The 288,358-nt window shown below is 38.4% G+C and overlaps 1 protein-coding gene, 1 long non-coding RNA gene and 1 pseudogene across 3 annotated transcripts; 1 reads left to right on the top strand and 2 right to left on the bottom strand.

Annotated features, from left to right (window-relative positions):
* On the bottom strand, positions 133,326-134,843 carry LOC100737932 (annotated as a pseudogene).
* Positions 151,988-261,042, top strand: CYYR1 (cysteine and tyrosine rich 1). Its single transcript, XM_021071450.1, has 5 exons — positions 151,988-152,364; positions 152,405-152,504; positions 157,523-157,625; positions 245,881-246,038; positions 258,121-261,042. The coding sequence occupies exons 1-5, from the start codon at positions 152,110-152,112 to the stop codon at positions 258,243-258,245; spliced, it is 741 nt and encodes a 246-aa protein (XP_020927109.1). The 5' UTR covers positions 151,988-152,109; the 3' UTR covers positions 258,246-261,042.
* Positions 166,648-233,720, bottom strand: LOC102161036. 2 transcript variants are annotated; one of them, XR_002338171.1, is made up of 14 exons: positions 233,005-233,720; positions 232,514-232,643; positions 230,012-230,219; positions 228,079-228,243; positions 224,041-224,169; positions 221,427-221,512; positions 218,716-220,046; positions 216,608-216,727; positions 208,389-208,583; positions 206,577-207,726; positions 205,836-206,067; positions 202,699-203,826; positions 188,510-188,641; positions 166,648-170,077 (listed from the first exon to the last, which is right to left on the bottom strand). It is a non-coding gene; the product is annotated as an uncharacterized LOC102161036 (long non-coding RNA). The 2 variants fall into 2 exon arrangements; XR_002338170.1 differs by having other exon boundaries at positions 232,514-233,720.

Raw genomic sequence — 288,358 nt, 5'->3', positions numbered from 1 at the left:
ACTTTTTTAGCTCAATAAATACAGCTTTGGACAAAGAAAGCTGTCCTTGCAAGATATTTTAGAGATTGGAAAGTGCTTTCATATAAAAGAGTATCCTTGTTTCCCACAACAGTCCTGTGAAGTAAGTTACATGTACATCCCTTCTTTGAAGTGTAAAAACTGAAGCCTTGAACTTCGGCAACTCCTAGGAATTAGATCACAAGTTGGACCTGAACCCAGCCCCAGACCTTCTCTTGAGCCATGAAGCTTGATAGCTCTCTATCATGTTTTCTGAGCCAACTTTTGTGACTCATTTCATGACACATGATCTTTCTCTAAAGAACAGAATACTAGAAGTTGAAACCAACCTTGAAAAATCTAGACATTACATATAATATATACCACATATATATCACGTATGTATTATAATATACATACATGTGTGCATGCATGAGCATATGTGTGTATGTAGGACCTTATCTCTATAAGCTGGCATTTATTCATATTGAAATTGTCAAGTTTTTACAAAGGCAATTCTGAAAAGGAGAAAATTTCAACATGATTAATGTTTAAATATGCTAAATACTAGTAACACTTGACTATTTCAGCCTTCCCAAATTAGGAAACATCTTAAATCTATCAACAACTTTTGATATCTTCATATTCTAATAAGTGCTAGGAAGTCTTACAAAAAAAGAGGGATGGTCCTGAAGGCATAGCACTCATGGCTGCATTACTCAAATTTTCAATCTGCTTAGGTCTGAGAAATCCAAGTGAGTTTGTGATTCCCCAGAATGTTTCCAAAATTATTTTAAGTGTTGAACTGGAATGGATGCCCTTTTCATTGAATGATATGAATGTTCTTTTTTCCTATGAAATGGAAGATCTTTTGATTGTATTTACATGATATCTTTTGTGATTCTGGAGTAACAGGTTTGGTCAACTGATCATCCGGTCTCTGAGTTTAAGACCAAACTGCTTAGACATGAGGGGAGAACATGTAAAAGAACCTGCAGACAGAAAGGGAAGACAAAGGTGCAGCTGGCAGGTGAGGTGGCACTTGATGCCTCCTGAAAAACTACTTCGTTGTCACTTGAAAGGAAGTATCCGTGTTCTTTGCTTTGAGGACTGAACACAGATTTCACCTCATAGGAAACACTTCGCAGACTCTTTAGGGCAAGAAATGGTTGATAATCTTAGCCAGCTGTAGCTTCGTGGGCTGCCTGCTGCTCAGAAACACCTGCACTGTGAGCGTTGCTGCCCCTCGCTGGCTGCAGAGTGGGTTTCCTCAAAGGATAGGAATCACAAAAAATGTCTATACATTCCCTGGAGGGCTCAGGCTACTACCTTTGTAGTCTTCTGGCTGAAATAACTTCTATGTATTCCGTTGTGTATCTGGTTGAGGCATGTTTCTTTTGCTCAGTGTTGGTGGATGTGACAGACTTAAAAAAAAAAATCTAGTCTGAATGAACCCTTTGTCTCTTCTCTGCTAGATAGTGTAATAGGTAAAATATGCATTTGCTGCTTTAAAAAAATAATTAGATGAGGTAATGAGACTCATGAAGGTTGTGCTTATCAAGGCGTGAAGGCTGACGGCATAGAAAATCCACGCTTGCTCTGTCCCAGGAGGCTAACTCAGGTCACCTCGCTGGGTGGGATCAGTAGAAGTAGAAGGTGTGCGTGGTGATTTGGTGCATTCCAAGCAACCCACCTCTACCGCCTTCCCCTGGGGTGATGACAACATCCCCTTTTGGGGAAGGGTTGATATTTTTAAACAATGCACGTAAGTCTCAGCTACTTCTCGGCCCCAAATAGAAAACTTAAATTCATTTTTATGGGTTCTTGCTGAGAGCCACTTTTCCCATCATTTTTCTATTGCTGGCTCAGGCTAGTAAATGCGGGTGGCAGGGGAAGAGAGATAAACTCGGAAGGTATGTTTGTGAGGCCATGACAGTGGGTGGGTGTGCATGTGTGTGCATGTGTGTGTGTGTGTGTGTGTGTGTATGTGTGTGAGAGAAAGAGAAAGCTTAGAAGAACACGCTTGTCGGAAGAGTAATGTTAACATTATTTACAACTTTTCAGAATAAATTTAATATAACTCAATTGCCATCTGATCTAAAAATGTTTATAAAGTATATGAATAAATAAATAGACTCGTTTATTTAATTTTTTTTCTTGCTGTCCAGAGACTCGTTTTGTTCTGTTTGTTTGTTTGTTTCTTTCTTTCTTTTTGGTTTTCATTTTCTTTTATAGACAATGTCAACACCTTTGGCAATCACATCAAAAAACACCCCTAAACAGAAAATTTGGGTTTGGCAAAGCATTGGGCAAATCACAGAGTAATGTTTATATATTAATAAGCCTTCATTTGTGCACTACATTGAAAGCAACAGAATTCTGTTTCCAGGGTATTACCACAGTGTGTACGTGTGTATGTGTGTGTGCGTGCTTGTGTGTGTTTAGAACTGATTCCTCCTTTAAAATGTTCATAGCTGTTTTCATGTAATCAGTCTGGCAGTCTAAGGAGATGAATAAACAATCACAAATGATTTCTGGGAGGTCAGAGAAGGGGGATGACTAAAACAACTTTTTAAAGAACCACCCAGCTTAATAGCAACAACAATAAAACCCAAAGAGTAGAGGTGTAAGGCTTTAACCCTGAAAACTTTGCAATTGGTAAACTCTGGACCCTGACCACAAGTCTCTGGAGGTAAATTTCCTTTTTTCCCTATCACCAAGGTCCATGTGGCTCTGGCCTTTCCTCCAGCCACCCCTGAGGCCATCCTGCTAGAAATCTCCTTCTCTGATCCCTCATCTTTATCAAAGGCCTGGGCTGTGGATGCAGGATTGGCTACAGCATATGTTAAGATCCACTGCAAAATGAACACAAAAGGCCCCCTCACTGAAAAATTATGAAGTTCAAGAGGATGAACTTTGGCCTTTGTTAGAATGTGGCCCCCTGTGACTCTGAGTCACATGGCCTCGCCTGGATGGTTTTACTGTCTTCCCACCGGATTATGTTCTAGTTAGTGCCTGGCTCCTTCTCGGTCGTTGCTGACAACCCATCTCTATACTAGTTGGTATCTGTTCAGTACTACTCTGCCTTGTCTCTTCCAGTAAGATTTCAATTCATCTCTGAATGACACTATGATACGCATTCATGGGTAGCTCTAGATCAATATTCACAGCATATCACGCTTGTTTGGCTTCCCAACATCCTAACACATTTCAGGTTCTTGTCTTGTCTTGTCTTGTCTTTTTTTCTTTTCTTTTCTGTTCTGTTCTTTTCTTTCTTTTTTTTTCAGGGCCGCACCTGCAGCACATGGAAGCTCCCAGGCTAGGGGTGAAGTTGGAGCTGCAGCTGAAACCTACACCACAGCCACAGCAACACTGGATCCAAGCCACATCTGCAACCTACACTGCAGCTTGCAGCAACATTAGAATCTTAACCCACTGACTGAGGCCAGGGATCAAACCTGCCTTCTCACAGACTCTATGTCACAGGTTCTTAACCCACTAGGCCACATCGGGAACTCCATCCCAGTTCAACTTCTAATGGGCTAGTCCACCACTGCTCTCTCTTCCCCACACTATCCAATAGGAACAAGACAGAAGTAGACATTTGTTTATGTGTGTTTTCCCATATCTGTCAATCAATCCCCAGCCACAGGCAAATCCTGAAGTATGTAGAGAAGGTTAGATTAGAGTGAAAAACCGCAACTTGATTTGGCTGTCTGAATTTGCCTGAATCCACTTTAAGTGAAGAGCTTTTAGTCAATTCTGTAATCTCCACTTGAAAAACAGTTTAGAGTCATCAAGTAGATACAGTTTGGATGTTACTTTTTACTCAAGGGAAATTAAAATTGTACTTACCAAGTATTGAACATGTGCTAGAAACTTTGACGCTCCATCTCGTTGGGTCCTTAACAATCCTGTAAACTAAGTTTTCATATTTTCCAACAGTGAAAAGAAGTATAATACCAAGGTCATGGATAATTCCATTATTGACAACAAAACTAAATTGCTCAGAGAGCCCCTATTGGAAAGCGCTGGATGAATGGCTAGATTCACCTTCTAAGCCCCTCTTCCTCTTCAGTGATGGGAATTTGGCCACCCTTCATGGTGCCACCCAGGTTCGGTGTTCCTTTTGTCATTGTCAATGCCTTCTATTCTTGCTGTCTGTGTCCTGAGATGGGCAACTCCACAGTGTAGTCTGATCTGCTCTAAATCTACATTGCCAGGGGCAGAACCCTTTACTGCCAAGGCTGGGTTGGAAGCAAATTCCACAATGATTAAAGGTGGGATTCACTCACCTCCTTACCCCACAACTCAAATTCCTTTAGCCTCTTAGAATATCTGTATTCTGAGCCCTGAGGCTACAATCAGCACTTTCCTTTCCAGTACGAAGTGGGCTTCCGCTCCTTGCCTTGTCCCGCTCCATCTTTCATAAGGGGAGATTCACTCTATCTGCCCACTATTTATCTTCAGTGATCAGTTCCTGCCTTCCCATAAACAATCACCCGATCACTCCCACTAGGGATGCAAATTTGGTTCTACTCTTTAGGAGACTTCCTTGCCATGTGACAGCTGCTCGAGGTGATACAGACATTAAGCTGTTGGCCCAAAATATAAGTTTGGGTCTGTGTCCCTTGCCAAAGCTTTTCAGTTGTTCCACACCGTTTTTCACTGCGAGGACGTGCCAAACTGACATTAAGGTGAACTCCAAGATCCTCATGGCCTGGTATTCACACCCTTGTGTAGCCCCTCCACCAGCTCGTGGGTGGAATCTGGGACTTGCCGCAATAGAATGTGGCAGAGGTGATAGAAATTCCTGTCTTGAGTAGGTTAAGTTTTGAGGCAAAATTGATAGAATGTCACTCTCTTGGTTATCCTACATTATGTAAGACTTTATCCTGGTAGATGACTGGCTATGGAGTCCCTCTCTCTGTGAGGCTTCTCCTGAGAAAAATAACCAATAGGATGTGGGTGTGTGTGTATGTTTTGTATAAATAGATAGAAAGATAGATAGATAGATAGATAGATAGATAGATAGATACATAGATACATAGATACATAGATACATAGATTGCCAGGGGCAGAACCCTTTACTGCCTCTCTCTGTGAGGCTTCTCCTGAGAAAAATAACCAATAGGATGTGGGTGTGTGTGTATGTTTTGTATAAATAGATAGAAAGATGATAGATAGATAGATAGATAGATAGATAGATAGATAGATAGATAGATGGATAGATGGATGGATGGATGGATGGAAGGATGGATGGATGGATGGATGGAAGGATGGATAGATAGATAGATAGATAGATAGATAGATAGATAGATAGATAGATAGATAGATAGATAGACAGATACATACATACATACATACATACATACATACATACATACATACATAGATAAATGGATGGATGGATGGATAGATAGATGGATAGATAGGTAGATAGATGGATAGATAGTAGACAGACAGGGATTTATTATAAGGAATTGGCTTATGCAGTCATGAAGGCTGACAAATACAAATCTGCAGTGTGTACTGGTAGACTAGATGCTCATGGGAACCTATGGTGAAAATGACATTAGAAGGCAGTCTGTTTTTATTTCTGTTTTTCGCTTTTTAGGGGCTGCACCTGCAGTATACTGATGTTCCAAGGCTAGGGGTTGAGTCATAGCTGCAACTGCTTGCCTACACCACAGCCACAGCAACATGGGATCTGAGCCACATATGCAGCCTACACCACAGCTCACGGCAACACTGGATCCTTAACCCACGAGCAAGGCCAGGGATCCTCAGCTTGCATCCTTATGGATACTAGTCGGGTTTGTTAACTGCCGAGCCACGACAAGACCTCGGGAAATGCTTTCTTATCTTTGTCCCTGTAGTCAGAGAGCTGAAGCAGATGAGCCCTGCATATCTATTCTCTGGGATTCTATGACTCTTTGGACAAACATTTGACTCATAGCATCTTGCATCCAAGAAAATAAGGTAATTCCAAAGGTCAGTCCCAGGCAAGTACAACACATAATACTCCATATTCTCTCTGTGTCAAAAGGCTGGGGTGAGACTCAGTGGTGCTGTAAAACCTTGTGACACTACTGTACAGAGATCCAGTACCATGCCTGGGAAATATTCTTCAGTGAGCCATGGCTCAAAGGAGTTCCTTGAGGTATTTTGAAGTCTTATGTCATTGCACTCTATGCTAAGTCTGCCAACTGGTAACATCAGATTACCCAGCTGATAAAAGATGTAGATCTTCCTTAATTGCTTTGATTCTAAAGCTCTAGGCACATATATGTACATTCATTTGCGGACTTTCATAATCCTAGATAAGTCTAATTTAGGAGCTTATTTATGCATTCAACCCACAGGTTGGTTCTACTGCTTTTGAAATAGAACTTAACTATGAGTCTGCCTTTCTTCCTTAAATTCTTGGCAAAATAAAAGAAAGTTGATCTCTTTCTGTGTCTTTCACCATGCTGACTCTTTCATGTACCTGGAAGCAAATAAAAACAGGCTGTGAGCACTCTGACCCTTTCAAAGCCATCACTGAGGGACCTGCTCACTTTATTCTAACCATGAACACCTTTGTCTTTCAAGATCAGAGATCTGCAAGGATACAGTCAGCAACATCTGCTTCAGTGGGGGATGTTGTCATTGAATTGGGCTCCCTGTTTCCAGTATAAATTGGTGAAGGAGTGTGCAAGGCCACATGACAAAACATAAGGATTAGACAGGTGGCTGTAGTTACTGTGGTTAGCAGAATACCGTAGTGGTAGCCACAGGGTTTTTAAACTAAAGGATCTGTGGCAGTGGTTAAATTAATTATTGATTCTTAAAACTGAATTGAGTGGAAAGCATAACAGTGTCTCACCTTATCTAAGTAACTGAAAATGTAAAATGCCTTAGATCTGCTGAACGGAGATCATATCAGAATTATAATGATAAACTGGCCCAGCTCATTACCTAATTTCCAGATTTATACCATATAACAAACCAAGGGATCCTAGAGTAAGAGGAATACGAGTACCCTCAAAAATCCTGTGATACTGCCATAGTATATACTATTGTTCTTCCTCTTAGCCTTTCATATGGAGACCTGCAGCTGTGTATTAGGATGAAAATACACTGGTAAGTGGAATGTCCATATCTTTTGGTGATTATTAGACCTAAGTTAATGGGTCCTTTGTGGACCCTGACACTGTGATGGGCCACCAATTAGAGTTGGAGTTTAGGGGTACTTTGAGCCAAGTCCATTTTATACTGGGGCCAGGAGTTCCTTGAGATTGTTCATTGCATCCTGCAGGAGAAGAACACAGATCCTAAATGCATAATTAAAAATAAAATCCCTAGATACCATTAGCTCCCTGAAACATGGAGTAAGACCCATTATTGTGAGAAAGCTCACAGACATCTGCTCCTTCTCACAAGATGAATAAACCAAAAATAATACGACTTCCTTCAAAAGTTTAAGAGATGAAGCTGTGGTAATTTCTACACCACATCCTCATGTAACTTGCCTGGATGTCATGTGCAGTTGGCAGATATAACTTGAGCCAGGAAAGTAGATTTACCTTAACTAAAAATGGATGGTGACTTAAACTGCGATCAGAGCTCAGATTTTTCCTTTTACTGTAATAAATCAATGCAGTTGCTATGCAATCATTGCTTCTTTATATCAGAGAAAAGACCTCCAGAGCAATTTCTTTCCATTTGTCAGAAACGACAATGCATTTTCACTCTTCAGGTTAGGTGTATATCCATTTTCTGCCTCTGTTACAACTTACTTCATAGGGACCTTGATTGTCTCATCGCCCCACAAAATATAGGCTGGTTCCCTCTATTAATGAAAGAGGACCAACTGTACCTGGTGAGCATGAAGCAGCAATCACCCTTGGTTCCTTGGTAAGACAAATATGAAGCAGCGTAGGATTTCACAAAAACTCAGAAATCTGCCCCTTCAAGGAAGTGTTAGAAGATCCAGGGTGCTGGAGAAAATAAAAATATACCTGTACAATGTGAAATAGAATTGTTTCTCTCCTTGTACCACTGTACTCTAAGAAGGAGGTACAATGATGTTTATGCTTCTTTTGTTTAGGGCCACACCTGTGGCACATAGAAGTTCCCAGGCTAGGGGTCAAATTGGAGCTGCAGCTGCCAGCGTACACCACAGCCACAGCAAGGCCAGATCCTTTAACCCACTGGATGAGACCAGGGATCGAATCCACATCCTCATGGATACTGGTCCGTGTCATTTCCCCAGTGCCACAACCGGAACTCCTGTTCATGCTTCTTTAGATTTCAGAGGCAAACAACTTTGGATGAGCTGTTTTGACCCATTTACCAAACACCCTGTGATTATGGCAGCTTTGAAAGTGGGGTAGATCAAGATAAGACTCTCCATCTGGGCCAGGCTGGAGTGCAAGCAGCTCTGCCATTTGGGCTTCATAACCAAGCAGATAAAATAGAGTTCAAAGTACCTGTGGCAGCTTAGGCTGCTCAGTGGAGCCTGTGACAAACCTGGATAGGAGAACCACAATGCACAGGATAAAGAACCCTAGGAATCTGGGTAAAATTCATGTTCTTTTTTATCTACCACAACTAAAAATAATTTATGGCAATAGAATTTATGTAGAGTAAAATTAAATGTGTTAAGTGTACAGCCCATTATCTCTGATAAACACATACACCTGTGTAACCATCAGATAAAGGTACCATATCCTCCAATCCAGCAAGACCCCTCTTGCCCCTTTCCAGTCAAGTCCCACCATTGTAGGCAACCACCACTGATTTTGGTCGCAATGGATTATTTTTGCCTATTCTTCAGCTTCATGTATGTAAGTGAAATCACACAATCACATTATGTATTCTTTTGTGTTTGACTTCCTTTGTTCAGAAATGTTTTTGAGATTCATCCTGGATGTGTGATCAGTAGTTTTTCACTGACCTGTCTGAGTGGCCCTCTGTATCCCCAGGTTCCTTATCCATGGATGCGATCAGCTGTGGATGGGGAGGGCCAGCTCTATTACACCACGGAAAATCCATGTTCTCCTCTGTGAACAAATATATTCTCTCTCTCTCTCCCTCTCTTCCTCTCTTTCTCCTCCCTCTCTCCCTCTCTCCCTTGCTCTCGCTCTGTCTCTCTCTCATCCTCTCTCTTCCCCTCTCTCCCTCTCTTTATCACCCATCTCCATCTCCCTCTCTCCATCTCCCTCTCTCCCCCACCCTCTCTCTCTCTCTCAATCTGAAATAGCTCCTGGCTCACTACTAAGTCCTTGAGAGACGGAATTCCTGACCATGGGATATTACGTGACCATGCTGCTCCTCATTAACTGACTCTTATCTGATCCTCCAAGTCATAAAGCTGAGTGTGAATAAAGAAGAACTCCATCACCAAGGAGAACAGTTAATAACAAGATCAGGATAAAGCCTGTTCTGAAGCCACAAGTACTTTTACGAGCAGCTGGCTCATACTTCCAGAACTCCTATATCTACTGCTTTAGCATGTCTCCCTTATTCTACGTTTATAGCTTTACTGCTGAGCTCTCCATGACTAATTGATAGAGAAAGAAAAAAAATTGAGTGTGGCTTATAAACAGTTCAGAATCAAAGACATGGAATGTTGTGGGAACAGATATCCTTGAGGAGGTAGAGTGGATAGAACAAAACTTTCATCTGGTTGTATACTTTGCATGAAAGGAAAGATGGTCGGAATTATATGTCTATACGGATTCCTGGGCAATAATTAAAGGTTGACGGAATACTTAGGGACTTGTAAGGAAAGAATGATTGTATTTGTTACAAAGATGTCTGAGACTTCGTTGGAGGTAAACGTTTAAGAATATACACGAAGAATAATTGGGTCTCATGTAAATGCTCCCCAGAGGGCCCTGAGTGCATAGGGCCTCCTCAAGGAAGTGTTCCCAAGATGATCTTGTCTGTGGGTGACCTTCATTCCTTTCCCAAGCCAGCCTGTGCCTGTCTGATGGGCTCATGAACAAAGGAGCAATGAGGCTGGAGCTAGAGATTCCATAAGGGCACAAGAACTTGAGTTTCCCCTTCAAAAAGCAGATTTAAATACCACCATCTCTGATTGTCCCAGTGGCCAATAACAGAGATCAGGACTGATTTTCAAAGTTGGTTCTGTAACAAAATGCGAGACGCTAGTTGACTGGTGGAATCTTCATGATGTTGGATCTCTTCCATCATGGAAAGGTCTTCAGTTTGTCCTCACATTGACAGAGACTCATTCTAGATGTGGATTTGCCTTCCCCACTCACTAAGCTTCTTTCATTGCCACCATCTGTTGACTTAGTCAATGCCTCATTCATCATCACATTGGCTTAGCCCACCTAACAACACTCCCGATTAACACTCTTTTTACAGCAAAAGGACCAAGTCAATGAACTTGTGTTTATGGGATTTACATACCCATCACCCAGAAGCACCTATCTGAAATGAGATTGAATGACATTTAACACTCAAATCTAAAATACAGATAGGAGTTCCCATCGTGGCTCAGTGGTTAACGAACTCGACTAGTATCCATGAGGTTGCAGGTTGGATCCCTGGCCTCTCTCATTGGGTTAAGGATCCCATGTTGCCGTGAGCTGTGGTATAGACTGCAGACATGGCTTGGATCCTGTGTTGCTGTGGCTGTGGTGTAGGCTGGCAGCTACAGCTCTGACTCAAGCCCTAGCCTGGGAACCTCCATATGCTGTGAGTGTAGCCCTAAAAAGATAAATAAATAAATAAATAAAATTCAGATAAAGTCATGCTAATAATAAAATTCTAGCCATTTGGGATGGAAGAAACTCACCTCCTATTACCAAGCTCCAAAACAGACATTTAAAAGTTAAAATCTTACTCTTCTAAATTAAAGCACAAAGATGTCAAAATTCAAAACAGTCAAAATTCAAAATTAAATGTTCTTAGTCTTAGAGGTCAGATTTTAGAGTTCAAAATTTGCAATTTAAAGACTATTGATTATCCTGTCAAATTTCTTATTTTCCTCAGTTTCAGAGACAGTGGTTCCTTTAGCCCAAGTGATGATGAAATACCTTCAACAGAGTGGGCTCTCTCTCACTGGAATTTATGCAGTCTTTTCCAGAGCCTCACAGCTTGCATTAATTTAATGCCACATCCCCCTCCAGCCTCCTTTACAAAGGGTTTAAATATCTAGCAAAAGACACAAGATCATCTCAGCACTAACCCTACACCAACAATGTTTAGAAAACAAGCCATCACTAATCACTCAGGTATCATCCTAGCCAAACATATCTTCCTAGGATCCAGTACTTAGTGTCAAAAGCCACAGCAGGAACACCAAATGTCAGAGAGAAGGAGAAACCATATTGACTTCAGTCACATCAGGGTGTCAGTTGGTCAATGTTGTGTAGTTTGAGGGAAATATGTGCATGTTGTACCTCTTACAGAGTCAAATTTGATCATTGTTCCCTTTTGGCCAAAAATAGAAATTTTCTAGAGTGGCCATCTGTGTTCACAGCTCCATACTTTCTCTTGAGCAAACATGTTCAGTCCTGGACCCTGTGTGTGATTCTACTGCCTCTTGATAAAAAAATTGCTTAGGTCTGAGAAGTATGACTCCTAAGGAAGGTTTCCCCGTCATTTGCCTTGGTCAGTCTCAAGTTCATCTGCATCTGTGGACAAGCCAGATAAATCCAAAGCCAGGCCCTCCACAATTTTCTTCTTGGTTATTAACACAAATCCAGATTTGGGAGCAGCCAATGGGCTACTGCCTACCCTGGCCTGGCTAACAACACGAAGCCAGCCCATTGGCAGAATGCTACAGCACATTGAAATTATGTGCCTTGAAAGTTTAAAGATGCATACATTAGTCTGCCCAATAAAATTTAAAAGACTTACAGAGTCTTTTTTACCTGTAGCCCAATTTATGCCACAGCTGTGCCTATACAAGGGGTTAAACAACCAGCAGCTGCACTTGGAAGCAAATCACACCTGTTAAATGCTCACCTTATTTTTCTTAGGCCCTGAGGGGTAGAGTCCACAGAAGCACCTCACAAAGCCCATGTTTGCCCTCCAGATCATTCGCTTCTTTAATGAGTTCTAATCTTTGCCTAAGTTCTATAGAAATAATTACTTCATTTTCTTTACACCCACAAACACACACATACCACCATCAACAACAACTTGTAGAACTCAGTGCAGAATCATTACCTTCTAAACTGCTAAATTCCACAGTAAAGGAAGAAATGGACCAAAATCACAAGGAAAAAGAAAAATGAAGTATAAAACAAGGAAACATAAAATAAAATGGCAGGAGGAAAATCAACTATGCTGTTTTGATAGCAAATTTGGATTGTGAAATATATTGCCCATTAAAAGAAGTCAAGTTTGAGAATGAAATTCAATGCTTTTAAAAGTAGTATTCATTAAAAATTAATGCATAATTTAAAATAAAATATTTCATCTTATATTATTTTTGCTTGTGCTTTCTTTGTTAGGCTTGTCCTAATAGAGAGTTTGCTACTTATTTTGTTAAAAATCTTTGAAGGAAATAGAGTAAGTTATTTTTAATATTGTTAAAAACTTAAATCCGTAATAAAAACATTATGGTAAATAATATTTTATGTACCCAGGAGTGCTCTTTCTCCTTTCTCTCTTCCTCTGTTTTCTCCCTGCCCCTTCCACCCTGCCCTCGTCTCTCCATATCTCCCCGCTCCCCGGTAGCCATGTGAGGACACACAGCAAGAAGGTGGTGTCTGCAAGCCAGGAAGAGAACTCTCACCAGAAACTGGATTGACTGGAACCTTAATCTTGGACTTTCCAGCCTCTAGAACTGTGAGAAATAAATGTGTGCTGTTTGAACCCCACAATATGTGATAATTTTTATAATAGCCTGAGCTAAGATATCAAGTTCAACAGAAAAAAACTGTAAGGTTTTGATTCCAGTGAGTTGAGCCAATGAATCATTTTAGAACTGACTTTGTTATGATAGTGAGTTTTGCTGTTCATAAATACAATAAGCTCACTTGTTATTTTATTTTATTTTGCTTTTTTAGGGCCAAACCTATGGTATACGGAAATTCCCAGGCTAGGGGTTGAATCAGAGCTCCAGCTGCTGGCATATGCCACAGTCATAGCAACACTGGATCTGAGCCACATCTGTGAACTATGTGGCATCTTACAGCAGTGCCAAATCTGTAACCCACTGAGCGAGTCCATGGATCAGACTCTCACCTTCATGGAGACTACTTTGTGTCTCTAACCCACTGAGCCACAATGGGGACTCCTCATTTATTTATTTTAATGTTTTATAAGTTTCTCTATGGACATTTGGTACACATTTGTTAGAATATTACTGGATATTTTAATTTTACTTATATTTACTATTATTTAGTGTTGAATAGACTATACATTCATCTTGTGCAAAAATAAAAATGATATAAAAAGGTGTACCTTGAGAAGTCTTTCACCCATGCTGTCCACTTCTACTTTCTATAGTAACTACCTTTATTATTTTTTGTATTCTTTCAATGCAATTACAAGGAAACACAATGTATATATTCTTAATTTTCCCCTTTCTTAAGCAAAAAATGGCTTCGTATATATAGTTCTGCATCCCGGTTCATTCACTTAACAATATCCTTGGACATAATGATCAGGGAGGATCCACATTCTTTTCAATAAAATAATTATAATTCCATTATTAACGCACACTTCCAAAATTTTCCTACTACAATGTCATGTCATTTTGATAGTATAGATATACATGATAGGATAGCCTTTCAAGGCAAAATTTAATTAACTGTTTTTCCATATAGACTTTTATTTTAATGTATACTAACTTATTAATTAATTTGTTGCCCTTGACTTTTAAGACAGTTTAAAAGGCCTGCTTTCACTCTGAGGTCATAAAGGAATGATCTCATGATTTTTCATATTTTTAATTAAATATTTGATTCATTTGCAGTTTATCTAGGTACAAGGAATAGAGTATGAATAACTATGTTTTATCCTATTATAGTTGGTATTTTGGGGGGTTTTGTTGCACTAGCTTGTGAAGAACCATGTTCCATAGCAGCAGTGTGAGGTGTCACTCTTGTTTTGCTGTTGATCTTAAGTAATACTGTCAACATATTATCATTAACTATGACATTTACCCATTGATGTGTCTTAGATTTAATTTCTGAGTTGAGAAAGTTATTTTCTATTTCTATTTTTTTTCCATCTTTAAGCCATGAATTAGTGTTGAATTTTATCTTCCTCTGCATCCGTTAAAGTAATCATATGTATTTGAAGTCAATTTGAGGTTTCTTAATTAGTTTCATTTCATCAAGAGTATATCTTTTGATTAACTGGCTAAAAATTAATGGACTAAACATCTACTTAAATTTTAGAAAAAAAAACAGAAATAAAAAGTAAAAGAAAGGTAAAGGAAGGGAGCAGAAGTTAATTGTTTCCAAATATACCGAACATTGTAAAGATCAAGTTTGATGAAAAAGTTTGTTCTTTTTCTATTATTCCATACATACTAAGAAATTTGCACAACTTGTTGCTGTAAAACACAAATGAAAATATAGAAGAATAATTTCTAAACAAGAAGCTTAGAGATTAAATACCATAATATTATGTGGAACAGTAACACGGCAATTTTTTTTTTTTTTTTTTTTTTGCAGCAGGTATGACTCTCCAAGACTTCAGGCAATATTAAAAAGCCACAGTCATCAAGACAGTGTGGTACTGGTACCAAAACAGACATACAGACCAATGGAACAGAATGGAGAACCCAGAAATAAACTCAGACACCTATGGTCAATTAATCTTTGACAAAGGAGGCAAGAACATAAAATGGGAAAAAGATAGTCTTTTCGGCAAGTATTGCTGGGAAACCTAGACAGCTGCATGCAAATCAATGAAACTAGAACACACCCTCACACCATAACATAGCAAAATTTAAAGAAAGAAAGTGTTCCTGGAAATTCAAAAAATATGATGGCAGGAATAAATAGATTCAATAACAAGACTGAAATTGAGGGTATTTTCCATGATATCAGACATAAATAGAAGGAGGTGCAAAATTGTAAAGAAAAATTTTAAAACATGAGATAATCAGCCCAGGAAGTCAAGTGTCCTGTTTAAGATGAGAGAGGAGAGGGAAAAAAGATCTTAGGAAACAATATGGAAAAAAAAAAAAAAAAAAAAAACTAACATGAGAATGCTCTGCAGAGCTGAAGGACATGGAACTCTAGATTTAAAGGGCTAATCAAAAAGCTAAACACAGTTGAAGTTCCCCTGTGCCCAAGAGGATCGATAATATCTCTGCAGTCGCAGGGACGTGAGTTCAAATCCCTGGCCTGGCACAATGGATTAGAGGATACAGCATTGCTGCAGTTCTGGTGTAGGTTGCAATTCTGGATCAGATTCCACATCCAATCAAGCTATTTGGCATAAGGATAGATTTAAAGACATTTTTAGAATCACAGAACATTTTAAAAAATCACTTTATTTTCACCTTTCTCCAGAAGTTATTGGAAGATCCGATCCAACAAAACAAAAGAGTAAAACTAGGAAAGAGAACAATGTAGGATTCAGGAAATAGGTGATCTTACATAGAAAAATGGGGAAGGGAATCCCGCCATAGATACACATGCGTGTTCTTTATCATTGGACATTGATGTTGGTCTTAATTTTTGTCAAATATTAAGAACACTATGATCATATTTTTTGTATATAAATCTTATATAAATTCCTAGAAACAGAAACATTCCATGTAAAAAACTCTTGCTCTGCGTTGCCTAATTGCTTAGCATCTTCTGATTACAGTTTCAAGCTTCTAAGTGGGAATGATGGAGGTTGTCCATTTCCTCTTTGAATCTTTTCTGGGCTCCTGAAATTGATTGCTCAGAGGAAGAAGATAAAGTGCTATAGCTACGTCAGAAAGAGCACAGGAAACTGTATATCTAAGCAAGAACCTTTCTAAAAGCTCTTCAGGCTTCTTCAATGTTTAGCTCAAGAGCAAGGGCACCCACAATTCCCACCCCTTAGTTCAGTCAACTTGCTCCTTTCATTATGAAGATGCAACCAAGTGGTCACACACACACACACACACACACACACACACACACACACACAATAAATGAATTAAATTTAGGAGTTCCCATTGTGGCTCAGTGGGTTACAAACCTGACTAATATCCATGAGGATGCAGGTTTGATCCCTGGCCTCGCTCAGGATCCTGCACTGTTGTGGCTGTGGTGTAGGCCAGCGGCTGCAGCTCTGATTCTGCATAGCCTGCGAATGTCCTTATACAGCAGGTACGGCCCTAAAAAGTGATAAATAAATAAATAAATTCAGAGCCATGTATCTAAATTTAAAGCACAATAATTAGGAGCTAGAAATGGCTTATCATTTTTTTCCAAATATTAAATATGACCTTAAGCCCTACTGATCGCTATTTATAAGAAATCTAAACACCCAGCTTCAAGGTCTATGACAATTGTAATGAAAATTTTCTCTTAGACTTACTGCATTATCATATGTGGTGGAGTGTGGTTGATTCATTCTGAAAATTAACTCTCTGATGTCAGACTTTCTATTTTAAAACAACCTCATTACTGGCTTTTAGTTCCTCCGGTGAAAAGGTCTCCACACTTATCTGCGAGGACAGGATTTGCCACAGAGAATGAGCATTCAAGGATAAGGTAAGGAAGAGGCAGAATGGAGGTGTCAAACTGAGACATGAAGGTGAAAGTGAGGGGCTTGGCTCTTAGTCACATCAGCCTGCGGTCTTGTAGGTAATCCTAGGTCTTTTGCTTTATGTTGGGCTTTCTACAAATCTCAGTCCTAATGAATATGCCAATACAGGGAAGCCTCACTTTGAAATGCCCTGAATTCTAAAAAGACAATTTGACCAATCGTCCCTGTGGACTTTTCTTCATGGTTTTAGACTTTTGGGGAAAATATCAAATGAACAGATAAATATAACTATTGTAAAAATGTGTCTTTATGAAATCAGCTCTACTGGATGAAGCAAATCATTGTAAACTGGTTAAAAATAAAAAAAGGAAAAAGTCTCTACAAATCATTCCCTTTTCTTGCATGGAGCTCAAGTTTTCTTTCTTTTCCATCTTTCTTTCTTTCCCTTCTTTCTTTCTGTCTATCTGTCTTTCTTTTTCTTTCTTTCTTTTCTCTCTCTCTTCTTTCCTTCCTCTTCTCTTTCTTTCTTTCTTTCTTTCTTTCTTTCTTTCTTTCTTTCTTTCTTTCTTTCTTTCTTTCTTTCTTTTTTTCTTTCTGTCTGTCTGTCTTTTTAGGGCTGTACCCCTGGCATATGTAAATTCCCAGCCTAGGGGTCGAATCGGAGCTACACCAGCCAGTCTATATCAGAGCCACAGCAAGGTGGAAACTGAGCCATGTCGACCACCTACACCACAGCTCATGGCAACACGAGATCCTTAGTCCACTGAGTGAGGCCAGGGATCGAACCCAAATCCTCATGAATACAAGTCAGGTTCGTTACCGCTGAGCCACGATGGGAACTCCCAGGTTTTCTTTCTGTTCTTTTACCAAAAATTAAGCATATAAAACAAATTGAAATTTTAAAATATGATGAAAAAGAGTATGTGGACACGTAAAGCTTAGATAAAATGACAAACCAGAATTTTGCATGCCCTACTCACAAATTGGCAGAAATAGTGTCAATTTGGATGTAAAGTTTTGGGTAGAATTGAACATGGCACCATAAGCCCTTATGTGGTGGTTATTTTTGACAATTATAACTACCATTAGATTTCCCGAAATGTCACATATTATTGAGAGGAAGAGGAGTCCATATCATTTTTTTATTTCTCACAAAGATTTTTCAGCATTTGGTAAAACCTGAGAGAAGGACTGAAGTGACCCATCTTATACTCACAGGTTAGATGAGTACTAATTTCTTCTTCCCTAGAGGTATACTCAGATTGAACCTTTGGGAGATAACACATTAATTTAATCTTAGACAGTTTTCAGTTTTAATGTTAATTTTAAAAACCAGGTTATTGATCATCTATTTCTATTTTCCCATTATTAAAAAAAATGATTTGACAAAACTGCAATGAGGTATCACCTCACACCAGTCAGAATGGCCATCATCAAAATAATCTACAAACAATAAATGCTAGAGAGGGTGTGGAGAAAAGGGAACCCTCCTACACTGTTGGTGGGTGTGTAAATTGGTACAAGCACTGGGAGGAACTTCGGAGACCAGCTCAGCAGGTGAGGGCTGAAAAACGGCTGCTGTGAAACTTAAGAAAAGGTTAACATAAAATAAGACACAGAGACATTTATCTTAATCAAAGGTGGGAACCGGGGGACTCAAGGTCTCAGGGACCAAGAGCTCCATCAAAGAAACCACACTGCTTTTATTGTGCTCTTGAGGATGATGTCAAGTGAGGAGGGGGCTGTAGGTGCAGGATATAGTTTTTTATTTTTTTTAAAGTCACGTAGCTGGTAGCTGGTTAAGCTTTTACTCTGACCTTTAGGCATTTAACAATCATTAGCACTGAGGAAGCCTGGCGTCAGCTGTCTATGCACAGCATCTAGAGAATCACCATTGTGCTTATGCAGTTGGCGTGCCTATCTGTGGCAACCCCGTGTGCCTTGGTTTGCACCTTGTTCTCCTTGCTGATGCATATCCCACTAACAACCCCTCATAAACCCCCTGGGGCCTTGAGGCTCCTCTTCTTCTTTTTTTAACAGGACATATCATGCTGTGCAAACCAAGAGCCTATCTGCACAAGTCCAGGTCCAGCATGCCTAGACCAAAGCATTATGTCCTCATTCAGCCAACCACATGAATAACTTATGCCTTTAGGACTTTGTTCTTAAGCCGAAGTTATTTACAAGCACTGCGACTATTTTTCAAGCAGGGATTTAGAGTAAAGGTAAAGCAGGACAAGATGGAGTTTTCAGCATAGAAAATAGAAGCAGAGAGGCTAAGAAAAGATTGTAGAAACATGTCTCCCGAGAAGGAACAGTTAGAAAATTCCTTAAAAACCTAAATATAGCATTTCTATATGATCCAGCAATTCTACTCCTAGGCATATATCTGAAGAAAACCATAATTCAAAAAGATACATGCATTCTGATGTTACTTGCAGTACTATTTACAATAGCCAAGACATGGAACCAGCAAAAATGTCCATCAAGAGAGGAAAAAGAAGCTGTGCTACATAAATATAGTGGAATACTACCCAGCCATGAAAAATAATGAAATAATGCCATTTGCAGCAACATGCATGGACCTAGATATTCTCATACTAAGTGAAGTAAGTCAGACAAAGACAACTATCAGATAATATCACTTATATGTGGAAGCTAATAAAAAAGAACACAAAATAACTTAATTTTAAAACAGAAACAAACTCATAGGTCTCGGAATCAAACTTACGGTTACCAAAAGGGAAGCCGTGGAAGGGAGGGATAAATTAAGAGGATGGGGTTAACACGTACACGCTACTGTATATAAAATAGATAACTAACAAGGATCTCCTGCATAGCATAGGGAAATCTACTTAATATTCCATAATAATCTATATGGGGGATAAAACAATGGATATATGTATAACTGATTCACTTTGCTGTACCCTTGAAACTAATACAATACTGTAAGTCAACTACATTCCAATAAATTTTTTTTAAAAAAAGATAAGAAAGATCTGACCATAAAATAAAAAGAATTTGAAGAAAGTTATTGGGAAAGAACAGCACAATACAAATAACAACACTGAAAAGGGAGGAAAAGGAATTCAAAGGAGAAAAGCAAATGCACTACATGTTAACTTAGCATCTATATAAGTCTAATTCTGCATCTTAGAGTGAATAGGAAGATGTGTTATATCATAACCCTCTTTACATGACAGAGGGAAACACAGTCATGCCTCAGTCATCCAAAGGCTTCAGGTGTCCCACGTGTGAACATACATTTTCTCCTGGGACATGAGGTTGGAGCTATAGAATGAGACAAAACACTGTGTTCATGAAAGTAGTGTTACAGTAAATCCAGCTCCTCATCTCAATGTCCTGCCTAGGAAGTCCAAATTAGAATAGTCTAGTGAAAGTGACTCTATGACACACTCAAGCACTGTAACTGAAATACGCAGCTGTCATAGTAAATTTGATTCAAAGTTTGCATGAAATTACTTAGAAAGGTGGCCAGGCAGCTTATCTCTGAAATTATCTTCTGGAAGTGTCTTTTGTCTCTACCAGGACTTTGATAGATGCTTTATATCAGACAGAGTAGTAGGTTCATTTCATCCTGGACTGGAATAACAGATATGCTCTCCTGTTTCCAAGGGACCGAAGTTTAAGTGTCTTAGATTTGGAACCCAAGCACAGCATCAAATATCAGGACAAGTGAACTGCCAGGGTGCACCCAGCACAACCAGCCTTTTAGGAGATAATTTTTATCTACTTCAGCTTCTGCAGTCCTGTTTGGATGAGGATTCGAAGTTCCTTACCGTGAAGCGTAACAAACTTGGTTTCATTCTGAAAAGGGACCATAGCATCTGCTGCCAGATGCACACCAGGATGGTTGAATAATCTCAGTGATGCAATAGAATGAGAACCATGTTGTAAAAACGTGATCTCCCTGTGTGCTGCCAAGCTATGTTACTAAGGCAGTTTTATGAAGCCGTTAGAATAAATCATCTAGAAAGAGTGATTTGTACTAACTACCTAAATGAGTACAGTTCAATACACATAAAAAGTGTCTTTCCAGGACAAATTTTCAAAGGCATTGTTAATGTCTTGGCAATTAAAAAAAATTAACAAAGCCATTGCTTTTTCGAGAAACGCCTATTTTATCAAATAAAAACAAGCAGACAGCATACAAGAAAATACTTTTCCTCACCTCCTTTTAAGTAACACAAACATTCAATTAATCTAAAACTAGTGCCAAGGAGTTCCCATAGTGGCGCAGCGGAAACTAATCCGACTAGGAACCATGAGGTTGCAAGTTCAATCCTTGGCCTCGCTCAGTGGGTCAAGGATCCGGTGTTGCCATGAGCTGTGGTGTAGGGTGCAGACACAGTTCAGATCTGATTGGACCCCTAGCCTGGGAACCTCCATGTGCCACGGTGCAGCCCTAAAAAGACAAAAATAAATAAATAAATAAAAATAAAATAAAACTAGTGTCAAGCATTAAGTTGTAAGATGTATATAAGGTATAAATGTAAAAGGAGAGACCAAGGCACACCTTTCCTCTTAGTTGTAGAATTTTATAGAATTTACAGACTCGCTAATCACACTAGTTACAGACACTTTTTATCTCTAGATTTTCTCATTTCTTTTGACCATATCTCTAATACTTTGTCTCAAAGAGTAAATTTTAAGGGGCAATGAAAAATGTCTACTGTATCAGATAACTTGGGCTGCTATTGCAAAATACCATAAGCTAAATACTTTAAACAATGGAAATGTATTTCTCACTGTTCTGGAGGCTGGAAATCTGAAATCAGGAAACCAGCATGATTGGGTGAAAACTCCCATCCTGGCTTGCATACTGCCATCTTCTGGCTGTGTCCTCACATGGCAGAAAGAAAGGAAGCATACACTTCAAGTATCTCTTCTTAGAAGAGCACTGATCCCGTTCATGAGGGCCCCATCCCTTGGTCTATTCTAAATACCTTGCAAAGCCTCCATGTCCAACTCCTATCACAGTGGGGGTTAGGACTAAGGCATACGAACTTGAGGGAGGTACAAACATTCAGTCCATAACATCTACCAAACTGAGACTCAAGGCAGAAAGAGGTAAAGCCAGGGTCAACACCAAGTAATGACACCAGAGAAACGGAAGTAGAGGTGAAGAGTAGAATTGGAATGCTTGTGACAAAAGAACCTATGAATTAAGGCAGCTGGGTCCATTAAGACGACCCTCAGTGGAGAATGAAATCCATTTCTGAGTCCCAAGGAGACTTTGTCTTGTACCAAGATCGGCTCCTAATCTGACTACCTGATTTTCAAGAGAGGGATTGCAGAACTCCTTTCTTCTTTTCTGCTGCATTTTTTTTTTTTTTCCTGGAACTGGAGGCATATAGATGTTCCTGGACCAGGGATTGAATCTGAGGCATAAATGGGACTAATACCACAGCTGTGGCAATACTGGATCCTTTAACCCACTGCGATGGCCCAGGGATTGAACCCACACCTCTGCAGTGACCCGAGCCACTGCGGTCTGATTCTCAACCCACTGCACCACAGAGGGAACGCCTTGCTGCATATTCTCAGTGTTTGTTCATACTCATAACATGAATTTTCTATTGACCAGACAGTGTTCCAGAAGCATACTCACGTATTTTTGGACCAGTCTTTGTTTAATGTCCCCCACTGGCATGAAGCTTCCTAGGGACAAGGACTTATTTATGTCTCATTTAAATGACTACATTAGCATCTAATAATATTTTAATATTTACTGAAATTCTTCTTCTCTCATATTCTTTCTCACACTAGATCTCACATCTTCTCCAGCCTCACCCTCTATAAATTAATCTTTACTTCTTCCAACCTTGTCATTTTCTCTTTCAAAATTTTCTCTTCTCAAGTTTTATATATTTTACATTTAGAGTTTTTATATACCACTTGAGATTTTCTTAATCTATGATTTAAAGGAGAGTTTGGATTCTTTTAAGATCAGTGTTTTTTTTTTAATTTCTGGGAAGTCAAAAGTGGAATGACAAGCATTTTATGCTGAACTCTTCAAGGACATAATATTCTTAAGATGAGTTATGAAAAATTAAGTTTTTGTCTTTGGCTGTGCGGGTAATTTTGACTCAGATGCCATCAGAAAGTATTCATTCTTGGCAGGTTATTCTCTTGAGAAAGTGATCATTTTGTCTAAAAAAAAAAAAAAAAAAAGACACCCTTCATATATCTATACATATTTCCTGTGTCTTCTCTGAGGTATGATTCCTTTTAAAGAAGCCAAAGCTTGCTTTCTATTTTGCCTTAAAGCTGTGTCAAGACAAAATCATGGTAGTTTAGCCAAATATTTCTGTAATATTTTTCTGATTATAAATAATATCTTCTCATTATGGAATATTTGGAAAATATGAAAACAATGCAATGGAAAATAAAAAGCACTTGAAGCACAGATATAAATAGCATTAACATTTCAGGACATTTCCTTTTAGTCTCTCTGTGTGTATAAATATAGTTTATATTGCTTGTACATTCACTTCCTGGTGTTGCCATTTTGCATGGCATTATATTAATAGAGTGTTTCCATGTCATTAAAAACATCAAAAGTATCTTCTATAATGAATGTAAAATGCTACAATGATGGTCATTTTCCCTGGGAGCCACTTTATTGATTTAGAATTTTTTCATATAATTCACTCATTTGAATTATACAATTCAATAGTTTTTAGTGTATTTACAGAGCCGTGCAATCATCTCAACCAATTCTAGAATATTTTTTACCTTTCCACAAAAAAAGAAACCCTTTTAGGTATCACTTTCAATTCCCCCAGCCCTACAGCCCTAGGTAACCACAAATCTATTTTCTGTATAGCTATGTCCATTTGATATTTTATATAAATTGAATCATGTATTATGTGGTATTTGTAATTGGCTTCCTTCTCTTAGCTTTTTTTTAGTACTGCACCCATGGCATTGGAAGTTCCCAGGCTGGGGGTGGAATCACAGCTGCAGGTGCTGGCCTACACCACAGCTATAGCAACATCAGATCCAAGCTGCGTCTATCACCTACACCACAGCTCATGGCAACGCTGGACACTTAACCCACTGAGCAGGGCAAGGGATCAAACCTGCATCCTCATGAATACTGTGCAGGTTTGTTACCACTGAGCCACAGCAGGAATCCATTAGCATAATATTTCCAACATCATCCATGCTATAGAACACATCAGTATTTCCATTCCTTTTTAGGGTCAAATAATATCCCATTGTAGGGGCTATGTTTTTTAGGTAAGTCTATATAAAGCAAGGGTATTGATTCAAGACTTGTCACAATTCGTGTATGGCATTTTACACAATAAAAAGAGGATCATTTTATTAAACATTTTTTCAAGTCAAACATGTTGATTTTTTTTTTTTCCATTTTCAGATTTCCTTTCTTCTCCATTCAACAAATACTTATTTACAGACTACAAAGTATCAGGCTTTGCACAGGCTTTGTGAATACAATGTGAAGAAAATCTACACAATCCGTGCCTTTAAAGTTCTGTGAGGGGCTAAACTTTAATAAACAGGTGCATAATAAATTTTTAATCAAACTTTAAAACAGAGCTAAGAACTAGCAGCGCCCTCTAGCCACAGTCCACCAGGAACACAGCTGCAGTTTGTTGACGTTGCTATGAGGGAGAATATACACCAGGGGGAGCCATGGAGCATCTCAGTGAAAGAATGTCCCAGGTCGATGTTGTAGATAGAATTGGGGCTTATATTCCATGATTTTGAAGAGAGTTCAAGATAGTATAATTTTGCTCTGAATTCAGTGCTATCATAAAGTATGGCAAACTCTATGATTAGGATATCTCAACAATTTTTTATCTAAAGGCAGAAGGAATGAAGCAGGGTAAAGCTATATTTGTTAAAGAAGAACTGGTCACTTCTGTAGCTAAGGAGAGGGTGTCTGATGATTTTCTGATTCAGACTGTGTTCTTCATTTTGCCTTTGCTCAGGCTTATGCAATTAAGGAGTGATCTTGCTTTGGTTTTCCTACATCTTGGACACAGACTGGATTGGTCTGATGTATTTTATGACATTCCTTTGTCCAGCAGATCATGATGTAGCTGTCAGTGGCAGGCCAGCTCAACTGACAGCCATCAGGTATATTTTTGTCTTTCTCAGTACCTTCTTTTGCCCATGGGATGACAAAATTGCCCTGAAAGACATGAATATACAATGTCCAAGTCATTATCATTGCCACAATTCTGCCTATGGGGAGATTGTTTGGAGAAATTTGTCTATGGTTGGACTTGGGTTAGTCTTTCTTGCTCCTTTTGTTAGAGGAGGAGTCATATCACTGTCTGAGGTGACAGTGGCTGTGCAGTAACACTTAAGATTTTGGAAAGGATCTCCTGACCAGTTATAATTCAGCCAATCACCAGGGGGGAAACTGCTGATTAGTCCTTATAAGACAACCTGAAACAAAAGGTAAATTACCAAACACAGCCAATGAAAATCATCCCAACATTCATCTGGTTTTTTCTATGGCCCTGATTTGCTTTTTTTTCCTACTACTCATGGATATTGTCTTTACTTGATCTATAATATTTATATAGATGTAGCCAGATGTGTTTCTTATAAGCATAAACTGCCTTTTGGCTACCTAAAAGGAAATCAAATGCCCCGCAATACCCATAACTCTGGCTAATGAATTCACAATGTTTCATTGGATTTCCAAAGCAGAAGTTGCATTCTCAAAGCCAGTTGTGATTTAAAGGGTTATAGAATCCAGCAGAAATATAAATATTGAAAAAAATCTCAGCAGAAGTGAAATGATGCTCTTAAAATGAGAAACTTTTCAGAGTGGAATTCAACAGCTGCTAAAAAGCTGTCTGGGATATCTCTGAAGAGAATAAACTGAATGTTTTAGCCAAGAGACCCCCAATATTTATTTTTATTCCTGATGGGATAGATTACACCGATAGGGTTGACAGGTCTGGTTTTGTAATCTAAAAGGCTCAAAGTAAAGTGAAGTCACTGCCCATTTGTTTAGAAATTAAGAAATTCAAGATGACAACAGCAAAGAATTAAGCCATACTGAAAGGGCAGGGCTATGTGAGATTGCATGAATCTTGTGCCCGTAAATGGTTGTAATAACTTCAGTAGAAACATTTTGTTGATGTTGGGTCAAGGTCCAATTTTTACAGGACTAAAATCTGGATTAATTGCATAAGGTATTCACTGGGGGGAACCTACAGAAAGACGTTTTGGTGGCCATGAGAATGCACCTTGCAGAACTCTAACTGAAAGGAATGTAATTGACCTAGTCGCTGCTGTCTGAAAGCCATTACCATGTTTGAGTGGACACCATGCTTCCATAGGTTTTGCGGGCCAGTGAGTAAGCACTTTAGTGAATTTAGGGCAGTACTAAATTCTAAGATGCAGGCAACTGCCCTTAGAAACCTTTTCCTTGTGGAGTCCCCAGTGGCCTTTCTTTAGAACTTCCCTTAGATCACATGCTGGCCTAGGATGATTTCACCCAGCATTCTTTTCTTCTCCTTCACTCGGGCTCAGACATACATGAAGTCTGATGGTTCTCCCTACCTCTACGTCCTTCCTCCCCATGTTCTTCTTATAGACTTTTCCTCTAATAAATGTCTTTAAATCTACTTCTTGGAAGATCTATATTAACACAAATAGTCCCACATGTGCTCTGAGAAAACAGGTGGTAATAAGGAGACGGGGTATGCTGGTGGTCTTGGTTAGACATATGTACTCCAGCGATTGGAAGGTAGCTCCTATTAAGTTTCAGGGACCAGCCACTTTAGTGGAATTGTTCAGAGGTCCAGTAGTTGGGAACAATGCTGGACTAAAAGTGAAGGACCAGTCACTGCCTCTTGCATCCCCCGTCACAAATATGGAAACACAGGACCTGGCAGGCCTCTTTGGGTTCTGCAAACAATGCATTCCTCCTATGACAAAGGAGGCTGCTGGTTTTGTGTTGTGCCTGGAGCAGGAAAGGGTACTGCAGTAGCCCTGTGGTGTTGGGGTATCAGGAGTAGGAGAAGATGCTCTCTGGAACTCATGACAAACTCCACTGGGAGAATGACAGCATAGTTCTCTGGCATCTGTAGCAGAGAATTACAGTCTTTGAGAAACAGTTTTTGCCATATTCCTGAGTCTTGGTAGAGATGAGGAGATCCACTACAGGGTACCAAATGACTGTGCATCTGAAAATACTCATTATGAGCTGGAGCTTGTCAGACCCACCATGTCATAAATAGGTCAGACAGGCCCACTAGAAAACTCTTATAAGATGAAAATGAGACTCCTGGAATGAGTCCAAGCAGGGCTAGAGAACAGAGGAGGCTGCAGATGGCTTGGACCCCCATGTAACCCATCGTTGTTCCCCTCCTCTGATTTTCACTCAGGGGTCTAAAAAGAGATGCATACAACCAGCTGAAAGATGAGGGAAAGGCCCAAGCTTTGTCTATGGTTGGGTTGGCTCCATACATTGGCACAAGCAAAAAAAAAAAAAAAAAAAAAAATGAGAGTGACTTAATTACAGAAAAGGTGGCCTTGAAATATAGTAGAAAGGGAATTTTTTTCCAAGAGACTGATCTGGGAGCAGCACATTAAGTCATTTACAGTGTAGAAGGAAAAGTGGCCCAAGGTAAGAATATGTACAGATTTCCATTTAGTGGCCAATGACCTGCATGTCTGGTCCAGGACCTGGAAAGGAAAACACTGTGATAGCAGAGACAAGAAAGGCTAAGGCAAAGGCCACGAATGACCTATGAGAGTGGGTGCTAAGTGTGAATTAAATGTTAATACCTCCATTAAAGCATCCACCATAGGAAAGGGACTGAACAACAAAGTAAAAAAAAATGACTTGATTGGTGATGTCCACCAGTTTTGGTCACTGACCAACCTGGTGCTGTATGATTTGGTAGAATGACAGGCAGGTGGCAGAAATGGGCCTGAGAACCTGGACTCTCACTTGCCAGAATAGATCTGGCTATATTGCTGCCCCTGAATGTCTAACTGGTCCTCAAAGGAAACCAACCTTAAGATTCTAATGGATCAGCCTGCTAGAAGAACCACAACAAAATGCTCCAAACTGAGGGCTTAACTAGCAGAAGTTTATTGTCTCATGGTTCTGGAGGCTAGAACCTGAGATCATAATGCTGACAGGGCTGGTTCCTTCTGAGGGGCTATGAAGAATTTTCTTCCATGCTGCTCTCCTGTCTTTTTGTGGTTTGCAGGCCATCTTTGGTGTTTCTTGGCTTGGTGTTTCTTCATCTTCACATCATGCTCTCTCTATTTTGTGTATCCCAAACTTCTCCTTTTTATAAGGACACCCATCATATTGGATTAAGAGCCTACCCTGCTCCAGGATGATCTGATCTTATCTAATTACCTATGCATTACATCTACCATGACCTTATTTCCAATCAGGTCACATTCTGAGATACTATAGGACTTCAACACATGAAATTTCAGGGTAGGAGACACACTTTAATCCTTAACACCCTGATGTAACACAGTTCTTCAAGAAAGTCAGCCAGACCCTTGATGGAGAGTTAATTACATTGGAACCCTTTGGTCATAGAAGACAGGTCCTTTCTGTCCTCATCAGGACAGACACCTATTCAGAGAGTGGCTTGCCTTTCCTGAGCAGAACTTCAGCTAGCATTCCTTTTTGGGGATTTCTTATAAGCCTGATTCATAGCCACTGGAATTCCACTCAACTTGGCTAAAACCCAGATCACAGGAGTGAACTTTGACACCCCCCCCACCAATGTGAGTAGATAAATTTCTGTTGTTTAAACCATCCAGAGGCAGCTGGCCTCATAGAATGCTGAAATAGTTTCTTTAAAAGTACAGCCGAAGCTCCAGTTCTGAGAAATTGGTCTGAATAATGGGGTGCCACCTTTTAGGACAGAGCATATCTATCATATAAGAGATGCCAGGAAAGATCTCAATCCATTCTGAGAAGAAATGGTTACCAGAACTTATTCATAACTCCTGTAGTTCCTATTCATTTCTTATTTATATAGTCTTATCAAAATTATGATTGCCGGTAGGTAAGGTATGCATTGCAAACGTCTTTGGAAATACTCTTAAAATTACCTCACTAATGTTGAGTCAATACCACTGCTTATTTATCTTTGCTATTATAGATAATATCCAGAAACATTTTTTTAATTCCGCAATTATTATGTCTATCTTGTTAAGTAATAGAAAAGTAGGGGGAAAAAAACCTTTGTTTTGTTTTCATAAGATTTTCTGTAGAAGTTAGGAAACACTATAGTATTTGAAATCATGGACTAACCCCAAATCATTCTCACTTTAGTGTAAATATTTGCTCTTTTATCTTTTGCTAGCTGGCAGACCTTTGCAGAGACAATTAAATTCAAGATTTGAACTGGTTTAATTTCTGAGAGTATCTTATAGATCTGGTATAACATAACCTGCTTGGCAATTTTCAGTTTTTCTTTTGAGGCTAAGCCATCAACAAACAAAGTTAAATTAGAGCTATTCAAGGACGTCTCTACTGGGTCTTTGCAAGGCTTGGAGAGTTTCCTAAGAGGTAACCAATCATGATGTTCTTCTATGTTTAGTGTTGCAGCAATCGGTATCCACGTGGGAGCAGAAAGAATGTAACAAGCTGAGAAGTTCTGCCTGTGTTCTGTCGGTAGAAGAGTATGCATAGGAAATCACTAAATTTAACAGAGATCCTAGAAATGAATTGGTTGAAGCTTATACAGATTTGCCACTGCTTCTATAGCTCTTGGATGGGTTGAATATACCTTGACTGTTGCATCTGAAAAAGTCTGAAGTAGACAATACACTTTCAATGATTTCTACATATTGATTTAGTACCCTGAGTATACTAAACATTTGTGTCTCCCCAGAATTCATGTATTGAGTTCTAACCCCCCTGTGTGGCTGTATTTGGAGTAAGGAAGTAGTTGTGCTAAATAAAATCATAAGGGTGGGGCCCTTACCCAATAGGATTAGTGCCATTATAAGATGAGACACCAAAGAGAGTTTGACCTCTCTCTCTCTATTCTCATGTAAAGGCTGCGTGAGCACACAGTGAGAAGGTGGCCATTCGCAAGCTGCAAGCACTCTCACCAGAAACAGCCATGCTGGCACCATGATCCCAGATTTCTAGCCTTCGGAATTGTGAGGAGATAAAATTTCTGTTGTTTGAGCCATCCCGTCTGTGGTATTTTGTCATGGCAGACTAATATAGAGTCCCCAAACTCTGTCTAGACTTCTCATGAAGAACAATAAAAGGGGTTTATAAATCAAGGATTCTAAAAACAAAGCATCTCATCATCACTTGTTTTCCCACCCTTGCTCTTAAACGTGAATATTGACAGACTGTAGGAGGGACACAAGGAACCTCTGATAATCTGGGCACAAAATAAACTAATGTTACAGAAAAAAAAGATACAAATGTTAATTTTACTCCTTTTGTACATTATTCATTTTACATTTTGTGGTGAAAGATCTGTTTATATATACCTTTTCATATATTAGGCCTTTGCAAACATCTAAATATACAAATAAGTAATACATTGAAAGCACTAGATGGTACCTTTAAACTATAATTAAGCAATCAGTATGTTAACCAAAACAAAGTATATATTATATTGAATTTACTGTCTTGGTAAATGGTGATAACTTTCTTAATTTAAAAAAGAGAAAATTAGAGTTCCCATTGTGGCTCAGGGGGTTGAAAACTCAACAAAGTGTCTGTGAGGATGCAGGTTTGATCCCTGGCCTCATTCAGTGGGTTAAAGATCTGGCATTGTTGCAAGCTGTGGAATCGGTCGAGGATGTGGCTCAGACCCAGTGTTGCTGTGGCTGAGGTGGTGCAAGCCACAACTGTAGCTCCTATTTGATTCCTGGCCCAGGAACTTCCATATGCTGCAGATGCAGACTTAAAAAAAAAAAAAAAAAAAAAAAAGAGAGAGAGAGAAAATTGTAGTCATTATCATGTATGTATATTTATATTTCTCTAGATAGCCACTTAAATTGTCTTTAACCGAAGCAACAAATTTTTGTTCTCCAGAAGTAAGAGAAAGCTGGAGAATAGACAGGCAGGAGTGCTAGTCTCCAGCTGAAGCCCACTGAACCAGAACCCTTGAGGTGGGGCAATAATACCTGCATTTTTTAAATTTTTGTTTATTTTTTTATTTTCTTGCTTTTTAGGGCTGCATCTGCAACATAGGGAAGTTCCTGGGCTAGGGGTCAAATCAGAGCTACAGCCACTGGCTTACACCACAGCCACAGCAACGCAGGATCTGAGCCACATCTGCCACCAACACCTCACCCCATGGCAATGCTGGATTCCCCAACCCATTGAGCGAGGCCAGGGATCGAACCTGTATCCTCATGGATACTAGCTGGATCCATTTCCACTGTGCCACAACAGGAACTTATCACAATGCATTTTATAATAAGCTCCTCCAGTGATTCTTTGCACCCTAAAATTTGACATGTAATCCCAGTATGGGATAAAGGGACTGGGGGATTAAGAGGTAATGGGTCAGGAGAGAGAAGAAAAGATTTGAATAGAGATAAAAGGCTATGACCAGGAGTTCCTGTGTGGCCTAGCAGTTAAGGATCTGGCCTTGTCACGGCTGTGGGTGGGGTTCGATCTCTGACCAGGGAACTTCCATATGCTGTGGGTGAGGCCAAAAAATAAAAAAAAAGACTATGACCAGAAAGACTGATTCCTATGGGGTCATTTCAAGAGCTTTATTAGGGTGCCAGCTAGATATTATTGAGAAACAAGGATGCTGCAACATCCTTCAAGACCCACCACGAATGTCTCAACTCTAGTTGGCACCTGTAATAAATATTCAACCAAGACATTAGTAAAGACAGAATTCTACTTTAAAAAGGAAAAAATTGTAAATCCTGTGGGAGTTTACACATGAATATACCAGAAAATATCAAAAGAGGCAGGAGATTTCATTGAAAATCTTACGATTGGCTTGAATGAGTGCAAGCTTTGCAAAAAAAAAAAAAAAAAAAAAAAAGATCATGAATATGAAATATAAGACAAAAGCAGCAGATGTTCTATTCATCAGAATTTGAATATTGGTGTTTTTGCTCTTTACATCCTTCTGAAGGAATTGCAATTCAAGATGGTGGGTCTATATTAGTCAAAAATAGTTATACTCAGGAAGAGCTGCACATGCATGCGGAGTTAATGCAGGCATCTGGGATAAGGCAGTGCCCATTCCCAAAACATGCGAAGTGGTTCTGCCAACTTGCCTAGTACCATGCTGGTGATCACTTGTAAGAGAAAGTGACTGAAATAACAGGTTTATATCCACATCAACTCTGGGTATGAGACTGAAGAGGTCCTGGGGCCAGGATTGCATTAGGAGTCTTTTTTTTTTTTTTTTTTTTTTTTAATGCTTTTTAGGGCTGCACCCACTGCATAGGGAAGTTCCAAGGTGAGGGGTCGAATCAGAGCTACAGTTGCCCCTGTGCCACAGCCACAGCAACGTGAGATCCAAGCCATGTCTGTGACCTACACCACAGCTCACAGCAATGCCAGATGCTTAACCCATTGAGCAAGGCCAGGGATCAAACCCACATCCTCACTAGTCAGATTCACTTCCCCTGAGCCACAAGGGGAACTCCCAGCATTAGGACACTTCCAAGTCCTAAGAATTTTGCCTGTTGTGGTCTCTTTTCTCCATAAAAGAATATCAAAAATTATATTTTATGACTATGTTGGTACATAGGCAAATATAATCCAGGCTGAATTCACTATTATGTGTGTAGGTATTAGATGTAGATTCATGTTTTTCATCTGGTTCAAAAGAAATTAAACATTCCCTGACAGTGTCATGGGCTCTGAGCACGGTATCAATTCTGCCTACTGGGTAAGTCAACCCTGACCAGAGGAAACGGCAGTGATCAGAATAAATACTCTGGAGTTCCCCTCATGGCACAGTGGGTACGAATCCAGCTAGGAACCATGGGGTTGCAGGTTCAATCCCTGGCCTCGCTCAGTGGGTCCAATCCCTGGCCTCACTTAGTGGGTTGACGATCCAGCATTGCCGTGAGCTGTAGTGTAGGTGGCAGAGGTGGCTCGGATCCTGCGTGGCTGTGGTGTAGGCCAGTGGCTGCAGCTCTGATTTGACCCTAGCCTCGTAACCTCCATATGCCATGGGTGTGGCCCTAAAAAGACAAAAGACAAATAAAGTAAAATAGAGTAAAATACAATACAATTAAATTAAATTAAATTAAATAAATAAAAACTCTAAAAAGTCTTCTTGCTCAGGGATAGCAGAAGAAAGATTATTTTCAAGAAGAGATGGGAAATAAAGGGTGATTAGCAGGTAAACATCTCCCCAGGGGGAGGGCAAATCAGTCCAGATTTGTAGCTTTTGCCAACTTCTGTGGTATAAATATTCTCTTTTTTCTTGTTCCTTTTGCTTTTTAGGGCCACACTCTATGCATATGGGGCATAGGGAAGTTCCCAGGGTAGGGGCTGAATCTGAGCTGCAGCTGCTGGCCTATGTCACAGCCACAGCAATTCAGGTTCCAAGCCGCTTCTGTGGCCTAAACCACAGCTCATGGCAACACCTGGATCTTTAACCCACTGAGCAAGGACAGGGACTGAACCCACATCCTCATGGAACCCAGTCAGCTTCGTTACCACTGAGCCACAATGGGAACTCCTATAAATACTCTCTTTATGGTTAATTACAAGCCACCAATGGTTTAACAACCAGTTTGAAAAATTCTTAGGTATTTATCAGTCTACTCTTGCTAGCCTGCATGAACCTACCTCTGCTAAGGATTGTTATTAGTCTGCATGCAGAACATTCTGCCTTTTGAGTAAACCCCAAAGGCACCCTGACATGATGATGGAAGCACACTTCAGGCTTACACGTGGCCATGCGAAAGCCTCCAGTTTTCTTCTGCCTATTCCTAATGACAGCCTAAAAATTACTCCGCAATTAGGGAGGCCTAAAAATTCAAATGATACCCTAACCTAGTCTTTCGTTATTCTCCCTTAGTCGAGAGGTAACTCTAATATCATACTCTTTTCATTTTAACAGGAGCTGGATATTGGAATCCAGGCACTCCCTACCCTGGCTCTCTGAAAGCATCCAGAGGAAAAACATCTGGGAAAACCTTAGAGTTGAATTTTTCAACCTGCGTTTTGTGAGAGCTGCCTGTCCTTGCTTTCTGCACCAGCCCAGGGAACCCAAGGCTGAGATCACTTTATGCTCAAGAGTCGCAGCCTTCTTCGCAGTTGTGGTTTGAGTAATTACCTGTGTCTGGGTTCTTTTACACCAAATAAGTCACATTACCCCAAATAAGGAAGGCTCCCTTTTCCCCATGAAGAGCCTTTCCAGAGGATTTCTAGAGAATTTTAGATGGAATGATGGAAGTTCAAAAAATAGTAATTTGGGGAGGAAAGCTGACCTCTGTTTTGTTTTGTTTATAGAAACCACATCATGGTATTTAAATTGTCTTAAAACAGGAATTTTCTATATATATATTAAAATTTTATATAATGTAAAAATAATAAACTTATGTATTATATATATATATATATATATATATATAATATATATATAATTATACACACACACACACAATTTTAGTTCCTGGTGGCTGCTGAGAAAAATTGCCAGGATTGGAATTCCTGCTGTGGTACACCAAGATTGGCAGTGTCTGAGGCCTTGGGATGCAGGTTCAATCCCTGGCCCGGCACAGTGGGTTAAGGATTAGGTGTTGCCTACACAGCTGCGGAGTAGGCTGCAACTGTGGCTCAGATCTGAGCTGTTGCCCAGTAACTCCATATACTGTGGGGTGGCCAAAAAAATAAATATATGTATTACCAGTATTTATTGACTTCAAAGCATATAAATTTAATATCTTAAAGATTTAATATCTTACAGGTCCCACATCAGTCTCACAAGGTACAAGGAGAGCTGGTTGGCTCTCAGGGAAGACCCATTGCCCTGATGTTTTCAGCACCTCGTAGTAACCTGCATTCCTTGGCTCCCATGTCCATCCTCACACCACTTAGTCACTTGTTTCCATCATCACGTCTGCTGCTGACTCTGATCCTCCTGCCTCCCTTTTATAGGGACTGTGATGGTTAATTTTCTGTGTCAACTTGACTGGGCCACAGGGTGCCCAGATATTTGGTTAACCATGATTTCTGGATTTGCCTGTCGAGGTGTTTCTGGAGGAGATTAACATTTGAAATGGTAGACTGAATAAAGCAGATTGCCCCCCCCATGGGTGGGCCTCATCTAATCTGTTGAAGGGCTGACTTTAAAAAAAAAAGGTCTAAATTAGAATTTTCTTTCTGTCTCTCTTCAAGTTAGGGCATTTTCTGACTTTGGATTTAGAGGTGGGCTGGAACTGATACCATCAGCTTTCCAGGTACTCAGTTGTTTGGATTAAGATCAGAACTACTCTCCTGGGTCTAGAATTTCTCAGCCTCTATGATCACATGAGCCAATTCTTTATTTTATACACATTCCCTTGGATACAAGGACTGTTATGAGTACATTGCGCTTAACCACATAATCCAGCCTAATTTCCCTATCTCAACATCTTTAAGTTAATAACGTTTGTAAATTCCCTTTGGCCATATAAGGTAACATTCACAGATATTAGGACCTGGACATCTCTGTGGGACATTATTTATCCTAATACACGCACACACACAGACACACACACAACTAGCAAATAAGTTTAATTTTAATTTGTCTCTGGCTTTTGTGTGTTTAAGTGGTACAATTCTATTAAAAAAAAATAGCTTTTACATTTCCAAAATGAAACATTAAACTGTGTGGAGTTTTGGCAGATTGTTTAAGCTTTCAATTACAATGAAACATTTATCTAAAATCTCTGTAACAAGGGTCTCACAAGCCTTCATGAATGTTATCTTAATTTTATTCTGGCAACATCCAAATGAGGCAGAGTTATTTTCAGGTATTTTGTGATAAAAAAAAAATTGCAAAGTACAAGCTTCTGAAATAAAGAAAGATGACTTATTAAAACCTTCCAAGTGTCTCTGATTTACCGATAACTTTGGTTGCAGAAGAACATGAATAGGCATCTGATGTTCAACTCCTGGCTTAATTGCAAATAAGTAGATTAGATAAGCAATTATTATTAGCTCCTAACTGAAAAAAGTTGCATAAGTGTATATATACCATTTTCATATTTAGCATCTCATTAAGACTAATGTCTATTACTTCTTACATTCTCACTCAAGTCATAACAGATCATGCCAGAAATACATGTTATATGCAATTATAGGATATAAACCTAGTATCAGTTATTATACATTTCAAAGCAAATTAATATCCACTAGCTCACATTAAAATGAGCTTGTCTTCCCTACAACTTTGGCCATTTCTCAACTTCTCAACTATTTCCCCTGTTCCAATATCCTATAAGTTCCAGAATCAAGTGACTTTCTCTCATTTCTCTTGGTGTTCTGGAACATGCCTGTAAATGTGCACAATGTTGGTTAAATTCCACTGATGAAGTTTATACCTTCAGAATGCAGGAAGGTCAAATTCATTTCTTTGCTTTGTAGCCCAAACTTGCTATTTTCCCTTTAACATCTTCATGGATCACTTCTAACCGGCTCTTAATTGGCGATTGAGAAGGTATTTCCTCTATTTTCATCCCTAATTCTTATTTATCCATTTGATAGTGATCCAAATAGCCTTCCCCCAAACAGCATCTTCTACTCTCTAGAAAAAGCCACAGCGTCTGATTATTGAGTGTGTGTGTGTGTGTGTTTGTTTGTTTCAGCAAGTTTGTGACTGCCTATCTACATGTATTTCTTGAGGCTTTACTGTTTGCTTTTTAGAGATTAGGGAATTCTCCTTCAAGAAACGACCGTCTTTTTCTTCTTGGTACATCCTAAGCTGGTTGTGGGCTACATGTTTTGGTTCGAGAGCCATCTTTGCCAGGGCTGTGGTTCATGCTTCATCTTACTTCCTCCTCCTGCACCTCAGGGCTCCCTGCTTGTTGCCAGAGCTCCATGGGTGGCCTCCTGTCATCACCTCTGCACCTGTCCCAATTAGCAGGCCTGAGACAGTGCCAGCACAGCCTCCGTGGCTGTGCTGGGTGACCTCATTGCTGGCAAGGCTGCGGCCAGATGGTATGTGGTGTCTAGACACCATTTGTTGCAACTGCTTGGTGGGTGAGAGCCCTGATGCTGGAGCTTCTCACAGCTGTGTTTGAAGCTTACTCATCAGAGGCTTGACAGCTAGGACTGGGTCATCCATCTCTGTACCTTCAGGGCTCATCGTGGGGCCAGATGCTTAGTCAGCACTCAAGAGTGTTTGTTGAATTAATAGCAATTTGAGGCCCAATTGATTTTCTGCTCTTAGCACAAAATCTCAGAGAGCATGGAAATGAAGGTCGTGAATGCTGGAGGCAGAAGGACACCAGATTCAAGTCCTGACCCCACCACTGTCTGCCTGGATGACATTAGACAAGGGTTACACCCACTCTGTGCCTCACTTTCCTCACCTGTTAAATGGGGCCAGTGGTCGTCGCATCTCATAGGATTGTGATTATTGGAAGAGCTTATGCTTGAAAAGCTCTGAATAAAGCATGCACCACAGGGTTAAGATTCTCAAAGTGCTATATTCTTATCCTCATCACACTTCTCTGCAATCTCCCAACCAGATTGCCGACCGTCATAATTTTCTCAGTCTGATGTTCCTTAAATGCGACATGATGTTACACAGTGCTTTTAAAATATCACAGGTAAATTCGTGAAAACATGTCTTTCTCTCCCTGCACTGAGGTGTTAAGTGACTCTCCCCACCCCAAGAACCAGACATCAGCCCCTCAGTGCTCCCAGCAAGGAAATCAGGGGAGAGGTTTGGAGGGTTGGGTCTTTCTTCTAAAGAAAAAAAAATTATTTTGGGATAGTTGATTTCCAATGATCTGTCAATTTCTTCGGTACAGCAAAGTGACCCAGTAAATACGTATAAAAACACATTCTTTTCCCCCATATTATCTTCAATCATGTTCTATCACAGGTGATTGGATATGGTTCCCTGTGCTATACAGCAGGACCTCTTTGCTTATCCATTCTAAATGTCTTCCTTCTAAGTCTTACATTATAAAAAAAAAAAAAAAAAAAGAAAGAAAGAAAAGGAGATACATAAATATGAACAAACCACATCTCCTCCTGAAACCATGGGAGCCTATTGTGACTCTGTGGTCAGAAACTATGTAAAGGTAGAAAACGACAAAGTGGGCAGCAGAAACAATTTTGAAGGCATTAAATATTAGCTAAAATGCAACGAGCCTCCCCTCCCCCAGTGTACCTCTGGAACTTTCGTGGCATAAGGAGAAGTAAGTTCCCGGAAGTGAGATGAAAAGCAGAGAATGACATTTTCCTCAGCCAAAGTGAGAAAGAAAAAGCACCTGTAGGGAGGACTCTGCTGAAAAAAACTCTGGCAGGCTGAGCTGGCTCCAGGCTCTGGAGGAAAATGACAAGGCAAGTGGTGGTGAGCGTTCTTAAGCATTGATGGGGCCCATCCGCATCCAACATTCTCCATGGAGAAGGGGGGGGAGGGTCCATGGGCAGGTGAAGGTTCTTTCAAAGGCTGTGGACTATTCATTATTTTTAACTAAATTATTTTTATCTTCAGGGAAGTAATTTCTTGTCCTCCCTGTCCCACCCACCCCCCCAAAACACATATTCCTATCCATTTTATTTCTGGAATGTGTGCACTGTTTAATTGTGTGGTATGTGGAATAGCCACATGGAATTCACTATGTAGAGTGATGTGGGAGAGGTTTCTGAACAGAGGTAAAGACGTTAGGCTTTCTTTTTTTTTTTACCAGATACCACCCAGTGCCATTGGATACCCCAAAGTATGACTTTGGCAGTCACTGTCTATGGCTATGGCACCTTCCTGGATCTATATACACATTATGGATCATTTTCCCACCTGCAGCGGTGCCTTGTTTTATAGACAGACAAAAGGAGAAGGCAAATTTTGTGTTATCATTAAACTGCAAGTTAAAAAGTAAGCTTCCAAATATAACCACGAGGTGGCGCATTTAACTCAAAATCAGCTGCTACTGAATCAGTAGTATTTTACTTTTATGCAGGCATTTTTACTGTTTGGGGAAGGGATCTGAAACTGAAATAAAAGAGAAGATCATGTCTTAGAAATATGAATGTTAAACAAAATTCTGTGAGTTATACTGGCATATAATTCCCTTAAACATGAGCTGCATTTAAAAAAGTCTTAATGGCCAAACTGCAAGCAATCTTAGACTACTTACTGAAGCTAGTGAGAGATTTATTAAACCTACATCTTGAAATGGATAGATTTTTAAGACGAGGGAATTGTAAACAAAATAACAAACTTGGGTTTTCTGTGGCACTCAACTCATAAGGAACATAATTCATGTGTCTCCTTAAACCTAAATTTTCACATTCACATTAACCCAAACCTGTTTTCACTATTCTATTTGTTTGAAGACTGTTTTTTAAAGGCAAGATGTTATGTTTAACACAAATGAGAAAAACTCTTCCAAAGCAAAGTTTGTTTATTTTATTTAGCAAGCAAGCAAAATCTTTATTAAAGGAAAGCAAATATCTCCCAGGGCTGCTGGAAGTGGGGAGAAGAGCCCCCCGACAAAGTTTGCTTAAATGGACCAATTTCATCTGAGTTCATGTTGCTCCTACGAAAACAAATGATAGTGTGTCTTTTTTTAATTAAAATATAGTTAATTTAGTGTTGTGCCAATTTCTGCTGTATAACATAGTGACCCAGTCGTGTATATATATATATATTTTTTTTCTCATACTCTCTTCTGTCATGTTCTATCCCAAGAGATTAGATAATTCCCTGTGATATACAGTAGGACCTCACTGCTTATCCATTCTAAATGTAATAGTTTGCATCTACCAACCCCAAACTTTCAGTCCATCCCACTTCCTTCCCCTCCACCTTGGCAATCACAAGTCTATTCTCTTTGTCTGTGAGTCTGTTTCTGTTTTGTAGATAGGTTCATTTGTGCCTGATATTTTAGATTCCACATATGTGATATCATATAGTATTTATCTGTCTCTTTCTGACTTATTGCACTTAGTATGAGAATCTCTAGTTGCATCTGTGTTGCTGCAAATGGCATTATTCATTCTTTTTATGGCTGAGTAGTAGTCTATTGTATATATTTACCACATCTTCTTAATCCATTCCTCTGTCTATGGACATTTAGGTTGTTTCCATGTCTTGGCTACTGTAAATAGAGCTGCAATAAGCATAGGGGTGCATGTATCTTTTTGTTTCTTTTGCCTTCGATAGCATATCTTGAATGTGCTTTAAGCACAGGTAGTAGCCAACCTATTCTCTTGCCTCTTAAAGGAAGTGATCGATTTAAGTAAGAGATGTTGGCTTCTTCCTTGAAACCAGCACTAGGCTTTGACAATGTGGCCAGGGCTTTACAAGAAGAATCATGTCAGTTCCAAAGCACATAGCCCAGCAACAACAGGATGGGGATGGCAAATGCCACATTTTGTGAGTTGGAGTAAGTCACACTGGGTTTCTCCTGGTGAAATCTAACTAAATAGAATAGCAAAAGCATACTTAGAAAAGGCAACAGGCACCCTAAAGTGATTTTGGGGGAAGGCTGTCTTGGATGTTTGGGTCAGGGAGTGGGCAGAAGAAGTAACATCACTGTCTTAGCTGCAAAGTGGGATTGGGACATCATGAAGTGACGCTAAGCATAGGTGTTGGTGCTTTCTTTTCTACCACATCAACATACCATCCTGCTGTTTTTGCCTAAACCTTCTGTTTCTGGAGGATTTTAAATTCTCTCAGAACAATGTGCTCTATCTAGGGCTGAACGTTTTCCCAGATTCCAAATGGACATCAAGTCTGCCTTCTGAGCAACGTACAGACAACCAACATCAAGAAGTGCACACAGATGGAGAGCTCATGAAACTCATCAGCAAGGGAGGGGTGGTGCGGGGTGGACACTGGAACATCTGTAGGCTTTGCCATGGCACCATCTAGTGCTATCAAGGGTTACTGCAGCCTCTTGACAGTACTTGCTCTAATGTGGACCACATGCATGGGTTCTGGTACCAGGGCTTTCAACCTCTTCCATCTCCCCCCAACCTTGGGTCTGAGGCAGGAGGGTAACCCAGCTTCCTGGCAGTGCAGAGGACCACAGTATCTAACCGGAAGGTGAGGAAGTTTGTGGGAGGAAGAGAGCAGATGCATGGCTTACTTTTTCAAACTTTTAATCTCCCTGTAAGGCGTTGTATCAAGGAGACAACTTTAAGACTAATTCCACTACCCCGCCCATTATCATAACAGCATGGGAGGGCAGGGTGAGCCGGACATTTAGGTCTTTAATTCACTGTATTATTTTGTCTTTTAAATCAGCATTACCAGGTGAATCAGTCCAAGAGTCTAAACCCACACTGGCCTGTTATTGGCTCCATGGGAATCATGGGTAGAACCCTTTCCTGCCTCTTCCTAGCTTCTGGTGCCAGCTGTCGTGGCTTGCAGCTTCACCACCCCAGTCTCTGCCTCTGTCATCACATAGCGTTCACGCTCTCCCTGTATGTTTGTCTTTGCACCAACCTTCCCGCTTCCTAGAAGTCACCAATCATATTGGGTTAGGGCCCACCTTATGTTAATTTGTTTGTATCTGCAAAGAACCAATTTCCAAGTAAAGTCATATTCAAAATACAGGGCTAGAACTTCACTATATCTTTTTAGGAGTCACAACTCAACCCACAAAGTTATGTATACATATGTGTGCATGTGTATATATGTGTGTGTGTGTGTGTGTGTATTCATATACATATATTAATAATGATTTGTAGCATTTATATTGTCTTTTAAAGCATTTCACTCCATTTAACCAACCTTGTTCTCTGTAGAGTTCTCTGAGACATACAAGTCACTGCAGTTATCCCACATTTGCCAGCAAAGGAGCCTGTGAGACCCTGAGCAATTTTTCAAAGACTCTATAACAAGTTAGGAGCAAATTTGCTCCTTTATCATATTCCTTTCCAACCCCAAAACAAACAAGCAAAAAAGCTCCCCCCAAAAATGAAAACTTCAGAACAGCTCTGTGAATCACATAACAGTGAGTAACGCTGCCAGACATTTCAAGTCTAGTCACGAATGTGAGCTTATCAAAGTGTATCATTATTAAACAATTTTTCTAAAAGAGAGAACAGATATGTAGGGCTCACTTGAATTCTACCTTCACATTTGACTTTAGTTTCAGACTATCCTTTTTTGGTGCTAAAATTCTAGAGATATTAAGGAATTAGGATATCTTATATGGTTCCTGGGTCCCATGTAACACTTACGGATGAGGGATTACTTTTGAAACATATTTGACTAAGTGTAAGAAATCAGTCTTTGCACCAAAATTGGAATGAGATGTCTGGCACTATCATCAAAATGAAGAATTAGACATTTTTTCTTTTTAGGCTGCACTCGAGGCATATGGAAGTTCCCAGGCCAGGGATTGAATCCAAGCTGTGACCTATGCCACAGCTGCAGCAATGCTGTATCCTTAACCCACTGTGCTGGGCCAAGGATTGAACCCATGCTTCCACAGAGACAAGTCAGATCATTAACCCACTGCACCACAGCAGGGACTTCAAGAATTAGGTTTTTGACCTATCATTTTATTTAGTCCTAAATTGTTGCAAAGTATCAAAATAACTTACAAAGAAAGCTCTAGATTAATTGATTCAAAGTAGGAAGCACCTCATATAGATGGCCTAATTATCCATGGAGATGACACAGTCAAAGTTTCTTTTAATTTAGTCATCATTAAGGAAGGTTATCTTTCACTCTGACTCTAAACTCCACAAAATAAAATCAGAAGAAAAGTTCAAATTGACCAGTACTTAATTATACCCAATGTAGATTAAACAAATAATCAGTTTCCATCTGATTTATGAACAAAATCATCTGCTTGGAAGTCAATGACTCAGAAAATAAAAAAGAGCAAAGGGTAGGTATGCTGCTTTATTTTTAGAAAAATATACAAGCCATCCTTCAACATCTAAAAGAAATTCGCTCATATTTTCCCTATTGGTTGGACTGTGTTACAACAGGGAAGGATGCTGATACAATGAACATGGATTTGTTCAAGGTCTAGCAGTACCAAGTAGTGAGTGCGGGAGTGGCCTCTGAATTAGACTCTCAGCTCAACAGTTTGTCTACCGTGAGCAAGTCATCTTATCTTTCTCACCCTTGCCTTTCTCAGCTATACACTGGGCATAACGATAGCACCTAATCATGGCAGAAAGAACACCGTGAGTTTTCCAAACACTTCCAATTCCTGTGGGCACACAAACAGACTCTACTACCCCAGTCCTCTTGGGTCCAATGGATGCTATCACTAAGTCTGGCCAGTGGTATGTGAGCAGAACAGGGGTATGTCATTTTCAAGTTCTGGCTCCTGAAATGTCCCAGGAGCCCATTCACGTGTTTTCTTCACTGGTTAGCCAGCTGCATGCAAATGACCCAGTAGAGAAAGTGAAGGCTCAGGGGAGAAATGGAAGACTTACTAGTTTGAAGAAGCCTGGATTCACTAAGCCACCATCACTGAAGGTAGGGAAATAGCAAGAAATAAACTTATTTTTGTGGCTGTTATGGAGAGTTGGCAGTACGTGGTAGAGCAATTTGCATGCCCTGAATAACACACAACGTCATAACTTTGTCCCGGGAATGAAAAGACATGTGATCATGGGGTGCTCAGCACGTGGTAAGTGGTCACTAATTGATGGATATCATTACCATCTAAAGGTGATAGAAATATATAATGTCCTCTTGCCCATCATGGCCTTCCTGGTAGTTAAAATATCCTGAGAAAAATGGAGAAACAGATTATATATATCATCTATTCTAGAATACATAACATCACAGTACTTAAGTAACATAATATCACTTCTTTTCTGGCACTGTACCTGGTAAAGCATCAGTATTCATTCAAGTTTGAATGAATGAGTTTTAATGAATAAATGAATCCATGAATACAGTATAGTAGAGGACAATTTTCCTGTCTAATTGCACTGGACAGAATTACTACGTACCCTAAAAAATTAGGGATTTTTGAAGTCTCAAGAATGACAAAGACACAACACTAAGGAGGAACATAAAGAAACACACAACAAAAATTCTTCCATTATATGGTGAACCATGAATGTTTGTTTGATTATTCTCTACCCGACTTACATACGCCTCCATATATTCTGTTTGCAGGTAAATATAACATAATAAAAGGTTTAATGAAAGAAAATAGGGCAGTTCCTGTCATGGCTCAGTGGTTAACGAACCCGACTAGTATCCATGAGGATGCGGGTTTGATCCCTGGCCTCGCTCAGTAAGTTAAGGATCCGGCGTTGCTGTGAACTGTGGTATAGGTTGCAGATGCGGCTCGGATCCCATGTTGCTGTGGCTGTGGCTGTGGCTGTGGATGGCAGCTACAGCTCCAATCTGACCTCCAGCCTGGGAACCTCCATATGCCACAGGGATGGCCCTAAAAAGACAAAAAAAAAAAAAAAAAATCTATGGGCAGAGTTTATTAAACAAGCAATCTCTGTGACTCTGTATTAAAAAATGTAGATATGGACATGCTCTTGACATTCAAAAACCACACAGATGACACTGGGTTCTAATTGAGGGATTGAACTTTGAGAAAAATTAAGACAAGACAACATTTGTGGAGGGAAGAAAATTCTAGACAAAGAATGAGATACTGATGACCTTGCAAGGGTATGAGAACACTCAAACTCCAGACACATTGCTTACCATGGGGTGGGGGCAGAAAATTTCTCAGAGGCTGTATTCCCTGTTGCCTGAAATTATGGGGTTGGATTAATTGGTTAATTTTGTGATGTTTCAGAGTTATTATTTGTTCAATATAATTATTATAAACATTAGTTTTCATTGCACTGCGTGTGGGAGAAATTATCAGTTAGAAGAGCTCTGGTTGATAGCATGCTAGATAAATCACCTTTTAACTGGGTATTTTTTTTCTTGATGCATAAATAGCTGCTTCCCACAGAAGCCAACTTATGTCAAGTAATAAATTGAAAAACAAATGGAACCTAGAATATTTTATTCATACTTAATTGGGCATACACAGTTTGTACATAATCCAAACAAACAAAAGCAGACTAGGGCATGTAGTCTAATGAACTTTCATAACAATAGCAGCAATGTGGGAGAAAAAAAATTGATACAAAAAAAAAAAGATGATTTGAAGATGTATTTATGGCATACCTGTCACCCCAGTTCCTAGGCAACCAGGCATTGTTCAAACAGAAAGAAAGGCAGATAATTATAGACAATAGTATATTTGGTCCTTCCTGCTTGAGGAATGAAATCGGCAAGAAATAAAACCACACATGAATCCTGAAGGTGTCATTTCATGTGTCTAAGTTGAAATGGAATTTCTTGACTAAATCACAGCCTCTTTCATTTGATGTACAGTCTACTGATGGTTTCTTCATCCAAGCCAGACCTGCACACCCGCTTCTCCCTTCCACATCCTCGTTCCCCTCTGTGCAGCCTCAGTGGCCTCTGGTCTGCAGGGCTCACTTTCAGCCACAGTTAGCAACAATTTCTAGGAGAGAATATTGAGAAAAGAGGAAGAAACATGGAAATAGATAAGGAAAATACACTTTCTTGGTGATTTACTGAAAAGAGCTGGAGTTCTCATTGTAGCTCAGTGGATTAAGAACCCAATATGGGGTCCATGAAGCTGTGGGTTCAATCCATGGCCTCGCTCAGTGGGTTAAAGGTCTGTCATTACTGCAAGCTGCAGTGTAGGCTGAAGATGAAGCTCAAGCTGTAGTGTAAGTTGCAGATGTGGCTCTGATCTGATGTTGTGGCTGTGATGTAGGCTTCAGCTTCAGCTCCAACTCAACCCCTGGCCTGGGAACTTCCATATGCCACAGGTGCGGCCATAAAAAGTAAAAGAGAAAAATAAATAAATAAACCTTTTTTTTCAAACCAGAAATTTTTTTTCCATTCAAAGAATTAGCTCCAGATTCTGTCTGGTTCTATCTTTCTTTCTATAGGTAGCAGATGCAACAGTTCAGAGAAGCACCCAGGCAAAGCACACAGCTTAGACCACCCGAAGATAAACCAGACCATGTCTCAGGTCTGTGAGAGAAATGCCAGCCAGTTTGGGCAAAATCATGATGGATTCTTCAGCATATTCAATTTTAAATCCAAACTAATTTTTAGTAGTTGAAAAATAAATCTTAACACATATTCACATGTCAATGAACAATTAATCAGTCGATCTAAGAAAGAAATGGAAAATTTTATTTAAGCCAAATTGAGGACTGTAACCTGTGAAGAGCCTTTCAGAAAGCTTAAACAACTGTTCCATCCTTAGAAGTCAAGGCACATTTATATAAGTTTGGGACAGAGCCCTGGCTGTGCATATAATGAGGTATCATTGAGGGTTTATACCATCTAGCAAGTAGTGGGTCATGAGTCATTGTGGCCCCTTTCAAGACCAAGAAGGGATGATATCTTTTAAGGAGTTGTCTCACTGATGCTAAGAAGATGTTGCTCTTTATGGCTGAGCAGGTATTTCTGCCAATGGGGAGGTTTGGTCCATGCATAATGCAGATACACACTGCACAGTAGAGGGGAGAGAAGAGGCCAAAGGGTCGACATATTTTTTTCATGTTTAAATTTTTTTGTGTTACCATGAAATATGAATTTTATTTCACAACAAATATCTATGGAGCATTTTGTCTGGTCAGATACTGTTTGGGGCACTGAGGAAATAGCGGTGGGCAGACCCACTGCAGGCCTAAATTCATGGGGATTCCAGTTGAAACCGAAACCACACAACTCATTTTGGGACTTGAACGCACATGCTGGGACTCTAACCCAGCCAAGAGTCAGAATGGGCCTGGCACCCATGGACCAGGACTTGAACCTGGCCAAAACCCGGACTGGGACTTGAACCCATTGCTGTTGGTTTGTTTTGTTTTCGTCTTTTATTTTATTTTTTTTCAGTTGCAGCATGTCATATGGAAGTTCTCTGGCCAGGAATGGAATCGGAGCTGGGCCTGCAACCTAGCTCAGGGTTGCAGCAGAGCCGAATCTTTAACACAGTGCACTGGGTTGAGGATTGAACTGATACCTCCACAGAGGCAAGCTGGATCATTAGCCTACTGCACCACAGTGGGAACCCACTGTTTTTTTAATTAAAATCACACACCTGGCCCCAAGACTTACTGAAGTTCATGTTCTTTATGCCTCAGTACAGAAGGCAAAATGATGGGTAAGAAGAAGATTTATTAAAAAAGATAGAGTATGGGCCATCTCAGAAGGTGAGAGGTGCTGAAATACGGGGTGGTGTTTTTAATGGGCTGGGTAATTTCATAGGCTAATGAGTGGGAGGATTATTCCAACTACTTCAGTGAAGGGACAGAGATTTCTAGGAATTGGGCCACCTCCCACATTCTGGCCTTTTATGGTCGACCTCAGCACTGTCAGTGCACCTGTGGGTGTGTCTTTTAGTTAATGTACTGGAGTGAGCACATAGTGAAGTTCAAGATCCACTGGATGTCCAGTCTTCTGCCATCTTGAATCCCGTTGGTTCTAACCAGTTTTTGTCATGTCCTCAACAGTTATGTAATCCTTTTAAAAGTTGTGCCCTGCTCCCTTCCCTCCTGTTTCAAAACACAAATCAGGACCCTGTGGGCTCCCAGATACAACTCATTTCTGTGTCTCCTCCATTCTTGTTTGTAGGAAATAGGCCTCCTTCAGCCTATTACACTTGCAATACACTTGTACATTGTATGTTACTCTGTATAACTGCTAATCAGAGAAGGGAGGGAATGCAGACAAGGGAGGAGCAGTCAAGAAACAATAGTGTAGCCTCAAGGAATATATATAACAATATTTTTGAGCTCTTCTGCTTAACTAAGCCCCACATTCAGGTGGAGGATGGCAACTTCCAGTTTGGCACAAGATTCCTGGAGCACCTCTCCGCTACCTCACACCCAACCAGTCAGAAGAAAGGCAAACACTGTGCAGCCCTCACCCCAAGTTTTGCTTATAAAAACTTTTCCCCAAAAACCGTCATAGAGTTTGGGGTTTTTTTTTAACACAAACCACTGGTTTACCTTGTGTGGCCGCCCCTATACTAAAATTTTCTCTGCTCCAAACTCCAATGTTTTGCTTTATTCAGCCTCACTATGCATTGGACACATGAACTTGTGTTCAGTTACAAAAAATCAGAGGGAAGCTGTTAGGTTTGCTGAGGGAGAATTGAGAAAGGCCAAGTTGGTAAAGCAAGAGAGATTTATGAAGGCATCAGAGGGGGACAAGGCTGAGCTCAAGATGGCATCAGCAGCAACTGTGAGGAGATGCTAGGCTTATAAAGGATTTGTGGTTGGAGTTTATGGTGGGAACTTGTATCAGGAACAATGAAGAAGGAGGAGAGGAAGGTCAAGGGAGGGGTAGGGGGTTGAGTCCCATGACAGAGGGCAGTTAATCCTTGTAGGTGATTAATCCATGCAGTCAGTTGTTTTCTGCACGTCATTGTTTCTTGCTGCCCAGTTTGAGTATTCACATTCTGGGAAAGAATGTGGATCTCGTGCTGGGCCATACCCATGTCCCACATAAGTTCTCCAAAGTGAACAGCCATGTTCAAGGGAGTGAGGGGGCCTCTCTCCATCCTCTAGAAACCTATCAGCTGTAATAATAGCAGGATCTGAGGCTGCACCATCTGAAGGAAGTGAGAACCACAGTGGGTCAGTCTAGAAGGAGCTGAAGCCAGGGAAGTTATGAAGCTATTGCAGGGAAAGTTGCCCCAGGTGAAAGGCTGATTGGTGTCTCCTACTGTCACTTACCCCACAGTCTGTTGTTTTTTTTTTAATATCCATGCTTCCCATGAATAAATAAACCCTAGCTGAAACTACCTGGTGTTGAAGCCTGGAAAATTCAGATTGCAGGAATTAGCTGTGGGACCTCAAGACCCCTTCAAGGAGACAGAACTCAAAGCCTCTATTCAAGACAAGAATTACCAGGCCCTTATCATGGCCCCACTTGTCTCATAGGAATGCCTCCTCCCCCACCTTGAGCAACCTGGTCTATTCCTTCCTGCTTCTACTAGGAAAGGTATGTTTCTCACTCCTCACCCTACCCCCATAGAGCCTTATATACCCCCAGCCAACCAGCAAATGTATCTTAAGACCCCTCTTTCCCCAACCAATCAGCAGTTCAGCAGGTGTATCTTAAGACCCCTCCTCTCCCCGGGCTATAAAAACAGACACAAACGCATGCTCAGAGACCCTCTGATAATTAGGAAGTGCTCTCACTGTGCTGCAGTGTCTCTAATCTCAATAAACTCTTCTTTCTCTTCACCTCCCTATGCTGGAAAATTCTATTTCCCACCCGTGTGGGACCACAGCATTAGCCACCTTCAATGGCGAGCAGAGCCATAGAAGGACAAAGAGATAAGGAATCAGCATATAGCCTTTGAAGGTAGAATCCAGAGCAACTGTCCTCAGGTAAGTGTAGAGATAAATAGAAGTGTTTATCAAGAATGACACTTGTGTTTCTGGCTTAAACAATTAAGTGGATTTTGATAATGTTGACTTGGGAAAAAAAAAGGAGAGAGAGAGAAAAGTAGGTTCTAGGGGTTAAGAGTCCAGGTTTTGATATATTAATCTTGACATGTCTGTAAGACCTCTAAGTAGAGAAGTCAAATAGGATTGAAAAGAGAAGGCTGGCTAGAGAGACAATGATAAGTGATAGACACAAACTCAAGACAGCATTAAGACTTTGTAAGAGAGGAGTGGAATGGAACTTAGGAGTCATAAGAAAGGTTTGTCTCTATTGAATTATTTTACTTGTAAAAGCTATGAAGCAAATTTTTCAAAATGCTAAGATCTGACAAAAATGGGTGGGGAGTACATGAATCTTCATTACATTTTTCACAAAAGTTTGAGCAGCAGATCTAGGAGAGAAATGGAAAATTTTATTCGAGCCAAATTGAGGATTATAACCCAGGAAGAGCATCTCAGAACTCTCTGGGTACTGTTGTACTTGTTAGAAGTCAAGGCACATTTAAATAAATTTTTCAAGCAGAGGGCTGCACATCAAATGGCATTTTATTGACAGTTTACACAGTCCAGAGCTTAGCGTCTGGCATGGCCCCTTATAAGATCAGGAAGGAATGTTATCTTTTAAGGAGGTATCTTGTTGAGCTAGGCGAATGCTGTTTTTTGTGGTTGAGCAGGTATTTCTGACAATGGGGAGGTTTGGTCCATGCATAATGCAGATACCCAGTGCATAGCAGAGGAGAGAGAGGAGACCAAAGGGCAGAGAAAAATTTTTTAAATTTTTCTTGCCATGCCATAAAATGTGAATTTTACTCCATATATTATCCTCTCTCTTTTTTTCCACTTGCCTAAAATATACATGACCAGCACAAAGAAAGGTTGAATGAGCCGAAAGAGTATAGGCAGTAAGTCAGGAAATCCTTTGATAGTGTTTGTCTATAAAGGAGTGGAATTTACTTTGGGAAGATAAGCATCAGGGGAACTTTGTTTTTAGTTTAGCTTTGGTTTTTTAATATTGATGATACTCCGTGGTATTTCTTTGCTGTAGGAAATTATCCTGTAGAGAAGGAGAATTTAAGAATGTGTAATCAAGGCATGGTAAGATTAGGGGTGAGTCCTTAAAGCTGTAGGAGGTGATGGGGTCCAGGGCGCCTGTGAAGGAATGACTGGCTTTTAGTAGAAGAGAAACCATCACGTTAATTAACCTGGATGAGGTCTTAGCCACAATGACTTAGATATATAAAGATCCCTTTGTGACTCAGGTCAGAAAAATAAGATTCAAAATTCATTGTTTTAATATAAAATGGAAATGTGAGAACTATTTTCATAACCAAAGCTAGATCTCATTTTATTGGATTTTGGTTTTCATTTTTTATCTTATGATGGTACCTGCAACATAGGGAAGTTCCCGGGATCTGAGCTGCAGCTGTGGCAGTGCTGGATCCTTGAACCCACTGTGCCAGGTTGGGGATTGAACCTGCACCTCATCAATGACCCAAGCCCCTGAAGCCAGATTCCCAACCCACTGCACCACATCGGGAACTCCTAGGGCTCATTTTCAATGATTTTCACTAGAATATGAACTCTGAGGAGTAGAGGTTTATGTGCTGATTTCTTTCTTTCACAAAGCCAGTCTAAAGTAAGTCAGATTCATTATGTTGTTGGATTAGCTACTCTGAAGGCACAGCCATGACGATGGAGAATGTCATGACTGTGCAAGATCAGTGTTCACAGGCGAATAGGAAATGAAGCCAAAGAACCAAAAAAGTCTCCTAAGTCATTTTCTGCTTTGTTTCTCCCCTCTAAAGAGGAGGGAGGACCGTAACACCACGGACCTCTCAAAACGGAATTAAAGCACAGTCCCATAAACGCAAGACGGTTGGGAAGATGGCGAAGGACACCGTCTTGCTCTGATTCCCCTGTGATTCCACGGGATGGTCTTTCTCCTTGGTGATCACTCACGAGCACAGCCCCGTTGTTCCTTAAGTAGGAGTGCATTCTTCCTCAGTCATCAGAGTTTTGCTGTCTTGCACGTGGATCAATTGCCGGCATCTTTTGCTCTCAGAAATGTTGCTGAACCATCCCAGCATTGTACAGCTCCTGTGTGCCTTGCAAGAAACCAATGTGCTGGAACTGAGCAGAAAGGGAAATTCAGTTGAATCCTTTTCCACAGGGAATCAGTATTGCTGTATGTTAGATTTGGTGAATGATGTGGATGAGGTTTGAAGATCTTAGCAAAATAATGTCGTTCCCTGCACATCATTGAGTCGGCCCACTCCCCTCTCCCCCAGGATTGAAAAGGGGGTTCCAAAGCAAGAGATGACAGAGGTCAACTAATAGATATACAGTAAGGCCAGAAATGATCTAATATTTTTATAATCTCCATGCGTGGTAGGAAAAATAATGGTAGCAAAAGGTGTCCTTGTCATAATGGCAGGACCTATGAATGTGTTACTTTACATAGAAAAGGATGTATTTGCAGATGCAGTTAAGGATCTTGAGATGGGGGGCAGTATTCTGTATTATCTGGGTGAACCCAATGCAATCACAAGGGTCCTATGTCCAAATGAGGCAGGAGGGGCAAATTGAGAAAGAAGATGCAATGAGGAAAGCAGAGGTTAGCGTGGTATGCTGGGCCATGAGCCAAGAAATGTGGGCAGCTTCAGGAGCTAGAAAAAGAAACATTCCTCCTTAAGGCCTCCAGCAGGAACACAGCCCTTTGACCCATTTTAGACTTCTGCCATCCAGAATTGTAGGATAACAATTTGGTATTAGTTGCTTAAGCTGCTATTTTGTGGCAACATTTTATAGCAGCAAGAGGAAACAAACTGACCATGTATAAAGATTGTGACACAATGCCTGCCACATAACATTATTTGCATTATTATTGTCCTATAATATTTTTCTTATTTCTGTCTTGTCTTTATGTATTTGGTTAATTTGCTATTGTTGAGTTCTAGGCGTTGTGTGAAAATAAACTTTCTACTTTTTTATTATCATTTACAGTTATGGCATCTGGGGAGAAAAAAACAAAATTCTACCCTGTTTTGCAAATTACTAGAAACAGAAAGCAACTATAATGCTTTGACAACTGTCTTTTGTGTTTGCTGGCCAACTAAAGAGAAATGCTAAATTATAATATCCATTCATATAGAAAGTTGGCTGCTATATTTAGTGATGCATTTGGATATGTATGGAGTATTGTACTTCTCAGGGGCTGACCTGATGCCATACTCTTTCCTTTCCTTTTGACCTCTAGAAAGGCCTGGATACTATGACATTTTTTGTTTGAAATAGAAGCTATCCCAAGTTTTATTTCATTATTTTTCTTCTGAAGAATAACTTAAAATTTTATTGGAAAAATTATAGTGTTCTGTATTTAATGGCTACAGCCTATTCAGAGCACAATACTCATCTTTTCTATGGAATTTCTCTATTGTTTCAAGTTTGAAGTAAGTCCTTGAAGAGAAACTGAAGCTAGTCCCTGAAAAGAGAAATTTGCTTTGCAAATAACAGGCCATCTTTCAGATATGGTTTTTGTGACCCAAGCTCTTCAGTTTCCCATTGCTTTAAGCTACAGAGGCTCCTATTATCAGGTAATATTCTTTCTCCTCCCATGTCAGGATGTCCTGACAGTCCTACATGATACTCTGCAAATATAAAAGCATGTGGTTTGGAAAATTCCTAAGACTTTCCCTATCGATTTGTAGAGCAACACCCAGAATAATCAAGTTTAATTCAGTTGGGTGGAGAGATGAAAACTTTGTGTGGCTAAATGTTGTATATGATAAACTTTTAGACAATTTCCCAGAAAGAAGGTGCAATCTATCCGAATGATGTATTCCCAGCTGCATTTATTTATTGGGCTGCTATTTGCTCTCAACCTACACATATATACTGCTTATGTTGAAAAAAGCAAGCCTGCTTTCTGCGAATGTAAAACAAGGTGCGCAATAAAATATTCATAACGCCAAACTTGCAGCCTTCAGTACGTGCACTTTCTAGAATAGCAAATGTAATGAACACTCCAGTTAGACCTGCATTTGCTTCTTTTTTATCCATTCATATATTACATTACCTGTGTGTGTGCATGCTATATATAGCTGCCCTTTCCTCGTGTAAACTTCAGCGGTCTTGGAAGAATTTTAAAACTGCCTTTACAAATGCTTTCAGCCTTTTAGTGTTAAATAAGTCCTTGCTGACATTTACAAGTCATACCATTTTCAAGCATGCACCGCGGTCTTCATGTTTATTCCCCATTCATTGCAATAAAATGTGACGTTTAATGCTCTGTTGATTATTGCTGCTGTAACCAGTGACACTTTTAATGAGTGATTTTCTTTCATAGGCTGCACCCTGGATACACATTACAGAGTAAACTATATTCTGTGTTAAAAAATTTTTTTGCTTTCATCGGATAATAAGCTTAAGGCAAGCCACTTTGTGAAAAAGTGTAACATTAGTGCGAATAATATTACTAGTATTGTGGTATAAAGTTGTTTTTCCAATGACGCAAATTTATGGTGGTGAAGGCATTTCTTCCCTAGTGTTGAAATCATTAAAATGTATCATTTACTTGGTGAATCTATAAGCCAAAAATTGATATACATTCTCTATTTATATGTTGGTTAGATGAGCTATGGGGGAGTGGATATTTTTTGTTTAGTTTTTAATAACTCCTTGAGTAGGGAATGAAGGAAAAAAGAAGAAATATATATATATATATATTTATATATATTATGTATGTATATATTATATATATGTGTGTATATACATATATGTTTGTGTGTGTGTGCATAGATATAGATGTATGTCTTTTTAGGGTTGCACCCATGGCATATGGGAGTTCCCAGGCTAGGGGTTGAATTGGAGCCACAGCTACCAGCCTACACCATGATTCAAGTCAAGTTTGCAACCTACACTGGGCAACATTGGATCCTTAACCCACTGAATGAGGCCAGGGATCAAACCCATGTCTTCATGGATACTAGTCAGCTTTGTTACCACTGAGCCACAATGGGAACTCCAAGAAGAAATATTTTAGTTTTTAGCCATTTTTTGCTAGGAGATTGTTTGATTATTATGATAGAAAAGTCCTTATAAAATAAAGGGCTTTTGGCTTATTGTATCATGTTTAATTAAATTCAAAATTCCCAAGAAGCAACTAAAGTTGTATCCATATCCACCACTAATTTGACTATGGTTGTCCAGTCACTAAAAAAAAAAAAAAAAGTTAATATTTAAATAATCTTTCTGAAATGCTCACTCATTTTTATTTTATTTTATTTGACTGGTTCACCATAAATTTATGGATGGTTCTCAAATGTAAAATTAGATGTGGACTTCTTGACATCAGGAAGCTCAATTTTTTTTTTGGTTTTTAGGACCGCACTTGTGGCATATGGAGGTTCCCAAGCAAGGGGTTGAATCAGAGCTACAGCTGCCAGCCTATGCCACAGCCATAGGAATGCAAGATCCAGGCCGAGTCTGTGACCTGTACCTCAACTCATGGCAACACCGGATCCTTAACCCACTGAACAAGGCCAGGGATCAAACCCACAACCTCATGGTTCCTAGTTGGATTCATTTCTGCTGTGCCACGCCAGGAACTCCAGGAAGCTCTATTTGCTCCCCAAATCTTTACTATCCTACATCTAGACCTTAATTACTACTAATATTTTTTTATTTTTATTTTTGCAATTCTTCCCCGAAGAAAATGCAAGCACCACAGTGAGGGTTGCCCCCTTAAGCTTTATCAGATATTAATTCTTCAGCTAATGATTCATTGTTTCCTTTCCAACTTGACAGCTTGCTGAGATCAGCTTCCCAGAGAGTAGGGGCTTCTAGAGAACAGCAAGAAGCATTCAACGCACAGTTCTAGCCAAGGATGCCCAGTGTTTGAGGGTTTTACATAGCCAGCGGGTATGGATATTCATAGCCATAAGCCTGTGGCTTATGGATAAATCTTTGGAATAGTAAGAGAAAGAGGAGGAACAAAGTCGGAGTGTAGGGGGCAGAAATCAGCGTGAACACCTCATCAGCAGGTACAACACCCTTCCAATTTAGTCTCAGTACTGATGCCCTGAAAGGAGAGCTTAGTGCCACAAGCTAAGAAATGAGTGAAGAGGGGAAAGCCACAAGGTCACAGGGCGGGCAATGACTATGACAGAAGAAACATTTTAATGCTTTTTTTTTTTTCCTACACACGCCCCCTCAGTCATCCCACAAATCCAAGTCGAGTTAATAATGTCCTAGCTCCCTTCATGTGGAGACTCCAAGTGACATACGGGAATATAGAAGTATTCTTAAGACTCTTTTAGGTTCAGATTTTAGAATTTCAATCAACTTTCCTATTTAAATGCAGGATTGTTGCATTGCTTACAAAATGAACAATGTGAAAAACATGTACTTATAATCGCTGTTTTTTAAGGGAGATTGACAACCATCATATGTTCTTTGTCATCCTATGGCTCTCTGAGATGGTACAAATATATTCACATAATAGCTGTGCATCCTCCAGAAAAGGATTGAAAAAGTTAATTTCCAGAAACAAACCACTTAATGGAAAGATTAGATCTGCTCCACACATGAGTTTCTGTAACAACCATGTATTTCTTCATTTTTTCATTTTGTTATACGTAGAGCAGTGCCTACAGACAATAATTTTATGCATTGTTCAACAAACGTGCACCAATGCATAATAAGCACCAGGAAGTGTGTTGGGTACTGCAGACAGCAGCAAGCCAGACACACAATTCCTGACCTCAAAGAGATTACAGCCTAGTGGGACATGAATGCAGTCAAAGGCAGGATACCATGTAACCATGCAGCCTCACTGGATGAAAGCAAGTGAAAAAAAAAAAAAAAAAAAAAAAAAAGGATAGCAGGAATTAGAAAAGCATATCAAACACAGCCAGTAAAAAAGATATTTGGAAAACCCAATGTCTTTGGGAACAAGGGATAAGAAGAAAGATTCTGTCCAATGAGAGTTTTGGCAAATAATGGTCTCATAAAATTTTTAATTTTAATTTCTATCCAGAAATCTCATATCACAAAATAATAAAAGACCTGAGCTGGTGGAAAGCATTCTATTATTTGAATTATCATTTGAGATTGTTTAAAATTGATGTGCCTTCTCTCTAAACAGTAATTTATTCACGAAGTATTTATTGAGGCCACATTCTGGGTCACTGAGAATGCAGTGCTGACAAGAGCAGAAAGGACACCCAACTCTGGTGGACATTTGTCAAGCATTTGAAGAATTCTCCAGTTTTTAGGCTGGGTTGAACACACAGATTTACTCTCCCCAGAAGTCCTGACAGTGCTCAGCGCTTATCCAGTTTCCCTTGCAGCTAAGCCACAGGCATGTGAGTTAGATGGGTTCTGCCAGTGGAACTAGTAACATGAAAATAAAGAAGGGGGAGGTTGCCTTTTCCCTCTGGCAATGATGACAGTAGCAGTGGTTCTAGGATTGAGCTCCAAGTAGAAGTAAAATCCACTCATTGGCTGCAGTGCTAACAGCATCCAGTGTCCAGTAGCAGCTGGAATGGTTTCTCAGCAGAGTGATGGAGTTTAAGAGAGTATTTCAGGGCCTTGAGCTTAACTTTCTAACCTTTTTTTTTTTTCTTTCTATGGCTGCATATATGGCATATGGAAGTTCCCAGGCTAGAGGAACTCCCATATGATTGAAAGACCAGCTTCAGAGCCAGCCAGCCATCAGGAGAAGCAACAATCAGAGAAAGGAACATATCAAGACTTAAGGGATTTGGAGTTCCCTGGTGGCACACCATGTTAAGGATCTGGCATTGTCACTGATGTGATTGATTCCTGCCTTGGGACTTCTGCATGCCATAGATGTGGCCTGGGAAAGAAAGAAAGAAGAAAGAAGAAAGAAAGAAAGAAAGAAAGAAAGAAAGAAAGAGAGAGAGAGAGAGAGAGAGAGAGAGAGAGAGAGAGAGAAGAAAGAAAGAAAGAAAGAAAGAAAGAAAGAAAGAAAGAAAGAAAGAAAGAAAGAAAGAAAGAAAGAAAGAAAAGACATACTTGGACTTAGCAGCTACCAGCATGTTGATTTTTTCAGAAGCATTTCACTATAAAAAACTAAGAAGTGCATTCGTTTTGGCTTTGAACTCTCTTTATTAAATATGTGTTTTCATCTGATTAAGAAGCTATAACAAAATTCCATATGTACACTGGGGGGTTTAAATAAGAGACATTTATTTTTCACAGTTCCAGAGGCTGGGAAATCTCAAGATCAAGGTGCTGGCCGACTTGGTTCCTGGAAGGAATCTGCTTCCTGGCTTGTAGGCAGCTTCTTTCTCATTCATAGCAATATATTTATGTATTCTTTTTAGTCCTGAATGATGAACATGATATGTCTCTATTAAATTGTCTGATTTGTTGCAGGAACTTCCTCCATTGGGGCTGGACCATGATGAAGAACCAAACAGCAACTCCCAGGACCTGCATTTGATTCCAAGTCTTCTTCCTGAACCTACTACTTTTATCCAATCACCTTCTGCCCATATCTGCTATGTAGGCAGCACCCTTGGTGCTGCCCTCCACCCACACATTCCTGGTTGACAGAAGACTCTTCTAATGGCAAGTTTGACTTCAGGACGCTGTAGAACTGGGCTGCAGTCTAAGATGTTTCCACCTGACTTTCTATCATTTCTTCCTTTCCTCTATCCTTCACTGGTGGTCAGATTTTCATCAATATGACAGTTCTCCCAAGCCTCTCCCTGTTGCCTCCCCATCTTCTCCCACAGGCATTTTTTCCATAACATTCATTGGCCTTTTTATCCCTTCCTTCTATCTGCTTCTCATGAGACCCCAACTAAGATATCATGTAACCTAGCACTGTTGCTCATGTTTCTAGCCATTATTACCCATGCATTTCTTCTGATTATAAAAGAAAACTCAATGGGTTTGAGTTGTTTCTCTTTTCAGGCTGAAGAGAGGACAAATACCTTATCTCTCTTCCCCAAATGTTTGCTGTAAATTCTATCTGCAAGCTCAGGGCTACCTCCTCAGCCCCCTAACTTTATAAATCAAAACAAAATAAAGGCCTGAGATAGTTTAAGTCACAATGACCTCATCTTGACATAGAGTGTCAGGGATTACTCTCCTTGATAGGCTGCCATGGCTCTGAATGCTATGACCTTAGAATTGTGCCCTCAACCTCAGACCCTTCCCTTTTTTTTAGTTTTATTGAAGTATAGTTGATTTACAAGGTTGTGATCATTTTTGCTGTACAACAAAGCAGCTCAGTCATACGTATGCATATATATCCATTCTCTTTCAGATTCTTTTCCAGTGTAGATTATCACAGAGTACTGGGTAGAGTTCTCTGTGCTATACAGCAGGTCCCCTTTGGCCACTCATTCCATATACCTCATTGTGCATATGCCAGACCCAAACCAATGTCATTCTGATGACAAGACATTATGTGGACATGCACTATCTTCCCCTCCCCTAGGCCGCACACTTGGTCTCATTAAGCCCCTTATGTGTTCCATTGTTGCTTGAGACATGTTTCTTTGAAATCTCCGTCTTGTTCTTCTTTACTTTATCCCATCTTCATTCTTTAATTTATCCAATCTTCCTTCTTTACTTTATCCAATCTTCCTACTTGAAAAACAGTCACAGTGCTGGTAAATGACTTAAGCTTAAGAACAAAGACTGTTATGCGCCTAAAGGTCAGAGTAAAAGCTTAACCTTTTACCAGCTAAGTGGCTTTTAAAATAGTAAAAGAATTTATAAAATAGTAAACAAACCCTATATCCTCCACCCATAGCCCCTCCTCACTCAAGCTCATCTAAAGAGCACAATAAAAGCAGTGTGGTTTCTTGAGGCAGAGCTCTTGGTCCCTGAGACCTTGAGTCCCCCAGTTCCTACCTTTACTGTCTCTGGGTCTTGTTTTATGTTAACTTTTTTCTTAAGTTCCACAGCACCCATTCTTCAGCCCCATCCTGCTGAGCTGGTCTTGGCATTCCATAAGGTCTAAGTTTCTGGTTTAATCTTTATCACAAACCTGCTTTCTTTTTCTTTCTTTTTTCCTTTTTTTCTTTTTTGGTTTTTCCGTGGCATATGGAGTTCCCAGACTAGGGGTAGAATCAGAGGTACAGCTGCCGGCTTATGCCACAGCCACAGCAATGCAGGATCCAATCCAAGTCTGTGACCTACACTACAACTCACAGCAACACTGGATCCTTAACTCACTGAGCAAGGCCAAGGATCAAACCCATAACCTCATGGTTCATACTTGGATTTGTTTCTGCTGTTCTACAACGGGAACTCCCCAAACCTCTTTTCCAATAATGTTTAGTCTCAGTGTTTCTTCAAGAAGCCTGACACATCATTTGTCTTTCCAGACTCCTCCTAAATCTATAGCCTAGCACCCAACAAGATGATGGTATTCTACAGTCAGAGAGCGCACCCAGGTTGAACTGTCCATGTAACTTTGAATAGAGCTTCTCTATTCTACTTGTGGGAAGATCCTCTACTTGAACTTGGATTAAACTTTGGCTGAAGGGGAGTTCCCATCATGGCTCAGCAGTAACAAACCCAACTAACTAAATAAGGGAAAACTAGAGAGATCCCATTGTGGTGCAGTGGAAACAAATCCAACTAGTATCCATGAGAATGAGGGCTCCATCCACGGCCTTGCTCAGTGGGTTAAGGCTCTAGTGTTGCCATGAGCTGTGGTGTAGGTCACAGATGTGGCTCAGATCCCACATTGCTGTGGCTGTGGCGAAAGCTGGCAGCTGCAGCTCCGATTTGATCCCAAGCCTTGGAAAATCCATACGCCACAGGTGAAGCTCTAAAAAGAAAAAAATGAAACAAAATTTGGCCTAAGGAAAGAGTGATCATAGCTGTAAGCTTGGACATTAGTTTTAACCTACCATGCTGACCTGCCTCTCCCTTATGGGCTAATCTATACCCCAAACCTGCCTAGTTCTAGGGACTAATACAAATGTCAGGTCCCTGCTCCTCCTTATACCTGCTTTAGCAATACCTCATGGACAAATCCCAATATATAAAATAGGTAAATGGAATAAAGAACCCAACTTTCTCTCTCCAAGATCTTTCTTCCTTAAATAAAAGGTGAATTCACTATCAGACAGAACTAAATGCTTGACACAGAGACTCTGGTTGTTCATGGCAGAGAATGAAAAGAATGTAAAAGAATGCTACCTACAGTATTTTTACTCAAAAAACCTGAGACTGAAACATTCATAGCAACAAGTCTGGAATGAGCAGTTTCAGATTTCTAATTCAATAAATGAATCACTACGTATTTCTTTAGTACTTGGCTGGTTGTATTTTCAAACAGTGTAAGACCTTGGAAATACAAACATGATGCTGCCTCCAAGACACTTACAATGTGCTTATGGAGACAAGATTGACACTCAGGAATAATTCTACAGCAATACCAGAAAGTTCAGCAACAGCACACGTTTGATGTAAATGAGGACTTCAGACAATAGGTAGCCTTCTGAAGGCAGGAGTGTTCTGAGAAGACACCATGGAGGAGAAATATGAGGCTGAATATCGATGAGACCAAATTTGATACTGGGAGAGAAACAATCTATGCAGAGAACAGAGTGTGACTTCTAATCATTGACAGTTATCAAAATAGGATGACACTCTGACACCTCATGCTCAGAGCATCTGGGTGGTGGTTCCCAAGAGCAACAGGGTGCTGAAGGTTAGCAGTGCCTGGTACCAAACATGCAAGTGTTCCCCCAAGAGGCAGTGAGTTTTCCTAAGCACCAGTCTGGGGTCTAGAGTTAGCTTTCTACAAACAGAACTTGCAGAGGCAGAGAGCCTAGCTAACTGATTTCTCAGTTATCATCTCCTTTGAAATGTTTCTTCCTCCAAACATCTGTAACTTAATCATGTCATCTTCTCTCCTCTCAAATGGACTGTGGATAGAGATGCTTGAAGTCTTTTCATCTCATGCATGGCCATCAGCCAGAGTGGCCACAGCCAGAGCACTTGCATATGGAAAATGCTTTCTAGCCCCTCTCATCCCACTGTTGCTCATCACATGCTCTGAGTTGATATGAGCAGCCAGACATGGCCAGTTGAATCCCAATAGCCATAGACAATGTCGAGAGCTCTGAATTATGATTTGAGGTTCTTTCATCAAGTAGTCTTTATGACGTATAAAGACTGTCACTAGTTTAAAAAGCCAATTCAGGTGCAAGTTCTAGTTGGGCATGGCCAACACTTCACGGTCCTGAAATAACTGGAAACCAGTATCCTGCTAAACTGACATTCTATCAAGAGTTACCTTTCTAGATAACATGTTTCTTGAGTAGAGAAGAAAGGGGAGGGAAAGAACTGTCACTGCAATGGATTAGTACCTATTCAGTGCTTTTCTCTTGCCAGGACTTAACAAAATAGGGATGGCACGCCCATTTTACAGATGAGGAAGTAGGCATCAGAAAGATTAAAAAATATATATATATCTTCCCTGGTCCTGAGAGCCTGAATATGACAGAACCAGTTCACAGCTCTGACAAGATGATGTCACTGTGTTGAATTTTTTCTTTTTAGTTCTCTAACAGTGCACCAGTTCACAACATGCTTATGCATGCTCAAAGCTTCTCAGAGATCATAAGTGTTTCCAGGCAGCTACCCTGAATGAAAGGCTTCCCAGAATATGAACATTTTTCATAAATGCACTAAATAGAAGCTTTGAGGCATTATCTTCATATATATTTATGAGTAAAAATCACATAAGTCCAAATAGATTGTGGGTCATTTTCCATAAAAATGTAGGGAAAAATACACTGCAATATGACCACCTGGTTTTCCATCTTAGATACATTCCTGCAAAGCTGAGCATAAAATGAGAAAGTGCTGATTTTATATCAAGGCATCTTTCATATATGAGTTCAAAATTCCCTGACTAAAAGCAAAAAGTCCTTTTTGTTTCTAAGATAAATCCATTAAATGATAGGCTAGTTTACAAATCAATCAAATTCCAAATATCAATATCAAACTTTTGCACTGATGGTGTTATGTCAGAATATAGTAACCTCAGTTTTAGAGCACTAAATCACAAGGTACAGTCTCTTCCATTGAAATATGTGTGTGTCTTTGTTCCTGGAGATTCTATTACTGGCTCACTTTCAAGGTCTTTTTTGTTCCGTTTTGTTAGTTTTATCCCCCTCCAGAATTTGGAGCCCAGTTATCAATCACCGAGAACACTGCAACCACCTTCTTGTTGGGGCTCTTCAGGAGAAGTGTATCACAGGTATCTTCAACTTTCTTCCTACCCTAGCTCATTCTCATTGCCACAGAGTCAGTCCCTGCTCAAAATCCTCCATTGATTACTACCAGTTTGCAGAAGTCCACATTTCTTCACTTGACCCTGAATCACCTTCTGATGTGGTACAAGTTTGATTGCACTAAGCTTCTCCGTTTCCCAGCTTGGTGCTTCCTTACACACCTTGTTCCATGGATCATGTGTTTGTACTTCAGGATGTTTTTCCTTGTTTGTCCACCTGTCCAAATCCAATTCTTGAACTTAAATACAGCATTGGGTTTACTTCTCCAATGGAGCACGTGTTGCATCAAATAATTGTAATTCACCTTGACCTATCTTTTCACACCATGAGAGCTCTAGTTTCTTGAAGTCAAAGACTGTGTGTGATTTTACTTTGTGTTCTTAGCTCTTAGCACTGGTCTGAGATGTGATAGGTGTGAACTAAATCCTGTTTAGAAGATAAATGAAAGTATGGAGGTCATGAGTTGGTATTAAGTCAAACTCCCTTGTGAAGTATCTTTGTTAAACTTATTTAGAGAGGTTGAGTTTATTTCTCGGTTTACCACAATCCAGCACATAACATTAGGGGGAAAAAAAATGTATTCCTTTCCTGTATTTTATTTCTCATTCACCAATTTTTTAATGGTCTTAATCTTGAAGGCACAGCATGCATCATTAAAGAACAAATAATGAATAAATACCTTCCCATTCTATAATTCAAAAATTCCAAAGTTGAAAGTGAAGTGCTAATAAGGGTGGTCAGAGCTCATAACATTTACAGAGAATTTACTATAGGCCTGGCACTATGCCGGGCATTTCATGTGGATTACCTCATTTAAACCTTGCAACAGCATTTCACACTAGATACGAGTCTTCTTCTCATTTTACAGGTGAAAAAATTAAACAGAAAAATGACAGAGGCAGGAACTAAACACAGGCCGTGTTATGCGAAAGGCCCTATCAAAACTATCGTGAGATCTTGTTTTTTGATGGAGCAACATATTGAAAGTGAATATTTCTGAATTCTTTTCCTATGCAGGGTTTGCCTCTAAATCCCTGTAGTTTCTGGACACATCTGTCAACTGTAAAGCTTATGTAATATGTAGTTTTCTACAACTAAAATCTGATTGGTAAGTTTCCCTCGCACAGTCCCTTAAGTCAAGCTCGGTTATTCCTGCATTACAGATTTTGCTATCTTTCTAATTATTTCTAATTTTAAATTTTTTCCCCCGTTTCTGTTGCTTTTATCCTCTCAGCCCTAGTTCTGAAAAGGAACTGCTTATATGACAAAAAAAAAAAAAAAGTCTTTTTTTTTTCCTCTACTGAGCACATAAATTGAAACATGGCTTACTTTGTGCGTGTATGGAGGAAATCTTTTTCTAGAGTGATGTCAGGAGCTCGTTGTAAAGTAATTTATTTATAATACCAAATGGATGTTTTGCTCTGGCTGGTTGAGTGAAATATCTCATTGCAGGAAGGCGAGACTGGCAAGTTGAAGAACATTAAGACTGCCTTTGCTGAGTGAAACATGATAGTGTTTTTTTAAATCTATAACTCAGTTACTCTTATGTCTTGGGAAGACACTTGAGCAGGCTCTGAGACCATTCCATTAAATGTACTTTACGAACATGGTCTAAAAGGCAGTGGATCACACTGACAAACCATTGAGTAATGCCTTTCAATGACTTGTTTCAAAAATATACTTAAGCAGATATGAAGAAATCTGGGGTAAATAATAAGAAGCTTCATAAGACAGTTGTATTTTCATAGGACTTTTCATTTCTGACCTGCTCAGCCAAGGAGAAGATTCTGAAATAACACACTTGCCTTACAAAGAATAATGTATAAGTCCCCATTTCACAGGTTAGGAGCATAAGATCATGGGGAAAAAACATGCAATTTTTGCTTAGAAAAATGGCAATTTTAAAGTCGATATAACATATCTCTAAATACCATAGGCAATTGTTGCATGAGAAAGAACATTCTTGGATATATCCTATGCTTCAAGGCTTTCAATTTGCCCTTAATTTTTTTTTTTCTCTCTTTCTTTTTCTTTTCCCTTTTAGGGCCAAGCCTGTGGCATATGGAAGTTCCCTGGCCAGGGGTCAAACTGGGGCTGCAGCTGCCAGCCTATACCACAGTCAGGGCAATGCAGGATCCAAGCTGCCTCTTCTACCTACACCATAGCTTTGGGCAATACCGGATCCTTAACCCATTGAGCAAGGCCAGGGATCAAACCTGTATCCTCATGGATCTTAGCTGTGTTATTAATATGCTAAGGCACAACGGGAACTCTGAATTTTCCCTAAGTTTTATAAGCATAATTCCAATAGAAATCTGTACCAAACTACTTAACATGAATATTCTGAAATATTAAGAATCATTACATTTTAAGTGACTAAGCTATTGAAATGAAAATGAAAGCTTTTGGCAAGAATTCAAGTGACTTACAAGGATCATAAATAAAAGGGCAAAAAAATAAAAGAATTTTAATCGCCAAGTGTTAAGACTATATAAATTTCCTTTTAACAAATTATTTTACCTCTCTAATTTCTAAAATATAACTTGGATTTCACCCAAGTTAATTTTGGGCTTACTCTGTAAATTTGTATATCTTGCACAAGATCAGATGGTATTTGACAGCAGTTTTAAATCGCCAATTAGCTTGGAGGAAATAAGATTGGTTTACATAGAGATGAAACTAAGTTCATCAGTTAGTTTTTACACAAACATGTTAATTTATATGCTATAGTAACTTATGCTTAAGAAACAACATTATTAAGTTCACCACAAAAGGTAGAGTGTTTTCTGTAAGCTTTCTCATTTTTATATATATATATACAAATTCATGCAATGTTAAAAAGTTAACTTGCTAGCAAAGCCATTTTAGCAAAGCATGCTAAAGGAGCATAGTGCTCTACCAAGAGAATCTTTCATCATTTCTTTTATACATTGTCCTAACTGTATAATGGAACAAGTCATGATGCTCCCAAATAAATGAGATGATTCACACCAACAAAATAGTGAAAAACTCTGAATCTGAAAACTCTCCCACTATGCTTTATCACAGAATTATTCTACTCTGACAGTGTCTTTATTGAGACTTCGAATATTAACTCTTCTCAAGACCGAGATTATAATTACTAAGAAAACATGTAATATGAGCAGTCATACTACTACCTTAAATCTCTCTGAAAACTTTGTTTATTCATATTCAAAATGAAATTTGTATTGGTAAAATATGCAACTGGCTCATAAAATTGTATCAGCTACATTAGTATACAGCTCATTATTAGAAAGGTCATAAGAAAGTGGTTTTTATTTAATACAGTATTGATTTGAGAACAAATAAGCAGAGAAATGCTTGGTTCTTTCTAAAAGGAAAAAATAATAAAGGCAATATGGTAGAGAGAAATCTAAGGTCAGGGAGAATTTCTTACAAACAGAATTATGCCGAGATAAAGATATTCTAAACAACTCTATCTTGATGTGTTTTTACTTGTTTCTTTTAGAACGAATGATACCAGGTCTTGAGGGTATTAAAATCTTCATCAATATCTTCACCTGTAGATGAACTAAAAAACTAAACAAAAGCAGCCATGTACTAGAGCCATCCAGAAATCATCTAGAATTTTTGAGAAGCTCTCAGTATTGCTGACCAGCCTGCTTACTTTTTTACTTCTCCCAGCAATCCTAGGTCCTGTGATTATTAGTGCTTACATGGAGAGAGGGGAGAATTTTAATATAATTCAATGGTTCTTAGTATATAAGTGTATGGGGGGGCGGTTCCTACTATAGCATAATTTACTCTGTTTCAAGCCTGACTTGAAACAAACAAAATTTTGTGAATATTTTATTCATGAGTCCTGCCCAGAGGTTCTCCATTCTCTTCTCAAACCTTCCACATCTTCCTGTGCAATGATAAACGAGAATACATATTTGTTCTGATCGCCACGATATAGAACACTGTTAATTAACTATTTTTTGATGCCAACATTTCCACTCTAATTTTAAGCCCATATACTTCTTCAAAGGTTTTACATTAGCAAAATTTGTTCATAAGCTTAGGAAGATTAGATTTGTATCTTAGGACAATGAAACACTGTAGCTAAGAAAATTGCAGATATACTCTAAAGCCATTTCTCAGGAATAAAGAAATGTAAAAACTATTATGTAAAAGTAGTTTTGCATAAAGTCCCATTTAAAGGTGGCACAGAGAAGGAAAAGGCATTGTAGCTTCAGATAGTTTTTATGTTAAACAGAATTCAATCAAATGCCCATGGTGTTAATGTTATTCCTCCAAAATGCTTAAAGTCCACTTACTCCTAATGAAACCCTTTTCTTTTATTTACCCTTAAGTTACTTATTCATTAGTTAATTATTGATTTTTTGATTTTTATTTTTCCATTATAGTTGATTTACAGTGTTCTGTCAATTTCTACTGTACAGCAAAGTGACCCAGCCATATATACAAATATATATATATATATATATATTCTTTCTTCATTACACAACCTACTTCCAAAAGCATCCCTTAGCTATATATATATATATATATATATGTTCTTTCTTCATTAGTTAAACAACCTACTTCCAAAAGCATCCTTCAGGACACTGGCTTGAATGCACCTTCATTGTGCTATGTGGCAGGACTTATAGAATTGCTTATAACCCCACTCCCGGGTATTTCCTGGAGCTTAGTGTAAGGCATTTTTCTAAGATATGTATAAGACATCTCTCTAAGTTATGTTTGTAATTATCTCACCTTGATTAATGTGGGAGGGAAACAAGCATTGCATTGATTATATGCATACTCTATGAATTTAATAAGATAGCCAAAGTGGTGAGCTTATATTGGTCATAGTTCATCTCAAAAGTATTTCAGGGAGTTCCTGTTGTGGCTCAGTGGGTTATGAACCCGACTAGTATCCATGAAGATACTCACTCAGTGGATTACGGATCCCTGGCCTCACTCAGTGGATTACGGATCCAGCTTTGCCATGAGCTGTGGTGTAGCTCTGATTTGACCCCTAGCCTGGGAACTTCTATATGTCCCTAGTGCAGCCCTAAAAAGGAAAAAAAAAAAAAATTTCAATTTCTGGTATTTTTTTACTTTCCAATTCAAGCAAGATTATAGCCATTGAGGATACACACAAAGACAGATTCTTGTGAATGAAAAGGACAATGAGGGGACAAAGCTTGCTTTAAGACTAGTGCTTTGTCAGAGTTTCCTGATGGCCAAGCCATTAAGGATTCAGCATTGTCACTGCTGTGGCTTGGATTTGATTCCTGGTCTGGAACTTCTGCATGCTACGGGTGTGGCCAAAAAGAAAAAAGAAAAAAGAAAGGACTAGTACTTTATTAAGACTAGTCCTGTATAAAGACTACTTCTTATTAAGTAACTTGAAGTTTTCATCAAAAAGAGCCCTGAAATAGCCACAGCATTAGGTTCCTCTGGTTTGCAGAGCCATCCTGTTCTGTCCAGATGATAACCTGAGATGTAATTCTATCATTTTATTATTTTATTTTAATTTTATTTTTATCCTTTTCTTTTTTCTTTTTTCTTTTTTTTTTTTTTTTTGGTCTTTTTATGGCAGCACCCATGGCATATGAAAGTTCCAGGGCTAGGGGTCCAGTTGGAGCTATAGCTGCTGGCATATGCCACAGCAACGCAGGATCTGAGCCACATCTGCAACCTAAACCTCAGCTCATGGCAATGCCCAATTCTAGCCATTGAGCGAGGCCAGGCATCAAACCTAAGTCCTCATGGATACTAGTCAGGTTAGTTACCTCTGAGCTACCACAGGAAATCCTAATTCTATCATTTTAGATGGGCTATTTGGCAGAAAAGCAATCCAACCTTGCCACAATCTTAAATAAGCAGTCATTGTCATTTCTTTTGTACAGTCATGTTCTCCTTGATGATAACGCCACAAATCATGAGAATGTCCTGAAACAAAGATTGACCAATGTGAGGACAGAGAGAATGAGCATTCGACACTTTTGATTCTTACTTTGTTCACTTCACAAGGTAAGCTACCCCATTTTTCCATTTCTTTTTTGGCTTTTCAGGGCCACACCGCTTTTTTCCATTTTTAAGAGTTTGTTTTTACGGCCTCAGTTTTATTTGCTCATGGGCATGGATTTGAAAGGACTCGGATAAACGCTTCCCAGACAGTTCTTATTACTTAATATCCTGGTCATGCTGAATTCCCTAGTAAGGTGTGGTCGGTGTCCCAGGCTACATCACAGGCTCACCACACTAAATTACTACAAATAAGCACTTTAAATCAGGTTCAGATACCTTGCACAGCAAATCCCATTCTACGGCCACCTCAAGTCCACCATCTTGCCTGGTATTCACCACATACATTAGTGTATTAAGGTTTTTAGACATTGGAGAAAAGATGGCCAATGACCTTCTAGTAGCCGTTTTCTCCTCCCTCATTGGAATTATAGAATCCCCTGCCTCCGCTGACATTTTTAAAGTGCCTTTCACCCCTCGTTGCCCCATCCAGAAATTGTAAGTCCCACCCTCCCTTGCCCAGCTTGTGGTCACATGAGAAATAGGACATGAAGGAAAGTGACATGGGCACTTTTGAATCAGTTCTTTCTTAGAAAGGAAGCTGCTTCCTTTCTAGGAAAGCGGTAACACTAAGCAGCTAATCTACACTCAGGAATGAAATCCAGAGCCTCCTACCTTCCCTGGATCTTTGGCCCAATATTAACAAAATATGAGAGAGAAACATATGCATATCTTGTTTCAGCCACTGTAGTTCTGCAGGCTGGCCTGCACCTTAAATAATACATCAAGCTGTAAGGAAACCTGCTTAACTATTAATAACCTGGGGCAACTAATATTTACGATGATAGAAGTTCTAGTGAAAAACTAGTGCTCCAGCAGCTTGGTGATTTAAAGCATGGGGGGGGGGAAAGGCAAGTAACTAAATCATACCTTAGAATTTGTATACTTTCAAGTATATGCCTAGATTGTGATCCAATTGCATTGTTTGTTCTGTCCAGATTTTTAAACAAGCATTTTGGGTTTTTCTTCTGTTTTCCTTTACCTATTTTAATTTACGACATGTAATACTATAAGTAATATACATGTTCTATCACAAGTGACTGGGTATAGTTCCCTGTGCTATACAGCAGGAACATGATGGAGGCTAATGTGAGAAAAAGAATGTATGTATGTATGACTGGGTCACTTTGTTGTAGAGCAGAAGTTGACAGAACACTATAAATCAACTATAATGGAAAAAATAAAAATCATTAAAAAATCAGGTTACCAGACCAAAAAAAGAAAAGTAAGGTACATGTTGGTTATAAAGTATCACAATATCATGACCAAAAAAATATTTTTTAATTCCCTTTTTAACTTTAAAAAAAAATTCACCAACATCCATAGCTAGTAACTAGAATCTTACTAATAATTTGTATCTACCTGTGTGTTTCTGATCATCCAATACCTCTATCGCCAGCCCAGACATGCTCAGGTTTTGATATTTTAAGAAAAGGAATCAAAACATGTTGATGTCATCTGTAAATCTCAGATAGATATTAACCATGATTCAGACTTTGGGGTTAATGCTGAAGATTTAAATGTTCTAAGTCTTGTTCTATAATAGTTCTATAAAGCCTATAAATCCCCCCCTGGAGATTCGCTGAACAGCTCATGTGTGGTCGTGAAATCCACTGCTTAGAGCCTGACATACGGACTATGGATGGGAAAACAGAACCAGAAGGAAAGAAGGGGTACAGAGGGTGGAGAAGAGGTTAAGTCTTACACAGTGCAGCTAAGGTGCAGGGTGTGTGGAGTCCACAACCAGGGCTTAGCATATATTTGGCCAGAGCTCTTCTCTGTGGGTGAGGAAGAAACTGAGTTGTGGGTGAGGGGGCTGGTGAAGACAGATGATACTATTCTGTAATCACTGAACCTGAGAAAATGTGATGTCACTCAATACCTCGATGTATATAAATGCATGTTTCAAATGGTGCCAGGCACATAGGCAGCATTATTTAAATGTTGCTAAGGAAGTTCCCATTGTGGCTTAGCGGTAATGAGCCCGTCTGTTATTCATCAGGAGGCGGGTTCAATCCTTGGCCTTGCTCAGTGAATTAAGGATCCCGCATTGCTGTGGCTGTGGTGGACACCAGCAGCTGTAGCTCTGATTCAACCCCTGGCCAGGGAACTTCCATGTGCCATGGGTGTGGTCATAAGAAGCCAAAAGAAAAAAAAAAAAAAAGTTCTGCTAAAACATTCTACTTGGGAAGGACGTAGAAAAGCTACTTCACCATACAAATTACTCCTTCAGATAAGGGCCACAGACATGTAAAATTATCCTTTTATTGATTTACCTGAGTCATTAGGATTTAAGCCACTAGAAAGTTGCTACTAACTGACATTCTGGTGACTCAGTTTAAACAAAGAGATCAGTGTTATCTAAGTCTATCTAGTTTGCTGATGTATCTCCAGGGCTTAACACCATGCCTGATGCATCTTGGATGCTCAGTAGTATTTACTAAATAAATGTCTAGGAAATTAAAACTATCTAAGAAGTTTTCCTCTTAACAGCAGCATCCAGGTTGGAGTTCCTCTCTGGTACAGTGGTTTAAGGATCCAGCATCACTGCAACAGCTTGGGAGGCTGCTGTGGTGTGGGTTCAATCCCTGGCCCAAGAACTTCCGCATGCGGCAAGGACAGCTTTAAAAAAAAAAAAAAAAAATCCAGATTGCTCTCTGGTGCCAACTAGTGGTTCCAAAACCCAACTGCTGAATGGAATTATCTGAAGGAAATTTCTAAATATGAATTCTTGGGCCTGACACAAGAGCATCTCAATCAGTAGGTCTGTACTTTTATTTTTTTCATTTGTTTATTTTACTTAGCTGAGGTCAAATTTTTATCTGCAATTTAAAAATCTTGGTGTATAGATTAAATCATAAGTTATTGAAATATACCTTTCATAAGCATGAATAAATGGTTATTTTCATGGATAAATAGCACTCTGTTAAGTGAATATGCCATAGTTTATGTTACTTTTTATTTTCATTGAATGCTTAGGTGGTTTGCATTCTTTCTGTTACTATAACATATTTAAAATGGAATTTATATATGTTTTTTTTTGTTTTTTGTTTTTTTTTTTTTTGCTTTTTAGGGCCACACCCATGGCACATGGAAGTTCCCAGGCTAGGGGTCCAATCAGATTTACAGCCACAACAACACAAGGACTGAGCTGTGCCTGCAACCTACACCACAGCTCACAGCAATGCCGGATCCCTGACCCACTGAGTGAGGCCGGGAATTGAACCTGCATCCTCACGGATACTAGTTGAATTGGTTTCTGCCACACCACAATGGGAACTTCCTAATTTATATGTTTTAAAGTGTATTTGTTGACAAGGTGTGAATAGTAGCTTTTAAAACATTTGTTTTGTTTCTTTTACCCTGGTTTGCTTTTCCTGAGGGGTTTTTTTTTTTTCAATATCTCCTCATTTTTAAAATATCAAAGCAATTGTCAAGATCTAGGCTAGATTTCTCCCCAGCACAATGAAATGGAGGGAAGAGATTAGTTATTTAAATCTCCAGCTCACAGAGTATCATTTAACTTCCCTGTAAAATATACCACCAAATCTCATTATAGTTTTTTTTCAAAATATCTCAGATCTTTCTTACTCTTTTCTGAAATATTGTAGTTACCCAAATTTAGAAACTCAACTACATATCTTGAGTAATGAGAAGAATAATCCCTTATAATAGTTTTGACTGGTGTCTAGACTTCAAATTTCAACTCTTAACAATACATCCTGCTACTAATGTAAACATTTTTATAAGGCCAAATCACAACTCATTTAAATATAAAATGAACAAGCATCAAAGTGAGGGAATTCATTACAGGAAATCAGTAAGACGTTAACAGTAGTTCAAAGGAGGGCAGGATATACATGCATACATATAAATACATGTCTGCATATATGTAGGTACCTGCATACATACATGTAGATGTATATATATATAATGAGGAATGCTAGGCTAAAGTTGCTAGTACATGCAAATCTGGTTAATATTTTATAAGACAATAAAATCTAATGTTTGGGCTCATCTTTTCTACAGAGCAGAGATCAATTTTATCAAAATTTATTTGCATTCTCATCAGTTTTTTACAACCACACTTCTACCCCTTCTGAGTTACAATACAGCTTAGTCAATACAAAAGCAATCAAAGGTGCACATTCCTATACAACCAGATAAGCCCAGCATTTCACTGAAAAAACACCCAGCAATCACCTCTGCATCAAGTCATTTATAATTTGTCTCTATTGCTGTTTCAGCATCTATAATACAGTCTATGTCATGTCCCTCCTCCTGCATCCAAATTAATCATTCCAGAATATACCCTCCAATCAATACAGGTCAATTTGTACCATTTCCTATGCACTCTGTAAGTTTCTTCCTGCTCTACCCAAACTTCCTTCCAAATAATTCAGCCAAATTTCGTAGTAGATAGTCGGTACATAACAGTGAATGGAACACATATATTTTCTCCTATCTTGGAGTTTACAGTCTAAAATAAATATTCTTGGAGTTCTCATTGTGGCTCAGCAGGTTAAGAACCTGATACAGTATCCATGAGGATGTAGTTTCAATCCCTGGCCTCGCTCAGAGGGTTAAGGATCTGGTGTTCCCACAGCATAGGTCACAGATGAGACTTGGATCCAGTGTTGCCGTGGCTGTGGTATAGACCTCAGCTGCAGCTCTGATTTGAGCCCCAGCTTGGGAACTTCCATATGCCACAAGGGTGGCTGTACAATGAAAAATAATAATAATAATAACTTTTCCTTTTTTCTCTGTGATCATAAGTACTTTTTCTCTGTGATCATAAGTACTTTTTCTCTTTCAGCACTTTGCAGAATTCTCTGTTCCTACAAGTAGCCTTCTCCAACTGCACCAGCTGAAGCTCAGCGCTTCTAGATGACTGTGCCATAGATGGGTATGTGTGAGCTTTGAATTCCTGACTGGTTTATAAAATCCTTTAGGATGGGGAGTCTGCTTTGGCCGTCTTTGAATAACTTCTGCCCCATCTACTACTTTTTGGTTTAAAACTGATAACTGTTATTGAGATTCAGGGATATTGAATAAAAACTCAATTCTCTACTCTCTTTGTCTAAGAATTTCTGGAATACTTTTGCTATCAGACTTTCTTGATGCAGCTAATTGAGATTATCTCAATTTAGGATTCTAAAGCTTTGATTTCAGAGTGATAGCTGTCATGTAAATATAGATTATAATGAACGTAAATATGCAGGTGTCCAATCTAAAAAACATCTGTAGTATAAAGCAAACGACTTATAAAACATCAACTGGAAAAAATTTCTGGAGGAGGAAAAGGAGTGGTTACAATCCTAGTGTTTGTTAAAGAGAATACTAGTCCCTTAATTCCTTAATTAATTAATTAATTTAAAAAATTTTATGGCAGCATCCACGACATATGTAAATTCTCAAGCTGGGGTCAAATCAGAGCTGCAGCTAAGGCCTGTGCCAGAGCCATGGCAACAGCAGATCCAAGCCGTATCTGTGACCTATGCCACAGCTTGTGGCAGTGTTGGATCCTTAATCCACTGAGTGAGGCAGAAATAAAACCCGCATCCTCATAGAGACAATGTTAGGTCCTTGACCCGCTGAGCCGCAACGGGAACTCTGATTTCTTAATTTATTAAGAGCCTCCCACAGTAACGGAAATCATATTCTCTTTTGCTAAGAATGAGTAGTTAAAAGTTTCACATGTCTATGAAGATGTGCATTTCAAAAAGAGAGTAAGAGAAAGTTCCACAAGGTTAAAATATTAGCATAAAGTAATTTCAAGTCCTTGGTTATATTATTATGAGTCTCTATTTGAAAAAGTCATAGAAAAGTGCCTCGTCAACCAGATCCTGAATGGTTCAAATATTTTCAAATGGAAATAGAGGATATGATCTGAATGCAAAATCAAATGACCATCTACTACAGCAATTTTATGTGAGACTTGTGTAATTTTGTTAAAAAACTCCTGAAAACAAATGTAGTGCAAGCTCTGGTGAAGAAGCTATTTTTTTAAATTAAAATCTCTTTCTCTATTGTAAAGGTTTCATATGAGGCACGTGCAACCCATTACTTTCCAGTGGAAGCAGAATACTAAGTTTAGGTAGAGTAGAACCGATTGCTTCACCAGTTAAAAGTAGATGATTAGAAATAAGACGACAATGGATTTGCACTTAGGACTGAATGAACTTGATAATCATCTAATGACTGCATTAGAGTAGGGAAGCGCTTCATTTCCATCTGTCCTTAGTTGGCTAATCAAGTTGCCTAGACACCATAAAGGCTGGCAGGCAAAATAGAATATATACTCAGAATGAGTTTTTAAAAAATTATCTTTTTTTTTTTTTTTTTTTTTTTTCCTGAGCTCTCTTCCAATCCCTCCTTGTCCTTATTATGAGAATTGAAAATGAATTCAGGCCAAAACCGAACAAACAATACAATTTGAAGTAATGAAAGCTAAAATTACTTCATTTTCTGCATTTACTGTGAAATTCGCATGAGGAGCACTTTAATGCTGTTTATGAAAGTAAGATCAACACTTTGGAGTAAGTTTCGGAAAATAAGATAAAATTATAGCTGCTAAAAACAATTCCTAAAACCAAAGACTTTATGACTGACCAATACAGGTGACCAAAGCATGAGAAGATTTAGCACCAAGTGTTAAAATTCAAAGGCTACTGATTCCCTCTAAAGAGGAAACAGCAAGAGTCTAGATGCAAAAATCAGCATGGGCTTAGAAGAACATGTCATGCTTGAAAACTAATTAATATGACTTTGAGAGAATTAATGTACAAAGTGTATTTAGGAGCCAATACTAAGCTATTTTTATGGAACTAATTCCATATGGAGGATTAATCCTTTCAAATTTGATATTAAATCATGTGTTCCCTGGCACCATGTCAATGGAAAAAATTGCTTATGTAACTATTTAAAATTTAATATTCACTATACATGTTGCAAGCCATAAGGCAAAAGTAGGCTCTGAATTCCATCACATTCTTTCAAATACATGCATAAAATACCATTTAACAGTGGTGCCCACTGATGTTCAACTATTTTATGCATGTTTATTTCTTTATATGCCTACATACTAGCTAAACCAAAAGCAAGGTAAAGTATTTAAACACCCCTCTTGTCTACTTAATAGAATTCCAGAATTGGTGACCATGGAACATCTTCTTAAAAGCACCCAGATAAATCTGATGTCATTGGTCCAAGACCATCGCCTCATGGAAGCTAACATTAATCTTTTAAAATATTGTTTTTCATATAAGTACAATGACATTTATCTCTCAGATATCTATGGAAATTCAAGGAAGAGACATGACATAGCTTATATAAAAGAAGATAATGTAAGTATTAACTCTCCAATACTTTATTCATTCTCCTAATTTTGCCTCATGTAATTTTAGAGTGAAGTGATGTTTTTAGCCATATTCTGGATAGGTTGTGAGAAAAGGCAGCCCAGTAATATATTGAATCGTCAAGAAGAGATCAAATGCTAGCTCTTCATTATAAGTTTTTTGTCTTTTTTTTTTTTTTTTGTCTTTTTGTCTTTTTGACTTTTCGAGGGCTGCGCTGGCAGCATATGGAGGTTCCCAGGCTGGGGGTCTAATTGGAGTTGTAGGCACCGGCCTACACCACAGCTCACGGCAACGCCGGATCTTTAACCCACTGAGCTAGGACAGGAATTGAACCCGCAACCTCATGGTTCCTAGTTGGATTCATTTCTGCTGAACCACAACAGGAACTCTCCCCATTATAAGTTTTTGAAATGGAAGTGGATTACTATAATATTTTAAAATATGGAAGTTGAATCTTAGCCACATTATGCTAATCCTGGATGATGCCATATTGAGAAGATATTTCCAAATGGTACAAAAATTCAAAATGACAATGGAGGGAAAAGCAAAAGGTCTCATAATTAACTAAAACCTCATCCATCCTTATGATGCTCGATAAACCCTCAATAAACAGAAGAATGTGACAAAAATCACAAATACATAGATTAGATGTGGATGAGCAACACGTGCACATGGCAACACCTAAGAAGAACGATGACTGCTCACTTTCCCACATTTCTTTAACAACCACATTTCTCTAACAAAAACAACACTGTGATTTTTCAAAAATGGCTCCAAGACTGGAAGCTTTTGTTTTTTGTTGGTTTGTTTGTTTGCTTTTTAGGGCCGCATCTGCAGCATATGGAAGTTTCCAGGCTAGGGGCTGAATAGGAGCTGCAGCTGCCGGCCTACACCACAGTCACAGCAACGCCAGATCTGAGCTTCATCTGCAACCTACACTGCAGCTCATGGCAACGCCGGATCCTTAACCCACTGAGCAAGGCCAGGGATCAAACCCTCATCCTCATGCATACTAGCTATATTTGTTGCCACCGAGCCGCAATGGGAACTCCAAACCCGAAGCTTTTGTTTGCAGTGAAAAGGACTTACCCTTTATAACTTTCAGACAAATGTTTTCTTCCACTTGAACTTCTTCTTGGCTCTCAATAGATACTGCTTCTGTACTTTTTTTAAAAATCAGAATTTTAAAGAAGTAGTGCATGAAGCTGTAAGACCAGGTCATTAAATGTGCATCATTGGTGTTGGTTTTTAATCTTAGCTCTCTTTTCCCCTCATTGGGCACACAGCACTCTCATTAACATGCAGGGAGTTGCATACATGCATTAAGGAAAAGAAGGTTCTTCAGAGTAATGAGGCCAGAAATGTATGACAACATCATCGCTTCTTTTGCTTCATGCTCACACTCAATACTTCTTTGCTACCCCCCTCCCCCAGCCAGTAAGCCTTCTCAGCCTCAATTTCTAAACACGGATATATCAAAGCATTCTTTGTTATTTCATAAACATTTGTCACTGTAATTTTACAAAAATGTGTGTTTTCATAACAAGAGGAATGATTTAAATGATCTGCTAACTTCCATGACTGCATATTTATTGAATTCTGCATATTTATTGAATTATTGCTAGGGGCTATTAAAGAGCTAACAGAAGGTGGTCCCTGCTGAGTCTGAGCTTAAAACTTAAAGGAACAAAGCAAATGATCAAGTAAGCATAATAATTTGCACTTGGAGAGCATATATGATGAAGAAATTGCTTTCTCATGCCTTATTTCAGTCAACTCTCCAAACTAACCTAAAGAGAAGAAATGCAACAGGATTATTCCAATGTTAAGTATGGACTAACTAAAATGTCTAGATGGCCTTTTAAGTTAGGGTTGTAGAGTCAGGGGAGCAACAGCCCAGGGTGTGGTTGACATTGCTGACTGCAGCACTGATGTTCTAATCTCTTGTCATACACTGAGTTAATGTGGCTTATGATAGTTGTTTATTTATTATCACATAGGTGGAAAGGTTGGCTTGCTGTCCCTTTGAGAGGAGCAATAAAACCCTTTCTTACACGACTTGCATCATGTTCCTGCAATTGACAGAGGTGAGTTGAGGCTTAGGTGGGAAAGAAACAGAGAAGACAGGAAAAAGTTGTTTTTTTTGTTGTTGTTGTTTTTTTTAATGGCTGCGCCTGGGTGAAATAGGAGCTGCAGCTGCAGCCTACACCACAGCCACAGCAACACCAGATCTGAGTTGCATTTGCGACCTACACTGCAGCTTTTGGCAACATGAGATCCTTTGAGGCCAGGGATCGAACCCACATTCTCTTAGAGACAACTTCTTGTCCTTAATCCATTGAGCCACAAGAGGAACTCCAGAAAAACCTATTCTGAACATCATCTAGGGGAAAGAGGAATTCAAAATGGGAATGGGAAAAAGAAGGAAAAATAAAGCAAAGACTAGATGCCCTTGAGAGAAAATGAGAGATTGTAGGGAAGACAAAAATCTGGAGGTGATTCCACATGAGGCAAAGTCACAGGAAAGGGTTTGGAAAGAGGGATGTTTACCATTTCTGAATTTGATACTTTGATACAGGGTACTTTGGCGTTCTCTTTTGGAGGTGTGATGATAATTTAATGTCAAAAAGAAAAACAATGGCTTGTAGCAAAATCTTATACCAAGTGCTCTTTATGTCTGAACTGAATCCAAAATGATTGGTGGTAGAAATTGAGAAATGAAACTGGGCTGTTAGGAAGAAAAAGTGGTGAATGCTAGAAGTATAGTGGAAGACTGGAGAAGCAGGCTATGAACGGAGGAAGTCTAATCAACCAGGAATCAAATACCTTTTCAAGTTTGAACACTGGCATAAACAGTGCCATTTATCCCATGACTTAGGAAAATGGTGGAAACAAAGCAAAACATTTAGTCTTTCCTGAAGTCCTAAGATTTTGAAGATTAGGGTTTGAAATCATGGATGATAAAAACATACAAGAGGCAGTTGATTCATGTTACATAAGATGCAGTCAAGTATAATACATTCCAGCCAATATGTTGATGAACTTCTGCCTTATTTTTCACTAGCCTGTATGAACCAGCCACAGTCAACCACCTTATGTAAATAGATGCATTCCGCTGAGCTGATGCTGGATAATTACTTTCTAGAATATATTCAGGTGCTTAAAACAGAAACAATGTCTATCTTTCAATGGAAATAGTGCTCAATTTTTCAAAACCAGAGGAGATGTTTACTTCATCTTTTCTTGGGTTTCATTTTTTCATTCAAGCTTATGATACAGAAGAAATACTGAGATGAGTTTCCTATTTTCTTAATTATGTTGGTCTTCAGGTCAAGAGAAACCAGTCAAGCACATGTGCTCATTAAACTTCTAAGCCTGCTTGTGCTCAAGTGGCTGACTTTTAAGCTTAGTGAAGCAGAACCCTAGTTCATTTGTATTTCTTTTTATTTAACTTAATTGGATGTGTGATTTTATATTATGCAAAGAAAAGAGGTTTAAAACAGCTTTTTTTTTTTTTTTTTTTTTTTGCATCTCTTGGCTAAACCTTTCTGTTTCACATTTCCAGTTATTAAGACAATCTTTAAACAATGTTTCTAATTATTTCAGATTCTTGCTAAGCCCAGTGTATGTTAATTATCAGAGTTCTATACATTGTAGTTTCTTTTTGTGTCATAACAACCTTCTGGATTCCAAAGACTTCTCTTTATAACACATTCAGCAGAGGAAGTTTAGAAACACTTAACAAATGGCTTAATACAAATAAACCAAAACAAATTCGAATGTATTTTCTCTTTAAGTTTTACCTTATTTTCATATAATATATGCTGACAATTTTAAAGAAATTTCACAGGCCTTAATTTCTCCTTGCATGGAAATTAGGTACCTATACATGTAACATTAATCCTTTTGAATGCTAGGGTCAGGAAACAGGATGACTTTAAAAAAAAAAAAGTAGGCTTGCCAAGGTTTTCCTATTTACAGTATGATCCAGGAATTTCAAAGTGATGCCTTTGCTAATAGTTTGATTGTATTTGCTATGGGAAGAGACTACACTCTTCTGACGTTTATCATGACATGGTTTACGTTCACAACTATGAAATCTGTTTTCCTACTGCCTTATGTATTTTTCTGCCCCATTTGCAATTCAAAGTGAAGCTTTCCCACTCTCATTAATTTAAATTATCAGTCAAAAAAGAAAGGCAATTTCCTTCCTGACATGAGCCTCACTGGGCTTTTTTCCCCTAAGAGAGCATAGGACCAGCTTTATCATCAATGTTTTAAAATAGGAAGGTTTTGGAAGTTCTCTAATGGCCCAGCAAGTCACTGCAATGGCTTAGATCTCTGCTGTGGCACAGGTTCGATCCCTGGCCTGGAAACTTCCATATGGGACAGCCAAAAATAAATAAATAAATAAATAAATAATGAAGACCTTGCAATTTAAGATTCAATGATTCCTCTATACTTTCATGCTCTTTTGTGGTAGTTTTTAAACTGCTTGAATCTGCTTTCATTCATGCCACTTTTAATATGTAGAAATAATAGAACTGTCTGCCTTCTTTTAAGCTAAGAGAGGAAAAACTCTCTTAGAGATGCAAGCAGAAATCAGCTTGAGTACCTGGATAGCTGTACACTCACCCGGGTAATCCACTAACAAAATGCTGCTCAGCACTTATGTGCTTAGACTAGTTCTTACCTGAGCCATCCTGTGACTTAGGGGAATAGCATTCCATCATCCTCTGATTGCCCACCTGTGACAGTGGAATCCTCCTATGGTATTTGCTGGCAAAACAGTAGTGAAACAGCAAACAATGAAATCAACAACAGTGTTAAGATGGCCAAGCTTCCTGGGCATTCGGGTCTCACAAATTGAAGACCAGGATACATGCGCGGTGGTTGATAGGGCAGTAATTACTAACAGTATTTTCTGGATGGAGTCTGCTGGAGGCTTAAAAGCTCTCAACATCAGATTGAAGAAAGATCTGAAAAGGAGGTCTGGGACTTAGTGATGATGATCAGGGACCAGATTCGCTGGTCTAGGTCCTAAGTAAACAGACTTTACACAGAAGAATACATGTGTATCCTTCTGCTCTCACAACCACAGCTGGGCCTGCAGCCCTTTTTTCAAGGGTCAGTGATGTTCCCCAGTCCCTACAGCTAGGTTTTTTGGTAGTTTAATAATCTACTAAATTGGAAAATTCACATGGGATTTTGAAGTGGTAACCCCATAAGTGAGGTTTCTATTTTCCTGGTTTCTTTGAGTGGTTTTCGACAGAACCCAGATGGAAAGGAGAAGTCTTTTCTTTTCTCTACTTCTTTCTTTTCTTTTCCTTTCTTTCTTTTCTTTTTTTCTTCTTTTTTCCTTTTTAACTGCCATACCTGCAGCATATGGAAGTTCCTAGGCCAGAGTTTGAGTTAGAGCTGCAGCTGAGGCTTACACTGAAACCATGGCAACATAAGATCCAAGCCAGGGATTGAACCTATATTCTCAAGGAGACTCTTTTGGGTTCTTAATACACTGAGCCACAATGGGAACTCCTGAGAACTCTTTTCTTGATATTTCATGTTGGGAACGAGGTCATCCAATCAAAGGTAGCAGGGCTGCTGGAGACTGTTGTGAGAGATCTACTTAAGTCCAACAAATATGGTTAATTACCATAATTTTATAGAACTGGCAACTTTATTTCAAAAAGTGAAAAGGAGCAAAATAGGAGGGAAAAAGTTTTATGATGGTTTTATGATGTTTTCAATCTTGATTTGTTGCTGGTGACCATATAAATATTATTTATCCTTGTCAATTTACATATTTTTTACATGTAAAAAAAAAAAGCAGAGTATAGGCAGACAATGGGGCAGGAGTAAAAAACAAAGAAGCAAAATCTTAAAATGTAGAGGGATTTTCATATGTTGCTTTCTCTGTCAATAGAGCAAATGCCCTAACACATTTTAATAGCTATTACTAGGCAACAGTTTATAATGTTCTTTTTTAACATTTTGGAATTCTTTGTCCTTATGAACTCTATACTTCAAGAACAGACCTAAGGCTTTTAACTTTTGTGCAGAATCCCTCCAATCTTTTTTCTTTTTTCATTTCATTTATAAGTGTGCTAGTTAAATAGAATCCAATATTTAATTTTTTAATTTTTAATTTTTATACAATTTTAAAAGTTACACTTCATTTATAGTCATTATAAAATATTGGCTATATTCCTCATGTTGTACAGTATCTCCTTATAATCTATCTTATACCTAATAGTTTGTACCTCTCACCATTTTAAATTGATAGGAATCTTAGGAGAGGCTACCTCATAAAGAGAAAGGGTGAAATTGTAGCTTCTTTAATGAAAGAAGCAGTAGGATCTTCCTGGCTATAACTTCTGTTGATACTTGGAATGCTGAGCATTTAATATAATTTAGACAGAATTATTCAATTCAATATAATGTTGGACTGCTATTATGTTTTCATCCTAACTGAGAAAAATGTTTGTTGTTTTTATTATCTATTGTATTTACTCAAGGAAATTAAAATTTGAATACTGTGATTTAGCTAACTTATTTTAAATGAATGCTCACTTGTTAGATCTTCTAACTGTACATGGAGACTCCCCAAGAAAGAGAGGAGGGGAGGAAGGAAGGAAGGAAAGAGGAAAAAAGAAAAAAAGAAGGAAGGAGAGAAGAGGAGGGGAGGGAAGATGGGAGAGAAAGAGAATTGAAAGACACAATAGTTAACATATATGATTTTCTTCTGCCAGGCCAAGTGATTTATATATCTCATCCTAATTAATCATTGCTGCAACCCTATGAGATGATCCCACTATCTTCATTTTTCAGATGGAAAAACTGAGGAATAGCAAGTTTAGATAATTTTTTTAGCTACTAAGGGGAGCTAGATCTGTTTTTCTTGACTAAAGAATGTACTGTGTTAATCTTGTATTTATCACTGACATAAGTAAATATGGTTTAATATTTACTAAATGAGATATTAGAAGCTTGATAAACTGAATCCCTTTTCCTCCCCCTTTTTATTGCTTAAAGGAGAATAACATCTTCAGTAACATAAAAACTTATTGCATTTCAGGAAAAAAAATGTAGTTGAAGAGAAATGGATCGAAAAAACTGACCGATAAAATTGACAGACAAATTGATGACAAAAACTATCAATACTGCTGTAGTTTCGTATCTCTTCCTTTTATTTATTCAGAACACCAGTCTCTAAAAATTTTGACACCAAGACAAACAATTTTACCAATTTCCCCTTAAGATTGTCAATGTTATTTTGCTTCATCTGATCAACATTAAGGAGAGGACTTATTTCAGCCCACAAATCCTGAGAATGAAAACCTTTAATTGTTAAACTGGCATCACATTCTCTGGGATTTCAAATGAAGCTGAATGCATGAAAGCAAGAACAGTAAATCCACACAAAAGACTTAACTATCCTATGATTTACACATACTTATAAATGCCAAAGGACTATTAGAAGTTAGTCTGTTTGAGCTGCTGTAGCAAAGTACTATTGACTGAGTGGCATATAAACAGCAGAAATTTAGGTCTTGAAATTCTGGAGGCTGAAAGTCAAAGATCAGAGTGCCAACATGTTGGGGTCCCGGTGAGAGTCCACTTCTAGCTTACAGATTTCAGTCTTCTCTCTGTGCCCTCATATTACGGAAGGGGCAGGGGAGCAATCTGGCATCCAATCTCATTCAAGAGGGCCCCATCCTCATGACTTAATACTTCCCAGGGGCCCCACTTTTTCATATCATCACCTTGAGGATTAGGATTTCAACAGATGACTTTTGGGAGAACACAAACATTCAGTCTACAGCAGACAGATACCAGGAAACTGACACTCAAGAAGCATATATGTGGTGTGCCTTAATACACAGGATAGAGTATGAATCCAGTTGCCTAAATTTCAAGTTCAGCTGCCTCATTACCGGTGTGACCTTAGGCACATTACACAACTTCTTTGTGCCTCAGTTTCCTCTTCTTTGGTTTCTGGCCTCTTTTGTCCCTATTATTTGTCCATCTTTGTGGACCGCTCCTTCCAGGCCAAGAGCTTAACCTCTCAGATATTTTCCAGATAGATGGGGTGGCTCCTATCAACCTAGGCCAGTTCTCAAAAGGCGGCAGCTGCAAGATGTTAATAGCCAGCGCTCACAATTGGGATGTGGATGTGGGTGCACTGGCTCCTTAAAACAAAACCTGTCTATTACTGTCCTCTCCGAAAGTGGCCTTGTAAGATTTGGCCTAAGAATTTACAGATGGGAGCAACATATTACATAAGGGCACCTGTTGATGTCTGCGGATCCCTTAGTCTTGAAGTTTGGAATTCTTTAAATGGGTGAAAAAAAGCCACCAAATTTTAAGAAAAAAATTAAATATGGAAATTTACATTAAACTCCACATATTAAAGATGGATCGCTTATATTTTAGAAAACCAACCAAAGTTTTCATTTTTGAAGTAGTAGTCATTAGAGATAATTAGCTGCTTCTAAGGATTTTCCCTATCATTTCTGTTGGAGTTCATCACTGACTGAACCTTCACCTACATTTTCATACCAAGAGTAGCCTAAGATCAAACTGAAGTCTCCATTCCCCTTTAGTCCCCTGCCTTTGATAAGACCATTCCCATGACTTAGATAATACTAATGAGTGTTCTGCCTTTCTACAATGAGCAATTCTTGCTGTTCATCTGGTAACTCCATCCTGTGCCAAGGAAAGCATCATTGTGATAAAAATAGCAGTAATTTTTGCATGGTAATAATTACCCGTGGATTCTTCTACATGAGAACTTTCTACAAACTTTAGCTGGTGGTATTTTTCAGTTCCATAATATAAAACTTGGAATGGATTTTCAAATCATCCAATCACTCTCTCTATTGACAAATCAGGACATTGAGGTGTACAGAAATATAACGACTTTTCCAAATTATCAGTGCTAGTTAAGGGCGGAGTGGGAACCAAGCATAAGTTCTCTTGTGAAAGAGTTTAGTAGTCTTTCCACTGCATATCGTATCTTTATGGTTCTACTATTTAATATAGACTAAATTCTAGACTATTTCTTATCTATTTTCCTATCATCCATCTGCCTAATTTGTTTATACACTGGCTGATTTCAGGAAGGGTATCAGTTGACTTACAAAATAGGCACAATGCAGAGGTTTTAAGTATTTAATGTAAGATTTTGAAGGAACATCAATTTGGGAAAAATAACCTAAGCTATGACTGAATGTAACAGACACAATCCATGTGGTGGGACTTTTTCACTGGCTGAAGAGAAGAGGTTCATTAGAATCTGAGATTTCTACTCTGCAAAGAAAGAAACACAGATCACATGATCACCTCAGTGTGGATCAGGTAACTAGATTATTGGTTATAATAGATCACCATATAATAGTCACCATAAAATAAGAATAAGCCTGTTATTGGAGTTCCCGTCTTGGCGCAGCAGAAACGAATCCGACTAGGAACCATGAGGTTGCTGGTTCGATCCCTGGCCTTGCTCAGTGGGTTAAGGATCCGGCGTTGCTGTGAGCTGTGGTGTAGGTCGCAGATGCAGCTCAGATCTGGTATTGCTGTGGCTCTGGCATAGGCAGGCCCCAACAGCTCTGATTAGACCCCTAGCCTGGGGACCTCCATATGCTGTGGGTGTGGCCCTAAAAAGACAAAAGACAAAAGGTGAATAAAAAAAAAAAAAGAATAAGCCAGTTACTTAAGAGAACAGTCAATACTTTATGACAAAATTAATAAACTGTTTTCTTGAAGAAAATGTCACCTCTCCAAAGAAATAAATTGTAAGTAAAATCAGCTCGGTGCCATTGCTCTTTTCTGATGGTATGTTCTGTTAAAACCTAAAAAGACAATAAGTTACAACACTTTTTTATTGTTTTTGCAAAATTATAAATAGATCTCTTGTAATATTCTGACTTAAAACAGAAATATAAACTCCTGCCTCACTATAATTATACCAGTATATTTAAGAATAGTTTTGGGGGGAGTTCCCGTCGTGGCGCAGTGGTTAACGAATCCGACTAGGAACCATGAGGTTGCGGGTTCGGTCCCTGCCCTTGCTCAGTGGGTTAACAATCCGGCGTTGCCGTGAGCTGTGGTGTAGGTTGCAGACGCGGCTCGGATCCTGCGTTGCTGTGGCTCTGGCGTAGGCCGGTGGCTACAGCTCCGATTCAACCCCTAGCCTGGGAACCTCCATATGCCACGGGAGCGGCCCAAGAAATAGCAACAACAACAACAACAAAAGACAAAAAAAAAAAAAAAAGAATAGTTTTGGGAGTTCCCTTTGTGGCTCAGTAGTTAACCAACCTGACTAAAATCAATGATGATGCCAGTTTGATCCCTGGCCTCACTCAGTGGGTTGCGGATCTGGCATTGCCATGAGCTCTGGTATAGGTTGTAGATGTGGCTTGGATCCCATGTTGATGTGGTGGTGGCTGTCCTGTAGGCTGGCAGTGTAGCTCCGATTCGACCCCTTAGCCTGGGAACTTTCATATGCATGGGTTCGGCCCTAAAAAGCAAAAAAAAAGAATAGTTTTATCTAGGAGTTCCCTAGTGGTCCAGCAGATTAAAGATCTAGTGTTGTCACTGCTGTGGCTTTGGTTATTGCTGTGGTGCAGGTTCAAAACCTGGCCCAGGGACTTCCGCATGCCATGGGTATGACCAAAAAAAAAATAGTTTTAAATAAAGTCACAGTCAGTATTAAAATTGCTGCTGCACAATGTCATTTTCCTACTAAAGTCTGAAACTCTGTCATTTTAAGGTGAGAAGTCAGAAGTATTTCCTTTGTACGGAAGGTTTAAAAGACAAAAAGTCTGAAAGATCAGTGATTGCCTGTAGTCACTGATTCGAGGTCATCTAAAGATCATACAGTCTGGAAATGAACACCATTTATTGATTCAAATTATGCCTAATTTCTTTAACCATTCTTTGAATAGAGTTTATCATGTCTCCAAAAACCATTAAGAAATTTGCAGAAAGAGAGATACAGCTCCAGTTAGATCTGTACCATTTCTAGGTCAAGCTCACTATTGTTACGTGCAAGGAGAGACGATTGCTTCATCATTTATTGTGAAACATCACTGCTTGATTAAAGCAAAAAGCCTTTAGCTTTGATTGCTCAGAGGCTCAGCATTATTACTCCACCAAGAGATTGATTCAGATCAGCCATATTGTCATTTTGTTATGTATTAGCTGTGGCTTTCCCTAGGATCCAGATTCATATTTGGGGTGGTTTTTTTTTTTTTTAATGTATATTTTGTCTCATACTTCATTTCAACAGTCCTTTTGGTCAGGTAAGCAAATTTTCTTTCAAACACAGAACTCACAAGATGGACTATTGCATTCAAAAGGCACTCATGTAGAAATCATAAATCATAAACTTGGAAGTCAAATTTCACTTTTATATCTACTTTGTAGAAAATTTTCATATTCTATGAGCGATAAAGGTAAAGGGTTTCCTTGTGGCCTTAGGCATCAATTGTCTTCCCAAGATCCCAACTTTCTTAAAATTTCCAATTCATTCTGATGGTCAAACTTGTTTCTACATGAATCAGTACACATGGGAGTTTTAGTGGACTGGTTAGTTCTCCAGAGTTCTTTACTGCATTTCAGATACTTAACAGTGAGACAACAGGCCATCTGTGAAACACACTTCACCACTTCTCCCCTGCTCCTCAGAAAATCATGAGTAGTCACAGTCCTCATTTTTTAAGATACCAGAATCATCCTTCCTCCACCATCAAATTGTCCTTCTGTTCCACACAGCACTGGAAATTTCTGCTAAGGAAGCTCTGGAATTTACCCTCCTTACTGTAAGTTTTACCTGTTGCCTTATGTAGAATAGGATAGAACCTCATTCTTCTTTCAAGAATTTTAAATATTTTTCTATTTTCTGACTTCTTGGTGGTAGCTCCTGCTTTACTTCTTTAAAAATGTCCTCCTTTTGACCCTCTTCTTGGATTATTCTTTCTTTATATTTAGCAACTTATTCTTTATGCTTAGCAACTTAAAATTAATAAGTTGCCAAATCCCTTCACCCTTTCACCTGGTGCTAAAAGAGATTGTCCCATCGATTCTCATGGCACCAGTAATAGGGAAATATTTTGGTCAAGATGTCAAACAACACAGTACATAGCTTCACGTCACTAAAATAGTTCTCTGTGTTTCCACACCAACTACTGGAACTCAGATAGATGATTATTCTCTTGGCCTACCCTGTGCATACACACACACACACACATACACACACACACACGCGCATGTATGTATGCTCACACACACACAGACACACATCTTATCTCCTGTCTTTAAAATCCAGAAAATCGTTACAAATTTATAGGGCAAACCATCTATTTTTAACACTTATTCCACTGTGGTTACATAAACCAGGAAACATTCCTAGAAATGGAAACCTGAATTTTTAGCCTGTCATCACATCTCTTCCAGTGAATTCTGGCTAATTAGGAACAACATGAACAATGTCAGCCTGGCTCCTTTCTGCAGTTTCCATGTACTCAAAGAGCCATGAACCAAATATCTCAAGTTACAAAGTCACATTTGTGCATCTTCTTTATCATGGGATCCTTGGGTTTGTAATAATATACAATAAGTCTGCTAATTTGAAAGCACGAGCTTTATAGACATATCCCAACCATAAGTTTAGGTCCTGTGTCATCCAGTGTCTTGATAAGAAAGGATGCCACACTGAAACTGAGCAATTTGGAGAGTCTAATAAAGGGGTGATATACAAAAGAATAGTGCTTAATCTGGGGCTAGCAACTGAGAAAGCTGCTCATCCTAGATCAGAAGGGGAACAGTAGAAAGCAGCAACTCAAATTTAGAATTTGAAAAGGGCATTAGTATGGAGAAAGATTGCTAAGAGAAATTTCTGCCTCCAGGAGAAGGAGACAGCCAGCACTTGGGAAGGGAACCTATGGAATATATCCACTAAACCCATTTTCCTGTCTGTGCTTCTCATTGGCCAAACTGAACCGAAACTGAATCCAGAGGACAGGGAATCTCTGGTCTGGAATCATCATCCTGGGATGTAGAGTAGGGTGGAAAGGGAGTGGAAAATGGTACTAGATGGAATACATGGAAGTACTCAGCACAGTCACTACCCTTGGGAATAGTGGCCCCATGAGCCAACATGGCAGGCACAAGAAGCCAATTCCTCCAGTCCAGAGCAGAAAATATGAGTTCTAAAATGCAAGTCTAGGAGTTCCCGTCGTGGCGCAGTGGTTAACGAATCCGACTAGGAACCATGAGGTTTCGGGTTCGGTCCCTGCCCTTGCTCAGTGGGTTAACAATCCGGCGTTGCCATGAGCTGTGGTGTAGGTCGCAGACGTGGCTTGGATCCCGTGTGGCTGTGGCTCTGGTGTAGGCCGGTGGCTACAGCTCCGATTGGACCCCTAGCCTGGGAACCTCCATATGCCGTGGGAGCGGCCCAAGAAATAGCAAAAAGACAAAATAAATAAATAAATAAATAAATAAATAAAATGCAAGTCTAGGAGGCCAATGCTATAAGTAGTCTCTTTGGGATTCAGCCTGCATGAGCTATCATTCTCTTACCTCCGTTTCTGAAGTCTCTGTCTTTGTATCTCCCACATGGGCTTTTATAGTCATATGCAGAGTCAATTCTCAGTAAACTCTTGTAGTATCATTGAATAACTTTCCTCTTACATTCCTGACCACTGCTGCTTGGCTCTTATTTTCTATCAGTTGCAAGATCAGCAACATTTTAAAATTCCAAGAACAGCCATGTATCCACATGCAGTGGTATGCCAGACTTGGACAAATAATACAGAATGCTGTATTTTAACAGTTGTAATCAAGGCAGAGTGATTACCTCCATATCCAAGAGAAGTGAGGTCAGCAGCAAATTACCTCTGTCAAATGAATGCATTTAGAAAAGGCTCCTGGAATAGTTTGTAGTTTTACTGAGACACTGCCTAACGGAGCTAAAATGATATAGATGGAAAAGTTTGGTAGAAATTCAGAAATTTTTCTTCTTCTCAGTTTCTCTATGAAAAAAAAAGTAGTATTGCCTGACAGTTTCAGAAACATACAGATACAAGAACATGTTTTTCTGCCACACAAAGATGAATTGCCTGTAACCACTGCCATTTGAAAGTTGTAGCCTCAAATTTTAAGAATCAGTGTGGTACATTTTAAGGCAGGTAAGTCCTGTTCTGATGGAAATGCACATACTTCACTTTGCAGCAGAATATGTTGCAACCAAGAAAAGGCTTTATTTTTCTTCTCTGAAATTTGAGTATTTCCAGTGACTGATGGGGGAAAAAAAATCTGTTTTGGGTAGTGCAATAAAGACTGCACATAAGTATGTGGTTGTATTAATTTTTTAGGCACAGAAGCAAACTCTTTATGTTCTAGTAGCTAATTAAGATAAAGATTTGCTTGGCATGCAATTTTGCTTCCTTAATATCTTTTATATTGAAGTCACTTTGACTTACAGAACATCCTACATTTTAGTCACTGACCCATAAAGTACAAACAAGAGCTGGTAAAAGGATAATGATGTGCATTCTACATAATTTGCTGGGAAATGCCTCAAACTTGAAAGACATTTTAATAAAAATTCACCAGCCAATTCCATTAGTCTTAAAGACTAGAGCATCACAAAGAGAAAATTTAAATTACACAGCTCCTCTTGCTATAATTTAAAGATACTTCAAGCTAAATTTAAACCTTTTGGATGTGATATTGTGCTGGTTTTGAGCCAACAAAATATAAGATACAAATAATAAAACCCAATTAATAATAAACTTTTTTTCTGTAATTCACCCTTTGCTCCTTGTGTCATTTATATCTCAACACTTATTTTAAAAGCTGTCTTCATTTAAAGAAACTTAACAATGATCTGCTATATAGCACAGGGAAATCTACTCAATACTCTGTGATAGCCTATATGGGAAAAGAATCTGAAAAAGAATGGATATGTGTGTGTGTGTGAGTGAGTGTGAGTGTGTGTGTGTATATACATATACATTATATATATAATTCTTATAATATTATATATCTTATAATATTATATATTATATATATATATGATTCTCTCACAGTTCTGGAGGTTGGAAGTCCCGGATCAAGTTGTCACCAGATTTGGTTTCCAGGGAGCCTCTATTTGGCTGCAGATGGCCGTCTTCTTTCTGTGTCCTGTAATGATCCTTCCTCTGTGTACCCATATCCCTGGTGAACCCTAAAAGGTTTTTTTTTTTTAAATGATTTGCATCAACATCAGCCTTTTTATCAATATCTTCTGTCACATGCATTTTTGTTCCACCTATGCTACATACATTATATTAGCATGCTCTGTGAATAAATTTTTTTTTACCACATTTTCAAATTATAATTTTGTTTTTTTTTTTCTTTTCTTTTTTTTTGCATACATATTCTCTTCCTGGGAATGCCAAAACCAACTATCACAAACTAGGTGGCTTAAACAATAAAAATGTATTACCTGACAATAAATTCTGCAGGCTGGAAGTTTGAGAGCAAGATGTCTGCAGAACTGAGGGCTGTGAGGAGACATCTGTGCCATGCCTCTGTCTAGGTTTCTGGTGGTCTAGTGGCAACCTGGTCCTCCTTTTGGGTTGTAGATGTATCACTTCGATTTCTGCATATCTTTCAATGGCATTCTCCCTGGGTGTCTTTGTCCAAATTTCTCCTTTTTATCAATCACACCAATTGGAGGCCCACTCTAATTCCAATGTGACCTCATTTTCACTTAACTAATTACATGTGCAATGACTCTAATTTCCTAATAAGGTCACATTCAGAGAGAACGGAGTTAGGGCTTCAACATATGATTTGGGGTAGGAGGACAAAATTCATCCTCTGATGGTATGGCAGGTCATTAATGTCAGTTCTCTTTTTTTGGGGGGGCGTAAGTTCCCATACTTTTAATGACTTTCTTTCTTTCTTTCTTTCTTTCTTTCTTTTTTTTTTTGTTTGTTTATTAGGGCCATACCCGTGGCATATGGAGGTTCCCAGGCTAGGGGTTGTATTGGAGCTATAGCTACTGGTCTACACACATCCACAGCCACATCAATGCCAGATCCAATTCGCATCTGCAACCTATATCACAGCTCAACGGCAACGCCAGATCCTTAACCCACTGAGGGAGGCCAGGGATCAAGCCTGCATCCTCATGGATTCTAGTCAGATTTTTAACTGCTGAGCTACAAAGGGAACTTCTCTCCCACACCCCCGCCACACACACCCTTAAAATGACTTTACTTTCAAGTTTACTAATGAACTTCTGGAATGTCTGTTCTGCTTTTAACCCTTTCATTGAGCTTTTTTGTTCTTTGTGTTACATGTTCTTTTCTTTTTATGCTCCTTGCTTTACCTTCTACTTCTATTCTTTTTTTTTTTTTTTTTTCCTTGTCTTTTCTAGGGCCACACCCATGGCATATGGAGTTTCCCAAGTTAGAGGTCTAATCGGAGCTATAGCCTCCATCCTACACCAGAGCCACAGCAACACGGATCCAAGGCACATGTGCAACCTACACCACAGCTCATGGCAACGCTGGATCCTTGACCCACTGAGTGAAGCCAGGGATCGAACCCTTAACCTTGTGGTTCCTAGTCAGATTCGCTAACCACTGAGCCATGTCGGGAACTTCTACTTCTATTCTTATTATGTTCATTGCTCTTTAAATCCTTGAACATATTGAGCAAAATTATAAAAGCTTTCTTAATTTCTTTATCTGCTAATTCCATCATTTTTACCATTTATGTCTTTTCCTTTTGCCTAATTTTTCTCCTGTTAATGGATTACATTTTTCTTCTTTGCATATCTTTGCATACCCAGTAATTTTGGACACAGTAAATTTATGTTGATGAGGACTGGGTTTTTTGGTCTTCTTTTCAAGAGTGTTAAAGTTTGCTCTGTCGAGTTTTAAAATTAATTGCAGGGCTGCTTGATCTTTCCATAGCTTGTTCTTCATCTTGGTCAGGGCATTGCTATTCATTCACACAGTCAAGGGTGACTTAGGTGGATGCTTAGAGTTTTCTCCATGCAGTTCTGTTCTCCTTAGTGCTCTCCCTTGCAAATTGCTGCAGTCTCATTCTTCTAAAACTAGATTCCATCTCCTCAGATCTGGAGAACCACCATGCTCTCCTTATGATTCCACTCCCTGCACCATGATCCAAAAACGCTTCCCCCCACATGGACAGGGTATTCTTCCAGCTCTTTTCTTTTGTTTCCTTGTCTCATGGATCACAGTTCTGTGTTCTGAGCTCTGAAAACTCTTACAATTTTTGTCCAGTATTCTAAATATTTATGGCAGAAGAAAAAATCTGGAATTAATGGCTCCATCATGAATGTAGCAGAAGACTTAATATACATTTCAATAAACAATTTCTTGAATAGAATTTCTTCTTTAATAGTTAGTGCTTTTGTCCTCTTTAATCAAAATGATGAGTGTTATCACGTTTTCCTGTAATATCTTTATTGTTTTACTTTTAACAATTAGATCATCTGAAAAAGAATTGTGGTTTTTTTTTTTTTGTTTTTTTTTTCTGTATGAGTTAGGGTCAGGATATTCCACTCCTCCACTGTCATACTATTAATTCAATAGTTTTTAGTGTTATTAAAAACACTAACTTTTTATTCATGAACCAGGTGTGCTTTTACAAATAATGTGACAATATAAATCAGTTTACTTTGGGATTCTATTCTGTTCCATCAATGTGTCTATTTAAGCACCACCACCATACTCCAAATAGTCTAAGTATTTCAACTTTGTTTTTTACAAAATTGCCTTGACTATTCTTGGCCCTTGACATTTCCCAATGCATTTTAAATTCCAGTTGGTGATTTTTTTTGAAATAAACAAACAAACAAATTAATCAAAATTGATGCTATTTTTTATCTTATTGGATCTGAGATCTGTGTGAGAATAATTTAAAGCTTTACTATAATGAGGCTTCCAAAATCTTATGCAATATTTTACATAAGATACATACATTTATATACGTGTCATTTCATTTCTGTCACTTGGTTCTTGGATTTTAGGAAAAAGATTTTGCACATCATTATTTAGGTTTATCCCTATGTACCTTATTTTCTGGTGTTGTGATAGCTAATATCTTTCTTAAAAATTTTTTCCTATATAGTCATTGCTGGTATAGAAACATACAATTTTTCTGGTTTATAGTCACCAGTATAGTTATATTGCTCAATTTACTATTAATTCAATAGTTTTTAAATTATTTTGGAATGTCTATGTACATAATTATCTTGTTCTACAAATTTTGGAGTCTTTATTTCCCTTTTAACTGCCATTATGTTTTCCCCCTTTTGCCCTTGTCTTATCTTATTGGCTAGAGACAATAAAATATTGAATAAAAGATATGTTGTCATCCTGTTTTTAATCTCGAAGGGATATTTTCAATATTTCATCACAGTATATGTTTCTTTCTACAGTTTATTTATTGATATTCTTTGTCAGGTTAAGAAAATTCCTTTCTATTTCTATTTGCAAGAAGTCATTTTATTTATTTATTTATTTTAATCACAAATAAGTGTTGAATTTAACCAAATGCTTTTTATGTATTTTTCAACATGACAATAAGACCTTAATTTTTTATTCAATAATTTAGATTTGATTAGGTTGATCAATTTTTAAAAATCTGTATTCTCTACTTGGAATAAACCCTACTCAGTCTTGAGATCAGCTCTCTAATATTCATTAAAGCATCTTCTCAGACAAATTAATTATGAACACATGTTGGAATTTGTTTTGAAATTTGCCTCAATGGAAGGAGTTTATGTCAATTCATCTAGTTCCTCTAGGAGGGACATTATATAGAGGAGAATGGCATTAAATTGGATAAAATATAAAAAAATGGCTAGCTAAAGGAAATTAGGCTCTTCCTAAAGTTGAACACTATTAGAATTTTAGGAGGAGCTCTTAGGTTTATTAATATATATCAGATAATTAATAGGGAATTTTATCAGGAATGATAATTACTTCCAGAAGGAACACCTAATCACATTAGACCATAAAATTCTTCCGAGTTTTGGACAGTTCTTTTGAATGTCAAACAAAAGATCTGTTTATTAACTAAGAGGGTCATGAAAAGCTGTGACACCTGCATAAGAGTTCATCCAGTTTTAGAACAAAAGAACTGGTTCACAGTGGAAGTTTAAAGGGATAGTGGTGGAAAGAAGAGAGATACTACTTGCTGGTCTCCTATTGAGCCCAGCTGATCTCTATACCTTAGCACATAACCATTGATTTATTACTTGTTGTTCTAGTTATTGGGCAAAAATTTTAAAAAGCAGATTCTAAAACCATGTATCTCATTAAAAATAATGTATACACAAATAGTGTATATAAAAATCGTGTATATAGTAATGCAGAAAGGCTGTGTTAAATTACTTCTGAGGTGGTAGATTATTTTTTATCTTTTTTGATTTTTTTTTTCATTTTTTTCTTTTTTTCTTTTTTCCTTCCTTCCTTCTTTCCTCCCCTCCTCTCTTTCTTGGGGAGTCTCTATGTACAGTTGGAAGATCTAACAAGTGAGCATTTATTTAAAATAAGTCAGCTAAATCACAGTATTCAAATTTTAATTTCCTTGAGTAAATACTATAGATAATGAAAACAACAAACATTTTTCCCAGTTAAGATGAAAACATAATTAGCAACTATGCTATTTTATGCAGGAGTCCAGCATTACATCGAATTGAATAATTCCATCCAAATATAATCTTCTATATTATTTCATAAAAGCCTCTAAAACCCTTTTAAAAAGCTTTCCTCTAGGAGTTCCCGTCGTGGCTCGGTGGTTAACAACTCTGACTAGGAACCATGAGGTTGAGGGTTTGATCCCTGGCCTTACTCAGTGGGTTAATGATCCCGCGTTGCTGTGAGCTGTGATGTAGGTTGCAGACGCAGCTTGGATCCTGCGTTGCTGTGTCTCTGGTGTAGGCCGGAGGCTACAGCTCCTATTAGACCCCTAGCCCGAGACCCTCCATATGCCTCGGGAGTGGCCCTGGAAAAGGCAAAAAGACAAAAAAAAAAAAAAAAGCTTTCCTCTGTGTAAAGCAATCCTTTACCATGCCTTATTGAATGTATACAAAAAGGCCAAAAGAGGTACTCCAATTAACTTCTGTCTTATTTTCTGCACTGCCTTATTGAGAATACAGCCTAGTGTGTTTTTATTCCAAGCATGCCTGCCACAAGCAGCACACATTATTTCACTGTAGCCCATGGCATCCTTTGTGCAAATCTGCTGTCAAGTAACCCCCCAAATGCAATTTATCCATTTCTCTTTATAGTTGCTGGAGGTTCTGGAATTATAAAGCCACTGGCCATGTTCTCCAGAGCAATGCTTTGTTACTTAGAATTTTCCTGTACAAAGAGAGACAGGAATAAAGATGCAGTGGACCTAAGTGTCATCTGGTCAATGGCAGCAACAGTCCAAGTAATAACAACTAAGGAAGTGCTTGAGTGAGTCAATCAGACTCACCTGCCACATGTTTTGTGTGAAGAATGTGGTGTCAAGCACAGTAGCCAGCTGTCCATCTGAAAGCCACAGCTTCTACAGAGTGCTGGATGTCACCAGATTCTTTCATTCCAGTAAAACTCTGATTATAAATATATATATATATTTATATACATATAGAAATATATATATATAGCTTACATGTTCATTAAGAAAAAGAGGAAGAATGCAATAAAAAAATAAATGGGCAAAAGACTTGAATGTAGAATTCTCAAATGACCAAGAAGCATATAAAAAGTATCTTGGCCTCACAAATATCAGGAAAATGAATATTATGTACATATTATCCTCACCAAAATTACAAAGACTAGCAACACCAAGTGTGGGCTAGAATGTGAAGCAACAGCAATCATCACGTTCTGCTGAGAGAAATGAAAATGTATTTAAGTACTTTGGAAAACTGGCAATAGCTACTAAAATTCAACAAACCTATGCCTATGACACAGCAGTTATCCAACTCTGTATATAACTAAGTCCATAGTTAGGCACATCAAAAGAACAACACAAGAATGTTTATCAAAACACTGTTGAAGCTCCTCTTCTCATTCTTAAAAATTCATTCATAGCACTAACTGTAATAGCACAAACTGGAAACAATGCAAATAAATGTTCATGAATCCAAATGTCTATGAATTTTGGTATATTCTTAGACTGGAATGCCATTCAGCAATAGAAAATAAATCAGTTACTGCAACATTCATTGAAAAGAATGATCTTTACAGCAACAAAAAAAAAATCATCCTTGTTGATGAATGTTGTGAGAGTCATAAATGTTCAGTCATCAGTATTAAACATAATATTGAGTAAAAGATGTCACATGCAAAATATGACTCAGCATATGATTCCATTTTTGTACAAGTGAAAAATAAGCAACATTAAATTATGGTGTGAGAAGTAAGGATAGTAGGTACTATCTGGCTGGGGGAAGAGTTGCTAGAAGGAAGCATGAGGGTGCTAGGGAGGTAGTCAGGCATGAGCTGGTCAGCCCCATTCTGGATGGAGTCATATTTCCCTCCTCCCCTTCACCTTGACACTGACCAGAACATGCCCAGAGATGCTCCCTTTTATGGTTAAAGACCACCAAGTTCCCAGACTTGTCAGGCCCAAGTAGAAGGTCAAAATCACAGTTGGGCTTTCAAAACTGTCATTATTGATAGGTGCAAGCACACCAAAACATAAGAGGTGACCCAAAACAACCCAGCTTCATTAGGGCATGTTTATAATAAATTAGCATTGCTGTTTTTGCCTCCCTTGACACCTTCGGGGAGGTTGTCTTGGGTGCTTATGGGTAAGTGCCTGTGCACAAGGAGAAAAGTTCTATTACCTAAAGCTGTCAATCATCTTGTGAATCAAACAATGCAAGACACAGGGAGGGACTTTCTGCCCTCTGAACCAGCCCTTCCCTCACTGCTGGGCCCTCCACTCTCTGCTCTTGGCAGCATATTTTAGCTTGCTTTGCTTAATAAAATTTTTGTGGCTTAAAACTGTGCTATGTCTCTCTTTTGAATTCTTTCCTTCAGGAGACAAAAGGACCAAGAAATTGTAACAAGGTGGTACCTGGGATTTTTTTACATAGATTTGGTCCCTTTATGAAACTTTTTTTGATGTGTGCACTTTACTGAACATGCTTTTTTTTTTTTTTTTTTTTATGTCTTTCTCTCTTTTTAGGGCCGCGCCCACGGCATATGGAGGTTCTCAGGCTAGGGGTCCAATCAGATCTGTAGCCGCCAGCCTACACCAGAGCCACAGCAAGGCGGGATCAGAGCTGGGTCTGCACCACAGACCCACAGCAATGCTGGATCCTTAGCCCACTGAGCAAGACCAGAGATTGAACCTGCGTCCCCATGGATGCCAGTCAGGTTCATAAACTGCTGAACCACAACGGGAACTCCTGAACATGTCTTTGTCTTAAGTCAAAAGTTGATTTATTTTTTCTTGTTATGGCCACACCCATAGCATTTGGAAGTTCTGAGCTAGGGACTAAATCCCAGCTGTGGCTGCAACCTAAGCTGCTGTAGTTGGATTCTTAACCCACTGCATGATGGCAGGGATGCCTAAAATATTTTTAAATATTAAATAAATAATAAATCTTGTATTAATCTGTGGTATTAAACCAGTATAGCAGTTATCTTTATGGAGGGACACGAGCAGTGGTTGGGAGAAAGTCTGAAGGAGGCATCTAAGATGTGGATAATGTTCTGTTTCGGGACCTGAATCATGTTTACATTAGTATTTTCTCTATGATTTGTGATATTTTATATCTACTTCAACTAAAAATATTTATAATAATTCTTTAAAGCTATACATGATTTTTTGAAATTTTTCTTTGGATGTATGTCATATTTTACATTTTTTTAAGTGCTTAGAAACAATAATATCACCTTAGTCCAATTTCTCATGCTAGTAAGAGATGAACTACACAATCAATATTAAATGCTATCTCTGCTAGGCTAGCTCTAAATATGTGTATGTATAGCGATAGAATGAGAGTCTCTCTCAGGAAACACATGTACCTTTATGCAAATAATATTTCAGGGGTGATATAATCTGGTAATCCCTAGCATCTTATATCAGAGATGAACTCTGGGTCCAAGAAATTGAGCTACTTACATGTCAATGGCTTGAAAATATGTTTTGTACTCTGCAACTCTGAAAGAAGGAATGGAAAATCTTAATTTTTAAAACAAAATGTATGGAGCTGGGTAGGGGTAATTCATAGCTTAAATCTAAATTGTGGTTCCTGTGAGAATTTAAATCTCTCTAGGTCTGCCTGGAATACTGGTGAGTGAGGCCATCAGAGGGACAGAAGTCTCCCAAGGTGAAACAATCTTAAATAAAAAGACCATTAGCACAAATATCACAGGCATTTCAGATTCATATTTTCTTCTGGCCTAGTTTCCCCCATCCCTCAAACGACCAGCTCAGCCCTAGGAGTAAAAACTGAGTAACCCATCAGCAAACACACAGTTTAACAGAGACACAAAGTTGCCCTCTTTCTGGAACAGCATGAACCTGCTTTGGAACAGAGACACTGACACACTGCAACACTGTCAGATGAAGACAGAAGGAAAGAGCACCATGACAAGCATAGCTAATGGCCCATTATTAGCACTAGCCACTAAAGGTGACACTATCATATGACACAGCAATCCCACTCTTGGGCATATATCCATACAAAACTTTCCTTGAAAAAGACACATGCTCCCATATGTTCATTGCAGCACTACTCACAATAGCCAAGACATGAAAACAACCTAAATGTCCATCAAAAGATGATTGGGTTAAGAAAACGTAGTATATGCATACACACACACACACACAGACACACACACACACACACTCACATACACAATGGAATACTACTCAGCCATAAAAAAGAACAAAATAATGTCGTTTGCAGCAACATTGATGGAACTAGAGACTCTCATACTAAGTAAAGTAAGTCAGAAAAAGAAAGACAAATACCATATGATATTACCTATATGTGGAATCTAATATAAGGCACAAATGAACCTTTCCACAGCAAAGAAACTCATGGACTTGGAGAACAGACTTGTGGTTGCCAAGGGGGAGGGAATGGGATGGACTGGAAGTCTGGGGTTAATAGATGCAATCTACTGAATTTGGAGTGGATAAGCCATGAGATTCTGCTGTATAGCACAGGGAACTATATCTGGTCACTTGTATGGAACATGATGGAGAATAATGTGAGAAAAAGAATGTATATATATATATATGTGTGTGTGTGTGTGTGTGTGACTGGGTCACTTTGTTGTACAGTAGAAATTGACAGAACACTGTAAACCAATCATAATGGAAAAAATAAAAATCACTTAAAAATAAATAAATGTCTGAAAAAATAAAATAAAATAAAGGTGACAGCACCAGTCAATGGTGGATAGCACTGTAGCTGGAAGTCTGTTGACCTTGGAGGGTGGTCACAGCTTTGGCTCCATCAGAGACAGTAGCAACCACAAGAAGTGACTCAGCAATGGTGAAGCCTCTTGTGCATTGGGACAAATTGTAAGAAACACATACAATTTTTAGATTTTTTTTTTTTTTTTTTTTTGTCATTAGGGCCGCACCCATGGCATATGGAGGTTCCCAGGCTAGGAGTCTAATTGGAGCTATAGCTGCGAGCTTAAGCCACAGCCACAGCAAACCAGATCCGAGCCATGTCTGCGACCTCCACCACAGCTCACAGCAACTCCAGATCCTTAACCCACTGAGCAAGGCCAGGGATCAAACCTGCAACCTCATGGTTCCTAGTCGGATTCGTTTCCACTGAGCCATGACAGGAACTCTGAAACACATACAATTTTTATAGAAGTTGAGAGAACATGAATATATGAAGTTCATACATGAAGGATCAATTTGAAAAAGAAAAAATATTGAAAGGAATTATTCTATACTGGTAACTCTTGAGTCTCTCAGAAATAGGTGGGGGAGTCTGGAGAGACAGAGATGATTTTGAAGATTCCTTAATTATGGAAAGTTGGAAGGAAGTTAAAATTATTAACATTAATTCAACTTTATTGAATCTTAAGGCCAATATTAGAAAATAAATTAATACAAATAAGCTACTTGATTGTATAGATTTTCCCCCAGTATGTAAATTTTGCCTATTTTCTAATTATATAAATAAAAGTTATAACTCATTAGTCTCTTACACATTACTCCTAATAGAGTAGAATTCTTAAGATGAAGGTTTTTTGGAGTTCCCGTCATGGCTCAGTGGTTAGAGAATCCGACTAGGAACCATGAGATTGCGGGTTCGATCCCTGGCCTCGCTCAGTGGTTAAGGATCCGGCGTTGCCGTGAGCTGTGGTGGAGGTCACAGATGCGGCTTGGATCCCATGTTGCTGTGGCTCTGGCATAGGCCAGGGGCTACAGCTCCGATTCGACCCCTAGCCTGGGAACCTCCATATGCTGCGGATATGGCCCTAGAAAAGGCAAAAAGACAAGAAATAAAATTTTTTTAAAAAGACAAAGCTTTTTGATCTTTCATCATTGAAATTCTTGTCAACTTTTTAAAGCCTAACAGCAGAAGATAACATCAAATGCCACATGCACAGCATGACACAGCAAAGGGAGGGGCTGTGTAATCCCTTCTCAAATGTATTGCTCAGACTCAACCAGAGTCAGAAATCTGTAACATGGTGGCATTTTGGAACAAGCTATTACTCCAGGATTTGAAAATGCACAAAATCTAATTAATGTCTTGGCTCTTTTGCCTTCTTTCTTAGTCAACTTGGAAATACTGGTGCCTAAATTCTTAACTTCCAAAGAAATATTAAAGAAAACAAAATTCTGAGTAAAGAGTACATCTGAGTAAAACTAGGACTAGACTACTGTTATCCAACTTTTTCCTCCTAGAAATAAAATGGAAGGGGGAAAAAAAGATGGGAACTCTACGTCACCATCAGAGATGGCAGAAGTGTGCTAATAACATGCTATGAAATTAGGGGAATTTCTTTCAGCTGCCCCACAGCATGTGGTGTTCCAGGACCAGGGATCTGATCCGAGCCTAAGCTGTGACCTATAACTACGAGCAGCTGGGCAATGCTAGATCCTTATCCCAAGCATTGGGCAGGGAATAGTACCTGTGTATCAGTGCTCCAGAAATGCCACCAATGCCTTTGCACCACAGCCCAAGAGCCAACTCCTAACTCTCTCCCATGAGAGCAAGGCAGTGAGAGAATGCCTAGAGGACATCTGGCAGAACTGTAGCATTGTCTAAAGCATGGAGGAAAAGGGGCTGGAGATGAGGATGGCTGATGGTTTAGTGCAGAAAAATGCCTCCTGGATCTCTTCCACTCTGCGGATCAAAGCAGTTGGAAAAAGGATGCCTTGAGAGGTCAAGGATGGCCAATGACAATCAGAGTCATAGGTGGCAGGGCTGCTTCCTGGTACAGAAGAATCTTATCTGACAACAAAAGTCATCTTGGATTGCCCAGGGAGGGGAGGAAATGGAGTTTGGGGAGGCTGTAAAAATTTTCCCTGGTGTAGTGCTAGATGACAAAACTGTCCAAGCTGCCAGCTTCCTCTCTACTTCCTTCAAGTTATAGACTCACAGAATTGGTCATATAAACTTATATTAATGTACTAGATTTACAAAAAGACTTGCACCAGAATATAGCAGTGTTACTCATAGTAGTTCCCCACAGGAAACAACCTAAAATGCCCGTCAAAGAGAATGGATAAATGAATGGTGATATAGTCAACCAATAAAATGATGTTTATTGGAATTCCCATTGTGGCTCAGTGGCAATGAATCCCACTAGTAACCATGAGGATGCAGGTTCAATCCCTGGCCTCATTCCATGGGTTGGGGACCCAGCATTGTTAAGGGCTGTGGTGTAGGTTGCAGATGTGGCTCAGATTCCATGTTGCTATGGCTATGGCATAGGCTTGCAGCTGCAGCTAGGATTCGACCTCTAACCTGGGAACTTCCATCTGCCTTGGGTGTGGCCCAAAACAAACAAAAATGATGTTCATTCATACAAAAAGCATGAATATCTATACATACAGCAACATAAATGAATATAAAAACTTTATATTATAAAAATGCACATGCTGGTGTTCCCATTGTGGCCAACAGAATCAGTGGCATCTCTGAAGCTCCAGGATGAAGGTTCTATCCTGGGCCTGGCACAGTGAGTTTAAAAACCCTGCATTGCTGCAGCTGAGGGGTAGGTCACATTCCTGGCTTGGATCTGATCCCTGGCTTGGGAACTTCACATGCGGGGTGGGGGGGGGGCAAAAAAAATGCACACACCAAAACATGCATTTTTATGAGACTATCCATTTTTATGAGGTTCAAGAGCAGGAAAAACCAATCAACAGTGATAGAAATTAAAAAAATAGAGATTGCCTATGGGGAATGGCCTGAATGGAGGTATGAGAGAATTTAGGAGTTGATGGTAATATCTTATGTCATGCTATTTTCATGGATATGGCCTTTTGTCAATTTAATCCTTAATATATGTGCATTTCATGAAACGTAAATTTTACTTCAATTAAAAAGAGGAAATCATCTGAAAACTGTGACTCAGTTTTATGCCCTTCATTGCTTTACAAATCTGTGCACAGCTCCCCTCTAATATTGTAAGGTGATGTATAGTGTGCATTTTCCTGTGAGCTTAATTTAAACTTAATTATTTCCACATCTTTATTTTTATTGGACAAATGTGTGTGTGTGTGTGTGTGTGTGTGTGTAACTAAAGGGATGATGATTCTGGATTCATTTTCTCAGAGACTTTTTTTTTCCTTTTGTTTTTCCAAAAGCAACAGTTTTAATCTCAGTTAAAACACACTACAGGAAAATTACCAAATATGAACAAAAGTGGTTTCTATGTTTACAGCACCTATCCAAAATACAAATGCTTCTGTGGGCTAGACAAGGGCTAGACTAAAATCACAAGATAAGAATTGTTAATTTAACTGCTTCAGGGACTTTCTATGAACTGAATGCTTAATAAACTTGAAAGAAAAAGAACTTATATTTTATCCTATTATCTTATTCTTAGTATTCTAAGGGACTAATTCACATGGTGCCTTTATGTAAGAAAAAGAGTAAGGTAATAGTTTCAACCCTATCAACCTCAAGATAAATGAAAAAAGTAAGGTCCTTATGCCTTGCTCTCACTTTATGATATTAAAAGTTTTACCCACCCTGATATTACTCTGGTACCAAGTCCTGAAGATACACATCTTCTGAAAGTAGATATCAAAATAAAAAGATTTTATGAAAAGAAGAAATATGAGTCATATTTATTGAATTTTTCTGTTTAAAGAAAAATATGTCAAAGAAAATAGCCTAAAGCCTCCAACATCATAAGACTAAACCATGGAAGTTAGTCTAATGTCCATCCAGACACACGGGGTGGGTCCCTTTCTAAAGTAGCTATATGGCATGAGATACAGTCACCACTGATTTGTCCCTCTCTGTCCCCCCAACATTCAATCCGTTGTTATTTCCTGTAATCATCATTTCGACATCTTCCAGGATTCAATCCCTCTGGCTTTTCCCAAAGTGGTCATGTACTCTTTTCATCTTCCCCGGATTGTTTTTAAAACTTCCTAAGGGGGCTCCATGGCTCTAATGCTCCTAGGGCTGCAATTGTAATCTAGCTAAAAACTATGTCTTAGTCCATTTGGGTTGAGACAGCAAAATAACATAGACTGAGTGGCTTATAGACAACAGAAATTTATTTCTCACAGTTCTGGAGCCTGAGAAGTTAAGGTAAGGGTACCAGAACATTCACTCTCTGGTGAGGGCCCACTTCCTGGTTTATAGGTGGCCGTCTTTTTTTGCTGAATCTCACTTAGCAAAAGGGCTGAGAAATTGCTGGGATCTCTTTACAGGGGCACTAACGCCATTCTGAGGGCTCTTCTCTCAGAACCTAATCACCTCCCAAATGATCTCCCTCCAATATACCATCCCATGTGGGGTTAGGTTTCAACACAGGAATTTTGGAGGAACACACATATTCAATCTAGAGCACAGCCTTGAGCCCCCTTGCTTGCTCAAAAGCCTTCAGAAGTTCCCCTATTGCCCAAAGTCTCCTAAGACAAAGGCAAAATGGGCCCAAATTTACCCAACAGTCTCTGCTTTACATTAATCCTCTGTACAGCCAATCCTTTACATTTCTAGTTAGAAAACTATTCTAGCCATTAAAACAAATCAAGCGCTCCATAGGAGTTCCTATAGTGGCTCAGTGATAACAAACTGAACTAGTATCCATGAGGATGTTGGTTTGATCCCTGGCCTCCCTCAGTGGGTTAAGGATCCAGCATTGCTGTGTGGTGTGGGTTGCAGATGCTGCTTGGATCCTGCGTGGCTGGGGTGTAGGCTGGCCACTGTAGATCCAATGAGACCCCTAGCCTGGGAATTTCCATATGCTGCAGGTGTGGCCCTAAAAAAAAAAAAAAAAACAACAATGATATTATAAGAATTTCATCCTGAAGGACTTTCCCTTATTTAAATCCAACTTAGTTAAAACATAGTATTTATCTATTCACTAGTTATATAGTAAACTTTAGAGTTAGGATTTTAATGAGGTTCATAGAAGTTAGACATATATTATCCAAGAAACCTAGCTGTGAGTTTTGTCTTTGATTTTAAAGGCTTTTAAGTGATAGCTAGTTTAGTTAAGTTGGTTTATATTTACTTACACTGTGTCCCTGCCGTAATGCTTTAAAGATAAGCACCAGTCTAAAAACAAGATGTGTGAATGCCAAATTCTTGTGTCTGTGAACTCTTCAAATTGTAAAGACCGGCTGGCCATGGGATGATTTGTACTGTCTTCTCCTTTCCATGATGTATTGTACCTAATTGCCCTTAAATTGTACTCACTAAGTTTAGTTAACACAAAGATCTTAAAACATGATGTATAGCTGCTATACCATGTAATAGTTAACCAATGTACTTTTAACACTGTGATGTAATCTGTAGCAAAAAGCCATCTATATAATCAACCACTTATGCCAATAAAATTTGAGCAGTCCAGCGCCCTGAAAGAAGGGACGAAGAGGCTGTCTCCGTATGTACATTCGCCGATGCCGTGTCCCTCTCTGATCAGGATGTATTCTCCCTGGCTGCCGGAGCTGGACTCCGGCAACAGGTTCCTAGTCAGATTCATTAACCACTGAGCCACAATGGGAACTCCACTATGCTCATATTTATTTTGAAAAATATCATGGAGTTCTTGAAACAAACTGCACCAATTTATGTCCATTTCCCACCTTCCACCTTGATAACAGTAGATAATATGAACTACCTTAATCTCTCTGCCCTAATGAATGTGGACTCATATGTTCTCTTTAAATTTCCATTTTAAAAATCACAAGTGTAGGTTTGAACATATTTGCTAATGTCAATAGATCATTATATACCTCTTTTTTTTGAACTGTTTTTCATAGTCTGCCAGAATTTATGGAACTGTTTATCTTTTTCATATTGATTTCTACATGTTTCTTGTGAGTTAATCAATTTCACCATTTTTCTATCATGTCAGATACAAATTTCCCTACTTTGTGCATGCATTTATACTCCAATAATTTTTTTTTGCCTGTTATTGCCACAAAAATGATTTTATGTCATCAAATTTATTAATTATTAGTTTATGGAATTGATCCTCAAATTAGTGTTTATAAGAGGGAGATAGCATGGCTCCAATGCAGATTCTAAGAAAAGAAGAAATCAAGTTTATGCTAATTACATGAAAGAATTGGAAAGCTTTCTTTCTCTAGTCTCTGGAATAAAGAGATGTAGAAGAACCGTTTCTTTAGTGATAAGAAAGAATTGTCTTGGAAAATTCTTTAATGCTAAGAAAGAACTGTCTTATAAAACTATCTGGTCTTGTTACTTTCTCATTGTGTATATTAACACTTTTGACAAGTATCTCATTTTCTTTCATTTCTTCAAGTTGTTTTTTTCTCCCTTCTGGCCTCGATATTGATAATTTGCATTTTTCTGAAAAAGTGTACATTTAATTTGAGTTTTAATTTTGAGTTCAAAAGTTTGTCTAAATTAATTTATTTTAGCTTATAAGTTTATCTTTTATATGTGTATATGTGTGTTTATTTTACTTGCTCTCATACCTAATCTGAATATAACTAGATTATAATACTACCATTTCATATCCCCACAATAAGAGAAGAAAATCCCAAAAGTGAGATATGAAAATGAACCTCTAAAATGGAGATGAAAATGTTCCCACAACAGTGGGGGAATTTTTCAGAGTTAAAGCACTTTAAAGGACTTGAATTGTTCAGAAGAAAGGTTACAGATGATAATAAAATTTTACAAATTTTAAACCAAATATATAAGTTAAAATTTTAAGACTTATTTCCTAAATTTTAGAAATGCCTATAAGTTTAACATGATAAAAACAGGAAAAGAAAGGGATAAAGAAATTTTATTAACTTAATGGAGGGCTAGAAAAAAATAACAAAAGCATAGAAATCAAAGCAAATAGATAGAAAAATGTGAGAAGGTAAAAACAAATCCAAATATGTAAATAATTGCAACAATATAAATGGACTAAATGGCTTTAAAAGATAGATGTTTTATTTATTTATTTTTTAATTTTAATTCATTTTTACTGAAGAATAGTTGATTTACAATGTTTGTGTTAGTTTCAGGTGTATATAGCAAAGATATACATATATATATACATATTCTTTTACAGATTCTTTTCCATTATAGATTACTATGAGATATTGAATGTAGTTCCCTGTGTTACATAGTATGAACTTGCTATTTATTTTATATGTAGCAGTGTGTATCTGTTCATTCCAAACTCCTCATGTACTCCCCCCCCCTCCCCTTTGATAACCATAAGCTTTTTTTCTGGCTGTGAGTGTTTCTGTTTTGTAAATAAGTTTATTTGTATCTTTTTTTTTTTTTAGATTCCACAAGTAGGTGATATCATATTATACTTGTCTTTGACTTCACTTAGTATTCCATAGTTCAAATACATTTAAAACCCAAACTGTGCATTATTATGAAAATCACATCTTACATTTAATGATACAGAAAGATTAAAATGAATGTCATATAATATGAGGCAAATATAAATCAATAGTGTAAATAAAGTTACTTGACAACTGTAAAATTAATATGCATAAGAACAAACAGCAGCTATAAATTTATGCACACATACTTTACAGTGTAGCAAATACATTTTTACAGAATTAGCAAGAATACGTTAATGCACATAATGGGAGTTTTACATAAGTCTCCTAGAAATTAAAAAAAAAATCAGGCAAAACAAAATACTAGTAAAGATTCAGATTTGAACAGCACAATGAACCCAGAATCCATTGGTCATATATGGATGGTTGCATTTATAACTACAGAATACACATAAAATTTTAAAACTGGACATTTTAGAATTTAAAACAAATTTAAACAAAGAAAATACATCACCATAATATAGAGCATGATATTAAATTAAAAACTTATAACTAAAACAAATGCAAAGGCAAACATTTTCAAATTACAAAATATGTATATACACAAATTTTTAGTTAAAGAATCATAGTAGCAATTACAAAATACATCACATTGAAAAATGATGAAGATATTCATATCAAAATTCATGGAATTTAGATAACTAATTTCTTAGACATTATATTAATAAATAAGTAATAATTAAATAATAATAAAACATGGAAACTATCAGCAAAACAACTGAAGAATTCAGAAAAAGAACAATATGGAGGAGTTCCCATCCGGGGCTCAGTGGTTAACAAATCAGACTAGGAACCATGAGGCTGTGGGTTCAATCCCTGGCCTTGCTCAGTAGATTAAGGATCCAGTGTTGCCGTGAGCTATGATGTAGGCTGGCGGCTACAGTTCCAATTAGACCCCTAATCTGGGAACCTCATATGCCATGGGTGTGGCCCTAAAAAACACAAAAAGACAAAAAAAAAAAAAAAAAGAACAATATGGAAACCCTAACTAAGAGTGAGAGCATATGCATATATTTTTTTTTAAATACAGAGGGAAAATAGATCAGCTCCATAAACATACCCAAAAGCTATTTGTTTGAAACGGCTACTGGATTAAATACACCTCTAATAAAACATTTTAAGAAAACAAAAGCAAAGACACAAACAGACAATATAGAAGTAGAATTACATTCTGACAAAATAACACATTGAGCAATTTTATACCAATAAATTTGAAAATTTAAATAAACTATAATATTTCTTAGGAAAATAAAACTTGTCAAATCTAATTGAACACAAAATATTCTATTGCTTATAAATTGTATTTACTATTATCAGCTTGTCAGACAAGATGAAAAATAAGGATTGAATAAGAAATCAGATCTCACAAATGAAGTGATTAGCTGCACAGGAAATCTAAGACAAACAGAAAAATGATTAGAAGTAATAAGAATCAATGAGTTTGCTGAAAATAAGAATATAGCAAAAAATACCTGTTTCTCAATTAATAGTCAGTAAAAAATTTAAAGATACATCTTATAATTATAACAAATAATATTTTTCCTGGAATAAGTGTACCGAAATCTATACTAGAACTATATGGAAAATACTATACATTTTATTAAAAACATTTTCTAAGACCTTGTAAATTAAATGGAAACATTCAGTCATGCATAAGAAGGTATAATATTGGATAAATTGAATACAGTTCCAATAAGAATTCTAACTGGGTTTTAAATGGTTTAAACAAATTTAAAATTGTAATCATTTTAAAACATTTAAAAAATGTAGTCAGAAGAACAAAAGGTCAACTATAAACAATACAATATTGAAGAAATACTAATTTTGACTGGTAGAGAGGGTAACTCCCTACTGAATAGCAAGGCTCATGAAGAAACTATAGTAATGAAAATAGTATGGTTTTGACATAATAGTAACAAAAAGACCAATTGCACAAAATGGAGATACCAGGGGAAAAAAAAAAAGAGACTTGTACATGAATATTTTAATTTAACGCAAACCAGAGATAAATTAGAAAGGAGGAGAAAATAATGGGACCAGTCAATAAACATTACTGGGACAACTGATTATTCAAATGAACCAAAATAAATCCCTATAACAGTTTGTACAAATGCAAGCATGTACACACACATGCCTTTTTAGATGGATCAAGATAAAATGAAAAAGCCAGGTATGAAAATTTTTTAAAGTATATATATTGGAAGCCAAGGTACAGGTAGATTTTTTTTTACTTAAAAAAAGACAAATTATGAACCATAATGGGATAAATAAGACTGCATTAAAAATCAAACCTTCTATATACCAAAAGATACCATTTAAAAAGAAAAACTGCAAGCCCCTGGCACACAGACGATATTTTCAATGCATATAATTGATAAAAATATTTAAATGCAGAATGTGTCAAAAAATAGAAAAATCCATAACAAAAGTACAAGACTCAGCAGAAAAATAGCCTGTGGGTATGGAAAGAAAATTCCAAAGTATGTGTGTGGAAATATGCTTAATTTTATAAAACTGAGAAAAAAATCTGAGCAACATTGAGATGACATTTAACCTGATCAGATAAGCAGACTTGAAAAGAGAAAAACAATGAATACGAATAACATATGTTCTCACCTCCATGTAGAATCGAAAAAAATATTTTAAAAAGCTCCAACTGGTGGTTGCTAGAGACTGGGGAAAGGGTATGGGTGAAACTGGCAAAAGGGAATCAAAGGTTCAAATTTCCAGTTATAAAATAAATGTTATAGAAATCTTATGTGCAGCATAGTGATTAAAGTTAATAATAATACTGTACTGCATACTCGAAAATTGCTGAGAGTAGATATTAAAAATTCTCATCATTAAAAAAAAAAAACTCATGTCATTCATGTCATGGCTCAGCAGTTAGCAAACCTACTAGGATCCATGAGGATGCAGGTTCAATCCTTGGCCTTGCTCGGTGGCTTAAGGATCCAGCATTGCCCTGCACTGTGGTATAGTTTGCAGATACAGCTCGGATCTGGCATTGCTGTGGCTGTGGCGTAGGCTGGCAGCTGTAGCTCTGATTGGACCCCTAGCTGGGGACTTCCATATACCACAGGTGCAGCCCTAAAAAAATAGAAAAAAAAAATTTGTAACTATGTATGATGACGAATGTTAAGTAGACTTGTTATGGTGACCATTTTGCAGTGTGTACAACTATTGAATCATTATGTTGTATGCCTGAAATTAATATAATGTATATCGAGTATACCTCATTTTTAAAATGTTTAAGAAAAGAAAAAGAAAAATCTAATCATTACAGACCAAGCAAGACTGTGGAACATCTTGAACTGTTGTAGGCTGTTGATGGGAGGGCAAAGAGTCTCAGGCAACTTGAAAAACATCTTGGCAATATCTTCTGCTATTAAACGTGCATATATCCTGCCCTATGGTCTAGAAATTCTACTTCAAGGTAAATGACCTTGAGAAACTGTGACACTTAATGCATAAAGATTATGAGGTTGTACATTACCTTACTGTTTCTAGCAGGCAAACAAAAGCAAAACAAAACCTGAATAGTTCACCAGCAGATAAAGAAAGAAAGAAGCTGGGATATGTTCACACGCTAATGTAATGTAAGACAGCAATTAAAAACACATCAACCACAACTTACCTATCAAACATAATTGTCAAAATGTCATCACACCCTTCTAAAGTTAATAATCATTATTTCCAAGTTAGGATTTTGTAAGATAAAGCCTTCTGATTTTATCTCACCACTTCTGAGCAGCATGAACACACGGATTGTTACCCAGCAAATTTATTGTACTGACGATTTACCTCTAAGACTGAGGTGAAAAGGAAATTTCCACAGGCATACATTCTACTTCTCAATTTTATATTGAAGTTTTAAAAATCAAAGTCCCTAAGCATAGAGCATTTCCCAAAATTTGGTATTCAGCTGAATGCTTACTGATAAAATGTTAACAGGAGATGATCTGAATTACGTCCATGTCATTAGCATTCCGTTTGCTTCCATAATGATTTCTGCATAATTTTATATGCAGTAGCTGAATTGCAGAAACTCTAAATACAAAATTGATAAGAAAATGCACTATAGAAAAAGTCTGTTATTTCCAATAAACAAAATTATTTTTCACAATGAAAATACACTTTTTGAAAGTGTACATTACATTTAAAGTAATGATTATTCCTTTCTATCATGTATCATCCTATAGAGAAACAATGAAAAATTAAAATAATTCTTTAAGATAGAAAGAGAAAGATAATTGGAACCGTGTCTTCTTTCTGAAGGTTTCCAGGTTCTAAAACTGCCAGAGACATTTTTAGCTTGGAGCTTTAAAAAACATCAAAGATCATTAATCCAAGGTCACAATAGCAGACTTCCATGGGAGAATAATCAGTCATGTAGAAATTATTTAAATGACCACAGGAGCACATGCCAATTTAGCTTGGTGTTTTGCATGATCCCTGTTGACCACTTTTCTACACATCACAGCAATACTTCAGAAAACTCACCTCTGGAGGAGGGGAGATACATTTTAATTTTCAAACTTTTTTAGGTAAAGAAATAAAGAAGGAACCATCACAATTACCACACACCCACCCATAACTCCTGGAAGCTGTGTGCCTACCTCAGTTTAAAAACCTTGAGCACAAGATACTCTTAGCCTATTAGAGGCCATATTGTTGAGAATTTAGCTCTGAGTAAATTTCAAAATTGCCCCTAATTAGGCGTATGATATTATAGCTCATCCCCGTCCCTTGCTCTAAAACAGAAACAAAGATGACTACCTTTGCCAGGCTTGTGGTGGGATAAAATGTTAGTTCTTTTTCTGTATCATCTAGTAGGGTGGCAAGTAGTTTTACAAGGCCCCCCAAATGATAGCCTTTTTGTTAGGGATTTTACAAAATACTAATATGCAATGATAAATATTAACCATTTTTCCTTCTTTAAACTTAGGTCAATTTAGAAACATTTACTTAACTCCTACTATGTATTGAGCACTGTGATTAGTGAACAAGAAATAGTTTGGACCGTCAACAAATTCAATATCTAGCAGGGATGATTCACGTAAACATGACAGTAATATAATATAATAAATGATAAGATATAGGGATTTCCAACTGCAAGGAAACTTAATCCAACAAAGTGATAAATGGAAGAAAGTAATACTTCAGCTGAATATCGAAGGTTAAATAAGAACAAGCCAGATTTTTTTTTTAAACTGAGAAAGACATTCCAGGAAGAGAAAACAGGCTAAGCATATATGTCTGAGAAAAATAAACTTTTTAGTTAGCTACCGAGTGCAAAGAGTAAAATTTCAGGCATAGATTATGGAAATAAAACTTTTGAGATGGGCAAGGGACAGGTCAAATAGAGTGACTTCATATGACAGGGCAGAAAACAAGCATCCTTAAATGATTTTTTTTTGAAGGTCAAGCTTTTTGGGGGGTAGCTTTTTGGGTGGGCGGATGGATTTCAAAAAGGTCAAGCCTGGGAAATGGGAGACCAATTAAGGAATTATCATAAAAGGTCAGGTGAGAGAGACAATGAGAGTCTCAAAGAGATGGTGAGTATGGGCAAAATTCTAGAAATCTTTAGGAAGTTAAATAGGGAGGACTTGGATGAGTGGACTAAGAGAGAAGACTAGGGCTAAAAGGACTCTCAGATTTTGTGCTTGGGTAGCTGGAGATTTCCTAGGCATCGATCTGGAGTGTGGGTGAGAGGAAGAGGGAAAGGGAGAGGGAGGGAGGGAAGGAGGGAGGGAGGGAGGGAGGGAAGGGGGAAGACGGAGGAGGGGAGGGGGGGAGAGGGAGGGAGAGGAAGAAGGGAGAGGAAGAAGGGAGAGGAAGAAGGGAGAGGGAGGAGGAGGGAGGGAGAGAAGGCATTGCTGCAGCTTAGATGTTCCCCTAGAAGGAACTTCAGTATGCCACAGGGGTGGCCCTGTAAAAAAAAGGAGAAGAGAAGAAAGAAAAAAAAATTGAGTTCCTCTCCCTACTTACCCCATTTCCAGGCTCTGTGAAGTGTGCTGGGGACAGGACAAAGAGGGCACCGATCCAGCAACCAGCATCTCAGAGTCTGGAGGAGAGGTAGGTAAGGAAGCCAATCCTTAGAGTAATGGGTCAGTGGTCTAAGACATATACAAGATGCTCAGAGGAGAAAATGCTCCAAGTGATATTTTCATATTAATCAAATCGCTGGCTTTAAAAGGGACAACATATTAAAAACTAATACTCCATAAATTAAAGTAGGATGCTATATGGAAACTCCTAAGCAAGAAAAAATATTTTACACCTTCTCACCTGGGCCATCCATCAGTGTCTTTACATTGAAGATAAAGGTTTCATTTGGTAGGTTAGGTTTTGGGTTTTGTCCTCATCTTCCTAAATGATACAACCTGGGTTGCAGAACACTTAGAAAGAGAAGTGCTGCTTGTTTATGGAAGCAAATCACAGGACATCTGTTATTGTTGTAAAATTTAAAGAAAATAATGTTACTGAGAAAGTTAATTCAGTGTATGCTGTATCTCTTGTAAATCAGAAGAGATCAAATTAACATCTGAATATTTTTATGCAGTACTTTCACATAAAGTCTATAAAAATCAGAAAAATAATTTTCAAACTTCTTATGCTTTTTATCCTTTTATCCCATGTGCACAGCAAGCATGAAAAAGCTATGAATATTCTCCATACAATGTGTAACTTTGCCTTCTTTTCCTTGAAAGTGTCAATGTCTTATCCCCATATTTTTTACTTTGTTATGGAAAAAAATGACCGTTCTACAGATTTACATGCCTTACTCCATTGCCCTAGAGATGCATATTCAACAAAGAATTAGAAGGTTTAGAGAAGGAGAAGGAGCCTTAACTCATGGGCAGTCAAAATCAGAAGAATTTTGCTAACATCAGTGCCATTGGGTTTCATAAATGCAGTCTCCATAGCAACATAATTTTCACAAGGCCCAGAAATGCTGCATTTTATTTTATTTTTTAATGAAGAAGCCAAGAGTCATATTACCATTTTTTCTTCATATCCTATTTATCCTCTACCCTCATATAGGACCAACTGCATTCAAAAGGAGCTTTATGGGCAAAAAAGATGGTTCCATATTTAAGTGGAATAAGACTCTTAACAGAATTTCTTATAGAAATATAGAGTGTTAGAGGATTTGGGACAAATCTGAGTGGAACTACTCCTGAAATTAGAAACATATTATTTGACTCACTCTGAGAGCCTCGAAGCTAGTTATTTAAACCTGACTTTGTAAATCTAACAAAGGAACTCCTTTAAGTGTCAAATAAAATCCAATTTGTGTGACTAAACAGGTTAGGGTAACATTTGGTCTCTTTCTGTTCTTCTCCTGCCTTTGAGGATTATGTTTGGAAGAAGAGTGATTATAGCTTTAATAATTTTCATTAATAAAAGCATATCTGTATTATTGCTGCTTTTTGAATGCATTTTTTTTTCTTCATAAAAGATAATAGTGGAAAAAGCAATGGAGGGGGCAATTGACAATATTCTTATTTACTAGGCTGCTTAAGGTCTTATTCCTAAAAAACTACAATTCCTTGTTAACATCTCTTTGGTTTAATGCTAAACCACATTTTAGCATTAAATTGTATTACAATTATATAAGTGCCTTTACATTTTTGGGGGGGAAATTCTAAAACACTTTCACTCAAGAATAACTCTATCAAGGATAAATACCTATTTACTCAATAAACTAGAATGAGTCTCTGCGGAGCTTTCATGGTCCATTGACTAAATGCATAATTAGGTAAGAGGTTTTCTGATGTTTTTAAACCAATCACACCAGGCAAACCAGACTGATGATAATGAAAAATTTTTATGCTGTAAGTCAAACAAGTAATTATTATGTAGTACATTCATACTATATGAAAGATTGCTAAAATTAATTTGTATTGATTATAATTAAAAAAATGCAGAAAAGAGCATGAAATTCTAATATATACATAGCATAATTTAACAGGCCCTCCTATACAATGAGGTTTTTTTGGTTTGCTTGTTTGTTTTTTGCTTGATAATAACAAAACTAATGGCATTAGAAGGAAATTATGCAATAACTACAAAATTGTCTTTTACATAATTTATTTATTTATTGCTTTTTAGGGTCGCACCTGAGGCATATGGTAATGCTGGATCCTTAACCCACTGAGCAAGGCCAGGGAGCGAATCTGCATCCTCATGGATACTAGTTGGGTTCATAACCCACTGAGCCATAATGGAAACTCCCTAATTTATTATGTATAATATCAATCCTATAGCTTCAAAATGTAGCCTTTTAGATTAAGGTTTACTTTTCCAAAAGAAAAAAGTCAAATTTACTTGTCCACAAGAGCATTTGATTGATGAAAAACGCTTCATGTCAAGAAATAGCTAACTCTAATGAAATAGTACAAAGTTGGCAAATGACCAAAAATTCTAAACAGACACAAAGTCATTAGAGTAAATTGAGTTTGTAAAGAATAACTAGTTTAATAAAGATTATAAAAATATGTTAACAAACATATTAACTTCTAATTGTGGTATGACCCTCATTTGAATATAGAATATATATATGGCAACACATATTTTATTAAAGGATCAAAAGCAATCAAATGAATGTTATTTATCTTAATGTATCCATTGAATAAATGCAGTCTGTCTGTTGCTTACATCATTATAGCATAATTTTACAGACATATGGTGCCCAAATAATCTGTGAGCTTAATAACTCTAACTTTTCCTATACTTTAATACATGTTTGCTAAGTACTTTGTGTATGTGTCTTTTTAGGGCTAAAACCCTCTAAGTACTTTGTGTATGTGTGTTTTTAGGGCTATACCCTCCATGTACATATGGAGGTTCCCAGGGTAGGGGTCAAATCCAAGCTGTAGCTGGCAGCCTGCACCAGAGCCACAGCAACACTGGATTAGGGCCGTGTCTGCCACCTACACCACAGTTCACAGCAACGCCAGACCCTTAACCACTGAGTGAGGCCAGGGATCACACCTGTGTGCTTATGGGATACTAGTCAAATTCGTTTCCTTTGAGGGGAACTCCAATACTTTTAAAATCTTTTCTAGCAAGGAATCAAATTAAAACATTTTCCGTGAATAAGAAACTTCATATTGCATTTACTTTTCTCTGCTGATATTTTTCATCTTATCCATCTGTTCTGATATCTATCATTTTTCTAACCCTCAAGCATCTTCAGTACAAACCTGGTTTGTTGTGGGTCTTTTGCACACAATTCTCCCTCCTCCACCTTGGTGTCCCTCCGAATTCCATTAGCACTTGAAACAGCCTTTTTCATCCTGCCTGCCTTTTGCATCCCCAGCTTCCTTTGAACAGCAGTATACATCTTATGTTTTCTGAAAGATTTTCCCAAATAACCTCACTCTTTCTTAAACCTTCCAGCAGCTGTATCCATCTAGGGGCATTGATAATTATTGTCCTTCTATGTTTCTTAAGGCTTCATGCATGCCTCCTCTTTCCTTTCAAATGGTTAATTCTAAAGGACAGGGAAAGTAAAGATATATTGAACAGGATATGATTTCTAACAAATTTAATGTATTTGAATCATTGTGGAAATTACTAACTTATAAAGTATTTCCAAATTTTCTCCAAATGGCTGACTACAGCGATTTACGTAATATGTAATTTTATAAATGAAACTTACCTTGAGGTTATACTCAATGAACAATGTGATTATGCAAAAATTATCAGTAGGAAAACGTCATGCTTATGTTTGACCGGCACATGAATTATGGATCAAAATCTTTTGCTGGAGGTACACCCTATAATTGTCTAACTCTTTTTCCCCCACAGATGAAAAGGAGAATAAAACAAAACAAAACCTTTTTCAGACTGGAGATGATGTGAGAAACACGAAGGAGAAGAGAAAGAGAGCTCCATTGTTGATGGATATAATTTCAAAGGGGAAGTTCAGGAACAGAAAAATCTTAGGAGAGCCAAAAATAGAAAGTATTTTTGATGAAACAGTGTAGATAAGCAGATAAATACATACCTATGAAAAATATAAGGATACATGTGACTTAAATTCACAATATTAAGTGATATTAAGATATAAAACATTTAATATTTGTTATGGTGATAGTCCTTTGGGAAGAACTATCTTTGGATATCCATCAGAATCTTCAGAATTTATCTAGGAATCCTTAACCAAGGGATTTGTACATAAAATGCAGAGACCATTGAACTTGGATGGGAATTTTTTTTAATTTTTATTAACTTCTAACTAAACAAATTATCATTTCTTTCAGTTATGAGTATGGGTAACAAACCGCAATAATTTTAGCCATCCGTATACTTATGTCGCAAGAAATTACTGAGATTTTCTTATATTACGGCTATTAGTGTTTCAAATATAATTTATGCTTGAAACTAACTTCAAATGATAGCAATCAGCCCACTGCTAGAACATATTATTTTACGCATTACTAAAAAGGACATGTATTACTATCTCAAAATATTGAAAGCTTATTATTTTGATAATTGCATTTCCATATGGTTGATCTTCTTTACGATTGTATTTATTTTTATTTTTTGAATTTAGAAACATACCAAGCAGGGCTTCATAAGCTACACCAGGCAGCCAAAGCTGTTCATGGCCTGGTAAATGTTGAGAATCCCTGAATTCACCTCAACATGCAGACGTTTGCTTGGTGGTCAATTAACATGATCATGAAAGAGTTAAACTGTAGCATACACTCAGAAAAATCACCACGTTCTCTCAGAAGTCCACTCAATCTATTTAGGTGAAATCTTCTCATGATGAAGTAGTTCTGATATCTCTGTAAAAAGGGAACAGGATATTTTGAGAATGTTTTCTATACTAAATATGGCTCTACGTGTAGCACATAATGTGCAGTAGCCCAGACATGGTCCCTCCCCAGTCTTGTCCAGGAGACACTGGTGGTTATATAAATGTAAAGTGAACATATGCAATGCCTGGCCAGCACAATACAACTTGTGGATGATGGAGCAGATGGCACCAGAGGCATAGTTAGAAATTTTACCTGGAACCTGATTGCTAGAGCCAAGCAACGTGGCTCAATTCATGCAGGTTTGCATCCACATTAACTTAATTATTTAAATGTGACTTGGAGAGGGGATAAGCAGCTTGACAAGCCCCGACCCAGCTTCTTATAATCTGGCAAGACCTCACTGTGGTCAGACAGAATACCACGACCAGCTCTCCAATGAAGATCTGGGGAGACTCAAAAGGCCATGTTCATTGAACATCTCCAGCCTAATAGCGATTCATGCTTTGCTACAAATTTTTCCTTTGAACTGATCAGCCAAAACTGTAAATGTATGTGTCAGAGTTATTATTTGCACCAAACCCAATCATCTATAGGATGTTTAGGATGTTGCAATTTTTCTCTAGTTCTGTCACAACTCTATTTTGATATTCCTTGATGTTTAGCCTAAATTACAGTTTAACCACAAAGGTGGGAGAAGTGTGCATTAAATATATATAAACACACATTGCATAGCAAATAAAGAAATGTAGGTGCATATACCAATTATATTTCTCTTTGATAGGATAAATCACCCCAGGAAACAAAACACTGCCATTTCTTTTCTTCTTCTCCTTCTCCTCCTCCTTCTTCTTTCCCATCCTCCTCCTCCTCCTCCCTCTTCTCTCCTTCTTCTTCTTCTTCTTTTTGGGTATAAAGCCTGAAGTGGCCAGTCTCAATTTGAAGAAATTATTGTGTCTCATGATGAAGACATTTATTCTTTGGTCCCTAAAATCTCCCAACCAAAATATTCCCGAGCCTGGGGATAGAAGTAACATTTTGCATACATTTTGTAAATATGAGAATCATCACTTTCGGTTCTACCACCTCCTCTCAGAATCAATATATTCCAGCTTTGGAGAATCAGCAGAACATATTAGCCTCTGGTTCACACTGTATCTTGCAAAAATTAGTCTCCCAGTTGGGATATAACTAGGTCACAATGGTTCTCTCTTTATTCTGGGAGATCAGAAGCTTCAATCTTACAGTGTACATGATAAGACTACTGAATCCCATGAGCCTCCACCCACACATTTTAAAAATATTTAACCATAAAATGAATTCTTTGGTTAGAAACAGTGTTGCATATGGTACTATGATGAAGCTTTTAGATATTCAGTAAATGCAGGGATGAAGGTGTTTATGGCATGGGAAGAAGCAATAGAAAATCTAAATCCAGGATGACAGCATAAGTCAAGGAGAATAAGTTGCTTTCTTCTATGATGGAAAGAGCCCAAAGTAATCAACCTAGAGCTAGGAAATTGTTGGTACCCCCACCCCAAGTATGGTTCTCTATTGAAAGGAGTATCCATTAGAAAGGTTTCATATGCAAATGATAGATTACCCAATATGGCAGGCTGAATAATGCCCCTCCAAGATACCCCTGTCCTAATACCTAGCATGCATAAATGTTACCTTATGTGCAAAAAGGGATTTTGCAGATGCTATTAAGTTTAAGATTTTGACATGGGAGATTATTCTGGATTATCCAAGTAAACTCTAACTGTAATCAGGATGAAGAACAGAGAGAGGCTAGCTTTCTTCCTCTTCTTATAAGGATACTATTTTCATTATGAGAGCTCCACCTTCACTCTCTAATTACCCCCCAAAGGTCTTACCACCAAATACCATCACATCAGGACTTCAACCTATGAATCTGGGGAGGGGGCATAAACACTCAGTCCATAGGCGTGACCATTAACGTGGAATACAAACACCTTGGTACTCTAAGCATTTCCATATACCTCTCTCCATCCCTTTTTTTTTTTTTTTTTGTCTTTTGCCTTTTCTAGGGCTGCTCCCTTGGCATATAGAGGTTCCCAGGCTAGGGGTCTAATTGGAGCTGTAGCCGCTGGCCTACACCAGAGCCACAGCAACGGGGGATCTGAGCCGTGTCTGCAACCTGCACCACAGTTCACGGCAACGCCAGACCCTTAAACCACCGAGTAAGGCTAGGAATCGAACCTGCAACCTCATGGTTCGTAGTTGGATTCATTAACCACTGAGTCATGAGGGGAACTGCCTCCATCTTTCTTTTAATTCAATTTTTTTTTTTCCAGACCAACCAACAAAACCAAGGGGATGTTAGCCTATATTTTAGATACTTCTTCCAGGTAAAATAGACAATCTAGTGGAAAGCTCTGCCTACTTTCCTCTCTCTGGAAAGAATTCCATTCTCCTATTCTGACCTTGGGAGTTGTACCTGGTGGGGTTGTAATATTGCATGTCTACTTAGAGCCAATTTTAGAATTTTTGGTGGAACCACTTATGTATTAGGATTTTGTTCTCTTTTTCCCTCAGCCAATAGATCAAAAGGAACTCCCCAGGGGAGTCTAGCTGTGGGTAGTGGGTCAGGTGGCAGATGTGAAGCACTATGCATGCTGGGAGAAAGAACAACCAATTTCCATCACTGAGCTGTGTGCTCTGGATCAGGTAGTACCTGATCCCATGTATGCCACTTCCATTTGATGAGTACACCCAGTTCATGAAGAGCAAAATGGTCCTCCTGTGTTACCATCAGAGACCCAGTCCCTACCTTCCAGTTCCCAGTACCAAATCCAGAGCCGTTTCTTGAAAGGAAACAAGTTATTTGACCAACAAAGCATGACTTTGCTCAAATATCCTACTGAAGTGGCTTTCAAAAATTGCAGCCTCAGGACTTTGAAAGAAATGCATTTTAATTTGTAACCCAGTACAACACACTCAGAAGATCTTAAACATAAATAAATAAGCTTCAGTAAATGTTGCCTGGCTATAGGCAATGTACTCTGACATTTTCCTTTCCATTCTATCCTCTTTCATATCTTTTAAACTCTTCTCAAGACCTGATAAGTGTAGTTTACAACTCACTAATGGGTCACAACACAGAGTTTGAAACTTGCTGCCTTAGAGGCCTCATGGTAATTCTCCTACTGGGATCTGTGAGAGGAATCACAGATTCCTGGACAACAATCAAATCAGCTAAAGAAAGCTCAAGCAAAATTGATTCTGCTGATTCAAAACCTCCAAATGGCAGAGCTGCTTGCTCTGCAGGACCTGCTGAAGAAGCTTCCCTGTGCCACACTTAAGCCCAGTAGCCCAGAGGGTTAGTCAGTAAGTAGGTCAGAGCAGGACTCCCAATGGAATATCCATTACCATCAAAATTAAAGGGAGCAATGAAGCCCTTATCCTTCTCCTTAATATAAGACACAGCCACTGGTCTTTCAGTTTTGAGGAGATTTAACTACATATTTCAGCAGAGGGAATGACATATTTGTTTAAAAAACTACCTAGAGTACCTTTCTTATTGATAATCATCATTCCCCAAGGGAAGGTAGAAAATGAATCCCCCTTTGGGAAGTTAGAGGACAGAACTGACACAGAAGTCCCTGCCAGACAAGAGGGAAGTGAGAGAGATTTTCTGGGTCTCCAGGAGGGGCTTGAGGGAGGAGGAGGTAAAAAAACATACTGAAGGAAAGATGTTCACATTTAGGATTATGCAAAGGATGAATTTGGTTAAAAACAAACAAACAAACAAAAAACAACCAGAGAACTTGAGGAATCCCAGAATAGTAGGGTTTTTTTCCCCAACAGGTCCTAGGGTAATTTCATGGAAACTTGCCATATGTGACAACATGCCTTCCTGCTTGGAAATATCTGATTGGCAAAAGAGCTGGAGGAAGACAAAGCTCATCAAACTGATTTCTCTCAGATTTCAGATCAGTGTGGCAGAAATTCCTGGTTTTCACATGGGTCTAGAGAAGGAAGCAGGGAATGCTCACACATGGGCCAACTCTCCAGACTCTCCAAAAAATCCCCGAGGAAGGCAAAGGAATCCCAAAGAAGGTCATGGAATCCCAAAGAAGGTCATGTTTGGAATGCTTGCAAATGATTTGGAGGTATGGGTAGAATTCAAGACTCCAGTGGATGCCCACCTCCAAGATGTAATGGAGGAGATGCCCGCAGAGAAGCTTCTCAATTCCTGGACAGCAGCAGGAGAGAAAACACAGGTCACAGCATAACCAGAGCAGCTGGCTGTATAGCAGAAGACACAAAGCCGATGCCCAGCTAGACAAGAAAGTCTAAGGACAGACAATTCACTCATAAATATGAGACACTCCCTTCATTTTCATGGGGACATGTGAACTGTCTTCTCACTTGGGACATAGGATGGGGAACAGAGAAACAGACCTGAAAGGGTGTTTGAATTTTTCTTGCCCCCAATGACCATGGAAGGTTGCCAGGAACTCTTCATCAATTATGGAAACTCATGAAACCATTATATTTTGTAACATATGAATTGACTGAGGTGCATAATTGACCCTACTGCAGATTAGAACTGGATTTATATTTATGAAACCAAGATAAAGTGTAATATTTGAAATTTAATTGGGCACCAAAATGATCTGTGGAGGTTGAGCTACAGTAAATAAGGCAAGATTCATGTTCCTTGGAAAAACAAGGACTATTGTGAGTATACAGAAGACTTCGAGCAATTCATTCAACAGTGCAGTGGGGATTGAGCAGTGTCATTACAGATAGTGCAATCCAAAACCGCACTTTACAAACAATAAATGAGAACAAGGGAGAGAAACCCATGTGGTCAACATCCTACATAGTTAACAGCAGAGGCAGGACTAGAATCCAATCTAGTTCACTGTTTATTACAAAAAATAACCAACTCCCTAAAACTCTCTTTTATGTACATGCAACCTAGATTTGCAATTGGGGCATAAAAGCAGAAGAGAATGCCTGCATATTAAGTCTCTACTCACTACGCATCAGCTGAAAAGGTGATGCAGAAGATAAGTGGAATACTTCAATAACCTACTTCTGCAGGATTCATGTATTATGTATGAGCAAGAAGGATATATAATTGCCATTATAACCTTCAAGAGGAGATTAGAGGGTAAAGAAAATTTTTCATTAAGAACCTGTGATGTACAAATAACACATGCATCAGAAGTATAGATAATTATCATGACAATAGAAAATATTTCACTGTGAGTCTAAAGGCAGGGTTACATTAAAGTCATGGGTTTTATGTGAAGATTGAATCATATTCAGGTGAAGCAAAGATCCTAGACTAAGCCTACAGCTTTAAAAATGGACACGTGTATAAACTCTCATTCAGGAAGACTTTCTTTTCAAACACAGAGATGTCCTAGATTCCAGCCCATCTCTTATGTTCTGGAAAAGGGCAACATTACTACCTACCTCCCATTCATCCAATTCCCTCTTTTCCCATCTCACTTTCTCATCCCGTTTCTAAATAGCCTGTTTTTACTTCTCTCAACTGTCTCTAGTGGGCGCTCTGGTTTGGCTCCCGGATCCCGTTGTGGACTGACGTGCTGCTTCTGCCATACTGAAGTTCTCCTTCCTAATGGCCTCTGTGTGGTTACCCTACATGGAAGGGAGCTGTGTTGATCAAAATCACAACCATTTCCTGGGGCCTCCTGGCATCTGATGACTGGTAGACTTAATAGTATGGAGGCCTGAACCCCTTAGTCCCATTTGGGCCAACTTTAAAAGGCCATCCAGCTCCAGCTACATGCTGGAGACCAGAGTGTGGTTGCAATGGAAGCTCGCTTCTCTTTCTGCCCTATTCTGTCCTTCTCTCTCCCACAGGGCTGATTCCAAGGGCGTCCCCATGGAAGCTTTCTGAACAATAAAGCCAGCCTCAGAGCCAGCTTCCTGGGTACCTATCCATAACACCCCTACTCGCCCTGAAATCCCAACTCTTCATGAAGATAGAAAGATGAAAACTCTCCAAAACAGCTATTAAGGGGTTGTTTTGCTCCCTCATACCTACAAAAACTCATATAGAAGCTGCCTATAAATAATGAACACAAAATCAAATATATTACCTAAATTTAGCACTTTTTTAATTGTGGTGAAAAACACATAGCATGAAATTTACCATACTGACAAGGTTTTAAGAAAAGAGCAGAGTACAGTAAATTCTTTGAACATTGTTATAGAGAGATCTCTGGAACTTTTTCATCTAACTTTTTATTGTCTAACACAAGTTCTTATGCCCCAAGCACAGTGAGGCCAAATAATATTAAAATGTTGGAGTCTGGAGCAGAGAGAGGGTTACGCAAGGCCTTGCAAGGAGACAGGTGACTTGTGCCCCTGCCCCTCAAAAAAAATGGAACTCCTCGAAGGGTTTTCAGCAAAGCCCTTTTAATGTCAAGAGGAGGGATAGCTATGGTTAGTCATTGCAAACTTCTTGGAGTAGGACTCCTTTGTTCTTGCTCCTGTCCACAGCAGGTCAGGCCATGATGCTCGTGTAAACCTCCAACAAGACAAATGTTATCCTCTGTTCTGTAGCTTTTATCTCTATGTGAATGCACCCAAAGGTCAGAGCCTTGAGAATAGGCTATCTTGTATATTTTAGGCCATAGGCAACATTCTTTTTATAAGGTGCAGGGCCAGCATGATTAAGCACAGGCAACAGAACACAATGTTAAAAGCCAAAGAAAAAGATTGAATATGGAGTCAGATTTGTTCTTCCCTATTACAGAATGACTCATTGGACAGCAACTTCCCATTTTCCATTCCCCTCTACAGCTCTTGGCAACCACCATCCTACGCTCCACTTCAATGGCTTAACTACTCTAGAGATCTCATATAAGTGGAACCACATAGTATTTATCTTTATGGGACTGGTTTATCTCACCTAGCATAATGTCCTCCTGTGGCAACTATGTTGCACAAATGCTAAGATTTTCTCTTTTTTGGTGGCCAAATAATATTCTGTTGTATATGTGTACATTTTGTTTATCTATTCCTCCTTGAATGGACATTTAGGCTGTTTCTGCTTCTTGGCTATTGTGAATAGTGATGCAATAAATGGGGAAGGGCAAATATCTCTTCGATATCCTACTTTCACCTTTGGAAAAATACCCAGAAATGTATTTTATTGTCTCATTCACAGATTAACCTTATACACATGCCTTAACATGCTTATCGATGAACTGGAAAATATGTAAATATGTTCATTTATATTATGTCCCTTATGCCATGATCTTTGCACATTATACTATTGTATATCTTGGGAAATTGGGGTAGGGGATATGTTTATATACAGGGCTAATTTTATCTTGCCTGAGATCAAGAGCATAAACTAGATCAACATTTCACAACCTGTGATTTGTAAATGACCAGCAGTATGACAGAGCCTTCCAAGAAATTTGTGACAATTGTTTCCATTTCTCTATTTTTGATCAATTCATTAAAAAAAAAAATGTGGTTTCCCTCTACAGTGGACCACAGAGTGAACTGAGAGACATCAGGGAAGTGGTATGTTATGCCTCTGAGTGTCGCTCAATTTATGACTCAATTTGGACCTGAAGGGACACCATCGTAGTTTGGAGGGGTGGGAAGGTTGAATTTCATTTTTATTATTTTTAATTTTGGTTATATCCTATATAATGTATATTCATATTAGACCTTTCATGAAAACAAGGAACCATAAGAAACAACAATATTTAATTGAAGACAATTAAAGGCATACAAAGGATGGAAATCTAAAACTTCATTGCAGGATGATCTTTACTAGATCAAAAGTCTTAATTAACATTTTAAAATGTCTCTTCAAGTTTAAAAGCCCATGTTAAAAAGACAAAGCACAGTAATGGAATATCTCTAACTCGACTCTTGCCTTTTTGGAAATAATGATTACTTAAACTCACAGAGCATACTGACATTTATTTCCTGATTGAAATAACTTTAAGTGGCCTCTCCTATTTATTTGTTCAACTAAAAAAAAAAAAAACCCACAAAATCACACACACAAAAAAAATTACAAATAGCAAGATTTCCCAACAGCAGAAAATAAAAGCTGCTTGTATATGTCTTCAATACCATAGTACATAATATTCCACATATATTTGGTTTCAAATGTAATGACTTCTTATTTATTATTTATTTTCAAAGCACATTTTTCCTGTATAATTAATTTAAAATTAATGTGAATGTCACCATTAAAAAAAAAGCTAAAACTTGTCTTATAGATCTTAAGAATCATCATAAAAGTGTACTAAAATTTAACCTGTTACACAAGAGTGTCTCTGGAGACACTGCTTTCTGGCCTATCTCAGCAGAGAGAATGCATTTAGATGAAGCACCAGGGCGGCATCCAAGAGAAATTGGAAGGCAATTTAAATTTTTACCGCTGCTTCTCAAAAACATTAAAGAGGGATTATATTTTTAACTCTGAGCAAAATGTGTTAAAAATTTCTTTATCTGAGACTCTCTTTCAATATCTATCACAATGTGTCGAGGCAGTTTCTCCCCATCTCCCTTCTATTTCCAACCCACACTCCCTAATTCTTTCTTCCTAAATCTTTGCAGTTGCTTCTGTTGTCCCGATTTGGTTATAGATTTAAAATAAAAATAAAATAAAAAGGCAACTCTGAAGACTGCTCAAGCAATAAAGGACTTTTTCTCTTAATGTGGCAGTGGGGAAAAGTCTGTGGATATTCATAGTCAATGTTCTTTTTTCCTTGGTTCGCTAAACAATTATTTATTCCAATACCCTTTAAAATGATGTGTAATTTATATTCTATAAAGTGTACAGATCTTACATGTACAGTGTGATGAATCTTGACAAACATGTACACTTGTGGAACCAACACCCTATGTTTAAACTACATGGAACATGTCCATTAGCCCAGAAAATTACATTGCACCCTTATCAACCAACTGGTTCCCTACAATTAATAGCGCCATCCAGTGTGATGATTTCTATTATTATTTCATGATTTATTCATATTTTTCAATAGCTGTACTTAATCTCTCTTTATTGCATGTTTATATCCATTCCCTTGTTGAGGTATATTTGGTTTTTCCAACTGTTGACTCTATTGCTATTCTGTGTTTAATAATATATAGATCTAATATGCTTTTACTTAAGACCAATTTGTTAATTTCTTATCCATCATAACAGCCAAAATTGAAGTCTAACAGTAACGCATTTAGAGGAGACTATGGAGCAGCCAGAATTCATATATTCTGATAGATGGAATGTAAATTATTATCATCACTTTGGAGAGCAATTTGGCAATATTTAAGAAAGTTGTAAAGATGCAGTCTCCATTATCCATTAATTCTACGCCAACATACATATTTTAAAGAAACTCTCAGATAAGTGCAGAAGGAGACATCACATTGACAAAAATGTTCACAACATCATTTTTTAATAAAACTAAAAAGTGAAAACAGCATAAATGTGTTGTCAGTAGAAGAATGGATACATTGTGATATATCCTTAAATTGAACACTCTTTGGCAGTGAAAATAACTAAATATGGCCTTCTTGTATCAACGTGGATAATTCTCACAAATATAATATTGAGCATAAAGAATGTTATGATACTTTTAAAAATATTTAAAATAAAATAGCACATAGCAGAAAATCTATCAAGAAATATGTAAAAGTGATAATCACCATATAGAGAATAAGATTTACTGCTGCAGAAACTAAAGAGAGATGAGAGACAGGAAGCTTCAACTACTTTTCTTTAAGCTGGCCTGTGGATACGCAAGTGGTCACTGTAATATTGCTGGTGTCTTATGTCTGAAATCTTTAACAATAATAACAAATTTTGGAGTTCCCATCGTGGCGCAGTGGTTAACGAATCCGACTAGGAACCATGAGGTTGCGGGTTCGGTCCCTGCCCTTGCTCAGTGGGTTAACGATCCGGCGTTGCCGTGAGCTGTGGTGTAGGTTGCAGACGCGGCTCGGATCCCGCGTTGCTGTGGCTCTGGCGTAGGCCAGTGGCTACAGCTCCGATTCGACCCCTAGCCTGGGAACCTCCATATGCCGCGGGAGCGGCCCAAGAAATAGCAACAACAACAAAAGACAAAAAGACAAAAAAAAAATAATAATAATAATAATAATAACAAATTTTCTTTCAGGATACTAAAATGATGATTCAACAAGAGATTGAACGAGTCAACAAATAAATGTTTCAACAAATTCCTAAGAGGGTCTCTCAGAAAGTATATTAAAATAAAAAGGGTTTAGGTGAGAACGTTTGGGAAACACGGAAGGGGCTGACCTTCCAGATTACTGATTCTCCAAATCACCATTGCAAGCAGTTAGACATGATTTGTGAAGGACTGAATAACTACTGAACAGGACCTGGAATCTTCTAAGGACTAGAAGGGTTGCCTGAAAAGGTATTTTCAGATGGATCCTTTTTAATATTTGTGCTAAAACATAACATATAAATAGATCAGAATGGAGTTCTCCTGCAGCATAAGAGATTGAAGATCTGGTGTTGTCCAGGTTGACAATCCCTGGCCTGGGAACTTCCACATGCCATAGGCGTGGCAAACAAATAAGTAAATAAATAAATAAGACTGTATATGAACATATAAATCATTTGGGAACGGGGTATGTTGGTAAATGTTTCACAACCAGCTTAGGGAAAGGAGGATTCAGATTTGTGGTAATGGTCAATTTCAAGAGTTGCAAACACTCCCACCTTAGTTGATACACTGCCCATTTGGCTTTGATGAATACAAAGTTGGGAAGAGATGTGCACATGGGCTGGTACAAATCAGCTCTGGCACTTCGCTGTGGAAGACAAGCGTCAGAGAAGGCTTCTCCTAAGACAGGAGGGGTTTGATGCAATGGAAGTCAGCCATGACCCAAAAGTGCAATTGGGATTTTCCCAGTGAGCAAATGAGTGCAAAGTCATTCAAAAAATACACAGGAGAAAGAGTAAAAGAGGAGAGTCTTAATAGAAAATGTTAACAGTAATTCCTCTGTGGACCTAAAAGTACAAATTTACAAACGTTCCTGCATTTCAGAGGCTAAGTCTTATCCCTTTGAAAAGCAGATCTATGTCCAATAAAATGCTCTGATGTCTTGAATACTCTGAGTGATAGTGCATTGCTGTCATCACCATGAAATGATGATGTCTCTGATAGAAAAAAGTCAGGAGATATAGGAAAATCATCTCCCCTGATAACAAAAGATACAGACACGCACGTACGAACTTGGTTTCATACGGACATTACATGGAGTTAGTTTCTCAATTCCCAAAACCATTGCGGAAAAAGGTCAGATACACAGCTGTGTGTAAGTCCAGCCTCAAGGAGAGAAAATACAACCAGATGAGAAGAAGCTCCTTGTGAGTTCACTCAGAGGTATATAGGCCCTCTTGCCTATCATCCTCACCAGTGAATTGTGGGAAAGAATCAGACTATAACTGTATGTGCTTAACAGGTGCATGAACCAACAGTAAAGCAACCCCCTCAACACCTTTCTAAATGTTTCCTGAGAAGCAAAGGTCAATTTTCCAGGCTATTCCCTAAGCCCACCCAGATTTCAGGCCTCCTTGAGGTTCACTCCTGGAAGCAGATTAAGGAGTTTTTTGTGGCAAAATTAAAAATGTCAAAAAGACAAAAAAAAAAAAAAAATTAAAAAAAATAAAAATGTCAAATAATTGGGAAATTCTGTGCTTAAATCCCAATTTTTGTTTTGTGAATCTACACCTTCAGCTCAGCACCCCCAGACACCTACAGTCATTACATGATTCAATATGCAATTTTTTTTCTTTAACCCTAGATCAAAACTAGAAAGATGATCTAATCTATAAAGTTTCTTTTTTTAAGGTAAAACAGGATGGAAGCCTACAACGTGATTTTGCTAGGGGGACTTAAGAATATTACTGTGCCAGCTTCATGTTAAAGATTTAACATCAGATAAAATTTCTACCATTTTCATTTGGGAATGTTCTGCGGGCCTGGCTTATGGTAAATATTACTGCATATACAGCTTGAAAAACACTTCCATTATTTCCAGAGGGCCATAAAAATAAATTTTGCTGTTCTCACTGTTTAATAATAGATTTTTAATTACTGCTTATTTTTTCCTTGGGAATTGGGAAGTTTGTTTCATTTTCTATCTACTTTATGAAGAAATAATATATTCAAGAATTCATTTTTTCAAGGATTTGTGAAAACCTTCAAGAACTTGTTACTTATGTTTGTTCCAGGAACTCTCCCAGCTATGAAGGCTTTAGGGCATGTTTACCCCGAATAGCAATTTAAAAGAGATCTACTTTAGTAATTTTTCTCCGAGATCTCACACCATAGACTATTAGGTTATTTTCTTAACCTGTCTTTATGCCCTCAAATGAAATGCACTTAAATTTTTTTTTTCATAAATTTGAACTGATGCCTAAACATTTTGGAGAAAAGGTTTTTTCCCCTCAACTTTTGGAATATAAAAACTACTTTGGGAGTAGCCATTGTGGCTCAGTGTTAATGAACCCAACTAGTATCCATGAGGATGTGGTTCAATCCCTGGCCCTGCTCAGTGGGTCAAGGATCCCGTTGCTGTGGCGATGGTGTAGGCCGGCAGCCGCAGCTCTGATTTGACCCCTAGCCTGGGAACCTCCATATCCCAAGACCCTAAAAAGCAAAATCAAACAAATAAAAACTACTTTGAAATGTCACCAAGACTAATCAACTGAAAAGTAGCCCCATTGTAAAAAAAAAAAAATACTGACTTTTTAGAAAAAAAAAATGTGCTCCTTTATGTGATTCTTTGTTTTTAAGTTACTCAGTTGTTTATCCATAATGAGAAGTTTTTGAATCTCAGAGAAGAGTAGGATGTTTGAATTGACCCAAGTTAATCAGATTAGATGGAGAAGATCTTCTACCTCAAAGCAGTTGGATCACCTTACATCTTCAATTGAGATCTTTTTATTCCTTGGTAGTCTGAAGAGGGTTTTTTTTTTTTTTTTTTTTTTTTTTTTGGTCTTTCAGACTCCCATTTAAAAGAAATGTTATTTCTTTGTATCCTTCTGTATTGTTTTTCTTGATGCAAAGAGAACACACTGTTTTTGAAATAGGAAAACATACCTGTATACAATGAACCTGTATAAGCTGATTCTTTAAACTGTCATCAACTAATATCTTGATAGAGACGAACTGACAGCTTGTTGAGAACTTCATAGGTACCTTTGAAAGCACAAGTGAGGTAGCAATAAAGGAGGAAGATTGCAGAGAGAAAGGTGAAGAGCAAAGACATTTTTTCCTTATTCAAAACACTGTCTCAGGGACATTGTTTTGGATACATTTTCCCTGCTCCCTTCAGGAATCTAACAAAATGACAGTAAAGAGATTAAGAAAAAAAAGTGACCATCATAATCCCATAAGGATAAAGAGAGCAGTAGAAGAGACAAGAGCAGACAGGCCAAAAAAATTGGAAACAGGAAAACAGATGAGCGATAAAAGGTTTAGCTGGTTAGAGAAAGCTGAAAGCCACCTGCCTTCTCAGAAAGCAAATCTACTGGCTCTACAAAACAAAAAGGCTGGTTCAATATCTTGCAATAATCTATAATGGAAAAGAACCTGAAAATATACATATATATCTGAATCATTTTGTTGTACACATGAAACTAACACAACATTTTAAATCAACTATACTTCAATTAAAAAAAAAAAGAGGCTGAGAAAATGAATGTGGTTTGGGCAAAGAGGGCTCAGAACAAAAGGGGTGATAAAGATTCCTTATAAGAAGCTGTTCATTTCTATAAGAGAAATGCAAACCAAAACTACCATGAGATACCACCTCACACTAGTCAGAATGGCCATCATTAATAAGTCCACAAATAACAAGTGCTAGAGGGGCTGTGGAGAAAAGGGAACCCTCCTGCACTGCTGGTGGGAATGTAAACTGGTACAGCCACTATGGAGAACAGTTTGGAGATACCTTAGAAATCTATACATAAAACTTCCATATGACCCCACAATCCCACTCTTGGGCATATATCCGGACAAAACTCTACTTAAAAGAGACACATGCACTCGCATGTTCATTGCAGCACTATTCACAATAGCCAGGACATGGAAACAACCCAAATGTCCATCAACAGATGACTGGATTCAGAAGATGTGGTATATATACACCATGGAATACTACTCAGCCATGAAAAAGAATGACATAGTGCCATTTGCAGCAACATGGATGGAACTAGAGAATCTCATACTGAGTGAAATGAGCCAGAAAGACAGACAAATACCATATGATATCACTTATAACTGGAATCTAACATCCAGCACAAATGAACATCTCCACAGAAAAGAAAATCATGGACTTGGAAAATAGACTTGTGGCTGCCCGATAGGAGAGGGAGGGAGTGGGAGGGATGGGGAGCTTGGGCTTATCAGACACAACCTAGAATAGATTTACAAGGAGATCCTGCTGAGTAGCATTGAGAACTGTCTAGATACACATATTGCAACAGAACAAAGGGTGGGGAAAAAAATGTATACATGTAAGGATAACTTGATCCCCTCACTTACAGTGGGAAAAAATAAATAAAAAAAAAAGGAAGAAGCTGTTCAATAATAGATCCTTCTCCTACCCTATGCTCCAGAATTGAGCACACTTTTGAGAAGAGGAATGAATGGGTTGAGAATAGTGGGGGCCATATTCTTATAATAGGGAGGAACAAATCTGATTCCATATTGCATGTTTCTTTTACTTTAGTCTATATATTCTGTTGCTTTTGCTACAAGATAAGAATGTTGTCTCATGGCTTGAAATATAGAGAATAACCCATTCTTAAGTCTCTAACCTTTAAAGGTATAGTACTTTTTCATTCATATAGAGCTAAAAAGTTAGAGAACAGAGAATAACCTCTGTCTTGTTGGAGGTTTACAGGAACATCATGGCCTGACCTAGGTGGACAGCTGTAAGAACAAAGGACTCCAGTACCAAGAAGTTTGCGACAACCAATCCCACCCCTCCTCTTTTATAAAAGAAGCCTGAATTCTAACTCAGAGAAGATTGTTTTCTGGGATACTAGTCTACCGTCTTATGTTCTGCTGAGTTTCCAAATAGAATCACTATTCCTTGCCCCAGCAACTTGTTTCTTGATTTACTGGCCTGTTGTGCAAAGAGCAGTATGAGTTTGGGCTCCGTACCATTCTTTTTTTTTTTTTTTTTAGTACCAAATAACTTTATTTGAAAGAATGGTACTAAGGAAAGAACTGAAGTAGCTGTTTTGGTAGGACTTATAGAAAAGGTGAAGGTAGCCCAAACATGCAAGCCCTGCTTTGGTGACCAGGGAGGTCACCCGGTGGCTCCGGGAGGCCAGCCTAGGGCTTAGCTCTCACTGTTCCCCAGGGTGTGCTTGTGGAAGAGATATTCTGCCAGGCCTTACTTGGGTGGGGGGGGGAAGCATCCTGTTCAGGTTGGTAAAGTGGTCACCCAATTCTTTGATGGATTTCACCTGCTCATCCAGATACTGCATCTCAATGAAGTCACACAAGTAGGGGTCATTTTTATCAGTGGCCAGTTCATGCAGTTCCATCGTGACTGATTCATGTTGGTTTTTTTTCCAAGTGCAGTGCATATTCCATTGCAGTCAGCCCATTCTCCCAGTCATCCCGCTCTCGTTTCCTGATATCCTGAAGGAAGATTCTGCCACCTCCTTGGTTCTGCAGCTTCATCAGTTTCTCAGCAGATTCCTCTCCTCAGGAGACTGGTGAAGAAAGAATCTAGCAAAGTTCTTCAAAGCCACATCATCGCGGTCAAAATAGTATGACATGGACAGGAAGACGTAGGAGGCATAGAGCGCCAGGTTGATCTGGCTGTCGACGGCCACCTCCGAGTCCTGGTGGTAGTTCTGGCGCACCTGAGAGGAGCACGAGGTCGTGGCTGGGGAGACGCGGTGGCGGCGGCGGTGGCCTCGGGTGGGTCCAAGGGCACTGTGAAGAGGTGATGAGGGCTGGCTCCGAGCGGCCGGCTGGGGCGGGTGACAGCGCCGGGTTCAGTCCAAGCACGATTGAAGCAGGAAACCGCAGCGACTCTCCGCCAAGACCATCTTGGACCCCCAAGCATTCTTATCATACTCTATCCCCAAGTCTGGACAGGAGAGAAGGAGGGGAGGAAGGAGGGACATTTTACTTCCTTTTACACCATACGATGGTGTAATAATGAAGTACTAAGCTCTGCACTTAGATTTAAACAGACATCTGCACTTAGATTTAAACAATTGAGATGACTTTTCTTGCTATAGTCTTGGGAAGCTGACATGTAACTCAAACGAGCTAATAATTAAAAAATATTTCTATTTAGCTTTGAACTACATTATGAGCTTGCAGCTGTTAAGTTTTCTACACATTTCCTTAATTATGTTTTGCTTTGTGCAATATTAAAATTGGTTTTAATTTCCTATTCACTTGCTAAGTGGGGAGATACAGCAGGAAAGTGGAGTGGTTGCTTTAAAATGTAGCAGCCACAGAAATGGATACCTGGTAAACACATTCCTTCATAAAATGTCAATTCAGTTAAATGTATACTGGATCTCTAAGAGCAGCTAATAACATTCCAGCTATCTTAAGTATCAGTAACAATCAAAAATAGTTCTAGGTATCAAGATGATCATTGAGGGTATATTTATTCCAAGTGAATAAAAATCACACGACTTGAGTCCACAGCAGAATAGTCACAGACACTTAAATGAACGCAATGATGTCATCTAAACCAGTTTCATCTCCTTATTGAATAGTGGCAAAACTCAAGAGTGTAGTCAGCAATGTATACGAACTGCTTTATCCCCACTTCTATTGCTTGAGGGGTGGGGATAAAGCATAAATTAAGCAGGCATATCCTCATACGTTAATACTGCACCATAGATTTGATATGAATCTTCATTATTAAAAAGCAAACAAAAAAGTAGACATGAAATTTTACAGAATTAGCAGTAATGGTTATTTGTCCCAAAGGGATTTTCATCAGTTGTGAACTGCCAGATATAAATGACCATCTGCATGTTTCTATGAGTATTTCTAAAATGTATGATTTCAAAAAATATTTTTATCCCAAACCAGCTTATGTAAAAAGAAAACTTATTTCTCCCCTTCTCATAGTCTCTCTCTCTCTCTGCCTTTACATCAGTTGATAAGATATTTATACTACCATGGAAATATATATAACTACCATGGAAATAGATGAAGCTTCCTAGAACACAAGGTTGCATTCTGTGCCCTTCTCTCAGATATCTTCCTTTCGAAGACAATTCTTCAAGTTATTTTAATTAAAGAAATAATAAAATATTTTATGGAGAAAAATATGAAATTTTTCAAATAAAATAAAGATAATACACTTTTCTTGACATCATTTTCATGTTCAGCATGTCAACAATTTAGAGATTACTTTTCTTACTATAGTCATATGTGCTATTAGTTTTCATTTCTTTTTAGTCGTTGTGAGCTTATTATTACTATGCACATATGATACATATATTCCTACATATTTAGAGTATGAATTAAAAGATGAAGATAGGAAGACAAAATTAGGAGCACCCAGAACTGTGAGAAAATAATTTTTTTCTTATTTAAACTACCTAATCTGTGGTATTTTGTCAAGGTAGCTCAAGAAGACCTAAAACGGAGAACTATTTTTTGTCCTTTATAACTACTCCCCAACCAAAAATTCTATGCTTTCAACATTTTACATTGAGGGGTGCAAATGATACCATATACACTTTATTATAATGGACTTAAGAAAGTGAAATAAAGAAAAATAAACCTGCAGCAAGTGAAAAACTGAGAATGCTTCTTTTGGTGGATGGCAATGCTTGTTATTATTTTTGCTTATCATCCCTAAGATAATAATATTAAATTGCATAAAGTTTTAACTTTGAATTTTTAAAAAATGAAGTGTGCAATTGAAAGTATTTTTATTCAAGTTCCTCAGTATATAATATGGAAAGTAGTATACCACCTACTGTTAACATTTTAAGATATTTCTATACGCTTAATATTCACAGAGTCAAGAGACTGAATTTTAAAGGGATATAACTGATCATGGAATGGTAACAGCTGAGAAGTATATTTCATACATCTTGCATATGTCATTTTATCTTATTCTTACTATATATAAGTAAGCAGAGAAGGTATGAATATTCCTAACTCACCGTCCAGGAAATGGAAGCTCAAAGGATTGGCAAAAAGGACTAACCCGTCTTAGTGAGCTTCATTTAGAATTAGAATTCTGATCTTTTGATGTATACTCTGCCATTTCTCCTATTACCCAATACTGATTTATATTTCACTCCACTTTATCTCTCACAGAAAACTTGGAAATAATTTTCCTAATACAGTCAAATATAGACATCCAACTTACCTCCAACGTACAGTTTCTGGATTGATTTATTTATTACACACTTTATATTTTCTTCATCCCTCCTCTGATAAATCCATCATTCCTCATGGGTCACAAAGAGTGCAATCATTTATTTTGTATGTCTTTTTCACTGCATATTCTCAGAATTAGAGGAAAGACACATTTGTTCTTGTGAGAGTGGAAGGGAAATGAAGAACCATTGAAGATGAAGTTCTGTTCTCTAGGCTCGAAGGTCACATGTCTATGAAGGGCTCTAAAGTGCCATGACACTGAGCCCACATCCACCTTCCTAGATACTTAATCATGTTGTAATTATACATATGAGGCTTCTGTGATCCTTTCTGAAATATGCTGGCCTTCTTATGAAGTTGGCCACTGCTGCCCTGGTATAAGATCACCACTCTGCCAGGTTCAGCCATCCTGGACTGGTTCCCAGCATTGCTGTCACCATGTTAAGCATGTCAACACATCCTAAGCCACAGAACCAAAACCAGGCTGGATCTCGCAATGCCTTAGGAAGATTCAGTGATAATGGGGAAAATTACAGACAGTAACTCAACCTCTGATGTATATACATGACCTTAGCACTCCTAGGTTCATGCCCACTTTTAGGGCTCCACGGTATTCCTAGCTATTCGTCTCTCTCTCTCTCTTTCTCCCTTTCTCTCTCTTTCTCCCTTTCTCTCTCTTTCTCTCTCTCTCAAGTTGGACAGCAACAACCTGCACCTCTATACAGTATCCTGATTATAGTCAGTCCTGTCCCAAGACCACAACTGAAAGAAAAGTTTCCTTTTCATCTTACCATGAGCTTTAACTTCTTGTCACAAGATCTCCATTTTCCTGGTTGATTAACTGAAGGAATATCTTCTCCCTTAAAGAAAAGACTCCCAGCTTCACAAAGATGTTGTTTTCCACAACAAGGCCATCATGTCTGAACACAGAAGCCGTTTATCAGATCATTTCTCAGCATCCTTCTCATTTAGTATTAGACAACATCACTGCTAAGAAATCAAAGGTCCACAAAAACATTCACACACAAGACAGGTGTCTTTTCTTTTTCTGTTTTCTTGCCAGTGTAAGTTTAAAATTATATCTGTATCTCTTTCCTGGAGTTCTCTTTATCTGAGATCCTCATTCCAGAAACCAGCTGCTCAAGCAGGAATACATGCAATCTCAAAGAATAAATCACAGTATACAAGCAGACTACTTTATAAACATATTCATAAAGCAGAAACACATCTCTCAAAGAAGCAACAAAATCTGTGGAGACGTGGCTTTGCCAAAAACTTATGCACAACAGTTAAAATCACCAAAGAGACTACAGAGTTTCTCAGTTTATAACATCTGCAGTCATGTTTACATACTGAGACATATGAAGAAAGAAAGAAAGAGATGCTAAAATGCAGAGTAAGAGATCCATGCAGAACAAAACTCTCTTAGGAAGACTGTCACTGGGAGATAGAAGAAGATGGAAATCAGAGCAAAAGGGGATGGAACAACCTTAGATAGAAGGAGAGGCTGGTTGAGTCTTGGGGATAGAGGTCTGAGAAAAGACTCTGAACTAAAACTGAAATCCATAGTATGATCTTGGTAATGGATAAGATAAAATGCTATATTTATTTTAATTACACCTTTAGCTTCATGGACAGTTAGTAAATAAGCCTCTTTACCTTCTGATGTTTGAATTAACCTTATAAAAGAGAAATATTATTGCACTCCTACTTATTTCTCACATTAAGAAACAGAAATAGAAAATGTGTGACCGTAGAAAAGTGGAAGATAGCAAACCTTCCTTAAAGCAGGTAATCTTTTGTTGATAATCAAGATGGAACATGTACTAGAAGCCTTGTATGCTGAATAGATTAATTATAGAACAAAGTCATTAATTCCAGTAGGCAGAAGGTAGGATTTCCTCCTCGTTAGCTTGAAAGTCTCATATTGAAGGTGGGTTAATCATTCAGTCTGAGATATCAGACATACACCTGGGTCAGAATCCGTGTCCACTAAAGCAGAATATCACCATATCCAGAATGTTACCAAGGCTGCTCCTCTCAGAACTGACAATAGCAGGATATAGTGGAAGAAGAATGAGCTTTGAAATCTTCAGATCTTAATATTCCGGATCCATTGTTTATTGGCAGTGAATTAGACATATCCATAAACTCCTTTAACATATGGTAATAAAAGTGGTACTCCTCAAGCTTGCCAACTTTGCTCTCTCTCATCTTGGTGAGGCAACACGGGTATGAGTCGCTGTAAAAGACAGAACCACAAATTCAGTATCAAGAGAAACCACGATCAAAATGTCTGGGAGTTCCCCTTCTGGCTTAGCAGGTTACAAACCCAACTAGTACCCATGAGGGTACAGGTTCGATCCCTGGCCTCGCTCAGTGGGTTAAGGATCTGGCATTGCCCTGAGCTGTGGTATAGGATGCAGATGCAGCCTTGGATCCTGCGTTGCTGTGGCTGTGGTGCAGGTTGGCAGCTGCAGTTCCAATCTGATCACTAGAATGGGAACTTCCATATGCCACAGGCAAGGCCCTAAAAAAGCAAAAGCAAGAAAAAAAAAATGTCTGGAGGATCTATGTGGGAGGAAGCACTCAGTTACCACTGAGATTTAGAAACAGGGACAATGCCATAGAACCTTTCAGTTGGAGCACCTTATGACCTAGTTCTTGACCTTCTTTTCTGTATTTATTTTCTTTCTGAATGTTTTCATCTTGGTCTTTGACCTTAAATTGAATATTACTATTTTCCTGGGACTACCATAGCCTAGTACCACCAACTAGATGATTTAAAACAACAGGTATTATCTCACAGTTCTGGAGGCTAGAAATTCAAAGTCAGTGTGTCAGCAGGGCCATGTTCCCTCTGAAACTTGGAGGAGAATCTTTCTTTGCCTCTTGCTAGCTTCAGTGGTTTGCTGGCAATCCTTGGCTTTCCTTGGTTTGCAGCTGCATCACTCTAGTTCCTGCCTTTATCATAACGTGGTGCTCTCTGCTTGTGTGTCTGTATCAATGTGTCTCTTCTGCTCTTTTTATGATGACACCAGACATGTTGGATGTATGGCCCAACTTGCTCCAGCATGATCTTATCTTGACTCATTACACCTGCAATGATCATATTTCCAAAAAAAGTTACATGCTTAAGTACTGGGGGTTAGGACTTCAATCTATCTTGTTGAGAGTCACGATTCAACCCATAACCCCACTAATATACTGGTGATTCCCAAATTCGTGTCTTTAGAATTGATCTTGAGCAATCTCTCAATTGCCTACTTGGCGTCTCCATTTGGATAGCTAGGCATCTCAACATGTACAAAACTTATCACATGTCCCCACCTCACCCCCCTTGAAACCTTTCCTTTCTCAGCCTTCTTCATGTCTGTGAATGGGGCTAATACCTGCCTCACTGACTTTAAAAATCCTAAAAGTTTTCTATTTTCCTCCCTTGTATGTATTCTATCAACAGCTTTTTCTTGCTCTTCTACCTCCATGATGGAAGCAGACTCATCTATTCCTCCTATCTATTCTGCCACCACACAGATCCAAATCACAATGAAATACAAAACTAGCCTCCAAAATTATCTCCTTACATCATTGTCTTTCTACAATCTGTTTTTTCACAACAGCAAAGTAATTTTCTAAAAAGATAACTCAAATCATAACAATCCTCTTCTTGAAACTCAGTCTTCCTGCCATATTTAGAATGAGTTTAAAACATTTAAAAATCTCTCTTGAGATTTCTTTTTTGCCCCATGTGTTATTTAGTAGCATGTTGCTTAATCCTTTGTATGTCGGGATTTCTCAGTTATCTTTCTGTTACTGATTTCTAGCTTAATTCCATTGTGATCTAAAAGCAGACATTGCGTGAGTTCTCTTTTTCAAATCTGATAAGATCTGTCCAATGGCCAGGCATGTGATCTTGGAGAATGTGCCATGTGCCTTGGTCTGAATGATTGTGTTCCCCCAAAATTCCTATTTTAAAATTCCTAACCCTTAAAGGAGATGGTATAAGGAGGTATGGCTTCTGGTGCTTAGGTCACCAGGGTGGAGCCTTCGTGAATGGAATGAGTGCCCTCATAAAAGGGACTCCACAGAGCTGGAGAGCGGATGCATTTATCTGGAGAGATTTAGGAATTCTTCAAGGAGATGATATCTTTTTTGTGGTTGTAGTGCAAAGAATTATATAGAAAAACTAATGGAATGCCTCTTTGTAGTAGAAAAAGAAACCAAAACTCACTCTGCTGTGATAAACACAGATGCAAATGTGATGTATCAACAGTTTTATCTCCTGGGCTGATAAAAATGCAGTGAAAAGACAGTCAATTAGAAAGCGGGTTCTCACCAGACACAGAATCTGCCTGCACCTTCATCTTAGACTTCCCAGCCTCTGGGATTGTGAGAAATACATCTTGGTTGTTTAGAAACCACCCAGTCCATGGTATTTTTGTGAAAGCAGTCTGGACCAACTATGAAGATGTGTAGGCTTCCTCACCCCTTCTGCTATGTGGGAATGCAGTGAAAAGACAACATGTATTCACTTGCACATTTGAGCTCACTTTTTCTCTACTTCCTTGTTTCTGTTTATTTACAGTTGATCCTCCCTCGCAAATGGCCCATTCTCTTTACCTGCTCTCTCCTTGCATCACCTTCCTTCATTTTTAGCCCCCACTATTGCCTGGTCTCATTATTTTGATATTTCCAAATTTAAGTTCATCTGATGGGCTGAACACACCTTTTTGGTCCAATTAATGCCATAAATGGCTTGCCAATATGACGATTGATCAGGTGGCCTTTTCTAATCCAGCCAAAAAGTCTATGATGGAAAAAGGTCAATTAGTACCAAAATACCTGCCTGCAGCCGAGTCAATTTCTCTTTAAAGTGTCTGTGGGTAGGCAAGGTTCCCGACTGACATATCTTGAAATCACCAGCTAAATCACATTTTGCTGTGTACTCAAGGTCAATCTACCCTTCAGCCTTGCTATCATTCCTGTTCTATTTTTAATTTGTCATTTGGAGAAATCCCTGGAAGATATCTGAGAAATCATCCTAGTAGTAGCAAAGGTCAAAAGCAAATAGATAAGTATACCTCCCTCACACCAGTGTAAAATTGAAACTGACATTCCCAGACACTGCAATGAACTTATGCCTTATATTTCTTAATTCACATTCACTCATTTGAATCATAAACACATTCATTAAGCCAAAATTTATCGCACAGTTGTTTGAGCCAAACCACGTTCAAAGGCTTGGACAAAATAGCCATGAACAGAATATACATAACCCCTGCCTTCAGGAGTTTACATACACTACAGTGGGGCCATACAGTGGCTATTTACCATATCTAACTGCCTAGCACTCTCTGAGTGCCCCTCCGGGGTTTTGCAAATTTTCCACCTAAGCGACCCTGGCTCTCCAGGGAAGATCCCCCAAAGCATTCTAACATCTCTTGCAACTAATCCACACACATATGACTACAGCCCTCCCAATCACATGCATTGCTGATGTTAAATACAAAAGAAAATGCCAGGAAAATTAAGTCATACACACAACCTATTTTTTGTGAGGGTGGCATGATATTGCAAAGTCATCCAGGCCAAAAAAGATCAGTAAAACGGTTTCTTACAATAGTATTTGGTGCCCAGGTGTAGAGTCCTCAGTTAAGCTCTCTCATGATATAATCTGGGCATTTTCTAGACTTGAAGGATCCAACATGGTAGCTAATAGCCAGATACTTCTATTGGACTCTTGGACTGTGGCTAGTACAACTGATAAACTAACTTTTTTAAATGAATTTAAATGCAAAATTTAAAACAGATGCCTCATTCAGTTATTGGGAAACTTTTCAATACATTTAGAACACCATTGTTATATGTATTTACTTTTCCAACTGTAAATTTTGTGAAATCAAAATCCAGATCAGGTCTTCTGATGGAAATTTAGTGCCCAGATTGAGATGGGTTGTTAAGTGTAAAATACACACAGGATTTTGAAGACTTCACGTAAAAAATAATGTAAACTATCTCATTAATGTTTGTTTATATTGATTACGTGTTATAACAATATTTTGGACTGATCTAGGTAAATAAAATATGTCCTTAACTTCACCTCTTTTAGTTTACTTTTTTAACATAGCTGTGGAAAACTCTTAATTATGTTTTGGCTCATGTTATATTTTTATCAGATAGCAATTTTCTAGGCCAATGGTTCTCGTATTTTAATATACATCAGAATTAACTCAAAGGGATGTTGATTGGTGTTTTAATTGACAATAAAAGAGGGTGAATCAAGGAAGGAATCTGAAGTAACCTTTCAGGTGAGGTCTGAAGATGAAGATTTGGGGAGTGACTTGCTGGAGAGGGATGGAAGAGCATGAGCTAGGCTTCAGAGCTAGGCAACTGACTGGTACTTCGGGGACACTTCAAGGGGCTCTTGCACCCAGATCATAAGTGGAGAAGCACGAAAGGGTGGTAAGAAGTGAGAAAGGCAGGTGGGAACCAACTTGGACATGGCTCAGTAGTCTTGGTAAGGAGTCTGAAGTGTATTCAAAGTGCAAAGGAAATAGACTGAAGACTTCCAGTTGGTGGAAGTTGGGGATTTGATACCATAGCTAAAAGATTACTCATTCTCATGCCTGGAAAACTGATTGGCTATGAGTGAAGTGGAAATGGACAGAACAATAAGAAGGCAATGCCAGCAATAAAAGGAGGTCTATGTAAAATATGCTAAAATAAGCTAATGGAATTCTAAATAGCTACTGCCAATAATGAGTATAAAGACTGTACAGATACTAAAAAAAAAAAAAAAAAAGTTTAGGGTACAATGTTAACTGAAAAGAAGAGGGTTTAAAATTGAACTGGCATTATGCTTCAACTACATGAGGTTACATATACAAACATGGACTTATACCCCATGTACCTCAAAGAGGAAAAACATAGTGGAATATGGATGCAATTTTTCCTTTTTATTATATTTCCTCCAAAATTTTAAATTCATGTAAGATTAGTTTATGACAACATAAATTGGGAAACTTTCTTTAGTTAATTGAAAGATTTCTCTTGCCTGCCCTCTTAAGACGATGAAATATTTTTATCAGCCCAGAAGATAAAATTGTTGATATGTCACATTTGCATTTGTGTTTATCACAGTAGAACGAGTTTTTATTTTTCTACTACAAAGAGGCATTCCATTTGTTTTCCTATATCATGCATTGCACTACATCCACAAAAAAAAAGATACTATCTGCTTGAGGCATTCCTAATTCTGTTAAAATAAATGCATCTGCTCTCCAGCTGGAAAACAGTGGTGACCATCTGATTTCGAATCTTCTCCTATAACCTCTCATTAACAAAACAAAAACAATGTTTTCCAAATAATTATGATTTGTATAACTAAATGTCTAATAAATTTTACATACTAAGTTTATATCTTGATACCCTATTACCCTATTAAAAAAAGATCTAGAAACTATTCAAGTATTATTATTAAAGGTGAACTCCTCTATAACTTTGAAGTAAGAAAAGGCTTTATAAGTAGGACTTCAAAATCCAAATGTCAAAAATTAAAATTAAAAAATTTGACCTCTTAAAAAGTAAAATAATTTGCATAGCATAAGCACGACAAGCAAAACCAAAAGACAGATGAAAAACTGGGAAAAAAATAATTGCAATATATATCACTTTAAAAGATCTAAAATGCTTAATATACAAAGAATTTTAATTGAGCAAAACCCACCAAAATCGTAAAGAAAATGGGCAGACATTTGAACACGTAATTCACAAAAAGATTAAAAATAATAGCTTGTGGGGAGTTCCTGTCATGGCACAGTGGAAACGAATCCGACTAGAAACCATGACGACGCAGGTTCGATCCCTGACCTCGCTCAGTGGGTTAAGGATCTGGTGTTGCCCTGAGCTGTGGTGTAGGTCTCAGACACAGCTTGAATTGATCCTGCGTTGCTGTGGCTGTGGCGTAGGCCAGCCGCTGTTAACTCTTATTTGACCCCTAGCCTGGGAACCTCCATATGCCGCGGGTGCGTCCCTAAAAAGACACACACACAAAAAACAGCTTATGAAAAGATAATCAATTTCAATCATAATAAGAGAAATGCAAGAGATATCACCTACCCCATCAACTTGACAAACAGATAAAATCAAAAGCTTGACAGTATATTTTGTTGGCAGAGCTGTGAGAAACAAGCACTCACATGTACACCTGGTAGGAAATATTTCCAATTAGAAAATAAAAAAGACAAAACAAAAAATCTATATATACCAATGCCCTTGTTTCATCATTCTCTGAGTAAACGCAAGTGCCACAAATGATAAGACAAACAAGAAAATATCCAAACAGTAAAGTGTCCAGCTTGTCCTTTGTTTCTTTTTGAACTGGGGACAGATTGTTGGGTATTTTACACAAACATAAAGAAATGATGAAACATCTGATTTAAATGGTTAAATCCAATAGGCTGCATCACGTACTTAGTAGTGATGTGAGTATATTTCCTCTAAAATGAGAAGTTCTTAGACTGCAATCTTTTAAGAGCCAAGCATTTAATGCCACACAAGATGGATTACAAGAATAAAATTACTTCCCTGTGGATAGACTGTTAAAACTAAATTAATATTTCAAAGCCTATAATTATTACATGAATTTCTCCCAAATTTCCTTTGAAAAGCTAATACAGTCCTAGTGAGTAAGAGAAAAACCTTCTAACTCAAATCTCTCTCATAGTTATGAGATGGTCATCAGAAATCCTTGTGAGTCATAAAAATAAGGACATTTAAAAAGTGATTTGTGGGGCTGTTAATGGTCAAACTATGGTGAAAAGGTAAAGATGAGAAATGGCAATATACTAGAATTCCCACTGTAGCACAGCAGGTTAAAGAGCTAGCTGGTCTCTGTGGCATTGTGGGTTCCATCCCTTGCCCGGAGCAGTGGGTTAAGGATCCTGATCTTGTGTTGTCACAGCTGCAGCCATGACATAGGTCGCAGAAATGACTCAGATTTGATCCCTGGCCCAGCAAATTCCATATGCCCATATGTGTGGCTGAAAAAGCAAAAAACAAAACAAAACAAAAATAAATAAACAAACAAACAAACAAAAAACTAAAGTGGGCATGAGACCTAGAAACAGAAACCTGACTTTAAACTCTGTTCTTTCCTCTTAGAAGTAGCTTGAGGCATTGAGGCAAGCTTCTCTAAGTCAGAATTTTCTCAACCAGTGGTGTGGTTCTCCTTGCAGTACCCAGCCTGCAGCATCAGCATCAACTAAGAACTTGTAGAAATGCAGATTCTCAGGTCCTCCCCTAAAGCTACTGATCTGAGATAGGTCCAGTGATCTGTGTTTCAATAGGCCATGCAAGTGCTTTTGCTGCACACTGAACTTTCAGGACCATACTTCTAAACTACACCCCCAAAATAGTAATAAAAATAATAGTAGTAGTGCAATCCACTCAGGATTGTTATGATGATTCAATAGGATATTATACATGTAGGAAGGATTCTTTTAAGCTTTAATAAGAGGGAGGGACTAGGGGTTTGGGACTGGCATATGTACACTGAGGTTTATGGAATGATTGGCCAATAAGGACCTGCTGTATAGCACAGAGAACTCTACCCAATATTCTGTGATAATTTATGTGGGAAAAGAGACAGATATGTGTATATGTATGGCTGCATCACTTTGTTGTATAGCAGAAATTATTACACCACTGTAAGTCAACTATGCTTCAGTAAAACTTTAAAACAATGAAAAAACACCCACCATTAATGGTAATTATTATTGCGACACAGAATTGTGGGAGAAAAATCCTAAAACCAATAGTACTTTGTGCTTTTATCAAATTGCTCTTCCAAAAAGCTCTAAAGGTTAATTCCTTAAACCTTTCCACACTTGGATTTCTCATTAAGGTTTACTGATGTTCCCTGAAATAATTTCATTTGAAAAAAGGTCATCAGCAAGTATTTTCTTTCTTGTTTCTGATGTGGTCAAACGAGGAATTTTAAACTTCACCCAAACCAACCAAGCTATTGCTTCTTTTCCACAGTGCATATATTTATTAAGACATCACGCTGTACACCTTACATGTTCAACTTTTGCGGGTCAATCATACCTTCAATAAAGCTAGAAAAAAATAACAATGCAAAGTTATTATCTAAATCTTTTTGGAGGCCAGCAATCCAAAATGGTTCTCACTGGACTAAAAGCATGATGTCCCAAGCTATTCATTTTTATATATATTAATTTAAGAAAATTATTTTATTTATTTATTACTTTTTAGGGCCACAGCTGCAGCATGTGGAAGTTCCCAGGCCAGGAGTCAAACTGGAGCTACAGCTGCCAGCCTATTCCACAGCAATGTGGTATCTGAGCCATATGTGCTGCCTAAACCACAGCTCACAGCAATGCCAGATCCCCAAACCAATGAGCGAGACCAGGGACTGAACTGGCATCCTCGTGCATAATAGTCAGATTGGTTTCCACTGTGCCACAAAAGGAACTCCCTATTTTATTTTTTTACTAAAGTGTAGTTGATTTACAGTGTTGTGTCAATTTCTGCTGTACAGCATAGTGACCCAGTCATACATTCTTTTTCTCATATGATCTTCCATTGTGTTCTATCCCAAGAGATTGGATATAGTTCCCTGTGCTTTACAGTAGGACCTCACTGCGTTTTCTTTTTTTCTTTTCTTTTTCTTTTTCTTTTTTTTTTTTTTTTTTTTTGACCATTTTAGGACCACATATGCAGCATATGGAAGTTCTCAGGTGAGGGGTTGAACTGGAGCTGCAGCTGCTGGCCTATACCACAGCCACAGCAATGCCAGATCCGAGCCACATCTTCAACCTAATCACAGCTCATAGCAATGCTGAATCCTTAACGCACTGAGCGAGGCCAGGGATCGAACCTGAGTCCTCATGGATGCTAGGCAGATTCATTTCTGCTGAGCCACGATGGGAACTCCCAGGACCTCACTGCTTATCCATTCTAAATGTAGTTTGCATCTACCAACCCCAAACTCCCCATCCATCCCACTCCCTCCTCCTTCTCTTGGCAACCAAGCTATGAATTTTGAAAGACAAGTTAACTTCTTTTTAGGGGCAGACACTCCGCTCTGGAGTTATACCACCAGGCACCACTCACTGCTATGAGACCTTGGGCAAAGTTATTTACCCATGCTGGGCTCATAACTTTGTTCAGAGGACAGAGGTGATGATAATAGTATCTACCTCATTGGGGGGTTGAAAGTATTCATTAAAATTTCAAAGAACTTAAAAAGAGTCCTGGTGCACAGCAATCAATATTTTGTCTACATCCTGAATGATATGTGCAGTTCATCTTCCTTTTATTTCATTTTATTTCCTTCTTGCTTTTGCCTGAGTTTTATGCCTGTATCTATATGAACATTTTTTTTTCTCAGCATCCAAACATTGAATGAAGATGAAGAGCAAGCACATATAGAAACCTTAAGTGCACACAAATTATTTTTTTGTATTAATGAGTAACTGAGCAGTTATACTGATCTGGCTGACCACACAGTGAAATAAGTTATGTGAAGAATAAAAGTGTGGAGCTCATCAAACTCAGGCCACTCCATCACATCTCTCTCAGCATGGGAACTCACCCTGTCTCTGGCTCTCTTGGTAATCTGGCCTTAGTTTTCTCCTCTGTGAAACTGGGAAGTTGACCTAGACAATCTATGAAGTCCTGTCCTCCACTCTTTGATTCTAAATAAAACTAAAGGGTAAAATTGTTCAGTTGTCATCTATCACCTGAGGCTTTTAAAAAAAAATTTCTATTGTGGCTCAGTGGGATACAAACCTGAGTATTATCCATGAGGATGCAGGTTCAATCCCTGGCCTTGGGTTAGGATCTGGTGGGTTAAGGATCTGGTGTTGCCAAAAGCTGTGGCAGAGGTTGCAGATGTGGATCAGATCCCTCCTTGCTGTGGCTATGGTGTAATTCAACCCCTAGTCTGGGAACCTCCATATGCTGCAGGTGCGGCCCTTAAAAAAAAATTATAGTTGATTTACAATGTTCTGTCATTTCTGCCATACAGCAAGATGACCCAGTCATATTCTTTTCCTCATATTGTCTTCGATCATGTTCTATCAGAAGTGTTTGGAGTTCTGTTGTGGCACAGCAGAAATGAATCCGACTAGTATCCATGAAGATGCAGGTTCGATCTCTGGCCTCCCTCAGTGAGTTAAGGATCCAGTATTGCTGCAAGCAGTGCCGTAGTCCAAAGATGTGGCTTGAGTTCAGATTTGGTGTTGCTCTGGCTGTGGCATAGGCCAGCAGCTGCAGCTCTGATTCAACCCCTAGCCTGGGCGTGTCCATATCCTGCAGGTTTGGCTCTAAAAAAAAGAAAAATGAAAAAAATTTAAAAAGTGTTGGGTATCGTTCCCTGTGCTACATAGCAGGACTTCATTGCTTATCCATTCTAAATGTAATAGCTTGCATCTACAAACCCCATCCACAGCGTTTAATCATCTTCAGGCATTTAAAATGTAGGGGTAGAGTTCCCTGCTGGCACAGTGGGTTAAGGATCTGGCATTGTCACTGCTGTGCCTTGGGTCACTGCCATGCCTCAGGTCACTGCTGTGGCATGGGTAGTCTTTATAATCATTATTGTCAGTAGCTATTTAGAATTCCACTAGCCTGTTTTATCATATTTTACATAGACCTCCTTTTATTGCTGACATAGCCTTTTTATTGCTCAGGCTAATATCCCTGGAGATAGGGATACTGGTTATAATGAAGACTACAAAAGCCTAGGTTATGGCAGAAATGGAATATAAAATGCAAACACATTTGAGTGGAAATTCAGTTACAATCAGTGGGATCTGGTGACAAACTGCTTAAGGGAGAAGGAAAAATTGACTGGACTTCTTGTTAAATGTAATGGGTGGTAAGCCCTTCAATCATGCATTAAACACAGCAAGAAGCTCGAGTTATGTTTGTTTTGAAGGTGATGTATCCTCGCATCCTCTAATACCCATTACAGCAGTATATTTACAGAGATAAATTCCTAGAGGAGGACTGACTACAGTGTGCTCATTTGAATTTTGATTTATATATAGATATATAAAATATATATTATATATATATATATACTGCCATATTGCTCTGCTTAAAAACTGATTGGGGGTGAGCTAATTAGATAGACATAGATATAGATATAGATACAGATATAGATATAGATACAGATATAGATATAGATAGATGGATAGATTTACCATATATATATATATATATATATACACACACACTATATATTGCCACATTGCTCTGCTTAAAAACTGAGTGGGGGGTTAATCTGATACATGAAAAATGGTATCTCACTGTCAGTTTGATTTTTACTTGTTTTATTTTTTGGAGTAAGGATGAGCATTTTCTACATATTTAGAAGACAAGAAGATAGATATCTCTTAATCTCCCTGCTCAACATTTTTTGGTTATCTTTTCCTTATGATCTTTGAAAGCTTTTTTATCTATTAAGGAGATCAGCCCTCTTTATATACTAAGCATAGCAAATATTTTTGTCAGTTAAATGCTTGATTTATCATCTATAGAACATTTTAATTCTTATGAATTCAAATTGCTCATTTTTTTCTTTTACGGTTTCTGAGTTTTTAAATAATGCTTAGAAAAGCCTTTTCTATTCCATAATTATTTAAATGTGATCCTTTCATTTTTAATACTTTCATAATTATATCTTTAAGCTTAAATGTTTAATTTATATAGAATTGATTTTGATGAAAGAAGATGAGACTTTATAGATGCCTATTCATGACCCTAACTCATTCACTGAATAACCTGTAATTTTCTCCTTTACTTTAAAATAATAATTTTTTTAAACCAGGAAATTAAATTTCTGTACATACATCTCTTTGGATTCTCCCTTCTGGTCCATTGAGCCTATCTATTCTAGTGTTAATCAGAACTGTTTCCAGAGTTCCCATTGTGGTGCAGTGGGTTAAGTATCTGGGGTTGTCTCAGCAGGAGCACCAGTCATTGCTGAGGTTCAGGTTTGATCCCCAGCCCAGGAACTTCCATATGCTAGGTGTTAGGCCAAAACAACAACAAAAAAGTTTCAATTATTGTGATGTTATATTTATATATGTTGAGGATTATTACATCCATCACTCTTTTTTAAAAAACTGATATTCTTACTTGGTTATTCTCTAAGTAAACTTTATTATAAGATTGGCTTGAAAAAAATATCATGATGGTATTTTTTTTAAGTTCAGTTTAACTCCAAGATTTGTAGATTAATTTAGGGAAATTTTCTTTATGATAGTGAATTTTCCTAGTCAAGCAAGATCTCTACTCACTTATGCACGTCTTTTGTATTCTCTTTGATTTTCCATGTATAAAGTATATTTGAAATTATAGTCTTGCTTCCAGTTTTTATGCATTTTTCTTGCTCTTATCTAATTGCATAGGCCAGTAACTCCAGAACAATGTCAAATAATAGTGGTGATTGTGTGCATTCTTCTTTTGTTTTGTTTTCCCTGACTTTACTGGAAATGTTTGAGGGGTTTAACAAACAAAACATTTTACCAGCTTTCAGCAGAGAAATCGTGCACTCTTTCTGTATTCTGCAATTCTCCTAGGTTTTCTTCATTGGCTTTCTAGGTCTTATATCTTAAACCCTGAAAATTCCCTCCATTTGCCTAAAGTTGAAAAACAAAGTTCTTCATCCATTGCTTCAAAAGGATAAATCAGGGCGGCAAAGCTTTCTAAACTCCTCGGCAGTAGCCATAGCAAGAGTTAGAAAAGATGCCTTCAGGAGCGGGCCGAGCAGGGAGAGTCACTTAACAGAAGGAAGAACTGGAGCGGTGGGGAGGAGTCGGGGTCACCCCCGCCCCCAGCCTCGAGTAGGTGCCACCCGCGGAGATGAAATGTGAGCCTCGGTGGCCGAGGACTCCGGACCCGCCGCTTAGCCCGCCTCAGGAGCCCCGGGGACAGACAAAGAGACCTTGGCCCCAGCGCAGTCCCGCGCGGCGGTCGGGCTCGCCTCCGAGACTCCCAGGGCCATGGCCAGGTCTCCGCGCCACCCCGCTCTCCGGAGCGTCGCCCTCTCCATCTGACCGCCCTCCAGCGCCCCCGTCCCCTCCCGGTTCCGGGCTGTCCCTCGACTTCGAGCCCTTTCTACACACCGGTCTGTCCGTCTCTCTGTCGGTTTGTCCTGGCGCGCAACCTCCGGCCACTGGCTTGGATGGACGCGCGGAGGCTGCCCGGGTGTCCAGGGGTCTTGCTTCCGAAGTTGGTGCTGCTCTTTGTCTACGCAGGTCAGTGACCTAGGGCGACGAGAGAGGGGAAGGGGGCTCGGGGCTGCGCTGAGGTCACACTCCGGGCAAGGCGGCTTGGGCGCGACGCGCGGGGACCGTGGTGGGAGGTCAGAGACTGTGTGGTCCCCGGAGGCGGGAGCAGAGAAGCCACCGCGCTGGAGCCCTGGGCTCGACCTCTATGCGCTTGTGTTTTGCCCCTTTCTTTCATCGTTTCTTTTTCTTTTTTCTCCCCCACGCTTTCTCTTTTCCTTTTTCTCTCTCCAGGCAAAGTAACTAATCTCAATCCCACATTTCTCATTTAGGGGATTTTATTTTCTGGATAGCGCGAAATTTTCCCTGTCATATCCAGAATTCAGGAATTGGGGTGAAAGAGGAGGCTGAGCAGTGGGAGGAAAGCAGTTTTTTTGTCTGTTTGTTTGTTTGTTTTATAAAGGACAAGACGTTTAGAGGTATTGCTAAAGTTTTTCCAATAAACTAATCTGGAGACTTTTCCATTTCAGTAAAGTCTACCCATGGCCCCTTCCACCACCACATTCTGAATATTCCGGCTTTTCCTTTTTAAAATAAAAAACCTTAGATTTCTGTTTTCATCCTTTAGAAGATGATTCTTAAGTGTGGTTGACAGGGCAATTGGAAGCTTTGAGTCGAAATATGAAGTTTTTGAGAGGCATAAATTCACCCTGAATCGAATCCTTTTTTGCTGAATTCATAAGCAATTTCCCTCATTTTGATTATTCTTAGTGAGAATTGCTAACAATTGATGAAACAAAGCAGTTTTCTTGTTTGGGGACGGATGTGGAGCCCAAAATGGCCTTTCATTGATTATTCATGTATAAAGTTAATTACACATGCGATTTTGCACCTGCTTCATTTTTTAAAAACAAGATAAAAGCAGAGTTTTAAAATAAATGTTGTCATGTCTGGAACTTCCTATAACAAAAACCACAGGCTTACCTCTGCCCTTGCAATACTAAATTTATGTATAGCACAGTAATTTATTTACCTTTTGATACTTAGAAAAACACTGCAACTGAAATAAAGACGTTCTTTAGCATTCTTGCCTGAACATCAATAGGACTGAATTTCTCATTCAACCTTGCCAGAAATGTCACAATAACTTCTATAGAAATTTCCAGTCTGTTCATTAAAATGTGAATTAGTGGCTGCCTATAAGTTGTTTTAAAGATATTTTATTATAGGGAAAATACTGGCCTTTAAATACAGAAATAATTTTATTTATATTAAATATTTATTAAATACCAATTATATTAAATATTTTATATTAAAATATCTTCATTAGTTCTTTTGAAGCAATGATAATTCTTTACACTTCCTCTGTTTATCTAGAAAAACCCCATAAATAAGAAAATAGAACACAGCAAATGAAATTTTAATACCTTCACTCATCTTTAATCACACCATTGAATAACTTTTTCTTGTTCTTTTGTCGATTTCATTCTGTTTGATGAGCTGTAAGCTTCTGATTTACACTTTTCCTTCCCTTCTTCCTGTTCCCACAGTGTTAGGTGCACAGATTCCCCAGGATTTTGGAAACGCACACAGCTGGCCAGCAGCAAGCTTGATCAATTTAGAAAGTTTTCGCTGCATTCATTTCTTCTCTCCATCACATTCCTCCCCAGTAAGCTGCAAAAGTCATTGCAAGCCAAGAGTAGGTTGATAAGAAATGGGTTAGCGGATATTCTTTTGATATTAATTCCTGAATTCTTATTTCAGAGGCCTTTTTATGCCTGCCCTAGTCACTCAACTAATATTTATTGAGTGAAATATATCAAGCGGTGCATAGGATAGAGGCCAGACTCTGAGTCTTGTCTGGGAGATAAGATGTGCCCATTACCCTAAGACATCAAAGGCTGTGAAATAATAATCATGTGCTTTAGGTGTTCAAAGGAGGGGACCTTATCTGTCTTAAGAATATATATGCTCCATGAAGATGATGTCTGTTTTGTTTGGCATAATATTCTTAGAGACCAGCAAAATGCCTCTCCAGGAGCTTGAGAAGTATTTGCTCAGGGCAGTTGAACTGAGGACTGTTAGGAGCTAGGTCTTTGAAGTACAGGGAAGTCTTGAACATAAGGAGATGGAGTAGAATAGAGTGTCAGCAAAGGCAGAAACAGACAATACAGTTGGGCTGGAACGAAGAGATAAGGCTGGATGTGACGATTGGGGTGAGGTTGGGAAAGGCAGCAGGAATAGAAATCATCCAGACACCTTGTTAAATGAATCACCAGCTTTAATGAGACAAAAACCTAAGTAGATGCACTGTCCATAACCTGAATTATTTTCCCCAAACAAAATGCATTAAGTGTACGTTCCTTTTTTTTTTTTTTTTTTTTAAGGACGTAAGAGCAAGCTTTCTCTACCTGAAGCATCGTGTTTTACCCTGGAGTCACTTTTGGAAAGTGACCCAATGAACTGTTTATATTATTATCTGACTCCCACTGCAGGCTACAAAGACAGGATCTGGCCAAGGTTTTAAGCTTCCTGGCCTTAGCCAGTGATTTCTGTCCCCTCCCTTTCCTTCCTTTCTTATCCTTAGCTGTAGATTACAAGAGCCAATTCTGAGCAAGTGCCTGGAGCCAGATGCTTTCCTGGACTTCACATTCCTTAAGATGGGGTGGGAGTGGGGAAGTTTCTTCCAGAGCCTGCCTTTCAAGAAAGTCACCGAAGAAAACTGGAACTGGCTAATTTTCAAGAACATTAACTTGAGTATTGGAAGCAATATTATTTACTTTCTGAGGGCAATTGGAATGTTTCATTCTTTTAAAAGTGAGAAAATGCTTCCGTATTGTCCGAACTGTGATCTTTATAGGATTCCTCTCAAATAAACCAGAGGAAGCAACTAACCTAGCAACATAAGTGTTGAGGTGAGGTCAAAACCCCAGTTTGGAAATTTTTGATTATGGGTGTACTTACCATACTATTACATCTTCCTTTTTCAGTTGTTTAATTCTGGGAAAGAGCAAGAGTGCTGGAAAATGCCATAAAAATAATGAACAATGTGTGACATGATGTAGATGTTTGCTGCAGGTATAATCCAGCTTCTTGGCTGCAAGATTTTGGGCTTGGTTTCCTGTAACATTGGCTCAAAATATTTTGATAACACTATGACCCTATAATAATAGGGGTTGAATCTTTGATAACCATAGAGAACTTAATAAGGTGTCACTGTCCTGGGACTCATTCAAAAGGCACCCCAAGAAGCTACTTAAAAATCACTTGTCTTGCTCCAACAGAATAAGGAGGTCTGTCAGCCTTCCCACTATCTGAATGACTTTTAAGAGCATGAAACAAAACATCCCAGCTAAGCGCTGGAGATAAACTGACCAGTCTAACTAGGTGAATTATTTAAACAGTACTAAAAATGAGAGCTATAGAAATTCAGTGGGGACTTGAGTAAATAAACTGCAGAAAGCATACATTGTCAATCAATCCTTAGACTGTGTTTCTGTCTTCAAAATTTTAAAGTGGATTTAAGAAGTACTAAATCTTACAAAGGCCATTGTTTTCCCTTTCATTTCTTTGGACCACATCCCAGAAGAACCCCGAAAGGTTTTGTTCATTGATGAGGTAGAAATAAAATTGAGGGAAAGAAAATATGAACTTTTCACTTGTTCCACAAAGGCCATGCCTTACTGATAAAAGTGAATGAACTTTGCTAGTTTTTGATCACATCGGTTTGTAAAGAATCATCTTGTCAGGGAGGTGATTTAAAAGCAAAACCTAAATTTTCCTCTCAAGACAAATCAATTACAGGGACTCGTAAGTGTAAATACAGCATTTGCACTTTTATGTCATGGCTTTGACTGGAAAGCAAAGTGTTATATAATTTAGGTGATAGCTGACAGTCCCTTAGAGATTGATTTGGAAATGACTTATTTTGTGATTCTTCAACATGTAACTTAAATTATCGGACTGTGCTTAATATTTCTTTCATGTATCTGAAATTCACATATAATTTATAATATATACCACTTATTAGAATTTAATGCTAACTTTAACTTGTTAAACATAAGTCGTTTAGGTGAATAGAGAATTTTTTAAAGATAGGGTAATTTTTATTCAACATTTTTAGTATAATTATCCTCATCAAAAACATGGGGAAAAAAGACAGTAATTTGGTTTTGTCAGCTCCAATATGTCCTTTTTAAGTGAGGAAATACCTTCCCCCCTTTACATGGTGCTGTTTCATAGGTTATTGATTCTTAAATCTGACATTAAATAAACTTGTAACAATTCACAAGTTTAATATCTATGGAACTTTTTTCCACAACTAACTCATTATCTTCTAATACAAAGGAATTGACCGAATATGTAGACTCATTTGTGTTATCATGTGTATGCAAACTGTGATTATGAAGGTAAAAAATGATGGAGAAAGGAAAGCATATAATGCTATATATTATTTAACAATCATCCATGTCAACAACACTTTCCATTAAATGTAATTAAGGTAATACCCTAAAGTCAAAAGACTTTATCATTTAAAAATTATTACAAGAACTCTGTTGAAGGGAACTATATCCAGTCTTTTGGGATAGACCCTGATGGAAGATAATGTAAGAAAAGGAATGTATATGTATGTGTAACTGGGTCACTTTGCTGTACAGCAGAAGTTGGTGCAACATTGTAAGATCAACTATGCTTTAATAAAAAATGTAAAAAAAAAAAAGAACTCTATTGATAAATCAAATGTCTCATGAGATGGATAATTCATTCCTCCCTCCGTTGTCTCATTCAAGCAACTCAGACTACCAATTACTGTGCTTGCTGCAGGAGATTCAGAGAATGGTCTTTGCCTTTTCTAGCTTTACATCTAATAGGGAAGGAAGACTGGTTTAAATGCTTGCAGTGTTTTAGAATTCTGAGAATGTACCCTCATGAAACTCTAAAGGCTCTAAAGGGTGGTTGTTGACCAATTAAGATTTGAAATAGAGTAATTTTTCGTGAAGCTGTGGTTGCAGACCTGTAACTATATGAATGTGGTTTTTATTTTGTAGAAGATTGCCTTGCTCAGTGTGGCAAAGACTGCAAATCTTACTGCTGTGATGGAACCACACCCTACTGTTGCTCCTACTATGCCTATATTGGGAATATTCTCTCGTGAGTATTAGTTGAATTTGGCAATATTGATACCCTTTCCCTTGCTTAGTTATGGCTTTCCAAAATAATAAGTTATGGGTATAGGCAGGGAATTTTTACGGTTGGTTGTTGCATAAAATCCCTACTGGAGACACTCAACACTCATCACTATTTACTGTCTTATGTTATTTAACTAAATGCGCAAAGTAATAGACAAGATACATGACCTTTTAGAAGGGAATTTAAAGAATACTATTTTATTGCCTAGTTTTTGCTTTATGGTAATGATAATGATGATGGTTTAAATTGACCCTATTCATATCATTGATCATTTTTTAACGTTGTAAACTACATGTTTTTGTCTGCTTTGTGGAAGGTTTTGTCAGTTAGAATTTGTCATTTAATGATAGCCAGTTTATTGTGCCACCCATATATTTGTCTGACTCATCCAGTAGATATCAGGAAAAAGAGACATGAATAAAAACCCGTAGAGACACAAAATGTCAGTTTTCCACATAATGCAGCTCAAACAACTTCGGGAAACAAGATTAGAGCCCAAGAAATTCTAGGCATCGACAGTGTAAAGTGGTAACCAACTACAAAAATCAATGAAACATAGACACAGACAATGTGTTAAGCATTTCTCTGTAACAAATCAAGAATTTATTTTATAGATATTTCTGGGCAAAGGGAGATGAACAGGCAGGAGCTGCCTTCAGGGTTGTATGTCTGAGATGGGAGCAACCCTCTCTTCCTCTCCACACACCTTCAACGTTAGGAATAAAGGGAGAGAGTCAGGAACATCCGAATTTCACCCACGAGTGACAATCGCCCATGGCTTTCAGGAGTCTGCCTCTGTCCTCCTTGTGTTTTTCAAGTGATTATCGGGGTATTTTCAAAGCTATTCTGTTGTGATTTTACTCATGCTCCATGAAGGCTTAAGTGGAACCAGGAAAGATTAGGCACTAGGTGATAGGTGCCTGGCTCTTTTAGGCAGATAGCCACTGCGATGGCTTGGAAGTCATCCTCCGTTTCCTGAGAAGACACAACCTGGCATCACGGAGACTTCCTAGAATCAAAGTGGGGGCTGATCTTAGAGATCGCATCATTAAGATTTGTTTTCTGGATAAGTCCAGAAACAGCCATACTTCAGGAGACTCCTGAAGACTGTCACGGTGATGCAAGAAATGTTAGGCTGTCATAAAGATTGATGACTAACATTTAAGCAAATAAACTCTAAATAAAAAGTTTGAATTTTTCCTCATGGAAGACTTGGTGGAAAAACATCAAGTCTCCTTAGATTTAGAGAACAGTCAGAATCAGCTCAGAATACCGTACATATAAATATATAATGATGTTTCACATCCGTGTATCCCTTCATACTTTTTAAGTAAATTAAAGTATTTTATTACTAAATTCAAATTTGATTTTCCAGTAGTCTTCACAAGCCAGAGGTTGCTGTTGAGGTAGATGCCTGAGTAAGACAGCAGGTGGTATAGACTGGAGGAACAAGGGGTCAGAATGACTCTGTGATTTTTTTTTTTTTCCCGCATTTTTAGAGCTGCACCTGCTGCATATGGAGGTTCCCAGGCTAGGGGCTGAATCAGAGCTGTAGCTGCCAGCCTACACCACAGCCACAGCAACACGGGATCCAGGCTGTGTCTGCATCTGCGACCTATACCACATTTCATGGCAATGCCCAATCCTTAACCCACTGAGCAAGGCCAGGGATAAAACCTGCAACCTCATGGTTCCTAGTCAGATTCGTTTCTGTTGTGCCACGACAGAAACTCCAACTCCGTGATTCTTTGGTGCTCTGGCTCCTGGCCCATTTCTCTGCCCCCTAATGACATCACGGTGTGTTTTGTGCCCATTTTGCATCTAAATATATATAGAAGATGTAACTAGTTATTCATCAAAGTACTTAAAAAAATTTAAACTTGCTGATGTACTTTATATGTTTTATATATGCAATCAGAATTGCTTTTTTTATGGTACATATGCTTTTTTCCCCCATTTTTCAAGTTTTATTGATGCATAGGTGATTTATCGTGTTGTGATAATTTCTGCTGTACAACAAAGTGATCCAGTTGTACATATACACATTTTCATTGTTTTTCAGATTCTTTTCCCACATAGGTTATCACAGTATATTGGGTAGAGTTCCCTTTGCTATATAGCAAGCAGGTCTCCATTGACCATCCATTCCATTTACAATAGTGTGTACATGCCAATCCCAGACCTTCAATTCATCACTCCCTAAGGTACATGTTCTATGAACTAATTCTATTACTTGGTTAAAGCAAAGAATTCCTTGAGTTACATATTTATCTGGGTTATTAGGGCCATGTACTTGCTATATTTGAAAAAAAAAAAGAATTGTGCTTTGTAGAGGGCGGAAATAAACACAGATGGCATTATATTTCAGGCTGTTAAACTGAATTTTCTGTTCAAAATAGAAACCACTAAGTAAATCCCTCGCTAAACAATTCTTAGAGAAAAAAAGTGTTTAAAGTGTTTTCAACACTGGATAAAGGAGAATACATTTGCAGGATTTCCAGTTATTGTTTACAAATTGAAAAGAGTTAACTCCACCCAAAGCTTTTTTTTTTTTTTTTTTTTTTTAAGTGAGGGGTGGTGGGGGGTTGGAGAGAGAAAAAAAATAATTCCAAGAATGTTTACAAAAGTTCTTTCATGCACATGTTTTCAAATATTGCTATTTTGGAACTTATAAACTATGCTTCCTCCCTTCCAAGCATCCAGGCACATTCTTAATAAATTCATTTGAATTATCTTAACAGAAAATTTAATCTTTGTGGTCATCAGTAAAGTAATAAGGAATTTTATATATCATAAATGAATAATCTTATAAGTTGGTTTTAATTTGGTCTCTAGTCTTGTTTATTTTCACAATAGAAAATGTCTTGGCTTAGCTTAAAATGAGCTAAAGAGAGTACAAAATTGGGGGCACTCGAGACTCTGTGTAAGTTGGGAATGTAAAGTACACTTGATCTTTCTTGCTGAGGCCTGTCTCTAAAATAACCAGAGTAGAGATATTTGGCCTTTAAATATGTTTACTTCAGTTCAACCTTCTCTTGTGAAAACTGATCATTAAGATTTGTTTTCAGAGTGATCACAGGAGGCTAACTTTCAATTTACCTTTTAGTGGAAAAGTCATATTTTACTAGTCTCCCCCTTTTATATAATTTAAATTCTAAATACGAGTTAATTTTGACAAATTCATACACTACCCCCCTTTTTTCAGTTAAGAATTTAAAAATGTACTTGTGTCTCATGAAAAAATTTTTAAATTAAACTTTAAACATAGCTATATACTTTTAAAAATTGAGTGTAATTAATACGTAACGTTATAGTGGTTTTAGTTGCACAAAATAATGATTCAGTATTTGTGTATATTGCAAGATAGTCACTACGACAAGTCTGTTTGACATAATTCTATTTAAAATGGCATACCTACTTTTTAATTATTATGGCCATGGATATTGACTTCAATATAGAAAAGTAACAGTGCTATTTTCCAGAATTTAAGAATAATTTTTGCAAAAGTCAGCATATACTATGCAATCAATTATTTACAAACACATATTGAGTGCCTGTTACCATGGCAGCATAGGATCCAAAGATGAATAGATGATGCTCCCTGACCTTTACAATTTCACAATCTAATAAAAGAAGGAAATGTAGATAAATAATTCTAATTCAGTGAATTAATCTATGGAGTGTTACTGAAGGGCCAGAGAAAAAGCTGCTAAGTGTGTATGTGTGTGTGTGTGTGTGTGTGATTTAGAAAGAGATGTTTAGAGAGAGCCTCATACATATGAAATTTCAGAGTTTTAAAAGTAGAGTAGATATTTACATAAATGGATAGTGAAGAAAGGGAAGTGCATTCCAGATGGAGAGAGTCTTGTCTACAGAGACAAAGGTATAAGAAAGGAAATGGTTAGTTTGGGAAAACCCATGTTGTTCAGTGTTGCGAGAAAAGGAAGGTTAAACTTTGAATGTAATGTGTAAATACATAGGAAAAGACAAAAAATAGATCCTTACTTTTATAGACTTTTATGGGTAGATTACATGCTTTTATTGGTCATGTCTAACAAAACTAAAATAAAATAATTCAGTATTTTTCTGAAGATAAAGTAGCAGGTTTCATGTAGAAATGATGTATTTCTAGATACCACTGAGACAAGAGACAAAGGCGAGAAGTCTTCCAATGAAGACTATTGTATTTTATTCCATAGGGAAAATTCTTGGAATGAACACTTTGAGATGTTACACTACCTAGTACCATTTGTGACAGAATATGTGACTTTGGAATTGTGTCTCCATTTTTCACAGAGGGTGACGATTAGAAACCTCACTGTGTTAGAAAATGAGAATTGGGGAAATTTATGATGCATAGAATGTCTCATCAAACTGATTCTCCAGCATTTCATCCAGCCACTTGTTCTCCATGGAAAATAAACAGTCTGTGATGAATATGGAAATAAACAGTCTGTGATGATGAACTTTGATTGACATTCCCTAGAGATAGGATCCAACATAACGGTGTGGTTTGTAGAGTAGTCTTTAGAATTGGTAGAATTTAAGGCATTAGAGGGGGCAGTTGAGCAGCTAATTATGGTTAGTAATGGAATAGACTAAAGCAGGACTTTACTGAAAATGAAGAAAACTGCCATATGAACAAGAATAATTGTACAATGTTGAACATGAACCAAATAATAACTGAATTGGATATAGTTAGCCAGATGACAAGATCTAAGATTGAATCCCCTCACTCAGTAATAGACTTTTGCTTTTCTAGTCTGCTTTTATAAAATGCAGATCTGCCTAAGGATTCTTCAGTGCACCATCTGGCCAACACAAAAATCCCCATGAGGAAAAAAAATCAGGGGAAGAATTAATAAAGGCGATCCTGGTGGGATTAAGTTTCTTTTCTTCTCAATGAAACGTGAAAGATGTATTGCTCAGAGTTTTGCGAAGACAGCTAATAAATATCACAACTGTGGTTTTAGAGCCACGTTATGCATGAAAGCAAAACTGAGTTAAAGGATAAGAATTTCATATTTCCAAGTGGCATTTGAGGCCCTATGCTCATTAAGTAGTTGAGCATCCTGAATAAAACACGTGAGGCTGTTCAAATAAGGACAGCATTTTAACACAGCTTGAAAGGCCTTTGGCTTTGGTGAAAATAGACTGGCCAATGGGGAAATGCTCTATAGCACAGGGAACTCTACCCAATATTCTGATAATTGGTGATAATTGGTAACACTGGTGATAACCTGCATGGGAAAAGAATCTGAAAAAGCATGTGTGTGGGAGCTCCTGTTGTAGCACAGCGGAAACAAATCCGACTAGGAACCATGAGGTTGCGGGTTCAATTCCTGGCCTTGCTCTGTGGGAAAAGGATCCAGCGTTGCTGTGAGCTGTGGTGTAGGTCACGGACATGGCTCTGATCCCACATTGCTGTGGCTCTGGCTAGGCTGGCAGCAATAGCTCTGATTAGACCCCTAGCCTGGGAACCTCCATATGCCGCTGGTACGCCCCTGAAAGGACAAAAGACAAAAAAAAAAAAAAAAGAAAGAAAAGAAAAAAGAATGTGTGTATGTATATATATAACTGAATCACTTGGTTGTATAGCAGAGATTATCAGAAGAGTGTAAATCAACTATACTTCAATAGAAGTTTAAAAAATAAAAGTGTTAAAATATTCTTAGTACTTAGATATGAAATAAACATACTGAGCAAATCAAAGTTTGTGGGAATCTTGCTTTTGTTTTAATAAAGACAGAAATGTAAATAACTAATACAATGTTAAGGTAAATATGAACTTCATTTTAAAATGTAATGTTATTGAGGTGACTTTTGTAAAGCACCTGAGGATGGGGGCTGGTTTCCAGGAAAACCAGTCATGTGATTAGAGGGTTGAAACTTTTAGTTCCAATCCCTAGCCCCGTAGGGAAAGAAGAGGGGCTGGAGATAGAGTTCAATTATCAATGGCCAATGATTTAATTGATCATGCTTATGTAATGAAACCTAGAGAGCTACTAAGCTGATGAACACATGAAAATTTGCAGAAAATGGCATGCTTAGAGGACTTCTTTTTTTTTTCTTTAGTTTAAGTAATTGAATTGGTAACAAATAACATTTGCTATAAAAATAAAGTCATTGTTTCTCAGAAGACATGTATTTTATGTATTACATAAATAAATGTTATATATTATTAAGAGCAAGTATAGGCATTCCTGTCATGGCTCAGCGGGAAACAAACCAGACTAGTATCCATGAGGATGCTGGTTTAATCCCTGGCTTTGCTCAGTGGGTTAAGGATCTGGTGTTGCTGCAAGCTTCAGTGTACATTGCAGATGCCACTCAAATCTAGTATTGCCATGGTGTGGTGTAGGCCTGAGTTGCAGCTCTGATTCAACACCTAGCCTGGGAACTTCCATATGCTGCAGGTGTGGCCCTAAAAAAACAAGGAGCAAGTGTAAATGTGTAGCTATCTGGAATTTTTTGTTAACTATGTTCTATTCAATCACAGTTGCCTTTGTAAAGTAAGCTTCACCATTAAAAATATAATTTGATTTTAGGAAGGACTAAATGAAGTTTCTAGAACATATTCCCAGGAATTTATTTCTATAAATATATACAGGTATTCTATGTTCTAAACAAGGTACCAGAAGACATAGCTGTCAATCAAACACAGTTCCTGCCCTTGGACTGCATCTAAACTACTGGGGAATATAGGCCCATAAAACAGATACTTTAGTAGTCTATGGGAAGGACTCTGTGCAGTAGAATCAGAGAAGAGGCATTTTTTGTCCAACTTCAGGGTGTGAGGAAGACTTCTTGAAGGAGAGAAATTCCTAGATGAGCCTTGAAAGGAACAGCAATTGATGAGATCCATCAGTGACTTGAGTTAAAGAAATACTTAGCAAAGGAGGAACAGGAAGGAAGATGGCTTCACCAAATAGAAATCTCAAAAAAAAAAAAAATCCTACCTCAAACACCCCTCTCAATGCTCTGATGTTATATTTCTTCCCTTTAAAGGCAACTATAAGAGAAGCCAGCATCTAGAACCACTCCATTCAGCATCCTATAGTCAACCAACAAGATAAATTTTAAAATGGTGATAAGAATTGGAAAGGAAGAAGCCAAATTATTATCATTTATAAATGATATGACTGCCTATACTCCTCAGACTATAAAAAATGAATAAGGAAATTCACCATGAGTGTAGAATATAAGGTCAGTGTGCAAAAATTAGTGCATCCTTATTCATCAACAGCACTCAGAAAATGTAATGTGTATGTATGCACACGGAACTCAGTTGCAACATCAAAAACTTTGTACCTAGTAAGAAATCCAGTAATATACTGGATGTGTGGCATTTATGGAGTAATGTAAATACATAAATGTTTTACGAGATGAAAGAGAGACCTAAAGAGATGTACCAAATTGTGGGTGAGAATATTGTAAGGATGTCGGTATTGGGATATGTCAATTCCTCCTGAACTATAAGTAAATTCAATGCAATTCACATCAAAACCCACAAGACTGTTTTGTCTTAGGTTTGACAGACTGAGCCTAAAATGTGTAGAGTCCAGTAAAAGGTGTAGACAAAGGACGATAGTTACGAAAAACAACAAAGTGAGAAGACATGCCTTGGAGATATAATAATTTATTATAAAGCTATGGAAAACAAATTGTGTGGTATTAGTTCGCAGATAAACTGATAGAATATAGAGCTTAGAAATGGACTTAGACATGTATCTGTGGGACTTGATAGATAACAGAGACGGCATTACAAACCAGTGTAATGGAGGGATTATTTAATAAGCAATGCTGAGAGAATAGCTTTCCATATGGATAAACATTAAACTAGATAATTTATCACATCTCACCCCCAAAAATCTCTCCTAATAGTCTAATCACATAAATGCAAGAAGCAAACATTTACAACATTTAAAAAAAGAGTAGGATGGCATTATGGTATCAGGACAGGAAAGATTTCTAAAATAAAAGATGAGAAGCACAACCAGTAAAAAAAAGAGCTATACTAAAAATCACTTAGCTCTGTGCCTTAAAAGGATCATTTTATGGTTTGTGAATCTATATCAATTTTTAACTTTTTAAAAAATATAGATGGCCACAATTTCATAGACAAAATGTTGGGCAAATTCCTCACTTAGAGAAGATACTTGCAATCATTTGATGCACAAAAGATTAGTATCCGGAACACCTCAACAGGAAAATGGGTGATGTGTGTGCTCAGAAAAAGTAACAGAGCAGACCACTGGAAGGGCAATAAATAGGCAGAAGATGTTTCCCCTGACTAGCCCAAGCAGGGAACTGCTGTTTAAATGGAAACAAACTCACAGATTTCAAAAGCAATCTTATGGTTACCATAAGAGAAACTGCTGGGGAGAGGAAAGAATTGGGAGGGTGGAAATAACATATACATACTACTATATAAAATAAATGATTAATGAGAACCTACTGTAGAGCACAGGAAAATCTATTCAGTAGTTTCCAATAACCTATATGGGAAAAAAGAATGGATATACTTATTTCGTATGACAGATTCACTTTTCTGTACACCTGAAACTAATATAACATAGTAAGTCAGCTATACTCCAATAAAATTAAATTAAAAAAATAAAACAGTGGAAGACTATCTCACAGCCATCAGGCTGGTGATCCTCTGTTAAGTCTGATAGCACCAAAAGCAATGTGGGCCAACATGAAAGGGAACTCCCACTGCTAGTTGATAACACCAACTGTTATCAACACCTGAGGAGCAACCTGACCACATGCAGTAAAGATGAAGATGGGCATCCTTTTGGACTTCACAGTACCTCGTCTACATATATTCCCTAGAGAATTCCCAAATACGCACAGGGAGACATTGTACTGTGATGGACACATTGTTTAAAATAGTTAAACATTGGAAGCAACCTAAATTTCTATCAGAGAAGGATGGACAGGTAAATTAGAGTATATTCATGCAATGGAATGGGATACTGCAGTTAAATCTCTGCATGTTAGTGTTAGTGTAAATCTCAGAATTGCAGTGGTGTGTGAAAAAGAGCTAATAGAAAAAGAGAACATGGTACTATTTGTGTAAAGTTAAACACAAAATAACTGTGTATCTTACTTACAGAGACATGCACAGGTGGTAAATGTGTAGATATGAGGGGGAGAGAAATGGACACATGAATTTCAGGATTGGCCAGAACCAAGGGGTTTCCTGGGATGCAGGACCTTCAGGGCTGCAACCTCTTAGTCCTGCAACAAGTTGGTCACCCTGTGAAGAGTAGGAAAGAGGGTATCAACTTTAATATTTTCTTACTTAAAAATTACAAATCCGAAACAGATATTATAAATTATTACCATGTGATAAGCATGGGTAGTGGATATGTGGGCATGCTATATTTGTATCTGTAATTTGCATAGAATTTAGAGAAACATTTTTTTTTTTACTAGACTAAAACAGTATAACTGAGAAACGGCCAGATGGAAGAGCTGCATGGGGCAAGGTATGGGGGAAGGGTTAGAAGCTTCCATGCCCTCCCCCTGCATGTCCCTTTTCACAAATCCCTACATGTTCACCAACCCTGGAAACTCTCTGAACCTTGTCCTTTTGTGGTTTTATAGAGGCTCCATTACATAGACATGATGGATTAAATCACTGACTATTAATGATTGAACTCAGTCTCTAGTTCCTCTCTTCCCCCAGAACTCAGGGGTTTGGAATCAAAGTCCCAGCCCTCTAATCACAAGGTTGGTTTCCATGGCAACCAGGCCCCATCTTCAGGTGCTTTCCAACTCACCTCATTAACATAAACTCAGATGTGGTTGAAAGGGGTTTGTTTTTAATATCGAGACATCTTCACTACTTTTATCTTAGGAAATTCCAGGGGAAATTCTGGTTCCATGACAGAAATGGGATGAAAACCAAATATTTAGTTCCTATAATAAATAGCACAACACCTTGTTAACATGCAGATTCTGATTTGATAGGTCTAGTGTGGAACCTGGAATTCTGCATTTTTAACCAACTCTCATGTGATATTGATGCTGCCAATCTTCCAAGCACATTTGGAGAGGGCTGGTGCTGTTTGATAATTTCCCGGACTGTGGGATGAAGTGATAGAAGAGATGAGAACTTACAGATTGGTGGGATTTGGGGCTAGGGATTGGGGCTAAACACGAGGAATGAGTCCAAATCAAGCTTGAAGTTTTGGATGAGTGGGTGGATGGTGTGTGTTGGGAACTGAAGGGGGATATTCAAGAAGGTTCAGTTAGTATGTTGAGTGGTGGGGTGGGGTAATAGGCTCTATAGCCTTTAAGCCAACTTGAGTGGGCCTTCAGTGAGTGGATAGAGTGCACCAATCTGAACTCAGTGGGGAGCTTGGAGCACCACATCTAGATTTGGGATTAAGAGGTGTTGAAAAATGTGTAGGGGTGCGAGCAAGATGTCCTGAAGAGAAGTGCAAGAGAGAACATAGCAAGCCAATCAGGAATATGCTGCATTTCTCCCCTTCCTCCTGAAAAGTGTTTTACATCTATTTTAGCCTCCCTTAAAACATTCTCCATCCTTTCAAAATTCTTTCACTATCAGAATTGGTCTGTCCTTCACTAATCAGCTTGAATAGACCTCCTAAGATGGCAGGGTAAGTGGATGCCTTTATTTTCTTCTATGCGCTTTTTATATTTTATATTGCAGCATTTCTTGGTATATTGGTTCCTTCTGAGTTGAATATGTTGCCTTAACAAAGCAGTTTATGTGAGGATCCATCTTTACTCATCCATTGAACTGAGCCCAAAACTAATCAACTCACAGCTGCTCATGTAGTCCAGGTTTTAAGGGCTACTTTCATTAGATAGATATCAGAATTGGATATTATAAGAGAAAGTGTATATGGTGGTGGCAGGAATTATTAGCGTGAAGGAAACTATCATTTATTTAATGCATTCTCTGTCCCAGATGCTTACTATATATTGGTTTATTAATCTTCAGAATAGCCATCATGACCTGGGTATTATTCTTGTCTGTACAGATGAGGAGGCTGAGACTCAGAATTAAGCAATTTGTCTGATTTCACACAGCTGCTATGCACTGAGCTGGCATTTAAAACTATGTGTGCATGACCTTTTTCTGCCACTTCCCACTGGTTCCTAAAGAACTGGAGGTTTCAAGATGGGATAAATGAAAATTATTCATTGCTGTAAGACCTTATGACAATCTAAATATCATGTTTTGGCGGAGCATTTTCTTATTGTCCATCTGGATTAAAGTCCCTCCCACATGCTGCCATAGTAGTATTCTTTCTCTGCCCTGTTATTATTTATCATTTTATTCAAGTTCCTAAATTATCTGTCTGCCCTTCCACACATTAGACTCCAAGAGGACCAGAAGTGGGTCTGCCAACGTACCATTGAAGGTATGGGGCTCAAACAATAGAATGGTCCATAGCTGCTTGTTGAAAACACAAGTAATCCTCTGTTTAAGCATGAAAAAGCTGACATTTTATGAGTTCTAAATCAACAAATATCATCTGGATAAATATTTGCTTAGAAAAAAATCAACACATAATTTGGATATGTGATTGATTTCAGAGAATTTGTTTCATGGAGTACAAATAAGGTATCATTGCAGAGTAAAAGGAGTGATTTCCAGGGAGTCAGCCATCACTTTTGAGTCATACTGATTATGATACATTATAATCAGATGATAAGAATTAGAACTCAAAAGCCAGCTTGATTATAAGGATTTAACCTCCTTGTCATGTTTCCTTGGTATTTCATTCAGTGTGCTCTATCAATGTTCAGTGCCTCAAGTAGGAAAAGTTTAAAGGTCCAGAACCCAAAGGAAGGAAGCGCTTTACACTGAAACTTGCCTCAGGCATATACTAGGAGGTCTTGCTGTGGTCTGACCTATCTCCATTCAGGTCTGCTCTTGCACAATTCATGTATTTGGATGTGTTCTATCCATGAAACAATGTGATGTGCCAGCCTGTGACTATCAAGGCAACAGCCTCTTGTATGAGTCTAATTCACTTGCATAATTTTTGGAGGTAAAATGTCTTATTGATAAAATTGAGGAGGCAAGAATTATGCACACACAGTGATTTTTATTCCATTATGTTGGAAGAATTCTGGCAGGCAGCTGCTGGCCAGAGCACACTATCTTTCAGTGTCTCCCACCTGCAAAATCTGAGGATGAACACACCCATAACTAATGAAAATTTCAGAGGGAGATGATAACCTCATAAAGTGTAATAGGATTCCATCTGAAAGTGCCACGGGTGAAAGCCTTGGCTATTCAACCCATAGTAACGCAGAGATAAGTAGAATTTGTAGTTTTGATATTCATTCTTAAGGAAAGAGAAAGAAGAAAGAAATTCTTACAGGTAACAGGAGGAATGCTCTTTTTACGCCTTTGCACAAATCTGACAGAAATAGAGAAAAACAGAAGAAATTACTTCAAATATAAACAGTGCGAATTCACACTATCAAAAAGGTGAACAGAATGATATCTCTCCACACTTCATTTTGCAAAAAATAAGTGCGGCCTGTGGTTGCAAATAACCAACTGTACGATGTTATACAACATTTTCCCTCTAAAAACACCAGGAATAATACAGGATCAACCTCCAAATTATTACATGTGGGGAAATATATTTGGATTTAAATTTATCAAATAAATGATGAAAACTCTTCTTTACGGTTTCTATCTCGAGTTGTACCCACCCTCGCATTAAGTAAATAGACCTTCTTACCCTTTGTCAGGTGGAATGAAACGGGCAACCACTCTTTGTGATGCTATTCTTAATTAATAGTAGTTTTAGCAATAGAGGGGTATAGAAGAAAGATTAGTAATGTTTGGATCCACCAAACTAGGTTTGAGTTCTTCTTCTTTTATGCTGGGTAAACTTCATTCTCCTAATATCACTGAGCCACTGTTTATTAATGTGTCAAGAGGAAATTGTGGTAACAACTTGCCTATCTCGTAGAATTCGACTGAAAGATATATTCTCACATAAAAGTACTTAGAAGAGCTTGGAAATATTTTCCTCCCGTTAATGACAACATTAGGCTTTGAAAACATCTGGAGTTTGGGAAAAGAGGACACAGGGGGAGCAGTGTGACTTCTCCAAGGTCATTTACAAAGCCCATGACTGAGCAGTAGAGTGTCCCTTCAGGTGTGAGGCTCTCGTTCTGGTCCTCCAGGCCAAAACATGGGCATCTCTTCTCGGGAGAGCTCTCTTAGCCTTGAGTGAAATAAATAGCCTTCTTCATCAAATGGTGTTTGCAGTCTGATAACGGTGAAGGCAGCTAATTAAGCACTGTCTTTGCTGCCCAGCAGTTGCTAGAAGCATAGTACAGTTCCCCAAAGTCATGTGCATTCAGTGGCAAATCTGCCACGTTGGCCCTAGGCTGACCTGTGTGTTAGAGAAACTGGCTTGAAAACAGGGTGAACAAGACTTGTGATAGAACATGATGGAAGATAATATGAGAAAAAGAATGGATACATATATGTGACTGGGTCACTTTGCTGTACAGTAGAAATTGACAGAACATTTTAAACCAACTAGAATAAAAATTAATGTATATATTATATATATGACTAAAAGGTTTTTTTATAAATATATATGTAGATGTAAAGCAGGTTTATGAAAAAAATCACACATGTAATACCAAAAATCAGGGAGCAGTAATTTACTTTACAAAAGGGCTCATTAGAGATGGCTGCTTCAACTCTACTGATGATATGTTAATAATTAATGCATAAAACAGCTTTCTAACTGCTTGCCATGTCAGTGGAGTGATCACAGTACTTTATAGATTTTTGAGCATGTCTTTGCATGTAAAATTTAGAATTGCCTCAATTAGACTTTAAAAAAATGTTCATCAGCAGCTTTCTCAATATGTCAGTGCTTATAAGACAAGAATGAAAAGGGGGATGACCTGTCTCTGACGATACTGTTCATAACCTACATTTGCAACTATTGCGGGACTGACAGTGTTTTCAGTGGTAGCGTTACTGAAAGGGGTCTGGCTGCTTACCTCTCTAAAGCCAATAAAGAGGCAAGGCTGGTGGAAAGGAGTGTTTGCTGTATTTCAGAGGCTGCCAACTGAAGGAGGGGAGAGGAGGGTGGACTCATGTCCAAAGGCTGACTCTCCCCACTGACAATCAGCAGGCAGAAGTTTAAGGGGAGCTTCAGGTGGAAAGAGGGGGCTACATGCAGAAACAGCACAGTCAGCACTGATAGTCATCCTGACATTAATTATGCCGCCACCTGACTGATCATTGTCATCCTGATTGTTTTAAATACAGTTAACCTTCAGTTCCCAGGGTCAATTTTTTCCCATTTCTTTGAGACCACTTCTCAGAATTGTGGTTGCTTATATCATGGCTATAGTCTGGTCATCAGGAGGTTAATTTCTTCTGCCTGGTGGGGGTTTTAGTATCTATAAGACAGCCAAGAGAATATTGCTCAGAATATGATCTATAGCCCTTGAGGAGGAACTAAAGGTCCTTGACTTTGCTTAATGACTAAACTATTACTGTTTTTGTCCTATTTGACTATTTTCCTTTGCTTCTGCATTTCCTCACTTCTATGATTAAATTAATTCTTTAAATAAAAGTTTTTCTACAGACAAAAGCAGGTGGAGGGCATGAGAGGGGAAGGACCCTAGGGTCCTGCCCCATTTCAGTAGCAAATAAATGCCAGATGTCATGCGGAATAAAAAGTCATTGATCATAGCAAGGATCAGTTGATGTCTATCAGTTCTAAAATGAGTTTCCCTTTACTCAGCTTGCTGGCTTTAAACAACCAGCTTATTATACATGCTGTGTATTTTGCTTCATGTCCGTGGTGTAACAGTTTTTGTCTCATTACCTTCCATTGGGAAGACTGGCTCCAGTTCTGCATAAAACAGAGAGAGCACATCCCCCTCTCTGCCTCCCACTGAATGCAGCAATAGAGTTTGGATGGAATGCATGGAACAGCTATTTCAGGTAGATGAAAAGCAATAGTAGTGTGCAGATTAAGGAACAAGACTAAAATTCAAAATACTGCCTAACCCCACTCTGCACTAAACAGAGCCCAAAATACATAGGAAAGCTTTAGGATGTGGACAGAGAGTGATATAGGAGAATCTCTCTAGTTCTGGCTAAATAAGAAAGGTCCTCTCATCCTCAAAGACACTGGGGATGTACCCCAATATTGTTCTTTGATCTCTTATGTGGCCCTTACGTGATCTTTTGGTTGTCGTAGCAGTGGCAGTGATAGTGGCTGCATTGGGACCTGACAGGAGTCTAAAACTCTGAGAACAGGAAACTGTCCTTTTGATGAGAATGTTGTAATACCAGGAAGATGGGGGTGAATCTCCACTGCTTTATTTATTTATTTATTTATTTATTTGATTGATTGTCTTTGACCTCCTACTGTTCAGCGCTGGATATGAGCCCATTTGTGGAAATATGCAAAGAGCTGAGTAAATAAAGCCCATCTTTCTGATCAGAGAACCACAAAGCATTGCCCGAGGGAACCAGACAGTACTGAGGGGATCATTGAGATGGAGGCACTCAGATTTCCTGTTGTGGCTCAGTGGGTTAAGAACCTGACTGGTATCCATGAGGATGCAGGTTCAATCCTTGGCCTCGCTCAGTGGGTTAAGGATCTGGTATTGCTGCAAGCTGCAGTGTAAGTCACAGATACCGCTCAGATCTGGTGTTGCCATGGCTGTGGTGCAGGCCTGCAGCTGCAGCTCTAATTGGACCCCTCGCCTGGGAACTTCTGTATGCTGCAGATGTGGCCCTAAAAAGAAAAAAAAAAAAAGATGAAGAAACTCAAATTGATCTGTAAGCTACTTGTGAACCCCTGGGCTTCTCTCAAGTTGCATATGCATGGATCTGACCCTAAACAGTGTACCTTGTGAATTGAATACAGAATATATATAACCTCCCAAGTCCTACATTGGCAGTTAAGTGGTATACACATGAGATAAATCCATACATGACTACAGAGACTCTGAAAATGGAGCCTACCTTGAAAGCATACCCCACAGAAGTCTGATTGGAATATGTGGTCTAAATTGAACCTGACTGGTTGCCAGCTAAAACTAAAATATCAAAGTTCCCCCAAGATTTAAACAAATCCCAAGGTCTCATAATATTCAGAAAGTTCAAGATACAATCCAGAATGACCCAGCATGCGATGAACCAAGGAAATCTTGACTCACAAAGGAAAACAGAATCATCAAGTAACAGAAATGTTAAAATTATCTGACAAGCTCAAAAGCATCTCCTATGAAAATGACCCAAGAGGTAAGAACAATCTCTGTTTGAAATCAGCGAAAAGACTGCATTAGAAAAAAAAGAAATAGAAAACATCCGATCTGAACATCATTTCTCTAACAGCATTTCCTCCTTTCATGTCTCTGGGTCATTCAATATTTAATGTAATTCTCGTGATATTTCAAACCTTTTCATTATTATTATACTTGTTATGCTAATCCGCGATCAGTGACCTTTGATGTTAGTACTACAATTTGCTAAAGGCTCAGATGATGGTGAGCATTTTTTAGCAATGAAGTATTTTTTAATTAAGGTATGTACCTTTTCTAGGCATTATGCTATTGCACATTTAATAGATTGCAGGAGAGTGTAAAGGCAACTGTCATATGCGCTGGGAAACTGAAACATTCACGTGACTTGCTTTGTTGTGATATTCACATGTGTCGCCTAGTCTGGAACTGAACCCACAATATCTCTGAGGTCTGCCTACAGTCAAAAGAAGGCAGGTAGGAGTTCCCGTCGTGGCGCAGTGGTTAACGAATCCGACTAGGAACCATGAGGTTGCGGGTTCGGTCCCTGCCCTTGCTCAGTGGGTTAACGATCCGGCGTTGCCGTGAGCTGTGGTGTAGGTTGCAGACGCAGCTCGGATCCCGCGTTGCTGTGGCTCTGGCGTAGGCCAGTGGCTACAGCTCCGATTAGACCCCTAGCCTGGGAACCTCCATATGCCGCAGGAGCGGCCCAAGAAATAGCAAAAAGACAAAAAAAAAAAAAAAAAAAAAAAAAAAGAAGGCAGGTAAAGGGAATGAATCAAAGGAATGAAAAACAGAGAAAACAAACAGAAATCAAGTAATAAAAGGATGGACCTAATTCAAACCGATCAATAATTACATTCATCGTGAAAACAGTACCAACAGAAGGAGAGGGAAAGGAGTTTTTAACTGGCAGAAATTTATCCTATCTACATGAAACTCACTTCAACTACAATGACATAAGTAGGTTAAAACTTTGAGAGGAGGGGAAAATGGAGTTAAATTGTACGAAGTTTCACTTCCGTAACATGAATAAATTAGGGAGATCTAATATATAACATTGTGACTATAATTAACGATGCCATATTGTGGAATTAAAATTTGCTAAGAGGGTAGATCTTAAGTTTTCCCAACACCAGGCTGTGCAAACATACACAACAAAAAGGTAACTGTGAGATGAAGGATATGTTATAATTACCTCAATTGTGCTGATTATTTCACTAATATGTGTATAAAATCAACCAGTTGTACATCTTTCACAGTTTTTAATTATCAATTACACTTTAATAAAGCTAGGGGAGCAGCAGTAAGCTGTCAAGCCAAGAACAGAGAAAAATAGTAAATAAGAGGTTGAAAAAAGATTTGCCATGCAAACATTAACCAAAAGAAAGAGTGGCGGAGTTCCCGTCGTGGCTCAGTGGTTAACGAACCTTTCTGGTATCCACGAGGATGTGGGTTCGACCCAAGGCCTTACTCAGTGGGTTAAGGATCCAGCATTGCCAGGAGCTGCGGTGTAGGTCACAGACATGGCTCAGAACCCGCGTTGCTGTGGCTGTGGCATAGGCCCGCAGCTACAGCCTCGATTCGACCCCTAACTTGGGAGCCTCCATATGCTGTTGGTGCTGGCTCTAAAAAAAAAAGACAAAAGAAAGAGTGGTTACATTAATATAAGACAAAGTAAAGTCCAGAACAGAGAATATTACCAGAGATAAAAGTGATACTATGTTATGAGACATGGGTCAATTGACCAAGAAAATATAACAGTCAAACGGAGAGATTCAAGATTTTGATGTTTGGTTTTTATAAACAGAAAATAAAGTAGTTTTTTTGTTATTGAAACTCACTTTGTAAGGGAAAAAGAACAATACATGTATATTAACTTCCACGTAGTGTTAAATGAAATTATTTGTAATTTCCCTTTTTCTTTATTTTAAATTAGGAGTCATGTCAGTGAACTGCAGATAATAGCATGGAAACAGATTTATTCTCTTCTAGTTCTAAACCAATCTAAAACTTGACAATCTCCGTCATTTTTATGTGTAAACACCTCAACTAAGAAATGAGATCTTTAAGGAAATGGCCCATACATATGCATCAAAAAGCCATTGCAGAGCTGGTAGAAATATTAATTTCACTTATTGGGTGGAGAGTGTGCCCTGTAGGTGACAGAATAAAGACAAAGACATGAGCAGCAGAAAATTGTGTCAGTAATTAAATTTTGTGATGAAAGTGACTAAAATAATTAATTTCAACTTGGGTTTATAAAGAGAAATATATTGTTTCATGAAACGTTGAAGAGAATTTGGAAAGGGCTAAGTAGGTATTATTAAAACCAAGACCCTTTAATCATTGTCAGGCTTTCTCAACTTTGTTCATGCATTTAAAAAATTCATTAAGCTTTTTAAAAGAATGATCCTGGCTTTTCCTTCTAATCTAAATATTTATGAGAAGAGAGAGTTTACAAAGAACTTCGAGACCTCCAAATTCATTCCTTTCCGGGTGTAGGAAGAAGTAGTTTATATGGGAAAAGAACTTATCCTGAAAGTCTTTTTCCAGAGTGATAAAAATCTATTCTACTTTTCAGATTATGCCATTAGGAAGACTAACCTCCCAGGTGCTTCAATTAGTGGATGGTTTGATTTAAAGATCTGCAAAATCTTATGTTGTTTTTTTCCCTTCAACATTTGTTTCAAATAACACTTTTAAGTCTATATTAGCATATAAGAAACAAAAACATATTTATTCATTTCTTAAATCACATTCAAGCTTTTAAATGTCTTGCAGTTGTAAACACCAGGCATTAATTATGTCTGTTCAACGGAAAGCAGAAATTTCACTGTATTTAAATTACTTTAAATTATGCATTCCCCAAAATTTAGTATGCATTATAATCACCTAGGAATGCTTGCTGAAAATCCATATTCTCAGAACCTAATCTAGAAATTCAGGTTCTGTGTGTCCAGAGTAGGGGCAGGAAGCCTATTTTTTTTTTTTATTAATTTTCTCTCACAAGGAAATTCTGGAACAAATGGCCCTTGGACCACACTGGTCTAAATAAACCATACCAAAAAACATTTCATTTTGGACTTCTGATACTGTGTAGTAATAAAATTGAGATGTAATCAAACAGTGATTTCATAAACCATAACGTTTTCATATATACACAGACTTACATAAAGGGTTATTTCAAATTACTATGGTGAATGTATTCAGGGGTATTGAAAATACAATCCTATAAAGATTTATTAATGTTTGATCAAAGTAATTGAATACAGAGGGACACCAATGAGTTCTTAGTAAGCCCAAGGACAAATTTACAAATTTTTACCACTACCAAGGATAGGGTTGTAAAATGATGATAACATCTATCCCTTAGATGTCTACAAGGAAAAAATTCATTAATACTTATGAATCACTTAGAACAGAAGCTGGTGCTCAGTAATTATAAGCTACCATCTCTTCTTCTCCAGTGTAAGCTTCCATAGCATCAGTTATCTCATACGTGATAGGTAAATCAGGGAATGGTGTTAGTCTAACAGGGAAGTTACGTTGGTTCAAACGTGATTTTTCCTTTGCAAAGAGAGTCAAAAAAGTGGGAATAAAATTACAGTCTTCAGCCAGAAAGGACAAGACCCCTTAATTTAAATGCTGCACAGGCTGGATCCTTTCTCGTACTATTTTAAGAAAAATAAAAGTGAGTGCTTCAACCTGGGGCTCCCTAACCAAAAAAATGTGCATCCTCAGTCTGACTCAGCTCTTGACTTCTGGCAAGATTGCATTTCCATCTGCATTGTCTCTGTGCTGGGAAGCTAGCATTTCCACTAGATTGTTTTTGTGCCTTTTTAATATCCTCCGAGGCAGCCTCAGGCCACAATGAGCTTCCTCCCGAAGCTGGGCAAGTTATTTCCTGAGTATCCATCCATTATTGTTGCTGGAGTATGCTAAGTCAAGTAGACTCTATTGTGACGTGAATGTAGCCTTCTTTTCAGGGTTGCTATCTTGCGTGCGACCCCTATATTACATCTAAGAGGACGCATTCACATGGTCATACCTTTTTTTAATTGAGATATATATAGTTTGTTTACAATGTTGCATTAGTTTCAAGTTTTCAGTAAAGTGGTTCAGTTATAAATACATACATATGTATGTGTGTGTATATATATATGTCTGTATTCTTCTTTAGATTCCTTTCCGTTATAAGATAAAAAAAGATATTGAGTATAGTTCCCTGTGCTATGCAGTAGGTCGTTGTTGGTTGCCTGTTTTGTATATAGCAGTGTATATATGCTAATCCTAAACTCATTAATTTATTCCCCCCCCACCCATACTACTCCAGTCATGAATTTTTGTAATGCTGGCAAAGTACAATATTTTGACCATCTCTTTTAAGACCGCAGTCTCTTTCCACTTGAGTTTCTTCATCAGCAGCAGCTTTAGAATGGCTGCATCATTTTGGGGGTTCCAGCTGGGGGGAGGGGAATTGTGGATGTATTTAGTCTAAGTTTAGTATATATTTAGGTGATTCCTAATCACCTCCCTATGTAGTTAAGGTATTGCAAGCCATGCCACTGCAGGAAAGGCTCCCCAAAACAATCAAACTGTCCACTTCATCAATTAGCCCAATGCTCTTGCAGCAAGAGTCAAAGCCAGAGGTCAGGTGGCAACATGAGCATGTGACTGAAGTATGCCTACAACCATACAGAATGGAAGTTTATCAGTAGTGATGGAGAAACAAAGTTTGATATATACAAGTCAGAAGATAGTCTGGAAAATTCTTCCAAACCCAGTACTATTCCTTGTATATGAAAGAAACCAAACTGAAGTTGTCTCAAATTTGATCAGTCCTAAATATTTACACAACATTTTATTAATTTGCCTCACAAGGCAAAAGACTTCTTTTACACCAATAGCCCAAAGCAAATTTCGATCCCTGCACTGGAAGAAAAATTGCATCTCTCTTTTCTCTCCTTGAAAGATACTTCAGAGTATTGTCATGTGAAACAGAGCTCCAAGAATTTGTTGCCAAAAATTGTGGTAAAACATATGGGAATTTACCCTACTGAGCTGTGTTAGGTGTTAGTTAATCTAATGTATTTTCCTTAAAAAGGGTCCTCAAAATTTTACAAGTTTCAGATTGCAGGAAATACTGATCCACCACTGCCTTTGATTAGTAGATGCATAGATCATAACTGGTCTGTTTCTAATCTGTTTTTCCCATAAGTCTTATTATTTGTAACTCATGATATTATAGAAACTTTTTCCCCCAAGAATGCGTACATCCTGTTATAGCAGAGACATCTGTCATTATTATTATTATTAATATTATTACCACTACAATTATTGGACCCTGGAATGAGGAAGGAGGGATGTATTTAACCAAACCCGTTCAATAATAGTTTTTTTGTTTTTTTGTTTTTTTTGTCTTTTTGCCTTTTCTAGGGTTCCCAGGCTAGGCATCTAATCAGAGCTGTAGCTGCCGGCCTACGCCAGAGCCACAGCAATGCCATATCTGAGCCACGTCTGGGACCTACACCACAGCTCATGGCAACGCCGGATCCTTAACCCACTGAGCGGGCCAGGGATGGAACCTGCAACCTTATGGTTCCTAGTCAGATTCTTTTCCGTTGCGCCATGATGGGAACTCCCCATTTTGTATTTTAAAAAGCTGCATTTTAGGACAATACCAAGAGAATGAAAGCCCACAGAAATACGCTTGTTTTAATTAATTAATTAACTAACTAATGGTATAGATTTACAACAGGTGTACAATATAGTTATTCAAAGTTTTTATAGATTATACTCCATTTAAAGTTATTATAAAATATTGGCTATATTCCCTATTACTGTATCCTTGTAGCTAATTTATTTTGTACATAGTGGTTTGTTCCTTTTTATCCCCTTTCCCTATTTGGCCCCTCTTCCCTTCCCTCTCTGCACTGGTTTGTTCTCTATTTCTGTGAGTCTGTTTCCGTTTTGTTATATGCATGTGTTTGCTTTTTCAATTTCACATATAAATAATAACATGTAGTATTTGTCTTTCTCGGACTTATTTCACTAAGCTTAATGCCCTCCAGGTCAACCCATGTTGTTGCAAATGGCAAAATTCTTTTTTATGGCTGAATAGAATAGGCTACTGTAAATAATGATGTGATAAATATTGGAGTGCACGAATCTTTTTGAATGAGTGTTTTCATTTTCTTTGTATATATAACCAGGAATTGAATTGCTGGATCATATGGTAGTTCTATTTTTAGTTTTTTGAGGAGCCTCCATACAGTTTTCCATGGTGGTTGCACCAATTTACATTCTTACCAACCTTTTTCTCCACATTTGTTAATTGGAAAGCCCACAGAAATATTACTCCAACTTTTCCTGAAATTAAAAACCAAGCAAATGGTAGTTTTTTTTTTAAATATATTTACTGATCTTGTGTGTTATTTTTAAAGTTACAAACCATTTCTTCCTGCTCTATTTTGTTTTACCAACCTCTGAAATCTAAAGGTAGCAATTCTGTAGCAATTCTGTGTCTCACCTAAGAAAACACCTTATTTATGTGCTTATTTAAATTACTTTATCTGTTTAATCTTTCATTATTGAGAAGTGATTAAGGTGAACTATCTTTAAGTTTATCAGGAGTATCAAGTTAACTAGAAGGTAGAAATATCACAGGACAGCTATTTGTCTGTGTGGTTATTCATTCACTTTCCCATCTTGGAATTAAACTTACATTTGTTTACTAGTATCTCTCTGTGTATCTTTCCTTTCTTGCCTAAAGGAAAGAGAGTGATGTGGGTGCTCCTTTAAACTGGATGGTCAGATAGGAAGAGATATTTGAGCAGAGAACTGAACCAAATGGGATGTCAGCCATGTGAATATTTTAACCGACATCACTTATGGGGGTGGGGGGAATGGTGCAAATCCAGAGACTCCAAATAGGATGTGATCAAGGAGAAAACAGAATTCTAAAAATAAAATATTTCAAAATAGCACAAATATCTTACATTTGTAATGAAATATATTCTGTAATTTTAATATAAAATTATTTACCAAATTAGAAATTAAACACAGCCTAGGATATACAGTAGACAAATTTTGTCTTTTAATGTATTCTGAAACATTTAACCTGTTCTGAAATGGTTTGGGTGTTCAGTAAATTATTTTTTAATGTCATTTTATAAAGTATGATTTATCTTATTCTCTAAATAGTCAAACCCATAAATATTCAAGACTCTAAGAGTATAAAAATGTACATAGATGTCGTGTCTTAATTATGAAGTTACCTTTAAATTTTATTTAAGCATTTTTTGTTATCTTTCCTTCTGACATTATCATTAATCTGTACCCTAAGCATCACCAGGGGACATCATAATGTATACCCATCAAAAGTGTTATTAGAAATGGACCATAACTACAGGGAGTTTATAAAATTTAGTTCTGTAAGTCTGAAAGGAGATTTATAAACATTGCATTCTTAGGTAGACATTGAGCTAATAAATCCTAAATAAGTTTTGATTTATAAATTCTTTTATTGCCATTAGTATTCAAGTGACTGATTTATGAGTCAGTATGCTAAAATCTATAATTTTATCAGGCATAAATCTTATTCTGTGATTTCTGTTTTGACATGTAATTCATAAATCCTGGCTGGTGTAGGATTTTAGTTTTCTCAGTGTTCAGCATTTGGCAGTGGGTCTCCTAAGTATGTATTTTAGGATGTCAATAAGTAAACGTGATAATTTGCACATAATTCAACTAAATAAAAACAACAGCTAAGGGGACATTCTCTGTAGTCTAGGAGGTGCATTGGTAGAAGTAAGCTCTAAATTTATTGATGAATTCAAGATAGCTTTAAGAACAGTAAAATGCTATAATTAAAGTTATTGTTGACTGTATCTGTCAGCTTGGGATTGGTGTGCCAAAAACCGCTAACAGTCTTCCGATAGCCAATCTCTCTTTTTCTATAATAATATACTTTTCATCATCTGCTCAGGGTAAACGCTACATTTCCCAGCCTTCCTTGCAGCTGTGTGACCATGTGACTAACTTACAGCCAGTCGTCTATGAGTAGAAGTGATAAGCACAACTTCAGTACATATACTCTGACTGAAATGCAAAAGTAGCTCAGGTCTAAATGGAGAAAGGAAAGCATATGGCCCCTGACATGAGGGTGCCTTCCTTTGAGCTCTGATGCACGTTTGCATGACAGATAGATGAGGGAGAAAACAACTTCTCATATTTTAAGACATTAATTTAAATTTCCACTATAGCAGACAAATGTTCTTTCATTTTTCAACAAATTTTATTACATGCATTATTTGTCAGGAACTCTGCTAATCATTGTGGAAATACAGGTAAATGATTCCGTCCTTGCCTTTGTTAAATGTATTCCTAAGTAGTCTTTTGTTTCTTAATGCTCGAATACATAAGAATTGTTTTTAATTGTGCTTTCTGTTTGCTGCTAGAATATAAAAATATAGTTAGTGCTTATAATACAGTCTTGCTAAAATCTAGTAGTAATTACTAGTAGTTCTAGTAATTATTTTGTACATGAGTATTTTCTATGTAAAAAATTGTCATCTGTGAATAGAGTTATGCTTCTTCCTTTTTGATCTGTATGCTTTTTACTTCATTTTCTTACTTTTTTGCCCTGGAAGTATTGATATAAATTATCAGAGTAGACATTTTTGCCTTGTTCTGGAACTTAGGGGTAAAAATATTCTGTTAAGCATTGACAAATGAATTTTTTTTCATTGATTCTCTTTGCCAGATTGAGGAAATTCTGTTTTGCTCATAATGACTGGGGGTTGCATTTCATCAAATACTTTTTTGCATCTATTGAAATGACCATATGCTTGGTTTTCTTGTGACATGAATTATAATGATTGATTTAAAAATTTTTACCACTCTTGCAGTCCTGGAAGAATCTCTATTTAGTCATGATTTTAAAATTTTTAAAATATACTTCTGAATTTAATTTGGTAAGTTTTTGTTATGGATTTTCACATATATGTTCATGAAGGAACTTCATCTGTAATTTTACTTCCTTGTAAATGTGTTCAGTTTTGTTTTCAGAGTTGCACTAACCTCATGTAACAGCCAAAGAAATGTCCTTTCTTCCTCTCTTTTCTGAAAGAAAAATGTGTGAAGTTGATTTATTTCTTATTTAAAGGCTGGATAGAATTTATCAGTGAAGCCATCTGGGTCTGGAGTTCTAGTTGGGAAAATATTTTAGGTAATGATTTTAATTTTAATTTTTAATAGGCATGGAACTATTGAGATTTTCTCTCCCCACTTATGTATTTTTGGAAAAAAAAAGTTTCATTTAACCTAAGTATTCAATTTTATTAAGTTCATAACATTCCCTTTTAATAACCTTTAATATCTCTTGAATCTGTAGTGATATATCCTCTTTTATTCCCAGTATTGATTATTTGTCTTCTTTCTCTTTCCCTCCTTCTTTTCCTTTCTCTTTCTTTGCTTCCTTCTTACTCTTCCTTCCTTCTCCCTTTCTTTCTTTCCTCCCTCTCTCCCTTTCCTTCTTTCTTTTTTTTCTTTTCTTTCTTTACTTCTTTCTCTTTCTTTCCCTTCCTTCCTTCCTTTCTTTTTTCTTTCTTTCTTTCTTTCTTTCTTTCTTTCTTTCTTTCTTTCTTTCTTTCTTTCTTTCTTTCTTTCTTTCTTTTCTTTATCAATCTACCTTATCTAGAGGCTTCTCAATTTTATTAGTAGTTTCAAAGAAGCAGCTTTGGGTTTTATTGATATTCTCTCTTTGTTTTCTAACTCGCTGATATCTGTTCTTTATGTTTGCACTGTTCTTCTTTTCATAGCATCTTAAGGTGGATGCTTAGGTCATTTAATAGTAGACCATACATCTCTAATACAGTCATTTAAAGATGTGTTTTCCTCCAAGCATTGTATAGTTACACCCCACAAATGTTACACCCCCTGAACTTTTGTAATCATTGATATGGAAAATCTGTTCTAACTTCTTTTATGACTTCTTTTTTGATTCATCAATTATTTTAGATATTTGGAGTTTTAGTCAATATTTTATCATTATGGATTTCTAATTTAGTTCTATTTTGGTTGGAGGACACACGCTGGAACATTTCACATTTTGGACTCTAATGAGATTTGTGTTTTCCTCAGCACATGGCCTGTCTTGGTGAATGTACATGTGTACGTGAAAAGAATATCCTTCAGTGTTCCTTACGTGTAGTGTCTATAAATGTCAAGTAGTAAAGGTGGCTGACAGTGCAATCCAGTTGGTTGTATCCTTACTGACTTTTTATGCAGTTGTTCTATTAATTACCAAGAGAGGTTGTTAAAATTCCAGCTGTAATTGTGAATTTGTCCCCTCCTCTCTTTAATTCTACCAAGTTTTTGCTTTGTGGATTTTGAAACTCTTTTGTTCCCAAGTGCCAGTGCACTTCTGAATGGTAAGTCTTCCTGATGAGTCGGCCTTCTAACATTATGAAAATATGGACATATTTTTCTTCTCAGTCTTTAAATGTCTTTGAATTCAAAGTGCATCTAATTGAATTTCTGTATTTAAACTATCTCTCATGTATACAGCATATAATTTGTTCCTTTTAAGCTATTCTGACAACCACTGCCTTTTCATTGGAGTATTTAATTCTACTTAATATAAGTATGGATGTATGTGGATGCAGGTCTATCAGCTTCCTCTTTGTTTCTACTTGTCCCTTTCTTGTGTGTTCCTCTATCCCTCTTCTCCTATCATTTTGAGTTCACTGAAATTGCTTTTAGAATTCCATTTTAATTTATTAGCTATTTCACTTACCTCATTGTATTATTATTTTAGTGGTGCTATTCAGATTACAATATACATTCTTAATTTTCAGTCTATAGAAAGTTAATGTCATGAGGAGTTCCTGTTGTGGCTCAGCAGTAAGGAACCTGACTAGCATCCATGAGGACGCTGGTTCAATCCCTGACTCTGCTCAGTGGGTTAAAGAATCTGGCATTTCCATGAGCTGTAGTGTAGGTTGCAGCTGCAGCTTGGATCCCACGTTGCTGTAGCTATGGCATAGGCTAGAGGTTACAGGTCTGATTTGACCTCTAGCCTGGGAACTTCCATATGCTGTGGGTGTGGCCCTACAAAGGAAAAAAAAAAAAAAAGAAAGAGAAAGAAAGAAACAAAGTTAGTTAATATCATGAAATATAATAGCTTTGCAATCTTTGGGTTTATTTTTAATATTATGTTTTAATATACTTTTATGGTTTATCATATGATATTGAATATGGTTCTTTGCGCTATACAGTAGAACCCTGTTGTTTATCCATTCTATATATAATAGCTTAGGTCTGTTAACTCCAACCTCCCACTCTGACCATTCCCTAAACCCCTCTCCCTTGGCAAACAAATATGTTCTCTATGTCTATGAATCTGTTTCTGCTTTGTTGATAAATTTATGTGTCATATTTTAGATTCTACATATAAGATATTATATGGTATTTATCTTTCTCTTTCTACCTTATTTCTCTTAATGTGATAATCTCTAGTTGCATCCATGTTGCTCCAAATGGCATTATATCATTCTTTTTTATGGCTGAGTACACACACACACACACACACACACACACACACACACACACACACCAGTTTCTTTATCTATTCATCTGTTAGTGGACATGGACATTTAAGTTGTTTCCGTGTCTTGGCTATTGTGAATAATACTGCTATGAACATAAGGGTGCATGTATCTTTTGAATCATAGTTTTGTCCAGATGTATGCCCAGGAGTGGGATTGCTGGATCATATGGTTCTCTATCTTCAATTTTCTGAGGAACCTCTATACTGTTTTCCATAGTGGCAGCACCAGCTTACATTTCCACCAATAGTGTAGGAGATTTCTTAGGGTTTTTTAAAATGCAATTTTATAGGTCTTTTATACCCTGTAATTTATGTTGTGGCTTATTACATTAGATGCTACGCATGCATCACTTTCACTTTTAATGTTAAAACATTTTTTAGGAAAAAATTTTAAGAAATAATTAAGAAATTAAAATCTGAATTTTTACCAGGAATCATTTCCCTTTGACTTAAATAACTTCATTGAGCTTTTCTTATAAGGAAGCTATGCTGGAAAATTACCTTTTTTTTGTTTATCAGAAAACGTCTTTATTTCACCTTTATTCCTCAAAGTTATTTTTGCTTCAGAGAGAATTCTTGTTTTTGTTTTCATTTGGCACTTTAACGATGTCATTTCATTGTATTCTAACCTCCAACATCTCTACAGAGATGTCACTGGTAACTTGTGTTTTTGTTCCTATATATGTAGTGGGTTTTTTTTGGATACTTTCAAGAGTCTATCTTTTGTTTTTAACATTTCCAAAGGTTGTTTTTTTTTTTTTTTTTCTATTTATACTATGTAGGATTCTCTGGGTTTTCTGAATCTGTAAAATTTTAGAAATTTTTTATCTTTCTTTCTTCAAATGTTGGATTCACCCAGTTCTGTCTCTCATGTTCTAAAACTCTATGTATGTGACCTTTTGATATAGTTCCACAAATTACTGAGGGTCTGTTATTTTTTTTTTCCTGGCTTTTTTTTCTGTCTGTTCTCCCCATTGTATAATTTTGATTAAGTTCCCTTCAAGTCACTGACTCTTCTTTTATTTGTAAATTAAGCTCATGAAATTGATTTTTTGTTTTTAAGATTTTATTTTTTACTTCTAGCTTTTCCATTTGGTTCTTTTTTATAGTTATACTCTCTCTGTTGAGATTTCCTTTTTATCCATTCATCACAAACATATTTTCCTTTGTATCTTTGGGCATAGTTATAATAGCTACATGAAAGTCTTTGTTAGCTAATTCCAGCATCTGGGTCATGTCAGAAACCATTTCCTTAATTACCTTTCCTCTTGACTGTATCGAGTCATCTGAGATGTATCCTGGACATTGTGAAAAATACGTGGTAGAAATGGATTCTGTTATTTCCGCCTGTTGATTTTTTGGTCTGTTTACTTGCTTTATCATGTAGTTAACATGGCAGGACTCAAATCCCAGTTTTTGTCCCCTCTGCAGTGGGTAGCTGCTAAAATTTCTGTTGAATTCTTTCAGCCTCAGCTGGGCTGTGAGTTTGTCCCATGTGTGCATAGCTCAGAGATGATCCTGTATTTTCCCCACAATTTCTGTGCAAAATTTAATGTCTCCTTTTCCCCCACATTCCTCCTTTCCCTGATTTCCCCTTCATTTTCCATCTATTTTGATAGTCATAAACTCTCTCCTCTGGTTCTTGAAACTAGTCCACTGCAGGGGTTTCTATCCACGAATTAGCTAATTTGCTTAATCTAACTCGAGCAGGCCCTTGAACAAAATGTCTTATCAACAGGAAACACCCAATCCCATTTCCTTTTTTTGCAAGTTTTGACTCTTTTCCAATTTATGCTTGCATTTGGTTTCTGTCCAGTGACTTCAGGGCATTGCTTTTTATAGTTTTGTCAAGAATTCATAATTGTTATCCGTGACAGGGTTGGACCCATAGGAGATACGCCACTTTGACCTTTCTATTGGAAGAAGACACGGCCCAGCCCCTGGCTGTTGCCTTTGAGGAACTCATAGCCTAGTATTCTAAGCCGAGAGGCTAAAAAGCTCTAAAGAGAGCCTAAGGAAAGTTCTTTTAAGAAATTATTTCCTTAAAACACGAAATAGATATCTTCCTTTATTAAAGTGGCATTGCCTATCACCCTTGTTTTCTCACTTACTTTTATATTAAATCAGAAAGGAGATATGCTATTATGAGAGGGGAAAGAAAGGATGTGAATCCCAGACATAATAAAATGCTGTTTATGAATGCATCAAAGCTTCTGATTAAACAGCACTGAATGCAAATGTCTATCTTTATTTCCTCTGAAAGCCTCACAAAGCAATGACAGTAAAGACATGAAGAGGAAAAAAACCAAAAATGCACAAGGACAAAAAGAAGACAGCAGACAACAAAAGAAACACTTTGAAATCTGGGAAATAGTCTAACCACTGGTAACTGTTTTAAACTAGGAAAAGCAGTGACCTGAGTCTGCTGAAGCAGAAAGCCAAGAGCCAGTCATTTCCACCCAAAACTACAGAAATCCCCAGAGATGGGAGACAACAGATGCTTGAAAGGCAGGTGCGCAAAAAAGATGGAAAACTGGAGTGTGGACTGAACATTTTTCAAAGAGAAGGTAGACTTCCCATATTCCCCTGCCAGCCCTGTGCAAGAGAAAATCTGGGGTCGATTTTTGGAGAGATTTTCTCTACCACCTCTGGATTTAGAGACAGCAAGTCTAGTTGAGATTGCAGGGTGAGTTACTGTGCTGAAATCAGAGGGATTATGGGAAAATCTTCTCACTGCAGAGAGATGTGTTCCCCATCTGGCTCCCCAAAGGCCTGCAACCAGGCCTAAGTACTTGAGGTTGGAGATAGGTAACTGCCTTCTGCAAAAAAAAAAAAAATAAACCCACTCAAAAGTAAAGACTTATAGTAGGGATTTTTTAATGAGAGGGTTTATGAACATGGATGAGAACAATAATTCATTTGTGTTTTCACTAACCTCTGAACCCGGTAGCATTTCTGTCATTTCTTAATGTAGGTAAGAAACCACGGTGGTATCAGCAGCCCCTGTGACTTTGCCACCAATAAGAATCACAGTCTCTTTCTTGTCACATTACTCATTGCATATATCCTGAAAGACAATTTATATTCATCTTTATTTCACTAGATACAACTCTAAAGCTTACTGTATGATACATTAATAAAGAAGCACATATTTCTGTATCAGAGATTTAATTTTTAATGTTTGGATATAATTGGATTCGTGCATTTGAAAACATCATTTTGAAACAGAATTCACCAGATTGCTAGGGCACCAAAAAAGTGAAGAACCTCTAAACTATTGTTTTTTGGTTTTTGGTTTTTTTTTTGGCCACACCCACAGCATCTGAAAGTTCCCGGTCCAGAGGTTGAATTCTCACCGCAGCAGTGACAACATCAGATCCTTTTAACCACTAGACCACCAGGAAACTCCCAAGAACCTCTAAATTATGGGTATAAGAATTTGGAGATTTCTATTAACCAAACAAATGATCCTATGGTAACAACTATACAGGAAGACTCACAGATTGCTAAGGCACACTAGCACTTTTGAGGGTTTGTTTTTTTGGGTTTTTTTCTTTTCGGCTTTCACTTTCAAATATGATTTGCCAGGTAAGGAAAACCAGACATTTGAGGAAAACCTCTGCCATGAAAGGCAGTGACAGAACAAAACAAAATAGAATCAAATCACAAGCACAGAGGATAGAGAAACAAAGTGGTGAGAAAATAAACACATGAAAGATACATCAGGGTTAATATCTAAGAGAAAGAAGAGACTATATTATATTCATAAAAAAAGACCAGAATACTATATGCAAAGGAACAAAGAACACGAAGGATCTCTTCGAAATTTGATTGAGGAAGTTCCTGTTGTGGCTCAGTGGACATGAGCCTGACTAGGATCCATGAGGATGTGGGTTCAATCCCTGGCCTTGCTCAGTGGGTTAAGGATCCTGCTTTGCCATGGCTGTGGTGTAGGCCGGCAGCTACAGCTCTAATTTGACCCCTAGCCTGCGAACTTCTGTAGGCTGCAGGTCCAGCTCTAAGAAAGAAAGAAAGAAAGAAAGAAAGAAAGAAAGAAAGAAAGAAAGAAAGAAAGAAAGAAAGAAAGAAAGAAAGAAGGGAGGGAGGGAGGGAGGGAGGGAGGGAGGGAGGAAGGAAGGAAAGGAAGGAAGGAAGGAAGGAAGGAAGGAAGGAGAGATTTGATTGAGATAACTCCTATTTTTCAAGATAATTTGAAAAAGGTAAAGAGATGGAAATGATATTTTTATCCATTCTACCCATTTTCTATTAACAAAACGCCTCCTGACCTCCACTTCTGCATACTATCAACCCACTGCAGTGCCCCCACCCACGCCCATCCACCCATGTAGTAGCACAGGAGAGAAGGTGAGAATACGGGTTGGTTGGAGGCAGGGCACCAGTAATTTACTATTTCTATAGATGACAATATCAAATAAACAAGGAGTTCCTGTTGTCGCTTAGCAGGTTAAGAACCCAACTAGTGTCCGTAAAGATGCGTATTCAATCTCTGGTCTCACTCAGTGGGTTAAGGATCCAGGATGGCTTCATGCTTCGGTGAAAGTTGAAGATGTGGCTTGGATCCCACGTTGCTGTGGCTGTGCCATAGGCTGGCCCCTGCAGCTCTGATTTGACCCCTAGCATGGGAACTTCCATGTGCCACAGGTGTGGCCCTAAAAAGAAGAAAAAGGGGGGGGTACCATATCTAATAAGCAAAAGTTCTTCTCTGTAGTGATCTCTACTGCCGCTGACTAAATATTTCTAGTTTTTTCCTTCCCAGCCTTATGGCTGCAGGCTGCTACCTCTGCTGTAGTCTGAAGTTGAGCACTGCCCTGAGACTGGCTTTGACCAGTGAAATGTACAGCCCTTCTGGAGAGAAGCTCTCAGAGCTGGTTTACACTTTGGCATGTGATCTTCTCTCTGTTGCAATGAAGACTCTGCCAGTCTGGGTCACTTGATACAGGATAGGAACTCTTTCCTGTCAATCCATATTGGGTACAAAGCTTGAGCACTTAGAGGTTGCTTGGACCAAGCATGGGAGCTGGAGGTTGTTTGTATCACATATAAACTAGCATCTCTACCATCTACCTTCCTGCATTGGCTCTTAAAGTATTCTGAGTTGTGAACCAAAGAGGAAGGCCACACAGAAGAAGAGGATAGAAAAAGTCGAGTTGGACCATTTAATATCTGAATCTTGATCTTCTGCATAAGTTACCTGGAATGCAGTGGCTTTAAGTCAAACATTGCCTAGACCCATACCTATTTCAGTACCACTCAGCCTGAATCCCTGCATATGCCATTCTTTCTATCTCATGAACCTCCCTAGACCTTCCTGTACTCTTCAATTAACTAATTAACTTATGTTCAGCCATCCCAATCCCTTCCAATATCATTTCCCATGAAAACTTTTTTTTTTTCTTTTTAGGGCTGCACCCATAGCATATGGAGGCTCCCAGGCTAGGGGTCAAATCTGAGCTATAGCTGCCAGCCACAGCCGCAGCCACAGCTACAGCAATGCCAGATCCGAGCCATGTCTGCGACCTACACCCCAGTTCAGGGCAACGCCAGATCCTTAACCTCCTGAGCGAGACCAGGGCTCATACCTGCATCCTCATGGATCCTAGTCCGATTCGTTTCCGCTGCGCCACGATGGGAACTCCCTCATGAAAACTTTTTTAAACCCAGACGCCTTGTAAGGTCTCTAGGCTTTATGCTCCTACTCTTCAGCTTTTCCATCACAGTGTGTACAATGATCAGGGCTGACAGTTACAAATTCTTGGCTCTTTTGCTTGACTTCATGAGTGCGGCATCTCTGTCTGGGCCTGGCACACAGTAGGTACTCAATACATATTGGGTGACTGGAGGAACAAATGAAAGCAGCATCAGAAAAGCTGAGGATATGCCTGAAGAATACAGAAATCATGTGGCATTGGGGAAATGGAGAAATAAAGATCAAGGCACTGATGCAAACAGAACCAGTTCAAGGCTTGCAATTTAGTGGCGCCCTGGTAACATCAAGAAGAAGATCCATTTCCATTCTGGTGTCTCAGGGCTGCTCGTGTTGTAAAAATAGTGACTAAAAATCAAAGGGAAAAAGTTATCTATTTCTTTCTACCTAAGTATTGAATTTTAAAAGCGAAGCTTCGGGCCCTTTATAGTCACATTAGAGTGACTCCTGCCATGCTTTTCTAAAATGAAAACCTCTGAAGTATGGAGGAAATGGTGTTTTAAATGTACGAAAGTGACTTACACCTTCCAAAAAAAGTCTTAAGTTCCTGTCATACCTGATTTTGAAATGTTATAATTTGACACTGCCTTCCTTTGATAATGTGCATGATTTCTTAATTCACAGAGAACTACACATGTACCCATTTGTTAAAAGCATAATAAATCAGCCTACAGAAAAGCAGGGGCTTAATACCTATAGGGCTTTCAAGACTATATCACTTCTGCCCTTTTTTCATGTTTCTCTGGCAACTTAAGGCTTGTGTGGCAAAGGAGACATATTCACTTTCCGGTGGGCTATTGGATGCGCGAGTCACAAATATCCTCTGGTGGAGGGACCTCAGGGTTCTCGCGAGTCCTGAGCCTGATGGAGACACTGAGGCAGCCCTTGAAGGGTGGAGTCTGAGAGTGGCTACTGACTTACAGCAGCACATGCGAGGAAAAGAACCCCTCCAAGGCAGCTTCTGTATAGAAAACAAATGAGGAGTTCCCGTCGTGGCGCAGTGGTTAACGAATCTGACTAGGAACCATGAGGTTGTGGGTTCGGTCCCTGCCCTTGCTCAGTGGGTTAACGATCCAGCGTTGCCGTGAGCTGTGGTGTAGGTTGCAGACGCGGCTCGGATCCCGCGTTGCTGTGGCTCTGGCGTAGGCCGGTGGCTACAGCTCCGATTCAACCCCTAGCCTGGGAACCTCCATATGCCACAGGAGCAGCCCAAGAAATAGCAACAACAACAACAACAAAAAGACAAAAGACAAAAAAAAAAAAAAAAAAAAAAAAAAAAAAAAGAAAACAAATGAAATTAGAGAGTCCTGGATTTTAGAAAGAACCACGCGACTACCTGGTTGGGAAGTCATTGACTGCACTCCACAGCCATTGGGTGAGGTACCAGTGAAAGTTTCAAAAGTCTGTCCCCCTCCATCCAAATTAATAGGATGAGCAAAACCAACAGGACAGTTCTTTAGAAAAGCACCATCATCCTGAGCTGAGATGCCTCCATCCCTCCTTTCGTAAATTCCCTCCTTCCCCTTTTTACCCTCGCTCAGTAGAGAGCCCTCTTCAACTGCTTCAGTCTTTTATCCAACAGAGACACTCACTCTGGGCCAGGCTGTCTCTGGGTGCCCCCTGCTCTGGCAGAGACTACACCTCAGCCATTGCACTGTCAGTAGACAAATTTCCAATGACTTTCAAGAAATAAAATGGACACATGGAAGTAATAAAAGTTCCAGGTAGGATGTGTTTCTATCACAGCTCTTCCAAGAAATGGGAATGGCTTTATTTTCCTTGCAAGTGCATAGAGTAGAATTAATTATATAAGGCCTATGCAAACAGCTGGTAGTTGACAAGTTTCCAGAAGGAAACAGTACATTCAAACTGAAAATTGAAGGGGGTTTAATGAAATGAACATTTATAAAGGTACATGCAGGGACTAGAGAAACTAACCAAAGATGATGCAGTGTTACAGGCTGTCAACAGCAGAGAGCTTCTACCATCCCTAGCCAGAAAGAGACAAGGGGAGGAACTGTTACTAAAATCCAGAAAGAGTAGCTTGCACCGGAACTGGGGCTCTCTATGGAAGGCAGCCACCCGGCAGCAGTGGACTGGATGGGGAGCCAGAACATTGTGGGTCTCGTTCTCACTCCCCTCTCAACCTCCAGTCTCCCGTATCAGGTTTCCATTGGCCAAACTCAGAGGCTACCAGGCACATTGGGTCTCTCATGCAGTCCTTATGCCTTCCTGATTGCTGAGCAAGATGGAGAAGGATGCAGGCTGGGTCAGAGGGAAAAGAAGATAATACCTAGGATGTCAACCCATGGTAGAGACGCCGTGTGTAGCCATTGGTGCCGCGGCTGAGAAGTGAGAATCATTGATTTGCTCATTTAACACCAGCCCTTTAACGAAGTCCTTATTATGTTAAGGAACTCTGCTAATTCCTGAGAATACAAAGAAATGAGACATCATTTCCACCTTGAAAGGGTAGTAACAGAGAACTCAGATATGTAAACAGGCAAATAATAATACATCACTGTGACATTAGTGAGATATTGACAAAGCCTTCTTGCGAGGTCATTAACTTGGGATTCTGGTTGACAAATTGTTTCAGTGATTTGAAATAAATGCTGACATAGTACATAGCGCAGAGCGGTGAAGGGCATGTCACGTGTGCTTGGAGCTCCATGTATGTGGGGCAATTAGAACTTGATCCTGAATTTTATGTCATTTGAATTGATCTTAAAGCAAATACATCTGCGTCCTAAATTCTTTATAAAAGCTTGTAGGTGTTTTGTTATGAAGGTGGTTTTGGCTGGCTATGTTTTATAATATAAACTAGTGTTTGCTAACATTCACTTTAAGTCTTTTTCGCTCTGAGAACCGATACCAAGCATTAAACACAAAACACACACACACACACACACACACACACCACCACTGCCACTACCACCAATGAAACAACAACAGTGATAGCAACAGCTTCGTCAAGGCTTTGTGATGAATGTGTTGCCTGTGCCATGGCCAACATAACAGGATACTCAACTTTTAGACACCAGTAAAATCTCTCCATTAGGAAAACATAATTTAGTTATGGTGAAACAGTGATGCAGGTATCCTGGGAACAGCTTGGATTCCATAAGCAGTTTTTCAACTCCAATGACTTCATAACACACAAATACAGGCAAACTGCCTGACAAACCTAAGCTCTGCAATACACCCCAAAGCCTACAGCTTGAGTTTTCTATTGTCTCCAGTAGAAGAACTGTTCATTTATTTACCACAGTTGTGGCATTGCCTACCAACACTAACAAGCCAACACTCCTGTTGATATATATTAGTGTTGTTACACAATTCATCATTGTCACTCAAAAAAAAAATAGGTTGGGCAAAATAACATAAAATTGTTAGGACAGAGCTTTCAAAGATCGTCTTTGTTTTCTTCATCTTGAATTTCTGTTGCTGCCACACATTTAAGGGCCAGCTCCTTAGGTGCTCCAAATACGCCCCTGCCCCTCATTCTAGCAAACAAATTTAAGTGCTTAATCAAATAAAATCCAATCACTGGGAGTTCCCTTCGTGGCTCAGCGTTTACAAACCCAACTAGGATCCATGAGGACACAGGTTTATCCCTGGGCTCACTCGGTCGGGGGGTTAAGGATCTGGCATTGTCGAGAATTGCAGATGCAGCTCAGATCCCACGTTGCTCTGGCTGTGGCTCTTAGCCTGGGAACTTACATATGCCACAGGTTCAGCCCTAAAAAAGAAAAAAAAAGAAATCCAATAGCATTGAACCATAGTGACCTCTGTCAAAAATACTACCTGCAGCTGAGAATTTAAATTAACAGAAGTAGAGACTGATGATATTGTTTCTGACTGTGCAACCCATGTTCTTCTGTGCCTACAGGACCTGTGCATGTGTATTAAAAAATATACATTATATATATATATATATATGTGTATATATATATATATATATATGTATACACACACACACATACATACACACACACATTAATACATGGCACAACCTATATGAGGTGATTTATGTCCAGCTTATCAGAAACTCAATTATTTCATAAAACTCTGTATACCTTTTTAAAAAATATGCAAAGGAGGAGCTCCCATTATAGCTTAGCTGGTTAAGGACCCAGTGTTGTCTCTGTGAGGATGTGGGTTCCATCCCTGGCCTCCCTCAGTGGGTTAAGGATCCAGTGTTGCCACAAGCTGCAGTGTAGGTTGTAGATGTGGCTCAGATCCGGTGTTGCTGTGACTGTGGTGTAGCCTGAAGCTGCAACTCTGATTTACCCCTAGCCTGAGAACTTCCATATGCCACCAGTGCAGCTGTAGAAAGAAAAAAGCAATACGCAAAGGGAATGTATGTAAGAAAATCTGATATGATAGATACATGATGGCCTTTGAACTAAACATTTTTTTATACAAATTTCCCCCAAAAGAAAAATTATTGCCACCTCTGCCCCGTATTAATTAGGCGATCTTAAAAAGCAAGTTAAAACCCCTCTGAGTCTTATGTTAGGTTAAGTGGCAATGACAAGACACATCTATTGGATTGTTGTGAGAAATAAGTAATACAAGTGGAGTTTCTTTGTAAAGTGTCATTAAGAAAGACTCAACAATTATTGAAAAACCACCTATGCCCCTTTGTTTGCTGGCAAGGCATATGTAAAATTGTTACTAATAAAACAATGAAACTTTACAGTGTGAGCCTGCCTGCTCAGAAAAAAGCTTTGTTGAAAAGGTTCATAAGAGATTCATTTGAATGTTCTTTCTTCTCTTGAACATTTTCTCCTCCGATGGCCACACATAATCAGTAACCAAGCGCCTCAATAACCATGGGTCAAATTGATTTCCTATCAGGAAATTGTTTCTCTCTGAATATATAAATAATGATACCATCTCAAAAGATGGAACTGAATCTTAGATTTTTTTACTTTAAGTTTTTCTCTCATTTTAAGATCTTTCCAAAATTGCATCAATAATATTCTGGAAAATAGTATTTAAAGGGAACTTCTAAAAAGAAACCAAATGCTTTTAAATGCCAGCCTTTTGCTCTAATAAATGCTAGATGTCTATCTAGCTATTAACCCAATGTGAGAGTATTTTGGCATGAATTACTTCTATTTCTAATGTCAAAATGGTTTTTCTCTAGTGACATTTGTTTCTTTTTGATTGACAGTTGACCAGATTTCTACCAGAACATTTCTGGATTTTTACACATTTTAAGTGTTGCTGAAGTTTTTCCTTTATCCTGTTGTTACAGCATTGCTAGAGTTAATTTCTTGAACTTTCTATGTGCTTTTTTTATAAAACAGATCACTTCTTTATTTGAGCCTTTTTTTTTAAGTTAATAATGATGACTGAACCTTCATTACCTTTGACTTTGTAGAGTATCATATTTCTGGAGGCCCAACAGGAGAATAGCACTTCTGATCACTGAACACAGTATTCTCCTGGGACCTATAAGAGATTATGACACCTCAGACCCGAATTTAGCTTTGAATCTGGTAGCAGAGATCTTTGTAAAACAGCAGAGTTCTGGAGGAGCTGAGTTTTCTTTGATTCATCTGGCCATATTCATGCAAAATAAAAGAAATGTACAGAAGCAGGAGTCAAACAGAGTATATTCATCCCAACATTGGTCATTTTTACTTGATGATGAAAACAGATCTATTCAACAAGCAGTAATTGTTATGGAATGAAAGCTTCCTAAATTTAGGGAGAACATAAAAAGCTACTTACTAGATCTTCTTTTTCTAAACCTTGAGGTTTATACAACATTCATTGAGGAAAAATAAAAGTGATTTGACTTTATGTGGTTCTGCAAATGGAATTATTTTACATAATTAAAATATACTCAGTTTACACAACTCCATGCCTACCAAAACAAAACAAAATAGAAAGCCATAATATTTTAGAAATTTGATTAATCCCTAATTCAAAACCCTTTTACTGACAGGATTCCTTATTTTAATACTACTTTGACCTGTGGAGAAAGAAGAGAGGAAAATTGGCAGCGCATCTGGTCTTTGCTCCAGTTCTAATTTGCTCCAAATGTCCAAGTGCCCCATTAAATGTTTCTTGGGCAGAATACAGTTACTTGAAGACAACCATTCCCTGACATCTGAACCTTCATGTTATGAACATGCTAGTCTATTTGAAGGAAGAAACTAGAAGAATCCAGAACGTCTTCACCTTTAGGGTCAATTTACTTTTCTGTCCAAGGCAGATTTTGAAAATTAATAAAACCCTAGTGTTTGAAGGATACATGATGTATTTGTAAATGGAGTTCCTGAATTTTAAAATGCTTTTACCTCCCTTATTTCCTTTAATACCTAGAACCCCGAAGTAAGGACAGGAATTATTATACTACTTCAGATACCAAAACAAACTAACAAAAGCCAAGAAGCAAAGAGGTAAAGAACTTTAGAAAGGATTTACATAGTCCCTTTTCTAATAGAAAGTGGTAATAGAGTTTAAACATAAGATAAATATCTCACGGGAAACAAAGGAATAGAAATACACAAGGGTTGGTCAAGGCTAAAGCCTCAGACAAGGGAAGTGGGCAGGGATGACTAGACTGCTGTTCTGGGATGGGAACTTGGTCTTTTGAACCTTATACAAGGAAACCAAAGTGAAGTATGTGTTCATGGAATACTGAAGTTGGAACCAGAATTCATTTTTTCATTTCAAACACTGTTAAATTATTTTAATTACACTGGAATTATCATATTCATCACATAAAGTACAATTTAAAAGTGAAACAACTCTCATAATCTTAATATGGAAGTAGCTTCTACATTACAATAAGAGGTTTAAAATATAACTGTGGTAAAGCAGTTTATCAGTAAATTAGTAATTGCCTGTAGTTAGCTTTCAGCAAACAAAACAAAACAGACAAAAGCCACCTGCAAAGTTAGCAGAGCAAAATTATTTTAAACTGTAGGCAAGGATTATAGAGATTTATGGGGGTCAGATAGCCTAGAATGGCTTCAATGAATAATGGATCTCTTTAAAAAGAGGAATGCTTCCATTTAACATAGAGCTATAAATTCACTCATTAAATATCTCCTATACATAGCAAAATAACATATTAAGTTAAAGCTGTTATAGGGCTCAGAAATAAAATAAATATCTCCATGGACAAAAAATGAATAGAAATGCACAGACATTAGTCCCAGCTAAGACTTTCAGGAGGGGAGCAGGAAGGATGTCTGGAAATTAGGAAATCAGACTCACTTCTTGAACCTAAAGGCTATTATGAGGCTGAGGTCAGCTCACCCACCTATCAGAGAGGCTGAAATATAGTAAAATAACATGATAGAGCCATTGAAAATAGTTTCGAATATATATATATATTTTTTTTAGGGTCTCAAAGACATAAAAAGAGGAAGGCCATTAAAAATTTGGAAGGATAGCAAAGAAAAAACAGACAGAAACAAAGAAAAGTAGGTGAAGAAGAAGGAGGAAGAGAAAGAAGAGGGTAGGGGAAAGAAGAAATAATTAGAAATCCTCCCAAGTTGGTTAAAAATATGACATTGAGATAAAATTTTCATAGAATAAGATCTGTGTATGGTTGAAGAGAGATTTAGTGAATTGGAAGATGGTACTGAGGGATTTATAAAGGGCACCAGAAAGACGACAGAGGGGATATTCTAAAATCGCCCCATGCCAGTTATCAGTTTATTGTCTCTTAGCTCCAAAGAAACCCTTCAACAATACATTCCTTGTGAGAACAGATGAGTTATTTTAAGCTTTGCCCTTATAAAGTGAGCGTGATGTTAAGCTTTCTCAGTAGAGGGCACTGGAAGTACATGGAAAAATGGGAGGAGGTCAGTGTGTGTACAAGGAAGTTAGGTGGAGCTCTGCTCCAGCAACCCATCCAGAATGCAAGATCTCTCAATAACCTTGCAGCTTTGGCCTGACAATAACCTTTCTCTGAGGGTCTTTAACCACAGAAACCAGAGCCATTAAAGTGTTCTGCCTGCACCAAAGGCCTCTTGCACACACAGGCACCTGGATTTCTTCTATAGGTTCTCCACTTGGCAGAGCATTCTCACCAAACCTCCATTCTTTCTGCAGATGCCCATGCAGCCTACCAACACACATAGAATTCTCACTTGCTATACAGGCCCAGCCCCTGGTTTCTGATCATCTGGCCCAGCCTGCTTTCCACAAGTGGGCTTCCATTGCCCACTGACTGCAGGTGACCTCTGGCCAAATTGCAAACTTCTCTGCCATCCAAGGACTGAATGGCATCTCAAGCAAGTGAAACCTTCCCAGTCTGTCTTTCTTGGGTACCCTCCCTCAGCCCTAGCATATCATAAAGAATGTCCATATATTTTATAGACATTATTTTATCAAAATTAATAATTCTTTATATATAAACTTTTGTTTAAACCACTGCCTGGTCTCCATCCCCTGATACAATCTCTGCACTGTTTGGAAAGTGGATGGAGACACAGATTAACTTTAGAGCTGCTTACAACAACTCTGCATGTTAAATCCACTGAAAGAATAAAAATAAAATGTATTATTTCTGAATTAGCACGAAGTAAAAGGCAATAAATTAAATCAATTTAACCAACTTAGTAGAAGATAAAAAGGAGGGGGAAAAAGCCAAGGGGAACTGTGGTTATAGACACGCACACACATAAACACACACTAACACACACATACACACACATACACATGCACACACTAACGCAATACAAAGGTCCAAATTTATCATAATTACAATAAAGGTAAATCAACTAATTCACATATTCAAGGACAGAGATGTTTAGGTTAGACTTTTTCATGTAATCCAACTATTGGATTTTCACAAGAGATGAAATGACAAAAAAAGAGTTTGAATACAAAGGAAAGAAAAAGATACATCATGCAAATGTTAATCAAAGGAAAACTTGGCATTGTAAATCTGGTCAGAAAAAAAGCTTTAAAGCAAAAAACACCATTGAGCAAACTTGAAAGCAATAGGCCCATTTTATAAAGAGATTATAAAGGAATGAAGAAAAGAATAATGCACCAGTTCAGTTAGCATGAGGAAGAGACACAATCCTAATCTTTTGCATCTATCAGTATAGCCTTAAACTATATAACGCTAATATATAACTATAAGGAGAACTACAAAGAGAAACTGATAATGCCCTGTAATGACAATGCAGATTTTAATACTCTTCTCAGAAACCAGCAGACATGTAATTAATAAAGATCTAGAAAATTAGAATAAAAGTAAATATGTCAGGCAAAAATTTGGCACACAAAACCCACAAATTTACTTTCCCTTCAAGAATATATGTGAAATTTACAAGGTATGGGTACAAAGAAAATTTAAATGGATATTAAGAAATAATGTCACACAGACCACTCGAGATATAATTAAAGTTAAATATCAAGCACATAAAGATAGTTAAAATTCAGCAACCTAAGTTTAGGAACTGGAAAAAAAAAATCACTGCTAAATAAATTGTGGATTAAAGAGAGAATCTTACTGGAAATCACAAAACAATTTGAACTTAATCATCAAAGGCACTATAAAGTTTTCTGAAATGCAAACTAAGCTACTTAGAAAAAGCATATAATCTTAAAAAGGTTAAAAATAAGTGAGTTAAGCATTCAGCTCAGGAAGTTTGAAAACAGAAATAGAGTTTCAAAGAAAGTAGAAAAAAGGAAATGATAAAAACATCTTTTCTGCATCACTAATTGGAATGTAAATTAGTAGAACCTTTGACACATGGTGAAAGGGGCAGATTGAAAGATGTTCGTCGGAGTCATTAGTCATAAGGAAAAAAAAACCTAAATAAACCCCAGAATGTTCATCAAGGAGGGAAAAAAATAAATAAATTGTAGGATATCCAGGCAATGGAATAAGTATAATGGTTAAAAAGAAACAATCCTGAGTAAAAGAAGATCAGTTGTTGAAAGATGTAAAGATGCATATGTAAAATTGTAATAAAAAGACACTGTTATTTATGGATATATGGCTTTTAAAAGTACAAAGTGTGACAGTATGGCCCAGCTAGACCCCAATCTCATAGCAAGGGTTGTCTTTGGGGGAAAATAGAAGAAAATAAGACTGTGGGGGGTGGGGAAATATCATAGACATTATCTTTAGCTGCAATTATTTACATTCTTAGAAAACTCTTTGAGGCAAAATGACAAAATGCTCATGGCATTTTATTCTGGGCGATAAGTTACATGGTTGTTAAATGAGCTTTTGTGTGTTTATGCAGGATGTTAAATTGGCAAAATTTTTAAAATGACAGAAAAGAAGAAGTCTCTCTACAGGGGAGAGATGGGGGCGGGGAGAAAGAAGACAATGGGAGGGAAGGAAAGAGAGATGGAGACAGACAAGGACAGAGGGAGACAGAGAGAGAGAGATGGGGCGGGAGAAGGAGGGAGGGAGAGAGGGAGGGGCAGGGCCTTACCGGGTTGTTGACACCCAAGCTGATGGTCAGGCACCTTTAGTTTCCAGGCATCTGAATCTGGCAGAACTGCATCAACCTTAGATGAGCCTTTATCTCTACCCTACACAGTGCTTTGTATCAGAATGTCTTGCGGGGAGAGCAGCCATGATGGCAGTGTAAAAAGACCCTGAACTCAGAATGTCTTATAGAGTTTGCTCCTGAGGAAAGGAGACTAGGATTTTATATGTACAGGCCAAATATCTTTTTTCCCTGCTTTCCACAACATTACCTTTGATTGGAGGGACTAAAACATTGAATGTAAGCTGTCTGTGAAATTGTAGGTTAAATTAAAGAGTAGCAAATTTGGGGAGTTCCCTGGTGGCTCAGCAGGTTAAGCATCTGGCTTTGTCACTGCCCTGGCTCTGGTTATGGCTGTGGCACAGGTTCAATCTCTGGCCCAGAAACTTTGGCATGCTGTGGGTATAGCCAAAAAAAAAAAAAAAAAAAAAAGGTAAAAGGAGAAAAAAATTTGTAGATCCTAGTGGATTCAAGTTAGAATAATTATTTTTTAATGATACTGAGTTGCATTAATGTCAGTACAAATATGCATTTTGAGAAGTAAAATGGCTAAAAAATAAGAATTGCAAATGGACTATATACATATACATACATTGAGTTCTAAGAATACCCACAACACAAAATAACCCTCAGCATATGAAATATTTAAACATAACAATTATAAGCAACCCCTAACTTCCAAATGGAGTAAAAATGTATGTGCATATATTTATCTTACTGTGACACCTGCACCTTAGAACTAAATCACCAACACACCGAGTTTCTGCCAATATTTGTTTCTTTGAGTTCCTGCTAACCAAAGCAATGAATTTTACCAAAAACTTGGTGTGTTGATATCTTAATCAGCTTGAGCTTCGATAATGAAAGATCCTAGTCTGGCTTACTTAAACAACAAACATGATTTCTCACTGTTCTGGAGGTTGGGAAGTCCAAGATCAAAGTGCTGATAGATTCGGTTCTTGACAAGGACATCCTTCCTGTGTTTCAGGGAGCTGTCTTCCCGCTGTGTCCTCATATGGCAGAGAGAGGAAGCTCGGGTGTCCCTTCCCCTTCTTATATTATAATGATGAAAAAAGATAAAAGGATCAGGTTCCTGCCCATGAGAATCTCAGAGTCTATCAGGACAGCTAATGATCATATATTGTTAAAAAACAATGTTCGGGAAATGAATTCAAGGGTAGTTTTATTCCTGACATATTGAATCCTGCCAGGGGTTATTGGGACTAGAAAGATGTGTGAGTTTTTCCAGGCACAGGCGCAGAGCTAGACCATAAATTGGAAGAGAGTTCTCTTAATATATGAGTAACCCTTAAAAGTATTATTTGTGCACTCTTCTAAGTCCATTTTACTTAAAAGTTTTTTTTTTTAATTTTTTTGGAGGGGGATTGCCACCACAGGTGCTTTTGAAATTGTGACCTAAACTGTTGGATCATCTAACAGATTCATATCAATACACAACTTCACAAATAATTTTAGAGGTTTCCAGGCTCCCTAAATCCTACTTTTCTTTGAGCTTTTAAAAAATAATATACAGTAAATATTTTCAATAGTTAGAATATTGTCAATTGTTACAGTACAATTCTACAACAGTGTAGATGTTTAACACTGTAATTGTTTAAATGTGCTAATAAATAAAGGTGAACTCTTTATTCTAGATAGCATATAGATTTGACAGAAGACCACACAGGACAGTACAACATCAATGTGAAACTGCTGGTAAATTTCACTCCAGATGGGATTCCTGGGTACAATGATGACAGGATAACCTTTTCAATCCACACCACCACAGATCTTTTCCTAAAGAACAAAACAGTTAACAAGAAGCTCCAAAAGAGAGAAAGAGAGGGAAACCATTTATATATGCTACCATAGCCCACTAAAGAAATAGATACAATTTCTTCCTAAACAGGAACAAATATTTTATTCTGTCTCTTCATATTTTCTTCTTTGAAATATGATGGTCTTGTTTCTGAATCTGAGGTGATGGCAGATGAGATGTGGGTAGGTGTATTAAACTGTGCAGCATGGATCCTGAATCTGATGAAATAAAAATATTTTGTTGATCATTCTCTTTGGAATGAGATACACTCAAGAGTTCGAGAGAGGTAGTAGTCTACCAGGAATTCTTAAAAAAGAAAAAGAGAAGTTGTAAAAAAAAAAATTACGTGGTCAAAATTAGAACAAATTGAAGGAAGCCATTATTTGCTTTTATTGACTTAGGTGAATTTGAACGTTCCCTTCAGATGAGTTAGTCCTGATGACTTTTCCTGGAAGTGGTTACTGAATTCAGTGTCCATTCAGTGTACCACCTGCTTATAAATTTAAGAATTAAGAAAATATCTGAGAGTATCTCCAGGTGGAAACTTAGTGGCAGAGCTATATCTATGCAACCAGATGTTGTTAGTATATGTATAAGGTAATTTCAGCCTGGGCTAAGAGAATGAGGGATTGATTCATGGAGGAACGAAGTTTGCTGACTTAACCTCTTAAAAATACCTCTCAGCTGGATTCTGCTTTTGCCTCCTACTTCATCTCCCTACTTTACCCTCACTCCAGGCAGTCTCTTCTGAGCCTAGCAACTAAGAACTCAGGATGGAGGACTTTTCAAAAGCCTGAGGACTGGAAGTTTGGGGTTGGTAGAGGCAAACTATTACATTTAGAAAGGATAAGCAATGAGATCCTACTATGTAGCCCAGGGAACTGTATCCAATCTCTCAGGATAGAACATGATGAAAAAGGATGAGGAAAAGAATGTATTACATATGTGTGTGTGTGTGTGTGTGTGTGTGTGTGTGTGTGTGTGTGTGTGTGTGTGACTGAGTCACTATGTTGCACAGCAGAAACTGACACAACACTGTAAGTCAACTCTAATATAGGTCAATAAATAAATAAATGTAGTCTTGCTCAGAAAAAAACAAAACAGAACAAAACAAAAACCGGAGGCTGAGTCAAGTCACTTCTCTGCTCAGAACCCCTCAGCAGCTCCCCGTTTTCACACAGAATAAGAACCAGGGTCCTTAAATTGCCTACAAGTCCCTCCAAGACCCCTCCTCTTAACCTCAGACCTCACCTACTATCATTTTTCCACTTCGGCTGCATTGACTTCCTTGCTTGAATGAATGAGATGCGCCTTAAGCTCCCGCTTGGACTGTGCCCTCTGCCTGGGATTTCTTGCCCAGTTGTCTTGGCTCACTCCTCTGGCACCTTCACCTTTGATCCACCTTATCCTGCTATTCTTATTCTTCCATTCCTCATAGAATTGAATACCTTCTGACAATATTTATACTTTATTTATTATGTTTATTGCCTTTCCCCCACTCCTTCCAGAATGTAATATCTTCAAGAATGAGTATCTTACCAGATATATTCCAAACGTCTAAAATAGTAGTTGGCGCATAGGATCTCCATAAATACTGCAATCAAATGAATGAATGGATTGGCTGTATAGCCTAATTTTTTTACGTTAATTCATCCTAAGGGTACAGAGGTGAATAAGAAGACATGATCCTGCCCCAGAAATAACTGACATTACCTCTAACCTTGGGAACTATAATAAAATGTTTGTCATTGATCATAGATCGCCCTGAGTGATTGACCAGGGATGGTTCTACCAAGACTATTCAACTTTGGGAGAAAAGACATCTATTGCAAGGATTTCAGGAATATCCCAAAAATGTATATTACTAATTTTTTAAACTCAGAGTGATACCCTGTTCCTGGGTCCTTTCTCTTTCTTAAGGTAGTTAATTGGCAGGGAAGTAAATTGAACCAATTAGTTTGTGGATCAGACGTCTAAGCTTTAGGCAGAAAGCACTCTGGGGTCGGGGTGGAGGTCGTAAATTATGGAGCTGTAATGAATAAAATGGCTTAATTTGTGCAGAGATTAAGGCAGTAGGTTCAAGAAGTTAGTGCCCTGGACAGCAATGTCAGGGGTCTAAGTTTGGATCTCAGACAATTGTAGATACATAGGAGCTGATTTCTGCTTTCATGACCTGGACCCGTCTCAGCACTGCCCTCCCAAAGGCCCAAGGAGCGGCTCCACTCACATCTGAAATCTGCGCTTCCTTGTTAAAGATTCAGCATCTTCAGCATGGTGGTGTGCGAGCAGTGTGGGTACTGAGACACCAAGATTCAGTGATGCCGTCGGGCAGGACCTCAGGGCTGTGGGAGAGGAATAGCGACATGCCTTCGAGTCTCTGTCTGTTCAGGCTGCAGTGGCAGAATACGTAGACTGGGTAGCTTAGGCAATCAACATTGATTTCTCACAGTTCAGGGAACCTGGAAGTCCAAGATTAGTCAGTATGGTTGGGCTCTTAGTCAGGGCTCTCTTCCTGGTTTATAGACAGCTGCCTTCTTACTGGCAAGATGGAGGGGAAAGCAAACAGAGAGCCAGCTCCCTGGTCTCTTTCTGTAAGGGCCCTGACCCCATTCTGGGGGGCTCCACCCTCATGACCTTGTCTAAACCTAATTACCTACCAAAGCACCCTCCCCACAAATATCACCACACTGGGATTAGGGCTTCAGCATCTGAATCCTGAGGGTATGTAAGTATTAGTCCATAGCGATCCCTAAGAAGTACCTGTATGTGTCTGTTTGGAAACTTCTGGGGTCTCTTAAATGTTTAATGAAAAATAGTCTGGCTTCTTCCTTCTCCACCTCCCCCCTCCCGCCCACCTTTCACTTCTGCTAATATATCTGATTCCCTCATCTGCCTGAGACATCTCCTTTTAGACAAAAAAAAAAAAAAAAAAAAAAAGAGGAAAATATTTTATATAAACTAAATATACCTCATAGATGAATACATTTTCTGCTTCATTTTTCTTCCAGTTGCAGACCACTTCTGGGAAATAATTAGGTTTATCTGACAGCAGTGCTTGAGAGATTAGAAGTAATACCATATTAAAACTGCATATAATAACAGGAAAAGTAAAAAATGGAGTTTCGAAGGAATAGTTTCAGATAACCCTAGTATAGGGTGTTCTATTTCTTCCTTATAATTCACTTTATTGATAGGTAATTTTTTTTAGCCTTGATCATAGTCAAAATTATAATTGGATAGATTATCCTAGTGAATTCTTAAATCCTGGTTAAGCATTTCCTTTATTATTCCCTAAAAATCCCTTTATTACTCACTAGCTTGTAGAATAATTTTATTGTTAAGCAAAGAATTTTGAAGCAAATATTATCCTAAAATATATAACACATTCTAGAGGCCATTAAGTGGTTTTATGCTTGACCATTGTCATACACAGTATACACAGCTACTATTGTCTACTTACAGAGATATTTAAAGCTAATTATATTTGGGGAAGTTTCCATAAACCTATCACAACCAGGGAACTTGACATCCAGTAGTCCATTAGCTTGGTATTCCACCATCAATATTTTTAAGGTGCAATTTTCCAATTTTCAGAAGAATGTATTTCATATTTTTAGCCTTAATAATGGTGAATTTTTTTGTAGTCACTGCACACTCAAGATTATTTCTTCCTAATTTAGTACCCTTTGGTCATCCATTAATAAACACATTAAGATTTATCAAATGAGAAGAACAGGCTTTCTTAATATGCTTTTTAAATGTCCTAAATCTAAGTTTTTCTCTCTATCAAAGAGCCCCTGTGAACTCTCAGAGTGTCACAATGATGTCAGTTATGTAGTAAAAGAAATTATGCAGTTATTTAAGTAGAACTCCCTGGAAGAATATGTGATCATAAGGTGCAAGTCAGTTTATTTCATTAAAGGCTTTGGAAAACAGATTGTATGCAATAGGCTTGCACATATATTGGTGGTGGAAAGTATTTTTAGACCCAGATCCTTACCTTGGCTTTGCAAGTGGGATAAGATAAAGAGGCATGGTCCATCTTCAGTGCCACTTCTTCTATTTCATGCATCTGCTTCATTCTGAAGAATCCCAGTGGCCAGAAAGACTGGTATTAACTGGAAAGAACCAAGTCAAAAATAAGGGGGTGAGGGAAATTTCTGAGGGAAAAATTGCTCGTATAAAGGAACCCAAGAAAGTGAAATGTCATGTACACATTACTCTTCAGCATTTATATTTTTCTTCAACACTCCTTTTGTGTGACTGACACTATCAGGCACTGTAGGGGAAAAAAAAAAGATTTGTATAAACTCTAAAGTTGGTAGAATGTATAGTAGGTACACCACTGTTACTGTAGATCAAATATGGAACCATATAAATGGTATAGAAAGAAATGGGGGAGAGAGAGGGAGAAATCATTTCTGAATAAGGAGATCAAGGCAGGTTCTACTGAGGAGGTAACATTTAACATAGAGGGGCCAAGGTGTAGAGGGGTTGATTGGAAGACAGTAAGTAGCCCAAGAGGATTGAGCAAAATAAAATAATCCTGAAAAGGAAATTTGTACTAGTTCGTGAAAGACTTGGAAGGCCAGAAATTCAAAGCAACCAGAAACCCAGAGCAACCAATATGTTCTCAGATTACTTTATGTGCCTCATGGTTCTCTCTGAGGCATAGAGAAACCATGAGTTGTGTGTTCGATGGGCCAAATCTGTCTAATTTATAAGCAAAAAACTAGAGAAAACATGGGGCAGGGGGGCAGATTAGTACTATCGTGCTTACCACAATGAATTGTAAAAAGACCGTCCATTCTTCACTTTTCTATCTTGAACATACATTTAGTCACTATTTATTTGAGAGGAGCAGGGAGAATTAGTTTGAATTCATTTAGACCTGCCTTCAAATCTCAGCTCCATCAATTACTTATCATCTTTCTTCATCTGAAAAATGGCGTAAGGCTGCTTCCTTGTAGAGCTCCTGTGCACATTAAATGAGATATTGTAAGCAAAAGTCTTATCACAGGGCCTGGGGCATGGTTAGTGCTCAAGAGAAATTAGTTCCCTCCCACCAGCCACCAGGCGCTTTCTAAGCTCTGCTCTGTCCCTTCCCCAGTGTCCCTTGTCTTATACCCCAGAGCCAGGAACACTTAAGCCTTCTTCACGAATCTAATTCTATAGATCCTAGAATTTAATCTAAACCTAAGAGTCATGGAAGGAGATCCTACCCAATATTTGGGGCTCAGCTTGGCCACCCTCTTGGTATGAGTTCAGCTCTGATCTTGAATGTCGTTTCTGCCTTTGGCCTTTGGGGCCTCAGGACCCATCTTTCTAAGACTGAGCCTCTATCTTCTTGCCAAACTCCATAGCCCCTATTTATCCCCTTTTCTTTTGGCTCTGCTGCCCTGGACTCGGGTCTGGTTAATGGAATCTTGCTGTTTGTAACGATCACCACCCATGTTTAGGGCCTGACTGGTCTTCAGCGTGTGATCACCTGCTTTTGGATTGGGTCCTGTGCCTGTGCCCTTCAAAGCTCTTGTTTGTTTTGTATGGATCTGAGCCACCCTTCCACAAAGAAGCTTTATTAGAGCATTGACTTGGGTCTTCTGCCATTGGGCTTTCCCTTGGACCCTGCAACTAAGGAAGTAAGTGACTGCATGTCTACTTGACCCTTGGCCTGGCTCTTGGCACTAGTCCCTTGGTCTGCGGGGATCTGTACCAGGCCTGTCCACATCCACACCATTCTTAAAGGTATAAAGATGAATACAAGTCTTATACCTAAGGATCATATAAATAGGATAGGAGAAATGAGACAACTGCATGACTAAGCACAGGGTGTCAGAAGTGGTCAAAACACCGTGTGAATTCACAGAAGCCAGAAATCACAATAGCCTGACACATTTCTCAACCTCCATGTTGAAAATGACATTTGAGCTGGCTTTGCAGTGTTAGATACCAACAGACAGAAAAAAGGAGGACATGTGGCTAGAATAGAGAGGCAACATAAACAGACACAGGGTACCAAGGAAAGAGTAAGGCTAGAGGGAATCTGGTCTGGGGCTGGGTCATGGGAACTCTTGAATGCCTGGCTTAGGGACAAAGCACTTGATGTGATGAGCATTAGAGATCAGGGCTGCAGGATACGGCCTCACTGCCCAACTCCACAAGGTCCCATTCTTACATACCAGGGATGGGCAAGCTTTTTTTTTTCTGTTTTATCTGGCCAGCCCATGAATATTTTAGGCTTTGCAGGCCATATAGTCTTTGTTGAAACTACTCAATTCTGCCTTCGTAGCTCAAGAGAAGGCACAGACAATACGTAAACAAATTAGCATGGATGTGTCCCAATCCAACTTTATTGGTGGACAGTGATATTGGAATTTCACAAAATATTATTCTTCTGATTTTTTTCAACCATTTCCAAAAAATTGTTCTAAATATTCTTAGATAAAAGGCTAAACAGAAATAAGTAGCACGCCAGATTTGGCCCTCAGGTAATAGTTTACTGACCTTGAGATAGATTTCGCTGTGAATGATACTCTTGGAATTGTAAGACACAGTGGCCATGATGGAAAGCCATTGACGGTCTTTATTAAAGACAAGCACGATACTGTCAAAGCCAGACAAGAAATAGACCAGTGGCAAAAGAGATGTGAGATGGGGGCCAGTTCTTTTCTTCTTTCTTTCTACGTTTTTTTTTTTTTTTTTTTTTTAAGGAGGCCAGTTCTGAGGCTACTACCATAGTTCGAAAAGTGTGTGTGTGTGTGTATGTGTGTGTGTGTGAGCACGCTTGCAGCATGTACTATTTTTGAACTGCCACGTAGAAAGTGACATTTGACCTGGACTTTGTTTTTCTACAATCTCAATTTCCAAATAACTATACAATGTATGACCATCAACTTGGCACTGTGGCCAGCTCTCTGAATGTCTTTTGTAGAAGAGAATGGCAGAAGTGTCTAAAGAGAATAAAAGGAGAAAAGCAGTCATTCTCAAGGTGGTAACAGCATGGGAGGCAGGGACCCAAACCCTTGAGTCAAAGCAGTAGTGTAAGTTGTCAGCAAGAGGAAACAAAGGAGCATTCACTTTACGATAACCTGGTCTTACTTTATCACAACGTCGCATAAAACACCTTACAAAATTCACTGTGCTTTCTGTTACTCTCCATTTGAAAAGCCAGTACTTGGGCATGCATCAGAAATCTTAGCTCAGTGAGCTTCTGCTTCAGAAAGCTTTATCTCACAGTGGATATGCTGTCTGCATTCCAGCACGTGGCTGTGAGTGTCTATTTGTGGCTGGCCTTATTGGACCTATCTTCTTTTGTTCATCACATCAGCATTATGTAGGCCAGTGACTAGGCAGGAAAACTCCATGGCAAGTTTCACTTAGAAAATTCTCATAGGGGTTTTTTTATGTTGGTTATTCTAATACTGACTGGTTTATTTAAGATTTCAGGCTATCTATGATTTTTTTTTTAAATATTAAAGATGTTCCTAAGGTCTAGTATCAGTTTGTATTGTACTGTCACTGGCAGCAGGAAGTATCTTCTGAACTAGAGTAATGGGTAGAGGTTGTAGCTGGGCAAATATATGCTTAATATGGTAATGCTTTTCTATTAGATATAGATGTATGCAAATGGAATGAACTTTCTCCTAGATAGTAAATGGGATGTCTCATTAATAAGAAGTTCTCCTGAGGGGCAATAAGTTCATTTGGTGGGAAGGGAATAGGTGGCTTAGACTAGGATTCCACTGAGTCTTCTGGAGAACCCCAAGCACATTTTAATCCACATCTTTGAGTATTTTGCATCAAATGCATTTAAAAGATTATATTTGTTATTTATAAGGTTTCTTCAACAACAGAAAATGGGCAAATAGGATATCATTATTATCCTTTTTGACATGAGTAACATTTTATCATCATCTACAATCTTGAAGTCCTAACAGATTATGTATAATTTCAGTATCTTTTTGAAGTCTGACAACACTTGTACTCATTAATTACCCAAGAGTATATAAAAACTAATATTGAAAGATGTTGACATATCCTTAAACACATTATAATGAGTTTTTCAGATAGTTGACAGTTGGTCAGTGTTACACCTTATCCTCAATACACATCAATCCTTGGAACCTAGGGTTACATCCTTGCCCATTAGCTGATCCAAGAGGATGCACTCTGGGAACAGAGCCTAAGATACCACACGAGCTGCAACATCAGATTCATTCACTCTTGAAGGCAATGATAATACAAAATGTCTTCAGAGCCTGCACATTCATGCCTTTTGTAATCTTCAGTGTTTGCAACATATCTGAATTTCCTTGGCATTTTCTTCATACCCCATGTGCAAAAAACACACAGTACTAATGATATAAACAGCTCCTTACTTCACTACGTAGGTATCACAGCTGTTAAGCCAGAAGGTCTGGAACTGATACCATCCTCTATGGCTCTAACAAAGGGATAACTTTATCAGTGCTGATGTACAACATGCATATCATTCATTTTATCTCACTGAGGCAGGTTTTCTAATGTTTCCCACTGCATGATTTGTACACTTATACTTGAACGGTAGCCTAAATTTGGTAATTCTCTTTGCAAATTTTTCTATTTGTGACTCACATGCCCTGGCGACATAAGCAGGGTATATATGATTTACCCCATTTTATGGATTTGAAAACAATGTCCCAGGAATGATGATTCATTTACTCCAAGACCACATGGATAGATTGGGTTCAACCAGATCTTATGCCCAGCTCTGCTGAACTCCACTCCTGTGTGCTCTCCCCTGAATCACCGTGTATCTTACGTTCATTCCAGAGTTGGCTGCTGTGGTAAACCTGAGGTGTCCTCACCAGTATCCAGGTCCTCTCCTTCCAGGGCACTTAGAAGGCTCTATTTCCCAGCCAACCCTCTTGTCGTTAGTGGAAGCATGGAAGAGCTCTGGCCCTTGGACCATGAGTAGCACTGTGGTTTACTTCTGCCTGGGTTTGGTAAAAGCCTCTGTGGGACCTTCCAACTCTCTCTCCTCCCCTTTGGTGGCAAGCATGGAAACCATATGTGGAGACACTGGGGCCATCAGATGCAGAGAACCTGGATTATTTTGTCACTGCCTAGAAGACAGCTGTCCTGCTGAGTCACCCAACTTAGGCAGACTTCAGCTGAGAAAGAAATAAACGTTCTCACTTAAGCCACTGAAATTTAGGGCTTATTTGTCACAACAGTATAAGCTCAGCCTATACTATGGTAACTCATCCAGATTGTTCCTACAGCTCCTAATCCCCCATTTCCTATGACATCTCAATATGGTATAATCTCCACTGAGGATGCTTAAAGAAAGTACAAAAACTAATCTCTGGAGCTATGGAAAAATAAGGCAGGAGGAGGTGATAGGGATTGGTTAAGGTTTAGGTGCCTTTGGGGGTATACACTGAGTGGTCAAGGATAACCTTGACCAATGGCTCAAAGCCATGCAGACATCTACAGGAAAGGCTTTCTAGGCAGAAGGAAATATTCAATCAGATGCAGAGGCCAGTGGAGCTGATAACTGGAGAAGGAGGAGTGTAATGAGAAACGAAGTCACAGAGACAAAAGAGAATGAAGCACTTCACGGAAGGCAGGAGGACTTTGGCTCTTACTCTGAGTGAAATCAGAAGCCACTGGAAAGGGTGGTGCAGTGTAGTGACATGTTTTGATTTATATTTGTAAAGAATTGTTTTTTAAAAGCATATTCATGACACTAAACTGCTATTTACAGGGGATGGTGTCGTTGTATAATCCTGGCTTCGCTCACGCCTTGTCATGATCCTTGAATAATTCTCACCAATCCAGTGCAAACTATATTGATGCCAAAAAGACTTCCATCTAAGGTCCCTAATGATACTCTAGGCATCAGGGCCCTGATTGAAAACACTGCCATGAAGCTATCAAAGAAATCTTTGCAAGAGTCTTTATTCTCCTTAACCTCCACTGTAAATCATCAAAAATAGTTGGATATAATTTCAGAACATATGACACCAGCACTTGGAGTAGCCCAAACAGAGAATGCATTGATCTCACAAACTGATTACTTTATCATTTCCACCTGGGTGCCCAAAAAGCATCTTGAGCTCAGTATCTCCAAAAGACAAAAATCATTCCCCATTGCCATCTACCCACTCCAGACATTATGTTCACTGTTCTCAGTTTAGAAAAACCCCATTACCACAGTAGCTCAAGTCAGAAACTGTAAAGACTGATAACCATTTCTAAAAGTTCTTCCTCCAGCACACCTTCAGTTCTAGCCCTCATTCCCTTTCATGTGAACTGCTAAAGCAGCTCCTAATGGCTCTCTCGGACTCCATGATCTCATTGCAACCCTCTAAGGGGGCACCTTTCTAAAACACAAATCTCGTTTCTTCATCCCCGTAAAGAACGAGCTAAACTCTTTGGACTTAAAGATCCTTGATCATCAAGTTTCCGCCTACATTTTTAGCTACATGTCTTGCCACATCTAGACTGCAGTTTTTGCTGTGGCCGCACAAAACTGCTTGTTGTTTTCCAAACATCATAAGCTATTTCACACGTCTGTGACTTCGCATATGCCCTCTGCTGGAATATTTCTTCACCTTGTCTAACTGCGAAATTGCTCCTGTTTTCAGCCCCTGCCTATATGTCATACCATTTGTGAAGTCTTTGCCTGATCTCCTCTCCAGGGCCCCTCAAATTTATCTCAGTGGTGACTTTATTTTCAGTGGTGACTTTGAGCTTACACCTATCACTCCCACATGACACCTCTGCACACCAAGCCCCTAAGACAGAGACATAATGCATACGTTTCAGGTGCTCAGTCTATGATGATTCATAATCAATACTTCAAAACACCATTCTGCTCTGTTGACTGGCATTGACATAATGAAGAGGATGATATGTCTGTATCTTGGCCCTTATCATATGATGCTCAGTGGATAGAAGGTGGCATTATGTTTTCACATTTCTTTGTAGGGGAAAAAGTAGTAATTTCTTTCAGTGGTTCGTTGGGTAAGTTGAACATAAACAGTATTTTAATATTGAACTTGTCCTTAATCAGGGCTTTTTTTCCCCTCCCATTTTATGACTCCAGATTGATTTATCTTTGTAATTCTTCTTTGGCTTGCAGCCGTTGTTATTAAATGACTACCATTCTTCTTAGGGCTGACCTCACTTTCTTGTTCACCAGATACTTTGGCGACAGAAGGGAAACCCACTGCGAAAAATTGGCCTCCGGTTTCTCAGTTCATAGGGAGATCTGAATTTTATAATGTGTGTAAAAATAGACTTTATTTAAGAGAGTAACTATTCTAAAATTAATGATCAAATAATGGGAAAGGTAAAGATGCCTGATTTAAGAAATTACATTTCAGTTATACAGAATTGTTTAGTATTTGTATTTGGCTCTTTTTTCTTATTACAGGACAGCATATGTTCTGAGTTGAGATGTTGCTGTTTTTGCCTCATCAACTTGAAGCCTCTCTCTAGTCAGCATAAGGCATGTTTGGTTGAATACCACAATAATATGCTGTTATAACTGGTGGGTGAGTCATCGATTTTTATAGGATTGGTACTTAAAGAGCTGAGTCATATGTCTATGTCAAACCCAAGTGTGAATTTTAAAGCCAAAAGTAAAGTGAATCCTTGAGCATACTCAAGTCAAAAAATCACAGCGACCTGTGGGCTGAGGGTTTTCATAGCTCCTATTGGATTTTTTTTTCCAAGATGAATTATTATATTCTTCATATTTCCATGCAGCAATTGGAAAAATCCAAGCTCAGAGCTCACTAATACTGTTATGAAAAGGATGATATTAAAAAAGATTCTAGTTTTTCTATCATCAGCTATAAACTTTTCTCCTCTGCTTATTATGAGCTTCATTTGCTTGTAGAGTTTCCAGTGACTAAGTGCTCAAATGAGAGACCAGGGTCATTTTAGCAAGTGGGAAACCACTGAGATTGGGTAGAGAGCCTACGGAGGTCCATGCACTTTTTAAGCCTGTTTGTCTTCCCTAGAATAGACGGAATCACAGCATGGGCACCTGGGTTGGGTATTCAAGGTGTGAGGCTCAGGGCACAGAAGACACTGATAAAAACACATAAGAGCTGCTTCAGACCAAGAACACCGTCCTTCTGTTGCATCATAACTCAACCTTGAAGCTGGGACCGAAAAATCTTCTAGCATATACCTGCCTCTACAGTTCACCTTCAGTTCTTCTTCTTCTTTTTTTTTTTGTCTTTTTGCCATTTCTTGGGCCGCTCCCATGGCATGTGGAGGTTCCCAGGCTAGGGGTCGAATTGGAGCTGTAGCCACCGGCCTACACCAGAGCCACAGAAGACGGGATCCAAGCTGAGGCTGCAACCTACACCACAGCTCACGGCAATGCGGGATCGTTAACCCACTGAGCAAGGCCAGGGATGGAACCCGCAACCTCATGGTTCCTAGTCGGATTCGTTAACCACTGAGCCATGACGGGAACTCCACCTTCAGTTCTTCTTCAAGCTCATCTTCTCTGTCTCCTTACGTAGCCTTGGTCCAGTATGCTTTGTAAAACAGTACAGTGATGATTGAGAAAATAGTATTTATAGAGTTTGTGCATCAAAACAATGCAGGGAAACATCATTAACATAATAGGGGAGAGAGAGCTCCTTACATGTCAGAAGGTTGATAAGCCATTCATATCTGGAGAATATGCAACATGGTGCTGATTCATTAGATTAGGGGCATGTTAGTGACAGGATGACCTTAGCTTCGAGGCAAGGTGTTGTGGAATGAGAGTAAAGTAAAGGAAATCTGAAGCCTCATCTGGCAGACAGAAGAAATGATTATCTTTGGGAGGTGGGGAGTGTATTGACGGTGAATGAGCATGATGGGGGGGTGTTGCTTACTGAAATAAGAGAGAGTTCTACAAGGTGGAGGTTCCATGGTATAGGAATTCAATTGTAAAATTCATGAAACAGCACGTTTAGTGTTTATGTGCCTTACTTATGTACAACTCACCTCAAGAAAGAGTAAACAAAGGCGAGGATGGAGTAGAAGTGGGCAGAACCTTGATTTTATACTTCTATCAAGAAGAAATAGTTCCTTGATGCAACCCTACCTCCGTTTCTTCTTTCATACCTAGGAAAAGATTAAAAATCTTTTTTGTTTGTTTTTTAAATATTAACCTCATCTTCAGAATGTGCTCTTCGTATGGTGTTATGTAGACAATAGTTTCCTTTCATTTTTTTTTTGGTCTTTTTGCTATTTCTTGGTCTTGGGCTGCTCCCGCGGCATATGGAGGTTCCCAGGATAGGGGTCCAATCGGAGCTGTAGCCACCGGCCTACGCCAGAGCCACAGCAACGCGGGATCTGAGCCGCGTCTGCAACCTACACCACAGCTCACGCAACGCCGGATCCTTAACCCACTGAGCAAGGGCAGGGACCGAACCCGCAACCTCATGGTTCCTAGTCGGATTCGTTAACCACTGCGCCACGACGGGAACTCCTCCTTTCATTTTCTTAAACAGAAGTTCATGGTTAGTTATGCGCCTCTGTGACCTTCCCTTCTACCCCCGCCCCCAACTCAGCCTCAGAACGTTATGGTCATTTTGGCTTAATCTAACTTAGGAAGAATGGTAGTAATAATAGCTCATGATGAAGCACTTAGAATATTGCAGACATCCTGGTTATATAGGTGTTCCTTTCTTTCTCATAACCTAAGTTAGGTACAATAAATACGTGCATTTTTCTTACCAAAAAAAATTGAAGTTTAATGAGGTTGAGCAGCCAAAGTGTGATCACATGGTGAAATGTGGCAGAAATTTATAACTGTCTGTTATCAAATCACAATGTTAAGCTCTCTGGACTGTACTACCTCCCAGCAGTTTTCAAATTCTCATATAGAAACACATCTTTATTTGCATCTCAGGCTTTTTTTTTTTTTTTTTTTGCTTTTTAGGGCTGCACCCACAGCATATGGAGGTTCCCAGGCTAGGGGTCTAATCAGAGCTACAGCTGCCAGCATACACCACAGCCATAGCAATGCAGGATCTGAACTGCGTCTGCGACCTACACCATAGCTCATAGCAACACTGGATCCTTAACCCACTGAGCAAGGCCAGGAATCGAACCCGCAACCTCATGGTTCCTAGTCAGATTCGTTTCTGCTGCGCAACAACGGGAACTCCCAAGTTGTGTTTTAATTCACATAAGTTTTCCAGTTTGGAGGATTTTTTTTTCTTTTAAAAAATATTTTAACTGTCTTTCAGAAATGAAGAAAGTATTGTCTGAATACGTTCCTAAATTCTTTTTATTTTTTCCTTTTTACAGGCCACACCTGCAGTATTTGGAGGTTCCCAGGCTAGGGGTCAAATCGGAGCAGAAGCTTTCAGCCTACACACAGCCATAGTAACACCAGATCCAAGCTGCCTCTGTGACCTATGCTGCAGCTTGTGGCAACACTGGATCTCTAACCCACTGAGTGAGGCCAGGGAGCGAACCCACATACTCATGGAGACTACATCTAGTTCTTAACCCACTGAGCCACAGTGGGAACTTCCCCATTTCTAACTTCTTAAACAGAGTGCACCTTCCACCATGTATTAATCTGTTCTCATCATTGGATTCCATTAAGATGTACTAGGCTCTTCGTCAGAATGCCCCACGTTCATATGGAGGTATTTTTTTTTTTACCTTTTTAATCTGTTTTATTTTGTTATATTCCAAAATTATCATTCTTTAGAAGGAATTCTGATTTTTTTAAAATTTTTAGGTGTACAGCAAATATTTTGCAAAATGACAGTCACAATAAGTTTACTTAACATCCACCACTTCAAATAGTTACAGTTTTTTCCTTGTGATGAGAACTTTAAGGATTTACTCTCTTAGCAACTTTCAAATATACGATATAGGATTTTTAACTCTAGTCATCATGGGTGCATTATATCCCCAGTACTTATCCTATGAATGGAAATTTGTGCCTTTCGACGGCCTTCACCCAATTCCTCCCCCCACCCCACCCCTGCGTCTGGCAACCACAAATCTGACTTCTTTTACTCTGAGTTTGTTTTTTGGATTCCAAACACAAGTGAGATTATATGGTATTCGTCTTTCTCTGTCCAACTTACTATCCTTGGTATAATGCCCTTGGGGTCCATCCACGTTGCAAATGACAGGATTTCCTTCTTTCTCATGACTGAGTATTAGTCAGATGTACTCCCCATCTTCTTTTCCATTCATCTGTCAATGTGTCAGACACTTAAGTAGTTTCCATGTCTTTGCTGACTATATTCACAGTCGCCTTTATGCAATTTCATCGAACTTGCTGTTCAGAAGTCCTTTGGCTAGTATAAATAATGCTGCAGTGAACATGAGGGTGCACATGTCTTTTCAAAATAGTGATTTAATTTCTTTCAGATAAATACCCCCAAACAGAATTGCTGGATCATATGATAGTTCTATTTTTAATTTTTTGATAAATCCCCATACGGTTTTCTGTAGGGGCTGCACCAATTTATAACCCCACCAACAATGCACAGGTGTCCCCCTTTCTCCATGTTTTCAACAGCTTTTGTTAGCTTGTCTTTTTGATGCCAGCCATTCTAATAGGCATGAGGTGACATATCGTTATGGTTTTGATTTGCATTTTCCCTGATGATTAGCGCTGTTGAGCACCTTATCATATACCTGTTGGCAATTTAAATATCCTTGGAAAAATCTCTATTTAGGCCCTTTCGTCATTTTATATTGGGTATCTATCTATCTATCTATCCATCTATCTATCTATATTTGGCTATTGAGTTTTATGAGTTCTTTTGAATATTAATCCATCATCAGTTACATGATTTGCAAATATTTTCTCTGATTCTGTAGGCTTCCTTTTCACTTTGTTGATTTTGTGTGTGTGATACGGCATTCTTATAGCTGTGTCTACCGTTCCTTTGTTGTTCACTTTATTCACAATCGCCCTTATGCCATTTCATTGAACTTGCTCTCCAAAAGTTCTTTGGGCAAAAGAGAATGTTAACAGACAAATAATAGAGCTAGAAATACAGATATTAGGGCCTTTTAGAATAGTTTTGAAAATTAAAATATCAATGTAGGAATGGGGGCCTGAAAGAGTCTCCTATTTAAAAAAAGTACAGATTTTCTTTTCTTTCCTTTTTTTTTTTTTTTTTTTTTTTTTGCCACACATCCTTTTTGCATGGATTTGTCAAATTTAGAATTTTCTAGAGTTTTTATTTTTTCTCCTTTGCACTCTGCACTTTAGTTGTTATGATAACCTGAATGGGTAATAGCCAGACAAGTGTTTTATTGTGACTTTTAAAAAATCTTACTTGATGGGGAACAGGCTGATGATTTCTGTCAGCTCCTCATTAGAAGTCTTAAATCTCTAAGAGGCCATGGCCGTGAATGTTCTTCAGGATTGGTCTCTAGGCAACAGGATTCCAGGCAGATACTGCAGAGGATACAAAAGTGAATAGAAATAATATTAGAGAGTGAGTTTGGAAAAAGGAAGAATTTGTAAAAAAAATGTAGATGTATTTGAGATACATATATCAGAACATTCTAGTGTCTGGGAGAGAGGACCTGAAAGGAAACATAATTCAGATTAATTTCTTAAATTAGAATATGGGATTTTTTACTTACTTATTCAAGGCTTTTTATTATTAATTTTATCCAAATGTTCTGTTTAATGACATTTGAATTTTTATCAATAAAATGTAAAAGCTCATTAATATACTCTTAAAATATAATTTTGATTCAATTTTTTTTCCATGCCCTCAGCATGTGGAAGTTCCTGGGCCAGGGATCAAATCTGTGCCACAGCAGTGACTTGAGCCACTACAGTGACAATGCCAGATCCTTAACCTGCTGTGCCATAAGGGAACTCCAATTTTGGTTCAGTTTTGATCAGATGCCTCAAATTACAATCTTCTTTTTTAAAGAATGAAATAAGTAAGTGGCTAAGGAAAGCAGGACTTAAATATCTGAAAGTATGTCCCACCACTCAAGGACAGACTCTAAATTATCTCACTAATATCCTAAATAAATGAGGTCTCTGAATATTCTCTCCATTATAATAGTATCTTCAAGTGCTTTTAATGGTGATGAAATTACCCTGTTGAAATTAGAATTAATGTCACAGAGACTGATTTTTTGCGAACATCAGTGGAGCTCAAAAATTGAACCTTGCGAAAAAAATCAAAAGTGAGGTTAAGTCTATTATAAGTTCCACCTACTTTTATTTTCCTTGTCCCATCTACCTCCAGAAGCAAGTATAAAACAGACACTTTTGACCGCAGCAGATACACTCAGACCATATCTATAGGGAAGAATATAAGCGCTTGGGCAAAAATAAATGAGTACAATGAATAGGGAATAAAAAGACAAAAATCATCAAAAATATTCATTTATAGGAACAGAGCACCACCTGTTTCACATATGGTATTAAAGATAAGAAGAACTTAAAATGTCTTAGCTTTAACATTAGGGATAGCTCCTGGGTATATTAAAATGTAAAGATAAACAATATGAAATAGAAAATATATTTAGAGTTAAATATGATATCAGTAGACGAGGACACCTGTGCTATGCATACAGGGAGTTAGAGCCCTCTAAAAAGAAAAGACAGACAACTGTAATGTCTTAACCTTGTAGATACAAAGACCAAGAGAAACGGAAAGGACCAAAATAATGTAACTCTTCTCTGTGTGCTGGAGGGTTTACAGCGTGAAATAATTAGTGTACAGGAAGGAAACAGTGACTTTAACTTTCTTTAAAAATGTTTAAATTCAGAAATAACTTGTTCTCTTATTGCTTTACAAATGTAACTTACTTTTGTCGAACTTGCTATGCATTTTTCATCTGCTCCCTGAATATCCTCCAAAGGAAGCCACAATCAGATCTCCAGTTTTTTCATCTCTTTTTGCAAGACGGAAAAAGAAAAAAAAAAAAAAAAAGGTTGTCAAATTTATACACAGTGAATGAATTTGGCGCATACTGCATTTTGAATTGGGGAGGAAAGTATCCTTGATCTCTTGCCTTGGTTTTATTTCTGAACTTTTCTGTCTTTAGTCCTTTGCATTCCTATATAGACAATTCTAAATTTCCAAGACATCTTGTTCGATTTCATTATATCCTGGATGCATAAATCAGTGCTTTATTTTTTAAATTTAGCTGGATTTTTTTAGGATGCAAAGAATATTTTGCTATTAGCGAGCTTATGGTCTTAGGTTGTCAAATTTCGTAATTGGTTTTATTTTTCTCCTTGGATGTTATGCATATTCCTTTCTACCCTAAGGCACTGAGGTACTAGGGCAAGCAGGCCAAGATCCTTTGCTGTATGCTTTTCCCACATTCATTAAAATATACTTAGCCACTGACACTTTTAATAATACTTATCAGCTCTCTCTCAGGGTGTGCACTTCATCTTCAGTACATTTTCTGGATCATCATTAATTCTTACAACACTTCAGAGGGATACATAAGTGGGCCTTACTGGTCAGATTTCCATTCAGCCTAACTGTGGGGATCCTTCCATTGAGATAACAAAATAAAATTGGGACTTATTATCTCCATTGTACAGATGAAGAAAATGAGAATAAAAGAGTAAGTAGTGAAAGCAGGGGAAAGAAAGAGAGGAACAGAGTGGAAATGCTTTTTCAATCCCAGGTCTCAATCTCAATTTTTTTTTTTTTTTGTATTTTATCTTGTTACAGACCTCTATCTTGACGGGGGAAAACAAATGGAACCAGATGGGATGCTTTAGAAAATTCTGTATAAAACTTTCCCTAAGAATGCATAAAAAAGTGATAAAATTAAAAAACAAATAATCATGTCATGATTTGTGCATCCTAACTTTAGCATCTATTCAGAATGGGCACCTATTGCCACCTTATGGGATTTGGTTCTGGGGAGAAATTCAATTACTAGGATTTCCTAGGAGGAATCCATCATTTTCTGTGGATGTCTACATAGTACATTGAACAAGCATGATCCTACTATCTTTTTACAGGGAGCTCTCCCCTCCGTTGGCTAAAATTTTGACAAATCTGTGACTCCTCTGCTCATACTTAGTCCTTAAATCTCCTAAGTCTCAAAACACTCTCACTTGAAAATATTAAATATCTAACAGGAGATGTCAGGAGACATTTCAGACTTCGTGGCAGGATTCTCCCCATCTTCTAGCTGAGAACAGTAGTTGATGGGTCAGCTGTCTTCAGGGAGGGGATATGTAGCCAATTGCTCTCTTTTCCCACTCATTTACTACCCAGCAGTTCTGCTCTCCTCGGCACCCCACCAGCGTGAGAGCTGCGAAGAGGAAGAGAGAAAAGGAGGGCAAAGGAAAGTTCTGGCTCAGCTCCTGATGCTTAACTGGATCCCTGGCCTCTCCTGGGCCCCTCTGACAGCAGCCCCTAGGAGTCAGAGCTTCCTGACTGGCTTGATGGACTTCCTGTGTCTGTTTCTGGTGACAGGTGTCCCTTCCCCTGTTACCACCTTCTGGCCTCCCATCACTCACTCTGTACACAGACTCAGCCATCTCCCCTGCTACAGCCTCACTGCCCCGAGGTGGTTCTCTTGGGACCTAGAACAGCTCCCAGCTGACCTTACCCCATAAGGCCCACATCTGATAGATAGTCACATTGATTGCTGCCCCCCCACTTCATATGTTAAGCTCTAACCCCCCAGGTGATGGCATTTGGAGGGGGGAACCCTTTGGGAGGTAAGTAGGCTTTGATGAGGTCATGAGGGTGGAGACCCCATGGTAGGATTCGGGCCCTTCTGAGAAGAAGAAGAGACACTAAAGCTTTCTCTCTTTGCCATGTGAAGGTGTAGTGAGAAGGCAGTTATCTGCAAGACAGGAAGAGGGCACCTTGCTCTTGAGCTTCCCAGCCTCCAGAATTGTGAGAAAATAAATGTCAGTTGTCTAAGTCACCCAGTCCACGTTACTTCTTAGAGCACTCCCAGCTAAGACACTGCCCTATACTTGGCTGGGATGTAAATTCCCTAGACCCAGACCTTTTACCCCCTTTAAACTGCCATAGACTCCCTGCTTTGGCCATAAAATATTCCATTTGGTTCATTTTTCCTCCCTTTCCAATTTGCCTTCAAATTGCTCAAGACCATAATCCTTCTCCTTTAGCCAGTCTGATCCATTCATTGATATTTTCACATTCCATGTGCATTTAGTCCCAGCAGCGCTGCACTCATATTATAACCTCCTGCCTGTCTGCCCAACCTCATTTCCAGTTTCACTCATGAATGCCCTTAGATCCAGGTATACTGGGCTTTCAAAGTATCTCAAATGCCCTGTGTTGTGGCTGCTGTAACAGATGACCAAAAACTACAGCTTAAAACAGCAGAAATTTGTTCTTATAGTTCTGGGAGCCGGAAGTCCACAAGCAGGGCTGTGTTCCCTCTGGAGACTCCAGGGGAGAATTATTTCTCACCTTATCCAATGTCCAGTGTTTGTTGACAGCCTTGGCTTGTGCTCAAGCTTCTGTCTCCATGGTCACATTGCTTTCTCCTCTTCTGTCTGTCAAATCTCCCCAGGGCGTCCCTTAGAAGGACACTTCTCCCTAGAGTTAGAATCCACCCAGATAATTCAGGATGATCTCCTGATCTCAAGATGCTTAATTACATCTGCAAAGACCCTTTCCAAATAAAGTGATGTTCACAGGTTCTGGGAACTGGGATGTGGATATATCTTTTGGAGGACCACCATTCAACCCAAGATACTTGCCAATGCCTTTTCTCCCCTCCCAAATGGGGTATTGCTGTCTCCACTCTTGTCTCAGGCAATCTCTGTGTCATTCTCCTGACATCCTCCTGAAACACAGCTGCATTCTTGCCACTGACTTTACAGTCTTCCCTTTTCCCTGTTTTTCAAAGTCCTTCGTGACCTTTTTGCTGTTTAGTTCTCCAAACCCACCTGCACCATTAAACACCTTCCTACCATCAAAGCTGGATCTTACTTTACTGATCACTTCTTTCTTAAAATATGCCCTAATCTCTCCCAGTTTCCCACAGGTTATTTCCACTTCCTGAAACCTTTTTTTTTTTTTTTCCTTCCTTGACTGATTCACCTTTCAAATCTCATTTTAATTACCCCTTCCTTAATATTCCTAAATATCTTCTTGTCTTTCTTCCATGGTAGAGGTTAAAGCAGGTGCTTTCTGGATCACTGTTGTACCCATGGATCGTAAGCAAACACCTGAACAAGTACTTCATCCATAACTGATGAATATATGAAGAGCGATGTTCCTCACTCTTTTTTAAGAACTTAATCAAATGTAAGTGATGGAAATTTTGTAAAGAAAGCTGATGCCAAATTCAGCTGCTTGGAATTTAAAACTCAGTGAAAACATATGATACAAAATGAAATGGGAACTCAACTTGAGATCCAATTTAGACATTTTAATTCAGTGAAGGGCATAACATCAATATTTACATGTGGGTCTCCTGAAAGAGAGACCCTATGTGTTGCTCATTCTTCAGTGTAGAATAGAACGTGTGTTTCTTAGTCATTTGAAACAATACATTTAGGGCCTTTCATCCTAAATAATTGATTGATTGGCTGAAGAGCAGTTAGTTTCACATTATCACAGTGGTGTTTTCAGACACAGTAGGTATGACACTTGCTCAGCTTAGTCATATGGATGTAAGCCTCACTTCACTGAGCCCATGGTATTTTACTAACTTGAATTTAGGGTTCCCACTGTGGTGCAGTGGGATTGGAGGCATCTTGAGAGCGCTGGAATGGAGGTTAGATCCCCAGCCTGGCACGTGGGTTAAGGATCCGGCATTGCCAAAGCTTTGGCTTGGGTAAAAACCGTGGCTTTGATCTGATTTGTGGCCCAGGAACTAAAATAAATAAATAAATACCTTGAATTTAAAATAGATAAAAGACCAAATTATATTTCTTGGCCCCATGTGATGTTAGAACTTCCCTTAGGGAATATTTTAAGAAGCAAATTAGTAGCAGAAGGGCAAAATAAGGGTCAAGATCTATGGAACAGAGCCAACAGGTTCTGTGACCATTTTTCACCGTGGGCATCCTTCTCATAGCCCTCTTGCTAGCTGATTTGCTTTTTAAAAATGACCTTGTCTTTCTTATAGAATCAAATCCAAATTCTAGTTGAAAGGTCTATTTTATGTTCTGTGAGTCGAGTGATAACAAGATTGATGAGATAATCTTTGAAATCATGAACTGGTGAATTGATTGGCACAAACTGTTTACATAAAAGGAGTTACTGCTGTTGTTCCCTGGAATTTTTGTGATTTGGATTTCCTTATGAGGGTACATTGCTGGGAAAGAATTCATTTGCAAATTAAATCTGAGCAGATGTGAGAATATTTTAAGGACCAGTCAAAATTATTAAGACTGTTGGCTTTCATTTCAAGTAAAGAAGAAAAAGTTAAAAACCTTGATGCCAGTGAAACTTAGTGGAACTAAACTGAATACTCTTTAGTAATCTTCCTACATCACTGAAAGCAAGTAATTAATAGGTTAGTGTCCAATAAATGCTTTTCATTACTGGCAGATATTTGCAAGTTTGTCATTCCATTGGACTTTAGCGGTCCAAAAACAGTTAGGAGAAATTTGAAGGAGAGCTTAAATGACACAAAGAAAATAAAGTATACATTTCCATTAAGATTCACTCACATCTGGTAGGAAATTGATCTTTTTTGCTGAATGTGGGTTAGGTTGGCAGTAGAACAGGGCACTGGATAAATAATAGGTCTGAACCAGTTGGCAATTTCTAGGTTGCTGGACTAAATTTTCTCTCCATGTAGGAAACTCTGATCTGCCTGTTTTCAAAGAGTCAACCATATCTTTTAATGGCTATCTAGGAGCAGAAAAGATGACAATCCATTGTTGTTTCCATATTTCTAAAAAATGTTGTTACTGTTTTACTAGTTTTGCACATTACCAATCAGAAATTTTGGGGGAAATATTTTTCTATGTTGAATATTCATTGTGTATACCCACGATTTCTTCCCATATTTTAAACGCATTTAGTCGACTGACAAAATGAAATAGAATGAAGACTGAAAAGAAAATAACAGTAATATTCCTAATGACATTTATTCCATGTGATTTCTGTAAATGGTAATGTTTTGACTTAAAGCACTGTTTCTTTTTTGTTGACAAATTGCTACAAAAATCATTTCCTTTGCCAGTTCTACATATCTGAGTGTACTTGGTGTTTCTCCTGAGCTCCATTCTTCACCTCCTGAATCAATTGTAACTGAGACAGAAAGCTTTTAAGCTGCTTTGAATCTCTTTGTTACCCTAGCTCATTTATTCCTAACTCTGACTCTATATTAGCACCACCAGAGTAACTTTAAAAATGTAATAATATCTTGGAGTTCCCATGGTGGCATGGCAGAAAGGAATCCAACTAGTATCCATGAGGATGCAGGTTTGATCTCTGGCCTTGCTCACTGGTTTGGGGATCCAGCATTGCTGTGGCTGTGGTGTAGGTCACAGACCTGGCTCGGATCCCGTGTTGCTGTGGTTGTGACATAGGCCAGCAGCTGTAGCTCTGATTCGACCCCTAGCCTGGGAACTTCCATATGATGCACGTGCAGCCCCCAAAAGGGGGGGGGTTACAAAAATTAAAAAATAATAATATCTGCATTTCACTCTCAGAGATTCTAATTTCATTGATCTGGCTTAGGGCCCAGGTATCAATATTTTTCTGTGACTTAATTTAAATTTAAATGAAGCCAGAGCTGAGGACCACAGTGTTCACTCCGAGGCAAAACAAGACTGGCTTTTCCTTTCTTTACCAAATCAAGTGTTCTCTGGGGCTCATGCAGCTCGATAACTCAAAGAGCCTGAGACCCACACCTGATTCCTTGGAAGTTTCATCTGTCTTGGGATAGAGTATTTCCAAGGCCCACTCCTGGGCTTGAATTTTGTTTCCTGAGTTGAAACCACTTACGATGTCTCATTCTGACAACAGAATTGTTGCCCCTAAAACTGAAGCTCAGAGATGTCAAGTCACGAAGCTCGTTGGTGGTGGAAGCTGGATTTACACCATGGTGCACTGAATCCATGTCTCGTGCTCTGAATCACAGCACTGATGTATGAGTCAGGCTAGGACCCTGAAATCTCCGTGGCTCAACCCAATGCCATTTTATTTCTCAATCACCTCAGCAGCTCATGTGTGTGGCTTCCCCCTCGAGCCATGACTCAGGGACCCAGCCTCCTTCCATACTGTGGGACCCCCATCCCAGAATCCTTTGCTTCTATTCACACAGGTAGGCGGAGGAAGTGAAAGGAGGTGAGGAAGAAGTGCCAACTCTTAACTGATCTTGACAGGAAGTGAGGCAGCCTTTCCTTTCATCTTCCGTTGATGAGAATTAGTCATGCAGCCCCTCCCTTCCAAGATGCATGGAAAGCCCAGAAATGTGGAGGAGTTATGTAGCTTTTACTATTTTCCTTGCTGCCAACAAGAAATCTTGCTGTCAGCACTCACCTGCCTTACGTGGATATGTGGAACCAAAGATGATGCGGCCCTGAATTCCCCATTGCTGTGTTGTGTTTCTTCTCCTTGGATCTACTTCTCTGCCCAGTCTGCATAAATTTGATCAGAAGAATCTTCCCTCTTGGTAATGAGCCACACTATAATTTCCCCTTCTGCCTGTCCACATAGACAACAAGTTACTTAAAAAACAACAATTTACTTCATCTCACCAGCATACACAGCTTATATTGGCTAATTGTCTTCTCCCCAGTAAGAGAACTGTTATTTCTCAAGCCAGTCCTCCTCCATTTTGGCTATACTGTTAGATGGAACAGGATGAATGTGCCCAGTTTCTGAGACATACAGCAGAGACATAATTGTGATGTAATACCACTCTAATGCTTCCAACCAGGCGTAATTCCCTTTCTTTATGTTGCATGGTTATAAGAATGAGTAGCCTGCTAGTCCATTGGAATTTCAAAGAATACAGTGAAACATTCAAGCAGATTATAATAGCTGCTTCTAAAATTACACAGAGCCCATCTGATTTTTTGCATCTTTTATTCTTTAAAAAAAAGCATTATGTAAGATATCTCCCACACCAACTCTTGTGTCATGGTCTAGCCATTTTCACCAAGATATCTGAGACCAAACTATGTCCAAAGTAGAAATAATTAATAAAGAACTGGCTTGAGGGAGTTCCAGGTGTGACACAGTGGAAACAAATCCTACTAGTATCCATGAGGCATTGCTATGAGCTGTGGTTAGGTCCCAGACAGGGCTCAGATCCCATGTTGCTATGGCTGTAGTGTAGGCCGGCAGCTGTAGCTCCGATTCACCCCCTAACCTGGGAACTTCCATATGCCATGGGTGAGACCCAAAAAAAAAAAAAAAAAAAAAGGCTTGATAATACACGAATATATGCAGTTATAATTACATTAAATATTAAATACTACCTTGATAAATTTTACATCTCCACAGGCTTGAGATTGTTGCTTATATTGACAATTAATGAGATGAATTATTGAGAAGAGATATTCTCTTTCCATCTCAGAATTGGAGGTGATGCTGCAGGAGAGATTTGTGTGACTATATGTAGCTTAAATTACAATTAGCCAATATTCATAGGATTTTGTTCTTCTTGGACTGTAATTAATTATCATAGTGAATCTTAACTCTCTTCTAATCTTTCTTCAGTGTTCATTAAGCTGAGATGTCCACCTCTCCTTTGCTCTCCTTTCTTGACCTGCAGCAGCTATATTATTAAAGTGGAATTTCTGCTAATTAGTTGTGGTACTGGGGAGCTAGAGGGGACCTCAGGCATCAGCTGATCCAATTAGATCCTAACTGCACAAAGACTTGGATTGGGAGATCAGACTGCATGAAGCAATCTAAGAATAGCTCAAAGACTATTATTTTTAATTTATGTTTTGCAGAGGTTTAAGGACATTCATTTCAGAGAAGGGCAATTAAGAGTTCATTGATTATACAAATAAAACAAACCTCCTAACTAGGCATGCTCATTATGCTCAAAGTTTATATAATACAATATTAAAGCGTACACATGCTTTTTATAAACATATTCATCGTTGGAAAACACACTTGGTTGAAATCAGACCAGTAGGGAACAGTGGTAAGCAAAATTTCTCTCCTGCTCTATGATAGTTTCTGGGCCTGATGCTTCCCTTCATTCCTATGAAAGTTCAGAGCTTTCCCTCTGCAGGGATCCCTTCTTTGAGAGGGATAAGAGATCTGGTGAACTAAATGTACTGAAGTGTTACATGCTGGAAGGGAATTATTCAATAATGGAAAAGATGTCTCCAGATTTAGTGACCTCTAAGTATGGGAGGGTGTCCAAAAGCTTTGGGAGACTGGGGATAGCACAGAGTTATAATAATCCTTCGGGAGTTTGAATTGGATGACCTGAAAGCACTATTATCTTTACCTCCGATGTTCTGTGTTCTGTGTTTTTGAATTCCCTCCTCCGCACCTTCTTTCCTGTCCCACTTTCATCATCAGGTTGAGCATTTCACCATGTTTTGCCCAGATCATTACAGTGGTCTTTTCATAGAACCACCTGGATACAGGCTGTTACGGATCATATCCACTCTTCACATTACTCTTAGATGTGAACTTTGCATGCAGCTTTTCTCCTGTTTTTCCATAAATTCAAATTTTTAAAAAAGGCCAAGTTCTTTACAATGTTATCGAAGCCCTTCCTTGTCCACCATCCCCAGACCCCCACTCATCCTCCAGCCTCATCTACCTCTTTTCCCTTTCTCTTGAGCAGCTCTCAACCTTTCATGGTCCCTGAAGACATCACAATATCTTCCATTCCAATGGCATTTATACCTTGTTCTTTTGATCTGAAGTGTGCTTCTGCTCTAGTCCTCTCAGTGCCCTTTGATTAATTCCTAATCTTCCATCTTCCCACTGATACGTACTCTCACACACACCGCATCTGTACTCACACCTACGCACTCACACATGCCTGCACACAACACTCAGACTTACATTTGCTCTCCTCTGCTCTCACAGAACCCAGTCCCTGCTTTGCCATGTGCACTCAGTGCTGTATATTATAATTACATGCATGGAAATGTGTCTTCCCCAGGCTTTGTATTCCTTGACTCTCCAACATATATGTAGGAAATACTCAAATTATGTTTGGTGTTAAATAATTTAAGACTTTTTTGAAAGGAGGCCTTTCAAAACAGATGGCCACTAGAAATCCTCATAGTCGCACACTTCTATACTTGCTTGACGTTTCCTTTCTGACTCTGTGGTATCATTTAGATATTTAGGTGAAAGATGAACAGAACTGACATTTGGGGGCATTTGTCTCTATCTGCCCTGCATTCTTTATAATTCCAGCTTACAGCTGTAAACTCAGACTTGGGCTTGGACTCCCAATAATGTCAGCTGTAGACAGTTACAGTGCATGTAACTGTATGCCTCTGCTCCTGAATTAACCACCTTTACTTCTCCCATGCATGTCCCCATTGGTTACATAGAAGAGGTCTGGGGACAGGCATTTGAGCCAAGCTGGGCTATTCATGGCACTCCTGGCCTTGGCCAAGTGGACTGTTCTATAGGAGGGTCCCCAACTCCAGCAGAACCAATCACATTCCTTCCCTGGGATTGCATCTACTCTAATGAGATGTGATTGGAAGCAGTTTTCCTCTCATGGATAATTTTAATCCATAAAACTCCAAAACTGGAGCTATGCAGAGGCAGCCATCTACAGTAAGAGAGAATGACATTGATGCTATGACAAGGATGTATTGCTTGTGAATGACTTTAAGAATCATTAAAATGGGTATGAGGCTACAGAATCTACGAGGAAGCCAGAGTGCGACAGTTCTGATCAACCACCTCAGGCTGGCACAAGTGAAATTCTGAACAAGTCTTTCAGTGAAGTGTGATTAGGTAGCCTAAGAGAGGTCTGGGCATCCTCAGGTCTGGGCATCCTCAGGCTGTAAGAATTGTGTGCAAATAATAAATGTCAGAACTGAGCAAATCATTGGCAGGCATAGAACAGAGACCTCCCCAGTAGATGGTGATCAGTCGCTGGTTTGTCTTGGCAGAGGATGGGACTTGCTAGGGCCTGGGAAGAGGATTACTGTTGTTTGAGTGAGCCGACTAGCTTGTAATGTAGAGTCCAGCAGTTGGCAGAGCCACGTGAGACAGTACAGGGTATGGCAACACATGGCTCAATGCCAGGGGTCCATTACATCATCGAGGTCTGTTACCTGCTTCAGCAGTTAATCTGGAAAGGTTTACAACCACTAACATCCACCCTGGTCTTAAGGGAACCTTATTAAATTTTCAAATGTCTAAGCCTGAAAGATAGCTGCTATTCTGCCAAATCAATAACTGCATAAGCCCCACATTTCTTTGAAACTCTCCATGCTGGAGTCGATGGAAAGGAAATCATATTATTCCGAGGGTTCTGATTTTCATAATTCAATTCAATCTCTTAAATTGTGCATGCTCTCAGGACTTAAATCTCAATAAAGGGACTTTCAGTAGAAATTTTTATGTTCATTGTTTAACAAAACTGGTTTGTGATATTTTTGTCTACTTAAAATATGATAAAAAGGTACAGAAAGAAAAAGAAGAAAGTCCTGTCTAAAGTTATCATTATGAGCAAGTTAAGATAATTAGCTTGGTGTGAAGTTTCAGCAAAGGTTACCGCCAAAGGGTGAACTGTGCCAAAGCATTATACATGAGAGTACTAGATCTAGAAGTAATTGGGAAATGTTTGGGTTTGGAAGGCAAGAGGCAAGGAAACCTGTGTGCAGTGGCTGTGTCTACTTAAATCTAGTTTATGATTGCATGTCTCATATATTCTTCATTTCAAGGCATTTTTATGAACTGGATACTGTGCAGCAAGGGGCAATCACCTACATGGAAGACATTCCACTCATTGCCTCTTATTTACTACCTCATTCACTCAGCCATCAGGTCTCAGAGCTTCAGGTGCCCCAGCATCCCAGGAATTGTTCTCTCCTCTTCTTCCCTGCTTCCCAATGGGACTTTGTTCATCTTTACATGCCTTGTGCTCATTAGAGTATCTGGAACAACAGAGAGACTCCATAAACATTTGGCAAGTGGATGAGGGAATATAAACAAGGCAGTTCACTGCAATAGAAACAACTCCAGGGTAAAAATTAGGACCACTGAGCTATATCTTTACCATAAAACTGGCTAGAAGATCTTTATTTTAGCCTCTCAAGGGTTTGTTTGTTTGTTTTTAACTGCAAAACCAGTGGGTTGGATTTAATTTCACACATGCATCCTCTGGGTCAAAAAACTATTATATTTAAATAAGAAAAAGTATTAAGAAATCATTCCTATTCTTTTTAGTCTATTGCATTCATTTTTTATAATGGTTCTCTTTTGCTGAGTATAATAAAGTTCTTAATTGTTTCTTACCTTCATCTTCTATGCCTGGAAATAGTTAACCTTCAAAATCTCTCCTTCTTTGTTGACTATTCCATATGTCCCTCTAAAATCCTTGAAGAAGATGTATCATTCAACTTTGTATCTCAGCACCCAGAGTAGGGCCCAGCACATGGTAGAAAACCAATATATATTTCATGAATAAAGTAATGATTATTTCTATCTAGTGATAGCTGCTTAGAATTATAGGCATTAATGGCTGAGGAATAAATCAAACATCTCCAGGGTATGACTGGAACATCAAACCAATTTAAGTATGGGTCAATACTACTTTTCCAAATTATGCTATTAAATAAACAGTAAAATGAATCACATTCGTGAGTATTGCACAAAAAGGTTCTGGAAACTTCTATAACTATGAATGATTGCACTTAGATTTTGACATGCAGTATGTTATGTTGTGCTCTCTCTTAAGGCTCTACTGGCAGCTAATCTGATCATGACATTTGAATCCACACACTATATTAAACAAGTTAAGTAATAATAGGTCAGGGAATCTCCACTTGGCTTCCTGTTTCCTAAATAAAAATTAAATATATTCCTACATAATCATATATATGGGATGTATTTAATTGCTATCATGAACATTACTATTTTTTTTTCTCTTTAGGGCCGCACCTGGAGCATATGGAAGTTCCAGGGCCAGGGGTCAAATCGGAACTGCAGCTGCTGGCCTATACCACAGCCACAGCAACACCAGATCCAAGCCTGCACCTGTGACCTGCAGCACAGCTGGCAGCAACACCAGATCCTTAACCCACGGAGCTAGGCCAGGGATTGAACCCTAATCCTCATAGACACTATGTTGGGTTCTTAACTTGCTGAGCCACAACAAGAACTCCAATTACTATTATTTTATTGTATTCTTTTGATCTTCATTGGACTCAACTTCTATCTAACATAGGAATTGAGTACTTGTTTAGGAAATCACTGGAGAGAAGTGCAAACCAACCAATTCTCAAAGGCTGCTTTTTGGCTTGAATTATTCTTGCTTTCTTCACCAATCATATCTGGTGATAAAGCCTTGTTGTGCAGGTCCCCCTACCATTCACAACACATTCAAGATCATTTTTTATTTTCATTTTGTGTACTTCTTTGACGCCTAGGCCATGTACGGATTTCTGAAAGGTCTCTCACTGAATCGTAAAAATTTAACTCTACATACGATGGAAGATGAATGAGGCCAGTTTAATAGAAGTTGAATGCAGCCTCATGCTTTCTTGGTGCTGATATGCTTTTCTGTAATTTTTTCGCAGGGATCTCAAAGCAATGGTGCAGATCCTTAAAACTACAATTTCCATATTAAAGATTTCTTTTAAATTTTTTTTATTGTGGTATAGTTGAGTTACAACGTTGTACAAGCTTCAGGTTTACAGCAAAGTGAATTAGTTATACATATAAATATATCTATCCTTTTTCCCATATAGATTATTATAAAACATTGAGTAGACCTCCCTGACCAAGTAGTAGGTCCTTGTTAGTTATCTGCTTTATATATAGTACTGTGTATGTGTTAATCCTATTCGCCCAATTTATCTCTCCCCACCCACCCACCAGAGTTTCCCCTTTGGCAACTCTGATTTTGAAATCTGTGAATTTGTTTCTGTTTTATAAATAAGTTCTTTTTGTATAATGTTTAATTAGATTGCACATGTAAGTGATATTATGTGATATGTGTCTTTCTCTGTCTGACTGACTTCATTTACTATAATCTTTAAGTCCATCCATGTTGCTGCAATCTAATTTTATTATTCTGAGGACAACAGAGAAATTACCTTTTATAAAGCCCCCCCAAAGAGGATATGTTAAATGAAGTTATTAGAGAGAAAGACTACAATGAAAAAAAAAGCAAAATAAACATCTTAGGCATGTCTGAATTTTACAGGATTTTTTTTGCAAGAATAAAGACTTATTGGGAAAATCATACAGATTTTAACCTTCATAAGTACTTTACACATGGAATTGAAACAATATTTAGCAACAATTTAACCACTTGAAATTATAGTTGTCTTATTGATATATATATATATATATATAAATGTATATGTAGCTAGATAGGTATGTAGAAATAGATATAGATAGAGATATACTTAATGCTGGGATCTATTGTGATTAATGGAAGTGGCAGAACTAAATAAGTACTCTTCATATTGAAAATCATCCTCCGTTGAGATTGTTTTTCTATTATTACTCTTCTCTACAGGTTTATTAAAGCAACAGGGAGAAAATACATCATTTTCAAATTAAGCAAGCCAGAGTTTTGCTAAAATTATATACCTTATAAACTGCCAATACGTGTAGAATAAAATATTGATTTTGAAGACTTTTGAACATGATAATATTGTATTACTTCTTTCAATGCATTAGCTGAAAGAACAATTATTCTGAAGAAGAATTTTTCCAAGTTTTTTCTTCTCATATCTGCTTTTTACTTTCAGCCCTATAGCTGCAATGATATGTTTTCATAACTTTAATTCATAACTTATGGATTATTATGAATAAATAGGATTTTTCATATTTCTTCAATAGAAAGATAAAATGCTTTTGTTGCATTTATTTTTCATTATAATTGAAAATGAACTCATTTTAAATGTATTCTTTTGAAATTGCAGTCATTTTTTTCCCAGAAAATTCTCACATCTGAAAATTTTACCTCCCACTTAATGTACTTCTTTTTTTTTTTTTTTTTTTTTTTTTGGTCTTTTTTGCCATTTCTTGGCCACTTCCACGGCATATGGAGGTTCCCAGGCTAGGGGTCGAATAGGAGTTGTAGCCGCCGGCCTACACCAGAGCCACAGCAATGTGGGATCCGAGCCACATCTGCAACCTACACCACAGCTCATGGCAACGCCACATCCTTAACCCACTGAGCAAGGCCAGGGGATCGAACCCGCAACTTCATGGTTCCTAGTCGGATTTGTTAGTCCCTGAGCCACAACAGGAACTCCTTAATGTCCTTCTTAAAAACTCTCATGTCTATTTGAAAAGTTGCTCTTAATGGAAATATTCTATAATTCTCCCTGCATCTTATATGGGCATCAAATATCTCTGTGGCCTTTATTTAATAGAGGCTGATCTTATTGAATTATCGCATGGAATATTCATAAGTCCTTTGTATTTTGCTGTTTTACAAAATGCATCTGAAAGTTGGTCATGTCAGAGAAGAAGAGCCATAATAGTATTCTTTTCACATTTAGTATTTACCTTAAACATTATTTAATAGTAAAACCGTGTCAAGATATATGTAGTTTAAGTTGCTGTTGCTGTACAGCTGTTTTGAGGTTAAAATGTGTTGTAAATATTACTGAAACAATTGCAACATTATCAGAATCTTTTTTTATTTATGAAAAGCTATTTATGGAATGAAATATATTATCTCTGAGCCCTGTTATAAATCACAGTTTCATAGTATATTAAAGCTACTACAAGTACAATATCTTGATTTAAAGCCTAATTTTGGTATAAATTTAAATCCATGATTTTGTTCAAAATTTTTTCATTATCAGTAAATAGTCAATAACCACCTATGCAGCTAAACAATAGACAGTGATATTTCTATGCAACTACAAAGATTTTTGGAGATTAAGGAAGGAAGCCTATGGGGCTTCTTTCCTCTTGACACCAACCAATTCTTATATCAACTGTGTTTCCTACAATTCAATTTAATTCTGACACTCACTACCCAGAGTGAATGTCAGATTCCACAGGTTTAAGGATTCAGTCCCATAAGACTGCCCTCATTTGAGATGCTGGTCACAAGTGTTGAGTGCAGGTTGAGTGCAAATTGGCTACAAAGTCAGGGATCCCCAAACCTCTTCCTTCAGATTTGATCAATTATTAGAACAACTCATAGGACTCAGGAAAACACTTTCCTTACTATTATCAATTGATACAAAGTGAAAGATACAACTCAGAAACAGCCAAATGGAAGAGAAGCATGGGACAGGGTAAGGGGGGAGAATCATGAGCATCCAGAGCTGCAACACCCACCCCAAGTGCTCCACCCTCCCAGCCCATGATGTGTTCACCAACCTGGAAGTCTCTGAACCCCATCATGTAGGAGTTTTTATGGAGGTTTTCTTGTGGATGAACAACTGATTAAATCACTAGCCATTGGTGATTAACTCATTCTGCAGCCCCTGCCCCCTTCTCTGCTGGTCAGAAATAGGACTGAAAATTCTACCCCTCTAATTATGCCTTGGTATTTCAGGAGACCAGCCCCCACGTTAAAGTTGTCTAGGGAACCCCAACACCATTAGTGTACAAAAGAGACTTGTACACTAAGAGACTTCGGAGATTCTAAGGGTTTTAAAAGCTAGGTCCCAGGGTCCTGGGACAAAGACCAATATACCATAAAGCATGAGTAATTTGGGTATTGAGATGGCATTAGAAATGTATGAGAGTCACATAATACTGGTAAGGGTAATCTAAAAGAATATTCAGAACTTGCAACTCTTTTGAGTTTCTGATTAATTGAACAAAAAGAGCTTCCAAATACCATTAAATGTTAAGAGTTTTCAGTACAAATCGTCTTGCCTGTGCTACCATTTGCTTTCTTACAGTATTGTTAGTGACATAACATTTAAGAAAAAGTCAGCTAGGGAAAGGCAGCATTAATTTATTTACAGGTAAATTAAATCAAAGGTCAGTTACAGCTTTTCTATAAAGGATTAGATGGTCAATATTTTAGGCTCTATGGACGACATAGTCTCTGTTGAAACTACTTAACTTTGACATTTTAGCAGCAAAGAAATCAAATGACAGATAAATAAATTTGTGTGACCTTGTTCTGATAAAACTTTATTTATTGGAATAATTAACAGGCCCCATTTGGCCCATGGCCATAGTTTACCTATTCCTGGAATAACTAAAAGGAAGTCATTCACTATAAAAAATAACTACAATGGATAATTAAAAGGAATAATTCACTTATATGGCCTTGGATTTTTTCCCTGGTGATTCTTGCATATAACCAATAAATTGAATGATTTCGTTTAGTACTAAGCTCATTTGAAATGGTTATAAACACGAAAAGATAATTCCTTATGAAACTTTGTAGAATTCATAATAGATGTTGCAGTAGCCTCCTGAAAACTGAAATTTCTCTTTGCACATATATTTACCTAAATGATGCTTTATAATCCCAAAAATCAGCAGTTAAATTAAAAAGAAAATTAAAAACATGAAAAGGAAGTTATATTTCTTTCTTCTCCCAAGAAAACTGCCCTTTCAGGTTTGTTTGAATGAAGAATTAACAGATGCCTTTAGGAAATACTTTTATTACAGAGAAAGAATTTTGTGGGTGATAGTTCCCTAATAGTCTAATAAATGTGGGTAAGTTTAGCTTAATTTGTACATTTATTAAAGATTTTTGGAGTTCCCATCATGGCGCAGTGGTTAACGAATCCAACTAGGAACCATGAGGTTTCCGGTTCAATCCCTGGCCTTGCTCATTGGGTTAAGGATCCGGCGTTGCCGTGAGCTGTGGTGTAGGTTGCAGATGTGGCTCAGATCCCGCGTTGCTGTGGGTCTGGTGTAGGCCGGCAGCTACAGCTCTGATTCGACCCCTAGCCTGGGAACCTCCATATGCCTTGGGAGCAGCCCTAGAAAAGGCAAAAAGACAAAAAAACAAAATGAAACAAAAACAGATTTTTGAGCACTTTTAATATGCATAGGAAAAGGTTCAGCATTATAGGAACTATATATAGATAAAGATATGGATATATGTCAATGATATATAGATATATGTCACACGTTTTTGTCCTAAAAACCCAAGTAATGTTAAAAGGTACGTTCTTAAAGATATTCATCACATTATTCATCTCTTCTGTAAAGATGCTGATATACTGTGCTTTAAAAAAATCACTTTATGGGAGTTCCCATTGTGATGCAGTGGGTTAAGGAGCTGGTTTTTTCTCTGCAGTTGCTTGGGTCACTGCTGAGGCGCAGGTTCAATCCCCAGCCCAGTGCAGTAGGTTAATGATCCACCATTAACACAACTGTGGCATAGGGTGCAGCTGCAGCTCAGATTTGATTCCTGGCTCAGGGACTTCCATATGTTGAAAATCATTTTACAATTTTATTTTATTTATTATTATTATTTATTTTTATGGCTACACTCATGGCATGGGGAAGATCCTGGGCTGTGGAGCAAACCTGTCCCTCACCAGTGACCACTGCAGTCAGATTCTTAACCTACTGTGCCACAGTGGGAACTTCAGAAATCCCTGCTCTCTCTCTTCTTTTTCTTTCTGTAGCATATGGAGTTGTGGGTCAGGGATCAGATCCAAGCTGTAACTGGGGCAATGCCAGGTCCTTTAACCCACTGCGCCAGGCTAGGGCTCAAACCTACAACCTGGTGCTGCACAGTTGCTGCTGATCCCATTGCACCACAGCAGGAATTCCTACAATTTTCTTTCTTTTTTTAAATTTTTTTTTTGTATTTTTAGGGCTGCATCTGCAGCACATGGAAGTTCCCAGTCTAGGGGTTGAATTGGAGCTACAGCTGCTGGCCTACACCACAGCCATAGCAATGCCAGATCCCAGCCTTGTCTGCGACCTACACCACAGTGCATGGCAATGCCGGATCCTTAACCCACTGAGCAAGGCCAGGGATAGAATCCGTATCCTCATCGTTACTACTTGGGTTCATTACCGCTGAGCCACAAAGGGAATTCCCTACAATTTTAAATAATACCTTTTACTGCAGTATTTTATTTTTCCAGAGTGGATATACTTTTCTCTATTCCTGTTTCTAAATATAACTTTAAAACCCTACATATTATATATAAAACAAACAAGAAAACTCTAAAAGATGAAAAGAAGGGAGCAGAGAAGCTAGGAACCTTGTAGACTGAAGTGCAACACAACAGTGAGCTCCCTGGATTTTCTTTTTGCCTCATTTCTCCCAGATTTGTAGATTAAGAAGCTGGTAACCCATAAACACCAGTGGGAGCAGACAATAAAACCCTTAATGAAAGCCTGATCTCTCCAGCCAAGACCCGGAAAGAGACAGCTTAACAAAACAGAAAACATTTAGTCAATAACAATTTGACTGATTTGACTACAGCCAAACACAACAGGAAAAAACAATATAGCTCCACCCCAATGCCTCTCTGCAAAGGTCCAATAGGGAGTCTAGACAGAACAGAAGAGCTGCAGAATACATGGAGCAAAACGGATAGACCTGAAAAGAGAAACAGACAAATCCATAATTATAGTTGGAGACTTCAACATCCTTCACCAACAATTTATAGTACCAGACAGAAAATCAGTAAGGACACAGAAGAACTGAATATCATCAACCAACAGAATCTAATCAACATTTATTAAACACCCTATCCAACAACAGGACAATATACAGAACCCAGAAATACTTCTAAACAGTATGGCCAACTGATTTTTTTCTTTTTTGGCCATCCTGAGGCATATGGAGTTCCTTGGCCAAAGATCAGACCTGAGCTGCAGTTGTGACACACGCTACAGCTGCGGCAATGCCAGATCCTTTAACGTTCTGTGCCAGCCATGGATTGAACCTGCATCTCTGTGCTGCAGAGATGCTGCTGATCCTGGTGCACCACATAGGAAACTCCCTTTAAAAAAAAACAAACTGATTCTTTCACAAAGGTGTAAAAGCAATATAATGGGAGAAGGGCAGTGTCTTCAATAAATGTTGATGGAGCAGTTGGATTATCAATGGTCAAAATAAATGAAACTCAATCTAAACCTGACACCATACACAAAATTAAATCAAAATGGATTAAATATCAAACATAAAACTATAAATTCTTTAGAAGGAAACATAGAGGAAAAATCTTGAGAATCTACAGCTTGGTGAAGAGTTCTTCACCTGACAACAAAAGCACAATCCATAAAAGAAAAAAAGTAAGACTTCATTACAATGAAAAACTTTTACTCTTGCAAAAGACTCTTGTTAAGAGGATGAAAAGACAAGCTACAGTCTGGGAGAAAATATTTTCAAACTACTTATCTGATAGGAGAATCATATCTAGAATTTACAAAGGACTCTTGAAAGTTCAACAGAAAGAAAAAATCTAACTTGAATATGAGTGAAATACATGAAGAGACATTTCACTAAAGACAGATGAATGGCATATAAGTGCATGAAAAAATATTCAGCCTCACTAGCCTAAGGGAAATATATATTAGGGTTACAATGAAATATCACTCCACCTCTATTAAAACAGCTAAAATAAAAAATAATGACAGTATCAAATGCTGGCAAGGATGTACAGAAACTGGATTTCTTATACACTGCTGGTGGGAAGGTAAAATAGTATAGTCACCCTGGAAAATAGTTTGATCTTTTCTTTTAAAATAGAACATATGCTAGGTTTCCCACTGTGGCAGAGTGGATTAAGAATCTGACTGCATTGGCTTGGGTCACTGTGGAGGCGAGGGTTCTATCCCCAGCCTGGCACAATGGGTTAAAGGATCTGGCCTTCCCTCAGCTGCCAAGTAGGTAGGTCACAGCTGTGGCAAGGATTCAGTCCCTGGCCCAGGAACTTCCATATGCCATGGGTGTGCCAATAAAATAAAACATACACTTATATATCCTAGAAATCCCACTCTTGGGCATTTATTCCAGAGAAATGAATATTTTTATTCACATAAAAACCAGTACATGATTTGAGTTCCCATCGTGGTGCAGCAGAAACAAATCCGACTAGGAACCATGAGCTTTCAGGTTGGATCCCTGTCCTTGCTCAAGAGTTAAGGATCTGGCATTGCCATGAGCTGTGATGTAGGTCACAGATGTGGCTTGGATCTGGCATTGCTGTGGCTCTGGCGTAGGCCAGTGGCAACAGCTCTGATTAGCCCCCTAGCCTGGGAACCTCCATATGCCAAGAGTGTGGCCCTAAAAAAGAAAAACAAAGAAAAAACCAGTACATGATTATTCATAGCAGCCTTATAAATGGAAAAGCCAAAATTGGAAATAACCAAAATGGTCTGTAGCTAGTATAGGTTAAATAATCTGTGTTATGTCTATGCCATGGAATACTACACAGCAATAAAAAGGAATATATTGATAAACACAAAAGCCACAGGGGTTTCCAAGGACATTATGCTGAGTGAAAAAAGGCCATTTCAGAAGGTCCCATGCTATATGATTCCATTTGTATAACATTCTTGAAATGACAAAATCAAAATGGAGAACAGATGAACGGTGTCAGGGGTTATGGGAGTAGGTATAACTGTAAAGGGAAATATTTTGTGGTGGTGAAATAGTACCTTGCTTGCTGTAGTATTCATGTAGTAGCTGCATGAATCTATACAAGTGTTAAATGACATGAAACCATTCACACACTTAATACCAATGCCAATTTCCTGGTTTTAATGTCATGCTTTTGTTACATCTACGATGTAACTGTTGGAGGAAACAGGAGAAGCGGGACCTCTCTGTACTATTTTTACAATTTCTTTGAATCTATAATTGTTTCAAAATAAAAGCTTAGGAAAAGGAAAACATGGAAAGCTTGTAAGGCATTCTTAAAAAAAAAAAATTCCCTAAGTCTTTTCAAAGATTTTATTATGCCAAATTTCTCAAATTAATAGCTTCTCTCTTTCCAACAGTTGACTAAATCAAATTGTTTGTATACTGGAAGTTTACTTTTTTTTTCTTTTTTTAGGTATAGTCGATTTACAATCTTGTGCCAATTTCTGCTGTATAGCATGGTGACCCAGTCATTCATATACACACACACACACACACACACACACACATATATATATATTCTTTTTCTCATAGTATCTTCCATCATGTTCTATCCCAAGAGATTGGATATAGTTCCCTGTGCTGTACATGAGGTCCTAATGTTTTTTTTAATTAATAACAAAGTAAATAATGCTATAGAGTTTATACTTGCCATATCTTAAATAACTAATTTACAGTTGCTAATGGGTATCAAAGGATCAAGGACACCAAAATCATGATTTAATGGAAAATCTCATTTAACACATTAATTTCAACCTCATTATTGACCTCAAGAGCAGGCACTTTGCTGAAGCTGCCAACAAGAAAACAAAATGTAACTGATTTTCTATTTTCTATAAAAAGGAATTAATGAGTATAAATATGTCCTAATTTGATAACTTATCTTCCAAAACACATACTTTAGAAACTCTATGCCTGAATAATTGGGCCATTGATTATTTCTGGAACGTAAATTAAGCCCTCCAATTTAATCTTATTTAGACCTGAAAATTACAATAAAAAGTTTTCCAGATTACTTTTAGTCTTTCTTTTAATTTCAAGTTATCTCCTTTGATAAATGGTTTTTCTTGAAAAAGCTTATTAAACCGCTAGACTCTGCCACGCTTTAATTGCTAATAGCAGCCCATCCAAATATGCCTCACATTCTGCTTTTGTAACTTACTAACAAAGTTGAAAATGCATGTAGGAATTTTTTTGGGGGGAGGTCTTTTTTAGGGTTGCCTCCACAGAATATGGCGGTTCCCAGGCTAGGGGTGGAATCAGAGCTGTAGCTGCCGGCCTACGCCACAGCCACGCAGGATCCGAGACTCGTCTATGACCTACACCACAGCTCACAGCAACGCCATATTCTTTAACCTACTGAGCGAGGCCAGGGATTGAACCTGTGTCCTCATGGATACTAGTCAGATTTGTTTTGGCTGAGCCACAACAGGAACTCCAATGTAGGAATTTTTAAAGGAGCCTGTTGGAACGCTTAATGGTATTCTGGTTTTTTGTTTGTTTCTTTCTAAGAAAGTGGGGGAAAGTCATAGAGAGAAAATCTCTTCTGAAAAGTATAAATACGGGTCCATAATCCCATATCTACAATTTCAAAATCCCCCCCCCAAAAAAAAGAAAGAAAAACAACTCTGGGAAATAAAGATTTTATATAACTCAGAGGCAAGACTGGACCTAAATGATCCTGGTGCATTATTATAGTTTCTATGTAATCCACAAGTGTTAACATTCCATCTTTACTGCAGAAATGGTCACGTGCTGTGTTGTGCACAGGATGCTGATCCTGGGAATGCCACACAACATATGGTGTATGCACCATCTTCCCTTTCCAAAATCTGAAAATTCCTGACTTATAACACATGTGTCATCTCAAGAGTTTAGGATGAGAACATTTGGACCCGTCCTAGAAAAGTACAGGATAGATGTTCATGTAGCATCGAGGATAGGAACTTATTTCACAAATGAATCCAGAAGCACAGATATTTCATGACATTAAGTTTGGGAGAAGAGTCCGATCAGCACCAAGCTGACCTTTCATTCATTTGTAAGCAAACTGGAACACTGAGCAACTCACCCAAGGTTACCCAGCTACAGCTGGAACCATGGCAATCTGGCTTTAGAAGTCATGCTTTTAAACCCAGAGATTTTGTTTCTGAAGACTTATCCTGAAAGCCTCTTCTGTCACAGCAGAATGAGACTGAGTCTCTGAGCTGAAAGCACAAGAATTTTGTGAAAGTTCATAAAACCTGGGCTCCAAGAAACTGGCAGCCCAGTTCATATTCCCCACGTATGAAACTGGAGAATCCTTTTAAGGAGTAAAATGAACAACTCCAAAGGAAAAAATACAAAAAAAAAAAAAAAAAGAAAGAAAAAAAAGAACAAACAAAAACTATGGGAACTGACATCATGATCCTCTACTGTGGAGCTCACCTGTCCAGTGCTGGCTCTACACACCGAACTTCCAGCCAGCTATTACTAAATAGCATATTTTTACATATGAAGAAACACAGGGATCACCACATATGTAAAGAAAATGTCAAACATGAAACAGAGCAAAATAAACAATCAATAAAAACAGTCTAAGAGTTCCTGTTGAGGCTCAGCAGTAACAAACCCGAGTAGTACCCATGAGGACACGGGTTTGATCCCTGGCCTCACTCAGCAGGTTAAGGATCCAGTGTTGCTGTGAGTTGTGGTGTAGGTTGCAGACAAGGCTCCAATCTGGCATGGCTGTGGCTATGGTGTAGGCTGGCAGCTGCAGCTCCAACTTGACCCCTTAGCCTGGGAACTTCCATATGCTAAAAAGACAAAAATTAAAATAAAAATAAAAAACAAAAAGGAGCCTAGTCAGGACAGAGGAAATATAAATAAATAAATAAATAAAGTTTAAAAAATATGTCATGAGTACTGTTAGGGATCAATAAAAGAAATTACATCCACAAAAGCAAAAAAAAAAAAAAAAAAAAGACACTATTAAAAAGGGTTTCAATAAAGGGTAAGACAGAGTTCCTGACAATATGATAGCTGAAATTTAGAAGTTCAATCAAACCTTGGACGATAAAGTCAATGAAATTCCCCAGAGATAAGGAAAATTAGAGAAGTTATCCAGGAGACTCCGAGGCTTATTTCAGAATAGGTTTTCAGAAAGAGAAGCAGAGAGAATGCTGGAAAGGAAATCAATAATTTATGGAATGGTTTCAAGAGCTGAAAAACATGAGTCTTTTAAAGATGATTCTTTTTTTTTTTTTTTTTTGTCTTTTTGCCATTTCTTGGGCCACTCCCGTGGCATATGGAGGTTCCCAGGCTAGGGGTCTAATCGGAGCTGAAGCTGCTGGCCTACACCAGGGCCACAGCAATGCTGGATCCGAGCCGCGTCTGCAACCTACACCACAGCTCACGCCGGATCCTTAACCCACTGAGCAAGGGCAGGGATCGAACCGCAACCTCATGGTTCCTAGTCAGATTTGTTAACCACTGCGCCACGACAAGAATTCCAAGATGATTCTTAAGAACGCGTGTAAAGGGACACTTGTCATAGAATCATGGAACAGTATTCGAAAGGCTGAGGAATCCTTATGGGTCTTTTCAATAAATGTGCTTTTGCTTTTCCTTTTTAGGGGCACAGCCATTGCTGGCATAGTGTTTGGCATCGTATTCATCATGGGGGTCATTGCTGGAATTGCTATATGTATCTGCATGTGCATGAAAAACAACCGTGGGCCCCGGGTGGGCGTCATCAGGACCACCCACATCAATGCCATCGCCTCCTACCCTGGTAAGCAAAGCTGCTTACTCTTTCTGAAGAAAGACTCAGATTTGTTAATTAGATTGTACTCCTGGGAAAGAAGACACATGAAAGATTCTCCCTATAATAATCTCTAAGTATGTAGAGTATTTCTAAATTAATGTAGATGGGAGCTCCATTTTTCAGTGGGAATTACTTAGATCCACATAATAAAATCAACCTCCCATTTGAAGACACTCATAATGCAATGATTGTCTCACTGACAATAATTTGCCCATCAGCCCTAGTTAAGAGAAATAGACAGTTCACAGCTACTGTGTCTATTTGCCAATGATTGCTGACAAGTAACTAAAGAATAAGTTATACGTCTGAATAAATTGGCATCTGATTCAAGAGGTATGTATGTCTTGAGAAAAAGTATTGAAGAAAGTTATCATGTGTCCTCTTTATGCAAAGACAATGGTTTTAGCATAATATTAAAATTATCATCAAAGAGAAAAGGTAATTTATTAATAATTTGACAAGTATTTCTTGAGAAACTACTAAAAGTTCCACATATAAATATATTGAACACATATGAAAAAAGTGCTGCATGTTGCCTGAGATGATTTCAGTAACATTTTTAAGTCAATTTATAAATATATATCAATGTGTGTGTGTATAATTTAACATATACAGAGTTCTAAATTTAACACATCTTTAGGAAGATGGTTTCCTATCCACACTCATGTCTTCTCTCTCAGTCCCAACAGGAAAGGAATATGGAACCTTCTACCTCCAGTCTGCCCTGTGTATCAGTTCCCTAATAACTTCTCTCCTCTCTTAACCTTTTCCCCATCACCTTCAGTTTGAGGGACCACACTTGAGATGAATGTGCTGATCATTCATCAATTTCCCTGTCATCTTTATCAGTTTTCTCTCTTCACCAATATCTCCCTGTCTCCTTTGTCAGTTCTCCCTCTTCTCCCATTTTCCCTGTCTTCTTTTCAGTTCATTTTCCCTGTCTTCTTCATCAGTTCTCCCTCTTCTCCAATATCTCCGTGGTAGTGCCTCAAGGCACACTCTTGGGCCTTCCTCTATTTTGTATCTCCACTTACTTTTGTGGTTATATCATTTAAACTCATGATATTTAGTACCATTTATATGCTAAATGCCCCCCAAAGTTCTATACCTCCCTTCCAAGCTTCTTTCCTGAATTTCAGATTCATTCAATTTCACTGCCTATATTGAACATCTCCACTTGTATGTCTAACAGATACCTCAAACTTAATATGTCTCAGGTTGTACCTCTGATCATCCCCTCAAAGCCTCTTCCACCACCCTTTATCATCTCAGTTGATGGCATCTCCAGCCTTCCGGAGTCTTAGACCAAAGACCTTGGCGTCATCCGGGACTCTGCTCTTTCCCTGACATCTACACGCAATCCACCAGGAAGACTTCCCAGAGCCATATTCAAAATCTATGTAGTATCTGATTACTTCTTACTGTTCCTTCTCTGTGGGAGTCACCATCGGCCCTCACCACCATGACTGTGATAACATCATAACTGCTCTCCCAGCTTCCACTTGTGGCCCCCTGGGGTCTATTCTAAACACTGTAGCAGACTGAACCCATTGCAGGCGATTCAGTGTCAAATCACATCACTCACTCCTCTGCTCAGAATCTTCCAGTGGCTCCCTGGTTCTCCCAAAGGAAGAGTCAACACCAGTGGTTTCTCATTTTATCCAAAGTAAAAGACAAAGTATTTACCAGGGCCCCAAAGGCAATGCATGAACTGGCTCCTCGTTTTATTTCTTTTTCTACTCTGGCTCTTGTCATTCTCAGGCTCCACTCACACTTTCCTCCTTGCTGTTCTCTGAACACATGGCACACTCCCATCTTAGGGTTTGCCTAGAACACTAACTCCCTTACTTAAGTTTTTATCCAAGGTCACTTTCTGAATGAGGCCTTTCTCCCCAGAGCACTCCAATCCTCCTTCCTCTGCTTTTCATACAGAGTGCTTCTTTTAATCTTCTAAGATTCCACATAGTGCACCTAATTGTTATGTTTATTATTTATTGTCCATCCCTTCTTTCTAGAACATGAGCTCCATGAGACAGTGATCGTTGTCAATTTTGTTCACCACTCAATCCTAGCATTCAAGAAGGAACTGGTAAACGGTTCAATAGATACGGCTGAACCAATGAAGAATATCATGACAAAATCTGATTTAACTATATCGAGACCTTACATTTCCCTTAAATTCTACCCTGGAATAGAGACATTAAATTCTACTTGGGAATAGATAGCTTTTATTCACCACAAAAGCAATTCTCAATTTTAAATCTTCCCAAGATTACTAAGAATATTGTTGGGGTTAGTGTAACAACCTTAAGACTATAGTACAAGGATAAAAATCAGGGAAATTAGTTTTTATTCTTCACGTCTTCCCATTTCTCCTGGCCAATCCATAACCCAAGAGAAAAGAGCAGAGTCCCACAGACATTAATCCAAGAGAAGGCAAGGAGAAGCACTCCGTAGATAATAGTCCAGATACATTTCTGCTTGATCAAAAAAAAATAGTTAAAATTAATTTTAAAACCATTTTAAAATATTTTTTATAAAATTAGACTAGAAAATACAAAATATCTTAATGTTATGTCTTGTATTTTCTTGGGTTTGATGTTTATATTTCATGCACGGAAACATGTTTTTAAAAACTTTACTTTCATGGCATTATTTATACTGGCAGATCACAGTGTTGCCTTTTCAGTGAATGTGTTGTTCTGGGAACTGAATAATGCAAAAACCATAATAAACCTTATGGTGGAAGCATTTATACTGAGAAAAAAACTAGGCTTTTGAAAACATAATTTGCTTGATTATGTCTCATTTCCTTCTCAAAGTCACTAATTAAGCTTTTACTTAAAGGATCAGGGAACAACACAGAGTAGTACTGAATGCTTTGCAAAATTCTTTCATCTATGGAAACAGAAAATAATTTTACCCACATTAATTAATTACCCTTATGATAATTGAATAACCACTCAAGTTATTGTAGAGTCTTACAGCCTGGAGGCCACATAAATGAATAGGAAATAATTTAGTCAAGGTCATCTTATCCCTTGATAGGAGCAGTCAGTGGGGACCCCTACAGTGAACATGATCACTGGGAGGAGAGCACCAAGAAAAGGGAATATGCCACACCTGACCCTTTGTTAGACGGTGACCTTTGGAAATAGTTCTTTATTCCTGCCATGTTTGCTGCATGAACTGTGTCCTGTTTAATGACAACTCTTTTTAAAAACCATCTGTGTGAAGACAATTTTTTGGTCATCTGACATTCCTATTACTTTTCAGAACTTCAATATAAACCAAAGCAAGTGATTTCAAAAAGAAAATAAGAAAAAAGGCCTGGCAAAGCTATCAAAATCAAATGCCAATAAAAGGAAAGCAAGAGACGTCAATGTGATGAAGAGAATTGAGATTTGAAGTACATTATAGAGTCCCTAATGGTAGGTAGATAGGTAGGTATGTAGGTGATAGATGATAGATAGATAGATAGATAGATAGATAGATAGATAGATAGATAGATAGGAAGATAGATAATAGATTAATAGACTGATGATGATAGGCAAATGGATGATAGACAAATAGATTGATGATGATCTATGATAGATAGATTGAGATAATGAAGAAGGAGTTGAGTTTCTTGCTAATAGAAAATATGCCAAAATATAATATAGAAAGAAGTTGTGGAGCTAGAAAAAAAAATCATCACTTTAAACCCATCATAAGAAAAGTTTAGGACAAGAATCATCACCTGATGCTAAATCTGGGGGTGAAGAGAAGGTTGCTGAGGAACAGACTATTTGCATCCTCTTAAAGTGTCTACCTCTAGATTTCTAGATTTCTTGTTAGTGATAAGGAGAAAAATAGTAACTACACAGTGAAGCCAGACAACATCTTGATGAGGAGGTAAAAATTAATATTACCACAGAGGGACAATGGACATCTTGCACCTTTGGGTGTTACTTTAAGGATGATACAACTTTGTGGGTATAGTGTTCTGGCCAGAAGTTCATAGCCTGAATCTTGGCATAAGAAAATATCTGACAAACTCAAGTTGAGAAACATTCTATAAAATAATTGACTTATAGCCTTTAAAATCTTTTGGAAACATTTCATTAAGAAATCAGGTATTTCCCATTGTGGCTCAGCAGAAACGAATCCACTGTGGGTTCGATCCCTGTCCTCACTCAGTAGGTTAAGGATCTGGCTTGCTGTGGCTACAGCGTAGGCTGGCAGCTACAGCTCCAATTTGACCTTTACCCCAGGAACTTCCATATGCTGTGGGTATGGCCCAAAACAGAACAACAAAAAAAAAATCAAAAAAATCAAAACTCCATTTGCATCACTGAATTCACAAGTGAGGGCAATACATAGTAGTATATGGACTGTACATGAAAAGACGTGTACTCAACAAAGGATTTGATGATACAAGGATAGTTTCTTCTGATTGTGCCTATTAGTAAAATTCAAGAAGTCTTATCCTTAAACTAAAGTTGGTTGAGGAGGTGTTTGCAGTTAAGGAGAATGAAAAAAACATGAGAGAGTGATCTCAGAGAATAGAGAGGTGGTGAAAAACCTCACGTGCAATTTCCAAGCAATGCCAAGGGCCTCCACACTTAAGAATACGGTCATGCCTTTAAAGTGACATCAGTCAGCACAATTGTGCATTTTCCTTGAACCGCATTGAAGCTCCTAGATACAGATCTGAGATAGTGAAAACACTGGACTTCATCAAGATTGGAATTTTGTCAGGCAGTGGGGAGAGAAAAATAAGAAAGTTGATGATAGATGCACAGAAATAATTTTAATGATGGGCCATACATCTAAGCTGAATGAAGAGAGACATGAAGATAGGAAAGAGGTGACATCAGTTTAAATCAATTTGTTTAATGCCATCAGTAAATCAGAAATCCAGGTGAGATCCAAGATGTATTGGGATGTATATTCTAGAAAGATAAGAAGTGGTTGGTCAGATTTGGAAAATGGTATTATTACTGGTTAAGGGTGAATAAAAGATTTTTGAAGGCAAAAGGCCCAAGCAACTGAGAGGCAGGGTGATATGTGTTTAAAACTGATGAAAGAAGACAATTTAGATGATACAAACTTCATGAATTGGAAGGTCTTCATGGGGGGAACAGCAAAATAGGTGAAAGGCAGGAAGTTTTTGTAAGATGAAGAATAAAGAACAAAGAGGGGGAAATAGAAGCTATCTGATTGGTTGGAGTCACAGAGTCAACTTTGGGTGAAAAGGAACCAGGAAGTTAAGTAGAGAGCCAGACTTGGGTTTTGCAGATTAGCTGACTGGATATACTGAGTTTCTGATCAAGCAGAGCTTTACAAGGACATGAAAGTCATCTAAGTTTCCGCTTGTTGATATGGCAACTCAGGCAGGACTGGATCCATCTTGGGGCTAGAAATTTATTTCAACAAGTGGATGTTGACATTACTGAGAATGTCAATAGACACCATGATGGAGAGAAAGGTACCACTTCAGTAAATGAGATTTTTGGGTAGAAGGGACCACAGCTAATAAGAAGGAGTAGAACGTAGTATAATCTCCTGGCATGTGCTACCAAAAAGCTCAGGTTTTTAAAGAGGGAAATTAGACAACTGTTTAAAAATGGCTGTGAGACTCCCAGGGGACACCCAGCGCACCCCCTGGCTCCGTAGGATGGCGGATGGAGGAGGAAAAGAAAAGCTCATATTTAATAGTGCTGCAGCGGCAGCGGTTCTCTCATGGAAAATCAGATTTTAATTAAAGCAGAAAGATAAAGTGAACGTTCCCTTTCACTCCCCTGCAATAACGATCTCGTGCATTCTTCTCTCTTCTCAAAACATGAAAAAGCCCTCAGCCTTTCTCTCTCTCAGTCCATGTTACTTCTCTGAGAAACAGACACAATCAGAAAAGACCTTCCTTCTATTCTGAGCTGGAGTAACATGTAAAGGGATGAAAAGAGGGTGAGGGTACAAAGGGCTCTTCTTCGGACAGAGTTTGTGGTCCACTGAGCACAGTGAAGGGGGTGGGGGTGGGGAAAGTCTGGAAAATCAATTTGCTTAGATTTGGAAAGCTTTCCAGAGTTAAAGATCTGTGGGGAAGAATGTTCTAGGAGCTTGTCCTTCTCGTGGTGACGGAGGAATGTGAACATGACTGGACGTGTGCTGATGTTATCTGAAAGGAAGGGGAGAGCTAGATTCTAATGACGACATCCTTTTGGGAGTCTCATCTCGGGGACAGTAGAGGAAGAAATGGGCAGGTGTGCGTTTGTGTGGGGAGGGTGGAGGCCTCAGAGGTCCTGCCAGGAACATTGTTCTAAGTGGGGGGTTCAGGTGAATTGTGAGTGTGGGGTTTGGGGGAGGGTGAGAAGGTTTGCTGCTAGTAATATTAGAAGTTGTCTTTTAAAATAAGTCATGAGTGACAGACATGTCAGCTAGTGCTAAGGTGTGGGTTGAAAGATAAACTGAGGCCTATTAAAACTTTTCATGGAGTTCCCATTGTGGCACAGTGGAAAAGAATCAGACAAGTAACCATGAGGATGCAGGTTCGATCCCTGGCCTCACTTAGTGGGTTAAGGATCTGGTGTTGCCGTGAGCTGTGGTGTAGGTCGAAGTAGCTCGGATCCTGCGTGGCTGTGGCTGGGGTGTAGCCTGGCAGCTGTAGCTCCGATTTGACCCCTAGCCTGGCAACTTCCACATGCTTCGGGGAGGCCCTAAAAGAAGCAAAAATAAAATAAAATCTTTCAGAGTTTATTTGAGCAAAAATGGGGCAGTGCCAAACCCAAAGTAGTTAGGAGGGCCCTGTTTTATATGGAAAAAGCATGGAAGCAACAAACGGAAATTATTTGATTTGCTTTAGTTTAAAGCCTAGTTGGCTGTCTGTGATTGGTTGTCCTTAGCACTTTTATTTTGTAATTTTGAGGCACTTGCAGCTTAGATTTAGGTTTGCTTACATAGACACCGTAGCATTAGAGTCACCTGTCTAATAACCTTGTTTAGTTACTCTAGCAAGTGATAATCATATTGCAACATATAAGTGTATCGAATCAACACATTGGACACTGTGAACTTACACAATGTTATGGCAACTATATCTCAATTGAAAATATAAATCCAAAAATATGTTAAAAAAATAAATCACGGCGTTCCCGTCGTGGTGCAGTGGCTAACAAATCCAACAAAGAACCATGAGGTTTCGGGTTCAATCCCTGGGCCTTGCTCAGTGGGTTAAGGATCCGATGTTGCCGTGAGCTGTGGTGTATGTCGTATATATAGCTCAGATCCCACGTTGCTGTGGCTCTGGCGTAGGCTGGCGACTACAGCTCCAATTAGACCCCTATCCTGGGAACCTCCATATGCCATGGGTATAGCCCTAGAAAAGACAGAAAAATAAATAAATAAATAAATAAATAAATAAATAAAATGTGTAAATTTACATGGAAAAACTCAGAAATAGACTCGTTATGAATCAGCTATCTGAAAAAGAAGACAAATTTTTAAGGTTAGAAACAGTACAGGAGAGATCAAAAAGATCAGCTATAAATTTGTTAAATACAAGTTTTAAACTTCAGTATAAAAACATAACTTCAGTCTAATAACATAACTATCTTGACAAAGAGTTATTTTTACAAAGGTATAGAAAAGATATACAACTTTGTATGCTTATTTGTATCTTATGTTGGGAGTTTCCATTATGGCTCAGCAGGTTAAGAACCCGAAACAGTGTCCAAGAGGATGTGGTTGGAGCCCTGGTCTCAGTAGGTTAAGGATCTGGCATTGCCACAAGCTGCTGTGTAGGTCGCAGATGCAGTTCAGTCATCATATAGGGCCGAGCTTCAGCTTCAATTAGACCCCTGGCCCAGGAACTTCCAAATGCCATAGGTACAGCAGTGAAAAGAAAAAAAATTCTTATGTTCATTACATCTTAATTCTAGTTAAGATTCCAGTTTGTAAATTATTAGCCCCAAACAAAACCATACTTGCAAATAATAAGATGTAGAACAATATCAAACCTAGCCACTAGCAAAGAAATGTAAGGTTTAACAGTGACTTTTTTTCACTATTAAATTACCAAAATATTAAATGAGAGCCAGTTAGTTGGTGCCTGGAATTTTATTTTAGAAAACTAATTCTAAGTAATAAAAAGTCTGTGTGGAAAGATACTAGCCACTCCATTATTTATAATAATAAAAAATTGCTAATCTCAAAATAAGTGGTCAGTGAAAAGATATGCAGCTGTGATCAATAAAGTTCACGAAGAATATACAGCTGACCGAAAAAGACTAAGTTATAAAAAACAGTGAAAAAGCATAGACTGTTTTCCATGACTGCAAGAATATAAAAACACAGATGACTAGCAGAGAGTATATAAAGATACCACCCGTTAAACTGTGGGGACAAAATTATGGATGATTTTCCCCTGTTTCCGCATTTTCTATACTACTCTTGTACGGTTTTGCTAACACCATGCATCGTCCCTTTACATTTGCTTTAGAGATGCTGGCCTGCGTAGGTGAAAAACACTAACTTCCTCCTACAAATTTCATTGCATCCCCACATTTTGTAAAATTCTAGACAACTATATTGACGTAAATGATAAATGGCCTATGTGCCTGACTTAAATCAGAATATTGGAATGATGGGCTATGAAAGAATTTCGAGAATTATAAAGGCACCATATCTCCAGCTGTATCCATACATCTTTTAAAGATGACATTTAAGAAAGAACAAAACCTCTTAGAGTTAATCGGGAATTCTAAAATTGATACCCTGAAAAGTTTACTTTCCAGTGAAACCTTTTGTCTGTTAGAAAGGAAGATAGCACAGGCCATAGCCATGCGAGGATTATTTCAAAACATCTTCCTGTAGCTGGTACAATAAAAGATGTGCCCTGTTTCTTTCATGATGGATACAGTCCTCGAAATACCACTCTTTAGCATGTTGTTATCACTTTATCAAAATCCAAAGGCTCTCTCAAAAGAAAGGACAGTGTTTCGTATCTTAGATTTTCATGTTCAACATGCAGCTGTATAAACCATGGGGACTCTTACCAAAATGTCCTCCAGCAGTTTTTATGCAGATGGCAAAATATAAACGCTTTGTTACCAAAGCATAAAGACACACCACAACTTCATGACAGAGAAAGATATGAAGCCAATCTGTAGAATCACGTGGTCTGTGCTCCTCAAGTGGGAGGCAGGGAAAAGCTTCAATATAAAAACAACTTTAGGACCACATGCTTGTAAAAAACAGTTCAATGGGTGTCCTGCTGCAACCTCCTGTTTTACATGGAGGCTGCATTTCTTGACCTGGATGAAGTTTATTATAAATCTCTTTGTCTCAGTCGTCCTAGATAGAATGAATCAAAAGAGTGGGTGTAATGCAGAGGGCATGTGTGTTTAGACTCCCCAGGAATTATTCCATTTTGTTGTAGAAAACAGCTTGGAATAGTCCAGCCTCTAAGGATCTAAAGCAGCCATGGAGAAGCTGTGTACATTATAGCTGCCTTCTCTACTGATCTGCGTCCTCTCACTGAGCCCTTGGCCGGCACATCCCAGAGGAGATTTGCAAAGCCTCTGCTCACCACAGCATCCTTCAGGGATGCTCTATTATCTTCATCCTTCTCTTGTGTCAGGTAACTCAATTCTGCTTCCTCACATCCCTCAATATAGACAGATTGGTAAATGATTCAGATATCAAGTTCCTAGTAGAGAAAAGCCAAGTTAAAGGGAATCAGAAGAAACAGACTTTGTTTTTGTGTGTAAGGTGAAGCCCTAGGTTTCCACGCAAGTATTGATCAGAACACCATCATAATCTTATTGGTAAGAGCACAGTTTAGAAGACATTTTAGAAATAAGTTTGTTGAAGTGCTGCTTTTTTTTCTGCATTTTTTTTTTTTTTTTTTTTTTTTTTTTTTTTTTTTTTTTTTTTTTTTTTTTTTTTTTTTTTTTTTTTTTTTTTTTTTTTTTTTTTTTTTTTTTTTTTTTTTTTTTTTTTTTTTTTTTTTTTTTTTTTTTTTTTTTTTTTTTTTTTTTTTTTTTTTTTTTTTTTTTTTTTTTTTTTTTTTTTTTTTTTTTTTTTTTTTTTTTTTTTTTTTTTTTTTTTTTTTTTTTTTTTTTTTTTTTTTTTTTTTTTTTTTTTTTTTTTTTTTTTTTTTTTTTAATAGTTTTTTTAAGTGCATTGTTATTTGTTTATTTTTTCTGCCATTCTTAATGTAAATACTTGGCCATTTATTTGCATTACTGGGGCAGCGGTCTTGTGATTTAGGCTACATTCACAGTAAGCAATTAAGACATGTCAATTTCCAACTAGAACCATCATCTCAATGATAAATCTGCAACTGGCAAATCATCAGTGGGATTGCTGAGGGGTTGCTCGATGTTGCAAGGAGATTTGGTTCTTGAAGACATGGAGTGCTCAAGGGGTACCAACCCTGGAGATGGGATGGAGATTGCTACAAAATAGATATCCATACCTAACACACACAATCATAACAAAGTGTATTAAACGTGATTTTAAAACATGCTGACATAGGAGTTCCTGTTGTGGTGCAGCGGGTTAGGAACCCAACTGGTATCCATGAGGATGTGGGTTCTATCCCTGGTCTTGCTTAGTGGGTCAGGGATCCGTTGTTGCGATGAACTGTGGTGTAGGTTGCAGACGCAGCTCAGATCTGGCATTGCTGTGGCTGTGGCATAGGCCAGCAGCTGCAGCTCCAATGTGACCCCTAGCCTGGGAACTTCCATATGCCATGGGTGTGGCCCTAAAATAATTAAAAAATAAAAAATAAAACACACTGACATATATTACCATAAAAATTAAAGAAACTTTTTCAAATAAGATTTAGAAAACTAAGTTCTCCATCCTCATTCACAAACCTGTTTTTTCTCCGCCCCTCCTTTGTTTTTCTTATTTCTATAGTGGCTCCATGACCCCCTGGGTTATGGGAGGCCAGTTCCAAGTACCCAATACTTTGATACTTTCTCACTCTCTACCCTTTTCCCACCTATCCAGTCATCACCTAAGCACTCAGCTGCTCAAGGGTTCCTATAGTCCCAGCCCCCAATCTCCATGAGTCCCCCCATAATCCCCCACATTCGCAACTACATTATCTCACCTTTTCTTTGGTCCACCCCAGTTCGCACTGCTGAGAGTCATCTTCCTAAAGCATATTCACTAGCATATGTCAACTATCTCTGAAAACTGCACATCACAGACGCCTATGTGATTCTCAAAGCCCACCATGCTTGTAGCCTATTTTATACCCAACTGTTTGTACTTCACTCACCCCTATATTGTAGAACATGGGGAATATAACCAATATTTTATGGTAAACCATAGCTATAAACCTTTAAAATTTGTATTAAGAAACTTAAAAATTAAATTGGATTTTTTTGTCTTTTTTTTTAGGGCCCCACCCATGGTACATGAAAGCTCCCAGGCAAGGGGTCGAATTGGAGTCATAGTCATTGGCCTACACAGCCACAGGAATTCCAGATCCAAGCTGTGTCTGTGACCCATACCATAGCCCACAGCAAAGCCAGATCCTCAACCCACTGAGCAAGGCCAGGGATCGAACCTGCGTCCCCATGGACACTAATCAGATTCATTTCTGCTGAGCCACAACAGGAACTCTTAAATTGGATTTTTAAAAAAAGCCCACCATGATGGTTATACAAACAGATTCCTCAACATCTTTTCCCATTTCTCTCCTCCATGAACTTTTTGCTTTGAACAAAAATTCTCTTGTGCTTGTTTCAGTGCTTTTGCTGAAACTCAAATATCCTTTAGTCCCTTCTCTATCTGCAACATCCTCTTTCCAAGAAACTTGCCCTAAGCTACCAATTCTAAATATTTTGGCCAATGGCACCACTTTTTACAGGACTCAGCCTTTCATATGCATCTGTCCTGATAACACTGTGTTATCCTAATGTTATCCTTATGTCCTGCTGTGATTATTGACAGCAAAAATTATGTTCTCTCTAAAAGTACCTTGCCCAGTGACTCAAACATAGTGGACACTCAACGACTGCTAAATGCCTGATGCCCTTTTTCTTCTCTTTTGCAGTAGCACCACCCCCGTATAGTTATGACCACGAGATGGAATACTGTGCAGACCTGCCTCCTCCATACACCCCGACCCCAGCTCAACGTTCCCCACCCCCTCCTTATCCTGGAAATTCAAGGAAGTAATCCCTCTCCCAGAACCGAATATGTGTCAATCAGAGATCTCACCCACAATAAAATGCCTCTACTCAGAAACAGACAGGAAAGGGTTGCCCTAAGGAAGATCCTTTTGAGTCAGACAGTATGTCAAGTTGACTGTCAAGGCCAAGAGAAGAAATACAGGGTTTCCACTCTACTCAGGGCTGAGCCCATCTGGAGTGTTTGTTGGGTTCAATGGGACCACATTTGAAGAGATCTACCGATCAACATAAGCACACTCAGAAAAGAGTAAAAGATAGACAAAACACCTGAAATTCATGTTGCTGAAGGAACAGATGAAGGAAATTGCAATCTTTGTCCTGAAAAGGAGAAGATTCATGGAAGACGAGAGGATAGCCTGGACTACCTAAGGAAACAACTATACTCTATAGCTTTAAAATCAGAACTAGAATCGTTCAATCTTTTTGTTCAGCAACAAATGCAGATCCGGGTGCCTGAGAGCCTACTCTGTGCCTTATGCTGTTGGAAGCACTGGATGGAATTTACAGGAGGGGGACTTTGGTTTCAGTAGAAGAAAGGGCAGTTGGAGCTTTCTTATTGACTAGATGGCTTTGTGAAACTCCCTGTCACTGTCACCGAGACTCTAAACAGCTTGGCTTGGCTATCTGGCAGAGCATACTCAAGAAGGAAGAGCTAAATCAGATGAGAGATGCAGGCAGTGGGCCCCCAGAGTTCTGCTCATGTTTTAGGTAGATGTGAGCTGAACTTCCTGCCACCAGGAATGCAAACAACAGGAACAGTTGAATCTTATCTGTTTCATATGAGACTTAGCATCAAAGGGACTCAACAGCTGCTTGAAGCCAAGAACTCTTCAGCAATAGTTACTGCCAGCCAAAAATCACCTGACTTTACTTAGCATATTGAAAATTGATTAAAGGTTATGAAAACTGTAAAAAAAAAATTGTACCAAGTTCTATAAGCAACAAATACTTTACTTCAGATTAAAAGATGAGAAGCCAAATACTCCCATGGGATCATACATCAAGGGGTAAAATTTCAGAACTTGACCAGGAAGATATATAATACTTTACAAAAAGGAAGAGAGAAAAATAAAGTTTGGATTCTGTTTAGTAGAATTCCATCCATGTGCAGCTTAGACAAATTTATGTTTCTCTTATATTTTAATAATCTATTCTCTTGAAAAAGTTACACAGTTAAAGGAAGATAAGATATTGACAATAGACTGTTGCCTTTTGCCAAAATCCAAATTTTATGAAGTGCCTACCTTTAGGTGTTAAAGTTTTTAATAAATAATTCTAATATGCCATACTTTGCAGCAAGTGACCTTAACATTTCTGGTTTTTATGTGGATCTTTTCATGTGTTCAAAATTGTACATTGAGAAAATATTGGGAATAGATTATCAAACTGGTGTGTCACTTTGCAATTAAATCTAAAATGTTTCATCCAGGGAGTTCCTGTTGTGGCGCAGCAGAAACGAATCTGACTAGGAAACATGAGGTTGCGAGTTTGATTCATGGGTTAAGGATCTGGTGTTGCCATGAGCTGCGGTTTAGGTGGCAGATGTGGCTTGGATCCCATGTTGCTGTGGCTCTGGTGTAGCCCGGCAGCTTCAGCTCCGATTGGACCCCTAGCCTGGGAACTTCCATGTGCTGTGGGTACAGCCCTAAAAAAGCAAAAATAAATAAATAAATAAAATGTTTCATCCAACATCATCATCATAATTCAGTGAAATCCCAAAATAATGCTAAGAATTTTGCTAAATAAAACAAAAGAAATGTCTTAAGGTAAAAATTATAGCTCCCAGAGTTTCTGCTGTGGCTTAGCGGGTTAAGAACCCAGCACAGTGTCCATGATGATTCGGGTTCAATCCCTGGCCTTGTTCAGGGGGTTAAGGATCCAGCATTGCTGTGGCTGTGGCATAGGTTGCAGCTGTCGCTCAGATTCGATCCCTAGGCTGGGAACTTCCATGTGCTGCAGATATGACCCTAAAAAAGAAAAAAAAAATTACAGCTCCCATACTTGTAGTTAGGAAACTCAGTAGCTAATATAAGTAGCATATTTTACTTTCAAATCCATTGATCTGACTGAAATACTGTCTGCCAGTAAGATCGAAAAGCGAGATTTGTTTTGAATGATTTGCTTGATTTTTCGGCACTGGTGATGTTCTTGCTTACGAAGACAGAGAGCATTCAGGCATCCCAGCTTATCCTAGTCACTGAGATGTTAGCACAATTTTAACAGCACATATGCTTTAATTTATCTCTCTTCTGCTAGTGTGATCAGACCCAGTTACAGTGGCGCTCCACGATTCCAAGTGCTAGGGTTTCTGTGACATTCAGAATGATGCTTCCCAGAACTCATATATTCCTTAAGAAAAATGGGGAGGAAAAGCCCAGCAGAAATTGAATTCTCATCATTTTTGCTGTCAATAAATGTTCGCTGGGTATCTCTTACATTCTGCAAACATTACCTACATAGGACATATTACAATCCATGCCATCTCTTCTTTGAGTTGTTTTATGGCTTCCCTTAAGGCATAACACAAGCCATAGACCTACAATAGATGAGTATTTTTATTATTTGTATTTAGTGTCAATGGTAGCATAAATGTGCACAATATCAGTATCGACTTTTGGAGGTCACTGATTATTTTCATAGATGATACATCTGGGGGGGGGAGTAAACAACATGAAAGCTTTGAATTATGGTTATTTAAAAACTAATGTATTTGCTGTGGCCAAAATGTTGACAATAAGCAATAAAATGAAATAACCCATTATAATAAAGAGTTATAATGTAAATTGGCTGGCATCTATTTTGTTTCACTCTCCATTCTTGCTGATTTAGCTTCATTCTTCTGCACAGGAAACACAGGCCAGATAAACTTTATTTTGAATCCTATCTCCTGTCTGTATTGAGGCAGGCTGCTTTATCTCTCTAAAATTCAACTTTCTGCCCTGGGAAATGTAAATAAGAGAGTTTACTTCAACAGGTTTTGTGAAAATTGGATGAATGCACACAACATTCTATGTATTGCACCTGGCTCATAGAAAATGTTCTATAAATATTAGCCAAAAATAAGTTAACCAAACATAACATGAGGATGACAACTTCTAGAACTGTGCTATTCAACACATTAGCCACCAGCTACCTATGGTTACTTCAATTTAAATAAATTTAAATTAAACTAAGTGAAAAACTTAATTCCTTAATCTCACTAGCCACCTTACAAATGCTACACAGCCTCATGTGGCCAGTGGCTACCTTACTGAGCAGAGCTTCTCTAAAAAAATCCTCTTTGCATTTTGCAAAGAGGTAGCAGGAAGGAATTGAAGTAAAGAGCCACTACAGTGATCTTATCCAGGAGAAACTGTGAGCTTTGTCAGTTAACCAGGATGTCCTTAACAAATGTGGAAGCCTTTGCTATGGCGATACAGCTGTGATCTGCAGGAGACCCGTGAGCAACGAGAGACCCTCCCATGCTTTCATCAGGACCAGGGATAGAGAAGCTATTGTAAGAGCTAAAAGACTGATGGGAGAGGAGAGACCCTGGACCTGGCTCAGGAGTTGGTGAGATGGGGCCACAGCCTGTTCTGAGTGTAATCAATTCTGTAGCTGCCCTGCTTGGCTCTGGAAGCTGTTACAGTGACATCCAGAGGCACCCACATCTTCCTGAGATATAGCACTGAGGTGTACCCCTTCGTTGTTTCATCACTTTACTCTCACCACCAAATGAAAGCAGCACTCACCACTCATCCACTTAATCCCAACTGGTCCTTGTTTAGCCAAACCCACTTGGCCAACTTTTGGCTATAGGTGAGGTAGGATCTGGCACACATCAGACTAGATTGAGCCCATCAGATAACAGAACCCTGGGTGCTATTATTTTATTTTAACTTAATTTAAAACAAAACACCAGAATGTCAGAGTCACATGATCACCTTACTCATCACTACAGAGGCTTCCAAAGACTATCAGATACTTAGTAGGAACCTGCTTGAAATATGCAGTTTTTATTTTCTAATCACAGGCCCAAACTGTAAAGAATGTGGTTAAACAAGTATAAGTTCAGTGCTTTCCTGATGTAGCCCCACTGTGTAGGTTGGCTCAATCTAAACTGTGTCAGGACTCCATAAAGGAAAGTGACACGACTAACTTTAAAAAAGAAAATCTACAGATGATCTGATTTCTACCCTAACCCCAAACCTACCTCTGCCTCTTAGGACCCATGAATACAGAGGAAAGAACTAAGGCTTCAGAGTAAAAGAGATTCTAGTTTCTTCATCTCAGGCATTGTCTCAGTCATATGTCCTGAGCCAGACAACTGAGTTTCCATAACCTCAGTTTTGTCCAAAATGTGTGAACCACACCACCCTTGCTATGATGTTTCAATGATTAGAAACAGTATATGTAGAACATCTGTCATATAGATTCTATCTGGGTTGGTGACTCAGAAAGACACACAAAAAGGTACCTATTCTTTTTCCAACCCTTGTGCTCCCACTCCAAACCTTACCACTTCTATAAGCAGGTGTAACCGTTATCCATTGCTGTGTAACAAATTACCCCAAAATTTGGTAGCTTACACAACATTTATTGTCTTGGTTTCTATAGGTCCAGAGTCTGGGCATGACATCACTGGTCCTCCAGCTCAGGGCCTCTCACAGGCTACAGTCATCCCAATGTGTGATGGAGGAAAGATCTGCCTCCAAGCTCACTCACATACATGGTCATTGACAGGAGTCTGTTCCTTCTTGGCTTTTAGACTGATGGCCCCATTTACTCACTGGCTGTTGGCCACCCCCAATTCCTCATCATATGAACCTCTCCAGAGGGCAACTCAAATACATCAGCTCGATTGTCCAGTACAAGCCAGCAAGAAGAGCCATAGAACATAGTACCAGTAAGAGGGGAGTCACAGACTTAGAAGCGGCTCTTGAAAATGACTGCCTATCGCTTTTAACACCTCCTTTTCCTTAGAACCAGGTCTCTGGGTCTGCTCTGCACAGAGGACAGGATTACAGGAAGGCACATTTACCAGGAAAAGAGGAGAGGACTACACAAAGGCACAGCTACAAGGGACCATCTTGGTAGCTGGTCTAACAGAGCAGGGATATTTCACCTCATTCCCCTTTAGTCCATTATTTGGAGTTTAGGCAATCTTCCCTCTAACAGGAATGTGCCAACTCAACAGCTGAAGGGCTGTTCTTGGCTGCAATCAAATTGCTTTTAGTGACCTGGCAAGGGTAGAATGGAACCAGCAACAGTCAGAAGGTCATGCTAACTGGGTAAGTGCTGCATTCCTACAGAACACTGAAAGGAGACATGACAGTTTGCATTTCTTGTGAACTTCATTTATGAGCTGCACTCAATCCAATCACATTTTGACAGGGAATGAAGGAGACCACATACCACATACCTTATGGACAAGGCTTAAGGTGGTCCCAGTTCTAACTTTTCTTTCAACTTTGTTCCAAAATATTTCATCTTCGTCAAGAAAAGAATTCTAAGACAAGTTTCCATATGAGTGTTCCATGGATCAAGTTGCTACCTGACCTAATCCTGAATACCTTCACTAAAAATGGAAAACAAATCCAAAGACTATTAGGAACTGCAGAAACATGAGCTGTGAATGTTTGCCTTCTGTGGGTACATTAAGGAATAATTGGTTTAAAACAATGATTCACGGTTAGACTATTTGATTCCTACTTCTGCTCTGCTCCTTCTCTTACACTCAGTCGTGAGCAGCTCTTGAGTATATGCCACCTGCCATTTCTTAGCGAGGAGGAGGCAGAGGAATCATTTTCTGAATCACATTTGTTAGTGGGTGATAAATGAATAAGAGGTCTCATATTGTCTCCAGGGCCTGAAAGATGAATCATTTATTTTTTTTTTCTGATGCAAATACAAAGAGAACCAAGGGATCTGATTTTCTCACTTTTGTATATTTGAAGTCAATGTCTTCATGATCACCTTATCAATTAATTTTGCCTATTATTTTCTCTGTTGGGTGCAACAGAGAAATTGCATATTATTTTCTCTGTTGACTAAGACCAACTTGAGAGCAGTTCAGAAGAACGAAACAGTTCAAGATCAATTCATTCTGTTTGCCTGTTTGGAGACCCAGCCCCTGGGTCTCTCACCACCTGAACACACAACATAAACTCGTTCAACTTTTTGCCTGAGGAGAGGCCTCTCACTTCTATAAAACCCCTGCTCATCCTTCCATGTGTAGCTTAAAAGGCTTGTATTCTAAGATCTGATAATTCCTCCAGTCAGAATTAAGAGATCCCACCCTTGCCTCTGTTTGTACTTTTCTTTGTACACCGAGGACTGAATCTTAGAAATACGTAGTGCCCAGGAGGCGTATATGCTATTTGGAATATGAAATACATGACTGAATATATTAAGTCAGCAAATGATATCTGACATTAAAGAAAGTTAAAATAACTTTAAGAATTAGGAAGTTTCCCTGTGGTGGAGCGGGTGAAGGATCAGGCATTAACCTGAATCCTCAACTGCAGTGCCCAGGAACTTCCATGTGCCGTGAGCTTGACCAAAAAGGAAAAAAAAAAAAAAAATCAGAGGAAGAGAGTTTAATAGCAAGGAGAATATTCTAAGCGGGGTCCATGATCCAAAATGCGCGTCAGGGAACTGGACAAAAGGCTAGAGTTTTGTGGTTTTTAATGGATGATACATGTCACTCCAAATACTGCCACATTGTGTCTTTAAGAGCAAGGCTGTCACATGTTGGTTCAAGTAAATGAACATGCTCATCTTGACTGACTCATTCGAAATAAGACAACATGCCAGTCTGGGAGAGGCGCTTTCAAAATTCTTCAGATTAAAACTGAACTTCTCATTTTTTACATAAAGAGAATACCAATCACATATCAATAAAGACTTGCCTGACATTACATTTCCATAGAAAGGAGCCTAATGTAAGTTGGACATCAGAAGCAGTGTCCAAAAAATTCACTGAGGCCATTTTTACTAAAATAAGATGCCATCGTTTTCACATTACCATTTCTTCAGGGTATGTTGTAAAACCACTGAATATTCTGAAATGATACAAAGAAAGACCCAAACTGTTGGAAGTGGGTAATAAAATGGCTACCAGATTTGTGCTATTATTATTTAATATGTAGAAAGCAAAAGTTCATTTACCCAAGTTCTGAAAAGCACTAATACCATGGTAAAAAAAGGATTAATTCTCAAAGGAATCCTCCCTAAAAATATATATATCACCTTAAATCATAACAATAACAACAGGGTTTTATTGGGGGGTGTGGGGGTGCCAGGCATTGTTGTAAGCACTTTACACTTAATTACGTTTAATCTTCCAGTCCCACCATGTAGGTGTTATATTACCCCCATTTTGCAAGAACTGTAGATGTATCACTTTATCGTCCTAAAAAAATGTCTTTCAATGAGAACAAACTTTAATGCTGCAAAGAAATATACCCATATCTATTCTTTGCTCGTAAGAGGTACCCCTGGCAATCTTGCAGTTGATCATAGATGCTTGTCTTTTCATGCCTTGAGTGCCAAGTGAATGATTATACATGTTTCAACAATCTTGATGACTTCATCCCTCTGTTGCAATTCCTCTTTAGTCTTCATCTCGTCCCATTTTATGTACGCCATGGCTGAGATGAGAGGGAAAGGCCCCTTTCATTTCTGATGCAGCACCTGGGTCCCAGCACACACCTTTGCCCAATTATCTCCCAGGTCCTGACTTTTCACCTGTACAGAAACCACTATGAATCTTCTGCTCTATATTTCCTTTAGACCAGGACAAGGAATGAATTAATATATAAAGGAAGGAGACATCTGAAGAATGATGTGAACTTTTAACTATTTTTTTTCACATTTTGAAGTTTCATTGAAGTATAGTTGATTTTCAATGTTGTGATAGTTTCTTTTGTACAGCAAAGTGATCCAGTTATATATGTATACACATCCATTCTCTCTCAGATTCCTTTCCCACGTAGATTATCACAGAATTTTGGGTAGAGTTCTCTGTACTATACAGTAGGTCCCCACTGACCAATCATTGCATATACCCTACTATGCATATGTCAATCCCAAACCCCCAATCCCTCCCCCATGTCCCCTTTGGTAACCATAAGTTTGAACTTTTAACTAACTTTGGAGGGAGAGTCATGAATATTGGTAAGCATGAATAAAAACTGTAAAAATTGGTGTCCATGTTGTACATATCTCATATTCCTCTGGAACTGGTTGTTGGTTTTCTGTTACACAGTTCTTTTGGTGACTGAAGTTCTTTGCAGAATTTTAAAAGAAAAAAATACATACAAGTAGGAAAATATTAAACTAGACACTAATAATATGTTAGAATAGTGAGGGAAAGATTTTTAAATGAGGAAAAAGACAATAATAGCCTTCCAGATAATTCTGCATAAACAACAGAGTTCTATAATATTCAAGACATTAAACAGGAGGTTTTGCCAGCACAGAACTCTCTATGCATGAATGTCAAATCTGTGTTTCTCCAGGCCATAGTAATCTGATAAATGATATTTCTCCACATCAGCCTCATTTGCTACTGTAGGACTTCCACCTTCATGCAAAGTACACTTAGAATTATATCTGGGAATCCCCAGAAGACATTTATTATGGCCTTTCAGTTACCAGGTTGCATCTTGCAGTTCTTTTTTCTCCAGCTTCTCTCTACTGATGTTATTGGTGAGACATTTGCCCACCACTAGATTGCACGAAGGTCATGTGGCATTACTATGCTGCTGAAGACCCCTGTTAAGATCTGTGAATTGGCTGCTTGAGCCCAGGCACCAGTATTCCTGTTCTTCCATGAGCCATGTTGCAATGTAACAGCTCACTACTGCAGTGACAGAGCTGTCATGGAGACTGACCCAGAGGCTCTGTCCCCCTCTGGATATAGTCGAAAGCTATTGACCCCAGAGGCCATTGGAGTTAAAACAAAAACAGACACACCCTGAGGTCTGGGTCACTGAAAGGGTAGAGTCCTCAGTATGCTAGTCTCCTATGTTCACTTCATCCCTCAACAAACCAAAAAAATGCTGCAGTCTGAGCTAAATGGGAAAAACACCTTTTTTTCTTTTACTGAAGACTTTAGGATCAAAGTAGTAAAATGCTTCCAATATCTCAGGGGTTATTTTGTGAAAATAGTTCTTTCAATTTTGATCTCACATCTTCTCGTCTCCCTCAAACTTAGACATGGAACTATAAGGAAAGGACAAATTTTAGACACATTCTAGTGATAGGTATGGTGCTTTTATTATTTTAAAAAAAGTCACTCTTTTCTGAAGATAGACATTTTACAGGACATGACTCTGGCTCTTTCTTCCCTTAAGACTTCATCGTCTCGCATGGGAGTAAAATCTTGGTGGACGTGGCTCTGCCACTCAGTCTCTCAGACATGTCCAGGTGAACAGTTGAAGCTGAGCATGGGCAACTGCCTTCTGCACCACAGACAAAATACCATGATTTCAGAGTTCCCTGCTGGCTTAGTGGGTTAAGGATCCAGTGTTGTCACTGCAATGGTTCTAGTTACTGCTATGGTACAGGTTCGATCTCTAGCATAGGAATTTCTGCATGCCATGGGCATTGCCAAAAAAAAAAAAAAAAAAAAGACAAAATACTATGATTTCAATGACTTTCCTATTCCTTCCAGTAAAGAATAAGTAACCATAAAGTAGTACTTACCTGAAAGTGTTGTTTGGCTAAATTCATTTGAGTTAAATAATACTCATTTGAACAATTGGAATAATTTTATCAAACTACTTAGACAGACACATTATTTATTTCAATATTTTTACAGGAATTGACTATCATTTTGGCTACATGTAGACAAGTTCTTAAAGCTCTGTCAGTAAAACCAAAATAAAGGCCAAATGTCTCTTTATCCTACAATAATTTTTGAGCAAATATATGGTATAAGATACCTTTGTGGTGTCCTTAGTGTTGAATGAACAAAGTGTTGAATAGAAATAAAAGGTAAAAGAACCCTTTGCATGAAACTTTTCTGCACTGCCTACCTTACCCTTGCCCCTCTGGATCTAGTCTCTAACCCTCTTCTCTGTTTCTGCCCCAGGAGTCTACATTTCATGGATAGCATCAATGAGCTCCCTTGCCTACTGGGCTTCTGGTTGAGTCTGGTCAATAGAGGGAGTCCCCCTCCCTGACTCCACCCCAGGATATCAGAAGGAAACAGAGAATAAGGACAGGGCAGTTACTTGTGGTGTTTCTTGGGGCTTCACCTCTCAAACTGAAGTCTCAATTCCTATGGGATGCCTTGTCCATATAGCCATTTCTGGTAGTCCCTCCCCTGGCCCATTCAGGTCTAGGGCTGATAAAGATTCCCCACTGATATCAGACAGGGGTGTTGCACTACCCCTGGGAGTGTCCCTGCATTTACCCATGCATTTCCACTGAACTCTTCAAACTACCCAGTTTGAGTGTGCCATTAGTTTCTTGCCTTGGTCAAAACCCTCATTCTTAAACAAATGAGAATGTAAATTGGTACAACCACTATGGAAAACAGTATAGAGGCACCTTAGAAAACTATACATAGAACTACCATATGACCCAGCAACACCACTCTTGGGCATATATCCAGACAAAACTTGCCTTGAAAAAGACACATGCACCCACATGTTCATTGCAGCACAATAGCCAAGACATGGAAACAACCTAAATGTGCATTGACAGATGAATGGATTAAGAAGATGTGGTATATACACACAATGGAATACTACTCAGCCATAAAAAAGAACAAAATAATGCCATTTGCAATAACATGAATGGAACTAGAGACTCTCATACTAAGTGAAGTAACTCAGAAAGAGAAAGGCAAATACCATATGATATCACTTATATCTGGAATCTAATATAAGGCACAAATGAACCTTTCCACAGAAAAAAAAATCATGGACATGAAGAACAGACTTGTGGTTGCCAAGGGGGAGGGGCAGGAAGCGGGATGGATTGGGAATTTGGTGTTAATAGATGCAAACTATTGCCTTTGGAATGGATAAGCGATGAGATTCTGAGGTATAGCAATGGGAACTATGTCTAATCACTTATGATGGAGCATGATAACGTGAGAAAAAAGAATCTATACATGTATGTGTAACTGGGTCATCTTGCTGTACAGTAGAAAATTGACAGAACACTGTAAACCAGCTATAATGGAAAAAATAAAAATCATTATAAATTTTAAAAAATCTACATATGAATCAGTTAATGTCTTAAAACAGACCAAAGTCTCTTCTCAACTGCTTTCAGTTTCATTATATATTTATTTGGGAAAGCAGAGAGGAGACCTGGGGTCTAGTCTCAGCTCTACCACTAACCAGCTTCAAGACAGTGAAGAATTCTCCAAAGCCATTATTTTCTTTAAAAAAAAAATGAAGATGTTAGACAATGTGATCTCTAATATTTTTTCTAGCTTTGTGTCCTATGAGGGACTAATAAATTACTATGCATCAGCTTTCAAGAATGAACAAGCCAATAAAAAGAATTGCATAGACTCAGAGCTATAAGGCACCACAGGACTATTTTTACATAATACTCTTATGTCTTAGGTGAGAAAACAGATACACAATAGAGAAGAGACTTGTGCAAAATCACTAAGGATAAGCCAACTTGTTGGTGACAACCAACAGGACCCCAAGAAGTCCTTGCTCTTATCCATGCACTATGCCATTTCTTTACAAGCTGTTGGTTCAGGTTGTTATTACCATTCTCTTCCCAACCTCAGGGCCTTTGCACATGCTGACCCCAGTTTTTTTTTTTTTTCTATTGTTCAGATTTCATTTAAATACCAAATCATAAGATAAGGCTCCCCTGAAAACCTGAGCTGAATAAATCTCCAAATACACTTTACCACAACTCTGCACCACGATTTCCTGTGTGTTGCCTTCATAGCACTTATTCCAAAATGTAATTAAACATTGTTTATTTGTTTCAGTTCTGCCCCTAGACTCTAAGTTCCCTGAGACTAGAGGAATGTCTAAGGCATAACTCTACACAAAGCACCTGTTAAAATAACTGGGGTAGTATAGGCACTTGATAAAGAGTATATGTTGAATTCATTATTGAATGTGTTTTATATACTAGGGAATAGAATGTAGTTGCCCAAAGGCTCTCATAATAGAAGAGTATATAGTTAGGCATAAGCCCAAAGTTCTCAAATGTGAAGGGACATCTCAAGAAATCATCTCCCTTCCTCTCTACTCCTTTTCTGTACTGCCTTCCCTAAGGAGCATGATTCACTATGAGGGGTGATGCAAGAGGAAGCAGCAGGCCTGAGGCGGACACCAGTTAACACACATGAAGTCGATGAGATCTTCATTATACACAAAGGCTCCCAGGACCACAAAAAGGCAAATTACAGTTTGTTATGGATGGTGCTTTCTCTAAGGTCAGGCTCATAGCTAATGTCATTACCACTGCCACCCAGGCCCAGGGGCATCTTTGGAACAACAGCATAGCATTTCCTGGCCACAACACCTAAGGAGACGCTCCTGGTGTTTAGATGACAATCATGTAAAACAAAGGATTGTTCTGCCCCAAAGGCCACAGGGGCCAACGTTTTCCCCCAGATTTTGTTTCCTCAGGCACAGGAGAGTCAGTCCAAAAATAAAAATCCACAATTCCATGAAGCATCATTAATTTTGAAATATTTCAGATACTTAATGACCCCAACGCATGCCATTAGCAGTGAATTGCTCTACTGACTGAGCTGGCCTGCGGAACACGGGAGTATTAATAAATCTTCTATCTGTATTCTCTTTAAACCTCAGAGATGGGTGGTTAATAGCAAGAATACCTCAAGTAGTGTTTCGGCCACTCTCGCTGCAGTTTTCCTTTGACAGCTAATCTTTTACCCCAGTAACAGGCTACTGTTGTCACCTCCAAGCAATGGAGGCAAATGTCCATTGTTCAAGTCAGTATACACTTTTACCTAACAGCAAACTGCATTCCTTCCAGGATGAACCTGCAATTTATTGGTGGTAAAGAAGTGAGTGGTAACTTGTGGAAGTGTAAGTTGTTGGAGTATGAATAATGGATATTGGACATAAGTCCTTTTTATGGACTCCATTCATGAGGGGAAAATTCAGTCAGGAAGTACTGTTTTCGTTTCACCAGGCTTGACGTATGTCTTCGGAAATAAAAACATTGGCTTTTTACATGTCCTGGGCAGAGATCTAAGTAAATCAGGTCCTGTAACTATGAGATAGGATTGAAATTAGAATATTTGAGGCAACTTTCCTATTTATATCAGAGGAACAAAACAGATAATTGCAAAAATGGGTCAATTGATCTAATGAGATTTCCAGGCCTAGGTTTAAAAATAAAGTTGGTAGATTTCAAAAGAAGAAGATGATAGCCTCTTTCCAGCACGTTACAAAAAGTAAGCCTGGAACACTTGTGGATACCCTCTTTAGAATCACTTTCATTGACTTATTCGTTCATGTGGTAGGGTATTTTTTTCAATTAATAGATTTTTTTTTTTTTATTGCAAACCTATTTTGTGTCTGGCACTAAATGCTGGGTTCACAGCAATGAAGACAAGGGCCCTTGACTCATACGAGTCTCTGTTTACTGTGCTGAAAAAACACAACAGTCCAAGATGCAACCTTAGAAGTTATTAGGCTTGATCCCATTGTCTCAATGGTAGGAATGTTGAAGCGGAAGGAGAAGTGACTTATGTGAGTATAGACAGGGGAAGCAGCACACCTGGGGCTCACACTGCTTAACACAAAGGAAGTAGAAGCATTTTCATCTACATATGAGGCTGACAGGACCACTCAAAGCCAAATTCAGCTGCATATGTGCTTTAGCTGTAGTCAGGCTCAAAACTCATGTCATCTAAAGATTCTTCCTTAAGAGCATTTGTTTTCTAAACCTGAAAGTTTTCCTTTTTTATTGTTTTAATGTGACCCAACACTGACTGTTTCCATTTCATTTTGTTTATTAAACCTATTGGTTATATAGCTATGATTTGTTTGGTTGGTTGGCTGGTTGGCTAGTTTAGTAAGACTTTATTTACTACTTAGACATACAAAGCCTAGTAGAAGTCAGAAAAGGCCACCTAATGAATGATTCCAATTATAGGACATTCTGGAAATAGCAAAACTATAGAGATAATAGAAGAAGCAGTGGTTGGCAGGGATTAAGGGGGAGGGATACACAGACAGAGTACAGAGGATTTTTAGGGCAGTAAAACATTCTGTGATGAAATAGTGATAGTTACGTGTCATTATACATTTGTCAAAGCCCATAAATGTACAACACCAAGAGAACCCCAATGTAAACTACGGACTCCAGGAGATAATGATGTGTCAGTGTAAGCAACGGGTGCGCCATTTTGGTGTGGGATTTCCATAGTGGGAGGGGCTGTGCATGTGTGTGAGCTGGGAATATATGGGAACTCTCAATACCTCCCCCTTGATTTTTCTGTGAGCCTACAACTGCTCTAAAACAAAGTGTAATTTTTTTTTTTTTTTTTTTTTTTTTTTTTTTGCTTTTTAGGGCTAGTATATAGAAATTCCCAGGCTAGAGGTCAAATCAGAGCTGCAACTGCCGGCCTACATCACAGCCATAGCAATGCAGGATCCGAGCTGCATCTATGACTTACACCACAGTCCAGAGCAATGCCAGATCTTTAACCCACTGAGGAAGACCAGGGATCAAATCTGCATCCTCATGTATACTAGTCAGATTTGTTTCTGCTGTGCCGCAAAGGGGAACTCCCCAAAACGAAGTCTACTTTTTAAACCCCATTGTAAAGACACAAATTATCAGTTCAGTAAACCAGGAGGGCTACCTTTGCTCCTATGCTTTCATTCCTTCAACAAACACTGACTGCACACCTACTATGTGTCCGTCATGACTCTAGATGTTGGAGATTTACTAGGGAACAAAAACTCCCTAGAGCTTCATTCTAGTGGGGGAGAAGGACAGAAAATAAGAATAAATAAATAGAGTGTCAACTGTGGAAAAGCTCTGAAGAAAATTAAAAAGTTCAAAGGAGAGAGAAGGACAGAATTGGGGGGCAAAGGGCTATTTTTCTTTTATTAGGAAGATTGGAGACCTTTTTTTTTTTTTTTTTAATCTTTTTACGGCATATGCAAATTCCAGGGCACTAGAGGTCCAATCAGAGCTGGAGCTGCAGGCCTATACCACGGCCACAGCTGCAAGATCTGAGTCACTACTGGGACCTATGCTTCAGCTTGCAGTAATGCCGAATCCTTAACCCATTGAGCAAGGCCAGGGATCAAACCCTCATCCTCATGGACACTATGTTGGGTTCTTAACCCACTAAGGCTCAATGGGAATTCTGAGGGGGACTGTTGATTCGATGCCATTCAAGTAAAATGTAAAGAAGTGAAGGACTGAAGTTTGCAAATATCTAGGACGAGAGTGTACCATGAAGAGGGAAAAGCAAAAGCTAAGAGCCTGGGATGGGAGAACCTATTTGAGGCAGATCTCTCTTGTGGTGCAGTGGGTTAAGCATCCGGCATTGTCACTGCTGTGGTGTGGGTTCGATCCCTGGCCCAGAAATTTCCACATGCCACAAGGGCCCTAAAAAGAAAAGAAAAAGAGAATGTTGTTGCCAGAGCAGCCAGAGCAAAAGGGAGATGAAGCCACATGAGTATCAGAACAGACTGAGTAAAGCCCTGTCAGCCTTGGTAAAGATTTGAGATTTCATTCTGTGTGAAATGGGAAGTCACTGGAAGACTCTGAGGCATATAATGTTACTATAAAGTGAGTGTTTAATTCAAATGGCAAAATGGTGTGATACATGTTTGCTGTAATATTTAACACTTGTATATTGCTCTTGGGATTTCAAAGTGCTTTCATCTATATAACTGCATTTGTATCCTCCTAGGGGTGTTTGGTGAGGGAATGTGAGGGAGAGATGTGAAACAGAGATATGTGGGTGAAGGCAAATATGCAAATATGCAGCATGAGACCGTTTTAAATTAGACCATGGTTATCTGTCCCATCATAGCATGTATTAATTTATCAGCACAGCCCTTCATCTAGCACATCCCTAATGGATATTTGTAGACTGTAGAAGATAAGGAAAATTTTGGAAATTGGGTCACTGCCATGGATCTTGACAAGGTGGAGGGCAGGGCTGAGTTGTGGGGTAGCAGTTGGGAGAGGTTTACAGAGAGATGATATTGGAATAAATCAGGAGTACTTCAAAGTGGAGAGTTATGGTTTCCGGAAGTTTTTTTTTGACCCCAAAATGTCCCTTAATGCCTGGATAATACTGGTCAATCTCTACTCAGCCTTTCTTAGCCCACCTACCAGAGATGCATCCAGAAATAAAACTTCCTAGCACAAGTTTAGGTATCAGAAATTCATTTTCACTTTAAAAAGCCCTTAGGTCTTCATTCTGAAATGTTCTGCCACTGAATTTGTAGTTTCCTATACTGGAGAATCTGGTTCTTTGTGTGGTTCTGTCAATATTTCTGAATGTTTACTATTGCTGTGATAGTACGTAAAAATACACAACCAATTTCATTCCTTTTATGGCCAGTGAGAATGTACAAGAAGGGTTGTGTCAGATAATTAGAAGTATGAGGACTGGTAAGACCTTGGGTTTTTTTTTTTTTTTTTTCTTTTTAGGGCCACACCTGGCAAATGGAGGTTCCCAGGCCAGGGGTCGAATAGGAGCTACAGCTGCCAGCCTACTTCACAGCCACAGCAACTCAGGATCTGAGCTGCATCTGGGACCTACACCACAGTTCACAGCAATACCGGATCCCAGACCCACTGAGCAAGGCCAGGGATCGAACCTGCATCCTCAGGGATACTAGTTGGATTTGTTTCCACTATGCCATGATGGCAATTCCATTATGAACGTTCTTATAGAATGTTTTACTTTTTTTTTTTTCTTTTTTGGCCAGAACTGACATATAACATGGGACCTTTTACTTCCTAAATATACTATAATTTATGAAGTATATTTAATATCTTTTGTACAATCTTTGGACAAAAATGAAGTAAAAATGGGAAATATTATGTTACTATACTTCCCCTCTAAAACAAATTTAAGGCATGTGTTCACTTCCAAAAGTAGAAATTTTTAGTTTATTGCTATGAATATTTAGTAGTCTCTGCATTTCCAATGATGAGTAATTTGTCTGATGCTCATTTGGGCATTCATAATAGCAGAGGGATATGGAAGTGATGTGAAAGCACAGAGAATCCATCATGTGTTCGTGAATATAAATCATTTTCATTCCCAAATTAGTCAATTACAAAATAACATTTACAAATCAATCAAATATCTCCTAAGTCAATTATTAGATTTTAATCCCTTACCTACATAAACCATTCAAAGGAGGACCTCATCTATGGAAAGAGCTAGGAGTTTTTCATTATAAGATTAGCATTTTCCTTGAGTCAGCAATTCATGACATCTTCCAGATTTCTCTCAAAGCTATCCTTTTAAGATGAATCCAAGGAAAAAAGATAAATACGGACATTTTAAAGAACCCTGCTATCTCTATCATCAAACTTCTTTTTTCTGAAATAACTATGCCACCTCCTTAAGGAGTCAGAACCAAAACATGGCGATATAGGGGTTGAATGATTATATTCTAATGAAGTAACGCTGTTTGATTTCTGACTTTTTTAATTTCTCATTTTACATTTCTAAGTGGCATGAAGGAAAAAGCTCTTTCATACATACAGAATAAAAATGAATTGAACTGAATCCTGAAATTACCAAACCACTCAATTTTCTAAGACACAGCTGATCAAAAATAGCATTTCTGATTTCTTAAAAAGAAGAGGGTGAGAAATGAATTTAAAAAGCTCTAAAAAGCTCTAATATGTGCATGTATGTTTATGTATGTATCTATATACGGAGATGTACACTTTTTTTGTTTTTTCTTTTTACTGCTCCACCTGCTGTATATGGAAGTTTCCAGGCTAAGGTCAAACTGGTGCTGCAGCTGCCAGCCTACACCACAGCCACTGCAACACTGCGGCCTGTGCCGCAGACTGTGGCAACTCTGGATCCTTAACCCACTGGGTGAGGCTAGGGATTGAACCCACATCCTCAGAGAGACAATGTCGAGTCCTTAATCTGCTGAGCCACAACAGGTACTCCAGAGACAAACATCTCATGGTTCTGTTTTCTGGAGAATACTGGCCTAAATACTATTTCATGGTAAAATAAGGATGAAAGGAGACGTTCCATATGGTGCTAGAATATTATAGGTGTTTAATAAATTTTAGTTTCTTGACCCTTTACTCTCCCCCCGCCAAAAAAAAATTACAGGAAGTCCATTCATAAGGCAAGTTTTGAAAGCAAATTGGCTTTGTCCTCCTAGTTTTGTAGGAGAATCAGGGAAGGGAGTAGAGAGAACGTCACCAAGGATGCACTCTCCCACAGGGATGGAGAAAGAACTGCCTGGGACATAAAAATTAAAATCCAGTGTGTCGTTAGCTATCATTTGGCCCAGATCTGGTCCTAGGCTGGGTGTCACTCCACCAGAGAAGAATGCTCTTTGCCCAGCTGGAGGCATTTTAAATGAGAGCTGTGGGCCTGGTTTCTGGAAACCATCTCACATCAAACCCAGAACCAAACTGTGTTTCACTTCGGCTCTGGTATCTAAAAAGCAGGTGGAGAAAAAGAATTCAAAAATAACTCCATCAGAAGAAGCACTATGAAATGAGGCTATGCTTTTTCTCTGTCACTGAATGGGATAAAAATAATGCCATACCTTACAATAGCATCACCACTCTTGATCAGAATTTCTAAGGGAGAAAGTTAAACCAAAGTCAGGTAAGTTATAAAGTTGATGCTATTCTCATAAGTAAACTGACCGAGTCTTATTTCTCAACAACCGAGCATGAAATGCACTCTCATCTCTCTCTAGACTATCTGACAACCTTCTACTATGGGTTAAACTGCTTTTACCTGGAAAGATGTTACATTTTACGATTGCTGCTTAAGTAGATATATCATGAACTTTACCAGGCAAGCTAAACCAATTCAAGACTTTAAAATTTTGGTGGTCCCCCAAATGCATCGAAAAGCCATTTGCAAAGATGTGTGTCTAGTAAATCTGTGATGTACAGGTATACCCATGCTCTATTAGAACATAAATTGGACAGATCTTCCTGGAGGGCATCTTATACCAAAGTGTGTGTATCTTTTGATTTTGTGTTTTCACTCTGAGGAAATGACCTAAAAGAAATAATAAGACAAATAGGCAAAGATGTATTCAAAAGAATCATGACAGTGATGTTGACTGTAACATAAATAATGTCAACATAATGATGACTCAAGAAGGCTAAATGCACAATGATCATTCCCACAGGAAGTACTCTACAACTACCACAAATGAATCATGCAAAGCTCTTTTATGTCCACATTATACTAGGCAGAAAAAGGAAGATTTTGAGTATGCTACCATTTTGCTTTTAACAAAAATACTGCCTGTATATAAAATTCAGAAGAATAGATATACACAAAGATGATAAAGTGTTATCTCTGGATTGTTAGATGAAATGAAACGATAGTATTATTTTTTTTCTCTCTCTTTCTTTTCTACTTTCAGGATAAATCCTCCACTGATTTTTATGCTCAGGAAACAGCAGTTATTTCAAATCCTACCTGTATCGAAATTAATATAAAATTTGTTTTCACATATTTTAAGGAAAGTTTTTAAGTAGGGGAGCTTCAGAAAACTGATCAATAGTTGTTAATGGAAGGTATAAGTGGAAGTAGATCTTTTTCAGATTCAAAAAAAAAAAAAACCCAATTCTCTGGAAAACACAAGAAACTATTTAAATGCTCAATAATCCTGCAAATAGGAATGTAGGCTGAGATCCATGGTAACTACTAAATAAATATATTTGCCTCTAAATCTGTGAAGAGGCCTGAGCAGCTTGTCAATGAATGACTTAAGTATGTGAGGACGGATTCCAAGCACTGTCTGTCATTGACTCTATTATGAGCATGTTGACAAAGCTTTGGTAATCTTCTCACTGGAGCTATTTTTACACTCTTAGTTTGCATAGCAATTTCTCTCTGGGTATTTTTCCATGGATTCTCAAAATAAGCCCATCTTAAAACTAAACTTCAGCCAGAATACGGTTTAACATGCATTGGGTAATATAGAGAGGTCAATCCTTTTTGAGGAGGGAAAATGTGTATAAGGAGATAATGTAGAGTCATTGTCTATCAAGATCACAAACTCAAGGGAGGAAACGGACTTTGTGCTCAAGGACTCAGCTGTGAATAGAGAAGCGTGATGAGCCCAGTTTCTAAGTTGTATGGTAGGGGTGACAATAAAGGCAAATAATAAAATTAGTAAATAATCAGAGATAGATAATAGAATTTGACAATAGATAAGGCTGATCCTGGAGTTCCCTCCTGATGCCAGTTTTCATTCTTGAGTTTCTGCATCATGGGGAGGTGGACATGATCCTGAAGAGGAGACAGAACAGGGAAGAATCTGGAGAACTCGGAACAGCACCTATTTAGCAACTGGTATAAAATTATTTCCATATTTTAATCATGCTGCAGCCCTACATATCTTTGATTTATGCAAGTGGCCCTGAGGCTAGCTCTAGAAATAACGTCCTAAATTAGGGTTTCCCTACATGTATTCCCTTAAGCCAGTGTTCTAAAATGTGGGCATTTCCTCCCCATAGGACACTGGGTGATTTCTGGGTATATTTTTGGTTGTCATAACTAGGGAAGAGGGCTACCAGCATTTAGCAGGCGGAGGCCAGGAATACTGCTAACCATCCCATAGCCCCCACAATAAAGAATGATCTCACCCAAGAGGTCAAGAGTGCCCAAGTTGAAAAACACTGCCTTAAGCGTGTATAAAAAGTTATAATAAAATTTCCTAATAGTATTCCTTGATTAGATTCATTTGATGCTTCAAAAATTGGTGCTTTTTAAAACAATGAGTAAAATAACCGCTGTTTCAAGTTATTTTTGCTCCTGGAAATTTTCAGCCATTTCTGGAGCTCTAGAATTCTGGACATGACATCTTTTAGTGATTTTCATTCTATGGATCTGCAGAAGGCAAATTCATAGGAAGACTTCAAAGAGTTTTGATACAGCAGGGGTCTAAGTGAAAAAATAAGGTATGAAACAGCAACCTTCACCATGAGCAAAAATTTGAAAATCTCTGCCAGGCATTTCTTCTAGAAAAGCTTACTAGATTGTGTAACAGTGTGAATGTACTTAATGCTTTTGAATTGTACAATTAAAAAACGGTTAAAATGTCAAATAGAAAATGAAGAACATAAACATTACCAAAGGGAAAAGGGGAGGCAGAGGGATAATTTAGGAGTTTGGGATTAACAGATACAGACTACTGTACACAAAACAGATAAACACCAAGGATCTACTGTATAGCACAGGGAACTATATTCAACAGCTTGTAATAACCTATAATGGAAAAGAGTCTGAAAGAGAAGATATACATATACATATATATACTTACATATGCATATATATAACTGAATCACTTTGCCATACACCTGAAACTAATACAACATTATAAACCAACTATACTCAATTAAAAAAACAAAACAAGAACCTATGTTTCTTTTTTTTTTTTTTCTTTCTCAGGAAACTTCATTCTTGGAATCTGTTGTATTGCCACCACTGTTTACTCATCCCCATAAATATTTGCTGTGAATTTCTAAAACAGATCTGCACCAATTATTTACTAATCATCTGTGATTATGTGTGTGCATGTGCGTCTTCAGTTTAAAAAGTGGTAAATTTTATGCTGTGTGTATTTTACCGCACTTATGCATAAAAGCCAACTAGGAAAGCCTAATACCGACAATTAATCCAGAGAGTGAAAACTCTCAAGATGAGTCTCTTTCATCTTGAGAATTTTCACAGGGACAGGGTTCCTGTCATAGCTTAGCAGTTGGCATGACTAGCATCCATGAGGATGTGGTTTCCATCCCTGGCCTTGCTCAGTGGGTTAAGGGTCTGGCATTGCTGTAAGCTGTGGTGTAGGTCACAGACCTGGCTGGGATCCCGTGTTGCTGTGGCTCTGGTGTAGGCCAGCAGCTTCAGCTCTGATTGGACCCCTAGCCTGGGAACCTCCATATGCCACGGGCGCGGCCCTAAAAAGACAAAAAGACCAAAAATTAAAAAATAAAATAAAAAACAGAATTACAGGGACTTGTTAAAATCTAAATCCATGCTAGAACCTCAGCATCAACAACTGTTTCTTGACCTCTCTGTAAGTCTGATGGGCTGTGACTACTCAAATCAAAATGGCCTGTTTGTGGCACATCTTTGTGCCCTTTCTCCTGCCTCTTGGCTCAACTGTTTTACTACAAGCTGTTGCCCAGCAACCACCTCCAGTAGCCTCCCAGCATCTCTCCTCAGCTATGCCACTCATTTGTCACTTCTGCCCTATGGCTTCTCTGTTGCTACTGCCTGAGACTTTTGGGACACCTACTCAGCCGTTCTGATGCTCCTATGATCTGGTAGGAGGAGGGTGTTAACACCATGTGGGAAATTGGGTAACTTTGAGGCACATTCTATACAACCCATTAGAGGGGTTGTATAGAATAGAACATATTTATATCTACAGATGTATTTTTTTGCATATGCAGCATTGAATCTCTCTAGAAGAATACCCAAGGAATGAGAATGAGTGACATTGCTGTTTCCAGAAAATGAAACTGGTTGGCTAAAGGACAGGGGTGAAGAGAGAATTTCAATGAATAGTCTTTAAGCTTTTTGAATTTTGAATATATTGTCTGTTTAAGAATTAAATAAAATTAAAATTTAAATAAACAAAATTATCCTTCCTTAATGTTAGAACATCTCATTTGATGGGAGAAAGACCTAAATATTCAGATTGATTGCAGTCCTATAGATCGGAGGGGAAAAAATAGATTAGCCATGGCAAGGTCATCACGCTGAGAAAATTACCTTAAAAAGTCAAGCTTGTCACAGATTATATGCCCATAAAGGGGGGGCAGGGGAGGTTCTAAAGGAAAAAGCATTCATAGTTCAGAAAACAATCATCATATTATCTTGGTCCCGTTTTAGACAGTAGATGTCAGAAACGTTAGAATGAAACGGTTAGAAAATATTTCTGGTCACTTCAAATTGATTAGATATCAAAAGCAGTGGAAAGGTGCATACTATACATCAAGCTAAAAAACTAACTGACAAAGGCGTTTTCCTTTTTCTGTGATATTTTAGCAGTAGCCTTGGTCTAAAAAACACATTCAGGTGAATGCAGACAAATTCTACGAGATCGATTCAGAGGAATAATTCCTTGATTTTAGTAGACATCTCAAAATGGCATGCCTCTACTTATATTGTTATATCAGATGTTGGCTACAAAACAGATTTTCATATAACAAAATATGGAAACTTTGTATGCTTTTTCATTAAGTCCATTAGAAGCACAGTGGCTTGCTTTATTGATGGTCTCTGCTATGTTTTAAACAAACATGAGAGATGAAAATCTGTCTCATAGGAAACCTAATCAGTGACATTTCAAATAATCAGTTCACCTAATGAATTTAATTTTCTATTCACATAACCTAGATTTACAGAGAAAACGTCAGGATTTTTTGCGCAAAAAAAAAAAGTTATACTATTTTATATTACTTTAAATAATTTTCTTGTAAATACCAATCTTGCTATTTTTACACATGGGAAACCCGAGGCTAGAAGATGAATTCGGGTTGCCTTCCTCACATTGGGTCACAGCACAAGGCAATATACACAGGTTCCAAACTTCCATTCTGTCTATACAAAGAGGGTGCTTCTCATTTGCATAGGCCAAACCATAAGCTAGGTTCTCCCTACTTGCTGGGCTTCACTGATTAGATAAAGACTTATTCTTGATAAGATTACAAAATCAGATACAAGTTGGATCAAACTAAGGAAAATGGTAAAACTATGATTAAATTAGGCATTCTTCCACACAACAGAAAAGCAAAAGAACCACCACATAATGCGACTACCTGAAAAATTACATTACTGGTTGCTGTCCCATGTGTTTGCTCACAATAATTCATGGGAAATAATATCACAGGCTAGGAAAGAGCATAATTAAGGCTGCCTGCTGGCATGGCCCTACATAACATAATCTGTTTATTCGGAAGCCTACTTTGTCTTCCAAAGGTTGATTCTGGAACTTCGTAATCTGACAAGCTATGTTTTATTGTGTCTTCTTTTGTAATGAATATTAGAATAGTTAATGTAGGGACTGATTCTTTATTGAAAGCAATATATTATGAGGAAAAAACTCTTAGTCTGTCTGAGAAAGCAATCTCCCAGTTCCACTGTGGGCTTAATAAACCATCTAAATTTGATCTCATGAAGCTTATTTTTAATTATCTTCAACAAGTACATGCAAGGTCTTACACCAGGAAAAAAAAAAGGTGACTATTTTAAGCTAAATACTTATTAAGAAGCAAAAGCAATGAACCTTATTTAGTTTGTATTTAATAGGCCTTGTATTTACTGAAGCCTGAAACTCCAGTTATTACCACTTATATAACATTGAACTTGGTGCTTGTGTAAGACCATGATAGAGGTGACATTAACCAAATTAAAAAAGAGAAAGTTCCCCAGGAGAGATTAGCTACTCATTAACAAGGGACATTAGAACTACCTGGAGATTTTCAATATAAGGTTAGCTTCTGGGGTTAACTCAAAAAATATTCCCTAGAGTTCGGTAGGTGAACCATTTAATTTTGAAACATCAGTTTCCCTTTTTATAACTAAGGTTATTATGGAACAACATATTTTCAGTCCCAGATACATAGTTTCTGACCCCAGATAACATTTTCTTTCTTCACCATTAAAAAAAAAAAAAAAAAAAAAAAAAAATTTCCCTGGAAACAATGAGTGATATTTTTTGGGTTTTGGTTTTTGGATTTTTCACAAAAATAGTGTCTCCTCAATTCCAAAGTAGTCAAGGCATTGTTTGGGTGAATAAATCAGCCAATTCAACCCAAATTAAATTGACAATGTTATGTAAACTAAACCAAAATCATCTATGTGTGACTGGGTCACTATGCTGTATAGCAGAAACTGACACAACACCGTAAATCAACTATATCTTTTTTTTTAGGGCCACACCTGCAGCATATGGAGGTTCTAGGCTTGGGGTCTAATTGGAGCTACAGCTGCTTGCCTACACCAAGCCCCAGAATCTCCAGATCCGAGCCATGTCTATGACCTACACCACAGTTCATGGCAACGCTGTATCCTTAACCCACTGAGTGAGGCCAGGGATCGAACCCACAACCTCATGGTTCCTAGTTGGATTCATTTCCACTGTGCCATGATGGGAACTCCTCAACTATACTCTAATATTAAAAAAAAAAAAATTGTTGGTGATGACATTTAATTATTTAACTTGTCATGTGGGAAATGTATAGGTTCAAGAGTCAAAAAATGAATCTCTATTTTCAACTTAACCCAGGTCGAATCTATTCTCAATCCCACCTTGAATTAGGCCAGATGAAATACCAAGGAGCAATTTCAAGGAGTCTTCCAGCGCACATTTTTAAAAGTGAAGAATCTAGACTGGTTTTTTTTTTTTTTTTTTCCTTTCCAAACCTCACCTGTAGCACCTTTAAAGGACGAGCACATCTTACCCAGGAACTTGTTCAAAACATCCTTCTGTTTGTGACTCTCAGTGGCAGACAGTCCCCCAGGAGCCACTCTGGGCATGTTCGACACGACGGACCTGCCAATATATGGAATGAAAAATGACAGGCTCCACCCTCCAGTGGAGATCGATCGGTGCCTTTACACTTTGAAGCTTTAAGAGTTATTTGTCATTTTCACTCCCTCTGCAGGTATGGAATTCTCTTGCAACAGTTTACAGGGTTGAAGCTTTGGTTGTCTACGCAGCACTGTCTTTTCCTACTGCAGGAATGCAAAGCCTGAACATGACTTATAGCCCAGGCAGTAACCAAAATGACCACATGCAGGAAAGAGGACATTGATGGACCCCAGAGCTAAGTATTCATCTCAGAGATTTACAGTAAAGACCACAAAGAGATAACCAGTAGCCAAGAAGCACTGCTGGACTCCCTGTATTTAAGGGGTTTTTCATTTCAACCCCACCTAAGAAACTGGAATCAAAACATTGTCTCACATTCATTCCCCTCGTGCTACAGTAATGATGATAATGGTATTATGCTATTAGTAGTAATAGTAATAATTGTCATAAAAATATTACAAACAATAGCCTTGGCATCTGTAGTACATTTTATCAGAAGCTTTTGAAAAAGACCAACTGAATCTCACTGAAAAAGAACAACTAGCCCATGTATGGTAAAAGCTCTTTTTATGGTCTAGTTTTATCGTGATATAACTGACAATACAGCGCTGTGTAAGTTTAAGGTGCACAGCATAATGACTTGACCTTCATACAGTGTGACATTATTTCCACAAGAGATTGTTAATTTCTTATCTCACCTCATGCAGACACAAAAAAGACAGATCATCTCATACAGCCATAAAAAAGAAAAGAGGAAAAAAAATGTTTTTTTCCCTTGTAATGAGAACTCTTCAGATCTGTCTTAAAGGCTCTTGACATGATTGGAAAAAGGGAGACTCTTTAGGTGAGGCAGAAAAAATTGATAAGGCCAAGAAAAGAATCTGGACTCAAAAAACATGTGCCCTTCAGGAGCCATACAAACTTGAGTTATTTATCTAATCTCCTTGGCTCTCAGTTTTATCATTCACACAATGAGAGACTAAATGTCGTTTAAATTCCATCTCGGTTTTGAGTTTTTAAGAGTCTACGATGGAATACTAAAAAAATTACCCCATTTATAAAATTATTACATTTCACATTTTATACACAATTTTTTTTTCATAGTTAACCCTGAGCAACACTTGAAGAGGCATTTGACCAAGACTATCAAATACATTTCTTCATAGGGTGACCCGTAGTTAATAAAAGACTGAATCAGCTTCACAGTTCAGAGGTCCCTGTCCCAGGAATCCCCTCAGGCACAGGCACAACAGGAAGTCTCCTCACCCTACATCCCCACAACCCTATACCAGTCACTCCCTTCACCACCTTCACAGCTCCCTTCTCCTACAGGAAGGAGTAACTTCAATTGCCACATTCCAGTTCCAACCAGTTACTGATTCAATCTCAACCAAGGAAGACCTTCTATAAGGAACTATGTCTTCTTTCTATTTCTCGGCTGTTGTTTAATGAGCCTGGGAAAGCCCTGAGCAGCTACTTTCCCACTGAAGATTTATTCCTGTATTGGTCTGAAGTCCTGCCACATCAATCTGATGTCTTACCCACAGCCTTGACAACGTGCCATGCCTTTCCTCCATTCTTGTGGGAGCTGTATCTCCCTCCGTTCATATTCCTTGATGCAGGCCAGAATCCTTTTTTTGAACCAATAGATCTTTCCACCTGATAGTGACAGAAATGGAACCTACTTCCACTCCTTTCATTTCAATGCAAAAACTCCCAGCCTGGGCTACCCTTTCACTGTTCTAACCCCCAAACACTCCTGAAAGATGATCTAGGCCAGTCCAGGTCAGGTTTAGATGGCCATATCCCTAATCATAATTTGTGCCAACATTAACCTTTGTAACTCTCCCTGGTTCCCCTCAATCCTGGCTTCCCCATTCTCCTACCAGCTTGCATTGACGGAGGTTCTAGTATGAGGGGTGAGGGTCCAGTCCAAATGGCCAAGCTCCCCCACAATGGGATATGGCCCTGTCAGTAAACACATGGCATTTCTCATATCTGACTCTTTCAGCTTGAAATTCCTCTTGAAGGTACAGGTGATGCTAATACTGGAGGCTCTATCCCTCACCCGCACTGGTACCAGCTCTGTGTCAACGTTGCTGGAGCACAGCCACACAGAGGATGAAGTCAGTCAAGAATGACCTTGCTAACCCATCTCAGTTTCTTCAAATAATTGACAGCCAACTAGAATTTCATGCAATTTAAAAAACATACTTGGATTATTTTAACACAAAAAGAATGTTCCTCAGGAAGGAATCAGGATCTTCAGCTTTAAATAATGTCATGGCTCAGCAGAAACGAATCTGACTAATATCCATGAAGATGTAGGTTCGATCCCTGGCCTTGCTCAGTGGGTTAAGGATCTGGCATTGCCATGAACTGTGGTGTAGGTTGCAGATGCAGCTCGGATCTGGCGTTGTTGTGGCTGTGTTGTAAGCCGGTAGCTGTAGCTCCAATTAGACACCTAGCCTGGGAATCTCCATATGCTGTGAGTGTGGCCCTAAAAAGATAAAGAAAGAAAGAAAGAAAGAAAGAAAGTCTTCAGAGGATATTGTATAGGAATCAGATCTGCTGTCAGTTGTCGGTCAATTATCTAAGCAGGAGTATTGTCTGAGTTCAATTCATTCTTCCTGCAGGAGCTCCTCAATCCTTAGTGGCAAGACATGGGAGTACTGAGCACAAGTCCAGTGAGGAGCTAAGACCCCACCCCACCCCCCACCCAAAGGCTAAGGTGGTAGCCATCCTGCAACCTTTGGGAAAGCAAGATCCTTACTCTAAGCTGAGACATGAACTTCACAAAAAACACAGTCGGATGTGGGGAAGAAAGGAAAAGTATGATCACAAAGTATTGATCCTGGCGCTTCCCCCAAGAGCAGTTTCAGAGGATGCGATTCAAATGCCTCAAAAAGTGGATAAATCTGAAGTTAAATTGTGCCAAAGACCTGTGCTTACTACCTGTTAGAGAGGGAATGGCATACAGAGGGGGAAACCTGGGGTAGAACAGAAGACAGAAACAGAGGCAAATTAAGTAGCAACAGAGAGGTGAGCGGTCATGAAGCAAGAGGCCAAGAGCTGCTGCAGCTGGAAATTGCTGAAGAGAAGGTTTAGCAGTATCCTTGGAAAAGGGCAGAAGGGCAGAAGGGAGTGACACGGGAACCAAGCAAGTCAGAGCAGCAGCAGCTGAGTCAGGGCTAAGCTAAGTTGTGTCTGGACAAGACAAAGCCAGACTGGGACCCAAAGACATGTCATAGAGGTGACTCAAAAATGCGACAGGTGGGAAACTATGGAAATGGGAATCAGTGGGTCTGCTTGTTCACTCTGACTTTACTCTTAAAACTCTTGGCAGAGGCATACATTGCTAAGTTCTTGGTTCAGCTTTTCCTCACTACAATCATCACTTTCCAAATGCCAGAAGAATCAGTGTGTGAAACAGTGACCAACCAGATATTTAAGGAGTAAACTAATATACATCCAAGATTTGTATTATCAAGGAACACGGAGGGAAAAATGTGATGAAAATGACCTGCACCTGCCGAAAATGTACAGAGAATCTGAGGGTGATGAAACTAGCCAAACTCACTCTGCATAAGTGCTCTGACCACTGTCCTGAGACTGCAGGTGTGTGAGCTGGAGGACGGGACAGGAAATCAACTTAGGAAAGGACTGCATGTTTCTCCACTAATCCTCCAATGTCCCCCTGCCCCCAACCCAGAGAAACTACATTGGAATAAGAAACCCTGAAGAGAGTTTGGGGTTAGTAGATGCAAACTATTATATTTAGAATGGAAAAACAAGGTCCTCCTGTATAGCACAGGGAACTATATCAAATCTCCTGGGATAAACCATGATGAAAAGAATATTAAAAAAAAGAATGTATACATATATGTATGTGTGCATACATATATTTATTCTTTTTAATATATATATACATTCTTTTATATATACACACATACATATGTATGACTGAGTCACTTGCTGTACAGCAGAGATTGGTACAACATCAACTGTATTATGATCCACTACACTTTAATTTTTTAAAAAAGGAAAAAAAAAGAAACCTTAAATAGTTACAAAACAAAAGGTCAAGATAAGGATATGCTGCTCGTAAATTAAAATCTTAGACATTAATTAAATGTTCAAGAACTTAACTTTTTTCTTTGTAAAAGAGGGTGATGACGTTGCTTTTCCAGTCTTATCATAAATAGAAAATAAAGTGGAATGTGAAGAAGGTAAAGGCACTATAAATGTACACTACAATTATGACTAAATAAAGATAATAGGAGGGGTGCTTTTTATTTCTATTTCAGTTCATCCTTGTTTCTCTTTTTGG

Source organism: Sus scrofa, chromosome 13 (assembly GCF_000003025.6).
Source record: "Sus scrofa isolate TJ Tabasco breed Duroc chromosome 13, Sscrofa11.1, whole genome shotgun sequence".
Lineage (NCBI taxonomy): Eukaryota > Metazoa > Chordata > Mammalia > Artiodactyla > Suidae > Sus > Sus scrofa.
Note: the sequence above shows the minus strand (reverse complement) of the source record. Positions and strands in the feature narration are given on the sequence as shown.

Coding starts and splice junctions, on each gene's coding strand:
- CYYR1 (XM_021071450.1), top strand. CDS start 152,110: ATGAAATGTGAGCCTCGGTGGCCGAGGACTCCGGACCCGCCGCTTAGC. Junction 152,365..152,404: donor CCCTCGACTTCGAGCCCTTT/CTACACACCGGT, acceptor CGGTTTGTCCTG/GCGCGCAACCTCCGGCCACT. Junction 152,505..157,522: donor GCTGCTCTTTGTCTACGCAG/GTCAGTGACCTA, acceptor TTTATTTTGTAG/AAGATTGCCTTGCTCAGTGT.